Below are 286,262 nucleotides of genomic sequence, written 5' to 3'. Positions count from 1 at the left end.
GATTTTATGTCTGACTGTAGCAATATTATAAGGGTTGGCATTGGAGCTGCTCAAGTCTTACGCAGAAAGCCTGGAAGCAACAAGGTTTTCTTTCTTTTTTCCTACAGCCAAAATAGGAGCTGAGGCCCCAGAAAGTGGTGGGGTAGAGCTGTGAATCCTAGCAACAGGCGGGGAAAGAACTGTACGTTTCCTCACGTCCTCCAAGTGTTGGTGCCTTCTGGTACATCATTGACAGGAAGAGACACAGACCATGGAAAGGCCCTTCTTGCTGATGCATCAAGAAAGGGCACATTTTTTTCCAGTGGGATGGGTGAGTTATTGCATTTTGGGGGGGAAAACAAGAAAAGCAACACCCCACAGTTCATGCTGTTGTTGCTGTTGCACTTTCCTTCATCACAAGGCACTGCTTTTTGTTGCAGGGTTTTATTTTTTTCCAATTTTCTGTGCTCTTAGTCTTTTTTTAAGCCCTTCTCAGTGATAATGTGGGCTTTTCTTTTTAAGTGAATTATGAAAATTTGCACTCAAAAGTGTGAGCTTAGGGTTCTGCCAGAAAAATCCATCATTCTGTGGCCTGCAATGAAATCATGGGTGATAAAAGCTACCACCCATGTTCAGCAGAAAGGGAACTGAAACCAGAGCACTTTTCTGGAAGAAGAGGCTCCTGTTAAATATGCAGCAGTCTTGTCTTGCCAATATTAAACTAGCTTTTCTTCCTAAAGAACCTGTCAATACAGTTTAACCTCTCTCTGTGGATATTCTTCAGAGACTGAAGCACTCAGATAATCTGAAACAGTTCCCCAGTACCATCCCAGAAAAAGTCAGAGAGCCTTGGACAAAGAGCAAGGTGGGATTCCAGACTCCTTGGTCCCATCATTTTGTTCAGAAATCCACCATCTCCCAGCTGATGCCAGTTTCTCTGGGTTTGCCACCAGTTTTGCTCTTGGGAGAAGCTTGCAGACTCTTAGGAGCTTTGCCTGGATGCAAACTGTGGGAAGAGGGGCATGGAGAAGAGCTGGGCTTGTGTAACACGGCCTGCTGATTCTGTTAAAAGAATAAATTTGTGGAAAGCAGCACTAGTGGGTTGCTGCCTTGGACTGGACCAGCTGCTGCAAGGATGAAGCACAGTCCCACACAGAAGGTTGCAGCAGAATAGAAGGATTTGGCTCCCACAAGGAGGGTCCTACAAGCCCTTCTGCCTTTTGGGACATGTTCAAAATTCACTCCCTTCCTGGAGCAGCTCCCTTCAAAATTTTCTAATAAGATTCCATGCCAGTATAGGGAAAGTTTCTTGTATTATTAGGGGTGTTTTTGCTCGCAATTTCAGTCTCAGACCTCATTGAAGGGCTCTGGCATTTGCATAACTTCCCACAGAAACTGAATCAATGTTTGACATCATGGAACAGAATCTCAGGCGTGATTTAGCATTAGTAAGCCACCAGTCATCAGCACACTGTCATTCCCTATAGCTGACATCTTAATAGAGTCAGCCTCATGCACACACATGTTCACCAGCAGCAAATTCTTCTGCTCTGGCCATGCAGGAGCTTTTCTTTTAACATGGGCTTGCACACATGAACATCCAAAAGACACTGGTCCAATATGATCAATTTTCAGGGCTCCAAATGCATTTTCCCTTTAGGTAAGAAGGCAATTTTAAGTCCTCTTAAATAATTGAAGATACTCCTGATACAATCAAAAGTCAAGCTCCCCAAGATGAAAATGTCTGGATGATGAATAAGTTAATGGAACTAAAATCCCAGTCGTGGCTGATTAGGGGACCAGGAGAGTTTATCAGAGATGGGAATGTGCAAGTCCAGTCACAGCCTGACCTTGTAACGAATGAGAGCTGAAAAGCAATTAATTGAGAAATTATCAGGGAAAAGAGAAGTTGTATGGTTGGTTAGCTAAAGCAATATGTCAATGGGCCAGGGATTGATTTGCCTGGAATACCTCAAGGTCTCTGTTCTGATGATTCAGGACTTGAAGGAACTGGCCCGAGCCAAGCAATAAAAATAAAACAGGGTCAGGAGAGGGAGTCATCAGTCAGCACTGGAGATCATGTATTATTTAGCTGGTAGTTAAGGGAAATTATCAAACAGGAGCAGACTTTAAACCCAAATTTTTTTCCCCGTGAGAGGGGAAATGAAGGGAGGGAAAAGAAAATGTTCCTTTGTACCGATGCTCACTGTCCTCAGCTCAAACACTGAGCTTGGGAGCTGGGTCCTGAATGTTCACAGATCGGTCCTGACAGTGGGCATCATTTATTGTTGAGCATTTATTTCCTCCCTTCCTGCTGCCAACAGGATGCACAGGACCTCTGCTCCCACCTCCAGCAGACACCAGGACCTGCCCCAGGCCCTCAAACTAACAGTGACCCTCTGCCCACCTGAACCTTGATTATTTAAACTCATCCACACATCAGCTTCCCACATCCTACACGTTCGGGAAACTCTTGGTGGGACCACAACTGTGCATGTTGATCTGAGCTGCAAAACGTGTCTGCAAACAGAGTTCTGCTCCTTCAAAGATGAGTATGAAACACCTTGAATAACAGTGTAGTATGCTGTAGCTCATGAGAGCAGCAAAGCAAATGAGAACAGCAAAACAAATTATATATAAAGTCTTCTAGAAGGATCAGTGGGTTGGGTGAGAATAGCTGTGCCTTGTCTTGTGACAATTCACTAAATAACACTAAACTCTGTCTCTCCCTTGCGGAAGAAAGAAGAAAGCTCCCACAGAACCAGCCAGTACATGTTTCATGGCAAGATCAGGGCCTCAGACACCACAGACTCTTCATTTTTGGGATAAAGATCCTGAGATGCTGAAGAAAAATTTTTATTGGAAACCTGCAGCTAGCAGTCCCATCAGGACAACACTTCAAGTTCTGTTTATTTTCGTTTTTTAATAGAAAGACTTTCTAAATTCTTCAGACTTGATACTGGGTCTTTTTTATCATGTCCCCCACTAATCAAAATTACAACAAAGCTATGATTTTAGCTTGTTTCATTTCAATACATAATGAATACAAGAAACTCCAATATTTCACTGCAAACAGCCATTGCTGATGCAAAACCAGGTTTCTAGAAGGAAATTCCAACAGCAGCTGTGAGATAAAGGAACAGCTTTATCCCACTGCCTATGGACATATCTGAACACACTTCTGGGACTCACAGCATGTCACGCTCCATGGAATGCATTTTCCATTTGTCCTGACCTGAGAGCTTTGCATTCAAGGAGCAGATCCCCAAGTGAATTCATCAGGAGGAATAATAACCACTGCATGAGCTTGGGCTGCTGGGCCAGCAGATCCATCCTGCAGTTGTCAGTGTGCTGAAATTCAGGGTGCCACAAATGCAGCCTCCTTTGATTAAGGAACAGAAGGACACAGCAATATTTTCTCAGTCTATTTTATTGAAATGCAAGAGAAAGGATTCTTTTTGGGGATTGCATCACTCCTCTCCTCTGAGGCCAAGGTGCTGCACAGTCTCAGTTCAGCATCTGGGAGTTTAGGAGGTGGTGGTGGAGGTGCTGAAATATCCCAGCACTAATCACCTATTATCACCTTATGATAATTTGAAAAGCTGATTCCAAATAAATCCTCTTTGGAGCAGGTCCTTGGCTGGCCCTCTGCTCTGCAGAGTGCAAACACAACCAGCCCTGGTAAAACCAGTGGAATTCCAAATGTGACCTCAGGTTGCATGGAGCAGTTAGCTGGCTATAATCACTGGGATGGAATGAAGTCATTTTGTTCTGCTAGGAATCAGAAGATCTTTTCTTGGATCCACAAAAGGTGTGCTGGACTGCACTCTGATCTCACAAGGTTGGGGGAAATTCAGAGATTTGGCCTCTTTATTTTCTTTGCTGCTTTCAATGGCAGCCAAAGACTTTCAGCATAAAGGCTGTGATGCTTTAAGATTGTCACAATGTGGAAGGGCAGGAAAATGCCCAGTCTGGAGTCTGACACAGTTCCCATTGTAAATTAAGTGAAGAAAGCCCAGCAAAGGCATGAAGCAGTTCCCACCAGCAGTACTTTTGTGTAGCAGTGCTGGTGTGAGCTTTTGTGCGCCTGAGCCCTCCCAGGAAGGGGGAGATGGTCAGGTACCCCTGGCTCCAGGAGCCACTGACCTCACCCAGGGCTCTGAAGCAGCGTGGTGTGTTCCCAGCTCTCCCAGACATTTCTCACACAGGTTCAGCTAAACCATTCAGCTCTTCTTTTTCCTCCATGTCTTGTTAAATATGGAATCATCCCATTTTAATTCCCACTCACCTGATAGTGGGTGGGATCACAGTCCACCGGTGCAGTGGGGTGTCTGGGAGCACTGGTGTATTTGCCCACCCCTACTTGCAACAGCAAATTAATTTATGTTTGTGATTCTCTGGGGAGAAGGAAGTCACTCAAGCAGGTAGGCTCTGGAGGTCTAGGATTTAAAATATTGGCTACTGGCCTCAAAAAGAGCTTGGCATGAGAGACAGGCTTAGTTACATCTCTACATCCCACATTTGGGCTGGTTGCAAAGGGTTAACAGACACTGCAAAACATTTCTAGGATGAAGTGCTAAGATTTAGTGTACTGAATTAATTCTTAAATTAGAACAGGGGATTTGCACATGATTTCTAAGGGAAATTATCTTCTGGGTAAAATTAATACAGGAGATGTTTCAACATCTGGGATGGCATTATTATGAGCAATGATTACCCAGACATTGCCAAAAGAAAGAGATCACAGTAAACTCTTTCTTTTCCCAAGCAAAGTAAGCTCCTCACCCTGAAGGGGGGAGAATATTTGCAGAGCCTTGGCTTATTTGGAAATGCACAGGAGGATTCTACGTGAGGAAAAGGCAGCGTGCTTTGCTGATGGATGGTTGGGAAACAGAAGTGCAGACAGGGAAGGTTCTCTCTGCAGGTGGGCTCCAGTCACCCCCTGCCTCCCTCTCCTCTGAGCTCCTCATCAAAAAAAAGGCGCTTAATGCAGTGCTACAGCTGCCCAGGTGCTCGATGTTGGGAGGTTAAAGAGGAAACACACTGGCAGATGTGACCTGAAAAACCTCCAAAAGGGAGGTTGGTCCTTCTGCTCCTCACCCAGAGACCACAGAACTCATCCAAACGCCTCATCTTCTTCCAGCCTTCAGAGGGGCGGCTTTTCCCTGGCAAAATTTTAAATAGAGCAGAGAGTAAAACCAAAGCAAGACCTGCATCAAAACAATCATACCCCAGGAGGAGCTCATAAATATTTATTTTCCTTCAGTCTATTTCATTTTGTCAGGAAAAGAGGAGGGCGCTTGAGTGGGAAAAGGAGACCAGTGGCACTGCGCTCCTTTCACAGGGAAAAACACCAATGTTTAATTTAAAAGGGCATAAATATAAGAGAAATGCCTCTTTACTCTCGTGTTAGTAGCTGGCTATTAAATTACATCACAAGTGCTACGTGTGGGACCAGGCGAGTGCATGGTTATTTCTGTCTCTAAACCAGAGTGCAAGTCCCAGCGTAATTACTTTGGATCCAAGTGTAATTACCAACTGATCTGCAGGAACATACACAGCAGTGACATCCATCCCAGGCAGCATTAGAGCCTGATGATAACACGGCATCATTAACACAGCTTAGCGCTTCCCTCCGTGGCTGCAGGCCATGGCGTGCCTCGACAAGGGCTGGCCCAGGAGCCACCTGAGCTGCTGCCCCTGCCTGTGCAGGGCTGCGAGCAAATCACTGCAGACAACGGCAAACATGATACCCTAATCATGGGAAATTAGGCTGGGACAGAGGGGTTTTTTCCCCAGGATGCACCCCCCTTGTTTTGGTATTTCTGCAACCTGCCCCTGTTTTCTCCCCCAAGTCCATGAGGAGAAGGAGGGTGCTGAGTCCCCCTGGGGTCGCCACCTTTTTTGTTTGGCTTTCTTCTGTTTTATTCTGCTTTACTGTGACAGCATCATGCTCAGATTTTGGAATATTTTCTCTAGAGTTCACAGCTCATCTGTTTCCTTTTGGAAGACAGTGGGTATAAGGATTTTCTTTGCTCGATTCTTTATCTTCTTTTTTTTTCCCAAGGCTGAAAGCATCACAACAAGTAAACAACCTATTTATTCTGATGGTCTTGGAAGCTTTCTCTATACCTCCAAGAAGGTCAGAGAAATGAATCAGAAAGAGAAAATGAGAGAAAAAAAAATCCTCCTTTCTTTTCATAATTGCCTGTTTTGTTACCACACCTTCTTAGTGCTATGATGTTGCAAAGACAATGCAATAGACCAGTGTAGGAATGAAGATGCACAAAAGAAAAAAAAAACTGATTTAGTTATTCAAGTTGGTGTTTACAGGTACTTTAGTTGTGTCCATTCTAGCTCATAAACACAAACAAATGAAAATATGATAAAACATAAATTGACATAATTTCCTGTAAGAAGTACAGAACCTAAGATTATGTAAAAAAAGCAAGAAAATATCTCCCAGCTCCTGTGGGTAGGATTGCATTTGCTCCCAGCTCAGGGTCAGTGATAGTAAAGTGAGATTGACAGGGTAAGTAACCCCTGAAGGAGGTTTTCCATTTTGGTCAGCCCTGCTAAGCCATGCTTGCTGCTTTGAATGAGCTCAGTTGCACAGAGAGATCTTCTTTTTTTTCCCTGATTCTGCTCATGTGCTGGTTTTATCTGAGCAGCTCCGCAGATGTCAGCGAGACACATTTTGTTTTGAGTTACATCAGCATAAATCACAACTGATCCAGTGAACTCGGAGATACCCTCCTTGCAGGGAGAGCTGTGACACCAAGAGTTTGGTGCCACGCTATTGTGACAGCTTAAAGCCCCTCCACGAGGAAACAAAGTCAGGCTCAGCTCTGTCCTGGAACACATTACAAAGCATGTTTGTTATTGCACAGAAGACAGCATTTGCCTTGGCTGTGAACGAGAAACCCAGATCTGTAACAGCTAAGATTTCATCTCTACCATTTATCCAATGAGCTTCCCAATCCTCTTGCACAGATAACCTGCTGCTAACATAGCAGTCAAGATCAGAGCACTTAATCAATCACTCACTGAGGACAAATATGCGTAATCTAAATTAGAACAAACCCAGGCATATTTTATATGACAGCCGTACAGATTTTTAAGAAAAAGCATTGGCAAGAAAATTGCATGAGAACAAAATTGTTTTGTGTTTATGCTTAAAGTGGTACATTTCCTAAAAGCTTCTGTGGCATTAGGTAGCCTTGAATATACAGGGGCAAAATTCTGCTTTCACTGCTTTCACTTCCACATTTTCATCAATAAGCCAAGGATGCATTTTGTCCCTCTGGCTCTGAAGCAGAAATCCTGCTGCAGACCTCAGTATGATGTAGAGTCCTTCTTAAAAACCTTTCATATTTTATGATCACTGTCGATTCTCTTATGATCAGTGTTGGTTCAAGCTTTCATGAATCAAAAATCAGCTCGTGGAACGCATCTTAGAGCAACCTATTTGTCTGCAGGTAGCAAAGGAAAGTGGTGCTTTGAAGAATAAACCCCTCTGCCTTCAGAACGAAGCTCAGGCTGCACAGGAGGCTGGAGCAACTTACAGATTCTATTCAGGCTCCTCTCTGGGCATGCTGGGTGACCTTGTGTTCTCCCATTTTCCTCTGGGGGAGATATTATTTATCCCTGATAATAAAACACAGGATTCTTCAACTGCAACTCGTGGTTTAATCTATTGTGTCAACTTACACAAGCTCCCTTGGAAAAAAAGGAAGATCAGAGGCAATAAAAGGAGTAAAAAATGAAGCATCTTTAACTGAAGTCATACAACTTTCATCTGAGGTCAGGCCCACGTTGCCCTGACTGTGCAGGGTGGGATCTCCAGAGAGGAGCATCCCAGGGATGGCCTTTGAGAGTGGGTGGCAGCTCTTGCACGGTGCCCATCAGGCTTGGAGACCCCTCAGCTTTGGGTACAAACCCAACAAGCAGCAGGAAGGCTGAGCCCAGCCTCTGACAGGGCAGTCAGCACTGGCTAACGAAAGGAGGGGTTCTGAAAAAATGCTGGAAGTATCTGTGCAAACATCCCTTCTCCATGCACCTCTGCAGATCAGGCCCTAAAAAGAGTTCCTCTGTTGAAGTTCTGTCTCTGCTTCTCCAGAAGAAACAAATGGTCCCACAAAAGTTCACATATCACTAAACATCCCAAGGAGACTGCATTTCAGTTTATTGCCTTATCTTGGGACTTTTAAATATCTATTTCAGTTCCTGCATGAAAGCAGGTTGGATCCAGAGTGCAGCAGGACTCATCTGACTTGGTTTTGGAGGGACCTGTGAGATTTTCTGAGGACAACTGTCAAATTCTTCTCCCAGTCAGCTTGCTGAGGTGAGGCATTGCCATCAGCACTGTTGGCATGGGCAGGTTTGATCAAATTTGTTAGGGAGACGTTGGTAAAAGCAATGACCTAATATTGCAATTAAAGGCAAGGGTGAATACCTATTCCCAGAAAAGTCTGGGAAAAGCAGCACAGAGGACTTTGGAAAATTTTTCTTGGGTGTGCAAGCAGGGATTAGTATGCCTACTTGCTGAATTTTGCACCCAGAGGTCAATTATGGATTTTACTTGGATCTCTCAGCTTCAAAGGTCAGATCTGAATATGAAGCTTCTTTCTGCTTAAGGACAAGACAGAGACACTGCAGCTACCAGTGACCTGGAAGCAGGATTCCCACTTTCTACCATCCACAGAATTTCCAGAAATCACTCTGCATTACATTTTGGACTTAGATGCTCAGTTAATTCCCCACAGATCACCATTAAAGTGCCTCAGTGCATGGCCTGGCTATTTTTTTTTTTTAACTTAAGTTTGTTTTTATAAACTTCTCAAGGTTTGACTCAGTCACTTGCCTGGGAGGCTGCTGTGTGAAGGTGCATGAGGATGGACTGGAGAATTTAAATGGAGGCCCCCCAAACAGGAGCATTTTTCCCTTAATCCTCCCACACCACTGGGAATAATAATTCCTCACAGGGCTGTTGCACAGCTTGATTCATTAAGGCTTATGAAGTGCTTTTAGCTCCAGCACTGAAAGGCTCTGAGCAAGTTATTTTGGACTGCTCAGGTGTTAGGAGGAGAGGCATTGCAGAAGGAATACAAATAAATCAAGAGAAACTGCCCCTTCCTTCCACGCATCCCCTGCCCTGCACTGCTCTCCATCACTGTTGGTGTCAAACAGTTAATTTACAAGCCCAGCACTTTACAAAGCCCCTGGAGCACCAATTGTCCCTTTCTCATGCAACATCAGCTCCTCCAAACAGCCAGCTGAGTCTCCGGGGTCAGCCTGCTCCTGCCCTTCCCAAGGCAACTCCTGGGTGTTTATTTTTGGACAAGCCAGACCCAGCATCACCATCCCCCTGCAGCAGGATGCACGGGAATAAGCCCGGGATGCTCTGAAATGTGCCATGTGCTTGGCCCAGGAGGGAACACTGGCCTGGGGAAGGTGACCCAGATATCCCACCCAGCCCATCACCCACCAGGGCATCCCCACAGCCTGGCAGGGCAGCCCGGGGCAAAGGAACAGGCTCGAGGCTGGGCAAGGTGAAGGCAGCAGATCTTTCACATGGCTTTTCTTCCCCCTCCCTCCCTCCGCTGGTCTCCCTCCCCTCCTCCAGTCTGTTGCACAGGAGCTGCCGGCCATGCTGTTCCAGTTCAGGGGCTCCTGCTACAGAAAAGATCAGCTGTTGGAGAACCCATGGAAAGCCCTGGGGGAGAGCCATGGCCGCAAGGTAATCAGCAGGCAAAGTTATTACCATTATGCTGCTAATTAATTCCCAGCTCATTACGTTTCCTGTGGCTAATTTGTACTCGCCGCTGATTTGATTAAACTCATCTCTATGCTAATAAATGTGTTTTCCATTTGTTTTAGCGACTGTAGGAAGAGAGCCCGGTATTTACATATTTTGACGTTTATCAAATAAAACGCGGCGCCTGAATTAATTCTGCTCTGATTTATAAGTGCAGGGGGGAGGAAGGGGAGCGAGGGGATGCTGAGGGTCAGGCGTGTGCATGGCACAGAGAGCTGGGGGGGCTCCTCACATTTCATCCTCCCAGCCCCATCCTGCCCAGGGATGCTCCTGCAAGGCGGCCTCCACCTGCTCAGCTGCCCCCCTGCCATTCATTTCCCCTTCCCAGCTAAGTCTGGGGATGTGGGGCTTTGATTTGTAGGTACATTGCATGGTTCAGCAGCACCTCATCAGGTGGATTTCTCTTTGTCTTTCAGAAATTGCTCTAAATGAAGATTAGGTTTACACTGCAGCACCTCATTATAAGCAGTGACTGTGTTTCCCAGTCCTGTTCATCAGGACTCGCTACAGTAATATCAGACAGCTTGAATTTCTGATCAGGGGGAGGAACAGACACCTTGCCATGCACACAGATTTATTTTAGGGATGTGTTTTACCCTCTCTACCTCAATAACTTGCAAGGCACAAAGCTGCCCTCCAGCATCTGCCTTCTAAACACAAGACTAACTCTTAAGGGCAGATCATCACCAAGTGAAACTCGGCTCAAAACACTCCTCCTGTTTCCCACACTTAACTGATGCAGTATCAGTCTTGTCTTTGTTTGGGGTAAATCCTAACAGAAAAACACACTGAGAGTGTAAATCAGTGGGATTTGTCTGTTAGCATCACCAAGGGTTTGTGAAATCCAGCCTTTCCTTTTCCCAGGAAAACTGGCAGTGGTCACCAAGCACATCCCCTCTCTCTGCATGTGTGTTCACACGTGTCATCTTCTGTTGGTGCAGGGACATCTGTGTCACACGGGATGGAGGCCAGAGCCTCGTAGGAAGCGTGAGAAGGGAGCAAGGCAGGGAAAGGTTCCTCTTCTGGGGCTGGAAAAGGCACAGTGGCTTAACAGGTATGCCTGGTAATCCAGGGGGATCTAACCTATCCCAGTCCTGCTTGGTTTTGTCTGGAAAATTGGTTCAACCCAAGAGGGATTTGTTTTCCCTCTGCATGCTCACTTTGGGCAGGATTCTCTGTTTTCTCTGCCAGGTTCCTGCAGGTCACACCCTGGGGCAGCCCACAGCTTTCTGTCACACTCCCAGCAAAAGTTTCCCAGTAAAGAGGAGCCCCAACAACACCACTTCTCACTCTGGCAGTGAGACACCTTCCACCGCTGCTGCTTCACCCCAGGCAATCTGAAACAGCTTCATAGCTTAAGTAACAATTAACAGCCCTGTCTTTTGGGAGTGCTTCTGGAGCGCTGCGCCTCCCCTGCTCCGGAGCCTGTGCTCCTGCTGCTGTGTAACCCGAACTGTGGGCACCCCCCAGCTCCTGCCCACCCCTCATCCTGCTGCCTGCAAGGGTGGTGATGGGCTGCACTGTGCTGCCAGCCCAGCCCCGGCTCAGCCAGGGCCGTGCTGATGCTTCTCCTCCTCTGGCACTCGCTCCAAGGCAGCTCAGACACTCCTGTGATGCTGCTCAGGATGCACAGGATGAAGGTGCCCCTCACAGGGCTGACCCAGGGGAGCTGCCAGAGCATGGCAGGAGGTCCCTGGGCTGTTTTTAACACAAGTCCCCAAAGAGGAGCTGGCAGAGCCCTGTCTGGCTCCCTGCTCAGCTCCACATGTTCACCTGAGCAATGGGGGCTGCCTCACCTGGGCACTGCCTTGGCCACTCACCCAGAGTCCCAGCAGCTCAGCATCTCTAGAACAACCAGCTAAGCCATGCAGCAGTGGATTGCTGGACCTTTCTCTTCCTACAAAACCTTTTAAGCCTTTGCAAAAGCGGGAAGTATTACGGACAAAAAACCCGCCTTGTTTCGCGTTAACAGCCTTTGCTTTTCCTGGCGAAGGTGGGACAATAGCCACACGCTGCATGGTATCAGTGTCACAAAGAACAGAACCAAAAGGCTTCAGCTCAGGACAAATAAAAGTAACATCGATTCCTTTTTATTTTTCCTTTTTTTTTTTTCTTTTTTTTTTTTTTTTCCAGCGGGTATCAATACATTAAACAACCACGCTGGAAAAGTGAAATTGATTCAAGGCCTTCAGTGCTCCCTGCCAAAAAAGCCTCCTGCAAGGATCTATTCTGTATTGAATTACAGTCTGGAAAAGTTCAATAGGTTATTGTACAAACAGAGAGCAAAAGCCCGTCAACAATGGAGCCAAAGTGATTGTGCAGCTCCTTTGTGCTTGCCAGCCCCGCGCCCCTCACGAGCTCGGATGTTAAATCAGTTTAATTAAAATGGTGGGCTTCAAATGCCTCGCATTTTTTTAATGCATGTCCCTGTGTAAAGACATGTAGGCTGAGGTTTAAAGCTGCCTGCCTGCACTGACAGCCCCTCCATCCCTTTCTTGGTCCTAAACATCAGCGGATTTTTACAGCTGCTGAGCACTTTGGGCAGATGCTGGGGCTGAGCAGGATCATCAGCCCCATCTGAGCAGCTCTGGGTCTCAGCAGCATCCTCAGCCTCAGCCCCAGCCCCATCCAAGCAGCTCTGGGTCCCTCAGCATCATCCCCGTCAGAGCAGCTCTGGGTCTGGGCAGCACCCTCAGCCTCAAGCCATGGTGTGCTCCCCTTTGCAGGCTGGAGCTGTGCTCTGGAGCTCTCTCAGTGTACAGGACTTGGTTGTGGGACCCTCCTGCCCAAAGCCCTCCCTAGAGGAACCAGGTGCTCCCCAAAAAGCAGCAGGGTGAGCTCCCTGATGCTGCAGCAGGTTTGTTTGTCACAGCTCTCACCACAGGGTCTCCTCCTCCAAGGAGGCGGGAGACACTCGTGAGATACATCAGGGTTTCTAAATCCCCCCTCTCCATCTCTAATTAAGATTCAAATTGAGTATAGAAATCATGTGTAAGTAAGATGCTAATTATTAAAGTCATTGATCTCCCAGACAATAAAGCAGCCTCGCTTCTCTGGCCCTGCCCATGTTTTGAGGCAGCTCTGAGCCCTCACCATCATAAATACCCAGGATATCTGGAATCCACATTGGGGAAGTGTGAAAATGATTGATTTTGTGGAGAGGCAAAGTCTCCATCTTGCTCTGAACAAAACCTCTGCTCCAGGCCCAGCCCCAGACAAGCCTGGCAGCATGTCTGGCTCTCTTGATAGCTCAGCTCCTTGTAATGACCATTAAACTTTGGTCCCCCACATCACTGGACATCTGCTTTTGCCCTTGTCCATCCTGCTCCAGTGCATTTATTTTCTCATTGGAGTGAGTGGGATTTACTACTCAGTGTATTTAATGGGATTTACTGCTCAGTGCATTTAATGGCTTCTTGTTCCCAAACTGGACAACTTCCATGGTTGAATATCCTATCTAGGAGTTACAGGGGTTGGGGAAAAGGTGCTCTCAGTTTGAAAAAATATATGAAAGAATGGCTGGAAAATTACAGAGAGGGAAATTCTATGGAAAGCAGAGCACAACCAGTATGGGGCCAGGCTGGAAAGTGGGGGGCAAAGCCACAGGGCTGGGAGGATGAAGGTGGCCAGTGCTTTAGTGACCACAGGAAGGACAGACTCACAAAAAGAGAAAAGGCTTGGGCTGCAGAAGAGAGGAATGCTAGCCTGAAAACACAGAGTGCAGCACCACACTGCACCAAAATGCTGGAATTAACATCAAAGCAGTCCTGGAGCAAATGAGATTACGGTATGCATGTTAATGAGGCAGCAGCACTAATCAGCCAGGATGCCTCGCTGGGAGGGCTGCAGTGCCAACTTGTGAATTTTTGTTGTCAGGCTGGACCCAACTTCCATTTGGAGTGAAGATTTTGTTTGGTTTTAAAAGCATCAGTATTTTTGTGGGGTTTCAGGCAATCTCCGATTTGATTTGATTTCTTCAAGTAGATGTCTGGCCCTTCAGGGTACAGAGAAGAACTTGGAAATGGGATTGAAGTGGTCCCCAGGGCCAAACTGAAAACCACTCCAAAGCCAAGGAGCAGATGAAAGTTGCCCAAAATGCATTTTACTGTATTTTAAAACATCGTTATTTTTGAGCCAATCTCACCAGTTTGCAGGGTTGAGTGCACAGCTTTGCACACAAAAGGCAGTGTATTTTTGTGCCAAGCTTTCCTGAGGAGCATCGAGCCACTCAAGATGTGAGGGGTCCAGTTCTGCTCACTTTTGCAGTGGGTTTTTTTCTCCCAGTGCCACAATGCTGATGTTACAGTTATACTTCCCCATTAAGGCTCCAAAACTGGAGCTTTTTAATGTCAAGAGCCCTCAAAAAAAGCACTTGCTTGGGAGATATGTGGCATCAGGCAAAAAGCTTTAAAAGGGGCAGCCCCATGCAAGGGAGGCTTAGCTGGGCTGGGGAAAAGGATGGCAGGAAGGTGAGGGTGAGGAGGGAATCCTGAGGAAGGAAGGAGAGAATTGAGATAAGGAAAGGCAGATAAGCTGCTCACAAGCATTAAAAGGGCAGGACCCACAGCAGAGGACAGGCATGAGCCCTGTCTCTGCTTGAAACCTGGCGTGCTCCCAGAGGCCAGGGAACAGATTCATCTTGGTCAGGGAAGCTTTGGAGCAGGGTCAAGAAAAGGGAAGCCCTTCTGGGGCTTTTCATCTGTATCTGTGCCTTTGGGAGCCAGAGGAATGTGGAGAAACAGCCACACCAGGGTTTGGGATTGCTGCAAAGGTACAAACTGCTCTGAGGATCAGCCCCAGCCTTCTCAAGGTCCATCTCAAGCCCTGTTTATGGAAAATGCTGTTCTGATAAACTCCTTCTACAAGGAAACCACTCTTGCTTTGATCTGTTTTTCAAACAGCCTTTCTTCTTGATTGGAGAAATTGGCTTAAATGAGTCTCTCTCCCTTTTCCCAAGCAAGGCTGCAATTCACTTCTGCTTCCTTCTCATCTCACCGATAATCTCATTTGCTGAAATTGTGAATAAAACAGAATTTGAGACTTTTGAGTGTTTACATGGCAGAACAACATGTTTTATGTCTGAGTTTGCCACGTAAACGTGTCTCTTCTGCAGGTGGCTCTGAGCAAGGCACAAGGGGGGCTGCCAGAAGAGCTGATCCTCAGTTCCCAGCTCTTGTCCAGATCTGAGAAAACATTTATTTTTGCTTTATGCAGAGCAAGGATGGGGCTCAGCTCACAAAAGCTTTCCTGCCCCACTGCAGAGGTGCTGAAGGGTCCCAGAGCTGCCTTTACCCAGGGCACAGGTCTGGGCAGAGCAGTGGAGGAATGGGGGATAAGCAGACAGGCCTGGGAAGGTGCAGATGTACCTCCCTTCTGCCACAGATTTCCATGGCTGGGAAAAGAAGCTGTTCAGCAGCGCTTTCCATGCCAGGGAGATCATTAGCAAATTAATCATTTACTAATTAAACGGCATGATACCCATGTAAAGGGAGTGTGATTACCCTCTTTTATAAGTCAGGAAACTGAATGGTGTTTCTGATTTTAGACCAAATTTGCCCTTCTGTCAACCCCACAGTTTTGCTCCATGGCCAAAGAAGGTTTTTTAGAGCATCCACCTCTGCACCCTGACATGCCCCTTGTCAGCACCATCACTGCCTGGTGGCTCTTCCCAGGCTTCTGTTGGAAAGCTATGGAGGTCTGGCTGGTTCCATTCCATGGCCTTTCCATGTAGAGTGGATTCTGGAGGGTGAGAGGATCCAGGCAAGGAAATGGGGCTGCATTCTTGCTGGGCATCCCAAAGGCTTGATGGGTGCACACACACATTTCATTTCCCCTCCAGATGAAGATTAAAATAATCCAGAATTGGATATATCAGGAGAATTGACCATATCAGGAGAATTGACCATAATGAGCCCCAAAGTCTGACCTGTTTGTTCTCCCTCATCTTGGAGATTTTATTTGGATCATGTATGTAAAAATCATCCCCTGCTTTATCCAAAATGAGAGCCCCTGGCAACAGGCTTGATGTGCAGCATTTGTGTATACATCTATTTAAAAAATGAGAAGGAGTGAAACTGGGCAGGCAGAGCAGTGACAGTGCTGTTCATGGAGCCCATGAAAGTGCCTTTCTTATTATGTATCAGAAGCAAGTTTGGAATGCAGAAAGAAAATTTATAATTCAAATGTCAAATTATTGCATTGCAGGGATGTTTGTCCTTGCTAAGACCTCTCATGCCATCCCTACCACAATGCCTTCCACTGAAACACTCATGTATAGCAGAAACTCCCCAGAAATAAAGCCCAAATTTTCCTCCTTTCTTCACCATCTCGAGGGGTCCAGCTCACAGAGCTGACACAGCACTGCAGCCCGAGCCCTGTGCACCTCCACGGAGCTGTCACAGGTATTTACTTTTGCTAAGTGCAGCTCATTATTATTGCCTCCCCTGGAGCTGTAGTGCAATGGAAACTCATTCCCCACGGCCTTGCCCAATAACTTTCAGAACAATATATTTTGCAGTTTTCTTTACTTTGTGTCCGGTTTCCTCCACTCAATCAACCGCGGGCGCCACGCGGTGAAGTGTCCTGCCTGCTGCAGAGAGAAAAGCTGGACTTTGCTGGGTGGATGTTTGCTTTGTGTTGTATACACAGAATAAAAATTAATTCAGGAGCAGCTAGGGAGAAAAAAAAAAAGCCCACTGAGATTAGGAGCACAGAGATATAATGGTCTGAAAACTAAAGCCTTGCTGACTCCAGGAAAGTAAGCAACATCTAAGGCAGCTCGTTCCCCCATCATAACTCAATACAAATAAAGAGAAGAAGGTGGATGGAAATGGAGTAAATTATTTCACTGCCTAGAGCGACAGATGAGCAAAACCAACTGGGCTGGCTTCTCCAGGCTTTCAACACTTTTGCATGCCTTGAAAGACACCACATTCAGCCACCTGCTATTGAACTTCATGGTGGCAGGACATCCAAAGGTTACAGCAGCTGGGCATCCCAGTATGGTTTCCCAGCTTGATTTCCGCAGTAGGATTTTGCAGGGATAAGGCAGCACAAGGGTGATGACCAAGAGCCTCCTCATCCATTCACTGCCCCTGGGAAAATGAGGAAGATTTATCCTTTGGGCACAGAAGGAAAATGCAGTATGTGTGGCTCATAAGGGATTGGATTTGGGCTGCTGCTCCTTCCAGAGGCTCCTGCCCACTGCCCAGTGCCTGTGCACACCCAGGACAAGCCCCGTTTTTCTAAGTCATAGCACATCTCTAATGCAAACACAAAGTGAAAGGATGCTGGAAAGCCACTGGCCTTTATGGTTTATTAAGCTCCTTGTGCAGGCATAATTTCAGACTTTGATTTTTTTTTTAGACTAGACCATGTTGTCACCTCTGTGTTGTACCTCACAAAGCCCACCAAGACACCACTCCTCCTTCAAAGGGATAGGAAAAGCACAGGGAAAATCCCACTTTTGTTACTGAAAGATTCTGTGATTCTATTCTTTAAAAAAAAAAGAATAACAGTCACATTTCTAAACAGCTCTTTATTAAACCGTCCAAACATATCATCTGCACTGGAGGATGTAAGGGCTGACACCAGACAAAACCATCAGATTGCTCTGAGAAAATGCACTGGCTTGTCTTGACAATTTAGGACTCTGTGGATTACCCTGCTCATATTTGCTGTTGATTTTAAGACTGAAATTTGCAGTATGAAAACAGACATGTCCAAGAAAGCATTGCTCAGCTTAAACTTAAAAGGACAGAGATGCAAGATTACAGCAGAGAGATGCAGCTCCTGGCTCCCAGCCCTTTCTTAGGAACCAGCTTTCACTTTGCCTTGGGCTTTTGGTCTATCAGCATCTAATGAAAGATGACAGTGCAGGCTCCCTTAGGGGCTAACGTGGGCAATTTCAGCTCTGGCATTTTAATTTATCTGTAACCAGCAGTTTTCAAAAGGGTAGAGCTAAAAAAGAACTTGGCTTGGTCACACACACACAGAGACACAAAAAAAAAGGGGGGGGAGTTGTGACATAAAATGCATGAGGAGGTTTGCTTGGGTTTAACTCCTTGGGCTCCTGCAAGGCAGGCCCTGGAGCCTGGAGCCATGTCCCTTGTCTCTGTGGCTGCTTGCTGTTAACCCTATCCATGAGGATGCTGATTTTTCTCTAGGTGAAGAGAACTCCTCCATGGTTTATGGCTGTTGGTTTTAGTGCCGGGCACATCTACTATATTCCTGACAGTTGAGGTCTCGGCTTTTCCCGTTTATTAATCCCCAAAGTTGCATTCAGGCACTATAATGGCAAAAGGTTAGCTTAGGATCAGTAGCAGCCATAAATCCAGAATTAAAGGCTGTGGGTTCATCTCCAAGTGACCCAGTGGTGCCTGGGTGCTGCTGATGGGTCAGAGCCTGCTGTGGGCAGCAGCATTCCCACTCTCCCTCTGCGTGTGCAGCCAGGGATGAGAGGAGGAGCTCCCACCCAGCCTGCACCTCCCATGGCATTCCTGCAGCCGTTCCCTGCGGTGCCACGTGCCTGGCTGTGCAGAGCGGAGCGTTCTCAGGCTGTGCAGAGCTGAGGGTTCTCGTGGCGAGCTCGGTGCTGACGCAGCCGGGGCTGCTGAGTGCGCCTGGCACCGCTTCACATCCGACCCTCATCAGGAGCTTTTGACTCCGCCGTGTATTTGTTCCCTGGCATGTTCCCCTCGCCCTCCGGGCACCTGGCGAACCTCCGGGCGCCCGGCACCATCAGCCAGCTCTTGTAGGATGGATCCAACCCAGCCCCTGTGCTGGGGCTGCAAAAAAATTCATTTGGTATCAAACAGGTTAAATCTTTTATTTATTTATTTATTTATTTACTTCTTTCCAGGGAAGAATTTTACTTTGCTTGCCTTTATTTTTTTCCTTCCTCCCCTGCTGCCTCCAGAGGACCAGGCGATTCCAGGCACAGCTCTAGCAGATGGTTTTGGTGGTGGAAAGCACAAGGGGATCGCTCCCAGGAGCTGCTCAGGCAGTTAAGTCAAAAAGGAACTGATGCATGCAGCGTGCCACGGCCCCAGCCTGGACAGCTCCCAGTGCTCCCCTCTGTACAGGCAGCCTGTGCTGGCCCTGTTTATACACCCAGCTTTCTCTGTGCCTGATCCAAAATCTGCTGGGACTGGGGGGCAGCCCTTTCCTGAGCTCCTGAGCCAGCTGGAGCCAGAGCAAGCAGCGTGGGAGCCCCAGTGCAGCCCCCGCTTTGTGATCCTGCCCACTGCAGCATCACCCTGATGGGCAATGCAAACCTCATCATGCCAGGGACCAGGAGATTATTTCTTTATAATGGTTACATATTCCAACGTAAAACCTTCACCTTACGTCCATGGCAAATATTGCCAAAGTTGTGGAGTCAGGAAAGCAAATCCATATTTTGTCAATATTAGCCCAATAAATAAAATTTGAGAATTAAATGCATTCCGTACTTAGCAAATGAAAATTAATTTCTGACACATGAAAATTGGCTTTCTTAACAGCATTTCCCTTATTTTAGTGAGATAATCTAGAGCTATATTAGGAAATACAAACATTTTTCAGAAGAATTATACATAATTTATAGAGAGGCAAGCCTGAATTAGCTCTAGCATTGCCCAGAGCTTTCCTACAGTCCATAGGTCTGGATCTCAGCTGTGCTCATGGATCTGCTCCCTCCTTCTGATGAAACCCTCTCCCAGAAACAGTTAAACACAAGAAGCCAGAAATGATCCATAAATTAGGTCTGGCTATAGGTTCAAAATCATAAGTTATGGCCTATTGACCCCATACTCTGAGGGGAAATCAGAAGCATTTTTCTAAAGAGCCACCACTGGAGGAAGGGAGGTTTAATATATAGCACAGCAGAGCCCAGCTGCAAATAAATACAGCACTGCATAATTGCAGGGAAAATCAATAAATACCATGGTGGTTAAAATAAAGATATGCATATTGAGGGTCTGGGTTTATGTGTGTGAAAGGTTATTTCCCCAGAAGCAAAAGATGATTTTTTTTTTTTTGCCTGCATTAAAGCCTCTAAAAACAACAAAGGCAAGAGCTCCTGTGCTGCCCCTTTTGCAAGGAGCAAGTTTCAGCTATTGTTTCCCTCGGAGCAGCTCTGTGGAGTCGTCATTATTACCATAATTAATAAGTGCAGTTTGCTCATTTGAAAAATTCCGGCGACATTTGCCGCTCAGGCATCGCGTCAGCGTGAGACACAAAAAATCGCTGTGACAACTGTTCTGCAAGTTCAGCTCTTATTGATGAGCACCACAAAGAGATGAAGCCCTGAGCAAGTCCCTTTACACTTTAATATTTAAACCTCTTTTAAGAGGACGTCAATATTAACTCCCGTAATTGATGCTGACAGGTGACTGCCTGGCCATAAAAAAAGGCAAGCGATAAAATTCGAAAAAACCTTTAAAAATAACAACCAGGATTTGCAGGTCTGTGCAGTGAAGGATGCTGGGATGAAGGGAGCAGTTCTCCTGCATCCCTGGTGCATCAGAGGGGACCTGGTGATTCACCCAGGAAGGGATGGGACCCTTTGGGCTCAGCTGATTTTGGTCCCCCAGGTAAATCCCTGGATCCCCGGAATGAGAAACCCACCCTTGCTCAGCCTCCAGACCAGCCAGTGCTTTTAATAAATAAATACCAATTGTAACTAGTTAACCTCAGGATTTCCAGCATTAAAGAGATTTCCCACAGGAGCCAGAGAGCACTAGAGGAATGGATAAATGCAAAGTTCATGGGGAAGAGGACACAGCCTTTTGCAAATCCCAGTATGAGGGGAAGATACCCATAAAGTTCTGAGACAGGTGCCAAAAATAGTTATTTACTGGACATAGCTTCCTGATTTTTATTGATTTTATTCTTAGAAATGAGTGCATTTTTTGTGTTTAAAATTTGGGTTAATAGTTAAAATTTGGAACAATATGAAACCAAGTTTTAATGTAAAGTGCTTGATGACCTGAGTATTGTTATTGTCTTTGCTCCATGTACAATCCAACCAGAAGGAGTGACACAGTAGATCAATCTCTTCATTTATTTAATGGAGATATAATTTTGCTGACTTTGATTTCTTCTAATATGCAGATCATAGCATAACCCCAAAACTAGAGGAAAATATTTTTATTAAAGCTGATAAAAGTATTTTGAATATCGACTTTTTCCTAACTTTTTGAAGTTGAAGGCAGGGAAAGCGCTGAAATGCCTTGTACACATTTTAAAAATGTTCACTACAGGGAAAAATATTTCATTAATAGAAAATTGGGATATCTAAAACGAGAGGTTTCATAAAAAAATTACTGGTGACAATATTGGCTGCATAGACACAAACATTTCTGAATAAACCCAAGGCACTCCAGTCAAGATGATTTAGGTACTTCCACTCTCACATTCACCCTTAAGCTAAAACCAGCAAAATTCTTTCCCAGCATCCCTCTCCCAGCAAACACCTCCTGCCCCACAGATATTTAACCAGGATGTCCCAGCCAGCCCTTTTCTTGATATCCTTCATGTTTTTTCTCTGTGCTTTGGGGTTCTCCAGGCAGTGTTTCCTGCTTGCAGAGGAAGATGCACAGCAGAATATTTGGGATTAAAGAGACAATAAAATGTCCCAACCACTGCCGTGTGGCAGAGAACAGGGCAGGGATTTAGTGCTAACAACAGAAAACAGGAGAGCTTTGTAGCAATTAAAGCTGAGCAAAACCCACCAAATGCTGGAGAAAATAGAGTGGGGGGAAATCATTGTGGTGTTACGAGTCTAAAAACAAAAATCAATGTTCTTATTGTTCCCTGTAAGAGTCTCACAAGGAGGCAAGAGCTGTGCCCAAGACTCTGGCTGGCTGCAAAATAAAAGATTAGCAGTTAGATCCCTATCAAAAATGGGACTGGGAAGCTTTTGTTTAAAAGGCCCACTTGAACCAAAGCTCTCCTGGCTGATTGCTGCTGTTAGGATTTGAAATTGCTACTATTGTATGTATAGTATTTAAAAAAGAGATGACCACTGACATGAGCTAGCTGGCAGCAAACAAGTGTGCTTAAAATAATCATATTAATTTCTACAACAAGTGATTCCAAGTTAAAGCAGTATTTGTGTGCAGATATGTGTGTGTGCACACATGTGCTAGCAGGTTTCATGCCAAGCGAAGAGGCTGCTGGTGAAAATTTGGTGAAAATGCCTCAGTTTCCTCTTAGAGTTGTTTTGGTTTTTTTTTTCCATCCTGGCATCACAAATAAAATCTCCTCTGTATTGTACACAGTGCTCTGTACAGTAATGCCTTTGTTACCACTATGGCTCTTACTTAAGCATCTGACTACAGTAATTGTTTTATACATTAACTGTACTCCCTGATGGTTGCCCTATTATCTCTTTTTTTTCCAAAATGATGATTGCAGATATTAGCAGCTTGATTACTCCTTTTATTAACAATTTCAACACTGTGTCAGGGCTGATTTGGGAAGTGGGGTGGTGGTGTTGGCAATGGTGGGGTTGAGTTTCTGTGGTGCTTTGGTGTTTCCCAGCAGCTCCAATGCCTCGAGGAGATTCGGATTCAATCCGAGTTGCACCTTGACAATCCATGGGATGGAGACTCTTGGGCTGCAGAGAACCATTTGCATTCAGCTGCCCTCAGGGCCAACACTGGGCAAAAGTGATTTATGAAACACAGGCGTGGAAATGATGGATTAGGAAAGGGAGAAGGATGCACCGAATCCCTGTGAGGCAGCGCCACAGCTGCTGTAGGCGCCGTGTGTGTGTGTGTGCAATAACAAGGGAGCTCAGGAAGGCAGCACCAAATTTGAGAAGTCCCAGTGCCTTTTAGACATGAGCCATTTCCAGTGGGAAGTGGAAGGGATCAGGCCCTGGAAGGGGCAGGTGAGGTTTCTGCAGCACAAAGCGCTCCCCCGCCTTTGCTCACGCTTCACTTCTGTCACCAAAAGGAAAATCAGAGTCTGATGCCAGTTATTAAATATCTTCATTATAAGGGCATTCCTTCCAGCTGACTTTCAATTTTGTTGTATCTGGGGGCCCTGTGTTAATAACTGCGTGCTAAGGACAAGCGTTCTCAAAAAACACTGACTATTGAAATCCTTATAAATAATATGCAGCTTCCTGCTTCTGATTGATAGATATATTGTACAGCGGAGCCACCATAAAGGCAATAAATACATGTACTGTTAAGGGTCATGAGTCTCAAAATTAAATCGAATGCAGAAATTGAGTCTTGACAGAATCTGAAGGGATAATGTCTTAGCTTCTCCAATTACGCAGTTCAACATTTGGATAAATCATATGAAAGTAAGTATTTAGCCCCATTTTTCATAATCACTATTAATGAGAACAAAATGGGAGCTGAGGGCAGAGGGAGAGAGTTCTGACAAGATAAATAGCATATGGGGTGTGTTGTCAGCCACAGAAAATCAAGGCTGTTTAAACCCCCTAAACAGCAGGAAGCAAAAATGCAGGGGGGGAGAAAAAGTAGAAAGAATATTGGTCATGTGTTATTATCAGCAACAGTCTCTGTGTCAGGACTTTGGAGATCTGCCTTCTCAAACAGCACTTAGGGCACAGAAGTATCATCTAGAGCTCCCCAGGATGGTGTGAATGACTGATATCCAGAGCACACCTTTTAAATATTGCCTGTTTGCACTCTGCAAGCAGCACTTAAAACACCTCAAAAAATTCATTAAAAAACCCACAGATTTTGCCAGCAGACTGGTCCCTGTGGGTGCAGGACAGGTGGCTGTGTACACCTTCAGTGGCCACCTCTTTGTGTCAGGGCAATTAAACCAGGAGAAATAGCTTTGCTTGCACAGGTTTTCTCCAGCTTTCATGCCAGGACATGCACAGGATGTGTAGGGCTTAAAGCAAGGAGAGGAAGGTATAAATTCCATAGTCATTTTCCATCATCTTGTCTGTCTTTCCTGCTTTTCAAGTTGAAATCACTTTAAGCATCTGCAGCAAAATTATTCTTAGAGAGTCTCTCATTAAATTAGATGTCTCTGAATTGAATTCATTTCCACTCCATTTTGTCAGCTGCTAACGCAGTGAGAGCCAGATCCTGCTCAAATTGGCTTTGAGGTTTGATCCCTCTTTTTTGAGGGGGGGCAGAGATTGGGGTTTCACCCTTGTGCTGAGTTTTTCCCCATCCTGAATTCCTGCCCTGCATTTTGGATTCTCAGGGAGCATCCGCTGCTCCTGCTCAGATTCTGCCAGTGGCTGAACCCTGACATAACAAATCCTAATGACTCGCTAGGAACCAAATTATACCCGAATATTCCTACAACACAAAGCACAAGGCCACCTTTTGTCACCGAATTAGGGCTGCAAAATCCCCACCAAAGCCCCCAGCAGTCTGTGCTCTGAGCCCCACACCCGCATTCCGTGCTGCTCCAAAAATGAGCATAATGCTCTAAACCTCTGCTTTCAGCCATAAATATCCAGCAATCCAGGGGCAAAGGGACTGTTTCCATATCTCATGCAACGTTAGCAGCTCCCAGATTAAGCACGTGGGGCCTGGGGGATTATCTCCTTGAATCAATATAAGGCAGGGAAGCAAACAAACAGCTGGCCGGGTTCCCCAAAATAAAAGCGTTTGATTGTGGCAAGCTTCAAAGCAACTGGTTGACACGAAATAGGTTGGGTGCCCTCCCCTGCTGTGCCCGAGGAGCAGAGGGTAGCAGGGAAATAAATAAACATCTAAAAATTACTGCTTACTCCTCCCCCCGCCGACAAACCGCCTCCCAAAGAAAAGCGGGGAAGCAAGGAAAAGCTCCCCAGAACATATGGCAGAATCAAGCACAGGATCCCGGCAGGTTTGGGTTGTACAAGTAAATATTAATCTGGGGGGGATGCTGGGGGCTGAGATCAAAAGAGCTGCTCCCGTTTCTATAGGGAAAAGGAGCGCTTTGATGTCACGGCGCCTTCCCTGCGCCACCTAATGAACTGAAATTGTGACACAGTGACATCCTGCAAGGTTTGAAAGCACTCAGCACAATGACACGTCTTTGGGGCTTGCTGCTCTCTTTCTCCAGCAGCCTCCTGTGCCAGGGGGAAGGGTGGAATAGAGGTGGAGGAGACAGAAGAGGGTTTGGGGAGTGAGAGGTGAGCGCTTCCCCCTCGCTGCACACAGGGAAAGCCAAAGGGACTCATCCAGGCCATGCCTGACCAGGAAGGTGAGGTAGGGATGCAAACAGAGGGAAACAGCTTAGCAGGGTGTGCACAAGGCAGAGGGTGAGTGAGCCCAAAGCCCCCAGCATCCAAGGCTGACAGGACCAGAGTCATCCACACCCCACACTTTGTGCCCTCCGCGCCCAGCTGGAGCCACAGCATCCTTGGGGATGATGGACATGGAAAGAGTTTCAGGAAATTGCACAGTCAGAGGAAGGATGAGCTCCTTGCCTGGGTCCCACAGAGAGAGAACCTCCTCTCATTCACTTTAGGTCAAGAAAATACCCAGCAGGTAAAAAAAGCAATCCCACACAGGGCTTGGCCAAACAAAGGCCATGAATATTTCAGCCAGCTCCTAAAGGAAACCACTAGAACAAAACCCTGTGCTGCCATCCCAAGGAGGGAGAGCAGGGAAAAACCTGCATGTGATGGGCACAGCTGCCCAAATACTCATTCTAGATGTCATGTGTTCCTAGGGAGGAAACCAGAGAGAATGAAAATAAAATAAATCCTGATAAACTGTGCAGCAAAACTCTCAGGGCAGGCAGAGAGGGAGGGAAGATGAGAAAGTGGGAGGAAGAGATGGTTTTGCTAAGGGTGACTTTGGGTGGATCTGCTCCATCAGGAGGTGGTTGCCCTGCCATTGCTTGTGGAGTGTGGGGTGATTTATTAGTTTATTCAGCATTTCTTTACCCATTCTGTGGCTCCTGGCAAGGGCACAGATCCCAGCAGACCCTGGGCAGCACCACCAGCCAGGGCTGCACACAGCACCCAGCCAGCACAGGGTTAAATCCAGTTAATCCCAGGGATTTACTCTGGATTAACCCGGGGGAATTGAGAGCAGCATTTGGCCCTGTGAAAAAGGGTCAGGCCAGGATTTCAAGTGCAGAGGAAACCAAACAGCATCACCCACTCAGGGAGTCACAGAGCTGGCTAAGAGAGTTGCTGAGGCAAGTTAGGAAACGTAATAGAGCAAGAGAGAGCTGCTGAACCAGGCAGGGAAATGAAACTTTATTCAATCATCTGCTTTACTTATTTCATAGGGAGGAAATCCATCTATTCCTTGGACTTGTTTATGCTGTGAAAGCTCTGTGTTGCCACGATGCAAAGGAATGGTTAGAGAGAATCAAAAGGGCAATGCTGAGCTGAAACCTGCCTTAAAATGCTGCACTCACATAGGGAGAATAAAACCAGGAACAAGGGAAAAGAGCTCCACAGCTTTTCTGAAGCCAAATCTGTGCTGTGATCACTCTTCACCAAGACACTGGGATTAGGAAGGCATTAATGGGAATGACAACTTGATGGGTTTTAGCAAAGCATCATGACACTGTGACACCACCTTTCCCAAAAAATGCCATATTTGGGTGTGTGCACAGGGAAATCCATGTACACACACAGCCACAGCACAGCAGGGAAGCCTGCAAGGACTCTGGGTGTCATTAGAACTGCATGAGCACAGCACTGAGCTGTCCCAGGGAGGGGGACAGAAATGCACCTGTGTGATTTCATCACCTCAGAGGAGTTTCCAACAGGGCTCAGACATCCCAAAACCCTCCTGAATCAGGGGAGAAAGGCAGGATGGCTCCCAGCACACATACACCCCTAAAACATAGGTTCTGGAAATAGGAAATAGGTTCTGGAGCAAGAGAAAGGATCAATCACATGGAGGTTCTTTTATAGGAAAAACTGCACAGAACAGACTGGGGCTGGATGCAGCTCCCATTTGCAGCGTGTAGAAATATTCAATAATAATTACTGTGACAATAATAATAATGACAATGATAATACAGTGGGGAAAGGCTCAATTTGAACAAATTATTGCAGCTTTGGAGTAGCCATGGGGTGTGTGGCTCCATGCAAGGTCAGGTCATGGTGCTGCGGTGGCCAGGACAGGATGTCAGCACCCATGGGTGGCCCCAAGGAACACCCATCACCCTCCTGCACCACTGTGGGGGGAAAACACCAAGATGGGAAGTGATAAATAACCTGTGTCTCATACAGGGATCTTTCTGGGTGTGAATTAGAGCCTCACCAGCCTCCAGCACGATGCCCCTTGCACAGCATGGCAGCTCTGATCTAGGACAGGTTTCCCTTCAGAAATGCCATTCCCCAAATCCCACTCAGACTCAGCTAAGCTGCATTTCTTTTTTTTTTTTTTTTTCCCAAATCAGCCCTATGCAGATTCCACCCTCTCCACTGGTTAACTCCTGCAGCACCAGCACACACTGAATAACTTAAAGGGCTTCAGGGGGATTTTAGTTGTGGAATCCTAAAATTTTGAGGCATGACACAGCATTTTAGTGAGATTGTCTGACAATTTAATTTTAAAAAATGGCACAGAGGACTGGATGCCTTATCAGCCATTTTCCTCATCTTTTTAACATCACAAGACCTCTTTGCATTAAAGAAGTGCTGTATGTAGAGCATTAAGGGTGTAGTACCACTCTGCATTAAGAATGTAGCTGTTTACTGCAATTTCCCTTAGCTCATAGCTGTATTTCACTAATAAAGTGTGAGTTAACCAAAATCCAATTTACCCAGGAGTATCTTTGAGTAACTCACAGTAATTTTATGTGTGATTTGTGCTGACAGCAGATGTGGCCATTCCCTTAGCTAGGCAGAGGGACAGAGCAGGGGGACACTAATCTTTCTGTGAGCTTCCCATGACAGATACATCTGTGCCTAAATCAAGGCAGTGATGCTTGAACTAAAAGTTCAAAATCGGGATGGAAGAAGAAGTTCAGAAACGATGGGAAGCAAGTTGCATCATCAGATCCTGCCAAGTCAGTGACTCGGGATGGTTTTAGAAATCTTGAACATGATTTAGGCATCCTGCTAGAGATATGAGTCCTGAATGGGAATTCTGTTCATAACCCCATCCATCCCATCCCATCCCACCCCATCCCACCCCATCCCCATCCTGCTCCCCTGCCCCAGTCCCGATCCCGATCCTGGTACTCTTCCCATTCCCAGTTCTGTTCCCAATCCCATTCCTGATCCCAATCCTCTTCTCGTTCCAGTTCCCATTCCCTTCCCCAATCTCGTTCCCGATCTCAATCCCCATCCCGATCCCCTTCCCATTCCCATTCCCGATCCTGTTCCCGATCCCATTCCCATTCTCGATCCCATTCCCATTCCCAATCCTGTTCCCATTCCTGTTCCCGATCCCATTCCCATTCCCATTCCCATTCCCATTCCTATTCCCGATCCCGATCCCGAATCCATTCCCATTCCTGACCCCATTCCCGTTCCCGATCCCGATCCCATTCCGGATCCCGATCCCATTCCGGATCCCGATCCTATTCCCGATCCCGATCCCGTTCCCGATCCCGATCCCATTCCGGATCCCATTCCGGATCCCATTCCCGTTCCCGATCCCGATCCCATTCCCATTTTCCAATCCCATTCCCGATCCCATTCCCGATCCCGATCCCGTTCCCGTTCCCGTTCCCGATCCCATTCCCGCTGCCGCCGCCCCGGGCAGGCCCGTGCGGGTGCTGCCCCCTGCCGGCGCCGCGCGCCCCTGCAGCCGCCGCGGTTGCCGCGGTAACGGAGCGGGCGGAGCGGCGGCTCGGGGGGACCGGGGGGACAGAGAGGGACAGGGGGGGACAAAGGCGGACCAGGGGTCCGGAGGGTCCCAGCCCGGCTCCCCGCTGTCCCGCCGCCGCGGCTGCAGCACAGCCGCCGGGGCAGTCCCGAGCGAGCGGCGCTATTCTCGTCCCCGGTCCGGCTCCGCGTTACTCGGGAGCAGATTTCCATTCTGTGCTGGGCATTACCTTAACACCGGGCCGGGCCGAGGGCAATGCCGGCAGGCATGGAAATATCCCCTCTTCCGAGCATCCCCTCTTCCAAACATGCCCTGCTTCCCAACATCACCGCCTCCAAATATCCCCGCTTCCAAATGCCATCACCGCTCCCACGTGCTCTGCTCGCAGCTGCTGCTCCCCCCGCTTCCCCCGTGCGGTTTTTCCAAGCCCCCCACAAATGACCAGCCTGGGATTCCCCCTCCTGCCGCGTGCCGGCCCGCACGGCAGCGCGGTGTGGATTATCCCGAGGGCTCCGGCGAGTGCCTAAAGCGGGGTGCCCGGCCCCAAGCGGGGTGCCCGGCACCGGCAGCCCCCCTCCGTGCTGCCTGGTCAGGATTCGGGCGGCATGCAGGCGGAGGAGGGCCGAGCATCCCGGCTGCGCCCGCCCCATCTGGATGGGGAACAACGGCCGCGCTCTGCCAGCGCCTCTCGGAGCGCGCACGAGGGGATGCGCTAATGAAGATGGAAGCGGGTTGGGATGCGCGGGGTGGGAGCGGTGGTCCCAGTGAGGCCACAGCCCCTCCCGACTCTCCAAGAGAAGGTTCCTGCCCAGAGAAGGTTCCCCGCTCCCACCTCTCGCTGCACACAAGAATTACGGTTTGTGAGGATTTCCCACCACTCCCCCCACCCCACCATAAATTAGTATCTTCCAGCTGTTTCCTTCCACATAAAATCTCTTCTATTTCTTCTCTTATTGCTGTATATAAACAAACATGAGAGCGGGCTCGTTCTAAATAAAGTTATTTGTCTAAGTAAATTAATATATCATATTCTCTCCTGAAATATAGAGAGCTATTTGTCTCCAGAGAAATCATGTTGAGTGACATAGTATAACCCTATTCATTTGCATATGCAGATATGTCTAATTATTCAACTTGCAATTAAAGGCTTGTGTGTCAGCAAATGAGACTAATTAGAATCACAGAATCATGGAATCGTTTAGGTTGGAAAAGCCCTCTAAGATCATCGAGTCCAACCATTCCCCCAGCACTGCCAAGCCCACCAGTAACCCATGTCCCCACATCCACAGGGCTTTTAAACCCCCCCAGGGATGGCGACTCCACCACCACCCTGGGCAGCCTGTGCCAGTGCTGGACAACCCTTTCAGAGAAGAAATCTTCCTTAAAAACCAATCTAAACCTACTCTGGTGCAACTTGAGGCCGTTTCTTCTCGTCCTGTTGCTTCTCAACCCCACTTGGCTCCCACCTCCTTGCAGGCAGTGGGAGAGAGCAAAAAGGTCTGACATGACAAGCAAGAGGATGGGCAGCATGAAAGGAATGGTTAAATGATGCACTGTCCCCAGGATTTTTAGCATCCCTGTCCCAGTTTCCCAGCTGCCTGAAGGAAGGCAGTCAGGCACTTTCTACAGACATCAGATTCACTTTTACACTGTGCAGAATGATTGAGCAATGTGTCACATCTCTACAGTGTGACACGGGGCCCAGCACCACCTCACCCTGCTGCCTGCAGGACCTGGGACCCTCCCTCTCATTATTGTCACTCATCCTGCTCAAAATCAGGAGATATGGATAAATCCTGGAAGAGTGAATTAGAAACAAAAGTACTTGTATCTGGACACTGTTGAAACAAGACTTTTTGGCCTTTTCTTCAAAAATTCTGGCTAGATTTGTTAGATTATGGTTGGGAAGCAATCCTCAAGTTTTCAGACTGTTATTCACAGAATGATAAGAATATCATTTATCATTTATCATTTATCATGGTCACTCAGAGCAATGTTTTCACAGTATGCACTTTGCAAACCAAAATAATTGCATTTTCAGGTAACAAGTTCATTTTCAAAACTCTATTAGTCCTGTTGGAGCCACAGACAATTTTTCACGGGTATAATGCAGAGTTGAATGAAGGAATTATATTCAGGAAAAGTAAAATTGATCACATTTTGATAATTTTCAAACCAATACTTCAGGTAGACATGTCAGCCAGGTTTCTCAATACAGGAACACAAGGTGCACATCTCTCCTTCCCATTTCTGATGACTACCTTCCAATGAGAGGAATTATTCTCTAGATGTGCCTTGTTTTAATTTGAAAATAAAATGGAATTTAAAATTAAAGAAAGGGAAATGAAAGTATCATCAATGCAGAACAGCGGCTTGTTCAGTTGTTTTTCTTTCAGTGAAAGGAAAAGGAGAAGAAAGAAAATTAATTTCTAGTTAATCCAAATAGCTTGGAAATTGTTATATTTATCTGCTGGGTGAGGAGAAAAACAGCAAAGGGAAACAACATCTTTATCCAGAAACTTCTTGCTGAAAACAAGTTTTATAATCATCATTCTGCCTTTTCTTTCTGTTCTGACATTTCAAAGGTGAAAAAGCACAAAACTGTAGGAGCACTTTATGGCTCCACAGAACTGGGTGTGAGAAATTTGGCTCTTCATCTTTTCAGGAGACCCAAGATCCCTCTTAGCACCCCAAAAAAGAGCTGCATTTTCACAGAAACTCAAACTCATTTGCTCTTCCCGTGATACTCATGGCATCTCTCAGAGCCCAGCAGCTCTGGGCACTTGGGGGCTTGGAATGTTCTCCTTGTTGTGTTCCTGTATTGCCCAGATCTCATCCATCACTGGACATTTTACAGCAATATCTGGCCTTTTCCCTCTTTAGCACCTCACCTGTAAATTGAAATGATCAGGCCCCAAATGGGGCTGTTGGCTCCTGTTGCTCCTGCACCTGGCTGGATCACAGGGGCTTCCATCATTTTCAGCATCTGGGGATCACTGACAGGAGTAAATAAGTATTATATAACTTTCCCCAAAAAGCATAACAAAATAATACCGGGGAAATGAGGTTAAGTGAAACCATTTCAATAATGTTACAGGCCTGCTTTCAATCAATGAACGCTGGGAAATTCAATGTCTGCAGAGGCTGTGATTTCATTTGAGCTCCCTCCACTGCTGAACTCCCCTTCACAAAGCAATGAGTTAAAGACTTAGCAGCAGATTCATAATACATCTAAAATGTACTTTTTGTGTTTAATATTCACTGGAATGGTTGACTTTGCTGGGCTTGGTTATCGAGAGGAATAATAGTTTTCAGTTTCATTGAAGCATAAGATATAATTCCATTATCTTCTTTTCCTTTCTTTTTCTTTCTTCTTCTTTTTTTTTTTTTTTTTTTTTTTTTTGATAAAATAATCTGGAAGAAGTAGAGCAAAATGGGAGAAGAAATGATTCTACAGACATTGTTAATTATGTATCCATCATATAAAATAGCAATAATAGCATAATAATTTTTCATTACATAGTGCACAGGAATATTTGCAATCTCATACTGTTAAGTAAGAAGTGGCTTTAAAAAACCCCCACTTATTCTATTTCAATAATGCTAACTAATTTTAGTGCAATTAACACTAAATTTAGGTGCCTACTAAGTAGGAATTTGACAATTTGATGATTTGTGCTTTGCTCTATACATATTAAGCCCAAATTCAGTCCCTTTAACTTCATAGGCTTAAAAGTAAGGCATCTACTCTAAATAAGGCACCTGGACCAGCAATACAGCTCGGGGACAGGGACCTTGGACTTGGGCTTTGCCACCAACCTGCTCTGTGCTCCAGCCCCCATCTGGCTGCAGAACAATTGCATCACCATATTTGAAAGGAACATGATTGAAAGAGGTGCCACCCTGTTCTCCCTGCAGGGAGCATCTGTTGAGCATCGATCTTCATTTCAGGTGGTTCGGGGTGGAAATGAACTGACTCCAAGAAATTGCCACTTTTTCATCTGGAATGCAAAGCTCCTGGTGCCTGGTGAAGTGTTCAGAGCGCAAGTCCAGAGAGCAGCGTGCTGGAACATTTCCTTGGTCTGCTTTTCCTGTTTCTGTGGAATACAACAATTTTTGATGATGCTCCCAGTTATAAAAGCTGGCTGACGGACTGGGTAACTGCAAGGCACCTCAGCTTTTTTCCTATGTGAGATTATCCCACGTGTCTGTCAAGGAATGCCATGCTCCATGAAATGGGAAAATCCCTTTGCAGGCACTGAGGGTTTCCTCATTCAAACAAAACCCAGCAGTGTGTTGGGTTCCAGCAAAGCAGACCCTTCCTGAAGAGCACAGAACAAGGTTTGGTCCTTGCAGAGGTCCAGCATTAGAAAGGGAAATGATTGCTGGTGGAAAGCACAGACCATTTGATATGAAGAGCATGAGAAGAAGGAAAGAAGCTGCTGCTGCTACTGCTGCAGCTTTAAATTAAAATGCTGCATCAGCCAGTCCCTGAGGACTTGATAGAAATCTAATTAGTCAGACAATCTGGCACCAAATGTCCTAATTTTCCCAATCCATGTGGGATTTGTGTATTCTCTTACTCACTGCAGTTCTGAATTTCAACCTGAGCCTTTCTAACCCCTCTCTTTTTTCAGCACAGACATGGGACTCCAGAGAAGGTGATCCCTATCAAAACCTAATTGTTTTTCATAAACCTTTAATTAATTAGACTCAGGCTAATGAAAGGCACTTAAAATATTAACAGTTTGTTTAGAGACAAGTGCTGGGTGAGGGTTGCTGCAGCCTCCTATTTCAGTGAGAAACCCAAATGTAATTAATGTGGGTGGGCACAGGCTCTGTGTGGGGTCCCAAACTGGGAGTCCTGCCCAAAACACACCAGAGCAGCACAAGGAGCATGGGCTGGGCCATGGCCAGGAGGATGAAGGCAAAGAGGACCCTCTGCAGCCAAGGGTTAAGGAGTGATGGATTTTAAGGAAAGCTCTGGAAAGGCACCAGAGTCCCCCCAGGGTGGCTGTAGAGGGCACAGTGAGGACAGCAGGCTCCAGAGGCAATTAACCCTGTCCTGGGGGGCCATGAGCTCCTGGAGCAAGGTGCTGAGTGCCTCTGAATCCCCCTGGCACCCTTGGAGAGTGAGGATCCTGGCTCACACAGGATTAAGCCATTTGGGAGTAACAGATTTGATTTTTCTTTTTTTTTATTTTTTTTTCTCCTCCAGAGCGGCTATGACCTGTCATGTCAAAGCTTTTTATTAAAGTCTCTTAATCCCCAGATTATCACCACAATAGTTTCACAGGCCCATTCCGCATAAGGCAGGCCCCATTGTGGAGATGCACGTTGGAGGAGTTTTAATCTGCAAATTATTGGCATGCAAGACCATGAGGGGCTGCTTTGCTGTGTTGCCCGTTGCGTCAAGGGGAATTGAATATTTATAAAGACGACTTCAAATGGGCCATGCACTGTATTCCTCCCACATATGTGCAATCCCCATGTGGCAGAGGGGCCCTGCTGAAAGAGAAAAAACCTGCCTTGCCACCACAGCACACACGTGGAGAGAGGGTGAGCAGGGCCAGGGGGAAGGGGCTGGTCCCCTCCTCCAAACACCCCATTTCAGCCACACAGGAGGCATGATTGGATTTTTAAGAGAGCAGTAATGAAAGAGGAAAGGCAGAGTTGATGATGGAATCTCCATTTCTTTCTTGAGTACCAGGGGAGGACAGCAAACAGATAAAGTCCCTGACAGGGATCCTTTGCTGACACAAAATATGCCATGTGGAGAGAAGGCTTATGCTGTATACAAAACTAATTAGCAGTTACCTTCTAGATTAAAGAACAACTCGAGCATCTGTTTCCCTGAAGCGTTTTTTAAAAAAAGACATGGCCCTCTTTAAAATAGCCTGACAGATTTGAAAATGTCACCTCTTGGGTCTGGGGGCTCCCAGAGGACGTGCTGGGGAGCCCAGGAGGGACCATCCCCTCTGTGAGCTGTTCCCAGGCTGCCAGGGAGCTGCAGGGCAGAGCAGCAGGTCCCTCTCTTGTCCCTGGAGGGGTTTGTACAAACTCCTTGCTGCATCTCACTGCGAGAGGCACCACACAAAGCATTAATGTGGAAATTCTCTATGAACAGGAATTGATGGGGAGCATCGTGAGCCTGAGCAGGGTGGGCTCAGTAAAAAGGGGAGCAAAGCCCCTGGCACTGAGCTGGACCTCACCAGGTGCATGAGGGAGGCAGGTTTATAGATAGATATAGATATAGATTATATAGATAGATATAGATATAGATTACATAGGTATAGATATAGATATAGATATAGATATAGATATAGATATAGATATAGATATAGATATAGATATAGATATAGACCTAGATATAGATGACATAGATATAGATATAGATATAGACTATATAGATATAGATAGATTATATATATAGATATAGATCTATAATCTATCTATATATAGATATAGATTAGAGAGATATGTCTATATATAGACATGTCTATAATCTATATATAGACATATATATAGATATGTCTATAATCTATCTATATCTATAGATAGATATTTAATCTATCTTCTAGATAGATTAGATCTATATCTATATCTATATCTATATCTATATCTATATCTATATCTATATCTATTAGATATAGATATATATCTAGATAGATTAGATATAGAGATAGATAGATAGATGATAGATAGATAGATAGATAGACAGATAGATAGAATCTGCATTCTGCAAGGTGAGCAGCTCCTTCAGGTCCCCCAGCAAAGCTGCTGCTGCACAAGGCTAAATCCTGGCTACCGTTGATCAAGGTCCACCTGAGACCCCAGCAGAATCCATCAGGGCAGCTCAGCCTCAGCCCTCAGCAGCAATCTGGGAGCTGAGGATAGCCCAGGACAGGGCCTGGCTCTCCCTGTGTTCTCTCCTGATGCTCACCAGCCAAGGATGTCCCTGGTGACAGATCTAACTCAGGATCTGCACACTTGGACTCAGCTCACAGCCTTCCCTTATGACCTTGGAGCAGCTGCTTAGGTTTCCTCCATACCTGTTTCCCATCTGTTAGAAAATGACTGGGTATATTAAAGGGTTCCTGGGAAGATAAGTAAACTGTGAGGCCATTATTAGCTATTACACTGATAGGGCCCAAATGTTCCTATTTTCTGTAACAGCTCAAGAACTTAAGCAGGCACTAAAAGGCTCTGGGAAAATAAAGCTTTGCTCTTCTGGGGTGCTCTCTCAAAGGAGGGTGGTGTGTCTCCCTCCAGAGCCAGCTCTCCATGCATTTTATGAAATTGCAATGCCCTTATTTTCCCTAACAGCCCTCGTCCCAGCCTGTGAAATGGCCTTTGGCTCGTGGAAACCTTCCAACATGCTCAGTATTACCTGCAAGCCTGTATTAATCATAATGTGCAGGTGCCAGAGCCTCCAAAGGGAAGGAGAAGGGAGAGGCTGGGTAATTGATTGCTACACAGCCCCAGCAGGGGATGTTGCATTAGTCCAAAAATTACTTTGCTTTCTGGTTCCCAAAGTTCTTGGGAGTACAAAACAGGAGAGAAGGTTGTCTGTGAATCATCTGTCATCTCTTTTGGCTGCAGCCTTTTCATGACTCGTGGAAAAAAAAATTATAAATAAAGTGTGGGGGTGGGGGAAGTGACTAATTGAGTGCAATAATTAAACACAGATCCCAAAAAAGCTGAGCATGTTTCTTCAGCCATCAGCACCCTGAGTGAGGGGTGGGAATGCCTCCAGGATTTGGCAGGACTCAGCTACTGTGGAGCAGCAGTGTAAGGAGCAGCAGCACCTGGCAGGGTGCAACAGAGGGTTTCACATGATGCAGTCAGTGCAAAATGCTGGGGTTGGCCATGCTCAGGCCTGGGCAGTGGAGCTGATGCAGAGAATTGGCTCCTCTTGTTGTCCTGTTTGATGGAAGCCAAAGTAAAGGAGAGTTTAGTGCTGCAGGGAAATGAAGGGTGAGGCGTAACCCCAGAGCATCTTGTGCTCATCTGGGCCACCAAATTTGCAGACAAGGCCACCATCTTCCCCAGACATGAATGCACTAAATTAAACTGGAACCCAGCTTGGAAAACTTCCTCTCCAGCCAATGATATTTGCAGGATGAAACACCAGCATCAGTATTTCCCATGTGCCAAGCAGAGCCATTTGTCTCCAGTTGTTCCCTCTCCGGTTCCATTAATAAAGGCAGCTGAAGACACAGTGAGCACATTCCCTCTCAGAAATCTCCCCAAAGTTGGTGACATTTGGAAGCACCCAGGCAGCTGCACTGTGAGATAAAGTTCAGTGATGTATTCAGACACAGCTCAGTTTGGAAGGTTGCATCTTTCACGGGAGCCTGGCGCTGAAACCCAGGTTGTGTTCTTTAAATGCAGAATTACTCTTCCTCCTGGTTCACACAGATTGATGAATACACTGGGAAGATGGCTGGATTTCTGCAGAGTCCCATGCTTTCTTTTCCTGACACAGACATCCCCCTGCCAACACCACAGACCTAATTAGCGCTCCCTTATTTCTGCGCACCAGCGAGGGAGCATGTGGCACCTTTCCACAAGCCTAGAAACGCTCTCTCGACACAGACATGCACCATATTGCAATGGGTGGCATAGAAACTTGGTGGAACTGGCACTTCCACTGAGGTTTGATGTCATGGCAGCCAAAACAAGAGGGGCCAGCACCCCAAACACAGCCTGGCACAGCGAGGCGAGGGATGCAGTTCTGAGTTTTCCATCCCTTTCCCTCCACATCCCTGTCCCCTAGGAGCCACACTCTGCTTCTGGGTCAGTTGTTGAAAATGGATGTGTGTATTGTCCAGAAAAAAAAACATCCAGAACTGAGGCTTGGTCATAAATGCAGATGTGATTTGTGCAGTTTAATATAATACAGCAAATGCAAGAGCTGGGAGGAAGAAATGGCAGGGACAGGATGAACACTGGAGACACAGCTCTGGGAAAGGAGAATTAGGAAACCCCTTAAATCTGCCTTCAGTTCTCCTCCGAACAGAAAAAGGCACATCCCCTCCCAAACCCGGCCAGCCCTGCAGGTCAGAAATATTGTGTGAATATGCACTCAAGGTTATTGTTCTTCCCATGCTGGGGAGAGTTATTTGAAGTGTCCTGCTGGTGTTAAATTAAATTACCCATATAAATAGCACTGGAGGTGACAGACAATAAATCCCACTGCTTTGCAAGCAGGCTGCTGCAATGGGCAGAGAGGTAGAGCTATTGTAACGTGCCCTAAAAGGCTCCTATTTAAGTTACATCTCATCAGACTTCACCTGGTGTAAGTTACTTTACAGCCCTCCCCCTGCATTGATATCCAGCTCCTGCTGTACGAGAGCCAAGCCTACCAAATCTCTCAGGAGTGAGGAGCAAAGTGCCTTAATTATTCTTACAGTGTTATTTTTGGATTTCCACTAATTTTGCTAAAATTCTATTTGAGTGTTTCTACACTTAAAATTCTAATTATTATTATTTTAAAATAGTGCTTCTTATATATATATAAAAGGCCTGCTCAGCAATTACTTTTTTTTCCCCCCTTAAATATCCATCTTACGTTGCAAGGTTACTCCCTACTGCTCCTTTTCAAGATTAAAACAAGAAGTTAAAACAAGCGAGAGAATGAATTTTCCCCAGGGAAGCTAACAAAATTCATATCCCAGCAAGCAGCATCTCAGGGAGCAGTGATGCCAGACATGTACAGATGATGTAAAGTGCTTGAAATTAGGAATATATGCAGTGTTCAAAACACAACAACAGCAAAATACTTGGTGGTTTTGTGTTTAACAGGGCTATGGGTGTCATTACTGGATTGGTAACCACCAAATAAAAGCACAGATAGGATGAGAGGAAAATCAGAGGCTTATTTTTTCAAAAAACCAGAATCTCTCTAAGCCAAATTAACCCCTGATGTACACCCAGTAAATCTGATGGTGCTACTGGGCAACCAGAGATAACCTGGTTCTTTTTCTTTGTTTTCCACTTATTTTAGAGGAGACAGCCTATTTTTATGCTGCTGGCCAAGAGAGAGAGTGTGAGGACTGACAGTCAATTCAAGGCTGCAAAGTGCTGCATTGCTGTGAAGTGTTTAATTTAGATCCTTTTTGTGTTTCTGGGGATGTTGCCTGAGCTGTCTACAAGAAAAAAAGGTGAGGTGCAGCTCAGAAATTGCAGCGATGTAAAAAATTAGGGGGCATACAAGGAAAAGAAAGGACAAGAAAATGAAACAACAACAAAAACCTATCACAGAGTGTGAAATTCACCTGGATCCCTCCTAAGGGGTTTGCACATTTGTGTGATTAGAGTCATATTTATAGGAAAATCTTGTCACTTCTCCTCACACTCTGCAGGGCTGTAAAACACATCAGTGCTGCTCTCAGGTTTTGGAAGAAGCTGCTGGAAACAGGTGGAGAAGGAAAGCCTGTGGTCCAGGAGGACCCTACCCACCTAAAGGGTCCTGAATAATGCACAAGAGCAGGATTTCCTCCTGGGAACCTTCAGAAACACAGGCTGGCATTAAAATTGACAAACAAGCAAAGAAAGGCTCCATTAAAACCTCACCATCTCAATAAAAGGACCTTGCTCAGTTGTCAACTTTAAAATCTCCATGATCCCCAAAAGATTTATAAAATATTGTAATTATAATTGCTGCAACCAGTGACATCCCCAGCACTTTGTGGAACATGTGGAACATGAATAAACAGGAGAGTGGAAGAAGTGATAAAGAGGCAAAACAAAAGAGAAGAAGATCCCAAGCCTGTGCTGCCAATCTTTCTGCTCATCTAAAGTGATATTTGATTTCTGAGCATCTCATAACACAGCACTGATAGATCTATTTCTCTTGCAGGGCTGTCCAGTTTTATACATTTCAAGTTGCCAGTGCTGCACTGTGAAACCTTGCCCAGCCCCTTTTCCCCAGAAGGAGCTCCTCAGGCAGAAATGAGGATATTTCTTTTTCTGGCTGTCACAGGGATGTGTTGGGCACCTAATATATATACATTTAAAAGGGAAAAAAAGGCATGCAGAAAGCAGCCAGAGCCCTGAACCAAAGATAAAAGCCTAAACAAGTGCACTGAAGTGTGAGGTTAAACGGAGAGGGAAAAGCCATTAGGGACAGCAGAGCTTTGGAAAAGTGTAGAAATAATTCTTAAGGAGTGGTGAAGTATGTCTTAAAGACAGAAGTCATAAAAACATAGAGAGCTATTGTTGGAGCTCAAGACAATACAAATTACTTCCCCCAGTCACAAGTGACTGGCAGAGATCTCTGGTCTGAAGCAGGATGGTATTTCTGACTGTAAACTCCTTTCAAGGCCTGGCTGCCTCAACACAAACAGAAGCAACGTTGTCACCACGAAGATAATAAAACAGCAATCGTTTTGTTGGCTTGTCACTTATTACAGCTAATTATTTAATTACTCCAATTTAAAATTTTACTAGATTTAGCACCAAAGCATAAAAATCTAGTGATTGCAGTGTCAGAAAGGAATAATATAATTAACGTATTTAGTAGTAACATATTAAACTGTTGATTGCACTGCATTAATCAGCAGAGATGATATGATCCATGGGAGCTGGATGGAACACAGGCCTGTGTGGGACTGGGCTGTCTTCCTCCCCATCCCATCCCATCCCATCCCTTGCACATCCATGGGGTGGGAGGCGTGGAGGAGAGGGTGAGGATACAGGCAGGGCCTCTCCTGCTGCAAGGGTTTGTGCAGGCAAAGTGGGCACCAGCTGGTGGCATCAGCACAGAGGCACACGCTCATTCTGAGCACCCTGCACCACCCACAGCCAGGCCCAGGGCACAGGTGGCACATTTGGGGACACAGCAGACTGTGAAGGCTCTTCTCCCCAGGGATGTGCCGGGGGTCCCCTGAAGCTGCTCAGTTTTGCCCAGGTCTGAGCCCACAGAGCTCAGCTTCACCCTGTTCCTCCCACAGAGACACAGGGCCCAGACTGAAGCACTTCAATGAACCAAGGTCTGATTCCCAGGGTTATTCATGACGCCTTGAGAAGGCTGACCTAAAACAGAGGCTACACAAAGTTAAGGAATAAAGTAAGGATTTATTAAAAAGCCTCCATGGATACCTTGGGCAAGACAAGAGCCCAGCCAGGGCTACACCCAAGATGAACCAAAATGGTCACAAAATGCACGACCGCTCACGGGGTCTCTCAATTTTATACATTCTGGTCCATTTGCATGTTGGAGTTAATTGTCCAATTACAGCTTTAGGTTATGAAGTCCCATGCTGCTTGTTTTTCACTCTTCAGTCCACGTTGTTTGTGCTCTTGGGCCTGAAATTTGGATCATTTGTCCTTGGTCCCCAGCTAGAGAGAAGGAATTGTTTTGTCTCCCTGCTCTGTGAAGAGAGCTCACCATCCTCTGATATAGAGCTCAGAACTACACAGTAAAGCAGAAGAGAATCTGAAAAATATAAAATTCTAAAACCTGAGGCATCATCCACAAGACACCAAATTCAAAAGCAGCTGGAGAGTCCTCTTGAGGCAAAAATTTGTTTTATAGTCACCTCCAGAACTGATCACCCAGCAATTAGAAGCAGAGAAATTGTTTCTGCCTGACATCGCCTAAGAGCGTTTCTTTTTTCCCTCCATGGCTCCAGAGCCAGGCAGCCAACAGAGGGAGCAGGAATTCCTGAGCAGCACAAGGTGCCAGGCTCTGCCATCCCCTCTCCCGTTTGATTGCTGATGGTGCTGGCGTACAAACCAGGAGGCAGCAAAAGGTGCCAACCTTGGAGGAATGACGGGCTCTGAACTCCCCTCTCCTGCAACAGGACATGGAGCAGCTCAGCTCCTCAGAGCACCCTACTCCAAACAGGAGCTGTGATCTGAAAATAGGAAAATGAAGCAAGAAACAAGTAAAGACAAGGCCAGCCTGGAAGGAAGGATGTGAAACAGTAAGAGAGGATAAGGGTTTACATTTTTGAGCTTAGCTCTCTCCTACAAAATACTTCCCTGCTCAAAAAGGGGAAAGATAGTAGGTGAAAGAGATATCAGATGAAGCATACAGACAAAACCAGGCACACCTGTCTAATAATTACAAATTACACCAATTCATTTTTTCAGATTAATTTCTGTCTGAAAAGAAGCACTCTGTGTTCCCCTTTTTCTCTCAGCAAGCACGGGGGTCTGCTTGCCTTTCTTGTGAGACAAGTCACATTCTCCAGCATCTCAGAAATCCATGCCCACAGTAGAAATCCTCCCTGCACCTGTTCAGATTCCAGACCCACACCTCTCCACATGCACTTTGCTCCCCACCCACCCTTGGCACAGATAAATAAATGTTTTACTGTGGTGGAGTTGTTTCTTTTCCCAGCTGAAAATGCCATCATCCTACAGCTTTATCTAAAACCTATAGATTTGTGTTTATATTCACATCACAGCCAGGTTTGAACTTCCCTGTCTGCTGATTCTTAGGCACAAGGTGTGTTGCTGAACAAAGTTTGCAGGGTTTCACAACAGCAAGTGGAAGGTTCATATGGGCAGGAAAAGGGCACATCAGGCTGATCCAAACTGCTAAATCCCAGACTGCCCCAGCTGCCTGTGACTCCTCATCCACACATAAATGAGGCATTGTTGCAAGACGAGCACAAACTGTATTTTTCAAATTAAAAGAAATAATTTACTTAGGGTTTTTTTTTTCCTCCCCAAATAACAGAATTCGAATATATTATTTGAAAAATTACATTTTCTTTTTCCACCTCGCTGCATCCAATGATTGTGGTGTGATTATTAAACACTTCATAAATAATAATGTGACATTTTTAGATTGTGTGTCTGATTAAGCAGCCATTCTTCTCTCCCTGACTGCGGCCCTGGACAGATGAGATTGCTGCAGACGCCGCAATCTTTGTGGCTCCTTCCCTGGGGATCAGGGATCAGAAGTCACCCCATAACCCAATTAAATCCAAGAGGATATGAGCTGATCACTTCGGGCCAGCTCCAAAACTCACAGCTATCCATGGGGCATCTTGGCACAATGAGCAGCAGCTCTGACCCATGAATACAGCTCGATGCATTTTCCAGGGGGGATATTTTACATACTGAGTCACTTTCCCTGCAGTGGGCAATAACTTTACTCAATTAGGGTTTGGTACTAAGAAGCCTGCTCTAAGAGCAGGCAGTTCCAGATGAAGACAGAACTAGATCCAGGGAACTAGATCTAGAAATATAAGAGAAGACAGATGTTATCTACAAGCAAATAAGTGAACTTTAGAGATAAATACTGTCTCATTGAGGGATGAGAGTCTTGTGAGGATCAATGCCTTTTCTCTTCAAAAAGTTTACTGCCCTTTTTAATCAGTAAAAAAAAGGAAATAGTAAGATTATTTATTCAATAAAAAGCCAGAATCCAATGGCAGTTATCCCCTGGTTATTGCAGTGCCTAGGATGGAGCTGTGCCTCTCACAGGTGCCACTCAGAGCAGCACAGAGTGAAAGGAACCATCTCCTCACCCACATTCTCCCTTGCCCAGTATGGCATTTGGGTGAGTTAATCCCAGTCAGAAAACCCAAATGCTTTCTCTTTTTTTCCTGAACACAATCACCATATCAGAAAAATGACCAAAGACAGCATCCCCTCTCCATAAACCCTCCCAACCATCTGTCTGGATATTACTGACCTTTCATATTATGCAGGCGGGAGGTGGAAAAGGATGGGATAAGGATTGTGTTGGGGGGGGGGGGGAGATGTGGAAAAATGTCTTTGCTGTAACAATGACTTATTGCATTTGGATAATCTCTCTTCTTGTCCCACTGCTAACATGGTAATCTCTCTCCACCTCCTGCATGTCAATAATGCAATAACCTGCTCCCCGCCTGCATCAATAACACAACAGCCGCTCTCCGCTTTCGGCAGCACTGATGAATTCTAGAATTGCAACAGCTCAGATGGTCCATGCGAGCTCGTCCCTGCCTCCCACCCTCATTACATTTTAATTTCACTTTAAAGACAGTTGCTATCAGCATTGTTTGGCTGCAGCTTCTGTAAAATAAGCTCAGGCTGTGTGTGAACTCAGGAGGCTCCTTGGCTCAGCACAGGTGTCGGGATATTTTCTATCAGTGTGGGTTTCTTTGTATATTCTCCATTGAAAAATTAAGGCAAGATTTGCCAAAGACTTCACTGGCCAACAGCTCAATGTATTCTCTGAAGAAGCTGCCCTAAGCTCAGCACTTCTGAAAATCTGTTACTTACGCTGAGTGTGGCAGGTCAGATGCTCAGCTCACTGTCCCCATTGCAACCTTCAAATCTGTGCCAGTTACACTGACACCAGTCCACCAGTTATTGATTAAGCAGTGTTGGTTTAAAGCATAAACACACACAAGTGCTCTCCCCAGACATGTTAAGTAAATTATGGTTTTAAAAAAAACTGATCTGATAACAACAGCTACAAAATAGTTAAAGTCAATGTGACAGGATGGAAAAACTATCTGAAAGCATAATCAAGTATGCTTAATATCACAGAGCATATGGCAAAAAGATCTTGTAAGAGAATCCTTAATACTACAGTGGGCCTCACACACTGATTAATATCATCTCCTCTGTACAGTCTAGCATGGATAGATTCAAGCAGAAGCTGATAATTTTCAGAAATGCCGCTCCTCATAATGATAGAAGATGAGATTTTGTGAGTTATGTTGAGAATTATTGGCAAAGGTTAGGTGATTTCCCACTGGTGCTAGAGGGAAAACATCGCTTGCAAATTACCAGCATTTGTCAGTACTAATATCACATCCCCCAGCCACCTCAACTGTCAACATTAATAGGTGTCTTTACAGCAAAAAGGGGTGACAATAGTCAGGCTTGATCAGACCTTGAAATGAGAAGAGGAGCATGATATGGAGGATAAAGACATGGAAATGTGCTTGCAGTGGCTCCTGCCTCAGGTCCCAGCATCCCACCTGTCGCTGTGTGGGTGGCACTGCTCACCACGCTCTGCCAATTATCACATTTGCTTCACTGCTCGCTCCCTTCCCATCTCTCCCTCATTTGCTGGGCAGATTTCACTGCCTCTTCCATCCTCTCTCTTTCCAGCCACTGCTCTGCTTTCACCTAGCTGTCATTAGCCCAGTGTTTCTGTTTCCAAGAAGCGCAGGATGCTTTTCCAGGGGAAAGAATGCAAGATGCGAGGCTTTCTGAAAGGTTCCCTGGTGCCTGGGTAATGGCACCAGAGCGGTTATTCTCCTACCAGTCCCCTGCAGAGCACAGAGCACCCTGCATCCCAGGCAAGGAGCCCACAGCTCCCCAGGAGGGAGGTGAGAGACAGGGATCCTTATCAGGCTTCTGTTACCTGCCCTTCCTCCCACCGGCGCACAGCAGCAGCTCTGCCTGTCCCTTGCATTTACCCCTTATTATCTTACCCCTATTTAGCATCTTACCCCTATTTAGCATCTTACCTTTATTTAAACCTTGAGAGTTTCCAGGATTCCTGGGATGGGAAGGTTTGGATGACTGAGGAAGAGCCTGACACACAGCTGGATTTACCTGGTCTGTGAGTGCAGAGCTCCTCAGATAAAACCAATACAGGCAGAGGTCTACACTCCTGGCAGGCACTAATCATTAATGGTGCTCAGCAGTTAATTAGTGTTGTGCTGAAGAGTTGCTAAGGCATTTTCCCTCTCTACATGTCAAGGGAAAGGACCTGACAGCACTTGGAATTCAGCTCTGGTGACCTGCTTTGTTTCAAGCAGGCAAAATAAACTGTGACTTCACTCCCCACATCTTCATCTTCCCCCTGCAGCTGGGGACAGGGACCAGCTTTGTCCCTAAATTGACACACAGGCTGATGTGCAGTTTGGTGGCCCAACCAAGGAGACCACATAAAACACAGACATCTGCTCTGCTGAGCCTTTCAGCACCAGAGGTAGCATTAATTTAGCTCAGCCACAACCAGAGATAAAAATCATTTCCATTCGACTCCTCCTTCTGTCAAAGTGAATAAAATACAGTTCACTTCTCACCCCTCCTGGCCCCACGGTGATTAGCATTAGCAAACCCAATCAGCCCGTGGCCACAGCACCACTCTGCATTAATGCAGAGCTGGGGGAGGGCCTTGGTGCTATCAGCACAGCAAGAGAGCCTCACCTTTTAATATGGTCATTCCTCACATGGCTGCCAGTGATAAAAGAAGCCGTCAAAACAGACAGCCCAGCCCAGGCAGAGATGGGGGGAATTCTGGTGGCTTTTCAGGGAGAGAGAAAGGAAAGCACTCAGTAAACACTGCACAGATCCTCAGGAGTTACCATCATGGAGGAACAAGGTGCTTCTTGTCATGTAGAATCACAGAATTATAGGAAAGGAATCTTAAAGATTATCATGTTCCAACCCTGCCATGGGCAGGGACACCTTCCCCTATTCCAGGCTGCTCCAAGCCCTGTCCAGCCTGTCCCTGGACACTTCCACAACTTCTCTGCACAACCTGTTCAGCCTCTGCTCTGACAACCCTGAATGCAGCTGCTGAAGCTGATTCTTCCAAAATCCTGCATCTGAAGGGCCAAACCACCATCAACAACAAAACAGCTGCCATCTGAGGAAGGTTTGGTTCTTGGATTGCACAAACCCCAGATGTCATCCCTGAGCAGTGAAAATATAAAAAATGTCAGGTTTAATGCTAAATATCTCATGGTAACCCTGACTGTGACCCCGTAGTTCTGCAGGACACACCAGCACACATCTAGCTAATCTAAAAATTAATAGTTGAGTCTTTTACAGCCTCATTCACCCTCTATAAAATGGGTGAGGGGACACAAGGTTGGTTGCCCTTGGGGCTGGACTGTGTCTCTGTGCAGCAGTTTGGTCTGAAAAACTGCACACAGAATCTCAACCCACATTTAGAAGACTTTTTTTCCCTAAAACTACTTTCTATGATCCAAAGAGTTGTTGTTTTAAGGCAGTTGAATTCATTATTCTTCTCAGATAACATTAAATGCTCAAATGCATTTTTTTTTCCTTTTCATTTCTTTCCCTACACTCTCCTCTTTGGCAAATAGGACTCTCAAGCCCCTTCTGATCACTAATAACATGGGCTTTCATTCCCTCCTGGAACAAGTGAAATTTCTTTGACGTCTTAACTTTGCACAAATAGATTTTAATGAGGGGAATATCACCTTGCCTTGAGCTAACTCTCTTCCTTTGCTCTTCCAAGGCTTTTGTAGTCATTTCCTCACAACTCAGAGAACATTAAAGTTCAGCACAGTGTTTGAACACTGCGTACCATTTCCCCAGAACTTTGTTTATTCGCTTCAGACTGTCACAGGAGGGACACACTTCCAAAGATGTGATGTAAACCAGGCAGAGGAAGAACATTTTCTTCAAGCCTCCATTGTCCTGACATGGTCCCTCGTGTCATCCTGGGGAGTTGCAAGCAAAGCCCCTTCCCATTGGGTGACACCCGGGGTGATGCTGAGGATATAAATAAGGCTCTGATGTCATGGTGCCCAAAAGGGCTCAGAAGCCAGACAATTCCCATGCTGTCATTTTCAGAAAGGTTCCCAGCCCAGAGAGACAGCAGGGGATGGACTTTTCTCAGAACAGTTTGTCCTCTGGGGATGGAGCAAAGCGTCCCTGTGAGATGTGGCACAGCACTGAGATCCTGGGCAGACGTTCCCTGATCCCATCAGTGGGATTCAGCTGTCCCCCTGCAAACTCTTCCCTTTGCTGATAATTTTCTGTAATTAAGCCATATGTAAGATTCTTTCGCTCTGTCAGAAGCAGAGACCTTCTGCTGCCCATATGCCAGAAAGATAAATGAAGGGCAAAGCTCCCGTGAAGAAGGCAAACTTTTTGCTTTTTGATTAAAGAACAGTCAAGACCCTTCTACAAACATTTCTGCTGCTGCCCAGATGTTTTGATAAAGAAGCAAGGTCCACACTGAGACACAAGGGGTCCCCAAGAACAGGCAAGAAATAGCTGGTGAGCTATTTCAAACACAGGCTCTGTGTTTCCAGCTGCCCTGCAGATGTAGGATTGGGTTTTCAGCAGCATCACTCCCTACCCCTGGCACAGGTCACTGCTGCCAGGGCTGGCTCTGACCCCAGATTTACACCTTTGAGTAAGGGCAGAGCAGCTGAGGGAGGCTGGGAGCAGCCACATCCTTCCCAGTGGTACCCACTGGGAGGACAAGATGCAGTGGGCACAAAAAGTGTAGGAAATTCTGTTTAAATGTATGGAAAAACATTTTCCAGTTGCTCAGAGGGGTTGCAGAGGTTCAAAATGGGTGTGGACATGGTCCTGAGGTGGCCCAAGGGCTGGATTAGACAATTCCAGAGGCCTCTGGCACCTCAAACATTCTGTGAATCTGCTACAGAGGAAGGAGCCTGAATTTTGAGCTCTTCGAGCTGTCAAAACTGAAATTATTCCAATTTCTTAAAATACCAGAGGAAGGGGAGTTCTCATCTTATAGACAATTTATTTCTGCAGATTTGCCAGACAGAAGAGAAGAATATCTGCTGTTGTCTCGCTGCACTTCAACAAGTGCAACAACATAAATAAGCTCAAACCTTTCATGCAATCTACAGTAAATTGTCAGCTGATGTGGATTTTTAAAATTGTAAATATATAAATAAGAGCAAGAATCTAGAGTTTAGTGCAATAGAAACAGAAAGCTGATTCAGCAGAACAAGGCATAGTCATAAAAGATTTATTACGCTTTATCAGCAATATCCACAGTCTTTCTGTGATTAGAGTTGCATTGTGTGTAATTATCTTATAGAAATTCTGCTCTTTGATGTGCTTTATCCACCATGCTGAAATACACTTCAATTCTAGTGGGTTTTCATGGTTGACTGGAATTTACATTAATTCCTTTGGGTCTGCAGGGCCAGCCTGGTCTGTCACTAGAAAACTCTTCATAAATATTCATATTTTTATATCTATATATATGTGTGTGTGTGTGTGTGTGTACGTACGTATATACATGTCTATTAGATATAATTTTGTAAAGTGACAGCCCTCAAAACTCTGTTTCCCAAAAAAATACTGGAAAACAAAGAGTCCTGCTTTCCCAGGAGTGATCCTTGATTAGTATTTCATAGTCCAGCCTTCCCTCCCTTTTACCATGAATTAGAGAATGATTGAAATGTTTACAGCAATTTGCAAGCAGAGGTTGCACTCTGCTTTTAATTTAAAATGTCCAAGTAAATTGAGGAAATAATTTCATCTCAGTTCATTAAGCTTGATTTTTCTCAATCAGAAAAATGTCCTTTTTTTTTTTTTTAATTTTGCTCTTTAAAGTTCCCTGATTTCTTCCTTACCCCCTATGCCCATCAATGGCTGCTATCAGCCAGGAAAACTACAGGTGTTTGCAGGCCAACCTGTGTAAAATGCAAATGCTTCCAACTACCTTGGCTGTGCACCTGATTGTGCTTTTGTGGAGTTCAGCATGGGGGAAGTAATCACCTTCAATGGAAGCAGAATCAATTTTCTGAATAATCACTTCCTCCTTGGGAGATGCTCAGGACCATGAAGGAAAGGAAAAAGGTTGGAGAGTAACGGGTGACAGAGGTTTAAAGAGTTTGAGGAAGGGGGGAAGGGAGGGTTTATCAGCAAAATTCATTTTGTTCCCATGTTTGATAACTAAATGGAGGTAACTCTAATTAATTATGTCCAAATAATGCTCAGGATTGTAGATCCATGCCATTTCAAGCAGCAGATGCAGCTGAAGTGAATGTAGGAGTTATAATTCTGTCTGGTTTACATGAATCTCACCTCTGTCACCTCTCTCTGGGTGCTGCTCTGTGGATATGATTTGGTTTTCAATTCGGTAGCAGAGGCAGGAAAATGCACACAAGTGATGAGCAGAGTGCACCAGCACAAACTGAAGGGACAGGCCACCAGTGGCTCTGGTCACCTCCCTGACCCAGAGAAGTGACAGAACCCAGGAGCAGAAACCAAACTGTGTCACCAAAGTCATCAAAAGCTAGCCCTTGTTTCTGCAGGACCAGAGCTGCACCCCTGCAACTTGGCCAGGACAGAATCCCTGTCCTGGTGTGGGATTCTCCATGTCCAGTGTCATTCCAGCCCTTCCAGGGCTGCAGCTGAGGAGAACATCCCACACTCAAACCTCAACAGCAGGAGCACTTCCCCAGCCCTTTCCTCTCAGCTGCAGGGGGTATTTCATCATCTGCCTGGGGATTTTTAAGGTATATATTGAATTAGATTGGATGCCAGATCAGTTCAAGGAAGGAATAACATCCTCCATTAGCAGCTCAACCTGATCCTCAGCTCTTTCCAGCCTCCTCCTGAGTTCATTACATTCTTCTTTCTAGCTCTTCCTATGCCAGCTTTACTGAATGACACAAAATCATCAACATCCAGTTCATCAGTTGTTATTGGTAGTGTTGTTTGCCAGATTTTGACCTGTTTGCATGGGGAGGAGTTATAAATCCCATTCCCCAACCATGCATCCATGCTGCTTGCCAAGAGATGAGGGGTGAGGGATGGAAAAACCAGGTCCTCCAGTCCCGTTTGATTTTTCCAGTCTGAATGGCAGAGGGGTGGACATCACCATGCAGGCAGGTCTGGGAGAGCAGACAGCAGTGTGTGAGAAAGAAGAGAGGGAGATCAATGCATCAGAGCAAGAACTGAAACAAGTTAAGAGCTGCATGCCTGTTAGCTCCTCACAGCCAAATAATCTGCCCCTGAAAGGGGAAGGTATCACAGTGACTGCAAAGGAACACAGCTTGGTTTAATAATATCAGAAACTCTTTTGAAGGCAGCTGTGTAGCTTAGAGCAGGTGGGTGCAACTCGACAGGGAGGCCTGTCTCTAGGTAGGGACTTTGTTAAAGAGAAGAAAGGGGGGCAGGGAGAGATATAAATTCTGTTGTCAAGTAACATCACGCTTTAATTTCATGGCACATTATGACAATCTGGTCTGTGAGGCACTCCCAGTGTGTGGCTGCAGAGCTGCTGTGTTACAGCTGATAGGCCCGGGAGACCTGCAGCCCTCAGCTAATTGTAAACCCGATTAAATAGCAGTGTGAAGAAGTTTGATTAATTCAATCTATCTCCGTGCATCGAGGCCAGGACCAGACGTGGCATGAGCCCCAAATCTTTGGAGTATCAAGGCCTTTGTTCTTTATGCTGAAAATTTAAAAAATAATAATAATATTTTAAATCAAGCATAAGAAAATAATGAAATTATAGCATCATGAAATGATGAAACATAAGTGACAACTCTACTTTTCTTCCTAGAAAATCTCCAGCCTTTCTGCCTTTAAAAAATAATGCCAAAAAAAGAGCATTTCAATTAGCATCTTTATGTGCTTGCCCAGATAAATTACCATACTAATAAACTTCTGATAGACTTTCAGGGGCAGCTTAACCAAGGCCTTCTGATCCTGCTGAATTCATGGTCTCTTGGACAGGATGGATTTGGACCTGATTAATTTTAGTTGTTTCAGTTGCAGAGAAACTGGGGATTGCTCTCTTCTAAGAGACAGAGAAAGAGGGTGTAAAAGGTGTAAAAAGGACTGTTCCTGCCATCCAGCTGGCCTGGACACCACAGCACCCACTGCACTCTGCACAGAGCAATAATTTCAATTCAATTATTCTACACGATTCCTAAATGCTCATGGTACTGCCTTCCACCTCCCAAAATTCTGTGAGACTGGCAAACAGCACTTCCTTCAGCTTCTGAAGTCATCTGTTTGATGAGCAGTTTTGACCAAGAAAAGTGTGAATATTCCTAGGGAACATTTTGACTTTGCCTGTTTCTATTTGGAGACAACTACAGCTGCACATACTGGAAGTATTTGGGTCTTTTCCCCCACTGGTTTCCAAGGAATTGAGGGATTTTCCATGCTTAATTTACAGAGAAAATAGATCTACAAGTCAAGCTGCTCTTAGTGGTCTCTTTTAGTCCCTCACTAAAGAAAGTAATACAGGAAATGGTTCAAGAGAGATGAGGCTCATTTCTGTGTCTCAATGAGGGATCTGCACATGTGTGTGCAGCTCTGCCTGCCCTCAGTCACAGCCCAGAGCATGTGCACCCACCTGGTGCCTCCTGCATCCCACGTTAATGGGATGGCTTGCAAAGGCACAGGAGCAGAGCCACACAAAGAGTCATATTAGATTATTTCTGTTATTCAGCAGCAGCACGGTTGGACAGAAACCTCTTAAATCTGCCTAAAGTGGCTTCCTATGGATGCCGGTGCTACCACCAAAAAATAATATATTGTGCATACAGGTACAGCTTCCCTGCTACACACAGGCTGCTTTTTGTGTGGGATTATAAAGTACCTGCATGACCCTCCTAAACTGAATATCATTTGATGGCAGAAGCTGAGCAAGTGCACTACTCAGGAGCCTGAAACCTTTCAGAAGCCTTCTCCCTCCTCTTCCTTCTCTCCCCCACCAGCAAACGTGGAGGACTTCCCAGGCCCCACCACACTCCTGGAATGCATTCTCTCAAAAAGCCCACTGAACCTCGAATTATTATTCCATGGTGAGAAAAGCAGTGAACAGTAGAAAATGACAGTTTACCCAAATGGAGGTGAAAATGCACTTTCTCCTGTACTTAAAAGAAATAACAGCTTTCAGCAAAGATCTAAATCCTAGCAACAAGCACTACATAAATGCAAAAAGGTCATCTTTTTGTTAGAGAAAGGTTACTTTGCTGAACACATACTTTAAAAAAATAATCTACCAAAGGAAGTTAAGCTTGGTAACATTTCTGTTGTATTTGCACATGGGGAGAGCAGATTTGTGCACTCCCTTTCAGGGCAGGAGAGCGAAGGACGGTTGATTATAATGAACAATTTTCTTCTTTGAGAGGTACAAGGAGGAGAAGCTGAGATATGTTTCAAATGGCTACTCCAAAAGAAAATTTGGTCTCTGCTGAGCAAAGCACTGGTTGTCAGCTGTGAATTCACCTGGATGGCAATAAAGAGGGACTTTACCTGCCCTGCTAGAAATGGCCGGAATGATGAGTGCTCCTACACCCCTGGTGCTCTCAGAGTTTTTTCCTTGTCCCTTCTCCTCCTTGGCTGAAAAAATGCTTGGGGTAAATTTTGGTTCCAGCAAAGGACACAGCAAACCCCTCTTTGCCTTAAAAAGAGAGAGGAGAGCCCAGAGTTTGGGAGATGGGAGGTTCTAAGCCAAAAACCTTCTGTTTGAACAGACAAACAGGCAAGGGGTGTGGAGGGAGAGAAACAAAGGCACTGAGGGCTGAACTGTGCAAATCCCTATTAGGCAGGAGAGTACAAAGGAATATGTTTAATTTTACTGCTAGTCAATAAAGTAAGAGGCTCTGCAAGCCAGATTGGGTGAGCTGCTGTTCAGAAAGAATCATCACAAGAAACAGGGAGGAATAGGATGATGAAGGCAAATGCTGAGGGGAGAAAGGAGAGGAATGCATAGCAGAAAGTCTGTCAGAAATGCCCAGAAAACCTTGGACCTGCAAAGGACATTGATGAGGATACAAGTTGTGGGCTGCATGAAACAAGGGCTCCAAAACACCTGAGTCCAATTCAGAAGGATGCTGGTGGCGGAAAAAATCTCCACAATGTTTATTACCCTGGTCTAGATCCATTAATTCTTATGTGATTCATTTAATTATTATGTGATTCACATTCTTTCCTGGACCAAGCTCCACCTCCAAGATAACAAGAGTTCAGGAATTACCACGTCTAAGCAGACATATAAAACCTGGGATATTTTTCTAGGTCTCTTCTTGTCTTTGGGTGAAACTCTGGCCTGTTGATGCCAGTTGGAAACTGGTGTTGACTTTACTGGGAGCAAGGATTATATTGTTTTCTGGGGAAATACAAACAGTTACCTTCAGAGCAGTTAACAGAAGGAGCAGAGAAATCTCTGGTCAATAATAAGCTAAGCCTAGGAAAATAAAAATGCAGTTCTCTGTCACCTTGGAAAGATCAACACCATTTGTCATGTGGTGTTTATTCAGCAGAACAACAACTGCATTTGTGCTTTTGAAGGGAAATGAAAGGGGAAAGAAGCAGGAGGGGGAATGGGGGAGATCTGAGCACAGGAATGTACTGCCACTCCAGCCTGCTATCATTAAACCACATCAGAACTTCATAATCATGGTGTTTAATTAAACAACAGAGGCATGGGTTTATGCATTAATAATGAGGCCTAGCACTTTAGCATGTCAGGCTAAATACAGTTTTAAATTAATAATGTAGCACCATAGCATTAGTGAGAAAATGAAATCTTATTAACAACTTAATAAAGTCCCTTATTTGCTAAAGTTCCAGCTCTGAGGGAACAGTATTATAGCAAAGCATTTGCATCCCTTAAGCGGGCAGATGGGAGGAGGTGCTGCTTTCTCACACCCTCCATAATTCCATTATATATAGCTCCCATAGTCACTAAATATTGCCTGGTGTCTGCCAAATGATGCCTTATGGTGCTTCTAAACCTGGGTGTGACATGCTGGGTAATCTGCAGACACTCTTTTTAGACACCCAGGCAGGACATTGCCTCCCTTTTTCTGGAGAGCCTGCAGGGGATGGATGGGTGCAGCACTGCCCACCAGCTCAGGGCTCTGCAGGCTTTTGTGGCTGCTCCTCTCTGGGGCCAGGGCTGCAAACACTGCTTAGTTAAAGGCATGGGACTGAAGCACAGAGAGCAGCTGAGAGCATGAGGAGTGGCAGAAAGCAATGATTTCCTGTGGCTGAAGCCATCAGCTGATCCCTCACAATGGCCTCTATAAGCATTCTTGGACCACTGCTCAGTTTAGGGTGTTTTATTTTCAGGACTGAGGGTGTGCATGGTGAGGTACTGCAGCTCTGCTGATGGGAGCCACTATTGAAGCTACAGAAGCTCCAGCAATTTATAACCAGGGTTTCACAAAGCTTTTACCTTCTCGATTCCCACTGGTTCACAGACCTGGGCCACCTCAGGCACACAGTGAATTGGTAAAAGAATAAAGAGTGAGGCCCCATCTGCTCAGCCCTACAGCAGAATCTGAAGCCCAGGGCCAGGTTTCCACTTGTTGACGTGTTTGACACAGATTTTCCTACCAAATTCCCTTAAATACCGATAAACAGCTCAGTATCTCTGCCATCCAAGTGCTGGGTCTCTCTCTACAGGCTTAAAGTTCCATCTGAGCTTTGCTGAGGAAACAAAGAACAGGCTGCAGGACCATTATGAAATGAGTAATGTGGGGACAAGATCCAAAGTCAATGAGCTGACTTGAAATAGCTGAGCATCAAGGCCTTGGAGAACTGACAGAGCAAAGCCACAACCAGCCACAGGCACGAGATTCAAGAGAGATCATTAAAAATGATTAATAGAGACAGGAGCACACAAGGTATATCCAGCTATGAGTCTGTCAAAGAAGGGTCTCTTTGGGATATAGAACACTGATCAAACATCTTGTGCTGCTTGAAAACTATTGAATTAGGATGGAAATCAGCCAGCAACATCACTGACTGCTGAAGACAGGATTGGAGAAAAGCAGCGAGTGGGTCAAATCCTACCTTTGGTTGTGCTCGTGACACCACAGAGCTATTTCCTGTTCCTTCCCCTTGTGTCTGCATTCCCTAATTTGTTGGACAATGTACCAACACAAGTAACCCTTTAGAGTGCTGGAAGAGCACATGAATGATTTGGGTAAGACATAACAATTTCCCTTCTCATAGTTACAACTCCCTTGAAAAGGAATGGTCTTCCATATTCCACACTTCCAAATTTAATTTGTGTTTTCCATTATCCCATATCTTACTACAGGAAAAAAAAAAAATACTGATCTTGCAAGAAATTGGACATGAGATTCTTGAGATTCTCGTTGTGCCCTTTTTTTTTTGTCTCAGTTAGTGCCCAGTTTGATGGAATGAGGAGGAAGATGAGGCAGAATGATCTCCTAGGAGAGCAGATTTCCTTGTGTGCCCTGGGAGCCCTGACCTGCCTGCAGAGCCTGCCTGTCCATTCACCTCCTCCTGCAGACACCCAGGGAATGTGGGTTCTGCACTTGGAAACCACAGAGTTCATGGCAAGTAGCAGCTTGTGCACTCTTTGTGCAAATGAAACGTCTAGGACATAAAAATCACCTTGGTGTGCCTTGTCTTCCATCTCCTCTGTTAAATAATAAATAGAAGCCTAATGGAACTGAGCATGGCTGCAGGATGCAGTGCAAGAGGAGGCAGAGCAGACCTGTGTGCTCCCCCTTACTTCATCATCAGTGAGTAAATGGGTCACTGGTGAATGACATCTAAGTAAATCTCCATCCCTTTTTTATTCTGTCTTTATCCTCAGCCTACTGCAATGAGATATGGCTCAAAATCACACACCCCTGCCACAAAACACTAAATAGAAGCATTACAAATTATCTCATCAAACTGCCTTATGCTTCTACTCTGAGCTCAAGAAAACTTCAGCAAATAAAGTTTTTCATTCTAGAAATCCTTAATTTGGTTTTTAATTGTGCAGCAGGATGTCTTGGGATCTGATACTTTTCTCCCCCTTTTTTTTCAAGTTTTCTATTTATTAATATTTAATCTCTGCACAGTGCAGAAGAAAATCATTTCTGCAATAACATCAGAATGGGAGGGTTAGAAATCAATAGCCAAGCTCTCACAAGACACATTCAATCCCTTCTTAATCCATTTTCAACTGCTCCCTTGCCTTATTAGAACAGCCAAGTTTTCCCTCACTCATTAGGTTGGGATATTCACGTTGCAGGAGGGAACTGAAAGTTCCCAGAGAAGCACAAACCCCTGGAAAAGCAGGAAAGAGAACAAATCATTTTTGTTTGGGGCAGAAGCCTGGACATCATGCTGTACCCAAACCATGCTTCAAAAGGCTTCTGATGGAAAGTCTGTCCCCATTTCCCTGAATCATGGCACGTTCTGCATTCATGGCAGCCCTGAGCCACTGGAACGTCTTTCCCCTTTGGTTTTCCTTCAGGGCCATCTGTCACACCCAGCTCCCTCAAACACCTCAAGCGTCACCTCCTCTTCTCATGGGTCACTTCTGCAGAGGTGTGAGAGCCAAACAAGCACTGTCAGTGGAGAAAACAGAAAGTCAGTGAGCAGGAGAATCCCCTTCACCCTCCTCAGTGCCTCTAAGGTTGAAGGATGTGACAACATGGGTTTGTTCTATGGGCTTGAGCACAGACACCAAACCCATGACTGCCCGTCTGACCATGCACCACCTTGACCAAGGCACACCATGACTATGCAGAGTTTTCAGTTCTGAACAGAGTTTTCTGCATCCTGCTGCTTCCATCAACACTTTCCTCTTGGCAAACCAAGCACCTTCCCCTGGGTATCATGTAGCCCCATGCTTTCCCCAGCACTCAGTTTTATGTCATTGAAGGAATGCAACATCCTTGCTTGCCCTCCGAGGGGTGGCTGGGGTCCCTGTCACTGCCTTCTCTTCAGCAGTTCTGGGATAAAGTTCTGCATAAGAGAATTCAAGCTTTCTGAATTCTGAAATACCTGCATACTCCTCTCTGTGCGGGGCTCAGTATCTGTACATCCCGTCCCTCTGCAGAAGCAATAATGAGGGCTGCTCGGCTTTTAGAGGGTGTAGCCAGAGCTAAGGGTCCTCCATGCATTTTTCGGTGCCATAAAGAACTCTGTCCTAGTGCTGAAGGGCTGGTAGTGTCAGGAGACCGGGCAGGAGGAGCAGGAGGAGGAGTCTGGGACTTGGGAGCAGCAAGAACTGCACATCCTATTTAAACATCCCGTATCCTTCTGCTAGGTTGAAGCAGAGCCAGATGGGAGAGAGAGGATGATGTGCCCTTGTTCTCCTCGGGACAGGGGCTCCTGTGGCACACAGCTGAGGCTGGCTGGGTGTTCTGTCCCTCCTGCGCCCCGCAAACCCTCCCTGCAGCACCGCTCCCTCCGAGCCCGGCTGATGCAAGAAGAGGCTTTGCCAGCAGAGGGACCTGCAGACCGGATAATCGCTCCTTCCCCGCTGAAACACGCACCAAAACCCGCGGCCACGCTGAGTCTCTCCTCTCCCATCTGGAAAAGATGTTTCAGACTCCTCTGCTGCTGGTCTTGACCACCTTGCTGCTGGTTGGTTTGGTTGTTGAGAGCTTTCTATCTAAGCGGGCTGCTAAAGAAGTCCTTTCAAACGAGAAACCAATTGAAAACCCTCTGTTTACTGTATTTTTAAAAAAATAATACTAATCCTGCAAATCCTTATAGCTATCTTCTTGCTGCCATCTAGTGAAGGGGAAAAAGTATGACTTGAGTGACATAAGCAGAGCAAAACCTATCCCAGAGGCTTGTACTTGTTAAACAAACTCTAACTTTGAATAAACTCTTCAAAACAACCTTTAAAGTTGCATGAAGATTTCCCTTTTGGAAGTCTCCTTCACAAAATGCCCTCCTAGGTCCTCCAATGGACAACTGCTGGTGAAAGCCTGACTTTGTCTGAAGAACAATCCAAGAGTGACCATTTTGTTGTACTGAAACTCTTCATGTTGCTCTTAAAAGCTGTAGGAATTGTGGTGATCTTTGCAGGATCAGTAATGGAAGCTTTCACTGCCTTTTATATCACCATGAATACACAATTACTGTAGGAGTGTCACAAGCACAGGCTCTACACACACACCTAATTTCTCAGAAATTAAGCAGAATCAAACTCCTTGTTAGGAGCCGAGTGAGCTGCAGGACTGAGAACAGGAGTCTCATATCCAGAGTCCTGTGCCTCAGTCATAAGATCTTCCTTTCCCTGGATAAAACTGGTACATTCCTGCATGCCTCAGGAATTTTTGGGAGGAAAGCCTCAGCTGTGTGGCAGACAAGGGATAAACAGGGAGCCAGCACAAACACAAACACTTCAGCAGCTCCAGTTGTTGTTGCACTCCTATCACACTTCCATGACCTCTGGCCAGCCCAGACCTGTGGCTTTGGCACACACCTGCCAGAGTCAGCTCTGCCTGCTTTTCCCACCTGGAGATTTTATCTCTACCCACCAAACAGCCAGACCCAGCACAAAATTCCCACTGCTTGTGCTTTTCCTACAGTTGTTCTTGCTGGTTTCCTGGGGTTACACGGGATGAAACATTCACCCAGCAGTTCCAGGGAGCTTCTAGCAAAGTAACTCCGCTCATCCCACCTCCTTTGGTACCCACAGAAAATGATCCAACCACACATTTAAATGCTTGAACACCTCTTTGCTTTCCACTCTCCTTGTGTTTTCCTGGATATAAGATCCTTGCAGCAGTGGGCAGGGCTGTATTTCCCGGTACCCACAGCACAGGTTTGGGATCGCACCGACACCCGGCTCTCACTGTGCCCCTCAGCCTTGGGGGTCACTGCGGAATTTGCAGCTTTGCCCACGTCCGGCTCCGTGCCGAGCAGCCGGGGGATGCCGGGGGGCCGTGGGTGCCCGCTCCCCTCCGGTGGTCGCTAGATGTCAGCACGGGACCGCCAGCCCGGCCCCGGGGACAGACGGACCCCGGCCCGACAGACGCGCACCGCTCCCAGGAGGGACAGACAGACAGACACATCCCGACAGACCCGCACCGCTCCCAGGAGGGACAGACAGACAGACACGGCCCGACAGACCCGCACCGTTCCCAGGAGGGACAGACAGACACGGCCCGACAGACCCGCACCGCTCCCAGGAGGGACAGACAGACAGACACATCCCGACAGACCGCACCGCTCCCAGGAGGGACAGACAGACAGACACAGCCCGACAGACCCGCACCGCTCCCGGCAGGGACAGACAGACAGACACATCCCGACAGACCCGCACCGCTCCCAGGAGGGACAGACAGGCAGACACGGCCCGACAGACCCGCACCGTTCCCAGGAGGGACAGACAGACACAGCCCGACAGACCCGCACCGCTCCCGGCAGGGACAGACAGCCAGATACAGCCCGACAGACCTGCACTGCTCCCAGGAGGGACAGACAGACAGACACATCCCGACAGACCGCACCGCTCCCAGGAGGGACAGACAGACAGACACATCCCGACAGACCCGCACCGCTCCCAGGAGGGACAGACAGACAGACACGGCCCGACAGACCCGCACCGCTCCCGGGAAGGACATGTAGGGTCAGTAGTAACCAAATCATTGATGCTGCCTTTTATTTTTAAAATGTTTGTGACTTGAAAGAGTCTTAGTGAAGGTATGGGTCCTGTCCTGAGAACTTACAATACCTGTTACAATCACCTGTTATAATCAGTAATTATAATCTGCTATTAATTATTAAATATTTACAGCAAATTTTGAATATGTAAAACGCTGGAAGAAATAAATCCCACTTTAAAGCTGGTAAATACTCAACAATCTGTGATAGATTTATTTCCTGCTGCATATGTCCATTTTTCCCCAAAGCACTTGGAAAAGATTTTATTTTCTGCCATGGTCTTCCACACGAGTCACTCCTTTCTGATATTTTTTTGTCTTCCTTTTTTTTCCCCCTTTTTTTTATTCTAGCCCAACATGTCAAAATGTAAATTCCCATTTCTCAGTTTTCAGTGAGAAACCAGGTTGAGTATTTTCAAAGATGCCTATTAACAGCTGCAGTTTGAGGGAGAAATCCAAAGCAAATTTTTCCATGTGCACTTTTTTTGGTAGCACATTAAACCTGAGTGAATTTCAGATTCATACAGACTCCAAATGATTTCTCTCTGCTGTGTGTTCTGGAATTACATACAAAGCATCAAATCCTCCTGCTCTGTTCTGCTGTAGCTGATGCACCTTCCAAGCTACCCTCAGCATTGAAATAACCCTTGAAGAACTAATCTGTTTAATAAACCATGGGAGAGCCTGTGTGAGAAGTGTTTGCTTCTAATTTTTAGCCCACTTAGATACACATGGCATTCTTAGAAAGCTGGCAGTATTTGCAGAATGTCTTTACAACCAGAATTCCTGAAAGTTTATAACAGTACTGGTGCTTCTCATTGCAAGATCTTAACATGTTACCAAAAATGTAAATAATTCCTAGCAGGGGACACTCCTGCTTTTAACATTTCCTCTACATCTTTTAATGGGAATTACTTATGCCAGTGATGATATTCTGGTACTTCCTTCCATTGGTCTGTTATGATTTGGAGTATGGGACTGGCTCCAGAGATGAAAAGAAGTTAAGCTGTGCTCACTTGCACTTGAAAGTCACAGTGGATATATAGAGTGTCACCATGAATATATGGAGTGATCTGTCCCAGGAGTAGCTAAGTGGTTCAATTCTCATAAAACAATTAAGTTACTAAAATCAGTAATTGGTCTTCATGGTTGGATAAGCCTGAAAAGGGGAGCAAAAGGGAGATGTGACCATATTGTAACATTCAAACACTGGAGGTGAGGTAAGAGAACTCCAGTGAAAAGTATGATGGACAAACCTGCTGCACACTGTGATGCCAGGCTTGGACAGAGCCAGCTTTGTGTGCTCCACTCCTCCAAATAGCAGAAACACAACCTCCCAGATTGCAGGGGAACAGCCTTGTTCAGGCAGCAGCTCTGCAAGCACAGCTGGGGCTGGATGTGTCACTGCTCATCTCAGCTCTCCTGGCTCTGATGTGGACAAGGGAGGGAGACAAGCTCGTCATTTCACGTTAGCACACAGCACACGGGGAGCTGATGGGAAGGGGATAAGCCAACTTCAGAGAGGGCCTGAGAAAAACAAACCACATTCTGGAAAGAGCCTCCTGTCACTGTAACACCCAGCCTATTTACTACAGCAGATAAACTGCCAGGTGCATCTGCAGCAACTGGTTGCATCTGCCTGCAGGCAATATCCACCTGCTCACAGCTATGTGTCACTGCACAGGATCCAGGATTCATCCCATCCTTTCCAGGCAGACCAGGCACATGAGGGGCCTGGACCAGGCACATGGAGAAAGCCTGGAATGCCCTTATGCTATCTGTAAAGCAAACCTCAGTAACACGAACCAGTCTCCAAACTCTAGAAAAGAAAGAAATGGGGATCTCTTTCTCTTGCAATTAAAGTTTAGGCCATTGTTGTCACCTTGATGCAGGAATATGGGACTAAACATCCTGATTGTCCTTCTCCATGCAGCTCCACCTTTGCCAGTGGTTGCCTCAAATTCTCCTCCATGGATCAGACAGCACCAGTCCCAGTAATGATTCCTCCCATCCTGCAGACCATTTGTTTGTCTCCTGTCCCAGCGTCACACTCTGTTGCTGGTACCCACAGCTGGGGACAATGCAGGGTCTCTTCAGAGAAGGGCAGGGTCATCACAGATCTAAACATTTCCTGGAAGGGAGGAACACTGTGAGCTCCTGAAGAAAATGGGAATAGGCAGGGCCTTGCCTTGGAAATGTCCCTGAACAACAGGTGCCCACCTAAACCACCATGACTGCATCTCAAGCACCAGGAGTGCCCTGGTGCTTCCCTGAGCTTCCAGCATCCAGGGAAGGGAAGGGAAGGGAAGGGAAGGGAAGGGAAGGGAAGGGAAGGGAAGGGAAGGGAAGGGAAGGGAAGGGAAGGGAAGGGAAGGGAAGGGAAGGGAAGGGAAGGGAAGGGAAGGGAAGGGAAGGGAAGGGAAGGGAAGGGAAGGGAAGGGAAGGGAAGGGAAGGGAAGGGAAGGGAAGGGAAGGGAAGGGAAGGGAAGGGAAGGGAAGGGAAGGGAAGGGAGCGCGCTGCCCTGCGATTGGCGGCGGCTGTCCCCGCGGCCCCTGTCGCCGATATAAGCGCGGCGGGGCCGTTGTGCGCTCACTGCCCGCCCCCAGCCCGGGCGCAGCGCCGAGCGGAGCGGAGCGGCGGGGCCGCCTCCTCCTCCTCCTCAGCGCCCAGGCAGCGGCGGCGGAGCGGGGCTCCCGGCGATGGCTGAGCTCAAGTCGCTGGGCAGCGAGGCGTACCTGGCGCTGGCCCCGGGCTACGGGCCCTCGCCTTTCGCCTACGGGGCGGTGCGCGGGGGCGCCGAGGGCCCGAGGGGCGCCTACCCCGGCGGCGGCGGGGCGGACTTCCACGGCGGGGCGATGGGCAAGTCCGCGGAGAGCAGCGGCGAGCAGAGCGGCGACGAGGAGGACGGCTTCGAGGCGGGCGTGAAGGGCGGCGCGGGCTTCGAGCGAGAGGGGAAGCTGAAGGGGGGAGCCCTGGGCAAGAAGCCCAAGGAGCAGCGCTCGCTGCGCCTCAGCATCAACGCGCGGGAGCGGCGGCGGATGCACGACCTGAACGACGCGCTGGACGGGCTGCGCTCCGTCATCCCCTACGCGCACAGCCCCTCGGTGCGGAAACTCTCCAAAATCGCCACGCTGCTCCTGGCCAAGAACTACATCCTCATGCAGGCGCAGGCCCTGGAGGAGATGCGGCGGCTGGTGGCCTACCTGAACCAGGGCCAGGCGCTGAGCGCCCCGCTGCCCGCCACCCTCAACCCCTTCGGACAGTCGCCCGTGTACCCCTTCGGTGGCGCGGCCGTGCCCGGCTGCCCCGAGAAATGCACTGCCTTCACAGGAGCCGCCTCCGCCCTCTGCAAACACTGTAACGACAAGCCTTGACTTCTGCCTTCTTCGGGCTTTTCTTTTTTTTTTTCTTTTTTTTTTCTTTTTTTTTTTTTTTTTTTTTTTTTTTTTTTTTGTTTGGTTTGGTTTTTTTTTTTTCTTTTTGGTTGGTTGGTTGGTTTTCTTTCTCTGCACTTTTCTTCCCACTGCCATCAGCCCTGGCTTCCTTCCATCAGTTAAGTCTGGGTTTTCTCTTTTGTTCTTTTCTTAAATACCCCCCTCCTCCCCATTTGGAAATATTTGGAAGTTCACGTGGAACCCCCCCAAACCACCCACTTTCTACTTTATTTAGTTCCCACCCCTCACATGCAACTTCATCTGTAGACTTATTTCCTTCCCAGCCTGTCAGTGGATTGTGAGCGTAATGTTGCTTTTCGCTTGCTCTGAGCTACAAAGTTTTTGAGCGGTTTTGAAACAGAACTGTAGAAAAACAGAGAGGGAGAGAGATCTGGAAATGGAAACCTCAGTGAATGTGCTTTGGCATGATCGACCTGTGTTAAAAATAGATTAAAAGGAGGAAGGGGAAGCAAAATCCAGCTGCAAACTATGCAATGTTTCAGAATCGTGGGCGGAGGGGGTTCTGTGTAGCCAGCTGGGGTTGGACTGCACCCTAAAATCCAAATGGAAATCCTTTGGTCGGAGCTCACGGGAGGGGGGAAGTCCAGTACTCTTGCTAAAACAATTGATGCTTCAAAGTAAGATGCTTTTTTTTCTTTTCTCTCTTAAAAAAATTAACCCGTTCTTGGACTGAGAGGAACCTGTGATTGTATGCTAATGCTTGCTGTTTGCCTGTTTCTCAGCTTGGTTAAGTTTTCCGGATGATTTTCCAAAGTCGTTGCTCATCATGATAAACAAAGCAAAAGGTGACTTAACATATTTATATGTATTTATAATAAATAAAAGACATGAATAACCACTTTCTCTGTCCTACATGTCTCTAAAACCACCTGGCAGTCCCTGCAAAACCCCTGCTGGAGTCAGGTAAAGCAGAGATGGATGTGGCAGGAGCAGCTGTGTGAACTTAGGGGAATGATCAGAATACTTGGGAAAAGCTTGTGGATATTCAGCTCCTTATCAGCAGGGATTTGCATTTTTTCTCCACTTTCTCCTGAATCATGAGCACACAAAAAAATGTTGTTTATGTCTGACTCTGAGTTAAGCGAGCAGGGGTTTAGGCTGTGTATTCTGACACTTGCTGGGGAATGCTGTGCCCTGAAAGTGGTGTTTGACTGGGGTTATTGTAGCAGCGAGCTTAGCCCTGAGCACCCCTATGAAAAACATGGCAGGGAAGGAAATCTCTTTAAAAACTCTGCTTATCCCTTTGTTTGGTTTTCAGTTCTCTCTACAGCTTAACCCTAGATCTGCACCTGGGGTCTGGGCCACTTAATATCGTGGCTGAGCTAATGATCTCTTGCCAATACTGACTGTGTTCGTACAAGTTACAAAGTGCATCTCGCGCTGGCCGAGCTCTCCGTGTCACTTGTGTTGGGTTACTTTGGTTTTCTGGTTTCTGTTGTTCAATGCTTTGGTGCCTTGTATGCTTCACTAGTAATTTAATAATAATAATAATAATAATAATAATAATAATAATAATAATAATAATAGAGGTGCATTCAGTGCTTTCTGTTGGGGTTGGAAATACCCACCCAATGTCAGAGCAACCACGCAAACTGGTACAGTCGCAGCCTCAGGGGCTCGAGCTGTCCGTGGCCATTTGTGTTAGGGGTGGGGTGTAACTATTTAGGGTTATTAAACCAATTTCCATGCCTGTCGCTAGTGTTATGCTAATTTGAAAAGGACTGCCATCCCTCCGAAGCGCTTGCTTGTCCATGGCACTTAATTTTAATTAATACATTTCCAAAAGACTTTTTTGTGTTTGGAAAACGAAGTGTGTGATTAAGCCTTATTCATAAAGACATATGTTTAAAACTGGTTCCTGCTCATTTCCATTTTTATATCTTTATTTCTTTCCTGTAATTAAAAAAAAAAAGGGGGGGGGAAATTTACTGGTTTTACAGAACAATTTATCTCTTGTACCTTTTTCTGTAAAAGCAAATTTTGAAAATGCTCTTAAAGCACATCTGATGAAGCAAAAACAAACCAAAACCCCTACTGAAGCAAAAATGACTGGAAACTGCAGATCAGCAAAGGTCACTCAAAATTTTGCAGACTGAGTTGTTGCTAGGAAATATTTGGGAAAAAAAAAGCCAGTTTAACAGAGAATTATAATTTTTTAAGTAGATGTATGTTATTTCTGGTTAAAATTAGAGAAGATTGAAAATATTTAAATGGTAATTAGCTTAACTGTTCATTTTTCACCAAAACTAAAATAGTTAGAGAATAAAGTATTTAACAGCTTAATATTTAATGTGAGTTTAGTTTAGTTAAAGACTTAAGGCTAAAAAGAATGGAATTTGTAATTGCTTCTTTGTCAAATAATTATGGCCCAAAAAAGAAGTCTCACTAATTTCAGAGCCTAAAAACTCTTCCCAGTCTGAGACAAGCTATTTTTGGAATTATGGATTCTAGTACAGTGATTGTTTTAAATCTCTTCCTTTCATTTATGTCAGTAAAAACTTGCTCATACTATCATATCTACCTAGAACCCTAAAATTCTACCTTCTGAGAGTTCTTGAAATATTTAGAAGGCTCTTCAAGAGCCCACTTGGAATTAAATGATATCAGGAGGCTAAGTAAGGAATTTCAAATACAGAAGAAAACACCTGCATTAATTTTTTTTTAAAGGAAAAAATAGCAAGTTTGACTATTTAAGTGCTGTTATAAGGCCAGGTAGTAAAAACAAGTGCAGAATTTATCAAAACAATACTAAAGGCAGTTAGCCTTAAAGTACAATGGTTTTAATTCAAAAGGAAAAAGAAGATGAATCGTAACTTTTCCTGCAACAAACAATATTAAACTCAAAGAAAGTTGACCAACTTCTCAGTTAATCTGGAAGTTCAGTCCTGTGAGCTGCTTCTGTCCACCCTGGCTTGCAGGATTTTAGCTGCTGCTTAGGTGGAGCCCATTCTGCGTTTCCCATGGCAGGAAGGCATCTGCTCTGAGCTGCTGCTGAAACTGCTACCAAGTGAATGCCGAATACTTCTCAAAGATGATTTTGTTGGCAGGGGATAAACGAGCAGCTGACCATTGCATTTGTGTGTGTGAAGCATCAGTGCTATCCTTGCAGCTGTGTGTGGTTATCCTGAGGATGAAGTCCTGTACTTGTCATTTGTTTTTCCCCTTCTCTGGCATATTTTGTGTACCATGTAAGGTTTTAAGTGTCTCCTTCCATTTGGTGTTTCAGAGAATATGAAGAGAGGACTTGAGAAAAACTGAAGATTTTTTTTTCTGTTCAAATGTTCTTGTTATGATGCTTGCTCTTTTTTTTTCCCCCCTAAGAAGAATTTATTGTGTATGCTCAAATGGAATTGAAATACAGACCATGTGTTCTAATGTATTTATTATCCTAATTTGTTCATACTTGGAAGAAAACATAATGACAACTTTTAATTAAATATAATATATTGTTTTCTAACCTCACTTATTTTTTCTTTCAACTCCAAGACTGAACAGCAAGAAGTGTCAGAAATGGGAAATACTGCTTCACTGTCTGTTGTGTTTTTTAACTTGTGTAATTCTTGTTACTAACCAAAAATGAAGGTTTTACAAACCAATATATATAATGTCACTAATAGGAGATTGGAAACTGCTGCCAGCTTGCACTGCATCAGCCCAGGTTTGACATTAGCAGTCTTGAGCCTGCCAGGTAAAATGCTCTTCAACCAAATACAGGGAAGCAACAGGTTTGAAGATGGAAGACACAAAAGCCCGCTGTCTACCTCAGATACCAGCAGAAAGTTTAATCAGTTGGAGTTCCTGGAAAGAAGCATGAGAATCATGAAGCTTTCCTTGTCCTTTGATCCATATCAGTGATTTTGTGTCATTCTCTCGCAATACCTGAATATCGCTACGTGCTGAGCTTGTTTCCAAGACTTTAGAAAGTGATTGCTTTCTGTTCTCAGATAATTTTTCTGGTATTGATCTTTACATATACATTTCTATAATTTCCATTTTATAAGAGCACTAGACATTTTTGAGGGTGAAATGAAGGTAGGGCCCAGCCCTGGTGCAGATTTGCAAATTGGCAGCATTGGTGATACTGGTGACAGCAAGACAGGGCTTGGCACTCCAGGGCACAGTGCTGCTTTCTGATCCTTCAAGCCACCTTTAAGAGGCCCAGAAAAACTTTATACCTTTATTATATCAGCCCTGTAGCATGTGTAAAGTGTAGGGCATGATAGATAAACCCCTCACTTAAAGATTTTGTGGCTTTTCAGACCGAACCTGCGCATCGGCAGCGAGAGCCGCGGCACATCCTGTGGCAAGTTTCCAGCCCAGTTTGCCACAGCTGGAATTATTTAGTGTACAATTTAGGAGAACAAAACCAAGCACTCCATGTTTCACTTCCACAGCATTGTGCTCATCAAGTGTGTTCCTTGAGTGGACTCTTGAAAAGAAGAGATTGGACACTGACAAATTTCAGCGTTACCGAAATTTGTTTTACCTGCGCTTGTTCCTTGCCGTGTGAGTTATCAGCAGAGAAATCGTTGCTTTGATCTGAATCAGTGAAAGTGCTTCTAAAGAATGCTAGAATACACCAACCAATATTTTCAATTTTCAAAACTGCTTTTATATTGTTCTCTGTCATTTGATAGAATTTTGATTAGTATTGCACAGTAGAAAAGTTGGGGGGGTTTGTTTTCACTAATCCTGATTAAGGCTAGAAAAGACTCTTGATTACAGTAATTTTAATAATGTAAATTTGTTTGTGATATGTCTTTAGTCTTTAATCCCCTTTGGCATTTCATTCAAAGGGAGATGAAAATTTCAGGGATTTATAACATTTAAATCAGTCTTTCCATGAATGTTTCTCAGGAAGTTTTTCTCCTGCCTGAAATAAAAAATACCTAAATGGCATTTATTTTGTGATCAGATTAGAAATACATTTACATGTGGTTTTTGTGGGAAAATAGCTTAATATCGAGCACTTTCTCTTTACAATAAAGTATATGTGCATAAGAGAAAATGGAACCAATTATCAAAACCAATAATACATTTGAGATCTTTGCCATTCTTTCAGATGTTTTGAGGTAGGATTTTCACCAAGGACTTTATATAATCTCTTCATAATCAAAATTCACTTTAATTCTTTTGGCCATTACCCCAAATTCTTATTTCTATTTGTATTTATGAATACATAGAGTTTTTTAATTATCCATTTAATTTTAAGTAGTCTTAGCTTCACTTCACAATAGTAAAATTTGAGTTAATGTTTATTCCTATAAAACTAAACAGTTTTGAGCATAACCCTCATATTTCTTTAAGGTCAAGCTGATTAATCTTAAGTATTAGCATTACAATTAACTAATGTGTAGAGATATTTAGTCAAGTCAATTCAGGGTGAAAATAAAGGGGTTTAATTTTTTTTTTGTTATGCTTAAGGCAGTGAAATTTGCATAACAAAGACTTGCAGAAGACAAACCACAAGTACTTAAGGTCCTCCAACACAGAGGAGCGGAGCGTGCTGCTTTTCAAACTCCTTGCCCTGGTGAAGCAGCTCAAATATATCTATATTTAAATTATTTAACAGCTTATTTTAATTTTTAAGTCCTCCAATTCATCAGTGATTCGTGTTCATTAAAATCTGCTCCGTTAATGCCATTTGTATTTGCTCAGTTCCTCTTCCCCCACGCTAACATTGATGTTTTGTGCGTTTGCGTGTATCGATACGGAATCCTACTATGAATATAACCCAACCTTCCTCGGCTACCAATGGGGGGAAAAAAACCCTATCCGCTCTTTTGCCTTAAGTATTTCAAAGGGAAAAACATGGCTGAGCAAAAAAACATCACCCCAGCTTTTCCTCCAAGCCCACTTTTGTCTAAAGTAATGAGGCCATAGTCAGTTGGCTCCAAGGAGCGCTGTGATTTAGTGTGACGTACAGTGAATCATTGCAGATCCATTCGGACTGCATTCGTTATTTTAATGAGACACAGGCAAATCTGTTTTTTGGCCGCAAACCTTAAGATGCAAGCATAATGTGAAATGGTTGTTGATTGCCACAAGGCAACTGACATTATGGATTTTTATCGCCATCATTATGCACTTTAAAACTCCCCACATCCCAGGATATTCAGCCCCTTCCCTTTCCTGCCGCGAATGACAGGGAAGCCACAACGCTGACATTTAAAAGCAAAAAGCTCATCTATTTAATTTCTGGGCTTATTAAAACCTTACGTTGCATCCTCTGGTCTGATTTTTTTTTTCTTGCTTTTTTTTTTTTTTTTTAATTCACGCTTTCCCAGAGGAGGACGAAAACCCCCACTGCAGCGCGGTCACCCAAAAAAGGTCACATTCAGTTGGGCGACAGCAGCACTAGGTCCCCACCAGCCTGTGCTTGATGTAGTATAAGAAATGACAATGAGGCGGGCATATCTGTGCCCGAGCAGTAATCACAGTAATGGTGTTCATCAGAATTTACCAGTGCTGAACTTTTCCAGAGTCTGCAGTAATGCTTCCTCCTCAGTGCTACCAGTAAGGGATTTATTGTGCTTGTGTTTGCCTTCAAGCAAAGGGCACCCATTCGATTGTTGAAGAAAACACTTTCAAAATTAGGTTGTGCTGGTGAATGTGGTATTGTGTGTGGGCATGTTTGTCAGTGTAAAATGCATATGTTGATGCATATGTGTAGTGTCTTCATGTGTGCCTGCATGAATAAGTATTGCTACAATTTATTTACCTTCTGTTTCTTTTTTTCTGACATTTTTTGGTTGCTTTACCGGCATGGTTTTATTATGTTTTCATGAAACTTTGTACAACATCATTTGACTGGAGCACAGGAAATGCCATTGCATGAAAACCCCTGGTCTCCTGAAAAATTGCTTTGGCTTGTTCAAGCCAACAAACTCATGAATAATATTTTTCATCCTTTTATTTTATCCTTAATAAAAAGAAGTGATGTTTTGGGACAGTACAGGGTGTTGGTTTCCCATTGTGCCACTGGCAGCTTTGCAGTGAGAATGACAGAGAATCAGCACACCTTTGCTTTCTCTGGTTTCCAAATGCATCCATCCTATTTTTATTGATTTGCTGAAAGTAAATCTCACGTCCTGCACTCTTCACACAGATGTCATGAAGAAATCCTTATGCCTTTCATTTGAGAATTACATTACCTTAAGTATTTTTTATCTCCTGGCAGCTTCAGTGTAAAGCAAACTCCCCAGCTGACAGCCATAGTGGGTGCACTCAGTGTTTACAGCAGAACTGAGGCTGTAGGGGAAAAAGATGAAAATCTCTCGCAAAATGTTAAAATGGCTGCTGACTTGGAGGCCTCTGGCTCAGTCTTACATCCTTTCCAATGTCCAAGAAAATACAATTTTACTTCTAACAAGTTTTCTCCCCTCGGCTTTTTCCCTCTCGTGCCTCAGTCGGTTTCCTGGAAGATTTGAGGACAGAAAACACTTTAGTTACAGGAGCTCCATTACTCCTAACGGTTCCTGTTGCAATTGGATGTGGCACTGTATAGAATAATCTTGGTACTTTGAGATTGCACAACACAGGAGAGCTCATTCCTGTCTGACTTGACTCCTCTTTCAGGTGCTTACTTGTAGCAGTCCACAAAAACCTTTTTTGGGGGTAAGCAATGCACAAAGAGCACCTTCTCTCTGCTGCTTCTCTCTTATGTAGGCTCTTTGGGTTGGTCTTATATTTTATTTCACCAAAAGCAAACCCAAAATTCCCTGTCAGGCAAATGCTTTTCCTTTTCTTTTTGTTTTCAACTACCTATTGAAGTTCTCATCCTTGCAAATTCTCTCCCCTGTAAGTCTTCTGCCCTTGGTGGATTTCTGATCCAACCTGCAGACAGACTTACTCCTGTACAAATACATGATAAATTAATTTTTGACCACATCGAGTGTGCATGCCTGTAGATATTTATTTTGTTTTGGCTTTTAGAGTTAAATCCAATTTGGAAGCGGCATCTGATCATTTCAGTGAAATTCTGTTGCTTTCAACTTCCTTCTCCAGTTGCCTTGCCCTGAGGCACAGAAAAGATCAAGGCATGTGCCCGTGGACACACAGGGACTGCAGTGAGTGGCTCACCAGATCTGAATTTAGATGATCTGTGCTTCCTGCTTCCCCAGATAAGCCACACATTGCTCTGCCTCCCCGGCAGCATCCACACTGACATTTTCCCTCTCCCTCCTCACGCTCGGGGTCCCTGGGAAGATCAACCCTCTGTTGTGGCAGTGGTGTCACCCAAGTCACCTCCTGGCTCCTTCTGGAGCAGTGACAGCCAATTGGGAAGGAGCTGTAGCTATATCTTGGCTATTTTCTAGCAGTCTCCTGCTGCTACAACAGCCTGAGGCGACTTGAACCTACCCTGGGGACCAGCCAGTCCCCAGCTGCTCGGGAGGGGAGAAGCAGAAAGGTGGCTCCAAGCCATCTTTGTTCTCCAATCCTCAGCTTGTGCTCAGCCTGGTCGAGTCATAGGGGAGAATCTGGGCCAGAGTTTATGAAATGCTTTGCTACAGAAACTTGCCCTCGCTGCCAAAAGCATCTTTCTGGTTCTCTGAGCTCCCTGCCCTCCTCTTGCTGCCCTGCAAAGATTCCAGCCTGGATCCTGGCTCTGGGAAAGCAGCAGTCTGTAACGTGAAGTGTCACTGCCAGGCTGTCCTTTGCTGCTTTCTCTGTGTCTCTGTCGCTGCTCGAGCCACGGGCTCAGCCCCAGAGAGAGCCCTGCACAGAGCTGCTAACCCCAGCAAGGAGGCAGGGCTGGTACACTGTGGGAGGAGGAGGAGGTGCTACCACTGGCTGAGCAACTCCTTGTGTTTCTTTCTGCAGGGAAACAGGCACTTCCAACTGGGATTTTTTTATTTGTGTAGTCACATCCCTCCTTAGCCTCTGGTTTTGAACCAGCCCCGGTGCACACCTGTAATTCACCTCCCAGTCTGACACCCATATTTTGGAGTTAATCCATTTCTGACACTTATTGTGCACCAGCATCACTTTCCCAGCTTCAGAGAATCTTCTCATGTCAGCATCACAAAATTCACTTTTTGTGAACAACATTATTTGGGCAGATTCTGATATTTCATTTCTACTCCCTGGCCCTTGCTATGATTTCCTGTGTACCACCTCAATACACACTCAGAGAGTTCTGCTGGCTGAAACACTCTTAATGGCTGGGATAAAATACTACTTTCTGGAATAAAATACTATTTTCATCTACTCAATGGCATTAATGAAACTGACATGAGGAGTGCTCCAGTTAAAAGGAGACAACCTAATTGACCAAGCTAAGGCATGGAAAAAATTTATTCAGCCCAGACAAAAATGTGTGTGTCTGCTCATTTGCACTGGAGTGTCATTGCCATCAGAACCTGCAATTGGAGTAACACTAATTTTTTCACTTTAATATAATCTAAAAACTTCTGAGAGCTCTGAGGGGCTGTGGGCTAGGCTTTTGTTGGGCCTTGGCCAGCACAGAGTGGCCCATCCTGGCAGTGATGTAAGGGGTATCTGCTCAGGCAGGAATGCCCCAGAACCCATCCCATCATGGCCAAGGCTGATATTTATTTCACCACAAATATTCTGATGACTCTCTAATGATTTTCAGCCAGTTTGCTGCACTGACCTATGATTCATTCACCACATTATCCCAGCTGCTGACCTGAAACACTCTCTTTGAGTTAGAACTGAAGTTTATTCTAATCTCAATTTCCATTGAGATGTGGTTTTACCCTGAGTTTGGGGTTTCATTTGGTCCAGCTGTTAAAATTCAGGAGTAGCATACCCCAGATTTAGAGACAGGGGATGGTAGAGTTTAAGCCAAATATGAAAAACCTTCCAACACAGTGGACATTGATTTTGAGGTAAAAACATGAATAACTTATGGTGGATTGGAGAAGCTCTTTTCACATAAACTTGGCCATCACAATCCAGAAATCCTGATTTCTAGTGTCTGTCTAAATAGTCATGTACAGAGCAGACAAAGTGTCTTCATTCATTCAAGAGCTGAAAAGTGGAAATTACATGTCTTTCCTCTTCATTTTCTCTGGGAAAATCTTTTAACTAATTTATGGAGTAGTTAATCTGGTTTCGCACGTGTGTGGGTAAATGAGCATGTCATGTGTCTTCATGTGCAGGAGAAAAAAATTATTTCCTGATGGCAAGATAATGGAAACATATTGGGGGTGAGAGAAGGGTTTCATTAGAAAAGCACAGCTTCACGAGTGCAATCCTTGCATATGAATCATGACTCATCTGCTCCAGAATGAAAAAAAAAATATCACTGGGAGTCAGATTATTGTACCTAACTCAACATCTAAAAGTCAGACAACTAATTAAGCCTGGGCTGTCTCCATCCTGAGGAATAATAGATAACAGCTTCCCAAGGGTAATTCATGTCACTGTAGAATAGGTGGACAAGTCGCCTTCTGGGGATGCTTATCTCTTGGCATTGGCTGCAGAAGCTGCACAGATAGCTCAGAATAGATGCCTGGTCTGCAGGGGCAGGAACACAGTGAGAAGAGCCTCTGCCTCACAGCCTAGTGCTAGAATTAGGACTTGTAATGAAAGCTTAAAAGGTCGTGGTTTCCTAGCAGTTAGAATAATCTGTCCCCAATAAGAAGCAGCCCATCAGCAGCCAGAATAACCCAGGGCAATGTGAAATTAAAAGCAGTTTTCATTAAGGCTGCCAAGGGAAAGTGTTTGTATCTGTGGGAGGCAAGTCTGGTCACTAAATAATATGGGATGATAACAATGAAAGAGATAAAGGAATAGGGGCACATGGAGTGAATTATGCTGACAAATATCAGAGTTAAGCTCTGAAAGTTGAGGGTTGTGGACAGTGTCTGCCGCTGGGACTTGGAGTGTTCAGACAGGGCAGAGCCTCTCTCAGAGGCCCATTAGAAAGATTTATTGAGTCACAGAGTCCTGGAATAGTTTAGGTTGGAAAAGCCCTCCAAGATCATCATCCAAGCGTTACCCCAGCACTAAACCACGTGCACAAATACCACATTCTTAAATCCCTCCAGGGGTGGTGACTCCACCACTGCCCTGGGCAGCCCTTGCCAGGGCTTGACAACCCTTTCTGTGAGGAAGTTTTTCCTAATTTCCAAACTAAACCTCTCCTGGCACAACTTGAGGCCATTTCCTCTTGTCCTATCACTCCTTACTTGAGAGAAGAGACTGACCCCCAGGCAAACTGAATTTATCACAAGATATTTGAGGGAGGGTAAATTTGTACTTCTCTGTTGCCCTGGAGCTGTGAGCTGAACATGGTTGATGTTATTTGCTGTAAGAAGATGATGCTCAGACACACTGCAAAAATCAGCCTGAATGAATGGAAAAGCCCCAATTCCACAGCTATAAAGTGGGGAAAAAAGCAGTGCACATCCAGGATGGCATTTTGCACCTGAGAACACAGCGAACAGCAGTGCATTTCTGAAATGCATAGTATGGCACTGCACTGTGCACTTACCTCTGACTAATGCCATGTGAAAGTGGCCTGATGCAGTGTGTTATTTGTCCTGATGTATTCTGGAGCTCCTGTGAACAAATGTTAAGGAGGCTGTGAAGCTGTCACGCTTTGTAAAGGCTCCTCAAAAGTTGCAGATTTAGTAGCTACCATTCTAAAATGCAATCGTGTTTTTAAAGCTTTTCTTTTCCCTGGGTGGAGCCTGCACAGACACCCAGAAGGTTTTTTTTAATTGATGTCCATAACTCTTCCATGGTTAAAGCAGGGCAGCAGAGAGGGCACTGAACTGCAGTTGCACTGTGATTTACTACCAGGGTTTGACAACAGCATTCCATACATATCCACTGGAAAATGCTCTTAATTTTCCCTCAAGTCTGCCACCCGAGATATCTACAAATTCTGAAATTCAGTGATGGAGCGAGGGTGGAGAGAGTCATCGCGTTTAACCCGCGACTGCCCCATTTTTCATCCTCACAAGGACATTAAACACAGTAAAACGAGTCCTGCTGGAAGCCTGTGTCTCCCTGAAGTGGGCAAACGATAGGTTAAGAGAAAGCAAATGAAAGGTAAGATTAATAGCATTTATCATGGCAGATAGACTAGCAGTTTGCTAATTAAAGATGTTAGAACATAGAAGCAGCCAAGGATCAGTGGCTTTTAATGAGGATGTTGTAGGGTGATTTAGGTCTAATTTTCTGCTTAATAAGGCTGGTTTAAAAAGTAATTTTGTTGGGATGTGACTCTCCTAAACCTGTTCATTATCAGTGATGGGACTTCACTTCAACACTCCAGGAAATGTTGTGTTTAATTAATATTGTGTCGGCAAGTGGATATGCTGACAGATGAGAAAAAAATTGATGAAGAACTTTCAAGGACATTGACTTCATTACACAGCTTCATTATAGCCTGAATAACTGGCTAAATATGTCACTGGAAAGATAATGTGCCACTTTTAACTCTTTTCTGTGTGTTGTTCATGTAAGTAAGCAGAGGGTTTCTTTCAAAATAGCCACTATTGAAAAAAAAAAACCCATCAAGGGATCAGATCTTCATTTTCTCATTGATTCATTTTCTTTGTGAGATTTCTAACTGATGGTGGAGATGTAAAGCAAAATACTGTGGGTTATTTACATTAATTCACCAACCATTTTGCTTGGGCAGAACGTGATGTTAGTAAGTGACATTCTTCACCACTGGGTAATTTTCCACAGTACCCCTGAGACAGGAGTAGGAATTAATTTAGAAGATTTTTATTTCTCTAGCCAAAACAGCATCTTGAGGTAAAGTGATGGATTGATCAGTGCCGATATATATATATATATATATATATATATATATATATATATATATATAGGGTACCAGGGTGGAATTTCAAACGAATCTTTTCACCTCAACTCAGAATTGTTGCACAACAATCCTTATTCCCCACCAAGAAACACCATTTTTAGCTCTGATTAGTGGGTAATATATACTGGCAGCCAATGCTTCTGCAGCATCCTTTAATTCTTTGCTGATTTTCTTTACAGTCTCACCTTTCCCTTGGCTAAGGTTAAGCTATGAGAAAATCACTCTATAAAACAATTTTTAAAAATACACTCTATTAATTTAATTACATTTTGGCCACTGTAGTAGCTCACAGTAGTTTGAAGATCACCCTTTATCACCTCACTGAACTTTCAACCAGGAAAGGAAGCAAAATAATATGTTTCAGACTAAATTATGTGACCTGAGTGTGACCTAGAGACTTTGGTTTGGGTCCTCTGATCTGTTTTATAAGACTTTTTGCAGCAAGGGAAAAAAGCTTCAAGTCTGATCCCTTAAACAGGAGCTGGGAGAGAAAAAGGAAAGTACTGAGCACAGGGTCTGGAGCATAGTTTTGCTGGGACATACAGAAAATCATCCTAAAGGTCTATCACAATTTTCCTATGAAAAACAGGTCCAGCAGCAAACCATTGACTTTTCCTGGGTTTGAGTTGCCCCTTCCTTGAGAAATAAGACTGTTAAAGAAGAAAAGGGAAAATAACCAAAGATCAACCTTTGAGGCTGAAAGCAAAAGAAGAAAAAACTGTTTTCCATCTTAATCATTAGGGCTATTAGCCAAGGGAAGAGGCCCAGGCAGGGGAAGGAGAGGAGACGCTGACTGGAGGCGACAGCTGGAGTTTATCGGATGCGTCAGTTCTCTTTAACACCTCCATTCGGTGGCTGCTGTCACCTTCAGATGAGGGCTTTTGCAGGATGGGATTGAGGAGAGCATTCTGCCATGCCAGCCCTGTCACACACTGAGAGCTTTGTCCCCATCCCAGGATTTGCATTTCCCCTCTCCCATGGCTGTGTGAGCCCCACGCTCCGGAGTGTGGCTGTGTCCTTGTGCCAGGGGTGCCACTGGGCCCTCCCCAGCGCCTCAGAGCTCTGCCCACGTGCCAGCACCCTTCAATAATGACTCATTATTTTCTTACCCTCACTAATAGGAAGGCAACAATCAGCCCAACTGCTCCATTCAAGAGGAGCCGACAGCATCCTGTCATCACTGCAGAGCTGAACCTGCTCCAGCACCTTCTGCCTGCAGAAACTCAGTGAGGCATCCTGGGGCTGGGAAAGAGGAAAGGACCAACCAGAGCCACCATTCTCCCCCTGGGATGGCTCTGTTGGCACCTGCATAATGGTTTCCCTAATGGGTAATTGCAGGATTAGAACCTCGGGGTGTAAATGTCACAGGGGGACATCTGCCAGTGGAGCAAAGCACTGCCTGGCACTGCAACATGCTCTGAGACACTCCTATGGATCAGCCTGTGGGAGAGAAGGTGCCCTGAGCCTGCTAAATGTGCCTTTCATTGGATATGTGGCATCCTGAGTAAAATTCCACTCAAGTGGGATTTTTTTCTTTGGTGTTTCAATGGTTGGACAACCAGAAATATCACAAGGATTTAATTTAAAATAACATCTTTCCTTACTTTGGTCCATGGAGGGATGTGCCTCACCTGTTCATCTGCATTTAATTGTGTTGGTTATGTATTAGAGCCAAAAATCTGCCTCCCACTTCTGGTTGCCTGATGCCTGCTGCAGTCAGAAAGGAGAACAAATTTTCTTGGTAACAAATTATTTACAGCAGGGCATGTAATTCCCAGACTGGTAACACTAAGAAATAAATTTAGAAGTTTTTCAGAGCCTGGTAAGCTCAACATGGGTTGAGATCCACTGGAAACCTTAGCCATGTGGGCATGGAGAGGCTAAAGCTGTTTAAAATTGGGATGAATAAGTGTGATATGGGAATGACTCAAACTTTTGCTTGGGACATCCAACTGTCTGGATGCTCCACAGTAGGCACCATGTTCTAGTTTGGATGCAAGATTCACATGTCAGGGACTCTTGGCTTCTGTCTGATAGGCAGGAAAGTCAGGATTTAATTCTGCTTGGCTTTTCTTGTTCCTGAGCTGGGTATTTAATTGTTCCCTGGCCAAGGGGCTAATTAATTCCTATTCAGGGCAATTAAAATACATTGGATGGGAGCAGTTTTGCATCACTGACAATGAGGTGACACAGAATGCAGCCCTGGACAGGAAAAAGACACATTCCCTTGTGCCTTCTGATCTTGCTGCACACGGAGCTGGATGCCCAGGGTGTGGGGCAGGTTCAGACTGAGCTCAGGTAACTGGAGGAGGATGAGGCAGCCACATTTTTGGGGATGAGCTGCTCAGTTAATCCCTTCTCCTGCCCTGGGTTTGGCAGGAGGGAGCCTGGTTTAGTTACTGAAATTGAGATCTGAGCTGTGGGGCAGAGATTGAGAAACCCCAACTGCTGTGCTGGGCACTCACTGACAGTGTCTGGGTCACTCCAGCACCCTGGTGTCACAGTGCCATCACACAGGGAGCAGCTGACACACCCTGGGACGCTGAGCTCAGGGCATGGCATCACCTCCTGAGTGGCTGGATTGTGTAGGTAGGAGAATTTGGAAGCAAAGCGTGATAGGAACCCCGGTGTGTCAGCAGCACATGCACTGGGTCTCCAAAGGAGCCTTTTGCTCACTCTGTGGTTCCTGGATTATCTCAGCTGAGCATTCACCTTCAGGGCTGGAGCAGAGAGTTTTATACACACGCTGTATAAATATTCAGATGAAATTTTGAAACCAAAGTGCCCTTAGAAATTTGGCTCTTTGTGGTCTGTTGTATAATCCATTACAACGCACCATTATGTAATTGTCAGTTATCCAAGACTTTAGTATTTTGCAGCATGCCAAAATCAAAAGTGTGTTCTTATTGACATCCCAAATGTACTTAAGTGTTTGGTAAATACTGGAAGATACATTTCTTGCCCTAGAGAACATACAGTCTGAAAAATTAATATTGATTCTAGACAAATCAATGTTTGCTTACCAAAATCACGTGCTGAATACTTTATAAGCACCCACGCAGCTGCAGGGATGTTGCAAGCTCTGTCTCCCTCTGATGCCATAAACACAGCCTGAGTCTGTATTCAAGGCTTCACCTCACCATGCAGCTTTAAAATTGTGGCAATAATGTTATTCAACAACATCTCCCGTCAGGAAGAGTGAAGGTAAAAACATTCAGACTTTTTTCCTGCAGATCCCCAGTGGGTTTCTTTTAGGCAAGGCCCATGTACATTAATACAAATCATATTTTATGTTACTCACAGGACATAGAGATAATCAGAAAGCTATCTTCATAAACAGAGGGTTATTCATAATCCCTCACATGGCATTTCAATTATCAGTCTGATGATGATGTGACATTATGGATGAGGTTGTGATTAAATTTTCTTGTGTAATGACCCTAAGTAAATCTTTGCAATTTTCATTTTGCAGAGATTTAATATAGATTGGTGGCCTGTTGTTTGGCCCCTGTTTAATCCAAAATCGCTCATTAAATTGGGACCAGTAAACATCTGATGATTGCATTTCATGGACTCAGCTATGAATTTAACATATTAAATCTACATTCCAGATGGATATAAGCATCTGTTCTCATTATGGTTATTGGTGTTAATCTGAAACCCTGACCTGTTTCCCCTAACATTACTCATATTAAATTCCATCCCAAATTCTAACATATATTGGCATGAAGGCAGGAGAGCACTAAAATACCTTCACGTGCACATAATCCAGTGAAAGATGAACAAGAGAAATTAGGGGACACATGACACAAACTTCTTGTTCCCAGAAGGTGGCTTTCACTGCTGCAGGATGTAAAACAACCTCTTTTGTTTTCCAGCATGGAAAAAAAAAAAACTGAAAAAACCCCAGGAGTCAATTCTATTTGACCACGTACTTGCTAATCACCAGGCTTGAGCTGTATCCTTTACAGGGCAGCACAGCCCTAATTTGCAAATCTGATTTGTCACTAAATCTCTCAGAGTTTGACCCAGCATCTTGCAGGCACTTGCCTGGCAGTAGCCAGGCTCCTCTGCTCCAGGAGCACTCAGCTCAAAGTCAAATTAATCGGTGACTTCCAAAGACCATTAGGAAGAAGATATGTGTTCCAGGGCTGCTGAGAGCTTCTCCACACTGCATGATTCATGTTTATTGCAGCTGGGGCATTTATTTATTAGATTGCTCAGTGTAATGGGAAATTTAAAATGACACACATTGTATTACAGGGAGGCTTAGCAAAATATTATCTTCCTGTTATTGTAAATCAAACAATTCTCAATGTCAGCACAGATCACCTTTGCTCAGCAGAAGTTTCTCCAGAGGGTTTGTATAGTTCCTTGGATTTTTTGTTTGTTTGTTTGTTTGTTTTTTGTTTTTTGGGTTTTTTTTTTTGTTGTTGTTTTTTGTTTTTTGTTTTTGCTTTAATTTCAGGAAACATGCCCCTTCCCAAGCTGATGTGTGAGACAGGCTGCACAGCTCAGTGCTGGGTTGGGATCCTGGCTGTAATCCTGGGTTTACCTGGGACTTCACACCTTGTGCCTAAAGGATCAGACAATTCAGCCTCGTGGTATAAAGATTAGTCAGAAGGGTGGATATAGTTTTTGCCTTGAAAAGGAGAAAAACAGTCAATATTTTAAAAGAGGAAAAAGTAGATTTGTTGTACCAATCTGGTACCAAAAGGCACAAACCTCATTAGCCTGTTCCCTGGGGTTTTCCTGGCTTGTTAGGGCAGCAGGAATCCATCCTGTGGGGTGGTGGGAGAGGGAAAAACAGCCAAGAAAACTGCAAGTACCAGGAAAGTCTCTCTGAATTCTAGCAAGGCTGGGCTGGAGCCAAAAATCTGAGTTAACACTCGCTGGGATTTGGCCTCCTGCAGCACCACACAGACCATGAGTGGCTACAGCAGGAAAAAGCATTAGGGGGGGCTTTGGGGGATTTTAAGTGTCAGATATTCACCTGCCATATAAGAACACCATCCCCGAAGGACAAAGTGTTGGAAAAAGTCCCAAAGCTGTGGTTATTGGTTGAGAAGTGAGACACAGCATTTCCTGATGGCTGCACTGGGCAGTCACTTTCCCTGTGATTTTAACAGGTTGAAAAGTGCAGAAACACAAATGCTTCATTTCCAATATGGACTGAGGTTTGTGCATAAGGGAAAAGGGGATTTAAGTACATACTGTGTGTTAGAGAGTACATCATATCCCCACAAAAAACTGGCACGGCCTCATGGGCCCATTCTGTAACCGGAAAAAATCTGATCTCTGAAATACTGGCTCAAACACCACAGAACAGAACAGGGTGGGGAGAAAGAACTGCAGTGTCCAGTGGGTGAAAATACCCATCAAGGTGTGTATTCACTATCACCAGTGCCTGTAACAGAAGGACAAAAAACCCCATCCCTGTCATTAGCAATTAAGGCTGCATCACTCAGGGCAGAGCTCTGCGTGTGCAATGAGGCTAATTAGCATCAGAGTGCTGTCTGACTCGGGAGTTTGGTGCAGGCACAGCACAGGGGCTCACCAGCGAGGCTGGGTGCATTTCAGACCCAGCAGTTTCACCTGGGCTCCCTGTCCTGATGGTGGGCTCAGAGGTGCCTGAAATGTTGGTGCCACTCACCAGCAGCTGCTGGGGTTGGGATGGCAGAAGTACCCAAGTGCAGAGTGAGGAGATGTTGCCTCAAATGATCAACACAAAGCCATTTTTGCTCCATGTTTTTTATAGCCAGGTGTTGTTGCCCCAGGTTTTTGCCAGGTTGGTCTCAGGATGAATCAGTAGTAGAAGTTTGGGTGTGTGGGCATCACCAGGAGCCACCAGCTCAGCAGCTTGGGGAGTGGGAAGAGGCCAAGGAAAGGGGTCCTGGAGGAGCTTCTCTGGCAGAGAGGATTACAGCAAGTGCTGTTTGTTTGGGTCATTCCAGTGGAAGATGTTCTTGCCCATGGCAGGGGTTTGGAATCACTTGAACTCTGAGGCTCACTTCCAACCTAAGCTATTCCATGATTCTATGTTGTGATTTTATTTGCTGGTGCTTCCCCACTGGCTACAGCCCACAGGAGCAGACACACAGAGTGGCAGATAAACAGCAAGAGATTTCCACAGCCCAACTGTGGAACAAGTGGACCTAGAGAAAGCCAGAATTAAAAATACCCTCCCTAAGAACCAATTCACACCATTTTAAGCAGATCAAGAAATTATCTGTGCCAGCAAAGGCACTCCTTAAATTCCCCCCAGCCTCCAAAATGAGTATTTTTAAGAGGGGATAATGCTGAATGCTGATTTCAGGAAACTGCCATGCAGCTCCCAGCACAACAGACCAAAGATTTTAATTGCTTGTTAACTACCATTGTGGCACACGAGTTAGCAGAGCTGAGGCAGTCTGACATAAATCACATGTCCCAGCCCAATAAATCTCCTCTCCAAGTGACAGCTTTGCAGACAGCAGCGAGCGAGAGCGGCCGGTGCCCAGACCTGAGCGTACAACTGCCGCCTGCAACCGGTGACAGATCTGTTGAGACCAAAACACTTGGCACTTTGCTAATGTCTGTCATTATGGTGATTGATAGGGCCCCTCTATCACACTCTGCAGTTGTCTACATTTCCAAAGCTTTATTAAATTACGGCGGCTCCCAACTGTTATCCGGCATCAGCGCGAGGAAATGACCAAGAGCAGTCAGGGACGAGTTGGAGTTGAGGTTTTTCAGCTCTGAAGAGCTGGGGAGGTGAAGGGGGTGAAAGCAGAGGGTTTGCTGACTTTACTCTAAAGGCTAAAAAACTGAGGATGGTGTTGCCACATTTCTCTTCGCAGAGAAAAGCAAGGCACAATTCTTCCCAAGGATTTCTGAGATTCACATTCTCTGAACCTCAGAGAAAGGGAAAACACAATTCTCATCACTTGCTGTGCCTGTGCTGTGCCAAAGTAGAATGCAATATGGAGATTGTTTATCCAAAGTGAGGATGTTTTATTTCCTTGGCCTGTGTGTGTGTGTGTTGGACTGTCACGGGACAGCCACGAGATTCAGTGCAATGTGAGCAGGTGAGTGCTTGGCAGATTCAGTTTAGATGAAATGTATATAGTATAGTATAGTATAGTATAGTATAGTATAGTATAGTATAGTATAGTATAGTATAGTATAGTATATTAATTAATTAGCCTTCTAATATCCATGGAGTCAGATGCATCATTCTGTCTCCTTCACCAACAATCAGAGTCACCTTTGATTTACAATAAGGACAGGGTTACCTTTGTGTGAGAGGGCAGGAGCTGACTATGTCCCCACGCTGAGCAGTGGCAGGGCTGCTGCTGATAAAACAGGTTATTCTACCACTTAAAGCTTGGCAGGACCAAGGGACTTGCTGCTGCCTTCAACGTGCAATAATTATCAAGGTTGAAGGATTTATTTTGAGAGCCCTGGTGCTCTCGGGGCTGGGGTTATCTTAATGACTCTGCTGCAAGTGTTCCCCTTGACCTACCTTCAGTGCAGCCCCACGAACAGGTGCCATTAGAATATATTCCACCCCACTGAAAGTCCTGTCTTCATGGAGACTTTAGGGAGAAGAATATACAGATATATTGTTTCTATAAATCCCCTGATATTATCTTTTATCGGTAGTAATAAATGTCCATATTAATTAACTTAATGGTTTTAACTGCAGTAATGACTTTGTATTAAACTAGTGAGCTTTCATGTTCCACATAAAAGCTGCAATATTAAAACTCATCTACAGTATTTTTTTTCAACTTCTATTGTGCTGAAACAAAGCAAACCCATTGCTGGAATATTCCAGCCACCAAGGCCAGCAGATGATTCAACCTTGGTGTAAATTATATCAATTTTTAAATGGAAGTATATTCAAATTTAGAAGATTTTTGAGCAAGCCACAGATACAATATAAAAACAGGGCAATCACTTTTCCCTTTTTTTCCCTATATTTTGCTAATAAACAAGTGAAGCTGGTACTCAGTCTTTCATCTGTTGCTGTGAACATTCTGTGTGTTCCCATAAATATTTGAGAAAAATTCACTGGGTTTTGCAATCATTTTGAAATACGTGTCAATGCCAGAGCCAAAGCCAGAGGAGGTGTTGGCTACCAGTAAGGGAGCAGGAAATCCTGTGTGTGGTGAGAGCAGCAAGAGAATATCAAAGAAATATCTTCAAAATCTCCTTTGCATTCTGCAGACTGAAATTTCTTTACTTTCTGTGTGAACTCGTGCAACTGAAAAGGTGGAAAATGGTGATTATCTGTAGCCAAGGCAGTGGTGCAGGGAAAAAAGCTTATCTCCATAAATTGACATCTGTGAACAGTTTTTTCTGGTTCTACCAGGGCTGTGTCTGAGCCAATTTAGTCACTGGTTTTCTGTAGATTTAAACCAGCACGACTGTCTTCACCATCTGTGTGAACTGGCCCCATTTTGCAACTGAGTGCTGGCAGTGCTTTTCCCAGCTCTGAAATGCTTGGGCAGATGTGTTTGTTCATGGCTCCTGAACCCTCCTGAGAAACCCCTGACCCCTCCTGACATCCCAATACCACCCACACAATTCCTTTCTAGCCATCCTTTACCTGCAGCTGAAAATGCTGATAAAACCCCTAAATGAGAGCATCTGAACACACAGAAAGTGCTTTCCAAAGGTAGTTTATCTCTTGCACTGCATTTGGGAGATAAAGAAGGGGTGCACCAGAGGGAGAGGTTCACAAATGGAACCAAACACCCATCCACAAGGAATTCCTTCATGTCTGAGCTGCACTGGAGGATAACTGAGGCTGTCTATAACAGGATTGGATTTACACTATAACAGCAATAAATCTTTGCAAATTAAATATTTCTCCCTAAACTCTTCATGCTTTCTAATAAAAGCCCATTGCTGTCACAATCTGGTTAAAACAGAAGTGGGAGCCAAGCCTGCAGCCAGGACACAGTGAAAGCTTTCTAGTCTGGTCCATAATCCCAAACTCTAAAAAGTGCAAATAACCTCTGAATTCTCCGAGAAAAAATTGCTGGATTGTACTGGTCCTTACAAGCAATAAAGTGAATTAAGAAGCAGCTCCCAGCCCTTTGCTTGGCCACCAAAAACCAGACCCCATTCCTGCTGCTCTCAGCACTGAGCCAAGCTGCTCTCCGTGCCATGGACTTCCTCATGGAATTCAGGCTCAGCAAGTCCTTGTCATCATGTGTGGGGAGAGCACTTGCCAATAAGCTCATGACGCAGCAAGGAATGAGGAATGAGGATTTCCTGGCTGGTTATGATGAGTTTGAGGTTTCTGAGCAGCTTCAAGCAAACCCCAGAGCATCTTCCCAAGAAAAAGATCAGACAACATTCAGGCTCCTGACAACTTCTTTAGGTCTTGGTACATTTTGGTGCCAGGAGCTGCAGCTGTGGTTGCAATCTTTGCAAATCCAAGCCCTGGTGTGGCTCAGCAGCCTGGGGCAGTGGAGCTGTGCTGGGGGACACGCCAGAGCCTTGCCTGATGGCTCCCTCTGGGAGTGCTGCTTATCCTGCAAGCTTTATGTAAATATTTTTAAGTGGCACATCTGTCTGAATTACCACCGTGCCCTCCTGGATTGCTAATTGTAGGTTTTAATTCATCTCTGACGACCAGTTTACATAAATTAGGGAGCTGGCAGTAAGCAAGCTTTGAGGAGATGGGATATGGATTTAGTGAGGACTGATTTTTTTCTCTCTCTCACTGCAATGCTTCTCCTCACTATCTAGTGCCTCTTCCCTTAGCTTGAATCATTCTGGAGGAAAAGCAGAGTAACTCAGCCCTGATTGTGGAAGGGACTCAGAACTGTTTTGTCTTCACCCTGATGCCAATGTGCCCAGCTCACACCACTGATCTAATTGACCTTAATTTGCTATAGAAAAAGAAAAGGATTTGGCATTTAATTTCAGTGCCATGCCCCTCTGGCAGAGCCAGTGCACTTGGCATGGCTGTGCTGGACACCAGCAGGGTGTGAGTGACCCAGGGGACCCATGCTGGATGTGCCAACCAACAGGTTGTTGTTCTATGATCAATCCAAGTCTTCCAGCCCTTCCTCAGCAGCACAAGCTCCAGGGTGAGCCCAAGCCAGCTCTGGCAGTGGAATAAGGCCCAAAAAAGTGTTTCAATACCAGCCCCATCCCCTCTGCCAAAGGACTGGGACTGCCCACAAAGGCTTGAATCTCACCATTTGTTCTCCTGGCTCTCACCAATGCTGGCTGCACTAACACTCCCTCATGCACGTTCTTGATGTGGCAAACCTGGAATTCAAGAATTTTTGCACCCATTTTCAGCAGTCATCAAGGTAGACATGCCTAAATTAATTTATTTAATGCGAGGAGAGACTGCTGCCTGTTTGGAAGCAGAAGTTGGCTCAGCTGAGGGGTTTGAGAGGGATCTGGAAATATTCCTCCTTGAAGCCAAAATCATAAATGTTTTGTAGACAGATTTCACCAGGGAAGATCAACAACCCCTGGTTTGAATGTTGCTAGCCCATGTGGAGTTACCACACCCCTGGGGTGGATGAAAAATGTGCTTCATCATAGCCAAGGAAAATATCTAAGACCTTATATTAAAGACAACTGAGCTCTTATATCTTGTGGGGAAATGGCCTTTTAATATAAATTAGAGCCCAAAGTAGAAGCAATGATTAGAGTACATGGTTGAAGAGGAGCCATCTGATCATGTATCCACCAGCACAAGAGCACACACAAAGCTCCTGAGCTGTAATTTCAAAGTCAGTTCCCAGCTTGCAAGAGAAAACAGAGAAACCAATAAGCAAAACCCATCTATTTTATGAGTGCTTCTTTAGAAAAGTCAATGGTCACTCAGGATGGGCTCAGAAATGGATTCAGATTTAAGGGAGGAAAGAATACAAGAAGAACAGGCTGGAAATATCCTGCCATAGTCAACCTGTTGAGACACACACATGCTTCAACTGAAATGATCTAGTTGACTAAAATAATTGCTGCAAACGTATTTTGTTCTGTGACTTTGTTTCATCTCAATTAAACACCTCAAATCTTTTAGATTGTTGAAAAATAGGAAGAATATAGCACCTCCTTAAAAAATATAAACCCAGAAAAGCGAAGCTAGATAAAAAAAAGTGAAATTTGGAGAGCTGGTCACTCCCTCTGTCCTGCCTCAGATGAGACTGCAGCTCCTGAAGGCATGAAGTGATGCCTGTGTGCTTTCTTTTTGCTTCTGTGAGATGCCTCCCACGTGTTAGACCTTCCAGTCTAGTGAGAAAACATCCTGATCCCCATCCTTGCTGCCATTCTGTTTTCTCACGTTGCAGACTGAGCCTTAAAACACAGCATTGTCTCAAATCCACGGAGCCAAACCCAGCAGTGATGGATCTGAGCAGGGATGCAGCCAGGGGAATTTCTGACCCTTTCTTCACAACACACACACCAAGAACAATGAATTTCCTTCACTGTGGTGACAATTCAGCTGCACCCAGGTTGGTCCAGAAAATCTGGCAGAAATCCTTCCATCACTCCAGCAGACCTGGAGCCAGCCTGCTGCCATGTGTGCTGCAAGCAGGTGCCACTCATGCTGAAGCACCATCGAGGTACATCACTGCATCCAGACTTTCCAGAACAAAAGCTTGAGGGGCTTTTTTTTGCTCTGTCTGGCTGATACTTTTTATGGAATCACCCGAGGGCCAGGTTGTAGTTCTGTAATTGTACAGGGCTGTCATCCTCATAAATATTAAACAGCACTTCCAAGTGAAACTGCAGCTCCTTTTATTGCACAAAGCGATGGATATCCCAGCTGAAACCACTCTGCCTCCTTGCTGGTGCCTGCTGAAAAGTGACTGTGGTTCAAAATATTTATTGATGCTTTGTTGTATTGGGAGAATGCTCAGTGACAGATGGACACTCTCTTTAAAACCTCAACGTATGCAAATCTCCATACAAAAGAGCCCAGGATGTTTTTAATATCGCACACTTGCCTCAGGACATGTTTTTAAATCCCCACTTACCAAGGGGCCTGGCTTTTTATCAGTCAAACGCCTTGAGCACTATGTCAATGTGGACATCTGGCCGCGTGTTTAAAAAATTTTTTATTTGCTAAAATATTTAGTGATGTGACAGGGGTTTTAGCTGGGGACATCAGGTCTAATGGCATATGTTTCAACCCAACTGCTCAGAGAGGAAAAATTAACAAGGTAGCTTTTGGGGCAGTTTACCTTTTAGAGTGTAGTAAGCCAAAAAAAAAGGGAAGGGAGAAGACCAGAACCAGGCATAATTTGAGGGTATGAAGAATTGGGTTTAATGTACTGAAATAGCACCTTGGGATTATTCTGATTCCTCTCCATCACTCAGATGTACAAGAGAAATTCTCCTAAGGATGTGTGTGGGTTCTAAGAGCTTCTTCCTCCTTTTCAGGTTGAGGTTGGCCAAGGAGATTGGCTTGCACATGCCTGAGCAGCTGATAAGGGGTTCGGAGCTGGTGGGAATGGGTGGGAGATGATCACCAAGGAGAAGATGAATGAAAAATAGCAGACAGAAAGGTGTCATGAGTCTTTCAGGTTTCTTCCCAACCTTTCACACTTAGCACTCAGCAGTGACAATCCCCACCCAGCACCATCTGGAGAGCAAGTCTCCAAACTTCTCGCAGGTTTTGGTGCTCCATCAGCACCCAGACCATGAAAAAGAATTGTGATCCCAGCAGTACCAACCATCACCCTTGCTTTCCTCCCAGCTATTCCTAGCAAACACTTCCTGAAGGGCATTTTCAAGCTGGGAAGGGACCAGAAGGTGATGCCAGGGCAGTTGGTGATGGCAGGGCAGTTCACTGGAACTCCTCCAGGGTGGTGAGGGATAACACAACACACCAGCGTGGTGCCAGAAGCCCTTTTGCCTCCAGAACAGCCACCTTTTATCTTTAAAAATTAGATATGCAGAAGTGATTCCCAGCCTGCAGATGTGCCATGGTGTGTTTGTTAAAAGCAGCAGCCTCAGCTAATTGTTACTCACCTGCTCCAGCTATTCTGCTCTCAATTAACACCCCTATTATTAGAAAGTCACCACATGTGAATTGAAACACCAGGCATGTTTGCCTTCTGCATGGGCAACCAGGCAGCCTGAATTGCTTAGAGAAACCCAGGCTGATGCTGAACCCAAGGAAAGTCATTTAACCAGTCTGTAAATGTCCCTTCACAAAGGTTTGGTGCTGCTTGTGATGTGGGTCACATCATGCTGCCACATTTGGGGTCTTGAGGAGCTGTGACCATGTTCACAGGGGTTTTCAGATGAGGGAAGAGATGAGGATCTGACTCCATGTTTCAGAAGGCTTGATTTATTATTTTATTATATATATTACATTAAAACTATACTAAAAGAATAGAAGAAAAGGTTTCATCAGAAGGCTTGCTGAGAATAGAAAGGAAAGAATGATAACAAAGGTTTGTGACTTGGCTCTGTGTCCGAGCCAGCTGACTGTGATTAGCCATTAATTACAAACAACCAGCATGGGCCAATCCCAGATCCACCTGTTGCATTCCACAGCAGCAGATAACCATTGTTTACATTTTGTTCCTGAGGCCTCACAGCTTCTCAGGAGGAAAAATCCTAAGGAAAGGATTTTTCATAAAAAGATGTTTGCGACAAGGAACTATTTCATTGGAGGGCAAAACTTTCCTTTCCCTTCATACAGGGAGAAAAATCCACCAGAAGAAGCAGTCCAGTGTCTGACCCTTTTTCTTCTATCTCTGTGATACCTGCATTTTATGTCACTGCAATATTCTTGTTTACATCTGATTAACTAAGATCCCCAGGGTTGAATGGTGTTCAGTGCAGCTGCAGGTATGTCAGTGTGCACAGTTTCAGGTCAATATGTTTGAATAAATGAGGCCACTTTCTCTTCAAAAAAAAACAGAAAAAAATCTGGCTTTTGTACTGGCTGGCAAATGCTGCATCACTACATTTCTCTGGGAAAATGAATGAGAAAATGAATTTGGCAGAAGAGCTGCAGATTACAATGCAGTGTGATGATGTAAGGCTAATGAACAACGAAATCCACGAATTTCAGCTCATTTATGTAGCAAAGGCCAAACTGTGTAGGAGCCAATCTCCATCCATTTTGGTGACCTGTCTCCAGCTGTGCCCAGAGCTCTGCCACAACCCCCAAAATGTTGGTGTGACCAACACTGGTCATGGAAAGCCAGTGTGAAACCTGAACCCAGCACCACCAGAAATCAGTTTGAATCCTGGAGCACAAAGGTCTTATTTTGCCAAAGAAGAAAATGTCTACTTTTTCCAAAGTGGTATTTATTGTGATTTACAAGAAGAAAAGGTTGATTTAAATGGAGTTTATTAAAAATGTTTTTTTACCTGGGAGTTGCAGAGGTGTTACAGTGGAGCCTGAGAGGTTTGACAGGGGATACCTGTGCCCTTCTCTGACCTTGTTGTATGTGACAGAGGATTCCTGCAGGGATGAACCAGCAGCTGAGAATTGTCTGGAGAGCTGCTCCTGCTCCGTGGGCTCCCTGTGCTCCTCCAGCCACCTCCTGGCTCTGGTGCCAACCACCAAGGGCTCCCCAGTTCTGCATCTGCTCTCCCCTCAGAGGGAGAGATTTTGGCTTCACCCCATCCCTCTTCTGGAAAGAGACAAAATGTCATGGTGAGACCCAAGGCGCATCAAAAGAGTGAGACACCGTGTTAGGCACCGAGCACTGTGATAGATTCGCTGCTTGTTTTCCAAATGAGAAGGTGATATCATTCTCCTGGAGCTGAAGCTTTTTAGCAAACCCCTAAATTACTTTAGTTTTCACTTAATAAAAAGTTATTTTTCTCCAGCATACATTACTTTCTTTGTGTCATGTGCTTGTCTTTGCTGCATTCCTCCTGAGAGCAGTTGGTCACTCTAGTTCTATGAAGTATTAATACCCCACCAGTGATATTTATGTACCCAGATCTCTCTCTTTTTCTTTTTTTTTTTTTACCTTTAGATGTTCAACAGCATGAATATTCTTATTTTTTATTTAAAACTAATTTGGAGTTCTCACTCTCTAAGGGGTTTCTAATCACCAAAAAGTGCCCAAGGCTAAAACTGATTGACAGGAAAATGTTGTGGCTTCTGAAAAGTAAATTGTCTATTGACAGAGCAGTATACAAAGGAAAATGCTAAATGCTTATTATTTATGAGCTATTAGGGAAAATGTTATTAGCATCTGTTTCCCACATGGGCAAAAACACCTGTCAGACATCAGGAAACTATAAAACGATGCACAGTTAATAGTTACTTTGTTTAAAAAGTCATTAAAATTGAATGTCAGCTAAAACTTAGGAAAACATTATTCTTCAAAAGACTTTTAATCTTGCTGTTCAAAAAACAAGAAAAAAATTAAAAAAAAAAAAAAAAAAAAAAAAAAAAAAAAAAAAAGACCTTGCCACATTTTAATTTCTGGGAGCAAAAAGGAAGAAGATGTTTGATATGAAAGTGATGAGGCGACTTGTGGTACACAACAAGCAAGGCATGGAAGAAGAATAAAAGCAGAGGAAGAAAGGGCCAGGTTGGGTCCCCTCTGGAGCTGTGGGGCAGCAGAGGGAGAGCAGAGCAAGGTCAGGTGTTTACAGGGGCTTTCAGCTCATTTTGGGGCTGTTTGGATTTCACTTAAACCTGTAAATAGAGGAGGTCTGTCCTGCTTACAGTGGGAGACATACAGCTAGACCAGATTGCTCCCAGAATTTCACACAGTCAGAGAACAGGTTTGGATGGATTTTGGGAAGGAATTCCTCCCTGTGAGGGTGGTGAGGCCCTGGCTCAGGGTGTCCAGAGCAGCTGTGGCTGCTCCATCTCTGGAAGTGCTCAAAGCCAGGTTGGACAGGGTTTGGAGCAGCCTGGGACAGTGGAAGGTGTCCCTGCCCATGGCAGGGGTGGCACTGGACGGGATTTAAGGTCCCTCCCAAGCAAACCCTTCTGTGGTTCTGTGATCATCAGCCCCAAATCGCCGCTGCCACAAACCAGGACCAAGCTCTGCTCTGGTCCCATCCAGGCTGGGTGGGGTTTCTTGCAGTGTCTGCAAATAAAAAGGAAATTGTAGCCAAGATTCCTCACAGAGACCAGCCAGACTCCCATTCTCCATCTTCATTCCATCTAACAGTGGTTTGACTGGATTTTGATGACTTTTCCATAGGCAGAATTTGCAAAGAGCTCCAGTTTGTTTTCACAGGGAACCATTTTCCTTCTAAAAATTCATACATGATTTTCCAATCAGCCATATTCAGGAGGCAAACCCATTCTCCATATTTTATACATAGCTGAGCACAGCAGCAGCACTTTAACAGCAGTCCTGGTAAAACCAAAGGCTTTTTTTAACACACAATATGATGGCACCTCCCCTTCTATCTTGGTCAGAACTTTAGAACAAGTTGTAAGACCAAATCCAGGGGATGTAGAGCCTAAAATGTGCAAATATGTCTACAAGTGTCTGAGCAAGTGTAACAGCAAAATGTACACACAGAAGCCTTAATGGAGAAAAGAAACATGGTCCTACTTCCCACAGTTGCACAAAATCCCTGCTGTTGCAAAGGAAATAAATAATTTCTGTCTGTACAATTTATATTTCTCTCCAGACAGGAATTTCAAACCTGGAATGCTACTTTGGGAAAAATTAAAATAAAAAGAGATGGTTTTGTAACAGTTGCTCACCCCAAAGTCACTCTTGGTTTTCCTCACAGGGAATGGGATCTCACTGATCCAAGGCACAAGGACAAACCCAGTGTGACACCACTAAAAGTGCCAAGGAAATACAATATAAAATACTGCTTGTCCATTTAAATTATTTAATGTTATTAACATTAATTACCATACTTGGATACCCTGAGTGATTCACACATTTTTCCTCCCCCCAGCCCTCTCCTCCAGAGCTGAACTCTGAATTTTGACATCCCCTTGCTTTCTCCATGGGTTTCCCTGGAGCAGCAGAAGGGATTTGGCAGATGGCATCTCCCCATCCCAGCCCACTGTGCCCCAAACTGCATTTCCTCTGCAGCTCCTCGCTTTGCTCCACCAAGGCTCAGCCTGGTGCCTCCCAGCGTGTCCCAGTTTCCATCCATGGGGCACTGGGGGGGTTTGGTCCATGCCAAGGCCCAGGGTGGGCTCAGTTAATGCTGGTTCTCAATTAAAGAACTCTCAGATCTCTCTGCACCCTCTCTGATGAGGCTAAAGAGATGCTGGAGGAGCTCAGTGCTGTAGTGCAAGCACAGGGTTGTATTTTAGTGTGAAGAGCAGCATAAATTATCCTCACCTGGTGGAACCACTGGCTTTTATGACTCAGTTTTATCACAGTTTCTTCTGCAGCCCATAAATTGAGACAAGGTTTGGTCTGCTCATTGGAAATGGTGTGAGGGATGGAGGGATCCATCCTGTGCTCCTGGAGGGGTTGGCCACCCCCAGACACACAGGGAATGTAGCAGAGAGGTAAAGGGTGCCTCAACCCTTCAGTCAACACCTTCTGGCAATGGCCAGGTGGGGAGGCAGAAGATGCTCTCAGGTTATTATTAAATGAATTATTAAATTCATTTCTGGGACAGGTGAAAGTCACAATCACACTGCTGACATTTCAGCAGCACAGGGCAAAGCAGGGACTTCCCAACCAGCATCACCAGCCAGGAGAAGCAAATGTGCTTCCCAAAAGCTCTGCTGGCCTGATCCAGGTGCCAGGGGCCTTCATGAAGATGTGGGGCTGTCCCTTGCCCTTCCAGCCCTCTCTCCCAGCAGCAGAGGTGCCCCCACATCCCTGATCCCCCCAGGCAGGAGCCCCTCTGGGTGGGGACTTCAATCTGGGCTGCAGCTGCTTTGATGTGCCATTTTCTCTTTGAAATGCAATGTCTCACTCATCTAATCCCCATCACATTTGGGAAGCTTCTCTTCAGTCTCTCAGATCGGGATGTCAGGGGAGTAGAGTTTGTTTTTGAAAGGGGCCAGTTTGAAGGTTTTTTTTTGTTTTAAAAACATAAATGCATTTTTTAATCACAATGTAAAGTCACCCTTTTGGTGGGTGAGCCTGGTTGGATTGAGGTTTTATTGTCTTGTGGAGTTTCAAGTTTTTTTGCTTGGGACTGCAAATAGCTCTCTGGAACTTTGGATTAGTGTTCCTAAACTTTCCCCTGGTGCTCATTCTAAGGTCCAGTTGTAAAGTCCAACCTCCCCATTTCCTTTCCCACCATATGTGTGGGATCATCCCAGAGAGAGCTGTGCTTAGAGAGAACTGAATCCAATGTTGGTTTCAGTTTGAAGTTTACAATGCTGTGCCCACTCCAGTCCCAGGGAATTAATAGTTTATATAAATAAAAAGTTCATAATTTGAAGTTTATAATGAATTTTCATTCTCAGAAAGAGGTGAGGCTTTCTGTTCTAGAGTAGATGTAGATTGTTATGGGGACTAAGCTGATTAAGAGGGAGGTTTTGACTGTGTTTGTGATTGTGTTGGGGGTGTTCTTGAGGTTGTTGGACAGAAGTGGAAATAGGATGGGGGTGGAGAGGGTTGTTGTGCCCACTCCAGTCCCAGGGAATAAACCCTAACCAGTGGAATGTGCAAAGTCTAAAATCTGGTGTAATTGATTCCATTTGGCTCATGGAGATGATCCTCCCCAGCTCCTGTGCTTGTCTCAGGAGTGGCAGGGGCTTTCTCCCCAAGGAACCACCACGAAGGATGGGAGCTGTGCTGTCCTGTCCCACATTCCCCATCCCTGTCCTTCCCCTCAGCTGGACACAAATGCAGCTGCTGGGCCAAACACGGTGCAGGGCAGTTCCAGTGACGCCCTGGGTGCCAGGTTGAGGTTTCCTTGGATGCAGCTTTCCTCTCAGGCCCTACAAACACAGCAGATTTTCCTCTCCCACCCTGGAGCCAGGACCCACGGGCACAGCAGCGATGGGATTTAACTTTGGAATGACTTGCACTCAGCCTGGCTTTCCCCACACTAACCTTTCCTCCTCCCAGCCTTGAAAGTTAGAAACATCTTTTGTATTCCAGAGGCCAAAGGGCCAAACTTGCCTTTAATTAAAATGCATATTCTTTAATTAAAAGCCCCATAACACATGAAGGGCATTCATTGAAATACGATGTGTGACATAGCCATTACCCTGCTGTTAATTACTAATTAATGAAGCTATTTCAATTAATAGCTTCCCCACTGTCACTCTGGCTTTGACAGGGCTCCGTGCTGAGAAGCTGTAGTGGAATCACAGGCGATCCTAACTCCTGGAACAGCACCAAAAGGCATCAGCTGAATATTCATGTCGGACGACGTTAACACTTTTCAATTAAACATAATAAAGTAAAAGCTCCGTCAAAAGTGTATATCAAACATGCCTCAGCTCTTCCTTCTCCCCCTCTCCTCTTCCAGCTTGTCAAAAATAAATAGAGAGAAGTAGGAGGGGGGGAAAAAAGTGGGGTTTTTCTTCTTTCCTTTTGATACTTGAGGCTGGAGCATCGTTTATCAGGCAAGTGGTGCTGCTGCTCTGGAGAGGATTTACAGCGAGCCCAGGTGAGCATTTGGGCTCCCAGGCAGCTCTTCCCTCTCCCAGGGCTGAGCTTTGCATTGCACTCCTGTTTTCTCTCCCTTTCCTACAGTAAAACTGCAGTGGGAAGCAGGGAGATGCCTCCAGGTGCCTCCCCAGCTCTGTACAAATACCTGGGAGCTGAGGAACAGCAGATTTCACTGCTGTGGTTAAAAGAATCCCTTTTCCCCAGCGCAGTTTGATTACACGGCTGCTGGTAAAGGCTGTTACAAGGAGCAGCCTGAAAAAAGCTATTTTGCAGTTGATGGTAAGTTATATCAGACCTGAAAACTGCAGAGGGGAGCAGAGCTCTCTTGGGCGCCATCTGGTTGAAGTTTTCCACTCAAAACACTTGGAAAAAGAATCCAAGAGAAATTCCTGACGGGTAATTCCAGATTGAACCCCAAATGTTTTGTTTGAAGAGCCGTTTTTGCCAGGCAGATCTTGGGGAGGGGGAGGAATCTTTTAGAGAGATAAGATTATTTGCAGAAACTTGGAAATTGGGAGAAAAGGGAGATATTGTCCAGCTGTCCCTGTTTAGGAACTCAGAGGTACAGAGAATCTCATATTCTGCTTTTGTTGCAGAAAGCAAAAAATGATGATGACTTGGTGTGGGATTCTTCTACCACGGGGACAGGGAAGGGAGATTACTGTGATTCCTGCAGGAAATAAAGGAAAGAAAACATGAGGAACCAGAAAAAGATGTTTCAATCTGTATCTCAACTTGAAGTTTCTGCCTGAAGCTGAGCAAGATAACTCTCCTTGCATTGCCTGTTGGCAATGCACTGCTGAGGCATGAGCAAACACTCATCATGTGAGGGAACTAATAAATAAATCATGTGGTTTGCACTTATTTTTCGTGTCAGGTCATGTTTCTGCATCTCACTGTCCCAAAAAGAGCAGTGGCACACCAGGCAATGTCCTCACTGCTGAGTGCTGAGCATCAGCTGGAAAAAATTATTCCTCCAGATTCCTGGTGGCTCTGGGAAAAAAATGCAAATCCATTTGTTCTGTTTGTTGCTTGTTTCAAATTCTTGCTTTGCTCTCTCTGGGTTATCTACCAGGGCTGGTGTCACCTGTCCAAATGTGCCTGGAGGCCCTGGATAGACAAACATCATCCTTGGGAGCCAGACCAAAGCAGGGAGGTAAGGAGGGATGAGGTGTGCTCACCACTGGGATTTTCCCAGCCTCCTGGCCAGATCTTTGCTTCTTCAGGAGTTAAAGTCTCCCATTCTTATCTCCTGCTCTGAGTGCTGGTATCCATCCAGGCAGGTGGGGCTCCATCCTTCCTCCCATCCCAGCCCTTCAGCTGCAGGCAGCTTTCCCCATCCTGAGCCAGGTACCATCCCTGCTCCTTTCCCCAAGCTCACAGACATGTAGATGATTGTCTTTGACATGGAAACTTCATGGTTTCCTGCTCTGGCCCTCCCAGGCTGAGATTTGAGGTATAAATCAAACCAGCTCTTGAATCCAAGGATTTCAGACTCAGTGTGGCTGTGACACCCAGTGCTGCCTTGGCTTGGAGGGCAGCAGGGAAATGAAGATCCTTTCCTTCCCTGTTTTCCTTTATAAAATCTGATTGTTTTATTCCATTCTTCTTTTTGTTTGACCATCCCCAGAGCAAGCCCTGCTAGAGCTGCAAGGGCAGCCCAGCTGATGTGTCCAAGCACCTCTGAGGAGCCACCACTGTTTGTCCAGCTGCTTGGCATCTCAAGGCTGCTCTCAGAGGTCTCAATTAGGGTGTGGGGCTGCCTTCCTCCTCCTCTCCTGGGAAGAGGTTTTGCCTCTTCTGCCCAATTATAAACAGTGTCTCCTCCATGTGCAAGAGAGACCAGGAGGGAGGGAGCTTTGGCTTTAGTTGTTACCTCTGCAGCATAATTCAGAGATAGCATTGCTGTAAGACTTCACAGATTGCTCTTATAGTGTAATAGGCCCTTGATCTGCTGTGTTTGTGCAGAGCACAGAGGCCAAACTAATTAATTGGACAGAGCCCCATTTCATTTGGATGCTGTGCCCCTCTCTGAGAGGGTGCTGCTGGTGGCAAGGGATGCTACACAGAGACTTCTCCCTGTTTCTCTGGTGCTGGAGTGACCTCTGTGCCTGCCTGGCATGTGTCTGGGTTTATTCTTTATTATTAGCAGAGTATTCTTTATTATTAGCAGAGTAAAGAAAAGGCAGAATTCACACAAATCAGCTTCCATATATTTACATGAGAAATCCTGTTGTTTCGAAAAATACCAGAGCTCAAATACCAGTGCTGAGAACTTCTGCTCTCCTGCCATTCCCAATGCTCCTTCTTGCTTGAAAAAGGAGAAAATAAATATTTTGGGCTATGTTGAGAAAAGTATTGGCTGAGATCGGAGCTGCTTCCCTGGAAATATTAATCCACCAAACACGGATGAATCTCCTGGAATAATCCTCTCTAATGCACGTTCAGGAAATCAATTCATTGCTTTATTCTTTAATCCAGAAATCTCCAAGGAGGAGGAGGAGGGAGAGGATGAGCAGAAGAGGATAAAAAACTGGCACTGCACTTAAGGAACAGAGAGAAAACGACGTCTTTGGTGAGAGCAGTGACACGTTCTTACAGGCAAGCGGTAAAAATTCACCTGCGGACACCAGAGCCCTGGGAAATGCCAAAATATGTAATTTCTTACTCATGCTCTAGTTTTTAGCATTAAACCTGCCAGAAAAGGATGGGTGCTAAAGCAAAATTGGAATGTTGTACTGCCAGCTGACTCCAGGCACAAAGCCCCAAAGAGCAGGCACCACTGCAAGGGTTTGCTGTGCTCCTGGATCCAAACCCTGTGTCCAGGTGCAGAGCAGCCCGTGTTCCAGCAGCCCTGGCTCTCCTGGAAGGACAGCCCAGGGCTGTGCAGACATTTCTCCTTTGTTGCAGGGCCTGTCCTACTTAGAGACTTCTGCAAAATGAGATTGCAAGGACGGGAGTCTGCGCTGAGCTCTCGCTGCTCCAGGTGGCTCCTGCAGTGGGAATTGCAGCCTCCAGCCCTTCCCAAAGAACAATTGAGTCCCAGATGGGCTGAAATAAAATGAAATAAGAGATCTCTCAATAAATTACTCATCTAAAGACCTCATCTCTGATATCTGATTATGCTCCTGCTGATAATACTTCTTGTTCAGGGGGGTTATTTTGCTAAATAACCAGGGACTGACCAGGCTCTGGGATGCACAGTAAGAGGACACATCCTCTCTCCCATGGGCCTGGGGACACGTGGGGGCTTTGTCTGCTCCCCAAAACCTGCCAGGTGGTTTTGTGGAATGGGGCAGGGGAGTGGAGGATGCTGGAGGAGGCAGAGAAGATCTGCAGGCTCTGAGGAGTAGGTTGGCTCAGCAGCCAGCAAAACCACACAAAGGTGACTGAAACCAGGAAATTTGTGACACCAGGTTTGTGGGCACATTTGGGGCAAAATTAAAGCAAAATACAGAAAGGCTCCTGTGCCCAGGCAGGGTCCACAGCAGCTCTGAAGGGCGGAGGATGAGATTCATGGAACATCCACCCCACCTGTAGCTCACACATGGGAGAGGCTGTAAATGAGTGGGTTTGTCTGAAACTTGGTAGGAGAGGGGCAACAAAACCTGACATGAAAGGAATTTAACAGCTGCAGTGAGCCTAGATGGTTGCACAGGAAAATCCCCTGTCACCCACAAACAGTTTGCCTTTAATGAGAATGCAGGACATGCATTAATAGGTTGCTAATTCTTTGTGTGAAATGCTCCTGGTAATTGCTACACGTGTACATTTCCATTGTCTTCCGTGGAAGTGGGATTGCAATCTTTTTCTCCTTTGGAGCTGCAATGAAAAACAATTTTTTAGAGAACAGTGAATGTCAAAGTTGCACGAGATCATGCCCAGGACTGTGTTTGGAGACACAAGAGAGAGTCACCCATATATTGGGAGTTGTAAAGAGCAGGGGAAAGTAATTCAGGAAGGGATTCAAGGGATCAGCCAAAGCTACTTCCTCAGTCAAATCATTATTTTTTCTAAATCCTTTGCAAAAATCTGGTGATTTGGGGACAAAATTTTCCAGTGTTTCAGTCCTGCTTTAGCAGGCCAAATCCAATTACTGGATAATGGGACTTGGGCCTCCCAGGAGCAGAGACACTTTGGAAGATGTGGGTTTATATGGGGGGTTTCATCTCATTCCATTATTGGATTAAAACCTTCCCCACCCTTAATCCTGCACCAGGAGCTGTGTAAGCAGGAGTTACACCAGTCTGGAGGCAAATTGGAACATAAAACCCCTGGCACTGGTCAGAGACACCCCCACAAACTGCCCCACAGGAGGATCAGTATTTTGGAGATATATCAATAACTTGGGTTAGTATATCAAACAACAGTATATCAAAGAACTTGGGCTCTTTTTAAAACCCAAGTTATACTTGTGGGAGCCTAAGAATGTTCTTCACGTGTTTTTCATGCTCTGGGGACAGGTACAAACCAAACCAGAAAAATTGTTTTGAAGAAAGAAACCAAACAGAGAAGAAAGGGAAACAGAGAGGAGCTGCAGGTGGGAGCTTGATGCTCTGGACTGCAACTCCCTGCCACTGCCCCCCTCATCACCCCATTTTTAATTACAAGCAGCCAAACTGTAAAGACCTTAATGGATGTCTTAATTATTGCATTAAAGTTTGAAATGGAAAATTCCTCATTACTTGCTGTGCAGTAGGTCACGGCTGCAATAAATGGTGATATTTTGCTTGTTACAGGACTGGGTGCCCTTTGAGAGCTGCTGTCTTTGGGGCATATCCTGGCCCTGGGGAGCTGCCAGGTGGATGTTAGATCAGGTCTCTGCTGTGAGAGCATCTGCCTGTGTTTTCCAGGCAAAAATACCAGCAAGGAGTGCTCTTTGCTATCCCTTTTCTCCTCCAAACAGCACTACTTTCCTCCTGTGTTTGGCTTTCCATCTGCTTGAATGTGTTTATTGATTTAGTGTTATGCAAACTGCAATTAAACAGCATCCTTCTAATGATCTCCAGCCAGCTATGGAATATATCCCAAATAATTTAAATACAAACCAATATAATAGATATAAAATACATATATATAAAATATATAAAATACAAATCCAGCAGCAATGCAAGGTACCTGCCACTGACCAGCCTTTAAGGCTCTTTTGCACTGTGCCTGTTCCTGCTTGCTCAGGGCAGACTGGAAAGCTGAGATCCAACCTGGGACACTGACAATTTAAGGAATGTGGCAGAAAAAAAGAGACTAAAAAAAGGAAAGGGAAAAAAGAGAGAAAATATATTTTTAAATATATTATATATTAAGTAATTTTTATATATATATATATATATATATATATATATAATTAAAATATTTTAAATAAAATTAAGTATTTTAATATATTAAATATATTATATATAAAATTATATATAATTATTAAATATATTATATATAAAATTTATATGTATAAAATAAAAGACAAAAATACCAAACCCTTTTTTTTTCTCAGGCTCTGCACAGTTGGAGAAAAACAGGGAAGGATTTAAGGTAGATCTGTGGCTTCTTGGAGCTAAAAAGCTTTAAATCACCTGAATGACCTAAAAGGTCAAAAAAGCTCAAATGTGCATGTCAGAGGTTGTTGATACCTCTGTAAGGGGAGCAAAAAGACAAGAAAAGTTGAAGATAACCTGCACTCTGCTAAATTATTCTCAGCATCATTTTCATGCCAACAAGTTTCATGTTGGCATTTTTCCTGAATATTGATGAGAAAGTTTAGAGGAGTCCACAGTACTTAGAGATATTCTCTCAATTACCTGACCCTATGGATGAGGTGTCAAAATTAATTTAATGGCTATTATTCCTTTTAAAATGTGTCCAAAACTTCTCCTCCCTACAGTAACTGTGAGGGGTGAAAGTGAACACTGGGACAGCAAAATCCTGAGGTTCCCAAAGGCAGCTCCAGCCACAGAGCCACCAGCCAGGGCTGCTGGTGGGCTGTGCCAGCTGTGCCAAACCAGCCCCACTGCCCGTGCCAGCTGTGCCAGCTGTGCCAGGGCCGGGCTCTGCACTCTCCCGGCCAGGAGCTGCCACATCCCAGATCTCGCAGCTCCCTCTGTTGGCATCTGCTCGAACCTATCAGTGAGGATACATAAAAAGGCGGAAATGTATTTTTATTTTTTTTTAGCAGGATCACCACATGGAAGGTGATCTGTGTGTGGGGTGTGCCCCACCTCACCCAAGAATCACTTTGTTTGTGGCATTATTCTTAACAAGTGATGCTGGATCATGCCTGCTGATGCTTTACCTTCCAAACCTTTGCTGAAGGCAGCTTTTCACTCATTTTTCCCAAATCAGTGAGAAGATGTAGCTGGATGAACTCTGATGTACAGGTACACATGAGGATGCTGTGAAAATCTGCCAGCCCAGCTACTCTCCCTGCCCAGCCTCCCCCAGGAGTTTATCATATCAAATATACTCCTCTGGCCCTCACTCATCACAAAAATTAACACCTCTGCACTCAAAGCAAAACCACAGTTTGCAAATGATTCACTGCCTTTATTCTTTTTAGGTCTTTCCATAGCAAAAACTTGCAGACCACAAGCTTTGGCTTAAACAAATAACAGTACAGATAAAACAGTTTCAATGCTTCACCAAAGAGGTATGATGAGAATGAAATGTAAGCCTCAAGTGCAGGTCAAATATTTAACTTATTGGCCAGTTCCAGGGACAGATAACTTGGACAGCTCACTGGAATGGTAGCTGGATTCACAGAGAAGGCACAGCCAAACACTTTCCTTTGGAGATCAGTTCCAAATTTCCCAGCTGGCAGATCCAAGGCGTGGCCAAGATTCAAATGTGAGTGATTTAAACTCACCAACTCCTCCACAAGAAATGCTGCAACCAGCAAAGAGAACCAGAACTGACTCCCTGTGCTCCTGACCTGCAGCACTGGATGGGCAGGGAAGATGCTCTAAAACCCCACAAAACCCACGGGGATCTTTTTTCTGTCACTAAAGGAAAGGCCATGCAAGCAATCTGCTCAGACTGGACAAAGGACAGGCTGACAGAGATGGACAGGCCACACAGCCTCGGGCCTCTTTGGCAAGCCTGGCTATGTTTGTGTTTGTTACTGGGTGTTTTTCCTAATTTACCCACTGATTTCAGATTCCCAGCAGCCTTCCTGGCCCTGCAGCACCCCAATACAGAGTGGCACCTATGGTAGCAAATGGCCTTTTAGAGAAAAAACAGCACAGGAGGAGAAAAATAAAATACTTTCTTATCTCTCTGTCCTATCAGGCCACATAGATTCCTTATTCTCTTGGGAAGATATCAGGCAGTGCCATCCTTGTCTCTAACTCTGCCCAGTAAGTGGCTCAGCTCAGATCAGTGATGCTCATTAGTGTCTCTGCAATTAAAAGTATTTTCACTACAAATCAGACCATTCAGCAATTTTACACAGCTCCAAAATGTCTTCCAAGAAGAAATCTGGCAAAAAAAAAAATTGGTGAGGAAGAGGAAAATAGGATTTTTTTTCCACCTGAATCCATAGCTTTCCTGCACTGCAAGGTCCTTGGGAAACCTGCTCCTAGCCCGAATTTTCTGGTAAGCACTAAAAGATCCTTTCAGGCTACAATCAGGGGGTTGGAGGAGAGGCAATGAATTGCTTTAATGTGAAATTCACCTTTAAAATTGATCCTACAGAACCAAACACTGGAGGCTGGTAGATCCTCCCCTTTGAGAAACAGTGCTGGATTTGGTGGGAGTACCACTCAAAACAAGCATGCAGAATCAGCCCTCAAGTACATAAAATATAGGATTTGTCGCTTAAATTTTAAAATATTTATAAATAACTTTAAGACATTCAAGCTCAGAGGTGTCTACAGCCAAGTGTTTCCCTCTGACACGGGGATCCACATCCCTGTGGATGCCCAATGCAGAAATTTGATTTATGCTTAACATAGAAACAAAACCTGCCCATGCCAAGCTCTTTGGAAAGTCTCCCTCTGTGCTTTGAGAGCACGTGGAGGACACATCTGATCATGCAGAAAGCATTTGGGAGTTGTGGATCCACAGCACAGGGTGTGACCAGTTCTTCCCATACATTCACAGCATCACCCAAAGCAGCTGCAGAGGGATTCCTCAGCTGCACTGCTGGGTCAGCCCAGCTGAGCCCGAGCCCAGGGCACAGCTCAGCTCTGCTCTCATGGTGCAGCTGCCCCACCTGGGCTCAGGGCTGGGCTGAGGCCACCAGGGAGAGAAGGGACACACTGGACAAAGCCAGGCTTGGCACCGTGTCCCAGCTCAGTGACAGCAGCACTGACACAGCCCCATGGCCCTGGGCACACAGCCCTGAAGGAAAGCCTGGGATTAACCTCACAGCCCTGGAAACTGGCTGTACCTGCTGCAGAACGAAGGCACACAAGGGGTTAAGGGCAGAGGTACTCGTTGGGGTGTTCCTGTCACACCCCGCAGGACACCTGGTGGCACAGCAGCCCCAGAGCTGTCCCAGGTGGTCCCAGCACAGCAGAGCTTGGCAGCCACACTCCCACATGGAGAAGCAGCTCCCCTCAGGAGGGCATGGAACCACAGCAGCCTTGGGGGGCAGGCCAGGCCAGCTGCTTTGGCCACAAGGATATTTGTCCACGAGACACAAACTGGGACAAACTTGTCCCACAAACCATATCCTCGCTGGAGATGTTGAGCTGGTGGCTCTGCAAGTCACCAGCTACAGCCCTGAGCAAAAAAATGAACTCTAAATTTAATCTTCTCCCATGGGTTTCATCCAGACCCATTATGTACTTGGTTTCAGCATTTTTTTTCCTGTTAAAACACCTAAAAAAAAAAAAAAAAAAAAAAAAAAAAAAAAAAGTAAAATGTTCTTTGGCACTTGTGCAAGAATGATCCATAGATGTGACACTCAGCTGCTTCTTGGGCTCATCCCTAAAGATCCACATACACAGAGTCTGTGTCCACCCTCTGGGCCTCTCCAAACAGGAGGAATGTGCAGAGCCCGATGCTGTTCACAGCTGCCACCAGGTTGAAAACAGAGATCCAGGAGCCAGTGGTCTCAATCAGGTACCCAGCCAGGTACACACAGATGACACCTAGAGAGAAGAGAAAATGCAGAGGCTCTGGGCTGGATCTGCTCTCTGCAGGGAGAGGAAAGGAGGAGCTGCAGGAATGTAATTTACCTAGGAGGGCTCCTCCTGTATTTGCAACCCCTGGAAAGAAAAGATGTGAAAAGAAATTGTGAAAACCCACAGACACGAGAGGTTTCATCAGTGCCACCAACCCCTGGTCTGCATGTTGGGCAAAATGCCTTCGTGACTGTGCAATCACTGACTGGTTTGAGCAGGGATGGACCCTAAAGCTCAGCTCATTCTATTCTATTGCCATGGGCAGGGACTCCTTCCCCTAGCCCAGACACTGCCCAGAGCTGCCCCTGCTCAAACCCTGAGGCTGCTGACCATGTCCCCACCTCTCCAGCACAGAAACCCCACAGAACCCTTACCAAAGAGCAAGAAACCCCACAGAACACTTACCAAAGAGCATGAAACCCCACAGAACCCTTACCAAAGACAAGAAACCCCACAGAACCCTTACCAAAGAGCATGAAACCCCACAGAACCCTTACCAAAGACAAGAAACCCCACAGAACCCTTACCAAAGAGCATGAAACCCCACAGAACCCTTACCAAAGACAAGAAACCCCACAGAACCCTTACCAAAGAGCAAGAAACCCCACAGAACACTTACCAAAGAGCATGAAACCCCACAGAACACTTACCAAAGAGCATGAAACCCCACAGAACCCTTACCAAAGAGCAAGCCAGCACATGAGGGGGCCAGGTCCTGCACGTTTACTGAGATGCCACTGGTGAGAGACAGAGGGGGAGATCAATGGCTGTTTGAATGGAACATGACTGCTTTTCCATCACTTACACAGTTTGATTTGTCAAACACAAGGAAAGCTCCTGGATGAGAAATGGCACTGGCAGAAGCTGAGTAAAGCAGGTGAGTTATCAGAAGAAAAACAATTCAACTCAAAGTGTTCAGTGTTCAATTCCCCTCCTGCTCCATCTCCCTCCTCCTGGCTGGTCCAAGCCCTTCCATGCTAGAGGTTTGCTGGATTATTTCCAAACTCCACCAGCCTCACAGGGTCCCAACCACAATGCTCGGGCAGGTGCCAGTTCTTATTCTCACAGCCAGGTCTCCTCCAGGACCCCAAAATGCCAAATGTGCAGGGACCTTAGGGCCCCCAAGGCTCTCCTCACCTGTGGTTGAAGGTCTGCAGTCCAACAGAGGCTGAGGCAAACACTATTGCTTTGCAGAAACTGGAGGTCTGGCCCAGGCACAAAGCAAAAATGCTTGAGACACCAGAGCCAATGACCTGGAAAAAAGGGAAAATTAAACACCACAGCACGTTTTCTGCAAGAAGAAAGCAACTCCTGCCACGAACAAACTGTTCCCTTTTCCAATGCCATGAGTTTGTGTGCTGCACCCTGTGCTCCTCTTTTTCCCCCCTCAATGTCCTTCTGTGCCAGAGGTGTGTCCAGAGGGATGTGATGCTGCAGAACAGGGGATACACTCTGTTCTCACCCAGCATTTCTATTTTCACCCTTGTATTGTTACTTCCTCAGTACCTAAGGGGTCATTTGGAATAACCAGGGACAGGTTGTGCAAGAAAACCCCTCCAGAGCACTCTCTGTGCTCAAAGCTGCCATTAACCCAGGCTCTGTTCCTCAGCCAGGGTTCTCCTCTGGATTTCCTTTCACACATCCTGAACACCAGGTAATGTGCAAAGGCAGAAAATCCTGTTTCCATCTATAACCCCCAACCCAGCTCCATGCAAGGTCTAGCCTGCCACACAATCAGAGTTTAAGTGATAACTCAGGTTCCTCTGCCACAGCTCCAGCTCTCTTACCTGCATGAACTTACGAATGGTGATGGTTCTGTACCCTGGAGAAGAAAGAGACACTTGGAGTTAAGCACAGCTCACTTTGCTGTCCAGCAAGGAAACTACAACATCAGTAGATTTCAGATGCCCAAATTTCATCTCCAGGTGGATGAGGTCAAAGAGAGCCCCAAACACAGCAATGGGATTTGGTCACTAGACAATTTATTCTGCTTTTGTATCAGAACCTCACATTGTTTATTTGCTGGGTCTCCTCCCCATCAACAAGCCCTCCTCCTCCCACCCAGGTCCTCCTCCCACATCCCATAAGAGCTGAGGAAAAGCCATAGAGAGCTCTCACCTTGACTAATTAAATGATCAGACAGAAATCCACTGAACAAGCTCGTCGGAATTGCAACCAGCCAGGGGACTACATTAAACACCCAGCCCTGAAAAGAAGTGAAAACCAAGAAAGATTTGTTGTCAGAGCTGAGTTTGTTTGCAAATATTTTGACAGTCTGTGGTACCTGTAGAAAAGAGAAATAATGAAGCACTCAGGGCTTGTTGCAGCACCAGCACCCCCTTGGCAGAGCCAGCTCTCAGCTGCCCTGTGCCCCAATCCAAGCTCTGTGAGGGAGCAGGTGCATCACAGCCTGTAGCATTTGTAGATTTGTCATTTTTCCTTCTTCCCCAGCAATGCTGCATCCAGGGGAGAGGCAGAAAACTCTGGGAAAGAGGGATTAAGCACAGCAAAGTTCACTGCTCAGCGAGAAGACGTGGTGGGCAGCCACAGAGCCCTGGGAAGCTCAGTGTGGGTTTCCTGTGGGTCCCCAGCAGAGCTGCTGGCAAAATTTCCAGCAGCTTCCAGCTCATTAGCAGCATTACTGTGTGAGGCTGAGGGAGCAGAGCTGGATTTTCTAATGGCAGGATTAGGGAACATTATGAGCACCAACATCCTTCGGCCCATTTTCAATTAAGTGAGCTGCAGCTGTAATCACAGACCATTAGTGGTCAGCTGGATTACAGCTGCTCAGGGGCACTTTGGTGCTGAAATCAGTGTGGGCTGGGGCTGGATTTCATCTCAGCTGGTTGAACCCACTCATCCATGCATGCACCCACCACCCCCAGCATCTCCCCCTTTGCTCAGAGCCCATCACCCTGCAGGGGCATCTCCTCCTCCTGTCTGGCTTTGGGATGTGTGGGAGGGCTGAATGATCTTGGGTTTGAATAACCCTGTTAAAGATGCTCCTGGAAATCACACCAGGGTCCATCTGCATCTTTCCATGCCTTTGAAATCTGGGTCTGGGTCGTTTTTGACAATGTTAGCTCATGGGCTTTGTGGGGTCGTGCTGCCTGTTAAGAGCAGCTCAGCACATCAACCTCAGCTTTGTCTCATCACACAGCCCATCACCCTGAGCCAAACCCTGCATCACCTTCACTCAGGTGGCCACAAACAGCTGCCCAGCTCACCTGCAGCAAGCGATTTTGGCACCTGCAGCAAGGGATTTTGGCCAGCAGGTGACCCAGGTTACCCACACTAAGGATTATCACCCATCCTTTAAAACCAAGCAGCCTCAGCCCGTTTCAAACAGCACAAAACGATTATCAGCTGCAGGAGCACTCTATAGAGCATCTTACATAAGGGCACCATGATATAATGCCTAACAGATGGTAAATTACTGCTGCACAAGCACATTACTCGAGGTGCACAGATCTTGTCACAACAATATGTTTGCTGGTTTAACACATGATTTTAATATAAATATCAAGTATGCCATAAAGAGCTTTACATATGTAATATGAAAAGGCATTTGTAAGCAGCTCTGGAAATTGTAAAAAGCTAACAGAGTCATTGTGGAGGAGACTGAGTTTCTGAGAACAAGATGAAAATGCCAGCTCTCAGCCCAGATCAGTACTGCCTGGATTTTTGAAAAATGGGAGTATCGTTTGTGCTGAGGAGAGGGGAGCTTTTGTAGTATTTTTGGAGTGCACATTATTGTTATTAATGGTAATTTTAATTTAATTGTATTGTTATTAATGGTAATTTTAATTAATAATATTTATTATAATTTTTACAGGTAGGCCTGAGCTGTACAATGTTAGTCCAGTTAAAAAGTCTGTAAAAAAACTAGGAGTGAACGGTGGTTATTTTCAACAGCATAACGTCATGAGCTTTGTGCTAGTTGAAAAATTATCTTTTCCTCAGAAGAAAAGCAGTCTAAAACCCAATAAAAGCTGCTCTTCCTGCACCCTTCAGCATCCCTAAACAAGCAACTAGAAACCAGCCTCTGCAACCTGGAGAGATCTCCAAAATCATGAGCAGGGGTGCCACGGCTCCAAACCCCACAGGGCAACCTCCTCCTGCTCTCACCAAATCCCTCTGCCATCCTCTTCATCACCTCCACCCCCTTTTGGCAGGCACCTCCTTTGAGCAGCAACGCCCCTGCTTTGGAGCCAACGCACCTTGGAGTCGGGAAAGGTTTCCTTGAAGAAGGTGGGCAGCCAGGAGAGCAGGGTGAAGAAGGTGCTGGCCGTGCAGAGCTGGGCGATGATGACAGCCCTGCAAAGACACAGCTGAGAGGGAACAGTCAGCAGGGACAGGTCATGGGGCCTGGGAAAGGGAGGGCACTCCAGGTGTCAGCTCCTCACAGAAACCCCGGAGATTTTTGTCATGGAGAGCTACTCCTTTTGGCTTCCTGAGATTTTTGTCACAGCTGATTTTCAGCTTCAGATTGTCGCTGCTTTCAGCTTTCTCCTTGCAGCTGGTTCCTTGCTGCCCCACCACACAGCCCCGGGGCCAGGTGAGGTTAATTGAGGCACTAATTATGCCACTGCATTTCCCTTCCAGCCCTGCAGGAGCCCTCCTACTCCAAGAGGTGGTGTTTAGGGTTTTCTAGGGTTATTCAAGGCAGGAATGGGTTTGCTGCCCTGCACCCCCATCATCCTCCTCCTCCCTGCCTTAAAACAGCCCTTGGGAACACTCCTGGAGAGGCTTCAGTACTCACTGCAGCATCCCAGAGGGAAAATGGCCATTAAAAAGATGTTTGGCAGCAATGAAAACACAGCCTGTGCCACCCAGGGCCCCTGAGCAGCACTTGTTAGGAGCCCATTACAATCAGCATTTCCAACAAGACCCGTGGAAAATATCCCTCTGGAGGAGCACAGGACTCATCCAGGGGAACAGCCTGGGAAGGAGAAAGATTTGCCAGCAACATTCGAGCCTGACAGCCCTGTGGGCAGAACATAAACCACCTTTGCTAAGCTTACCTTTGCAGCTCTTTATTTATACTGAAGGAATTAGAAAACTGGTTCTGCTTCTCAAATATACAAAACCCACAGAGGCAGAAGAAATAAGCCCAGAGAGGAGAAAAGAGAGGATGCTGCCAGCCTGGCCAATGCATGCAGCTGCCTACCAGATCGGTGCCTTCCTGAACAGCTGCTTCCAGGGAACTTTGGTCTGCTTGGGCACTGAGAGGCCTCTCGTTAAATAGTTCATGGGGATGGTGAGTTCTGCAGGGAAGAAAACACCCCAAGGAAAGGTGTGGTCAGTAATTCCCTGTGCAGCCCTGGGACACTGCTCTACAACCACTTGTAATCTCCTTCTAGCCCTTGGTTTTTTGGCTCCACCAGTGTTGAATGCTCATGGAAACACCTTGTTACACTAAATTTTTTCCACACCCCTCCCCACCCAGCCACCTTCACCCATGTGTTTTATCTCTTTTATAATTAAACAAAAGTCCTTTGATAGAGATTGGGTTTGGATTCTGTGCAGGACCAGGCACACACCCAGCTCCCAGTGAGCTGAGTTCCTACATGCCACACTCACCCTAATAATGCTGTAGCCAGGTGTAATGGTTTGTCCATATGTGGAATTACTCCTAGGCAGTTATTTGGGAAGAGATATTGTGGATTAACTGGTTTTTAAAAGCTCTATGTGTAGATGCTCTTAGTTTGGAGTAAGTATCTTGTCCTGCTTTAGCTTAATCCACTTTGAAGATCATGCTCTGTTTTGTGTTTTCACTGGTGCTTAAAGAGTACTGAGGAGCCAGATCAGGCTCTCAGCAATGATATAATCCAGCATGGGACTTGAAATAGGAAATCAGCATTGCAAGAGCTCAAATCCTGGTTTTTGGGTTGGGGATCTTGGGTGAGACACAGTGTGTGTTACAGAACACATCTGAGCAAAAGCTTTGTGTAAAACCAGCCATGATCTGGGAAACACACAGGATTTGCAGAAACAATTGAGAGGAATCACTTAGTTCCCAGATCCCTGGGAGCACTGCCAGCCCCAGGGACGCAGCTGGACTCACCTTTCTCACTCAGGAGGTATTTGCAGGTGCAATAAACCCAGAGCAGAGTGAGCAAACCAGAGAAGTAGAAAACGCTTTCCCAGCCGTACCAGTCCAGGAGGAGAGATCCTGCAGCACCAATCAGCAGCGTTCTGCAAGGGACAGCACTCAGATTTACTGGCCTGGCTGAGAGCTCAGAATGAGCACATCAGTGGGACACTGTCCCTGGGGTCAACACTGCTGTCACCGAGCCACAGAACCCTAAAATTATTTGGGTTGGAAGGGATCTTAAAGTTCATCTTGTCCATGGGCAGGGACACCTTGCACTATCCCAGGTTGCTCCAAACCCCATCCAAGCTGGTCTTGGGCACTTCCAGGGATGGGGCAGCCACAGCTTCTCTGGGCAACCTTCTCAGCACCCTCACAGGGGAGAATTTCTCAGTCACTGCACGTGTGGGTGCTGCCACCAGTCCCACCTCTGCAACCTGTCCTGTTCCCTGGGTGGCATCTCAGGCCAGATCCTCACTGGCAGGAGAAATCCCAAAGGGACCTCACCCTCACCTGCCCCTCACTGAAAAATGGTCACTGGGGAAAGGAGGTTGGTGGTGTGCAGTATCCCAGAGAATGTTTAAAGCAGCAAAAGAAATGAGAACATTGGAAAACTAAGTGATTCAACACAGTGATATTTCTATTTGGCTTTTAAGCAGCTTTTCTATTTAGAAAGGAAATTCTGATGGAGATCAGCAGAGATGAAGTTCTATTCTTCCCATCTATCAGAGAGGACAGGTGACCAGCGTCAGGCTCTTCCTACTGAATTGGGCTGTTTCCCACAGTAATTAAATGCTGCAAACAGCCTTCAAAGTCTGGTTTGAAAAGAAAGAGAAAACAACTCATGAATCCTTGGCAGGCAGGACAGCAACTGCCTGAGGCTTCCTCAGCTGCAGCAGGAGTCCTTGAGGACCCGTGCATCCACATGTACTTTGGGCTGTGAGTTTTGCCTCCAACTGTTTAATGGCATTTCATCAGATGGGATGTCCAGAGCTGTCAGTGCTGCTCAAAGGCCTCTGAACTCACCCAAACTGGGATCCAGTCCCCACTGTGCTGTAGGTGAAGGCTCGCTCACTCTCCCGGACCCTCTGGGACAGCAGGCTGGCCAGGGAGGGGAAATACACCCCTGAGAGAAACAGCAGCAAGGCAGGGAGCAGTCAGGCACAAAAAAAAAAAAAAAAAAAAAAAACAAATTTAAAAGATCCAGAGTGAGCAAAACAGTGAGACAAAGCAGCAAAATTTTTGTCAAATTCAAAACATGGATATAAAATAAACTGAGTGGATCCATCGCCATCAAAAGTTTTTTTGTGCCTTCTCCATAATCCCCTTCCATCATCACCACTGCTACTGTAAATCCATCAGTGCCAATGCACTTCCCAGTGCTGCAGCTTGGCAAGAGGGAAGGAAAATCAAGTTATCCAAAAGTTTTGGCAAGGGCCAATTTTCTCTGAGTGTTTTGAAGGAGTTTTAAAATGTGGAAAACCAAACACGACCAGAGATGATTTCCGAAGCCAGCAGCCCCTGTCTGGCAGAGAGATTTCTACAGGGAAATGACTTGTCAGTGACTTTCTCTAGAAATGTCACTGTTTTTTCCCATGAAGTTCTGGATGTGGAGGCTGTTTTGGGGCAGAGAATTGCCCAGACACCCATGGGAAGGGTTCATGCACTGCAAACCACAGGACTTGCATCTCAATGTGCTGCACATGAGCCTCTGTGCAAGGAGGCCACTGCACAGACAGACTCATGGACAGGCTCAGGACAGGGGTCTCACCTTGCAGCAGCCCCATGAGGAACCTGGAGGAGGTCATAAAAACCAGATGGGCTGAGGTGATGTGGGTGAGCAGCGGGGTGAGCACTGTGAGGAACCCCCAGGCTGATGCTGAAAGGAGGAGAACTTTCTCACCTCCTATTCTGGAAGAGAGAAAACACATTATCACCGACAGCAGGGCAAAAGGGCAAAGTCCAAAGGGCAAAGTCCTCGAGCCCAGACTCAAGTGCCCTTCCTTGTTTAACCTGTTTTTGAGATCAACCTTTTGGTCAAACCTGTTCTTCTCTTGGCTCTTGAGGAGTAGCTCTGACCTTTTCCCTTCCCACCTCCTGCCAGCCCTGCCCATCCAACTGATCCCAGAGATCTCACAGCACTCAACTCTCTGATGATGATGAAGGGGAAGCCCAACGGCTGCCACTGTTCTGCTTCTCTTAACCAGTGATGCTGTTTTCCATTTGCTCTTTTGCAATCCTCAGCTCTGCCTTCTGCCATTCAGGTTTCTCCCGGTGTTTTCTTGCAAACTCTTAAGGACCTCAATTAAATAGCACAGTGCACTTCACAGATAATGCATCCCTTCCAGGCATGTGCTCCTCACAAAAGATTTCATAGAAAAGCTCTCTCACTAAGAATAGATTGGCTGGGGAAAGGGACCCAAGTAGGTAATGATTCAGATCCTCCCTTACAGCCAGCTGGGGAAATTGTTTGCTTTTTAATTCATATGACACAATGGAGACAGTTTTTCTAAACATGATGGAAACAGTGCATGGGGACTTGCTCAAGAAAAGAATGTAGGGCAGAGACTGGAAATGCTGAACTGAAAACAAAGATCATCTGTACAGATCAGATCAAACAAGCTGTATTTACAAAATCCTAGAACTTGGAGGGATGAGACATCCACAGCTTCTATCTGGCCACTCTAAAGTACCCACATCCCTTCTCAGCCAGAGCTTCTCCCCATGGACACACTGGAGCCTCCAACCCATCACTGGGGTCTGGAACTGAAACTGAGGGGTCAAAACCAAGCTAAGCGCCATCAAACCAAGAAAACATGAGAATAATTTCCAGTACTGGTCACTGATGTGTCCTCCAACAATCTGTGTCAAGCAGTATCCCCAGAAGAAGCTGCTGAGCACGACCCCAAACTGCTTCTTGTCCCAGTCGAAGTAGGAGCTGAGGGCCACGGCGCAGATGGGCACGGTGACACGGGCACAGTAGAGCAGGCACGTCCCCAGCAGCAGCATCGCTGTCCACACACGGCATTCAGGCCTGCAGGGAGGGACAGGAAGGTGGGACAGGGCAGGGGGGATGCTGGGCCCCTGCTGTGGGTCCCTGCACAGCCAGGGTTTAGGGGTCTGTGGTGGTGTTTACAGGGTTTTTAGGATGAGAGAAGAGACAAAGATATGACTGTATTTCAGAAGGCTTGATTTATTATTTTATTATATATATTACATTAAAACTATACTAAAAGAATAGAAGAAAAACTTCTCATCAGAAGGCTGGCTAAGAATAGAAAAGAATGAATAACAAAGGCAGCTGTCCTAGACTCTCTGTCCGAGCCAGCTGACTGTGATTGGCCATTAATTAGAAACAACCACATGAGACCAATCACAGATGCACCTGTTGCATTCCACAGCAGCAGAAAACCATTGCTTACATTTTGTTCCTGAGGCCTCTCAGCTTCTCAGAAAAATCCTAAGGAAAGGATTTTTCATAAAAAGATGTCTGCGACAGGGGTCAGCCTGGCTTTGCCAGCCGAGTCTGTCTGGATAAAATGAAGGTCAGCACAAGTCCCCCCGGGCACAGCGGTGCTGACACAGAGTGCATCCCATCTGCTGGCTTTTAGGAATGATGCCAGCTTCATCCCAAACACTATTGGAGTCCAGCAGCAAATGTCTGTCCATAGGCTGCAAAGTGCAATGGGCTGCTCGGACATCACTGGCTGCAGATGGAGGGAAAGATGGGAAGGAACCTGGTTTGTTACCCCCAAACAAGAAACTGTTCTTTAAAAGTTAAGGATAACAAAGGAAAGGTCAGGGCATGACATTGGAAGCACCTGCATGAGACACACCTCTTGGAAGCAAACATCAGTTATTTGGCATTTCTACCCATTCCCCAGGGGAGGTGCTTTGTGTGTTACCTACTAAAAGGAGGGATATGCAGGAATTCTTTAGAGAGACAGGACTTGAGGGGCCTGAAGAGCTCAGAGAGATAAGCAAAATAATTAAGTCTGGACAGATAAGAAATTTTAGATAATAAGAGTGAAAATATGTTAACAGAATATATATTTCTGGGGTGTGAATTCTCAGCATCAAGAAAAGGGCTCCTACAGGAGTAAGTGAGAAGCAAGCCAGTGATAACTTGTGGAGAAAACAAACACATTTTGCTGCAAATGTCAGGTAAATCCCTCTGCCTTCCCTCAGCCATGCCACTTTGGGTGCCCCCTTTGCCAGTGAATTACAGAGTTAAAAGCTGAGTAAGAACACCCACTATTGGTACTATTTGTGTTTGATTATTTCTCTGCCCAGAGGCCAGAGCACAAAGCACTGAGCTAACAGACTCTGTGCTCCAGGGGAATTCACTGTACCAGGGCAGTAACCCCTGGGCTTTCCAGCCTGCTGAACACACCCACCCTCCATGTGGGAAACAACCCGGGTCACCTTCTACATCAAACAGAGAGCTGGTTTCTCTGTCTTGGAATGATGATAAATGTGGGTTAATCCACACAGCACAACCCCATTTATAAAGGTGTAAGTGGGCCCTCACAGGGGGGGAGGTGAAGGAACAATGAAAAGCAGAACAGGTGAACCTGCTGGAGATGGATTTATTGCTGTTTCCTGACAGGGCAGATAAGCAGCTCAGGGCTAACCTCTGGCAGGAGGAACTGGAAGTGTTTCAGGTGGTGTTTAGAGGGCTGGAACTGTTGTTACTGTGCACACGCACGAGTGCACAAAATAACACAGAAAGTGGCAAACCTCACGTCTCTTTGCTGGAGGAATGAGTAACCAGGGCTTGACCTGCCTCAGTCATTCCAACAAGCTGGGAAATGCTCTCAGAGCCCCTCCTGGGCTTACCCTGAAAGGAAGTTATATTCACTCATATCTCCATTTGCTGCAAAACCAAAGGTGGGCTGGTTTTTAATCACCCCCAGCCAGTTCCAGCTCCACCGACCCCAGCCTGCCACAGAAAAGCACAGGGAAATCAAAGGCTCCAGGACACTGCATGGCTGGGTCAGAGAAACCCCAGCAGGACAATGCAACAGGAGTTTTTGGGTGTAAATCCCCCATCAAAGGCAGAGGGCAGGTGGGGATAACCACCATGGAAAACCTTTCAGGGATAGGATGTTTGCAGGCACAGCTCCTGCTGCCAGTCCAGGCCATAATCTCTGCTATCTCCAGGAGCACTGCACTGATAAATTTGAGCTACTGAACGTGCAATCGAGGTGATGGAGTAAAGCACAGCAGGCAGTGATGTGTGGAGGCATTTTCTTTTATTTAGCCACCAAGATAGTTTGTAAATTGTACTTTTCCCTTGAAGCAAAGGGAGACCTTCATGAGCTTTCACTGGAGTGGGGCTGAGCTCTCTCTCTCCAGTCATTCAGAATAACCTGCAGCTATCCTGATAAGCACAGAAGCATTTTATTACCAGATCAAGAGTTCTTCCTTTATCCTAAAGCCTGTATAACTCTGCAAGGTGTAAGAGGGAGAGAATAAGACCTAAGCATCTCAAGGATTCTTTACTCCATTTCTCTCAAGAAGCCTCTCCAGCTGATGTTCTGACAAAACTCCAGGGATACATTTTTCTCTTGACTTTTATTTTTATTCCACAGTACTAAATAAATCTCTGGGTGTATGACACACTCTCAATGTTCTTTTTGACTACTACTCCATTCTATATTCTCTTCCTTTATGTTTAATTAAATCAGTAGGGATTATGCCCACAACAAGTGGGGAACATAATGATGGCTTCAGTCTACCCCTTCCTCTCTAGGCAGCACATCCAGCTAGGAAAATCCATGCAAAGACTATGAGTGTCAAATGTAATCAGTAGCTGCTCACACCCACCTGGAAGCATGGCAGGAATGATTTCCCTGCAAGGACAATGACGTGCTTGCATCACAGGAAAGAGCTTTGTAAATGCATTTTCTCCTAATTATAGTTATCACAGAGGCTGCAAATGACTCAACGTTCTGCTCAGTGCAAAACAACAACAGCAGAGGTTACACTGGAGGAACCTAGACTAGCACAAAGACAGGAATTAAACCCCTCCTTTCAGAGCCCAGGAATAGTGACAAATCAAACAGAAGTTTTTGTGGGTGACATCAGCCATCTGAGAAGTGAAACCTCACCAGGGGTAGCAGATTAAATCTAACCCATCCCCTGGTGAGGGAGGGAGACAGAATGTGCTGCAGATAACCAGCCTAAGTCAGAGCACAGGAAATCACAGCCACTGCTGTCACTGGTGCCACCAGCCTGATTCACCCTCCAGCATCTCCCACCAAGATCCCTGGGCCAGTCCTGGCTGTATGTGACAGGCACTTCTGTGAGAGGGGCCAGAAAGGGGCCAGCCCTCCACACCGTTGGCAGGGAATCTCTGGAGCTTTTCTGGAGCCACTGAACTGATGTAACCTGGTGCTGAGTGATGGCAGTGGCTCCTCAGTGCCCAGCCTGATGTGCAATCCCCTCCTCCCCACAGGAGACAGGCACTGCAGGTGCATCCCCTCCTGCACACCACCGAGACCTTCTTCACTGAGCAAAGCAGCCATGCAGCCAGAAACACTTCCTATTTCACAAACCTCCAACCACCACCCAGACTATAATTAACCCAAGCCCTTATGACTCTTCCTGGGTGGCTTTTTGAGGCAGCCCTGTCTGATGTCCCTTGGTTCTCCCCCTCCAAATGCAGCCTTGGACACTGGGTGGAAATGTCTTTGCTTCCAAGCATCCCCTGACTTCCCTGAGACCCAGCTCCCACCAACCAAATGGATCCCCCAGTCAGGGCACAGTGGTTAGGATGGATTTTTCAAGGATGCCTGAGATCCCCAAAGGGGCAAAAGCAAGCTGAGCTGTCTGGCAGCCCAAGCAGAGCCAGCAGCACAGGGTATCTTTATTTGCAGTGTGTTTTCCTGCTGGAGGAATTTCTCCAGTAGATGCCACAGAGCAAATATTTATCCAACTTTTATTTCTCTTGCCTCGCCTCCCTCCTTTTCCCCGGTCTGCAGGGCTCTGGCAGACACTCAGGTCGCTGTTGAGATGGACTCTCTGGGGCTCAGGCTGTCAATTACATCCCAGTTTAGCTCCTCCAAGGCACGAGTCAGGACCCCCAGGTATTTTCAGGTGCTCACAGAGCTGTGTTAGACTGCACGACTACGAACAGCCTGTCCCAGCAACAGCTCTTGGCCAGAAGCCATCTGCAATATCTGTGGGTGTTTTCCATCCCTGCAAGGAGAACTGGGAACTGCAGCTCCTGATCTGCACAGGATGGGCACCATCAGCAGAGCACAACACCCACCTCCCAGGAAGGGCATCTCCACCTCAGTTCCCCTCTCTAAAAAGAGACCAGGAACAGTTCCTGGGGGGTGCAGGGAGAACACGTCAGTGCAGTCACCCCCTGTGCCCCCAGCCCTCCCACTGCCCCAGCCACCAGCAGGGGACACTCCCCAGGCCCTGGCAGGAGCCCAGGGCAGGATGGGGATGAGCCCACAGCGTGGTACTGAGCTCCCAGCCATGGCACCAGCTCCAAACCAGCACACCCAGCACACCCAGCAGCCCAAGCTGAGGCCACCCCCACCCAGGGGAATGTCCCCAGCACTGGCAGCTGGTGCCTGTGGTCCCCTTGTCATCCATGGTGTGTCCACACTTCCCTCATCACCCATTTCCAGGCCCATGGGATCATCTTCCCTCAAAAACACTCTTCTCCAGCTTCCCTGCCTAAAGCTTTAATTTACAATAATCTCCAGCACAAGCAGGACTGACTGACGTGGCACCAACACAGCAGCCATGCAGACACCCCTGTACCAGGAGATAATGCCCAGGTTGGTATTTTTAACCCTGTTTGACAGTCCTTTCACTTCTAATTCTTTTTTTTTCTCAACAATTTTTCCATCAAAATCTAACATGCTTGTCAAGAGAGAGGCTTGGAGTAATTCCCCCTCCCTCCTCAAGCAGATTTTGTCATGCTCTAGACCAGCTCCAAGCTAATGATTTGTCACTGTCAAAACTAGCTTTGGGGTTTAGGGGAGAGTTGTTGGATTTTTTTTCCCCAATCCAGCTAGCAGCCAAGAGGAGCAGCACAGAGGACACAGGGCTTTTTTTCCTGGGAAAGCTGCTGGCTTCCTGTCCGCCTCCTGTGCTCAAGCTCCCTCCACAGAGCTGCAGATGGCAACAAAGTGGTGTTCAGCAAACGAGCTCTGGGTTTATTCCCTCTCTTCATTTCTTGCTTTCGGCAAAAGCAAAGATGAAATTAAATTTCAGCAGCTCATATGAGCTGGAAGTAGTTGTTGAGTCCAGGTGGAGGTGGTGAGAAGACACAATAATAAAGCAGAGGCGTGCTTTGCACACTGATCTGAGGGCATCCATGGATCAGCCAGGAATGAAATGTGTGCCCTGCTTATGTTTTCCAAGTGAAAAACGTTCTCAGCAAAGTCACTATTAAACCCAGGGTGAGGAACTTGTAAAACAAAAATCCCAACCACTAAAAATACCCCAAATACCCAACTAAAGCTGCAACATCATGTTGACAAAAGATGAGGGCACAGAACTCAGAAAAAACAACTGGCTGTTGTCTCTGGGCAAAGATCAGGTGACTGGAGATCAGCCTGTGGCCGAGGGTAGGACTCCTTTTATCTCTGGAGCTTAAAGAAACTTTCATAATCACCCTTTGTCTTCAGGTGTAGCCGGAGGCTGGAGATGCAGAGTGGCTTCAGGAGTCATTCGCTTTCCCAGGGCACAGTGAGTTTTTCATGCTGCATTTCTCTCCTGGAGGCACCATCCAAAATGTGAACCCCACATCCAGAGCTGGATCTGCTTTGTGTGCAGCGACTCATTTCTCTTTTCACTGCTTTGGTCTTCCCTCAGTCAAACCAGAGATGCTTAAACCCATCCACTGCCCGAGGGGTCCTGCTTTGGCATGTCAGGATCATCATTAAGAAATGCTCTCTAACTGTCCAGATGTGCTACAAAAGCATGAAGGCTTTTTCAAGCCCCGAACAGAAATCCCCAAGTGCTGCTCTTGGAAGAGATGTGTGATAATGGAGCCATTGGAAACCTGCAGAAAAGTTTGGGAAAGGCAGGCAGGAGAAAACACAAGGCAAGAAGAGTGGAAGAGGAAAGAGAAGCCAGTTGGAGAAAGGGAGGACAAAAGAAGAAGCAGCATGAACAAAGATGGAAAAATAAACCTGCCAAGATAAGTTTTTATCTCTCCTGGCTCTGACAGATCTTGGAAGGCTGCCTGGCATGTCTTTTGTTGGAGCATGAAAGGAGAGCCCATGTCACTTCCCCCACTTGATAACACCTTGCCCCCATGGCAGCAACTCGCTTCTTGGGAAATATGGAAATTGTTTATTTGCATATACTGTTCACAAATTGTCCACCAAATTCACTTCACCCAATGAGGTAGTTTATACAACTTGACTAACCTGCTCCAATGATCTGGTCGTTCATTCCCCCTTTTTGCTCCTCCTTACTCAACCTCCACCTGCCCAGTTTACTTGAGGCCATAAAACCTCCATAAACCCTCCCCAAAGAAGGGCTGTGACCACCTCTGTGTCTACACTAAACAATGGGGACATGATCTCAGCTGCTGTGAACTACAGCAATATAGATAATGATCTGAGGTGCCTTAGGGTTATCCTGCTGCTCCTTCCCATTAACGGGATTCTCTCAATTATTAGCAGCACTTAGCACGGTCAGGATCACTCAAAATGTCAGTCTCGATCAACAGGTTGTTTTCATCCCTTTTGTTTTGGAAAGTGTTATCTATGTTTTGCATTTTTCCGAAGAGATTTGAGAAACAGGAGAGCTTGTTCTGGTCAAATTCTTTTTTTTTTTTTTTTTTTTTTTTCCTAGAGGAGAAGCCTATAAACTAAAGTTTTTCCTCGTGAAAATCTGGTGTGAGGTCGGTCCCACCACTCCCAATTCTCAAAGACTTAGGTAAAAGTTATCAGGCGGGAGACAGACGAGGAGTTTTCCTAAGCGCTTTAGGGGGAAAGAACCTTCAAATGTTAAGCGCCTCTGTGCCAAAGGTCTTCTTTAAGACCCACCGCGTTAGTCAGAGCGAGCGTGGGTTTGATGAGACATCCCAGTCTGTGAGTGCAGGAGGATTCCCCCTCGGCACAGCAGTTCAGAGCCGAACTGCCCCTGCAGAGAGCCACGGGTGAGAAACACCAACTCATCCCGGGGCAATCCCTCCCCTGGCCCCGCGTCCCTGTGCTTTGGCACGGGTGTCTGTCTGTCCTGCGGCTGTCCCGCTGTCCTGCCAGGACGGGGTCCCCGCAGTGTGACCCCAAGGCGAGGGGAAGGGGGAGCCCCAGGGCTGGGCACCACGGTGGCAGCCGCACATCAGCCAGCAGAAACCGAGCCGGATTTCTCAAGCACAGGGAGTCCCAGCTTGGAAAAGCCTCTGACCATGAATTCCAGCTGCCCCACTGGTACTTTGGAATCATCATCTCACCAGATGGGAGAAGGGGCTGATCCTGAGTCTTGGTGCTGGATGAATTTGCCAAGGAGGCAGAGAGGAGCAGCATCGGACAACGAGTCACCCTGCCTTTGCCTGTGCCCCTGCTGTTAGGAGTGCCCACCGGAGCTTTAACTGCATTTTAAGTATTTTAATGACTTTGCATCAAGAGCGGTTCTTGCTGTCTAGCTGCTGCCCAGCTCCTATTCCAGACTTTATCTCAATGAATGACTATCGCCAGTACAAACATCCCCACTGGAACGCTTCGATAAGAACCTCATAGCGGTTTTGTATTTGATTCGCTGATTACAGGCCAGAAATAAGCTCAATAGTTTTTGGTTGTTTTTTTTTTTTTTTTTTTCCCTGTTTTTCACCGTAATTCCCTATCTTCCCCCTTCCTTCTACCGTCCCTGCTGCAGTCCGGAGGAGTGAGACAGCGGGGCGGTGGGACCGTGTCCCTCCCGGAGGGCAGCAGCGACACAGGGACGGGAGGGGAGCACCAAGCTCCTCCGGAATCGCCTCTCCGGGAGCGCTGCGGGCCGCCCGACCGCCTCCATCCCGGAGCCGCATCTTTCCCGGGAGCTGCGGGGACCGAGGATGCGGGGAGGGCACCGGGGAGTCCCGGAGAGCGCCGCCAGCAGCGGAGCGCCTTTCCCGGGAGCGGCTCCAGCCTTACCTGGACCAGTAGGGCTCGGTGCCGCCATCCCGCCTCATGCCGCTGCCCGGGGGCACATTCCTGCCGCCGCCCCCCGCGGCCATGCGGGCAGCGCCTTCCGCCTCCCCGGCTCACATCGCGGCCCCGCCGCCGCTCCCGCCCCCGCCGGGCCGCGGCCACGTGTCAGCGCCTCCCGCCGCCCCCGCCCGCCGCACCGCGCCGGGAAGTCCCGCCCGGGCCGGAGCCGGTGCCGCTCTGCCAGCCCCGGAGCCGGGGAGATCCGGAAGGGCAGGTGCCGGCACCGGCGAACCGCGGGGTTCCGCTCGTTCCCTGTGCTCCGGTCATTGCTGACACCCCCAGCGGGCACAGCGGGGGCACGGAAAGAGGGGACGCAGCAGGGTTTGTCCTTCTGCTCTCGTACCTGGACAAGGAATAGTCTCCGTTCATTACTCACACCCCCAGCGGGCACAGAAAAGGGATGGGGCAGGTTCTGTCCTTCTGCTCCCATACCTGGGCAGGGAATAGCTCTGGTCATTGCTGACACCCCCAGCGGGCACAGCGGGGGCACGGAAAGAGGGGACGGAGCAGGGTCTGTTCTGCTCCCATACCTGGGCAGGAAATAGCTCCGGTCATTGCTGACACCCCCAGCGGGCACAGCGAAAGAGGGGACAGAGCAGGGTCTGTTCTGCTCCCATACCTGGGCAGGAAATAGCTCCGGTCATTGCTGACACCCCCAGCGGGCACAGCGAGGGTACAGAAAGGGGACGGAGCAGGGTCTGTCCTTCTGCTTCCGTACCTGATCCCTGCTCCCGCTGCTCTGACGGGTTTGCCAGCAGAAAAGTCTCTGCTTCTGCTTTTTAAGGATTAGAAGCGAGTATAACGTTCGCTTCCGAAGATAAAATAAATAGGGATGAGTGGTGTTGCAGCTTGATTTATGTCTGTTGGATAGAGGCGCTGCTTTGCTGTATCTGAAAGAGATAATCAAACTCATTTGTGGAAATAAATAATTGAAATTATGGCTATCTCAGTCCGCAACAAAAGGACTCGTGACTCACTTTAAGATCATGAACCAGCAGGCTGGAGGAGCCTTGTTGAGGCATCGTTCAGGTGATGCTGTGGCCGGTTTCAGCCTGGAAGCTGGAACGGCAAAACTTCGGGTGAGCAAAGGATGGAGGAGCTCCCGCACAGCCCGAGCATGGCCCCTGGGAAAGGTACCAGAGATGCTGGGATGCACCCAAACGCGCAGGTGCAGGGCAGACACCTCCTGTCTGCTATTCCTGCACCCAGAAACCTCTCCATCCTCGGTGGAATGAAGCCTTTAGCAGACTAATGTTTAGGTAATTCAAATATCCTTCTCCCAGCATGAATCCTTTGGCAGGCCCCCGATGAACAGTTTGCTACAGGAAGCATAACACTATTATTGAGCTGAAACTTTGAGAGTGAAATAGGCGCAAAGGTGAAATACACAAAAGACAGCTCCACAGAGGAGGTTGCTGAAAAAGTAGAAATCATCAAGTCATACTTTATCATTTGCTTTTATTTCTTCCTCAGGGAAAAAAAAAAAAAAAAAAAAAAAAGGTCAGGCACAGTCACACAGACTTGCTGCACACAGAGAACACAAATACAACAAGCTTTGCTGCAAGTAGAGACTGGTGTAGTAACCACTTTAGCTTTCATTTAGTTGTAGGCTTTCCTCCCTTTATTTGGGCAGGAAATGAAACTATGAAGTATTTTTATTCACTCTGCTACTGTCCCCTTTTCCAGAAGAGGGAGCCAAGTCATGGCAAATTGCAGCCAAAACTGTAAACCACTGACAATGTATTTTGGGTTTCTTAAATTGTGTGTATGTTTGGAGTTAACTCGATGCAGGAGGGCTCTGATGTAACTACAGAAGTGAAATCCATGCAATAAGCTCAGGAAAGAACTGAAGAGCCTTGGGCATGGTAGAGTAGATGCAGAAAACGTGTGAGCTCATAGCTAGGTATGAGGGATCCTGTGTCAGTCTCACCGCTGAGGGGTGCAAACACTTCCAACACTGACACTGCAACAATGAATCATATTTCCAGTGAGTTAGTTGAGTTGGAAGTCAAGCACAAATTTTCATTATTTTTGTACCTTTTTGTTCCTTTCCTTGTCTTGCTCAGTGCCACCTCTTCAATTAGGAATTTGACTAATCTGCCCCTCAGATAAGAAGCTACTTTCACTGTCCAAACCAGCTTCAGTTGAAAGTGTTTGAGTGCAATATCCATCACATTCACATAAATAAATTTAAAGAGTAAACACACAGACATCATTCCTTTTACTGCTGCATAATTTTCTATAAGCAAACCTCCCACCAAGCTGATTAAACGACAAAGGGAATCAGCTCAGAGGACAGGTGCTGACTAAAGAAAATAATCTTACACAAGAACACAACCTCCTCTCATTTTTCCTGTGTTCAGCTTAATCTGTCAACAAAAGGTTAAACCAAACAAAAGATTATTTGGTTAATATTTGACCTGATATTTACTATCCATGTAGTTCACCCATACAATGGTTGAATTATTTGAAGATTTTATGAAGTAAAGCACAGATTAGGATCAATTCCTGAAGGGGTATGAATGGAGCAAAAGGCTCACACATTCCATGAAGGACAATTGTTGTCTCCTGAAAGGACAGTGAGTGCAGCTTGAGAGCTCCTTAACCCAGCACAGTTTCAATGCAACTTTTCCACACAATAAAGAAAACACACACAGGTTTCTACTGCTACATAATCCAACATAGCAAAATTACTAGGCAGCAATACACTGAAAAAAAAGCAAATTATCAGAGAAGTTGGCAAATTGAGCCTGCTTGTAAATGAACAGCAACTTCCATGCAGCAACTCATGCAGGTGAGATAAGGTAGAGGATATGGTTGGAATCATGCTGCAATCCTCATGAAGAGCACGACAGCACACAAAGGGCTTTCTGGTCTGAGGTGCCTGAAAGCATCAACATGCAGCCCACCAGTAGCTTGGGCAACTTTGTGCTTAAGTGAAGGCAGAGGGGGAGCAGAAAGGAATAACAATAGTTTGTAGCACCTCGAGTGCCCATGGAGAAGTACAAATCCTTCTGAGGGTGCTGTTCATGAGCTCTGTGTTCTGTGCTCAGCTGAGCACACTCAGCAGTGAGCAGGGCTGGGGACACCATCTCAACAAAAGCTCCAAACCCTCCACGTCCCTTTTTGTTAAGGACAGCAGAGCAGAAACAATTCCTGACACAGTGTCGCTTCTGGAGGGAAGAGAGAGCTACAGTGCAGGTCAGAACCTGCAGCCTCAGGGCAGATTCAGGGCAAACAGGACTCCTTACCCTGCTCTATTCTGGCTCTCAAGGATGCTCTCAGCCGTGGCTGACAGCAGCAGCCCCATTTCCCGTGAAGACACAACACACAGGGATCCAACTCCATTTAATGAGCTTTGCAACCCACTTGGACACAAGGTGGTTTGAAATAAGTTGAACAACACTCAGCTAGTCAAGGATTTTTTAAAGTAATGCCTTTAAGCTTATACTCAAGCATACAAAGCATAAATTTTACAAATTAAAAACAATAAAATCACCCTGGAATAATGTAGTGGCTTTTCCTGTATTTACAAGGAGTAGGAAGGAAGCAGAATTCTTTTCAATTTTTCTTTTAATGTGGGTGAAAGAAGCTGAAAGTGTTTTAATGAAATAATCTTAAAGAGAGAGATGTACTTCATCTGGCTTAAAGGTGTATGTTTGCCTCTTCAAAAGTCTTGAGAGGAAATGTTTTACTCGAAATTCTGCTGTTAAGTTTCTGTGCAGCAGCCTCTGCTTTTCCAACCATATAAAATTAAACAGTTCAGTAAGTATTTCTCAAAGTATCACCACAACTTCATATTCAGGAAAGTCTGTGAACCCCCACCCTTCCAAAATCCCTCCTTTGTACAACAGAAGCAGCCACAGCTCAGCTTAGATTTGACAGGCAGAAACAAAACATGGGAACAGCAAAGACAGTTACAGGGAGGTGATGGCTTTGGGAAAAGGAGGGAGATTTGGAGCCTAATCAAACACACTTGCTATGCAGCCTTTCTGCAGAGGTGTAAGACAGGATATTTTTTACAATCCAGCTTCTCCACATCCATAGCATGAATGAAAATATCTTATTTGCTTTCACCAAAGGCAAGGCTGGGGGAGGAAAAGTGCACCACCTCTAAAGACCAGATCTGTCTGCCAACATTGGGTTTGGAACAAATCTTACAAAAGTTATTTTCATATTGTTCTAAATTCAGTGGAACAAAATATGTATTTTTACACTAAAGCAAACTGATCAAAGTGGCATTTAATAGTATTTGTTAAAGTGGTTATCTAACAAAAATGGGTTAACAAAAGCCCATTCATTAGTAGTCACCAAATAAGACACTTCTCATGCATATGACAAAAATTCATTTGTGTACTGAGACATCTGTTTACTGTGTACAATATTTCCATAAATTATAATATGTTTCACAGCCCCTACCATTCAAGAATATTTCAAACAGATTATATATTATATTTGTATATGCAAACTATTTTATATACACTAATATAAAGATCCTTAGAAGTACCAATATCACTACCTTTATGCTTTCTCTAAAATGCATAGCTTTCGAGTATCTTCTTGCAGTTACCAAAAACTTTACAGATTAAAGCTGCTTATCAATGTGGCATGTTCATAAAAACAAAGTGAAATAGTTCTAGACTAATTTTATATTAACCCCCTTAAAAACGTGTTTATTTTTTTAATGGAAAAAAACAACAAGCTCGTGGAAATTCAAGTAATCTATGCTCAATCATTGCCCAAATACTCTATGGAATTAAGGTAGCATTCTAGGAGGACAGTGAACTTCTCACCCAGGGCTGTAATACTGCATTTCTCATGGAGAAAAATGCTCATCATGCCACAAAACCGCACCACTTTCCACTTCACCAGGGAGAAGCTGTACAGGAGATTCAACAACACAAGTGTCAGAACAGAGAGGAAAAGCTGATCAGTTCTACATGAAGAAATTAGAGCTATTCCAGTTTTGTTTCTGCAGTTTGTTATTAAACAAAGTTACATTAACCATACAGTTTCTCACAAACTAAAAGTTATACATGGTTTTCAGACATCAACCGACTTCAAAAAGAAAAAAAAAAAAATTAAAAAAACCCCAAAACAACCAAACCCACAACTGTTAAAAGTTTGGTGTCAGAATAACCAGCCTGGGTGAAGGAAAGCCAAACTGCTGCTGTAGCTGGGGGGCTACTGATAGCTTGTTTGTTATATATAAACGTGAAGACCTCCCTACCACAAATGCCTCAAAGTGGAGAACAGAACCATCAGTAAGAAATGGGAACAAATGATTTTGTTACATCCATCATCTTGCTTAACCTTGGTGCTCTGCATCTCTCACAGCTGTTTAACAAACAATGGCCTTCCCCCCCCAAAATAGCTACACAAGTAAACAGTGTTCACAGTAATGCAATCAGTAACAGGTTTTGTTAGTTCCCCTAAGCCAGGTGTATCTGCAAAGCTTTATACAGTTTAATGCATTAAGTATTCCAGTAAAATTAAGTGAAAACTAAGTTTCATTCTACAGGGTAATACCTACCATACAAGACTAGATTATGTACAGTATGGGACTGGTGTGACAACTGCCAGTGTCTCATGATGTTAAACTGTTTCACTCATCAGCTTGCTCTGTGCTTGGCAAAACTTGATCTATAGACCTAAAAATCTAGAGATAGATTTGGCAAGATTAGTGCTTCCCACCACTGGGTATACACCAGTGTGCAGTGCTGCAATCACTCGACCAGAACATCCCATACCCAGAAGATTACATTTTGTTGACTTGAAAGTCTGGACTTCACATTAAAACTATAGTTCTAACTGGAGTGAGGACAGTCAGTAAACAAATACAGATGAGGATGAACTGCATCTCTTCAGAAAGGTATGGAAGAAGTGACAAAATGCAAATTTCTGGTTTTAGACAGCCCTGCTTTGCTTAGCTCAAGGCATAAAAACAGCCCAAGTAGCTCTAAAACTACAATTCTTATTCAGCAAGCATGAAGGCAGATCCTGCACAAGATGATGCATCAGAGGCTTCAACAAGCATCTCTCCCCACCCCTTGATTTCCTAACATGAATCTTTCAGCTTACAGACATCCAGTGGCCTTCAAAGCTGTAGCAGCCACCTGGAATTGCTGCAGTTTTAACATAGTGGGGAAAAGGCCCCTGTTAAAAAAACCCTCAAATGCCTCTGGGGCCGTTTTGGTCATTTGTGAATATTAAGGAAAAACCTATTTCCATCAATACTCCTCCTGAAAAGATGGGTCACTGATCCATTATGAACATAGCTCTCACCATATAAAGCACCAAGAAGTCAGAAACAAGGAAGAAAAAAAAACCAAAACAAAAGTCCTTAAATTATGATTTACAAGTTTGTACACTATTTCCTAAGCAAAAAGTTGACCTTACTGCAAAGTTTATAGATGAAAACTTGACCAGTTACTTTTAAGGGGAATGTATATCTGGCTATAACTTAAAGGTAGAAAATATTCACTGTTCTATATACACATTTCAAACAGGAGACAGTTAAACTGAACAGTTGCCAATATAACTCCATATTAACTCACTGGCCACTAAACTAGGCATCAGCAGCCAATTAGAAAGCTTGAGTTCTGTACTTTTAAAAATGCTATTTTTCCTGTCCTGTTTAATTGTTTTTTTTAAAAATGTATTATAGTGCATAGCCTAAGTCAGACTTCCAAAGAGATACAGCGCCTTTCAATGCAGTTTTTGCAGCATTTAAAAGGGACTTTTCTCCCTTCAAATTAGATGTTCATTGAAAAATCTGAATTGAGTGCTGTACTGTAGTAAAAATATTTCAGTCACAGACTGATATAAATGTATACTGTGCAGTACTAAGATTTTTTGATGTCCATCTGCACACATTTTACTTGGGCTCTTCGATCGTCCCCTTGCTGAGGTCTGTCATTTTGGGGTATTTCACTTTCTTCTGGTCCAGCTCATTCTGAGCCCACAGTAGTAGTTTCAGTAATTTTGCCAACTTGGGTGTTGATTCACGATTTTCATAGTCTAGAACAGCTTGATTAACCTCACTCCACACCTGGAAAAGAAAAACCGGAGTTCAGTGACAGTTTTCATATAATTAACACTGCTAAAGTCATGCAGACACTGGGAAGAGCACACCTAGCATGCTAATTCCTCAGAAATGGCCAGAACAAAGCTCCACCAACTAGAAGCCTGGAGAAAGGAAGGAAGAGAGCCAAGCAGTTGAATACATTTGGAATATATTAACACCATTTTTTAAATCTTGCTCAATAAACACTTCTGTTCTTTTGCATATCACTATATAAGTTTTCTCGGAGCATTTAAAAAATATTTAGATTTTATTTTCATAACATCCATATAAAAGACATCAGTTCCCTTTGAGAAAGGACTACCTTCTGTCGCTGCATCATGTTCAGCAAGTCTCCAAATGGTGATTCCTCGGGATTATCAAAGGCAAGCAGAGCCAGCGTGCGCTCCATTTCTGTCAGGCATTCCCTGCTCTCCTCCCCTTGTTCTGCTAATTGGGTCTGAGCAAATTCCAGAGCTGCCTCTGTCTCACGCTGCCGGATCAGCTCAATCAAGTGCTGTTGCTACACACGAAAGAAACAGCAATATTAGCTCAACAAATTAACAAATCTCCACTACTGCAAGGCTGGAAGATTCAGACACTGGTGTGTAATTTGAGACAAATGCTAATCTGTAATTTGACAGTTTGAGGTCAATTCTTCTCAATGTGTGAGACAAGGAGCAGCAAGTTGGCTGCAAAATCTACTGGAAAAGGGAACTTGGTGCTTTTGAGTAAGAGGGTTTGAGAAGATGGGTTACTAAAGGAATTCAGGCCAACAGTGACTGGAAGCTGGTAAGTCACAAGTCACTGGTGCTGTTACAAGTTTTCATGTTAATAACTGTATATGGTGGCTCCTGCACCATGCCACAAAGTTTCCCATTGCTACCAAAAAATGACAAGAACACCCACAGTTGCATCCATGTTCAGTCACAAACCTCCCAACATAACCTTAATTTCCTCACTACTTTTCCCATTCTCTCAGCAAACTCTAAGACAAAGATAAAAGTCTGTCACCTGTCCTCACCTGCAAATGAAAGTAGAGATATCTGTTGGTATCCAGCAGCTCTGGATGGAGGCTGTTTATCAATGCAATGGCTTCCTGAATCTGCCCTTTCAAGATCATCTCACGGATTTTTATTCTTTCATCCAGGGTCTCTAAATCCACGCTGGGTTCAATTCCAGACTCCATCCGAAATTTCTCTGCTGCTTCTTTAAAGCCCTCTGAAATAGGAACATTTTACCCATAGAATGTATTGCATGAAACACTTCAGAAGAAAACATATCAGCTTAATTTGAGAGTTGCTTGTGCAATTTGGGGGTTTAATGATTAACCCAAAATTGTGAAAAATTCTCTTCTATATAAGAAGTCATTTATCCAAGAGGCATTTTATTATAAATGCTTAATTCATTCTGAACTCATGTTTGCTCACTCTCCAGGGAAGGAACTTGTAGTCCAATACCTCTTAACATGAAAGCCTGTTTTATACTTAAATAAAGCACTGTGCTTATTGCAAAATGAGATTGTGAAAGTCACATTTTCAAGTGGGTGGTTTTGCTTTGCCCTCCAGCCCCAGATCTGTTTACACAGATCCAGCAGTTTTTCTAAGATAGACAAGAAGATATAATTTTGCTTTCTCGTGTAGTATTTAAGGTTATAACAGCTCTTTTAAACCTCAGGTCTTGAGTTCACAGACACAAAATTGATTTACACCACCCACTGAGATGCTCTTCCTTCAACCCAGAGGCTTCCCTACACTCAGTGTAAACAGGGGTGTAGATGGATACAAACGCCTCCGCCCTAGCACAGCTTCCTGGGATGGCATGCACCTAATTACTACCAACAATTCCCCAGGGGTTTGGCCTGTTCCAAGTATAAAGCCAGGGTGTGTGCTGAAGGGGTTAATATTCTGGTCTCAAATTATTTTGACAACAGTGCCCTCTCAGAGTTTATCTTTCTGCCCAGTTAAAAACTTGCTTCTGATAGCTGTTCTTGCAGCTTTCAGACTGTTATTTAACAACAGCAACTTATCTTGAGCTGTTTCAATGGCACAAAAAAGGATATCACGGAGAAGCAGGTCATGTTTACAGCATTGCAGAAAACACTTTGTTTTCTCTATCATTTAGCAGAAGAGTTCAGGCTCATAAATGTCATCTGTATTCCATGAGAACTGCTCAGTCTCTGATTCTTTGTCAGTCTGCAGCTAAGAGAACACCAGAGCAGTTGGGCTTTGCTAAGAGAAGCCAACAGCAATGACTAAGTTCTCACAGCCCTTAATTCCACTCCATCCAGGTCCATATTCTACCCCAAACTGATAAAGTATGTGACACACATGAAGAGCCTGCAGGTGTTTTTACCTGTGACAAGGTAGTTCATGATAAGGCGGTTCATGTCTGCTCTCTGGATATGTAAGTTATTAAGCTTTTCCATCCATTCATCTTTCGTGATTTCATCAGGTTTTTCTGCATAACTCATCCTGGACTCCAACTACAAAAGAAAAGCATCTCATTGAACATGATTCAAAAAGAAATAAGTTTAATCTATGTAAGAATTGTGTTACTGCCATCTTTAGAGCTTTCTATAAGTTTTTTTAAATAAATAATTCAAAATTGACCCTTTTATCTTAAACCAGAGTTTTGCATTTTTTCCTCCTCATTCCTGCACTCTCCTGTATCTATTTACCAGGCCCTAAAGCTGCTTTCAGAAATCTCAGAATAAAAAATTCAAATACCATCTTCTACTTACTCTTAAGTCCACTCCATAAAAATCTTGTATAGAATTTACACAGGACATGCAGCATCACAGTGTGAAACCAGCAAATCAGAGTCTGACATCCAGCCAGAAAGACTATGACACTTCTAGCAATGCCTACGTAAACAATATCTGCTTTAAATCTTCACCAAAACTTCGGACAGCTCCCTATATCGCACAGCTACAAAACTGTCAATGATGTATTATCCAGTGTACAACTCAAAGCTTTACACTAGCTCAGCTTCGCTGCCCCGAAAGTTCTCCTGTCAGCGCTACCAAAACATTATCTCCACTATTTTTCTAGACAATATTTCTGTTCGGATTGGAAAGCACAGCATTTCACCAAAGCCGCGTTTATAATTTCTACCTCCAAGTCCCGACCACGGGGGCAGCGAAAGGGGAGGACAGGCGGCCACAACAACAGCAACAGGCACCGCCAGCCGGGTCAGACAATACGAGCGGCAGCGCGGCTCCTCACCGCGAGCCGTTTCCAACAGGTTCTCCCTTCGCTAACCCGCGCCCGGCCCGGCAACTCCGACAGCGGCAGCACGACCCGCCGGGCCCCGATCGCTCCCGGCCCCGCGTTCCGCAGCCGCGCTGGGGGAACGGGGCTCCCGCCGCCCCGCGCTGGTGCAGCCGCCCTGCCCGGCTCGCCGCGGACCCGGCTTCCCCCGCCGCCCCGGCCCGGCCCGGCCTGCGCGGGCCACAGGGGCGCTGGGCCACGGGAGCGCTGGGCCCCGCTCGCCACAGGCCCGGCGCCTCCGCTGCAGCCGCAGCGGGCGAGCGGCGGCCGGGCCGGCGGGTCCCACTCAGGGTGAGGGCCCCGCTCCCGCCGTGCCCCGAGGCCGGCGCGGCCCCCCCGCCGCCATCTTACCGCGCGCGCCCGGGGCCGCTCCGACGCACGAACGCGGGGCCTCCGCCGCCTCCGCCGGGCCGCAGGCGCGCGGGTCTCGCGAGAGCGGCGCTCGCGGCCAATCAGCGCGCGGGGAGAGAGCGAGAACACGCGACGGCCGAGCGGGGCCGGGGCAGCGCGGAGGCGGCGGGGGCGGCCATGGCGGCCGCCGGGCGCTGAGGGACAGCGCCCGCCTTCTCCTCCTCCTGCTGCCCTGCGTGCCCGCTCCGCTCACGGCACTGAGCGCCGGCCCCGCCGCACGCAGCTGAGGCAGAGGCTCATCCGGGCCGTGCTCGGCGCGAGGGGCGCCGGAACCGCCGTGTGAGGCGGCGGCGGCGGCTCGTGCGCGGTCCCAGCGGGGTCGGTGCGAGCTGCGGTTGTGGGGAGCGGCCGCGGGAGCTGCGGCCCCGCCATCTGCCAGGGAAACGGGCACGGCACCTTCTGCGGGATCCCTGTGCAGCCCCGCAGCTTCCACTGTGGAGATCGGCTGGGCTGGGAGCTGTCCTGGCTCAGCATTGATGGTTTCTGTCTAAATGCGCAGTGGCTGCTGAGGCGTTGGTGAACCCACGCCCGGCTTTGTGGGTCACTGCAGGTAAAGCAGGAACGCAGTGTTGCCAGAATAGGTTCTTGCACCAGGTGAACAAGAAGCCAATCCACACACAGAGTCGAGGTATTTGATTTATTTACAGTTCTGCGCAGAAACGGGTGCTGTGTAGCAAATCCACAGAGCCAGCACACCAACTATCAAAATTTCTTACTATTTATACATTTTAGCAAATGAATTAGTGTTCATTGGCTACAAGTTGAATAATCCACATGCTCAGTCTCGTGTTTTGGATCTGTCAGTGGTCAGGATCTGCCCTTGCCCTCATTACCTTTAACCCAGTTGGAGTTGATTTCAAAACAATTGCTGAATTGGCTTTATTAGTGTCTTCCTTATCTTGGAGTTGTGTCAGATGGCCTTGTGGCCCATGAATTCTGCGTTCTTTGTGTCCACAATCATTGGTACATCCTTCTTAGCAAGCTTTGTTAACTTCCCCAAAACTTCAAAGAACATCCTCCCTTCAGAAAATTTTACATATTTCACATTTTGCAATAAAACCTTGATTTGTACATTTCAAGGGAGAACAAATGTACACTTGTCTGTATGAAATGCTGCAAATTATATTCCTCAGGAAAATGTAATTTCACTCACACAGATGGGGAATATGGACACAGTTGTACACTTTTCACTCTTGATCTGGTAACTGTAATAAAACCCAGGCTCCAAAACTCACTTTCATTACAGTTGTGCTTATGTTGAAACAGAGAAAACCTATGATGTAATAAATAATTTATTAGAGCCATAGAATATGCCACAGTTCTACAAGAATCTTACTGTGATGAGGCAGTAGTAACATGGAAAATTGGATTTTTTGGGGGACAAGATGAAAGAAATTGAGATTAAAACAAATCTATAACTGTAAGTGCAGTTTATAGATTTTTAACATGAATTAGAATTTGTTAAATCCTAATTTCAAAGAGGTGTTTTGATGATTAATATTTGGGGTTAAATGGAGTGAATCCCAAACCAAAGTCACTAATTCCAGGAGAAGTCACAAAAATACTTGTATTGAAGGGAAGGAATTTACCTAGAATTGGAAAGGGGGAAAATTCTGCAAGTTTGTCTCAGCTGGTAAAGAAGGAATTTACTTTATGTGGATGTGATTAACCCTCTTTAAAGTATTTCTCTGTGTTCATCCAGCCTTTTTGGAAAATCAAGAATCCTGAAGAAGCCTTACCTTGCCACATGACGTGTCTATTTTGTGATGTGCAGAGCTCTGAGGACAGAGACCTTTTTCCACTAAAAGAAAAAAGGTAAAATTGGAGCACAGCCTAGAGAAATTAGTCTTTTCTGACTTAAATATATTTAATTACCTGTTAAATACAACAAAATCAGCAGAGACTGAGGAGGGAAAAGGACCTGCTTGTTTGCTTTCATCCATGGGTTCTCATCTGCAGTTTCTCCTGGCTGCTGTAATTGGCTCACTCAGAGAATTCATTGATGGAGAACTGAGGGAAGGAATGAACATAAAATAAGTGTTGTGTTTATATTTAAAGGTTATGCATCTTCAAAGAGTGGTTAAGGGGAGAGTGAGTGAGAAGTGACATCCCAGATCTGGGGACATTGTGCCACACAGCAGTGATGTCACAAGGTTTTGTGGGTCACACGTAAGTAACAACCCCTGTGTGAGACACAACAAATATAAGTGAGGCCAATTTTAGAAACCCAAAGTTCAAAAAAAACACAAACAAACATTAATTAGGGAAACCCAAGGCATAAATAAGATGGGTCAGCAGCAGAGGAAAGTTAATGCACTGACCACCCACTTTTGGAAGGAAGTGGAAAAAAGTTTTAAGGAGAGTTAGTGCTGAGGCATTTGTAGTATCTCAGCATAAGCTTCTCTGGTGTCTTAGGAGGAGAGACAGCTAAAGTGCTTATTAGACTGTTTTAGAAGCTGACTGATGGTTATTAATCCCTTCTAGGATTTCCTAGCAGAGTTTTCATTTCAAACCAGTCACAAATTACCAGCATGTTACAGGAGAGAAGGCCTAAAGTGAAAAAAAAGTCACATTATAAGCAAAAAATGCTCCTCCTGCTTTGCTGCCAGAATGATGTAGATTCAGACCAGTAACCCAGGAGTAAATTTCCTAAATTAAAAGAAATTAGGCTGTAAAAGGAAAAGAATTAGGAAGACAACAAGGCAGGGAAAGAACTGAGGTGACACATGTTTAGGCAGCAAAGGTAGATCCTGACTGGCTTTAGCACAAAGGTGTAGAGGTTCTGTGGTTGGAAGTGTACTGTGCTCAGGTGGCACTCACTGGGTGCTCAGATTGCATCACCACTACTTAAAGTGGTGTAAGCCTCTTACTAAAGGTGTGTAAGAGGAATTTAATACCTGTTTCACTGCAGGGTTCCTTGTGGCAGGCATCCCCCATTCATTGCTTCTGTGCAGTTCCTTGTTTTGCGTGTTCCCTCTCTGTTGGTGTGTGTAATTCCTGGGTTTGAGCACTCCCTAGATGCTAAATTTATCCATTAAAAGCATGTTCCTAGCTTTTCCCTGAGCATACATCACGCTGCAGATTGATGTACCAAACCCTGAGGTATTTTCCCTCCATGTGATTTCATGTATTGCAGCTCTGTAGCTGCAGAACAAAATCTGAATTCCTGCTTGCCTGTAATTGTGATGGTTTGTACTTTTGCACAGGAATCTGTTGTGGCTTTTTACCTCTTGGTGTTTCTGGGTAAAGTATTAAAACTGCCCAGTTTTACAGCTGCAGAAAGTGGCTGACTATGCTAATAGCAGGTTTTCCAGCATTATCCTGAGCTTTTGCCACCAGAAGTCTTGAATAGACTTACAAAAGATGTAATCAAAATACTTGACAAAATCCTGTAATTCTGTAGAATTATTTCTAGGTAGGTTTTTTTTTTTTCCCCTCATGTTTTCATTCCTTAATCTCAGTAAACACTGTATGTATCTGGAATCCACCTGAAACCTGTGTTATCAATCCATGAGGAAAAATGTGCAGGATCAGGGTAACCAAAGAGCCAAACTCACACCTCCAGCTGTCTAAAGGCTCCTCAGGTGCCCAGGGCAGGAGTCTTTGTGTGGTGTTGGGGGTGTTCTGCACCCCTTGGGATCCCTCAGTGTTTGTCAGGAATGGATGTTTCTGGGTGCCAATGTCCCAAAAAGCAACAGAAGGAATTCCACGTGTAAATAGAAATTAACTCCCTGTAGCTATTTGTAGCAGCTTGGATCCTGCAGTGGTTTTTTAGTAGCTTAATCATTGATCAAGGATGTTTCCTGTGGAGGCTCCATGTGTTCAGAGAACATTCCACTCTCAGCACTCCGAACTCGGAGTCAGAGGAAGGCATTAGAGCAGCTATTTGCCAAACAATGTCAGTAGAACAGAAAAACCAACCAGGTCCCAGAGGAATGCGCACAGGTGGGGAGCACAACTGCTGTGAGCAGGTGGCTGTGCAGCAGCAGCAGCCTGGCTCCGCTGCCCGTCCACCCTGACGAATCGTGGCTAAATTGTAGTAGATATTGTGCCCGGGATCAGCGTGGGGTTGCGAGCAGAGAAACGGGAGCGGGCCTGAGGAGTGCAGAACGGGCACGGGAGGAATGATCGCCATGGCGCTGAGGGCCCCGCGTGAGGCGCGGAGCGGCCGCCATGGCGCTGAGGGGCGGGGCCGCCGCTCTCCCGCCCAGCGCCCTCCGGGTCCTCCGGGAGGCGCGCGCCAAGGGCGGCGCTCTGGCCCCGCCGCCGCCATCTCGGTGTCGATGGTGGCGGGGGCGGGGTGGCCCCGCCCAGCGCTGCCGCGGAGCGAGGAGGAAATGGCGGCGCGGCGCGGCTGAGACCTTTGGCGGCCGCGGCGAGAGCTCCCCTTCTCTGCTCGCGGTGAGTGCGGGAGGCAAGTAGGGGAGTACCGGGGCGGGAGGAGAGTGGGAGCAGGGCCGCCGCTACGGCAGGGGGGTCGCGGGAAAGGCGGCCCGGCCACCTTTGGGTTCGCTATAAAATGGAGGCGGGCGGGCGGCCGGAGTGGCTCGGGTGTGGGGGGGGGTTCCCCGGGGAGCAGCGGGGCGCGGGCACGGCACGGTCTGGCCCGGTCCGGAGGAGGCGGCGGCTCCGTGCGGGGCCCCGGAGGAAGCGTTTGGCTCACGCCGCGGCGGGGCCGGAGCGGAACGGCCGCTCCCCGGGCGGAGCGGGCTGAAGGCGGCTCCTCCATCTTGGGGGGAAGGAGAGGCGAGGAGAGGCCGGGTGTCCTCGGAGCCCGTCGCCGTCATGGCCAAGCTGACACCGGGAACTGCTTCGTGACGGCATCATCGACTGCACCAGCGGCCCCGGGCCCGCGCCGGGGGTGGCTGGGGCGGGGCGGCGCCCTTGGGGACCCCGAAACCCAACCGAGCCCAACCGAAATCGTTCCGGGGCTCCGGCGGGTGGGACTGAAACTTCCCTGCCTCGGAGAGGTGTTGGTTTTCACTGGGCAAAGGAGGGATCTCCTTATTGGTGAGTTAAACACGAGGAGTTGAACTTAATCGTGTTCCGCTGACTGTTTTGTAGGGAGAAAAAACCGAATATTTAGACAGTAGGAATTGTAGGTCGGTTTCAAATATTTAGTAAATTCCTTGCCAATTCCTTGTCCTTGGCACGAATGTACTTAAATGGTACTAATGTACTTAAATGCTGTCTCTTGGAGGTGGTGATAATTTGGAGTTGGTTTTTTGGCTTGTAAAAAGCATTGTTTGGTGGCAACCAAATTTTGTTTCATACAGTTAAATAATTTATACCTCCAAGCAACAGCTTCTGTTTTAATTGTGGTTGGGAAAATCTTACTATCTGAGCTTGTCCTTTTTAATTTGATAAGAATGCTATAATCTCACCATGTGTTATAAAATGAATGTGTATTATGCTCACCCTGGAGTTTTTATCTCCAATAATTTGAAACAGTGTAACATGCTCTTTTTCTTGCATGGGCTTTCATGGGTTTTCATTCCAGGAACTTCAGGGAGAAAAAAAATCTTGATTCCTTTTATTTCACTCAGAAGAATGTATATAGCATTCCTGAATTCCCTGGATTTTTTTGGTTGGTTATTTTTCCCTGGATAATAGAGTTCACTTTTTTTTCAGAAATAACTCTTTTGAGTACCAAGTAATCACAGTCTCGATTAATTAAATCTTTTGGCAAGTAATATTAAACTACGTTTTGTCTCATTTTATGATAACTTTTTCCACTGTTTGTTTTTTTGTGTATTTTTCCTCAGTTTTAAAGGGTAATTCAAATTACTTTAGCTTTAACAATTACTTATAGCTTTAGTCTTGGTGCTACTTCTACAAACAAAATTTGCTAGCTGTTTAAGCAATTTAATTGCAGGTCAGTGAAAAATGATGTGTAGTTACTGTCCAAGTGTACCATGTACTCTGTTAATTGTAGTAGATATTCTAGGTTGTGCTCCACTTTTATGTGTGCCAGCCACTTGTTATCATTCCTTGACATTTAGAACTTTCTATAGGAATAAATATAGAAATAAGCTTAAAATAGCTCTTCAGTTAGGCCTTAATTTTTTCTCCCTTGACAGTTCCAGAAATGTGTCACACATGAAGGTGTTTTAATGCACTGGGGTGAAACACTAATGGCCCATGTTGGCCTTCAGCCTCCATTGATTAGAAAATCAAATAATTGGTGTTTTAAAGACCAGCGTTTAAATAAATTTTTACAAAGTTTTTGGGTTGTTTCTTTAAGGGGTATTTTCTGTTGGAATGCAAATGAAGGTTTTGCTGTGTTGCAAAAATAGCTGCAGTTTTTAAAACTGTTGAAATATAAAATAATAATATAAACTAATATATATTCACACATGATTCAGAGGGTGTTTGCATATAACTAAAAGATGGATTTTGAATTAAAAAAGCAAATAACACCAAAACCTCAGAAAAAACCTCCCCAAAGCAATGCAAATAGAATCGAATCTAGGTTAGTAGATAAAATTGAATAAATATTTTTTCAGTGTCTAGTGGACTCTCAGAAGCCAGTGTTTGTTCTGCTTAATCCAGCTTTACTACGAAGATTTTTCTGGCAGTTGATCACGTTATTTCTTTCTGGTTTAAGATAGTAATTGTCTTTATAGTTGTAACTTAACCACCGTGGGATTTTAATTCTGTACAGCCTGAAACTTTAATCTGGAGGTATTAGTGGGAAGAGGAAGAGCAAGGATTAAAGGGGTTGGGCTGAGAGTTATAAAACATAACTGATGGAAGCAGGGGCAGGGCTGGGTGAGAGTGGCACTAGATGGCTTCAATTGCCAGAACTCGTGTCTCTCTCTGCACCACTTTTATTCTCCGATTCATTTCTGCCCTTTGTGCCACAAGTAGTAGAGCAGTGGTAGGAGATACAAGGAGGGGATTTTAATACAAGTAAGATTTACCCAATTTATGCAAAGCTGGTTCCTGGTCGTGTGTGCAGTCAGGCCTGAGTTCTCAGTCCCAGTTAATGCTTGGAGGATTCACTGCTGGGAAGTTTTTATCTAAGGCAGTTCTGAAATAAGCTGATATTTGACAGGTGTTACTGACGGTGGTCTGGAGCACTGATAAACTGCGAGGTTAAAAAGCTTAAATTTCCAGTTAGGCAGCTCAGACACACATATTAAATGAGCATTATGCATGTTCTCCCGTTAAATTCTAATCAAAACTGGAAACTCAACTGTGTTTACTGCATCCTTAATAACATAATCAGCGTGCTGTAATTAGTGTTTCACCAAATTTGGAAGAAGTTCATTTCTGTTTATTTAATGAGGCTATTTTGGTGGAATAAGAATAAAAATGATAGCTGGTTTCAGAGGTTATATTTTAACTCACTTTTTACAGACAAAAGAAGGGGAAAAGTTGCATAACCACATAATGTTGTTTTCTACAGCAGCTGTACTGGTAGGATCAGAAATGATAGATTATTTAAAGATAAACAAGCTGTGGGATTGTGAAAAGTTAAAATTTAAGATTCTCTGATTTAGCTGTTGGATTTACAGCTGAATGTTCCTAACGGCTGTGATAAGAACGGATTTCCCTGGTGCCCCGGTGGAGAAATGCCAGAGGGTGTGAATTGCCTTCCCTAAGCAATGTTTCCTGGGCAGTTGCTAAGGAATCCAGTTCAGTTGCAGAAATTGAACATTAGGCAAATATATAGTATGTATTTGCAAAATATTTCCATTCAAGATGATGTAAAGGGATTGCTAAAGATACCCTGACAGTGTTTGTAATTGATACTTCTGTTGACTAAACTTTCAACCATGACTTGTAAAATTGGCTTTTGCTGGAGCCTTTAGAAGGTTTCTTGGTAAGAGATGATCATGCTTGGGCTTTTAATCTAAACATTTGACCACCTAAAATTGTGTTTATTGCTTCTTAATCTGTATAAAAGGGAAAAAAACCAAAACAGTAGATCTCTCTACGCTGCTTTGGTTCTGCTCACAGCTTTCCCTCATGGGCAAAATCTGTTTGTTGCTCATACTGTTCAGACCTTGAACGCAGAAGTAAACCTGACCCAAACCCTCAGATTTTTGGGGGCTAAATTTTCATTGTTAGGGTGACTATGGGATTATCTTACTCAGAAGAATGTGACTAAAGGCTTCAGAAGATGTTGTAGGAGTAGTGAAATGCCAAATGTCAGTCTGTTACTAAGTCAGTATCTGCCCAGGCTTCCCATGGAGCTCTGCCTAGAAAATAAAAATGACATGTATGTAATACTTTACTTCCCTCTTTATAATAATGTTTTCATAAATGCCAGAAGCACTACAGGCAATATGAATTTTGTTTCCCAAACACAGTTATGGGTTTACAGCTTGCAGGGTGTGCACAGTGCAAGTGCCTTGTGTTAGGGGTTACTGGAGTTTGTCGGTGCTGTTGTCACAGTTCTGTCCCCAGCTGCTGACACAGAGCTGATCTCTCCTGCCTACACACCTACCTACATTTGCCAGTGTAACTTCTTCTCCCAAGGAATTTGAGCTTTCCAAGTATTTTTCCCCCCTGAGATGAGCTCTTCCCTGCTTGCAGGGCCCTGTGATAGAGCTGGGTTCTGTGTGCAGCTGCCCTGAGCCCACTGCCCAGGGTGGTGCTCAGTGCCCCACCCTGCAGACACAGGTAAAGGTGCAGTTTTGCAGATCTGATTACAGCAGTGAGAGGCACTCGAGCCAGCCCAGCTCTGTTGATTAGGGGTTGTAGCCCTTAACGTTCCTGACTTGTGCAGTTGTGACAGGCAACATCTGTAGTACAGATAGGATCTGTTACTAAATTAAATCTTCGTGTTTGCCAGATATCTGATGGGCCTGCTGCTAAAGTGCCTTGAGTATTTCTATGAGAAATTGCTGTTCAGCTGAATTTAACTGTGAGAACTTCAATCTGGCTCGAAGAAGCTCTTTTTGCTGCTTGCCCAGAGTAAAGTGCCTGTAATGCCTGGTGCCATTGTCATTCTGTGCATGACCTGCCCAGCAGTCCATCCCTTCTTCCCTTGACTGCTCAGGTCCTGTGTGCTGCAATCTCAAGTAAGAGGATTTTAACCTGAAAGACATCAAAATAAACCTCAGTGTGTGTGTGTGTTTTGCTTGGCACAAACCAGGTTGCTGCTCTGGGGTTTTGCTTGCTGCAGTTCTGTTGTACTGTGGAGTCCCTCGTTGTCTTTGCTCCCTGTCTGCTGCTGTGCCCACTGTGTGTGTGCTGCTAATCTGATAATCTGCTCTGCACACACTGAAATTCCTCACTTCCAGGAGCTCCCACATCCCCTACAAACGTGCAGGACTGCTGTCCTGTGAGCACAGGTTTCCATCCTGTGAGGCTTGTGTAAGGTAAGTGAGCAGCCTGACAGAAACCATGGAAAGCCTGAAGATATTCAGTTTCAGACCCAGCAGAGAGGGTTTATAATGTGTGACTAAAGACATTTTAATATGGAAAGGTTAATGTCTTTATTATTTCAAGTACAAAGACCAAATGAGTGTATCTTGTTATTAAGGGAAGCCATTTCTTCTTGGAATTAATCAATTTCCTTGTATTTTAAAGCTGTTAATTGGTTTGCTCTAAAGTTTATTTTAAAGTTAAACTCTTCATTATTTTCTGTTTTGGAAAGTATTGATCTTGTGAAATTTATAAATGTATTAAGTCTCATTTTTCATAATAGAAAAATCTAGAAGGCGATTGAAAACTTGTTTCTGCATCTTTGAAAATTTCAAAAAAGAAGTTAATGTTTGTTTATCTTTTAAATCTCATTAGTTGATTGTCAGCAGCACTGTGCGTTGGTACGTGGTGTCATGTGAATGTGCACTTAACAGGCTTCCCTGTACCAAGGCAGGATGAGCGTTCATACCATGAATGTTTGAAAGAATTTTTCAGCACCAAACATAAAAAGGCAGAAAGTCTGCAGTCCACAGAGCTCCACTGAAATGTCCTAGAACCTCTGTGTAATGGGAGGTGAGGGCACAAGCAGCAGGTCTGAGTAGACTCAGGTATGGTGTGAGACATCTGTAGGTGTCCATGGTGCCATCCCTGACAAATTATTACCCTGCCATGCTCTGTGCATCAGAGATTGAGATACTGTCCTGATACTAAAAGCCTCCTTAAAACTAGATCTTGGTGATATTTTGTTTTAATTTGGCTGTAAAAAGCTGCTCCTGTTGGCCTGGAATAATTACTGCTTCCTGTGGTGTTTAAGAAGAGCCCAGGTTTCTCAAATTAGGCTGGGTTCTTCCTGAGGAGCATGGCTGTTACTGCTCAGTCTACATCTTGCAAATGTAAAAGCTTGTTAAATTTTTTAAATGGAGTAATACATTGATTCTAGAATAGGAAAAAATGAACTGCCACTTTTAAGTTGTTAGCATTGTAGGTAGAGGTGGCTTAGTTTGTAATCTAGGAATTCATTTAGTGTGTTTAATGATAGCCAGCAAAGCACTTAGAGATAAGTGTTACAGGGTTTGTAGTGTTCTTTCTCTTTTGTTTTATTCTCTTAGGTCTAACTATAAGCATTGAAATGCTGTCATTTTATACAGACTTGATTTTTAACATGATATTTCAAATGTAAACTTCTGGCATAAAATTGTTGTGTTTGCCAGGAATGTCTGGACTTTTGACCTTGAGCTGCAGCTTGGCTATAGCAGTCAAGCAGTGCTATAGTAACTTATTTGGAGTGCAGGGGAGGAGTTAGGGCTGCAGTTTTCCTGTCTCACAATATCCAGACTTAAGCCTTAGGGCTGTCACCTCTCATTCTTCAGCTCCCAGTGCCTCTCTTTGTCACAAGCTCCATCTCACAACTGTTTATAGAAGTTTCCCTTCCTTCACAAGACACTTTAATTAGCAAGCTGTGGATATGTTTTACATGAAAATATAAGACAGGCTATACTGTGGCATCTGATTTTCTGTTTGCTTTCCATGCTAGTAAAGTCTCTGTCCTTGCTTCTTTCATGGCTGAGCAGGTGGAGGGGGCATCTCCAGAGCCAGGGCAGAACCTGTCCCTGCTGTTCTTGGGGGTCACTGAGTTGCACTTTTGTCCCTACTCTCACTGGAGCTGCTTGTTCCTGTACAGAGTAGGTGATGCCCAACTGGCATCCATAGGGCTCTTTTGTAGTGCTTGGTGATGCAAGGGATTCATTTTGCTGCTGCTTAGCAGAAAGTGCAGATTTCCCAGCTGTCATCTTTGCCAAAAAGGGATGGAGGATAATTTTCAATGGGATCAGTCTTCCAAGTAGGAGTGCATCAGCTGAGCCATGCCAAAATTTATTTGCATCAGAAATTAAATCCTCATGAGTTCTCACACTGTTTTGGTTTTGCTCATGTGATTATATTTGCTGATTAGGACGTTTTAGCACTTGAAAGAGGTTATCATAGGCCAAGCCCAGTAAGTCTTTCACAAAAGATAGTGGAAATTGTTACATCATTCTGAAAAGGATGTTTTCTGCCCTGTTTGTAACATCTTGTGGTTTATTTGATATTTAAGAAACCTGACTGGGATATCATTGTTTCAGCCAAGTGCTTTGCATATGAAGCAAATTCTGAGGAAACCTGTAGAAAAATACATCTAAAAATCAGATATAAGCCATTCTAACTAAAGCTCATATCTTATATACTGGGACAGACTGGATTTCTGTTGGGACATGGACATGAAGTTGGTCACTGGTGAATGATACCTGCTTTGAAAACCTAGCTGGTGTAAAATCATGCTTTCAATTTCTTTGCAAAGATGCAAAGAGTGTCTTCTCACCAACCCTCATGTTCAGAACCTTATACTGGCCATTGTAATTGTTGAGATTTCCATCCTGTTCTTGGGGCATGGCCATTGCATTTCCTTAATGTATCTAAAACTATAACTGGAGTTTCAGTCTTAAGCCTTTAAAAATCTAAAAGATGTAAATGTCTATCACAAGTCTTAAGTAGGAGCAAATCTTCCTTTCAAGGATATTTGTGTAGGAGTGAGTACTTTGTGATCTTTCAAAATCACAGACATTGCTGTAGAGTTCTCAAGGCAGTAGCAGATAAGAGAATGAGCAGGTGTCAGGTATTAATTGTTTGGACTAAAGTATTTGTGCAAGCTGCCGGTGTAATCCCTAATGAGGTGCCAGCTTTGGTGCAGATTACAGCAAATTGGCTGAGTGTTGAAGGGTGCTGACATCCAAGATCAGGGAATAAAATGTGGCATATTTTGCTATCTATATGTGAGAATGAGGGAATAAAGATCACTGGTCTTTCATGCATATTCCTCTAACACTGAATAAAATCCCCACTAAGCTGAATCTGAAGAATTTATCCTCACTATGGACAGATTTTTTTGTATGTAAATCCTCAGATAAACAAGAAATAAAGTTACTTTTTTGGAGGATAGGTTTAGTTCTGTTAAAGGTTTTATTACTAGGCTTCCTTTCAAGATAAATTTTTAGAGTGAAGTCTTCCCAGTTACCTGAAGCACGGAGTTCTTAATGCAGTTAAAATAATCAGCTCCAGTAAAGACAAAACCTTTATGCACTCAGAGGACCCATTGAGCTCTTATCTCTTCCTCAGGGAAATGAGAAAAAATAAAAGTGGAAATTCCCATCTGAATGCATATTTGTTATAATTTATTGAATCATTCTTTATCTAGAAAAACAAATACAAAAAGATGGGCAAGTGTTGATGTTCTTGAACAACTTTGCTCTGTCACCGGGGATGAAGATGTTATCTTGGGCATCCTAAAAAGGGTTTAATGAAGTCAGCAGATCCAGGTGTCCTCAGCCCATCCTGCCATGAATATCTCAGCCATGTGTTACTGGCAGAGATAATCTCTCCTTTTCCACCTGTGATTGCTGCGAGCTGGCTCACAATGGAAGGCGGTAGATAAGAGAGCTTTCGGTGAGGTTTTGTCTGAATGTGAAAGGGAGATTACAAGCGGGATGTTGATGAGTGAAGGTTTCTTGGAAATTATATTCTTAGTGTCTGTTGCGAGGTGTTGCAGTAGCAGGATTTGAAATTTGGGACTCTTCTCGGTCTCTGATTAATTTGGCTGCTGAGTCTGCTCTGCAATGTCTTCAGTCTGTTTATTGAAAACCACAAGGGTTTGCAGTGGTTGGAGAATCCACAGCTACTGAATGTGAGTGCTGGCCTCTGCACTTGCAGTGTGGCAGCCCTGTGATTTCGGGTTTGTTACTGCTTGAGAATAGTTGACCAAATTGAAACTAAAAGCTTGTGACAGTGAGGAAGAAACTAAATAAATGTTTCCTTGACTGCACCTTCTTTCTTGAGATACTGTGCATCAGCTTTATGCTCCACTTCCATTTAAGTGACTGTTCTGTTTCACTGGAATGCTCGTGATACTGCAACAACTCCTGATTTGTATTTCTGAATTCATTTATAGCTGGTCTTAAAACCTTAGACATTTTCCCACTGGAGACTCCTTCTCACAGAAACCGTGACCCTCAGCAGGAACTCAGCCTTTTGAATGTATGTCTGTTCATGTTAGCTTGCCTTTTTTCTCTCATCATTTATTGAGATTTTTAGCCTCAGTTTTTTCAGAGGAACAAAATATCCTTTCTAATATTCTGCATAATATTAGATATAGTTACCTAACATAGATAGACATGATGATGCTGATGGGAATTGTCTACTAGGGGAAGTACAATAATTTTCAGTTTCCAGCTGGAACTTCCAATTTCAGAAATGTGATTAATACATTGTGTTAGGAGAAATAAGTAAAATTATCCTGGATGTTCAGCTCGTCTAAAACAAGATTGCCAATTTTCTGCTTCTGTTGACATTTCTGTCAGTATCTCAGCTGCAGTTGAACACTGAACTTGAGAACAAACAGAACAAAATGAACAAAAAGTTCCACTGAATCTGGAGGAGAAAGAGGTATTTGGAGATTCCAAAGTTGCCATATGTTCTAGTAAATATTTTCGCAGACAGTTTGTAGAACATTTGCTTAGAAGTGCAAAGTATAGTTGTGAGTTAGGCTTCATCCTTTTGTGTTTTGGTAATACTTGATTTTTCAGCTTCTTTTAGGCAATTAAGTTTAGTCTATTTTAAGATGCAGTTCTGCAAGAGCAGGTTCATGTAAAGTAAGTGTGAAACTTCCTCTTTTTCATGAAAAATATTTTGAAACACATGGGAAAGGAAAAAGTGCAAATACAAAGCAATAATAAGAAACAACCAGGCATTTTACAGCAAACATATGGGATCTGTAACTTCAGTGTTTAAGTGCACTGTACATTTATCTCGCTCAAATTGGGAATTATTTCAAAATTAGAGTTCCATTACATTTTTTCCTGTAGGTAATTTTTCCTGTAGGTAAAAAAGGTGATAATGTAGGTAATAGCAATTAGATTGATTCTGACATAGAATCTGTGTTTTCAGCTATCACAGGTGTTACTGCTGCTCTCTGTTAGATCAGAGCTGGAGCCTGTGCAGCTGAGGCACTGGGTGGGCAGTGAGTGACCCTGGAAAATGCACTTTGTGTTCAACCAGCTGTGCCTCCTAAGAGTTGCTGCTGGTTCTGAGTTTGGAATGTTGTGGTGATACTCAAACATCATTTGAAGAGCAGGTTGCACACAGGGCCTTGAATGCCCAGGTGCAGCACTGTGAGCACAGCCCTGCACACAGTTCCTTCCTCAGGGTAAATACCCAAACAGGAGGTACCTTTTGTGTGTGCTACAGACTTAGTTTACTGTTTCATAGTTTAATACTGAGTTAAATGAAGTGATTAGCTGGCTTGCCTCTCCCTTTAGGTATATCACTTAGAAATTGAGTGATGTGTGATCAGTTGGAGATTCTGAACAGGGACATTGAAAGGTTCTTACAGAACTACACCATGGAAGGAGGCACTTAAAACTCAGTGACAGAGTCCCTGGATACAATCCCTGATTCAGGCAGTGGAGCAAAACACCTATTAGAGCAGGTATTCTGAGCCATGAGATAGAGCACCAGGGCTTTTATAATTAGTATGTTCTGTTCTTTTTTGCTGTTTAATTTTCCTCCTGTTCTTGGAGTGGTAGTGGTTGACTGAGGCCAAGAATATACATAATCCCATATAGAAAAGGCACAGGGGGAAGAAGAAATACTGATGTGAATCTAGCTCTATACTCCAATTAGTACAATTAGTATTGTTTTTACTAATTCTGTTCTGCCACAGTCATGCAAATCTTGAGGTTTATAGTTAATGAAATAAAGTGATCCACTGATGAAAATTGCATTTGGGGAAGGTTTTGTCTTTTCCCCATTCCTTATTTTTTGGGACAGTGACATTGGAGAGCACCTAGAGATGATGATTGCTTAGGGAGTAAAAAGTGGTTTTGGAAGAGCACAGATGCTCTAGGAGTTGGGGCTTCAGAGATTTGTAAAAAAAAAGGTATTGTTTAAAAATCAAAGTTAGACTATGTATTGGTGTGTCTGAGGGATTATTTTACTTTAAAATTTGTATGTCTCCTCACCTGAAGTATTAATAACTGATTTTTGTTCCTTTCAGAGAATTATTGTTTTAGTTAGGTCCTACACCTGCTGTGGCAGTTCCCTGCATCTTCCATTGCAGGGTGCTGACTCACAGGGTCTGTGTTTGGTTTCATTTTTTATTCTTCACTAACTGATGTCATAGTCCAGTTCATTCTGTCTGACTGGTCCTCCTTTAACTCCCAAATTCTTTTCCAGTGCTCTTGTATTCTGGTAGGCTGCTTTGAATTAGTGAAGGCATTGCCTGCTGATGATCAAACTCAGGCACTCAGAGCTGCAATGTCTCCTGGATTGAAATTTTGTGTAAATCACTAAATCTGCCCTATTGTAAGCTGGGCTGTGCTAATGGAATTTAAAAGCATTTCTGTATTTTCATTGACTGCACTTAGTAAATTCCACTCCCAGGATGCTTTTAAATGCTGCACATGGACTAAATTCTTCATTACAGTTTTGTTGCTGTTCTGGAAATCTTAATTGAATCTAAATGAATGAATGAGAGTGCAATCATCTTTTGTATTTCTTTCAAAGATATTGGCTGTTGGTAACTGGGGATGTGGTATTGCTTAATTTTGACTTTTTTTTTCCAGTTCCAGTGTATTTCTGAAAGTGCAAAACTGTCAAGAAGACAAAATAATGTAGTTTGCTTTATAGTGTAATAGAAGCAAAACAATTCCTAATTTAGTTAAACAACAGTAAGATATGTTTATAAGTATATTGATGCCTTATTTTGTCCCTTTGTTGTTTTCCAGGAGCCAGCAGGAAAAGGAGGATTGATATAATTTGGACCTGCTGACAACTCGGAGATTCAGTGTGGCACTTGTGAGTCAGGAAATTCAGCATGTGCTGGCTGGAGGATGCTGAATGATTCTGATCCTGTGCTGCCCTCCTCTGGCTCAGCCCTTCAAGGAGAAACCATTGAAGCCTCTGATGCTGTGTCAGGTACAGAGGACATTGGAGAGCCTTCTTAGTTATTTACATTTTAGCTGAAATTTCTATCTCAGAATTTGGGTAATCTCTGCTTCTAGGTTTGAATGTTTCTTCATGTTCCAGAGTCAACAAAGATGTAAACTTTAAATATTTTGGCTTACTCCCTTAATTCTATTGTGACATTTTTGTACAAATACAATTTTAGTGCTGCTAAAAAAAAGTTTAAAATTTATCATTAGTTTTTTTTTAATGGGGGCACTTAAAGGAATTTCATATTGGATTGAGACAGATTCAGCTCTTTGCCTGTGTACTGCAGGCTTAAAATTCACTTTTTATTCTGTGTGTAATGTTAAAAGTAATCAGTTACTATTTAAATTATTGTTCTGACGTCTGCTGCTTTTCCAGTGACATTTATAGTATTCACAGTTACAACTGAAGTGTTAATTTTTTCAACATATCTGCATAGATTTTTGTTTCCATAGCACTGGCCCTTAACGTTTCTGTTCCAGCAGTGTTAAATGTAACACTGAAAGCAGAGGATTTGCAGAGGAGGGATTGTGTTAAGACAGAACAGTGATGGAAGTGATGCAGTATATGAAATAAGGAGGCATTTATTCCCAGGGAACACTGGAAAACTGGGAAAAGCTTGCTGAAGGGTGTCTCTGAAAACTTGGAGCTGTGTTATGTACATCTGTGTAAAGCATCTGATCCTTCAGTGCTGTCATGTAGGAATTCTGCTCATGTTCCCTTTTGGTATGGCTTTGCAATTCCTCAGCCTGGGATACACGTGTCCAGAAACATCCTTGGGGAGAGTTGGGGTGTGTCCTTTGTTTTCAAATAACTTTCTGGTTTTCCTGTTCTTTGAGATTCAATTACTGCTGCCCATTCCAGTTCCCTGGGAGCAGTGTCACTGCTGCAGAGCAGTGTCTGGGCCCTCAGGAGCAGTTCCAGGGCATGTAGCTCATTGGAAATATATCAACTTTAATACTTGTTATTAAATAAATAATACTAAAAAAATATTTTAAATCATTTGAATAGACCAGGTTATTCTCAAATTTATCAAAATGTAGATCCTACATTTATTTCTGTCATTTGCTTTTGCCTTCTCAAATAACAGTCTTCTAATAAGCTGGGAAAGTCTTACGAGAAAATAGATCTGGTTGTCAGCACAGATTTTCTTTTTTTTTGTGGCTGAGTCTGTCACAGTTGGAGGTTCTTTGCTGAATCAGGGATTTTTTTTGGGGTCATTCTGGTAGATCATGTAGGCTGAAAACATTTTTGTAAACAACCATGTCAAGGACCAACCTTTCCTACATTTCATTCCACACAGAAGTGAGTGGAACTGCTGTCAAGTTTTTGCCCAGACAAACCCCAGGGTAGATTCATACCATGAAGGAGTTTGCTTGAAATACAAGTACTTGTTACAATTAATACTGAAATAAGAATATTTACTAATTATTTGGGCTATGAATATTTTGAATGAGAATTTTGGACATTTTGTTTCTGTTCAGCATTTCAGAGTGGGAACAGTGTTGCCTGTACTATGGAACAAGCTGGAAACACAGTTCCATTAGAGTCTGAAGCTAATACTGACAACATGGAAAACAGTTCTCCTGGTAAGGGTTCTTCCTTTGCAATTGAAAATGTGCTTATTTGTGCATCATGTATGCATGTGTGTAAATGATTTGAAGTAACTCAAGAGTTTGAAACAGGAACAACTGGATTATGTTGTCAGAGTGATCAGTGATGTATTTAATTGCTACTGCTGTTGTATTACATTCACAAGAAAATATTGTATCTGTTTTGAGGCTCATCATATGAAGTAGAGATACATAGATGTCACAAAGAAAACACATTGAGAAAAGGTTTTATGAGAGCACATCATTCATCGCCACCACTTTATTACCTCTTCCCTTGTTTTTAGCATCAGTGTTGGATGACAAAGGTGAGCAAAGCAATGAAGAGGAACAAAAGTCTGTCAAGCCAACAAGCAAAGAGTTCAGGAAAACCTGGGGGTTTCGGAGGACCACGATTGCCAAGAGGGAGTGTGCAGGAGATGCTGATGTGGACTCCAGTGAGCAGCAGCCCCAGCAGCAGCAGCAAGGCACCAACCTCAGGAGGAGCGGGCGGCAGCCCAAGCGCACAGAGAGGGTGGAGGAGTTCCTGACCACGGTGAGGCGCAGGGGCAGGAGGAGCGTTCCCACCACCCTGGAGGACTCCAGTGAAGCAGCCTCTGGGCCAGCCACTGATGCTGAAACTGCTTCTGAAGACAGTGTTGAGAGCACTCCAGATACCAAACCTGTCACTAGGAGGATTTGCACCAGGAGTTGTAAGGAGCAGAAAAGCCCTAAAAGCAGACCCACAAAAGAGGAAGAGGAAGAAGATGAGGAGGAGGAAGAGGAAGATGCTACTTCTGATAGTGACAGCGATGGGTTAACACTAAAGGAACTGCAGAATCGGCTAAGAAAGAAACGCGTTGAGCAGAAACCTCAGCTGGTGTTGAAGGATGTGCAGAACCACCTGAGGAAAAGGAACTCAGGAAAAGATCCTGCCAAAACTGGTGATGTCACACCTGAAAAACAGGATGAGTCTGAGCTGCCTATCAAACAGGAGCCTGAGACTGCAGACAGCACTGAGATTGCGAGTCAGGTGGTTGTGTCTGAGGAGGACACTGAAGATCTTGAGGCTCAGAAGGAGGAGAAGCCTGCCCTTGGTGCAAAGGGGGCCTCAGATGAGGAACCTGAAGAACAGCCCAAAAGCAAATCAGAGTCTGAGATCTACGACCCAAATGCCCTGTACTGTATTTGTCGTCAGCCTCACAACAACAGGTAGGCAAAGGGCTCAGCTGCAGACACAGTGCCAGGACTTGGAATTTTTCTGTGATTAAAAATTCAATTAGGTGCTCATGATTACTTTTTAAATGAGCTTTTGGGTATATTGAATTTTGGCAGGTCGTTTAGAACAAATACTTAAAAAAGGATAAACAAATACAGAAATAACCAGTGAGACAGAACTGTGCACTGGTGCTTTATTGGGGTACTGAAGTTGTGTTGCTTGAAATATTCACGGAATGTTAATTGTCTTTTCATTTCACAGTGTTTTACTGTTCCTTGGTGGGTTTTTTTTTTTTTTTCAGGTTTATGATTTGTTGTGATAGATGTGAGGAATGGTTTCATGGTGACTGCGTGGGTATTTCTGAGGCTCGAGGGCGATTGTTGGAGAGGAATGGTGAGGACTATATCTGTCCAAACTGCACCATTCTCCAGGGACAGGATGAGCCTGTTTCAGAACTAGACCAGCAGGAAGCTAAAATGGAGCAAGGAAATGTGGATGGCACAGAATTCACAAGCATAGGAACAATTGAACAAAAATCAGTTGAGGACCAAGGAATCAAGGGTAGGATTGAAAAAGCTGCAAATCCAAGTGGGAAGAAAAAACTAAAGATATTTCAGCCTGTGAGTATTTTAATTTTCTTATTTTTCATGTTTCACTGAGTACGTGGAGACAATGACCTGTATGACTATAAATCTGCCTTGATTTTAAAGCTACACATAAGCTGAACAGCCCACCAAACACTGCTGGCTAGCAGAAGTTTATCCATAATTCTATCAGTACAGGAATTAAAACTTAGTTTCAAGTGAGGGATTTAAAGGTTTTATATAGGTGTAGGAAATAGTTTGTGCTGTTCTCCCTTTTTAAATAGTTTTGAAAGTCAAACAATGATGTATTCTTTTAATAAAAATTCTGGAATGCTGTGCTGTTTTATACTATCTTTGAAATAATCTCCAATATTTTGGACATTTTCAGTGGTAGTGAAACTTTTTACTTAACGTGAAAAAAACTCTATTGGAGTTAATTCCAGCTGTGCTTCCAGTTAGTCTTTGAAGTTCTGATTTTTGTCCTGATAACCTTTAGGTTATCAGCAAATAGGGAATTTCTTTACTCTGCCTTTTTAAATCTAAAAATATATGTTTGGAACTATTTCAGTATTTGAAGTTGAAATTTTGTAATACAAAGTTCCATGCCCAGTTGGAAAGGTGTAGAAGCTTCTTCAGCTTAATGTACATAAACTAAAAAAAAACAAGTGCTTTACAGGGGTTGTCTTTGTTCTGCCTAAGGTGCTGCAGTAGTGCCAGTGTCTTGGACATTTAGAGCTGACCATGGCAGCACAGTGAGATTTATGTATAGATAGAACAGTTTAAGCTGAATATATAAATATTTACTGGTTTAAGATAAATGTGTGGAAAATAGTATTCTCAAAAATATTTTCCAATGCATTTGTACACCTTTGTACACAGAGGTTTTTGAGAGTCCAGTGCTGTTGGTGTTGGCTCTGCTACTGTTATCACCAAGTGCTCTTTATCTTTTCTTCTCTGTTAAGTGTGTACATAATGGGAAAATTCCTAAATCCAGGTTTTATCAGGCTGCTGCAGATAAAGCCATGTACTGACTTTTGATTGCAGAGAAGTCAATTGCACTATGCAAATAATATTTGTTTAACTAGAAATATTCCTGAAAAACTTACTTTTGGTAATTGCAAATGGCAAGAGGTTGTTTAGAACTACAATAGTTGTGAGTATCTTGTATCATTTTAAAAAGTAATTTAGAAGAGAGACTAAAAGCACAGTATCCAGAGGTGAAAGCTTGGAGCCCAAAAAGCTTTCAAGTATTCTACAATTCAATTTAATTCACTCTGTTTTCAAGGAGTGTGTTATTTTCTGAATCATAACATTGGAAGAGGAAGTTCTTCATCTGTAAGACCTTGATATAAACGGAGAGTGATTTTTGAATTAGAGGAAAATTCAGATTGCAGAGACAAACCTATAAATGTGTAAGCTGTAGGAGGCTATGGCAAAGTTGTGTACAAGAATCTAAGTTGGAGACTTCTAAAGTTAAAATTGGTAAAACCTACAGAGCAAGAATAATCTGTACACCTGAATATCTGAGTGCTTTCTCTTACATGTGTGCATGGCTGGGGACAGCAGCTGATGGGAATGGTTTAGAGACCTTGCTGTTGAGACCCCAGCTTTGCATTATTAAGGACATTTATCATACCATGTAGAGGATCAGTAAAAGCATTTGTGTACTTAGGGGATTTGAAAATTTAGGAAATCAGCCTCCTTTATCTCGGGGCTAGCAGACCAACCATTGAAAATGCAGCACATCCTGTAAAACATGTGTTAGAGAAGTGAAATTCTTACATTTGTATGGATTGTTTGTGTTGTGTCATGAACAACTGTTGTTCTCACGTTGGCAGTTGTGCAGGTGAGAGCTGCAGAGTCTGCACATGAGCTGTGTAAGCATTTCTCCATGCTACAGAGGCTGTTCCTGCTGTTTCCCCTTTGAAGTCTGACCTGACTCCATTTCTCTGTATTGAAGGTGATTGAAGCTCCTGGTGCTTCCAAGTGCATCGGCCCCGGCTGTTTCAACGTGGCCCAGCCCGACTCCGTGTACTGCAGCAACGACTGCATCCTCAAGCACGCTGCAGCCACCATGAAGATCTTGAGTTCTGGCAAGGATGCAAAACCAAAACCTAAAGAGAAGATCAAACCAAAATCTGAAAAGCCTGGCATACCAAAACCTCAGCAGCAGGTAAGTTTGTGTTCATGATCCAGAGCAGTTGCCCTGGAGCACTGTGCCTTATTTCTGTCCTCTGCTTTTTGACTTAAATAAAACTGCTGAGTTCTGCATTGAAGAGGAGCTTTCTATTACTTTTTTTGTTGTTGTTCTCTTGCCTTTTCCTGTGGTAAGGACAATAAAACACTTTCATTTAAAAAGAAATCTTAATAATTGCCTCTAGATGGAGATAGCTCCTTGCAAGGGTTGTCTAGATGGCAACGACTTTTAAGAAAGTACTATTTCAAGTAATTACATATTTTTATTTTACCTTAAGGCAATTAATTTTGGCTTCTTAACTTCAAATTACTGGGTTTGCAGTAATCAAATAATTTCAAATGGTACACTTAAAAGTAAGGAATTTACTATAAAAGAAACTGGTGTATGTGTGTGTAACGCTTTCTGCTTGTTTGTGAAATGCAATATATTTGATAATTATTAGTAATCAAGCTACTTTTAATTATCCAGGTGGGCATCAAACCAGTTTCAAACCAAAAGAGACAGCTCCCTGAGAAAAGAGAGGTGAACGTGAAGAAGACTGTTGTGAGCACAGCCAAGACTGAGGCAAACAGCCAAGCTCCTGCTCGAGAGCCAGCAGCAGAACCCATCACGCCATCCTGGGCCAGCGATCATAATTACAATGCTGTAAAGCCTGAAAGGACTGCTGCCATTTCACCTGCACTGTTGTTCAAATGTATGTATGGCTTAGGGATATTCCTGAGTAATCATATTTTCTTTGAATACCCATCCGTTCTTGGCTCTGCAAAACTAGGGAGTTTAGGATTTGGGGGTTTTTTCTTACTGTGGCACCAAGCTACTTTTCTCCACCTTCAAAGATTCACACAGATACACACAAATGAGAGACACTTTTAGGAGTTTCATATGTATCATATGACAGTTGTATGATTAAGAGCCTGTTGATCTACCCAGCTGATTTCTGGATGAAAACTTCATGGTTAAGCTTGAAATCTTTCCCATAAAGAAAGTGTCTATTTCTAATCTAGAAGGTAAGTATTGAGACATTTGTGTTTTTACCAAAAGGTTGTGCAGTGTGCACTGTGAATCAGCAATTGCCTGTACTAATTTAATTGTATTTTTGTAATTTAGATTTGGCACCTGTCTCTCAGGTCTTGCATTTTCAGTGCCTGGTGCAAAGAGTGAAATCTTCAACGTGGTATCCAACGATATTTGACACCTCTGCAAACAGCTTTTAACTGTCAAGTATTCTGCTGCTTTTCTTTCTTACATGAAATAACTTAAGGACCATCCTTTACTTGTATGCTGGGCTGGGAGGCAGAACTCTGTTATCTTTATTTTCTTTTTTTTTCCCTTTCTCTGTTCATATTCCACACATTATCCACACACAAAAGAGCACATCTCAGCTGGATGTTGGGCAGAGCTACTGCCTTGCATATTTTTGCAGGTTTTGAGTAGCATCCTTGTAATTCATGCAAAGGTAAGTAAATACTGCTTTGAAGCCTGAACAAGTCTTTTTGCTTATGACATTTTTTTGACTGACTCACTCTGAGTAGTTTTATAATGCAGTTCTGGAACTTGAGATGAAATCTGACATTTCAGTTACAAACCACGTGACCTCCTTTGAAGAGTAATGAATCAGAAATTCAGTTCTCACAGCTTTTGTAACCACACTTCAGCCAATTTACATTTTATTTTCATAAGTAAATGTAATTATTGAACACTTACACGTAAAGTAACTGATAAATCATATTTAAGATGAGATTTTGTAGTTAGAGCTTTTAAGCACTGAGGGAACACCAGCTACACTAAATTGCTGTTGATGAACAAGGCACATACCAGGTATATTTCAATGGTCTTTACCCACATCAGGTTAAATGGTTGTAATTTTTCTCTGTGTATTTTTGCTGCATATTAGGCCATTGACCTCTTGTATAGTAAACTCCCTTAAGATATATATTTTAATTAACTTCCATTCATTTTAGATTATTTTAAAGAAAATTTAGCCTTTTTTGTTAGAAACAATAGTGTTTTAAACATAACTAAAATTAGTGGAAAAACATAAATGAAACTATAAGGGCTTATTTTACATCAGATTTTTCTGACTGTAACAGTTACAGGTGTCCATAGAACTATTTCACTTTAAATGTCCTTATTCCTTTAGGGTTTGTTTTTTTCCTAAGAGACAGGAATACAGGTTGTGAGGCAGAACCTTTGAGGGTTTTTTTAAGGGACTTTGCTCTTAAGATTTACCACACTGTAGGTTTTACAGATTTAACCACTTTGAGTAGAAAACTGGATTCATGCAGCAAAATAGTAAAATTGATTCTAAAATATTGTAAATACCAGACTTTAGCAACAAATAGGGAACAGCCTAGTTCGTGTGGTGAAGAATTCTCATATCAAATGCAAGGAAGAGCTTCAGATTTTCTTTTTTAAGGTAAGTTGAATTGATATGTGGGAGCTCTGCCATTACTAAATGCCCAGATAAATTGTGTATTTGTGAAAAAATGTGTCCTGCTTTTCAGTGGATAGGTTTGAGCTGTAATCTTCCTGAGGAGCTGCCAGTGCACCATCTGCAAAAGTACTCTACCAGATTTTATTTCTCTAAGAAATCTTTATATGCTATTCAAAACCTAAGAGTTACAGCATTAGGGAAATTCATGAGAGTCGTCTCACTTCACTTCAGGTACCTAAGAGTGAGAAATCTCTTAAGTCTGAGCTATTCTGTCAAGGAAGACATGTTTATTGGGCCAAACATAGTCTGGTTTAGGTGTAAATCTTAAAACCAAGCAAATCCCAGATTAGGAATCTGCATTTCTGAACATTGATTATGAAGGACTCGTAGTCCAGAAGAAGCAAAGGACTTCCAGATGCAGTATTTCAGAATGCTGCCCATGTTCTTCCAGAGTTTCCAGCCATGTTCACCAAATCCTTGTTTGCAACTTCAGTGCAGGAGACCTTTTAGGAATTAAGAAAACTTAACCTGATTGACAGAGTCACTCTCTAATACTCTTTACATCAGACAGTTTATCATTTCAAACATAGATTTATTTTATGTATTTACTCAGTACTTGTGAGTTACAAGACTTCGTTGTTATTACATGAGATAGTTGTTTTATTAAGTAGTACCAAGAAATCAAGTCACTTTCAAAGATATACTGGGTGGTCAGAGCATATAATATATTTGCATCTAAGCCTACCACCAGGGCCCTTCTCCCTCCCTTTTAGAAAAGGGATATTTGGTGTTCATAATGCAGAGCAGTCATATTTTTTTCCTTCTGTTACCCCATTACTTGGTGTTTCTTCACTTCCTAACTTTCCTGTGTCTCTTTGGGATATGAGTTAGGGCTGCACTTGGAAGTGACTTGGTGCATCAGAACCTGGTGCCTGAAAAATGACACTCTTCCATCTTTCTGTGCCCAGTGAAAATGAGTTTGATTAATTTAAAAACAAGTGTGGGAAATATCTTGATTTGATAAATCAATATTAAGTACAAGTACTTCTAAAGTTTCAGACAGCATTTGAAGGACACATATAGAAGGAAATTAGGTCTGAGTCACATTCCCTTTTAGAAGAGTTGCTTTTACTTTTGTTAGGAAAATTAGTATTAATTTAATATGCAGTGCTCAGCTCTTACATTGCATTTCAGAAGTCATCCTGGCTTCCAGATTCATGCAAGTATGTGAATTATTGAGATTTATGAACATTGTTCAGAGATCCATGTTACAACAGCAACACTTGTAAGAGACTTTTTCTGTATTTTTGCTAATAATTGTCAAGCAGAAGTTAGCAGCAAATGCAGTTTTAAAATAGAAAATTAATCCTAAAGGAGGGGAGGAGAGTAAACATTTGCAGTATCCCTGTTCTTAAACTGCCCAGTCCTAAGTATGCTAAGTATTTATTGGTGCTTTAAAGCTTTGAAGTTCACCTGATTTATTAGACTTAAATACACAAAGTGATAATTTACTCAGTTCAGGTGTTAAGACAGTTTAAATATCTTCCCTGCTTTTCCTGAGAAAGCAGCCAAGCATGCAGGAGAGTGAGGAGGGTTTATTAGACGAAAGCTCAAAAGGAAGCCTTAAGTTTCTGTTCTTGTGGGAAAACTTCAGAATAACAAGCCCTTGTCGCACCAAATCACTGAACTTGTGTTTACATTGTAACTTGTAACTTCTGTTGACATGAACTGCAGACAGATACAATGTGAATTTATAGCAAATTATGGTCATACCTTATTTGGGACCAGTGTTTCACTAAAGAATGAGTGAGGTTTGGAAGGGGGGAGTGTTTCCTTCAGAGAAACCGTCAATGTTTGTGGTCCTGCTCCTGCTTCCCAGCAGGGAATTCCGAAGAGACAACGCTGCCACCTCCTGGAAGTAGGAGCCCTGGCTCTGGTGATGCAAATTTCCTTTTGTTACCCATTTTCAGTATTTTTAATCTTTTCTGCAGCTGAACTTTTTCACACGCGAAGGGATTAGGATGTGTGTTGTAGTTACAGGTCTTGGACTGTTTGTTCCTGTACACCTCTAACAAAATAAGGAGACTCTGAGAATGGAACACAGGCATAGTGGGATGCCCCACCAGCAGAAACTGCTGTGGGTATCAAAACGGCAGGATTATAGCATGCATAATTTATGTGTGCCTTTCCTTGTGTCTTCATTTTTTTTTCTTTATGTAATAACAGCATGAAGACGGGAGAGAAAGAAAATAAACCACTCTACAGAGAGCAGGGGGAATATAGAGTGTACTAAAGACAGGATTTATTGCTCAGGAAGTAATAGTAATGTAGGGAGCAGTAAGTAGTGATATGAAGAGTAAAAGAGAAGGTCTTATCTACCCAAGTGGTGCCAATTTAATGCTGCTTTTGAGGCACGATCGTGCCACCTGAAGTTGTGGATGTTGAGTGAAGTGGATGTGGATATACTGCTGTTGGTTTGGCTTAACTTAAAATAATATGTTACTGAAATTTTGCTTTTTAAGCCATAGATATGTTTGCCTGCCAGGACTGCTTGTAGGTGAACTGGATTCCTTTGGTTATGAGTGCTTCCCCACAGGAAAAACTAGGCTGTGCCAGGTTCCATACTGTTACAACTGAACTGCTGCTGGCATCTGAATTGACTCCTAGAAAGCCAAGGTGTCTTGCTTAATGCTGTGTTCAGCAATGTAGGCCCATCCTGGGAGGCAGTAAGTATTGAGTAGTACCAGGGAAGTGAAAAGAATTACTGATTTTGGTATTGTCCACTTTCTGGGACACCTGGCTGCCCTGCATGTAGGTCTGGCCTAAGCATTTGAACTAGAGGAGTTTTCAGAAGGGCTGCTGACAGACCAATAATGATCAGCATACCCAAGATGAGTCTGCCAGAAGTTCTGAAAAATTCACCTTGGAGACCTGGCTTTGGAAGGGTTGTACAGCAGAATAACCTGGCTCCAGTGCTGAGCTCCTGTCGTGAGACTGGCAGGGGCTGTGCTGGCCTGGAGCTGGCACGAGACCTGAGCCCTGCCTGTGGAGGGAGGCAGAACATAGTGGTGCTGAAGCCAACGTCCCCTGGCACCCAGCCAGTTAAAAGGAGCAGTGGGATTCCTGGGGAGCCATTTTCATCTCCTGCCTGAGAACTCCTGGAGCTCCCCTTCTCTGCTCTGCAAGGTATGTCACACCTGTGGCTGGCAGCCACGTGAAGATTTTTGCCGTCTCTTAAGTTAGGAAGGCTGGTCCCTGCTCCTGGCACGTACCTGTCAAACACCCAGCAGCACACCCGAGGCACTTGGAGACAGCAGGCCAGCACTCCTGCCATCAGGGGTGCTTGGCTTCAGTGTGAGAACCATTGCTCAGGGGAAGGGTTGGGGGGCAGAAACCTGCTACAGCTTCCAGAGGCAATGTGCATATGAGGGTGGTTTATCTCATCAACACTGAAAGTGATGAAAGTTTGATTAAAAACACTCACCACCCTCTTGCTGTTTTGCTTTCTTTTGCTAATTTTACTTCAGTATTTTGAACTTGCTGACTTGACTGTATAGCCAGTGAAAAAGTTCTTTGCTAGTCCCCAAATAAAGGGGATTTTTTTGAGGTGATCACTTGCACTTAAAATCAAGTTCGCTGCTGATTTGCTATGTCCCATCTGTGCTGAACTTGGAACCTGAAGATGGCCTGTCCCTGCAAGGAGTGATGATGCCAATCCATGAACAGTCTGGAAAATAAGAAGCCTTTTTTTTGCCTCAGACAGTGTTTCTCTCCCTCAAGAGGGGGGTAGGAGTAAAGATGCAGTTGTCTAGTAGAGATCAGATAGATCACTACAGTATCGTGTAGATTAAAATAAAGCTCGTGTGTCAAAGCTACAGATGTGCATCAGCACAGAGCTACAGGTTGGCTTGAACACAAATCACTGCAGGAAAGGCAGGCCCTTATCTCTGAGTCTCCTGAATTAACTTTAGGGACAGGTTTACTTTGTGTGCCTAAATGTAGAGGCTTGGCACACAGGCAGCTTAACTGCAGTGCAGATCAGAACTGATGGAGGCTTTCAAAGCGCAGCAGTGGGGCAGGCAGCATCTGCCAGACACTAGTAGTGTTCAATAAAATTTGATTTGGTCTTGTAAGTGAAAGTAGATGGGGCAGGTAACAGTGGAAACTAACACTGAAGCCTATTTAAGAGCAGCTCAACACGTGGGAATTAGGGCTAGCACTGAGTTATTGTGAGGGAAGTGACAGCCCTGCAGCAGCAGATGTGAGCAGAGAGCAGAGAAGCAGGCTCGGAGCTGCAGCGTGCCGGAGCTCCTCATCTGCACAGCCGCGGGCAGCGGTGCTCGGTGCCACCAGAGGGGGCTTCGGGGCACCCAGCGGCGCCGAGCAGTGCCCGAGGCTCAGATGTCAGGCGGCCCCAGCACGGACTGGGCACAGCTGGCTCGGAACTGGTAAGTAGCTTCCCGTTGTGGAGTGCTTGAGGACTGACAGCTAAAGCACCTGCTCACCCGCGTCTTTTACTCCGTTTTTTCAGTTCAAAAAGGTTTCACCTCAGAAGAACTCGTGGATTAAAGTTAGTGGCCACTGCTTGGGGCAGGGGGTTGGTTAAATTCTGCTCTGTTCAGGTTATTCCTGTCACAAGTCACACAGGAGGGGGTCATCACACTGCTGTGTCAGATGACGCCTCTTGGGACATGGGCTGAGTGGCAGTAGGAAACTGCTGAACCACACCAGTTCGGAGGCTGGGAAATCCTGCCTGTCTTCCAACAATTATCCAGAGGGGAAACCTGGTTGTTAAATTCTCACCTACTGGCAAAGGGGTGAGGTGCTTCCCTCGTAGGCCAGCAGCCTGTGCTGCCCTGTGTGCCAGTGGGCTGCTCTCACCTTGCCCCGCTCGGAGCGGAGAAGCTGCAGCGCTGCAACAACGGCGCAGGGACGGCCACCGCAGCCACCTGCGGCTGAGCCCGAGGAGCCGTGGGACGCTGAGGTCACTGCCCCGGTCTGTGTGACACCCAAAACGCTGGCAGGGCAGGCCCTGCGTAGGTGACTGGCTCTGCTGGGCTGTGCACACCTGTGTTCCTGTCAGCTGGGTCAGCTTGTTGCAGGATGGAATTGCTCAGCTCTGCTCAGCCTTTACACTGGCTGTGTAAATACTTTCTAACAGGTGTTAATGGGTTTATTACAACTGCACTGCTGCAGCACTGTGGATTTTCTCCCCTCTAAAGGCATAAAAATCTACTTAGTACAGGTGAATCAGAAGTGGCTGTTCTCTGCTTAGATTGCACTATTAATTTTGTGGAATTTTACAGATTTATTGTTAAATGTTAATTACCAGCTTTCTTACTGTTGGTGCCACAGAAGTTCATATACTGTGCTTAAGACTGAAGTTAGTTACGGAGTTTTGGTTTTTTCCCTAAAACTCTGTTGTAATGAGAGAGAAGTCTGAAAAGGAGCAGTAAAACCTAGACAGGCTTGGGCTGCCTCTGTGCTGGGCAGCGCCCCATGAAGTGCTGGGTTCCTGACGTTCTTCTCCCACTGCAGAAAGTTCTGTGCAAGTTGGACACAACACAGCCATTGGCTCCAACACTGCCTGAAGGAAATTCACCCTGGGGAAAGAAAGTAGATGAATGTAGATGGAAGAGAACGTGGGGGAAACATGGAGATGATATTGGACAGCAGAGACAGTAGTGCTGGTGTATGACCAGGCTTATGCCAAAATCTTAATTCTGTAGAGAAAATTACAATGCTCTGCACAGCTGCAAGATGTATTGCACAGAAGTGTTTTAATGTCCTGTAAGAGGAGCTGTGATGCTTTTTTTAAATTTAGAAAACCGCCAAAAAACCAGCCTTACTGAAGTCATTGTGAAATGGGCTCTTCAGGTGTAACAGCCTGTGGTTTATCTCCACAGCATTTGAAAGTTTTAACATCAGCTAGAGTCAGAAATTAAAGTTCTTTTGAAGACCTATGATTTAAATGCTTTTAAAGCTATACAGAGAAAAGGAATAGCACATTATTTCCTAGTATTTAAAATTTGAAAGAAGTAGGTAATAGTTCTAGCAAAGCAGCTCATCACAAATGAGATATATAGAAAAGAAATCAGGATTAGTTTTTGAAGTGGCTTTAAAAAGTTCTAACTCCAAAGAAGGATTGGGTGGAGAGGGAAAGGGGAATGAACTAAAATGGAATTAAATGCTATACAGAAATATTCTTTAACAATTGGAATAGATACAGTTTCCTGCTGGTGCTGTAAAACCCAGCCTCCAGGTGTTTGTGAGGGACTGGGATACAAGTACAACCTGCAAATCCTTCATGTAAAGTTAACAGCCCTACACTGGAAATCCTGCTTAATTGGGCCTCCACAGTGGCCTGGCAGTGCTGAGCCACCGTGTTGAGAGGTTCAGAAGTACCTGGAACCGTCAGGCTCGTCTGTCCCAGCAGGTGCCGTGGCAGTTCTGTCCTGTTCTGCATGCAGAAGCCTCGTTCCCAGCTGAGTGTTGTAATGTCAAGTATAACTGCAGGGGGACTTTCCTCAGGGGAGGGGGTTCTGTGTCTGTTGACACCTGATGGGAGAGATTCTAGTTCTGTCTGTAGTGAGTACACCAAGTTTGTTAAGCCTGGGAGGAATGAAGGGTTTTCTGCCAGAGGATTCATTATGTTTCACCCTGGGATCGTGTTGGCTTATTAGCTGCAGCTGCACCTCGGTCTCTTTAGCCCACACCTCCCTCCACTCAGTAAGGATCCTCTTCCTGTCCTAACAAGTGGCCCGTGGGACAAAATGGGGCAATTAGGATTTACTGTTATTTTAAATTGTGTTTCTGACATCAAGCCGGGGAGGATCACCTGGGTTTTGACATGGCTGAATAGAAGAACCACCAAATGCCTTTTTCTAAGCTGCCAGTGGTGAAACTCCATGTTAATCTCTTAGGTAGGATAGGCTGATGTTCAGTGCTTGTCTCATCCTTTTGTTTTAAATTTGGTTTAGGACATTTAATATAGATGCACTGGAGCTACTGATTAAAAGAACCAAACCTACCATGGTATAAAGTGGCCAGTGTGTGCAGTAGCATTGGCTGTGCCTTTTCCTCATCCTGCCCATAGACTGCAGGGCCAAGCACTTGGAAATCATGGGCTGAGGGAATGCCTCCTCCATGATCTGTCTCATCCATTTGCTGAGCAGCTTTGGCATCTGTTCAGAAGTAAAGCTCTGCATGTGTTGGCATACTGCTCTCAGAAAAGAGCACATTTTTCTTCTAGTGCTTCCAAACAGACACTTAGCATGTTCCCATACCTGTCAGGAGGTGCTGTCAGCTTTGGAGTGTGCTCATGTTGTGGATAGATCAGTAGGAGAGTGAGCTGCCACCCCAAGAGCCAGTGCTGCTCCTTCCCCACCCTCCACTGGCTGCTCCTGGGTGTTGGATCTCAGACCTGTGTAATACACAGTGAGTTGCTTCAGCTGAATTATGGGGCAGCACATTGACACTGAAACCCAAAACTTGATAGGACAAAAGTTCTGATTTCTCATTGTCAAAACAGGATAAGAGAATTTTTTAGATTAGTCTCATGTACACATGTCAGGGATTATTTCTACAGAGGATCTAAGTATTCTGGATCCTTTATCAAAACCTGCACACACTTGATTGGACAGTGTCAGTTTGAACAGGACCTTGGTAGTTCTGGAGAACTGAAGGAGTCACTTATGGCTGAGTTAGTACATAAAGAATGTGCCATCCATGTCCGATCAACAAGTCCTGCTCAGGAGACACTAGAAATTAGTGTAAAATAGCATTGTAGCTTGAAACTGTCAAGCATGCATGATACTATGGAGGTCTTTGCATGTTTTCTGTTGGCTAAAGAAGCATAAAAATCACACACCTTGAGAACAGTCATGGTGTCAGCTGGCAGCTTAAAGGATGCCTCTGTGTGTCCTTGGACCTTACAGACTGCTGATGTTCAGCCCTAGCAATGCCAATCTAGCTTTGTACTAATAGCTTTTATTTATTTTACAAATCTCTATTCTTACTGTGATATAGCTGTTTGTAACAGAAAGTTGTTTGGTGTGGGTATAGTTCTTATACATACGCAACATCTGATGGACACAAAACATCTTGGTTCTGCTGGTTTTAGTTCTATAAATGTAGTTTTTGTTAAGTACTTTGAACTAATCATTAAATAGATAGTGGTTAGAGGATTGAGAATACATTTAGTCGTACTTCTGCTGTAACCATAAAGAACTTAACATGTTAATACTGAGGATTGAATTTTGCTGTCACTTTGCAAGCCACTGTTCTGTCCTGCCTTGCTGTGGCAGGTCACAGAGTGTGCTGCTGTCCTACCTGCCTGGAAAGGTACAGGTCTGTGCAGAAGGTAAATAAACCAGGAGAAAGAGAATGGGAGTAATTCCTGCAGTGTTACCAGTGCACATATTTTGGGTATTTGGGTATATATATCTCTTCAAGACCTCAAAATAGGTTGGCTGGTTACCTCTTGTGTTCTGGGGACCCGGCTTGACCAAATCAACTATATCAGCAATAATTCCTTATCTTCTTCCTCCCTCCTGGCATTGCCAGTCCTCTTGACAACTGGAATAGGGGAGACATACAGAGAGACACTGTGGCTCACATGGAAGGTGTCCCTTGCTCAGACAGGAATCAAGGCCAGTCTAGGGGAAACTCTGGGAGTGGTGTGAGGGTAATAATTGCATTTCATTTAGAGCAGAATCCTCACAGCCTATGAAATGATTTAATGTACTTTGGCAGTGGGTTTTGTTTTACACTTCAAGTAGTTAAATCTGGCTCAGAAAAAAATCCTTAGTTGTAAAATACTTCTAGGAGAAAGCTAGGGACGAAGATGGAGTGTCTCTCCATCTTCTGGCTTCCTATGTTCCAGCAGAAGTTGAGCATACACCCTTGCACTTCAGCTTAAAAAAGGTCAGTTCCTGTGGTGTTTCTTGACTCGTGTCCCACCAGTGTCCGTGGAAGCTGCCAGCACCAAGGGCCAGTTGCAGGGAGGGGGTGAGGGCATTGCTGGGAGTGCTTGCTGCTGTCCAGGGAAGTGCTGGGCTCCACTGGGCATGCAGAGACTTGCAAGGCCATTTCTTCATGAAATAAGGTAGTATCATTTGTCCCTTAAGGATGCCAAATCCTCTGCAGTTTGAGGGATGATTACTTTGGGTGTTTATGCTGATGTGTGGGGTGTTCTGAACCAGGCCCCCTCAGGAGGGCTTGGTCCCTATCGAGTCCATCTCAGAACAGTTTGGACTTTTTCCAGTGATTTCTGCTCTCATCAGAGCAGACCTGGGAGGTGAAGAGGGACCAGTTGGTCCTTGATAGAGTTACTGGAACTCCTGGATTTTGCCCAGGAGGCATCCTGAGCATTGCACCTAAGGGGTGTGGGCTGATAACACCTGCAGACCTTCAACAAGGTTTGAAACAACTCTTTTAGGAGTTGATTTTTGGTAGTTTCCCTCAGAACCTATCCTCATTTGAGCTCTCAGGATCCATATGCTGCTGTTACCCAATGTAAATTTGATGTCTTGGAAATTACATTCTGTTGGAGAGGGTTGTGTGTGTTTTGGGATTTGGCTTTTTTTGCTGGGTTGAATTGTTCCTTTCCATGCCAGAAGGTGGTACAGATGAAATGCAATTTAAAAACATATTTGCTTTTAAAATCCTGTGCAAGTATATCTTTTACAGGTGTGAAAACAAGAGCTTTTACTTAGACTTCATAAATTTTCTTGCATATGATGTGTATCAGTTACTGTAACATTAGAATTTTCAATGGAAAATTGAATATTATGAATGGAATAGTTTGAGAATGGTGAGAATTAGATGACTATAGCCTGACAGCAGTGTTAATATTTAAATATTCTTTAAATCTAGACTCTAGCTAGGAACTGAATATTTTTATTAAGCTTCAGTAATACTCAGCTTATGGTAATATCAGTACAATTTCAAATTCATGGACTTTGTTGTCAGGTCAATCTCTGTAATTAATTGGTTCTGTAAAATGCTGTGGGACTTTCTCTGTTTAAATATAGCGTGTGGATTGTATTGCATTATTTTTATTTTTTATATGTATAAGTATTTGGGTTGATTTTGAAGCTTAACCATGGAATCCTTGAAGGTGGTGCCTTTTCCCCCCCATTTTTCTTATGCACAAAATTTTCAACAAACGAGTCAACCATTGCATGATTTTAAAAATCACTTTTAACAAGGCAAATGAGAATAAATAGCTTCAACTGCTTGCCTGGTAGCTGTTCACTGGAGATGGTATTTCACTGACTTTTCCTGATATATCAGTATTAGGTCTTCATGAATATGAAGTTATAAAGTTAAGCTTTTAATATTGTATTTTCCTCTGTTTTAACAGCTCAAAGGGAAGAGAAAAGGAACGAAGATCGAGCAGAGTCCACATCAGCACCAAAGAAGGCTGTGGTAACTATCCTGGAGAAACAGCCCTCTTCTCTCCCCAAAAATCTGCCTTCAAAGAAGCCCCCATCCTACTCCAACACCTCACTAACTAAACCACCACTGAAACCTGCTGGAAGTTTCAAAGGTGTCATTCCCAAGAAACCTTGGCCTTCGTCAGGCAGCGTTCCTTCCAAACAGGCACCTCTCTCTCATGGCTCATCAGTTGCCAAGAAAGCAGCTCCAGCGTCTTCCAGTTTGAGTGGGGGACTCAAAAAGCCTTCACTGTCTTCCGTGTCAGCTGCAGCTGGGAGTAGCCAAGCCAAAGCCTCAGCCAGTCCTGCCCAGTCACAGCCCAACTCTCAGATCCGACAGAATATTCGACGATCCCTGAAAGAAATTTTATGGAAGAGGTGGGAATTCAAAACACTTTATATAGGAAGCTGCACCTAGAAGTAGCATGGAGAGTTTAGTTTGTCTTGGTAGGGAATTTTGAGGGATTGAATTTATGCAACAAATTACTACAAGTAGAGTCAGCATCTCAGGTTTATATTTGAAATAAAAATTCTTGATAGAAAATAAATGTACATATGATAAAGCTTTTATAAAAAGAAACCTCACTGTTCCATTTATATTGAGACAATTACAGCAGAAGGATTAAATCACAGGATAGAAGCATTTATAATGTAGGTGCTCTGAGATTTAAAGTCTGGAGATGTAGAGTTGTAGGGAACATAGTACAGGAAATACCATTGTTAAAGCTCACCAAAGGAGACATTGCCTCCTTTCCCAACATGAAAATCAACAACAAGAAATTCTTGTCAACAGGCAGCTATCACGTAGGACAGGAAAAAAAATAACACCAAAAAATGCAGATTTTCCCCCGATAATTATTAAAGAGAATGACAACCATAAAGACTTGCCATAGAGCGCCTCTGGTTTTGTCTCTGTGAAGAAAATCCTGGTCACAGTGAGGAATCAAGACTGAAAGTCAGGTGCTTGGGCTCCCTGTGTCACTCCTGGCTGAGAAACTCCAGGTGGCAGTGCCACAAGCAGGAGTCTCCCAAAGTCTCTCCATGGCCATCTGCAGGCAGTAATTAAAGTTTGCCAGAGTTCAAGATCCTGAGATAGACTTTGGCTTTGAGGTTTCATTTAAAGGAGTCTCAAGCCTTTCCTGGGTGAGGAGGTCAGGTCTGAAAAATTTCCTTTTTTGTGACTGCACCTAACCATTTACCCCTGATGTAACCACACATTCCTGTTCTTGTTTGCAACAGAGTCAATGACAGCGATGACCTGGTCATGACAGAGAGTGAAGTAGGGAAAGTGGCACTCAACATTGAGAAGGAGATGTTTAATTTGTTCCAAGGGACAGACAACAGATACAAGAGCAAATACCGTAGCATCATGTTCAATCTCAAGGACCCCAAAAACCAGGTTTGGAATTTTCTTAAACAGCAAACTTGTGTAGAAACATGCTTTTGGGCTTGAATGGTATGTCAGACTCTACCCTCAACATTAGGAGTTTCAAAATAGAGACTTATGAATTAAATGATAAAATGATATTATAAAAGCATTCAAGCATTTTTTACAATATTTTTATCTAAGTAGAAGTTCAAAGCCTACTTTAGTTGGTGATTGGTATTTATACAGTTTGGGCATTTGATGTGATGTATTTATTTTACTTGGAGTTTATTTCATCCCTGATTTCTGGTTGCTGCAATTTTCCAAATTTGCTTATAAGTAGGTAGTATTCTTAACAGAGAATTAAGAAACTGGAGCAGGTTTTCCCTGCCCAGTTACCTGAGCAGGTTCCCTTCAGAATGGCAAAAGTCTCTTCTGTTTGCAGGGACTTTTCCATCGTGTCCTTCGTGAGGAAATCTCCCTGTCAAAACTGGTGAGAATGAAGCCAGAAGAGCTTTTATCTAAAGAACTGTCTGTGTGGAAAGAGAAACCAGCTAAGGCAGTAAGTAACATTTTTCCCTATGTCGTTAAGTACAAATTAAGAGCAAGTTTGCTACCCTTTACCACCCATTATACATTAATGCACCATTTTCTTCCTAACAAAATACTAATAACACTCAGTTTCAACACACTTCTTCCCTACCACATACCAAATGATAGCAAAGTACAGAATAAAATAAATAGATGGAGCTTTTACCAACACTGTTTTGTTTTCTTTCAGGTGGAGCCAAAAAGCAAATCTCACGAAATCAAAAAAACAGCTGTAAAACGGGAACATGTGCCTGCTGTCAATATGGAGGATTCTCCACCAGTATCTGACTCTGATGTGAGTGCTGGGGCTGTTCCTTTAGATGAGGATGTGAAGGGAGAGAAAGGGCAGTTAGGGCTTCGCATTTGGGCAAATTGCTTCACTGAACTGTGAGGATATTATTTACCCACTGGGTGTGCTATGAGCATTCCTCAATGTGAAGGACTGCAACAACCAGTGATAGGTGTATTTTGCAGGCACTTCAAAAATGCTGTGTACTTTTTAGCCCTTGATGTCAATTTGCAGAAAAATCTTTTCTTTCTGAACATGAGCTCTGCTTTAAAGGCACTGTGGCTTGAAATTTGGACACATTTCACATGATAACTCCATCTAACATGATATGCTTTAAGCAAGGACGTTTATGTATTCTTTTAAAAAACTGAATGAACAGTTTTACAAGTATTTTTTTATTGTTGAAGTTAACGATCAGCTGTCATATTTTTTGTGTTTAATCACTTTTAGGAACAGCAGGAGTCAACTCGAACTGCACCCAATTTGAACAGTCCTCCTTCCCTAGATGTTTTTAGCAGTATGTTGAAGGATACAACAAGTCAGCATCGAGCCCATCTTTTTGACCTGAACTGTAAAATCTGTACAGGTATTTATTGACAATGCTCACCTTGGGCAAAGTGAAAGAACTGTTACTTAAGAGTTGTTTATTTGTTTTTTTTTTTTTTTTAAATAGTTTCTCCAAACTACTATTAAATACTAATCAAAAATGCTTGATATAAATCTATAGGTCAGATTTCAGCATCAGAAGATGAGATACCAGCTAAGAAGATGAAGACAGGGCCTTCTGCTAAGAAAGTGGAGTTGAAATCAAAGCCAGAAGCGCAGGCCAAGTATGAGAGTCCTGCAGCAGCCCCAGCAGCAGAGCCTGACAAAGAGCCGGTTGCTGATGACGCAATGGAAATTGATGTTGAACCGGCAGCAGAAACAGTTTCCCAGCCAACCACAGAAGGGACTTACATTCCTACAAGCCAGAGCCAGAACAGCACAGACTCTGCTGTACCTGAAGAGGTCTCTGCTCCCGCTGCCTCCTGTGCTGGCCCTGTTGTCACAACCGTCACGGTTTCTGGCAGAGACCCCAGGACAGCCATGAGCAGCTCCTCTGCGACTGTGACACCAGCCCTGCGTCCTGGGCCCACAGCTGACAAAGCCTCCACGGGGGAAATCAAGCAGGAAACTTCCAAACCAGTTATGACTGTCCCCAAATCAATATTAACCAAACCCTCCTCCTCACCAGATCCCAGATACCTGGCGGTTCATCAGTCACCCAACATCAAGTGCGTATCCTCAGCAGCTGCCACATCCCTCCTGTGGCTCTCTGCAGATTCCCATGTGTCCCATATCCTGTTCTTTTTCCTTCAGCCAAAAGGCTTGTTGAGGTTTAAAGTTCAGGGAGCCTGATTCACATTTTTAAAATGCCATCTCTACTCATTGGCTTTTTCTAGCTTGGTAAAGTTTTCAGAGCATCAGTGTGTGCATCAACAGATGCACAGAGTATCAGCAATGAGTGTACAATGTTCCAGCAGAGAAATAAACTTGAGGGTGTCATGCAGACTTAGAAGTCTGAGTATGCATTAATATCTAGAAAGACAGTGCATGGAGGAGATTGCTTAGAAGCATTTCCAGATTTTAATACTGGATTACATACTGTTGCATCTAAATCCAAATTCAAATTAACCAATTGGTCAGCTTGAAAGGAAGTGGATTTCTTTCACATTCTGAGTATACACACAATAGTAAAACTAAATATTACTGAGTATATCCTTTTGCAAGTTTTATTCATAGCATGTTCTTTTACTTCAGAGTCACTTTCAAAAGGATATTGTTTATTTAATCAGTGAGAAGTCTATGATTGGTTTTATAAAAGTCATTCCTTTTGGCATCTCTTTGACTGTCTGCAGCTACAAGTTTATTTTCTGCTATTCCTTGCTTTTTTAACTATTACCAAGTTAATTGAAAACATTAACAAAGCATTAGTAAAAATTTTGTTAGGTATTCAAAAGAAAGTACCAGATCAATAGGAGGAGGGAAGAAAATTTAAAATAAAGGGCCCATCCTCACTGGCATTTGTAACCTTTCTGTTTGGATTTGTTTTGCAGTGCTTCAGAGCCTCGCTCACCTCAGGACAGTGACACTTCCCTCTTTCTCTCTCGTCTCAACACCATTTGGAAAGGATTTATTAACATGCAGAGTGTGGCCAAATTTGTCACTAAAGCCTATCCAGTCTCCGGGTGCTTTGATTATCTTAGTGAGGTGTGTGTGTGTCTGGAATGGTCTGTGCTGCAGTTCCTGCTGCTGGAAAGGCTGGGGGCACTGTGTGTTTATGGAGTTACATTAGAGCTGAAGCAGTGGTAAATGACATCTTTGTAGTAATAGGAAAAATAGCTCAAGGAAAAAAACTCAGCCTTTTAACAATTCCTCACAAATCTGTGAGGAATTCTAATGTCTTTGAACGTGTTTATACATAGGTTAGGATCTACCATGGAATAATGGCTTTACATCAGCTTCCTTGTTTAGGAGCCAGTATTTTAAAGTGTGTGTCTTGTTCTGTTATCAAGCTAGATGGGTCACTGATATGATCTGTTAGAAAATTCTGTTCAGCTATTCATGAAAAGTATCATCCTTGCTACTAATTTTCAAGTAAAATCAGTTGGATGATACTGTTCTGAGAGGGTGTACATTCAAATAATGAGACAGTAGAAAGGTTTTTCTTTCTGTTTTTTTCTCTCAAGGGCATTTTAGGTGACTTAGGAATTTTCAATTACAAATGTATGGTTTAGGACTTAGTAGGCTTGCTTGTTCTACTGAGTACTGCTTTTGCTGAAAAGAGTTTCACTGTCCTCATGACAGGAAATTCACCAGAATTCAAATTACTTGGGCTCACTGCAAATGTGGAGAAAAGCTGTATCTCAGATAGTAGGTGAAATATTATCTGGGAAACAGTTTCCCTATAAATGCCAGTAATGGGCATACAGAACTATTTGATGTGTTGCTGCTCTCCATGTCTGGGGTGTGTATCTGTTCCATGTATCCTGTGGGCCTTTGGGTCACATGCCATAATTAAACACCTCCAAATTTAGGAATAGCCTGTCTGAATTTAAAAATATGTGCACAAAAGTCTGCTAAAATTTAACTATCCACTGGGCTACTGGGATGGGGCAACATGCACTGCCTTTTTTGGTTTTAATTTTTGGTTTTTCTTACATTACCATGTAATATTTCTTGTTTAGGATTTACCTGACACAATTCACATTGGTGGGAGGATCTCACCGAAGACAGTCTGGGATTATGTTGGCAAACTCAAATCTTCACTTTCTAAGGTATTCACTTCAAATCCTTTGCAAAACCCAGAAGCAGTGTAAAATGACAACTTTTCATAATATAGGGTAGTTAACAGCAAATACTGACATAGATCACACATGGAAAATTACCTAAACCACTTCTTTGAAATTTTTTATTTATTTTAGTAATGTGTTTATTGAGCTGTAAACCTTGATCTCTCTTTCCTGCACAGTAGTTAAATCCTCAAACTATTTTCTAACTGAAATACTGAAGATTGAAATTCAAATATTAAAGAAAAGGAACTTATAATTTAATATATTTTAGTATTAAAACCACTTCAGAGGTGAAAAAATTGACATTATAGTGATAAACAGGAAACTAAGAATTTTCCATTTCTTTTTCATTTGAGCCTCAAGCTGTTCAGTTTGATGTAAGATACACAACTAATTTGTGTTTCTAAAATGACAAACCTAATTCTATTTTAATGTTGCAAATTGAACAGCAGTAGCCTCTTAAATCTAGAGTGTTGTCCTGTAGACACAGTTGGAGTGATAAATGTGCAGTTTATTTTACCTCTGGAATTTGCCCTTTACCATTTCATTTGCTGGTATGTTGCAGGTTGAATTTTTCCACTTTGCTTTTGTATTCCAGGAGTTGTGTTTGATTCGTTTCCATCCCGCAACAGAAGAAGAAGAAGTTGCCTATATCTCTCTCTACTCCTATTTTAGCAGTCGTGGTCGTTTTGGTGTTGTAGCTAATAACAACAGACATGTCAAGGATCTCTACCTGATCCCCCTGAGTTCTAAGGACCCAATTCCTTCCAAACTCTTGCCCTTTGAGGGACCAGGTAAGCACAAAACAGGGGAGGTTCAATGCTAGGTAAAATCACAAGACAAAAGGCAATCTGAGACAAGTTGTTGAATATTTAATGTAATCATTAGTTAAATTTTTTATATAAAACCAATTTTAAAGTACCTAATTAGGGAAAAACTGGAAATCAAACTCTGCTAAGATAAAATTGTCCAAACTTTAATCTTTCAAACAAGATAACTCATTCTCCTAAGACATATGAGTTACATGTAAAATGAAGGATGTGGAACAGCCACTATATTAAAAAAAACGAACAAAACCACAACAAACTCCCACCCTATTATCAGCAACTCCTAAATTCACAAACCCTTCATCCTTACAAGCCATTCACCATCACTTAATTCAAGCAGGAAACTTATACCACAGAGGAGTCAAGAAGTCAGAGTGAAGACACAGGTAACATTTCTGGTGCTTCCACTGCATTGTCACTGTCCATGCTGAGTTAATCTGTACATGCAGTGTGGGGCAAGAGGTGCTTGAAATGTTCTGTTCTACTTGGATCAAACTAGTCAAATCACAGGCTTCAGAAAATCAGTCCTTTGGGGAGAAAGGAATTCCTTAGGGTTAGATTATTCTATTTTTAGATAAAATTACCTGTAGTAGTGTTTGGTGAGTTTGCCCCATGTTGAACATGGTGACAGAAACACTGAGAATGAATTCAGCTGTGAAACACCCTTCCACAAAATTCATCTTCATCTTCATCTAAGGATAAGGAGATGCATATGCTTGGTTTCCAAAGAAGGATGTAGGTTTTATAGCAAATACCAGGCTGGGAAGCTGAAGAGCTGCAGGCTGCAGTGAAGGCAGAACTCCGTTGTCGTGGCCATGGCTGGCACTGCATGGTAGGTATGGAACCAGCAACAAGGAGCTCTCCTTTCTGGTGAGCTCTGCCTCTCAGACACAAGTGTAGCACAAAACTCAATAAAGCACTCTCAGAGCTTTAATGCAGGAGCAACAGGGGCTGGGACAGGTTTTCAACAAATGGAGCATCATGATTTAAGTGCTGTCCCTTCCTCCATGAAATAGCCAAGGGTACTTGCTCTGCATCCTCAGACAAGATTTTTCTTATACACTTCAAATCTCTTTTATCTGTCCTTGAGCAGTGCACAGACTAGGTGATTGTTTTTAAGGAATAGCTACCAGCTTTCTGTTCTACACTTTTCTTACTTCTCCATTATGGGCTTCATTTCAAATGAAACTCTATACCTTGGATTGAATGTTAGCAAATGTAGCCAAACTTTATTACTAATAAGAGATATTTTTAATATCAGACTGGTTTTGCCGAGTTTCAAATGCACAAGTATTTCAAAACTGGTATTCGTGGAGGCAAATTTTATAAGTCAGGTTTCCAAATTGACATAAAGAGTTGTAGGCCAAGTAGATCAAAAGTTACAGGAACAAAGTTCCAAGGGCAGGCAGGCCAAGAGATGGAACAGTTTCACAGAAGATTCACTAAAGAGTTCTGCCATCAGGTAACACTTAGAAACTCCTGTGGCAGCCTTTATCTCAGATGTGCTAACCTGTGTTGTGTTTTAAAAGCAGTGAAAAGAATCAGGTAAGCTGTTCCTCTTGTTTTTTGTATGTATGAAAACCACAGCTTGTAGTCCACACCTTTTTAATGACATCTGATGGAATTTACTGTGTTTTCTTTCTTTCATAATCAATAAAAATATTTTGTGGAACGTGGTCATTGTCTCCTTAACTTTAATCGTGTGCCTTCCAGTAGAGTCTAGCAAGACCTGGAAAAGCATTGCCTTTAGATGCTCTTTCATATTTAGATAAGTATGAGCTGAGGGGGGAGGAGGGAGAGGACAATCAAGCCCTGCCACTCCAGAAATCCTAGTTAGAAGATATTCCAGCTGTATCAGCCAGTTCCATCAGGCACATATGGATTAGGAATTTCTCCTGTTTTCTGATGGATCGGAGCTGGAACACAACTGAGGACTGCACTAGTACCTAGAAGATCTGCAGAAAGCTTTGACATGGGCAGCTTAAAATCACAGGAAAATGGAAGGTTATCCTGATTTATATTTATTAACTCAGATATTTATTGCCAGCTTTTATGTGTCATGGGCTCTTCTGCACTGTCCTTTTGCAGTAGTTTACAGTATGTGAATTATTTCTCTGTTTCACATACACATTACCACTTCCAGTTGTAAAAAAATAGTATAATCAGACTTAATTACTAATAGAAAGTGATTTATTGAGGGATTTAGTGGTGATGGGAATGTATCAATTATCTTATGTAGCTGAATTTTACTAAAATAGACATGTATATATCAGCAACGATTCCACAAATGCTGGTATGTCTTCTGGTAGTTTTTTATAGGGACTGCTAGTTTTCATAGAATATGAAGGCCTGAAATCTCCTCATGCTGTTGGAATGGTTTTAAAAAAACCAACACACCAAAATTTTGCCTGAACTGTGAATGGAGTTTGTTGTGTTCACCTGAGCAGATTTCATTAGGAAAAGCAGCAACAGTAGAGAAATGTGGCATAACAAACCTGAGTTTCTGTGCCAGTCAGTTCCACTCAGCAGAGGAGCCTGAACGTGGACGTGTGTCACAGTGCTCTGAATTAAGGGGGCACAAATCTGATGGCCATTGTCAATTGCTCTCATGATTAATTGGGACAGATATTTAAATAGCATTGATGAGATACAGATAAAGGCTTGTGTTGGCCTCTGCAGTTTAAAATTCACCACAGGTGTGCTTAGTCCCTCCCTTGGGCCTGTCAGGGATGGGCAGAAGCTGTGTCTTGAACAGTGCAGGTCAGCTTTTACCAGCTGCTGCTCACAGGGAAAGATGGGGCCAATATACACCATATAAATATGGTAAACTTGAGCTAATGAAAAAATGTATTTAAGGCCAAGGAAAGTAAATACTAATTCAATACTAGTGTTTAGTAGATCCTGTTTTATTGGCTTTAGTTACAGGAAGTAACTCAATAAAACTAGACTGGGGATTTCAAATGCATAATAGGATAATGTTGAATGTTATAAATAATTTAGCACTGAAAACGACTAACTGCCAGCACAGCTTGCAGCACTTTTAAAAGCTGTGTTTGTGAAAGGAGTCATTTAGCAGTAGTGGCAGACTGTAGTCAACATTTTGTTGTTCCTAAAATTAGGCACTTAACCTATTTATGGATATTGAGATAGAACAGGGCTGTGGCCTTTGAAAGCTGCTCTGACCATGTGTCTTCATTGAAGGAATCATGTAGTATTTGATCTCTCAGAACTGAGTGTAGAAGTCAGCTTAGGCAAAATTTCTAATATTTGTGTAAAATTCCAGTATCAAAATGTAACATTTTAATGGATTTATTCTATTATGACTAAATTCTAAACATGATAATTTATAAGTAATGCTGTTAATTTGCTGCTGGAATTTTTTGTCTTCAAAGTGTATTAAAATTTTACTCTGTTTTAATTAGTGACTTGATCTCTATTTCTTACAGGATTTCAAACCTGATTTCTCAGTAATTGCTGTTTATTAGATATCCTGCCTGATGGATTTTTGACACCTGTTTATTTCAGTTATTCAGTGTTTGAAATTCATTGTGACTAATTGCATAAATCACAAGTCTCTGCATGAAATTTGGTAATCAAAACATTTAACAACAGCAGAACAGCAAATGCCTACTGGCAGTTTCCGGGTGAACTCCTGTTTGTGAGATGCTCTGCACTGGTCAACACCCACCAACTGGGGAGTTGTTATTCATTAACATAAATTTAGGAAAACAGCTGATGTGTTTTCCTCTCTAGATGATAAATTTAGGAGTCCCAGTAAAACTTCTGAGTTGTTTCACCAGATTAATGTATGTGTGATGTGGTTTGCTAATAGAATCTATCTGCTACTGTGGGGTTTGGGGGTTGTGTTGGTTTGAAAAGGGGTTTGGTGCCAATCATTAGATATTTAAAATTGTTGCTTAGTGAGAAGTTGGTTTAATAAAAACAAGGCCCATATATATAAAAATCTCCTACTTACGGGATCTTGAATGGAAGGGTCAACATAGGTCAGAGCTCTCACATTGCCATTTATCCACCATGAATATTCTCTTTTATTTCACAGGTTATTTTATATATCTATATTACTGCTTCCCTGCTGAATAGGAATCATAACTAATGGAACATATAGGGAGGACAGTGGCCCTTAAATGAGGGCTTTTAAAGACCATTTAGTCTAGAAGTTAGAAGATTTTCTATGTTTGCCACCACTGTATGTTAAAGGATTTAGTCCCTGCCTTTCATTCTAGGCATGTTTATCTGCCAGTGGGACTGTGCATGTAGGAGGCAGAAATACAGGAGACAGGCCTACAGCCCTTTGCGTTTTTCCTCTTTATCTGAAACTTTCTTATCATTTGTGTATATACATCTCCTTCAAGTCTGAAGCTCTTCACAAAGGAGCAGTTCTGCTCATGGTGTTTTTTACTGACCTGTCAAGGCCTGATTCCCACCCTGTGCCCAGCAGCTCCAAGGCCTTCTCGCCCCGGCAGCAGGTGCTGGCCCAACCAAACACCTCTCCTGGGCTTGTTTGGGACAACTGCAGTTTCCCTGCTTCTCCCGCCTCTTAAAATAATTTCTGGCTGGAAAAAACCACAACAAACTGGGAGTAATTGCCAGCTTTTTAACATTGTTTCCATTGTTTGATGTGTTCTTTTTTGCCATTATTGGTGTTTGTTTAACTTGGAGACAGACAAAATGTTTATAGATTGGTGTCAATGTGGACTTTTAGCACAGATTATATGACAATATAGCAATGTCTAGTCCAAGTTTTCTCACTTTTCAGTATCTCTGTGTATATTTGCAAACTAAATGTAAATATTTGCTTTTTCAGGAGGAGAGCTGGGGGTAGTTGAACAGTAGAAACAAAGTAAAGATACAAAAATAACAGTTTGCTTCGGTTTGAACTTTTGCAGAAACACTTTAACTACGATGCCTGGTGCTACCATCCTTTATTAAACATGTTGAGGAAGGAATTTAAACTTTTAAACTTATATATAAATACATATAAAAAGTAAGAAATACAAATGCATATGCTTGTGGACTAATGAAAATTGCTAATAGGTCTGATGGAATTTAGAAAACTGTTACCTTTATGTCTTTTGTACTTGCCACTTTGTAAAATAATAGTTTTCTACTGAAAGCATCATTAAAAATCAGATTTTTACCTATACAATCTTTGTGTTCTCTTTCAGGTCTTGAATCATCTCGGCCAAATTTAATCCTTGGGTTGGTTATCTGTCAGAAAGGGAAACGTCCTGCCACTGAGACAGAAAAAATGGAGGAGAAGCGAACCAGAATTCAAGCACATGAGGAAGCTGAACCATCCCTGTTCTCTAAAGGCCCTCCAGCTTCACAAGAGAAGAAAACTCCAAAATACTCACTTTATTCAGGAGACTCCACCATGAGTACAACACCACCTGGATCTCCTCCTCCACCTCCACCTCCACCTCCTGTTCCAGACACCTCGGCAGTGACACCTTCAGTATTGAAAATACTGTCCTCCATTAAAAGTGGCCCCACGACCACTGTGACCCCACCGATTTCAACAGCTGCTCCTGCAAGCACCACTGCCACACACTCCTCATCCTCGAAAACCGCCACACCTCTAGAGCACATCCTGCAGACCCTCTTTGGGAAAAAGAAAACTTTTGAGCCTCTTGCCAAGGACTCTGGAACTCTTCAGTCTTCCAGTCAGGAAAGTCAAGCTGCAGCAGATAGCGGGATGTCAGCGGTTCCTCTGCTGGACCCCATTGTGCAGCAGTTCGGGCAGATGTCCAAGGACAAAGCCATAGAGGAGGAGGAGGATGACAGACCTTATGATCCTGAGGAAGAATATGGTCCAGAGAAAGCCTTTGAAACACAGACTGGTGAGAGTGACAAACGCTACAGCGTGGAAAAGCCATCTACTACAGCAGAACTAGAGGATGAAGCCTATGATCCAGAGGATGAAACTATCTTGGAAGAAGCAAAAGTTACTGTTGATGATTTACCCAACAAAATGTATACAGACAGTAAAAGCAGTTCTTCAGAAGCATCTGCTTCATTTGTGTCTGATTTATCTGCATCCTCCTCCTTGGTAGAACAGCAAAAAATGTTGGAAGAATTAAACAAACAAATAGAAGAACAGAAAAGGCAGCTAGAGGAACAAGAAGAAGCCCTCAGACAACAAAGAGCAGCTGTTGGTGTTTCAATGGCTCACTTTTCAGTGTCTGATGCTTTAATGTCACCTCCACCAGCAAAAGCTTCCCTAATGAAGCCTGAATTATTCCATCAAGACCAGCAAGCTACACAAAAAGTAGATTTACCTTCATCTTTAAATCAGCAAGCACAAGTTTTAAACCAGAGCTGTGACCCAAGGCAGAACAGAGATCCTCGACAGGCTCGAAGGATGGTGACAGAGAATGACAGTGCTGATTCTCGAATCAAGCCACAGGTAGTACAGAATGAGATAGCCACAAGAGAAGTTGCTCCAGCAAGTTTTCCAAATGCTTTGCAGACTTCAGTTGGTAAGGAAGATAATGCTTTAATTTCCACTGCTCCACCTGGTTTTACTGCTGATAATTGGGTTTCAAGTGAACAGACATCTACGATGCCCCAGAAAGAGACATCTAACAGCAAATTTGAACACACCATTCAAGTTACTTTGGAAAACTTGAGTCAGTCAGCTTCTGGAGATCCTTCTGCTTCCAAACCTATACGTAAAGTGCTGCTTCCAACCCCACCAAGTACATCTTTTCAGCCTAATTTCTCCGCATCAAATGACAGCCCATCTTTGCAAGAGATGCATCAAATGTCATGGTCAAATGAGCCAAAGGAAGCAATGGGAAGGGATTCCTTCTCAAATACAATGTTTCCTCAGCAGGAAAAGGCAGCTGGACACTTTGAACCAGAGATGGGTCTTTCATCAGTGCAATATGATGAACAAAGAAATCCTCGGTCTCATCAGTTTGTAGAACAAACTGAACCTGCACCAGCTCAGAGTGAGGGTGGACCTCCCCCACAGCACTTTGAGGAAAACCGAGCGTTTTCTATGTCTGGACAGAAAGAGGGACCTCCAATGATGCTCAACGCACCTGGAGGACCTCATGGACCTAATTTTAGAGGGCCAGCACCACAGTTCTCTGAAGAGCACGGTTTTCCAAATAATGATGGGCAAAGAGGACCTCAGTCTGGAAGATTTGGAGGTCAAAAGGGTCCCATTCCCTCCTTATTTTCTGCACAGCATGGTCCACCTATTTTTGGTGATAATAGGGGCCCGGCTCCTTCTTATCATGGTGGTCCAAGAGGAATGTCACCATCTCATTTTGAAGATCATAGGGACCCTCACATGGAACAAATGGAATTCTCAGATTCCCAATATGATGAAATGATGGGGCCTCCAGGACAGTTTGAAGGACCAGATTCCCCCCAGTATATGGGAAACAGAGGACCTTCGCCCTTTCCTTATGGAGGTCAAAGACGACCCCTTCCAGGTCAGTTTAAAGGACAGAGAGGAGGCCCTCAGTTTGGAGGACCAAGAGGTCCAGCCCCAGGTCATTTTGGGGGACCAAGAGGACCTCACTCAAATCAATTTGAAGGGCAGAGAGGTCCAGCTCCAAATCATATGCCTGGTCCAAGGGGACTTTTGCCACAGCCATATGAAGAACGGAGAGGGAGCCCACCACCCAGATTTTCCAACCAGAGAGGTCCAGGACCACATCAGTTTGGAGGACCAAGAGGAGGCACACCTCCAATGTTTCCAGAAGAAGATGAACCTCCTTCTAGATTTCATTACCAGGGTCAGTCACCACAAGGTATGAAACCACCCCCAAGACCACTCCTGGACCTTCCAAGCCATCCATCTCACAGAAAAGAGATGTGGGAGGAAGGTGGACCATCTGCATCTCTTTCCAATATGTCTGGACAAGGACCTGAGTCGGAAGGACAGTGGCCCACGTCTGACTTCCGAGAAGGCAAAAATCCTGACTATAGAGGCCAGACATTTGAAGGCAGACAGAGAGAGAGATATGAGGGAGGAAATAAAGATAAGAGTTTGGATCAGCAAGAGCTTCAACAAGGAGATAATCGCCAAGGTAGAGGCTTTGAGGAAAGACGAAGAGATCGAGAACACGGCAGACCTTGGGAAAGAGACCGTGGCAGAAACTGGAACAGAGACAGGGACTGGGAGAGACACAGAGAGAAGGAATGGGATAAAAATAGAGATAGGAGCCAAAACAAAGATAGAGACAAGGATTCAGAGCGGGGTAAGGACTGGGAAAGAAGCAGAGACCGAGATAGGACAAGAAACAGAGATAGGGACTCTTACAGAAGACGTGATAGAGAGCGATCGAGAAGCAGAGACAGGGATCGCGACAGAGAGAAGGACAGGGACCGGGATCGGAGCCGGGAAAAGGAAAGGGATCGGGACAGAGATCGAGATCGCGACAGGGAAAGAGGGAAAGATCGCAAAGATAGGAGTAAGAGTAAGGAAACTGGTAAAGAGACAAAGCCAGAAACACCGAAGGAAACTCAGAAACCAGTGGAAACTGAAGCTTCATCTTCCAGCAATCAGTCATAGAACTGTGACTGATTCTTCCCACAAATAATACACTTTGGCAACACAGCAAGGACTGCACATCTGTAAATACTGTACATATTCTCACCTTTTAAAAAATTCTGTTGTAAAACTAGCCTTACCCGATGTACTGACAAATAAGCAATTTTTGAACAACTGTGAATGAAAATAATCAGATAGATGAAAAGCAAGAACATATTGGACTTTCACTTGCTGCATTTTGTGCATAATGTTTTTCTTATAAAGATTCACAAGGTTAACTGTACTGAAATTTTGTTTTTTCTACTTGCATCTTTATCTTAAAGTTTCCATTTACAGTACAGAAATGGAAAAAGTCTAAGAAGAGCATATTGCTTTTTAAGATTATAAAGTTATGTTTTCCAGTAACTTGAATTGTAATTTTATAGGAGAATTTAACCCATACCTGAGGAGCCATACCTTTACATCTCAGTTACTTGATATTTTGGTGTCAAAATTGTTCCTACAGCACACACTAAAAATGTTGGTGTCATGTTTCTTTTCCAATGGAAGGGTCATGTGTTTAGGAAAAAGCTGCAAAAGAACAGTGTTAATAATTACTTGTGACTGATGGAGGATTTGAAAATGGAATGTTATAAGCTTAAAGTGCACTATCTTCCTTTTATATACATGTATTTTGGGTCTGAATCCATCTGTTAAGTGTACAGCAAAGAAACAAGTCATACTTAGTTATTTTTCATGAGGTTTTAAATATCCCATGTTTACAAATCTGTCATTAAAGAAAATACAAGAGTAGCACCTTTATAACCAGCAAAACTTAAAAAAACATCAGACATTTATTTTGAAAAGTGCTAAACCAAAGGAAGAGAGAGCATTTGGTTAAATAGGCCACTAAATCTGTTACTTCAATTGAACTGATTTAGTGGAGCATTTTTTGGTTTTGTTTAGGCTTTGCAGAATTTTTCCACAGATTTAAGAAATGTCCCAATTTGATTGAACTTTTCATTACAGAAGTGCTCTTTCATTCTAAAAGGGCTCTTGAAAAATAAATGATACTGTTCTTTTGTTAGGCCCTACTTAGGCTGGCAGTGTATATAAAACTCTCCACTGAAAAAGACACAGCTGCATTAAAATTTAAATTATGGTGGTACATCATGTTGTGATAGAAGAGGGACATTTTTCATGGTGAAATCCATCACATTGCTACTTCCCATGTAGTCCTCAAGCACGTAATTCTAAAGTGTGAAATAAAAATAAAATCCCACTAGTTTATTTGAATGTGTAAATTGACCACTGGGTAAATATTTTGGTATTTTGCTAAGATAGATTTGGAAATGTAAAATCAGATTCCTGTGAACATTTTGCATCTTGAGGACTATATTACAGGTAGCATGTGTGTCACCAGTGTCACATTGGTGCATCCTTGAGGTCCTTGTACATCCAGGATTTGCTGGCTGAAATGATCATCTGTGTCCTGAACCCGAGGGAAAACAGTAACATGCAAAGAAATCGTACTAAATGCAAACATCAACTACGGTGTAAGATTTTTTTTCTTAATGAGATGTTTCTAATTTAAAGACATACATAAAAGTATGCAAAATGTGTGTTTGTTTAGGTTTACTTGATAGAAATTTCTGTAAATTGTATTTTATATGGCAAAATATATCACTGTACATTAAAATATGGGACTTCACAGGTTTTTGTTACTGTAAGTAGAATAAACACCTACAGAGAGCTGTTGTCCATTTCTTAAATGTGTATGTGTATATTATTTTCTACATTTTGCTATTTATCAACAAACCACAAGAGACTGATGGCACAGGGGTTTTGTTTCCTTGTAGTTTAATGACAGACATTTTGCAGGATATCACAGCAATGTTTGATTGTGGGCCCTCTAAAAATAGTAAAAATCTGTGCTAATGGTTGATTCTTTCTCTAAGGCATCCCCTTTATTCTGAAGGGGTTTTTTTACATTTTAATCAGAATGCTTGGAATTTAAAGATTTTTACATCAAAAAATCTGAAGAAAAGAAAAAGTATTAATTCAGGTCACACCATTTATTATTTTCTTGCCTTTACATTTTTATGAAATAGGTGTGTGGCTTTTCATCTTTTAGGAAATTCTCCTTTAGTAGTCTGGGGGATCTGTTTATGCTTTAGGATTGGTAAATCCATCCTCACAGAGATCAAGTGGAAAAAAAATCAACAGCATAGGCTCCAGTGACTTTGTTAAACCACAGCTTTATGTAGCTAACAATCAGCTGGAGCTGGATTTTGCAGCAGGGTTCCTGTATCCTCCACTACAACAGGTGGTAAAAACCAGGCTGAAACCCACATAACAATTTAACTCAATTTACAGAGACTAAAAATGGCACTGAATGATTGTCCTGCATTGCAAGAAACAGCAAAACAATTCTCTGGCTTTGCCCAAACTTTTGATTAACATGAAAGAACTCACTATTTTGAGCTTTTGTCTATGTTTGTACTAAGCTAACATTACAAAGAGTATTTTGATAAATCTTTTTCTTTGCAAACCCCCCTGCAAAGTCTAGAACAATATAAACAGAAATATTATTGTTTCTATAAAGGGCTGTACTATAACTGTGAGCATTGTAAAGGGGAGTGTGGAAGAGGATTAGAGAAGTAGGAAAGTGTATATTGAGTTCAGTGTGCACAAAACTGCTTTTAAAGTTCCTGGGTTTGCGTCTAGAGGGAAGTCACGAGTGATACCGTCGGACTGTGGCTGCATTTCATGGAGATGTCAGTGCACACTGCCTTGGGACCATTTTTCCTCTCACTTTTCCCATCCGGACCCCGGGGCGGGATGGGCCGGGGAACCTTCACTGCCCCGCTCGGGCTCTCCCTGCGGGGCTGGGGCGGCCCCAGGGCCCCTCGTGTGGAATGACAAGCGATTCCCGTTAACCCAGCTGGTTTATCCCGTCAATCCAGCTGGTTTATTTGCCTTTTCCTTCTTGCACAAATCTGCCTGGGCCGTGCCGCTGGTGATGCTGTTGGTGCAGGTGGGGCAGTTCCCTCAGCGCAGCCCAGCCCCGGCCGTTGCTCTTTGTGAGCTTTCCGTTAGCGACAAAGCCAAGTAACAGAGTTTAGCCGTAGGCAAAACAGCCAATAGGTTTAATTCTTTAAAATTTAGCATAACAACGCGTACCCAGCCAAGCACCGCAAATCAGCTAAAGCAGTGTGTCCAGAACTAGAAAAAGTCTGTAAGCACACATTGCAGCCGCACATTCTCTTCCCTTATCTCCTCACAACGCCGCTGCCCCACTGTTATTACCGCCGGGCTCCGCTCCGGGTCAGTTTCAGCCCTGAGGGGGCGGGCGGGGGCGGGGCCGGTCCCGCCTCAGGGGCGGGGCGTGGCGCGCGCGGCCCCGCGCGCGGGCGGCGGTTACGCGCAGCCGTTGGCGGCGGCGCGCGGCGCGCTCGGGCAGCGCTCGGCCGGGCTGAGGGCCCGCGCGTCCCCTCCCGCCCCCGCCCCGCCCGGCCCCGCCCGGCCCTGCCCGCCCCGGCTCCCCACGGCTCCCCCCGGCCGCGGGGGCCCCGCTCCCGCCCGCCCGGGCTGCCCCGCCGCCGTCCGGGCGCTGTCTCAGGGGGTGCCAGGCCGCAGAGTGCCCGCAGCCTCCCCGCCGAGGCCGGGGCGGGGACAGGTGAAGGCCGTTTGTCGTGAGCAGCGGTGCTGGAGGGGGAGGGAGGGTCTCACCCGGGGGGGAGACATGGTCAGGGTGTCAGGTACCCCGCCAGCGGCAGCTTGGTCCCCACTCTGTTACCTCGCCAATCAGTGTTAAGTGCAATTTTTTCTGCCTTTGGGTTTTTTTAATGGATAGTACTGACAATTGTTGAAGGTTTTATGGTTTTCTGTTGAAAGGGACATTGGTAACTGATTAGGTTTGCTGTAGCCATGTCAGGATCAGCCCCCGAGGAGCCTCAGACCATTCCTCAGAGCCCAGCTAGTGTTCCTGACCCCGCTCCCGTTGCTGTCGGACCTGGAGGCTCAAGTGACAGTTCCTTTGGTGAGCAAAACCTTGGCTTCGCCACCCCCGAGGCCAGCCTGGTGGAGATGATGGACATTGAGTACACCCAGCTGCAGCACATACTTTGCTCGCACACGGAGGCGCAGAGTAGCGAAGGTGAAGTGGAAGCCAGGCTCAGCGCTTTCTCCTCGCCTGGCCCCTCTGCAGACCCCCCTCTGCAGCAGCCCTCCCCCAGCACCAGTCAGGACGGGGGCTCATCCAACAGCTCTGGGAACCAGTCGGTCTGCCCAGTGACCTGTCAGTCAGGGTTGCCTTGTGACAGCTACTGGCCGAGTTCTAACCCGCACCTGGGCTATGCTGACCTCCAGGAGCTCAGGATGATGTTACTTAGCGAGTCCAACCTCCCTGGGAACCAGAGAGAGAAAGCGCCCAACAGTAGTAGCTCTGTAGAAGCCTCGGGATGCAGTGTAGCAAAAGCTAAACAGGGTGAAAATTTCTTGGGGGAGAATAAGGAAAACATATTTGTTGAAAATTCGGCACTGGCACCAGAGGTTAGATCTAAACCTGCAGTCAGAGCTCGGTTGGAAGACAGATTCAACAGCAGCCCGACAGAAAACCCCAGATGTCAAGAACCCCAAGAATCTGGAGTAACTCTTAACAAGTGTGTTGCAATTACTTTTAGTTTATGTTGTTAAACTATGTATCATGTAGTTCAAAAGTGATTTGCTAAGTGAAACCTGTGAATAGTGCTTGTTTTAATATATGACAAGGATGGGTTGGGCTTTGTTAAACTGTGCCATCAAACGTGGCTGCGACTCCACTGAGCTCAGCTTAGGCCCCTCTGTTTATTGCATTAATGGTACAGCATGGAGTTCCAAAATTAATTACTTTATGACTTTATTCTTGATAACATGTACTGTAAATAAAGGTGAGAGAACATTACCTAATTTTAATATGCAGCTTGCTAAAAGCAAAGTAGATTTTTGATAATAATAATAAAAAAATAATAATGGTGGTGATAGATTGGGGTTATAATGTGGAGGCCTGACTATGGGGAAAACTGGAGCAAAACTATTGTTTCACAACCTAGCCCTGTACCTATCTTAATGTGCTGACAAAATGTTTTATTGAGGCATGAAGCACCTTGTTATTGCACAGAATAAAATACCTCCTTGGCTGATTTTTCTTTTCTTTTATTTGGCCCCTGAAGTGGGCAATATAGCAATAACAGTGATTTCTGTTTACAGTAAATGAAAGTGGTTTCTTGGTGGTAGTTTCTAGAATATTTGTAGCTGTACTTTATTTCTGCACTCATTTCCAAGCAGTCAGCCTGGTATGTTTTCTGTTTGTTTGTTTTTGTCTGAAGTTTAGTGACATTGATCCGCCAGCCCTCAGAAGTGGTGGGTGTTCCTCTTCACCAGCAAGGGAACAGGTGTGCTGCACTAGGGAAAAATAAGGCTGCACCTGCCACACATTCCTTACCATTCACTTACCCATTCTTTACCATGAATGCATGTTCTGCTGCTGGAAGTGCTAACCCTTCCCAAGCACAGGTAACTCTCCTCTGCCACCTTCCAATGCTGATAGTGTTAACTTCCTGGGTGTGGTAGAATTCTGAAGATTTGTGGTAGAGTGTGGCTGGGTTTGAATAGGGGTGATCAGAACAATCTGTAATGCAATTTATTTATTGATCTTTAAGACAATCAAGTCACTTTTGTGGCATTTGTAATTACTTGTATCCCAGTAATGAGCGGTAGGCCATCAGATCTCTTTTTTCTTAATCAGTTTTTCATCTGTGCAAGACAACAAAGAGACCATTTTCTGTAGTTCCTTTCTTTCTAATTCATTTTGGTGATAAAGATATTTCCCTCTCCACAACTTGCAGTAACCTCTGAAGCAAAAGTGATAGCAAGGCACTGAGAAATGTCAGAGGTATCCCCAAAATTCACCACTGTCAAAACCCCATGGTTGTGTTGTGTGTATTTGGGATTTATTCAGTCTGAAGAAGTAATTTAAGAAGCTAGCAGAAAGATATCACAATAGTCTCTTTTGTTTTAATGTATATTGTTCTGTAATTATTTCCTTTTTGTTTTCACAGACCTGTGGAACATCTTGCACTATTTTGGAAGCTGCCAAACATCAAGACCTTGGGATACCCAAAACATTCCCTTTTCTCTATCAGGAAGTTGAATCCACGAAACAGACAGTAGGTGCTATAAATAAAGCTTTGCCTGAGGAAGTTTGGATTAAAGTTGGAGGTAAACCATTTATCTTCTTTTCACTTAGTTTTCTCTTGGTCTTCAAATGTAATTTTTTTCTGAATTCTTTTCTGGAATTAATATGATTTTAGTGAATGTGGGAGGTGATGTTCTTATGGCAAAGATGCTCTATAGGCAACATGAGGCTAGATTTCTCCAAGGAGGTTCAACATCTATAAGTTTAGCTGTACTTTCAAAATTGTTTAGCACTTCTGGCTTGAAATGAGGAGACTTGAGGTTACTAAGTAACTTGGAAAATCTGGGCCTTGGGTCAGCAGCTGGTTTCTTTAGAATCATAGAATCATTAAGGTTGGAAAAGACCTTCAAGACAACTGAGTCCAGCCTTTGAGCAAACACCACCAAACCCTGTGGCAGAGGGGTACATTCTTTGACCCCCAAAGCTGATCAGTATCAGTAGTCAGTATCAAACTGAAGATTTTAAGGTCTGCCTCCAGTGCTCACCAAGGGCAGGCACAATCTCAGTGGGCTCTCTGAGAAAATAGAAGCTGTGTGGATTTTGGAATAGCAAGCAGTGCCTTAGGTCTTCTGCAGGACATGTCTTGCTGTAAGAATCAATGTGGGCTGGCAGTAAAGCTTCAAAGATTATTCTACATAAATAAAGCACCAAAAGAACTTTCCATGATCAGTATTTTCAGGTTAATGGGAGAGTAACAAATAGGTCATTCTTTTCATTTTTATTTTCCTACAAGACACCTTATGCAAGCAAGCCATAAACAGAAGTTGCAGCCGAATAAATCTGTTGGATGCAAACATGGATCGCAAACCTCTCGGTGAGATTCGGAACGCCCGGGACAACAACCAGAGCACTGCAGCTGCCCAGGGCCCCTGGCAGTCAGCACAGCCCAGCTCCAGTGTGCAGGTGCAGAGTGGTTCCCAGGATGGAAGTGCTCAGAGGAGGGAAAGGCACAACCGCCTGGAGAGAGACAGGAGGTAATTCTGGGAGCAGGGGCCATGAAACACCTCTTGAAGCCTCAAATACTGCTACTGCAGTACTCTGATTATCCAGAGTAAATGTAAACTTGCCATATTTTGTATTAGCTCCAAGAAATAGCAGTGCAGGAGGTGAGGGCTTGGTGTTTGTTAGAGGGGAAAAAAAATCTGTTTCATTGTGGTTGTCTTTGTGTTTTCACTCTGTAAACAAACAAAAAGAGATTTCAAAACATTTCAGCCATTCTGTAAAGATAAGGTGACTTGTGTGTAACAAATCTAATACACAAAGCTTGTAGCAAACACAAAGCAGTCCCCAAAGTCTGTTGCTGGTTAATGTGAGTAGTTTTCCTGTTCTCTGTATTTTCCCTTCCCTCTGGCCCGTGGGTGATAAGCTTGGGTGTTTGCCTGCAGGCGCAGGATCCGGGTTTGTTGTGATGAGCTCAATCTCCTCGTTCCCTTCTGCACAATCGACACTGACAAGGCAACAACTTTGCAGTGGACAACTGCATTCCTCAAGTACATTCAGGAAAGGCACGGCGACTCCCTGAAGCAGGTTTGAAATCTCATTTTGGTTTTGGTCTTTATTAAAATGGGAAATGTTTTAAAGCTGTCATAATGTAGAACTGAGATGCAAAGCTTCTGCTTGATGCTGTTTGTGAAGGACTCAATATATTCTTGAACCTTCCTTTAAATTTTTATTTCTTTCAGCTGTTTGAGTCACTAGTAAGAAATTACAGGCTCTCCTCAGTCAGTGTTTTCAAATTAGATTTTTAAATTAATTTTTTTTTTAGTTACACAGTTCCTGAGCATGATCCTATTTGGACAACAATATGAAATTAAGGTCATCTTCAATCATTCCTCTCCTCCTTCATTTTCTCTCTTTTCTGCCTCTTTCACAGGCTTCTAGTTTGTTCAGGGAGGGTGATCACAGCTAATGCTCACACTGTATTGAGTGGGTGAGCAGAGTTAAAGGGTTACATGCCTTAAAAGCAACTCTTGTTCTCCTCTGCTAAGAATTTTAGGAGGGTGTTTATTGGAAAACCTGCTGCTCTAGATATGGACATCCCCCTCCTCCTTCCTGTTGAAGGCATTAATGAAACAAAAGCACCCTAACCCTAACCCTAACCATCCATCTCAAGTAAACATCTGTATTAAATATACCATTTATGTTTTGTATTTTAATTTTTTTCAGGAATTTGAGACTGTGTTCTGTGGTAAAACAGGCAGGAGACTAAAAATTGGAAGACCAGACTCGTGTGTAATGTGTCCAGCACAGGAAAACCGCACAGCTATGGAGACCAAATAGCCTGAGCTGCCCACCCTGAATTGTGTGACAGTAGTGCAAACTGTGTTTCATTCTTTCCATTTACATACTGAATAGGAATTTGAAAGTGTAACTTGTAAATATATATAAATAGAAATTTAAAGGAAACTTTCTCTATTGCAAATGGAAATGGAAGGTAACTACCAGCAATGGGAATCTGCCCTGTTCAAGGGGCTTTGGGACCAGAAGCTACAAGAAAATGTCATAACTAATTATTTTAACCCTTTAGTTATACAAAATTTGCTTGTCATCCTGCTTTGGGGTCTCATTTAATTTTTTGCTTTTATTTTATTTTTTAAAGATGATGCAGTACAGATTGGAAGAGTCGTAGAACTTCTATCTTCCTGTTATTTTAATGGCTAGATGCAAAACTCATTCTTCCAGTGTAAAAAGAAACTGAAGTTACCATATTATAATGCCCATTTTTCCATTTAAAATGTAAATATTGTATTGGTTATTTGAACAAGTGCATAGTTTCTAAACTGTGTATATTATGAATTTTGCATTTGCATACATATTTAACATAATTAGCTCCAAAGAGTAGTGCAATGGTGTTGGCATTTTTAAATTCAGTCCTATTTTTAATGTCTGCCACACAACTGTCCAATAGGTTCTTGTGTTGTTACTTTAGACCAAAAGTGGAATATTTTAAACAGTAGATATTTAAATGCACAAACTATTTTTATATTTAAAGAGAAATATGATGCTTCGTTCATAGGCTTTGGCATATAGGACAGAAATAGAACTGTGTGTGAGCTGAGAGTGGCTTTATTAATTTTTTAAAATAGATGATGCTAGCAAGTTTTAAAGTATAAAAAGTTCTACCAAAATTAATACTGGTTTAAATCACGGATAAGAACAATTTTGCAGCAATTTATGTGCAAACAATACTAGTAAAACCTAGCTCTGGAAAATGGAGTTTAGCCAAGTTAATTTGATTTGTATAATGACACTTACAACATCAAAAAGAAAAGGTTAAAAAAAATCTCCTTTTATTTTTACAACAGTTCATACAGGTGGTTTTGGCTGGACTTTAAAAGAGCATCCTTTCTTAGGTGGGGTTCCATCACAATTACTGTGCAAATAGCTGAAGTAGAGGTCATGAAAATGCTGTTACTTCATTTCCTTCGTTATCATATGGAAATATGCAAAAATTCTTCCCTGGAAATTAAAATATTTACATTACTCCTTTTGCAGAATTTGCTTGCAAGAGGATTACTGTTTACTAGTCTTGCCAAAATATTTGAGGTGCAATCTGAAAACTTCTAGCTGGCAACACAGATTTAAGCAATGGTCATTCCTTAGGCCAGAAGGTTCAGATGTTAAAATACAGGATATTGAAATGCCTGATTTCCACTGATGGAAGAGGCAGCTCGGTGCCTGAGTGTCTTAACAACGTGTCTGAGAGCACAAACCTGCAGGACTGAAGTCAGTGGGAGCAGCACCAAGGAATTCAATGGAAAAGGCTCAAACTTTCTTAGCAAAAAGTCGTGATCTTTAGTACAGGGGGGGTGATGGTAAAAAGGAGCAATGCTTCCTCTTGCAGGTCTCTTGAGCAAAGGGAGGAAGGAAATGTGAGGTTGTTTAGCAGTAAAAATTCTGGGAAATAATTGGGGGAAGGAAAAGATAGTCATAAAGCATCTTTAATTAAAGTTTTCATCTGATGCTTTCTTTTTCATAGAACTGTGTCAAAGTCTCCACTTAATAGAATAGAAGGAGCATCTGTCCTTTTAGCACTAGAAGGATTCTGTTTTCTTACAATGCACTGTTTATTTAAATATTCAGTCACTTCTTCACTTCTTGTACTGTTGGTTTATGATTTTTTGGAAGTTGATGCTGCGACAGCTCCCATGCAAGCCGACGTGTCACAAATTCCTGGAGTTCCCTGAGCCCCAACAGTGCCAGGAGTCCCAGGATCCCCTGGCAGCCCGGGTTCACCCTGAGCACCATCACGGCCGTTTTTAGTAATTCCAGGCACACCAGGTGGTCCTAAACAAGAGAGGGGAAAGATACATGAAATATTTCCATCTTTTCTTTTTTAATATCTGTATATATGTGTTGATTTTAGAGATCTTAATATACTTTGAGTGTCTGTACATCACACTTGTTATGGCCTGTTGAGTACAAGGTGTTTTCAATAAATTTACCCTGAATCTGGAGTATGTGCTTTGGATTTTTTTATCCCTAATTTGGTCAAGGAATGTTTTGGCTGTGTGAGCTCACAGTTTATTAACATGGATTAATTATTTTATGGAAGATTCTGAGACAACAGGGTATAAATATTATAAAATTTTATAGTATAGATTTTGTGGTTGTAAATATTTTGGCTTTATGAAATTCTGTGAATGGAGAGCCTGCTTTTGGTGCCTGCAGTTTATTCATTGTACAAGTATAATCCCAGTTAGAAAAGCTGCTTTAACAGGTGAGCAAAATAAAGAATATCCTTCCAAGTTTTCAAGAGATATTAATTAATTTGCATAAATTAATCTTGAGTATTTTAATAAAGGAATCATCAGGAAGCAGGCACCATCCTTTCCCTTAATCTGGAGAGCCTGAGAGTTATCACACCTTTAAATGAATGATGATAATCTATTGCCATCAGCATGCAGAGCTGTCCCTCCTCAGCCTTCACTTCAGCCATGCAGCATTCAATTATATTATTAGTATTAGTATTAGTATTAGTATTATTAGTATTACTATTATTTCCCCTCACTTACCCTGCAGCCCTTGGTCACCATCAGGCCCATCGATCCCTTGGCCCACAGGTCCTTTGTCTCCCTTTTCACCAGGGTCACCTTGAATCACAAACACAATTCCCACAGTGAGCTGTGCTCTGCAGCTGGAGCCACCAACAGCTCCCAACGGGGAGAGAACAGGAGGAGCTACACAGGAATCCCCTGGGTGCTGCCGAGATCTTTGCTTACATGGCACCCTGTGAGAGCCTAAATGAGAGATGTGGGACTGCAGGCAGATCTCTAAAATGCAGTTTATTCTATCTAAGATGTGGGTGACAGAGCCTGTGCCTACAGCTGTCAGCTCCAGCTGCAGGCAGGCTGCATTATATACTTTGCTGAGCCTCTTAATGCAGTAGAACCAATCTATACCTTAACTATTACCTACAGCCTATTATAACTACTATAATTACCATATTTATGTTACTATTCTCCAATCACTAAAATTTAGTACATTACAGTTTAAGCTAGAAGTTTTTTTTCAGTTTTCTTGCAGTAGAAAATTCTGAGATTTTTTTTCTACTTGCTACATCAGCAGGCTTTTTTTGCCTGTGCTATCTTCTTGCTTGGTAAAAACATCTTGTTTGGGGTGGGTTTATCCTTTTCTCTAAGTCATAAAAACCCCTTCTAACTAACAGACCCTTTGCCTCCTTGGTTAGCCAGCAAGACTGGCTCAGCGATTCTTTTCTTCTATATCAAAACTTGCTTCCAACTCTATTCTTTCATCAGACTCCACATTTAAAAATCTTTCTGCAAAGCATACATATCTGTGAGACTTTCTTGTCAAACTTTCATCCTTCCCAACACCACCCCCCAAGATGCACAACTCCACCACAGGCTGATCTCTTCTCCCCAGTGCTGAATTCAGCACCAGTTCATTTCAGTGGGCATAAAAGAGAAGAAAATTGTTTCACTTTTAACTTGCCTCTGGGTCCAGGGTCGCCAAGCTCTCCTGTTGGCCCTCTGTAGCCGGGGGGCCCGCGAGGCCCAGGGTGCCCCACGCTGCCCGTGCTGCCAGGGGGGCCGGGGGGCCCGGCTGGGCCCGGCCGTCCCGTCATCCCAGGAGCCAGGGGCTTCCTCAGGTTAGCAGCCAGCAGTGCGATTTGCTCTGAAAAACACAACCAAACTCTGCATCTACAACATTTGCACCTTTCCTTAGGCAGAACTCCCTGCCGCTGCTCCTGGCAGGAGGGAACAGTGGGTCTGGCCCTTCCTGCTTACCTGTGGTTTTTTGGGGTTTTTTACATCTCCACGGATGGAGATATTAAGAGTATCAGAGTAATCTAATATATGGATTTTAATATTAGAGGATTCTAATATATGGAATATTATTTTAGTATGAGAGGATTCTAATATATGGAGTATTCCATTATATGGAGATTAGAGTATTCTAACAAATGACACTAAAATAATTTCCTGAAACAAACTTTAACCTCATCCCAAACAGGGGATGTAAGCTCCAAATGCAAAACACTTTGGATGTAAGCTCCAAATGCAAAACAGTCACTTTGAATAAAGAAGGACACTCCCTGGGGACCTGCTCCAAGGAAATGAGGGGCACTGAGGAGAGGGGAGCTCAGAATGACACAGGTTAGGGCAGGAGGTCTCACACAACACTCGTGCCAAAGCTGCTTTCAGTGCATTTTGACCATTGCCATGATGAATAATTTAAAAATACTAATTTTAGAACACCAAAAGACATCCCCAACAAAGTGACCTCCTGAATACAACAAGATGACCTCCTGAATAATTTCATTACACTAAAGGTCAATGTATTTTTTTTTTCATATGAAGACAGAAAATTAACAAACCTCAGAAGCCATTTTATGTTCAGGATCCACTGATCTGGTAATTAAAGTCAGTTTTCTCTCAGTAATACTCACCATTTATCATTTCCCCACAGAGTTCTCTGATATGTTGTTCACTGGCCTCTTTGCCCTGCAGTTAACACAAGAATTTGTCTTTGTAGGAACCTCCTTATCAATAACCAGCCCTGGCAGAAGCTGCAGGACACAAAACAAATTTCCAGGAGCTTGGGAAGCAGCACAAGGTCCTGCATGAAGAGCAGGGGGTTCTTCTCCCTCCTCAAAAGGTGACAGCTTCCCTTCTTCCTCTGCTGTTCAAATGGCAGCAATTAATTTTAATGTTAGGCCAGATATTTAATCTGGGGTTTATTTAGCCTTATTTTTGCCTGCTAAAATGCAGGACCTTATTTTTTGGATAGCATTCAAAACCCCACAATCCATTTTTTCACTTCCCAGGCTCCCTGACTGTGCTCAGAAGCAGCAGGTACTTACAGGAGGTCCAGGTTTGCCTGTGATGCCAGGGACACCCCTCTCCCCCTGGTGACCCATGGGTCCTGGATGTCCTGGGATCCCTGGTGCTCCAGCTGTCCCATTCGGTCCTTGGACACCTTTTGGACCAAGTTCTCCTCTTTTTCCTGGCTGCAGTGAGAAATAAAAAAGACCAAAACCACTTAAAATGGAAGTCATCTCCTGGGCGTTTGTTAAAACTTTCTCGAGGTTTCCTGGATGGATATGGAGGATCAGATCCATTTCTTACATCCTAAGGGTGTTTCTGCATATATAGGTCATGATAAGAGCAGTCCTTGCTGCAGCAAAATTGTCAAACAGATTTCAATATTTTGAATGCCAGAAATCACCATTTTTTCTCATAGATTTTAGAGCATGATAGTGAGGAAAGCCTGCTTCTAGGTAATGACACCAGACAGAGTTTATAGTTAAGCAATGGTCATGCTTACTCCTAAATCCTTCAGGGCATGAGCCCCCAGTGTCTGACACTTACCTCTCCTTTTTGGCCAGGAGGTCCAAAGGGACCCTGTCAGAAAGAAAAGGGAAATAAGAAAGTGATTCATTCAGAAAATGCACATCTAAACCCCAATCTGTGATGTGCGCAAGGCTTGGGTTGCCCTCTTTTCGCAGCAGGGCTGGAGATCTCGGTTAATTCTGACTGACCACAGTGATCCATGGCTTTCTGCACCCATCTGTTATGTGAGGAGTCAACTGTACTGAATTTAAGGACAAAGGACACCTACCAGCTCTCCTTTGTCACCTGGGAGGCCATCTGCTCCAGCAATGCCCTGAGAGAGAGAGCAGAGTTAACAGAGCACCTACTGCTGACAGCAAGGACCTGGATTTATCCCCTGGGATACCCTGGGGGAGATGGGGGCTCCCAGCTCCAGCAAGGAGAAATTCTCTCTTCCCAAAGCTGGACTCCACAGCAGCTGCTCCCCTGCTGGTGAGGGCACATGGGCACAGGGCAGCTGGCACTAAGACTGGGTGCCCTTTGCAACAAGCTGGCACCTGGATAAAAGGCTGGATTCATATGGATGAGAACCAAGAAAGATCCACATGCTGGCACTGGTATTCCTCAAGCAGGGAACCTAAATTTCAGCTCCCCTGCTCTGGCTCACAGAAATCAGGGCTTGCTGCCACAGGCAAATATTGAGTGTCCTGTTCTCATGGCCTCCTGAGCAGGGTCCCAGCTTCATCCCACCCTCAAACTGCATGATGTCTTGGTGAGGAACATCCCTCTGCTCTCCTGGGACAGGTGCAGAGGGTGGCAAAGCTCTGTGACATCCCTGTCCCAGCCCTTTGCTGCTCATCTCCACCAGCAGCAGCCTGAGCAATCTGTGTGCTTGGGGTGACACAAATCCCTGCAATCCCTGCCCAGGGCAGAGCTGGCTCAGCACAGAGCTCTGCTATTAGAGCAGATCATGAACATTGTTATGGTGACTCCATGGCTTTCCAGGGGAAGTTTTCCAAGACAAACAGAGATCAGGTTGGTTTCTCCCCTTAGCAATAAAACACAGAGCACACTGACGCTGGGAAACCAAACCAGCAAAGCTTGCTAGGAAAGCTCCACTTACTGCAAGAACACAGCCATGCATTAATAAAAACCATATATTTGATGAAAACTGGCCCAAAAGCTCATTGCTGAGATTAAACCAAGCATGGATCTTGAGCAGCAAAAAGTAAAAGATTAAACTAGTTCATTAGTGTGCCAGGCTTTGAGGTTAGGGTGAAACATCCTTCATCAGGCACAGGAAAAGCTGCACTCCTAAACTTAACTTTGGATTTGATGTGAGGAGCTCCTGCACAGATCCTTGTGGCTACAAAACACCCACTGAGGGCCAGGTGTTTGTACCACAGCATTTCCATGAGTCCCCCACCAGAACAGACAACGTCTGTGCCAATGCAGGGAAAATGGGACCAGAGAGGCGTTTGGCTTCTGCTGCAGAATATTTTCATTTGTGGAAGAAAAAGCCATTTGTGCTGTCAAAGGCTGTCCCTGGAATTTGGTTTAAATGCCTCTGCTGACAAAGGCATAAAAGTTATCACTTACCTGGTTCCCCTTGGGACCAGGAGCACCGAGAGGACCCTGAAAATAAATAAATAAGAGAAAGAAGCAAATGAGCTCCAACTGTGACTTTGCTATGAATTCCTGGTGTGGTCAGACACTCTCAGCAAGGGGCAGAGTCTCCCAGCTGCCAAAGTAAGAGGGTACAAATCTCATTCACACTTCCTGGAAATAAGAAGGGATTTAAGCCCCCCTGCTTGCTCTGTGACATTCTCCACATCCCTGGTTTGTGTTGTGGGGTAATTTCTGAGCCTGTGATGTGAGAGGAGCTTGGATTTACTTGTGGTATAAAACAGACAAGAATATTTTCATCCCACAAGGGCAAAAAGCCAAGATGCTTTTTCAAGGCCTTATTAGATTGTCAGTTTTCCTAGGATTTAGAATTAGGTGCCCCTGATTTAAAGATTAATGGAACAACATGGCCACAGGAATAAAATACATTTAGATGATGAACTGATTATCACCTCAGGAGTAATCCAGGCAATTTGGAAAATCCTTTCATCTTTATCTACCTGACATTCACATTTTCAGCCCTATTTGAGACATTTCTGCTCCAGAGAGCAGAGCAAATGGGAGTTCAGGAGAACCCCAATTTTTTTTCTCTACTGCAAAATCTACATGTGAAATTCAGCCATTTTACCCTTCAAGCAGGATTTTTATAGCACTCTCATCAATCTGGCATCTGCAAACTGATCTTTTTTTATTAACTAGATCTAGAGATGGCTCAGCAGAACTGAATCTTCGAGGAGAACAAACATACACAACAAGGACATTTTATTTTGTTCAATTCAAGCATTCAGTTAAAAAGAGGGGGGATTTCTATTAATGAAAAATAACTCAGAAAAACAGACAATGGAATGTAGAAATGCAAGAGTGGCTAAAACTTTATAACACCTGTTTTATGTTTGCTGAAGGCAAAAGCAATATATTCCTTTCTGAACATTTTAATCTAAATTTTATACCTCTGACTTCACAGAGTCTCAAGGCTCCATGACAGTTTATGGCAAAAACCACAGTTCAGTCACCAAAGACCAAGCCCTGCAAGGAACATTCCCTTAAAGACAAGCTTAGCCCAGAGGATTTTCATTCAAAACTCCAATTCACTGCGGGAACAAGAAGTTCTGGACTGCCAGCCCCATGTCTTCACGCATTTCCTCTGATCAGCTCAACAAAACTCATCTCATGGTTTTGGCCAAGCACTCAGTGCTCCAGGAGGGAGCCCAGAGAGGCAATGCCCCAGGTGGCTGCTGGCATCCAGGATCCTCAGGAATTTCATCATAATAAAAATCCTTAGGAAAAATATTTGTCTATTGCTGCCTCAGTCAGCAACAGCAGCCAAGCCCTTCCCCATCCCATATCCCACCCCAGCAGGATGCCTGATGTATTTTATCTCAACACTATTTTATATCTTATGTCGCAGACATCTTTTTATGTAAATCCTTTCCTTAGGATTTTTTCCTCCTGAGAAGCTGAGGGGCCTCAAGAACAAAATGTAAACATTGATTATCTGCTGCTGTGGAATGCAACAGGTGGATCTTTGATTGGTCTCATGTGGTTGTTTGTAATTAATGGCCAATCACAGTCAGCTGGCTTGGACAGAGAGTCTGGGACAGCTGCCTTTGTTATTCATTCTTTTCTATTCTTAGCCAGCCTTCTGATGAGAAGTTTTTCTTCTATTCTTTTAGTATAGTTTTAATGTAATATATATCATAAAACAATAAATCAAGCCTACTGAAACATGGAGTCAGATCCTCATCTCTTCCCTCATCCTAAGCCCCCTGTGAGCACCGTCACAATCTTCCAGTCAAATGCACCAAACCACTGGTGTTTTTCATGCCAGCAAGCACACTGACTGAAATGCTGGTTTACATGCCTGAGCAGTCAGTCCAAGGACTGTGAAAAAGCCTGTCAGTACTCAGCCAGCTCAGGCATGAGGGGATTTCTCTTTTTCCACAGAAAGGTCTCAATTGATTTCAGTATTTCTCTTTTTCCACAGAAAGGTCTCCACTGATTTCAGGAGAGTGCGATGAGCTGGCTGCAGCTGGGACAGGGTGATTGCATGGATGCTGTGTGTGCAGCTCTTCCCTTTATCCTGACCTAGGGCAGATCTCTGGGTGCTTCCTGTGTCCCCAGCAGCACAGGCTGTTTGTTCAGGCTGTAAAAACACAGCCTGAGGGTTTAGGGTGAGCCCAGCACCGCTAAACCATCAATGACCTCATCCACACCTTGTTTGAATCCTCCAGGGATGGGGACTCCCCCACTTCCATGGGCAGCCTGTCCCAATGCTCTACAACCCTTTCTGGGAAAAAAAATTCCTAATATCTAATCTAAACCTTCTCTGCTGCAGCTTGAGGCCGTTTCCTCTCATTCTGAGCAACCAACAATCCCATCTCAGAGTAACTGCACTGAACTTCAGAGGCAGAAATAAAACCTGGATTATTTTTTACTGCTTTAAGCACAAAGTTTTCCCTCCCTCTTCTTGGAGCTTAATGCAAGGGCCTCTTCCCCTCTGAATTTGTACATTTTTCACCACAGCAAAGCCCCGAATGCAGCCAGGAGCCCCAGAGCTCCACAATAACGCTCCTGTTTCACACTTCCAGCCCACAGCCACTCCAAAAGGCTTTTTTCAACCTGCCTGGAGCCAGCACAGAAGGGCCATTGTGGAACCCCTGTGGTGCTGCTGCAGTTGCTTACACAGAAAGCAACTTAAAGCTTCTTTTTAAAAAATAAAAACTTTCACCTTAAAGCTGGGGAGGAGGGAGCTGGTGAACACATGGTTCCCGTTCTCCTGCAAACTCCCAAAAAATGCTGTTCACTTTGCCCTGATGGCTTCTTTCAAATTGAGAATGAACTAATTTAAATAAAAAGTCACATTTATTGTGAGGTGGGATGCCCATGTGTTTTGCTGCTCAGAAAGAAAAGTCACTGATAAAACTGGAATAAAAAAAAAATCCAGAGAGTCTAATCAAGCATCTCAGTAACAAAAATTCATGAATTAGGTCTCTTGTGCTCTTGGGGAGCAAGGCTTTAGTGGAACCAGTGTGAGGAACAGGTGAAACTCCAGAACATTCTATATTTTGGATAGGATAGGGCCTGGAATTTGCTTTTAAACAATTCACCCTGTCTGAAAATAGTGTGAGTTTCTGGAGAGGAACAGAAAGCAGGAACAGAGGGGACAGGATGGATCCTGCTCCCTGCCCTGAGGCCTGGCTTGGGCAGCCCCAGGGACACCCAGCACACATCAGCTACACCACGTCTGGGTGCCCACTGCCCCCTAAATGCCCATGCCAAGCAGGAATGGGTGCCAGGAGCATTGACCTTACCCTGTCTCCTGTCTCTCCACGGATCCCAGTCGGGCCTGGCAGGCCGGGCTCACCGCTGGCACCTTTGGGGCCCTGTTGGGAGAACCACAAAACCAAGCTACAGCTCACAGTGCAGAACCCTGGGAGCTCACCAGTCTCCATAACAGGTTCAGAAAGGTTATTTTGGGATGTCTCTCTCCTTTTTGCCCCCACTTGTGTTGGTTGGTAGAGCTCACTCCAGCTTCTCTCCTGGTCCAAGGTCAGGCATGTGTGAGCGGCTCCAACCTTTGCCCTGGGTCTTTCATTAATAAACCACTTAAAATTAATAAACCTTCAATATCTCATCCCACCAAGTGATGTTCCCTCAGCCAGTGCCAGTGGGGAGTGGAGGTCCCACACCCTTGGAGAAAAGAGGAAGAAATGTTGGAGACCCCAGGAGGAATTCACTGAAGAAAAACAGAGTGGAGCAGATCAAGGAGAAACTGAGGTATCTTTACAAAGATCAAACCCAAAAAGTCATAAAAACCTTAAAATTCAGTTTGTTCCACCACCTGGCACAGGCTGGGACACCTTCCACCAGACCAGGCTGGCCTTGGACCCCTCCAGGGATGGGGCAGCCACAGCTGCTCCCAGGGAACAGGCTCAAAACTCAACCTCTCCCTCTGCAAACAAACACTAAATATAAATTTCTCCTGCAGACAGCTTATCTGGCCTTTTGCTCTTTCTACCACCCGTGGTAATGAAGGTGTCACGCTGGCTCTGGCAAATGGAAGGAGATTTCTTCCCTTCCCTCACTGCCATCACCCAAATGTCTGGCCAGGGGCTTTCAGAGAGCACTGATCTGCCAAAACACCAGAATGTCCCCTCTGTGACACTGACCTGGAAGCCTCGGACACCACGGGCTCCTATGGGGCCTTGGAGGCCGAGTGGTCCCTGCAAAGAGAAAAATCAGCTTTGGTAAGTGTGGGGATACCAGTTGTTGGTTTTTCTGGGTCTGCATTGAAGGCACTTGAGATGGTAGTTCATGTTCACACTCAGGTGTTTATTATTTCTTATCAGTAAAACAGTCTCACTGCTGTGAGTTCTGCAGCTTTTCATTAGAAGGCACAAAATGGCCAACAGTCTCTTGTTACAAGGTCCTTTAAGACTCAACTATCCAATTAAGAACTGACACCTGGATTATTTTCCCTTTTAACCCAATAACTGATCCCACAGAGCTGCAATGGGGACTTTTCTGCCCAATTACAAAATGCCACCCAAACCCATGGAGAAGGAGGAAGAAGAAGCATGGAGAAGAAGCCCAGGACGACACTCTGTGCCCTCCATCTTGCTGCCATCCACAGCATACTAAAAATCCCAAAACCTAAGTTTATCACCCAGTGATATACCCACACTACTCTCTGTAATCTGTTTCACACTTTTGTGGATTCTAGATTATTCTGGAGTTTAGGAAACTTTCTCCATGAATGACAGTCAAAGTCAGTGCTGCCCTGGGGGTGAGGGCACCCCAGAGCAGACAGAGAAATATTTATTCCCTGTGGTGCCCTGGGTTTGCACAGGTGAGGAGAACATTTGGGGCCAGGTGAGGAGAACATTTGGGGCCAGGTGAGTCAGCTGTGCCACTGAACTGGCAGAGTGGGCAGATCTGCGCTGCAGCCCCTGCAAAGTTGGTTGTGTGTTTGCTGAGCTTTGTTAATTGCATTGTTGTTAGCAGAAAGGTTTATTTGGATAATCAGTGCTTAAGAGCATGCCATGCTCATGAGTAGCAGAGATCAGGGACAGCAAAAAGTGGCAGCATGACAGAGCACAGACAGCATCCATTAGAGGGATCTGCTGTCCCAATATTCTGCTTTTAATTGATTGCAAGGAACTACTGCAAAACACATGCTGCAGGCCCTTGGAAATGAAAAATGGCAATTGCATCCATTTGTTTGAGCACCTTGGTTCCAGCAATGCACAAAAAGGCAGCACTTTATGCTGCCAGGGCTTTTAAAAGCTCACCAGACAGAACATGAATGTTACCATTAGGAGTCTCTATTGCTTTCTCCTGAGAAAAAAAATCACATATCCAATAAAGATCTTGGATGAAAAAAAAAACCCTAAGTAATTTAGGCATTTAAATCTCATTTTGCAAACTGTCATCTTGAAATAGATGCCTTCAGCAAGCTTCTGTCATGAGGCAGGGCTGCAGCTTTGGCTCCTTTCTGCCATCCCTGCTGGGTGGAGCATTCAGGGACACAAACCCCAGACTGGCCACTGACATAAAGCAGCACCAGCCTCAAAAAGCTGAACAACTGCTCAGGTATTTTTGTGGTTACTGCTTTCCACTTTGCCTTTCTCTTGTAATTCAGTAAGGAACTTTAAAAGTTATAAATACAAAGCTTTAGGGAAGTTGAGTTAAATTGCATCAAAAATGGCTCTGCTGAGCTGCTGATGGGAGCTGGAGGGACCTGACAGGTTCTGAGAAAAAGCTAAAAAACCCAAATTATTTTGTGTCAAGCAGCCTTAACAGTGGAAAAATCCTGCACCTCTCTTGGAACAGCCCACTCTTAACAAATAAATTATGATTCTAATAAAACAAATCAGAAATGAGAAGCCTAGGTTAGACATAACCATGAGTTCAGCTGCAACTGCACCCCTGTCAAAACTCTGCACCAACACAATCAGCTCAACTGCTTTTGCTTTTTGGCTGCAATAATGTGGTACCTTTTGTGAGGCCAGCCACTCTGGTGAAAAATTGCAGACATAAAAGCAAACATTATTAATACAGTTTATTTCTAAAGCTGATTTCCCTCTGCTTGGAAGTTAAAGCAGAAGCTGCTCACAAACAATAAATCATGCAGTTCAATTTCTTCCAAGTGGCACGTACCAGAAATCATATTAGACTTGCTGTAGGCTCCTGGATTTCAAAATGAGATTAAGATGGGGGAAAAAAAAAAAAAAAAAAAAGAAAAGAAAAAGAAAAAACCCAACGAAACCACTGGAAGATCAGATACATCCCCAACAGCAGAAATAGTTGGGAGTGACAAGATGAAAAAGTACCTAAGCATTTTCAGTAATGGGATCAAAATCAGGGTTTTACCCTCCTGGTATTATTTGTTACAATCTCTGCTACTGAGCAGGGACTCCATGCAGTTATTCCCAGTTTTGTTGTATCCATAGCTTCAGGTTTTGCAGGGAATCCCTCTGCAGTGCTGCAAGGAAAGGGATGCAGGACTGGGGAGGATTTCAGGTTCATGTGCTGGTGGCCAAGTCCATTGCAGCAGCGAAGCTCTGCTTCCCTAATCCTCACTTCAGCAGGGCAGAACATTCCTGTTCCTGTGCAGTGAGGGGCTTGCTGGGTGCCCAGCCCCTCCTGCAGCTCCACAAACCCCCTGGCAGCTGCAGTTTGCTCTGCCAAGGGAAATGGGAGGGATCCCTTGGCGTTTGCATGGAGCTGTCAGTGAGAACAGGACCTGACCCAGCCTGGGGAGGAATTCCTGTGCTGCCAAAGCTCCCCAGAGACACCACTGAGAGAGAAATGGCTTTTTGCTGTAGCCATCCCAACCCTATTTTGGCACCTCTCTGGTTCTCAGCCAGCTCTGTACTTACAGTTGCTCCTCTGGGTCCTGGCAGACCTCTCTCACCAGGGATGCCAACATCGCCCTGGCAGGGACACCAAAGGCAGCTGTGACATTCAGGAGGCACAAACCCGCCAAACCCAAACCCACCAAACCCAAACCCACCCTCCCCAGCCCTGTGGGACACATTCCTGCATGCCAGGCTGCTCAGCCCCCATCTCCTGCCCCCCTGGTCCCTCTGCCAGCCCACTGCTGTGGGTTCTGCCCAGCACCCTGCCCAGCCAGCTCACACCACTGTGCAATGCCTGGAGTGCTCAACCCCCTGGGACTGCAGGTGCTGCATCAGTGGGAGATTTATTGATGCAAGGAAGTAGCACGTGAGCTCCCCCTCCCCAGCTGGGTTTAAAATTCACCAACAGAGCCCATGGTAAATGGGAATGTGGGCACTTACAGGGATGCCTGGCTCTCCAGAGGGACCTGCCTCTCCCATCTCGCCAGGGCTGCCCTGCAGAGCACAAAGCAAACACTCAGTGAGGGCAGCAGCACCTCAGGGAGTCATTTCTGTCCTGCCTGAAGCAGCAACAGGAGGAGGGAGTTAAAACCTGGATCAGGAAATAAAAACAGCATTAAACTTTTACAGATTTGAGGCAAAGCCCACAGCACCAGAGGACAGGTGAGCTGCACACTCTCTCCTGGCACCAGGGGCCAGGGGATGCCAGGATATCCCATCCCATTCCCTCCTGCACAGCAGAGGAGATTCCTGCCCCACCTTCCTGCAGCCTGCTCTCCTCCCTGAGCATTAGCAGCAATAATGATGCAGAGGGAAAAATTCATAAAGGAGAGGGACAAAGACACCTCTCAGAGCAGCTTTGTGCTGGAGTGCTTTGGTCTGCCTGAGGCTTTCTTTAATCTCACAGGTAGGTGTCAATCTAAAGCTCCATGGAAGTTTTTCTCCTGAGGTGAGGGAAAATCTGCAGAAGGCAAGATGAGATCATTCTGCTCCTGCTGGTGCTCAGCCTTTTGATTCACAAAGACCAAACCTCCTCCTCCTGGGACTGTGACAAAAGGATGAGGTTTTCTAAACCACTGATGACTCTCCTGTGGATCTGCTGTGTCTTTACTGAACCAGGTGCCAGCCCAGTTATTTTACCTAATTTCAGCTCTTCAGCCCCAGCAGAAATACAGAATACATCACTTTGGGGTAAGTCCTCCCAGTCCCCCAAAGCTACAAAGTCTTGCTGTGACCACTTTGCCCACCAGACCCCATCATTAGAGAGATTCACTTACTGGTTCACCCTTTGAGCCTTTAATACCTGCTCTTCCAGGCAGACCCTGAAAAAAAATCACATTAAAGCAATGTCAGAAGTAGTGAAGTTATTAAATTTGTTATTCTGGTCTGATTTGACACACAAGGAGCGACCTTTGCTTGAAGCAATGGAAGGTTTAGAACTTCTGCAGCTTTCACTGTGAAAATTATGATTTCAATGTCTCTCTTGCTGCCCTTGCAGCTCCATGAGCACAAATCCTTGGCATGAGAGCAAAGAGCAGGGATGTGCAAATGGACCAGCAGCAGCAACATTTTGCACTGCAGAAATCTCTCTCCAGGGGAGTTCAAAATATTCTGCAAATGCAGGAAGAAAGGAATACTTGATCTCTTTTAAATAGTTGGAAGTCTGGGGAGATGAAACATTTCGCCAATAAGCACTGGAGTAAGGCAGGGACAGAGCTCAGGGTATTATACCCCAGATCTTGCCTCCATAAGGGATGCACATCAGTGGGATGTGAAAAAGAAAATCCCTCTCAAGTTTAGACTTTAAAGAGTCAGAGAAGCCAACAGGCAGGGAATTACTGTGAGTTGCTGCTCCAGGTGTTCTCCAGCCCTGTCTGGCACACTCCTTCCCTGTCTGCAGGGTGGGAAAAGTGCATTTCTGTGACTGTGCTCACAGGGGTCTGAGGATGAGGGAAGAGACAAGGATCTGACTCCATGTTTCAGAAGGCTTGATTTATTATTTTATGATATATATTACTTTAAAACTATACTAGAAGAATAGAAGAAGGGATTTCATCAGAAGGCTAGCTAAGAATAGAAAAAGAAAGAATGATAACAAAGGCTTGTGTCTCAGACAGAGAGTCTGAGCCAGCTGACTGTGATTGGCCATTAATTAGAAACAATCAACATGGGCCAATCCCAGATGCACCTGTTGCATTCCACAGCAGCAGATAACCATTGTTTACATTTTGTTCCTGAGGCCTCTCAGCTTCTCAGGAGGAAAAATGCTAAAGAAAGGATTTTTCATAAAAGATACCTGTTACACATTTCCTCTTGGCCTAACTAGAGCTCCTTGTGAAACAGCCCCAGAATGACCCTGCTCTGTCCCCAGGAAGGATCTCTGCAGGCACACCGAGCCCCCAGGGGTGGCAGGTCCTGCTCCATACTCACGGGAAGTCCATTTGGCCCCTTCTCTCCAGGAGCACCCACGGGAGCTGCGTCACCCTGTGGACAGGGACAGGTTAGGAGGGATCCTCCGGCACAGGGAATGGCCTGGCACAGGCAGGGGACACATTCCTACACAGGCATTTGTGCTTTTCTCCCTCCCTGTGTGCACAGGACCCAGAGCTGCTGTGTCCAGAGGAGTGAGCACCCACTGGACAGGAGCTCCCAGAGTTTCCCAGGCAGCACATTCAATGTTCCTGCAGGAGCTCTGCTCAGGGACCAGGCAACCAGCCCCTGACAGCACCTTGTCTCCAGGCTATTGAAATCAGCTCTGAAAAGGCATCTCTGAGGGCCTGGAGTCAGCCAGCAGGAGCCACTGAACCCAAGGGCACAGCTGAGTTTACATCATTTGTGCTCCTTCCTTCTTTAGGGAGTTCCCTCAGGATTAACTAACGGGAGATTTTCGCTCTCCTTCACTAGTGACAGTACCAGAAAAGTTTTTAGAAGGAAATGCTTTCCAGCCAAGCTTCCTGAGGGGAATTGCAGTCTGAGGAACCTTCCCTGCAGTGTGAAGCAGGATTTTACAAACCTTCTCACCATCGAGTCCAGGAGCTCCATCCCGCCCGTCCTTGCCAGGCATCCCCTGCAATCATGGACAGAACAGGTTTGGGTCAGAGGAGGCTCTGTGGTTTGCAAAATTCACATCAAAGAAGATTTTGGCAACGAGTCCAGCCCCAGTTGTGCTGGGAGATTTTCATTAGCAGCAGTACAGCTGTGGCTTAGCCCAGCTGGGCTTGCACAGAGACCACAGAGCAGAGTTTGACAGCAAGAATGGCAAGGAGCAGATTTTTGCCTGTTCTGTTTGATCTCCTCATCTGCAAGCAAGACCAACAGCAAGACCTGCATCCTGCTTAACTCACTTACAGGTTCTCCTATGAGCCCACGAGCCCCTGGGTTTCCTTTTGGTCCAGGTTTACCCTAGAAAATAACAATTAATCCTGAATGAATTAACCTGAAGAACAGTCAACAAAGACAACACTCAAATTCTGTAGGGACATTCCATTCCATTTCAGCTGGGTCCTCTCTGTCCAGATAAATTTGGAGGTTTGGGACACATCAGGAAACCAGCCCAGTGCTGGATACAACACCTGGGAAGATCCTTGATCATTTCAAGGGATGGAAATGTCAGATCTGCTCCCTGTGCTCCAGGCTGTAGCAGCACTTGGACACCTTAGAGTCAAACATCTCATTTCTGAGATGGTGCTTCCATCCCTTTCAAGCAAATGAAGGGAGCACAAGCCATAATAAACCTGTGGAACAGTCTCTGGACTGGAGCAAAGGGGGTTTGCACTTACAGTGTCACCTTTGGGCCCCCGGAACCCCTGAGGTCCTTTGCTCCCTTGGTCTCCCTGTGACAGAGGAGGAAAAGCCATTAAGCATCTTCATCACACAGAGGCAGAGATTACTGCTTTGGGGTGAAATGAGAGGTTTTTGTGCTGTTTGCTGGTGTCAGCAGAGGTGTGAGCACACACAGTGCCCTGAGAGCTGGGCTGCCCTTTCTCAGTGACTCCCCAGTTCCTGACACCCCAATTCCTGACACCCCTTCTGCAGCAGGGACCTTGCCAACAGCCCCTCAGGGCAGAGACCATCTTCCCCTTCATTTAATGAAGCAATTTCTTTAAGCAGAAACAGAGTGGGAGAAAAGCTTTAATATTTACTGCCTAGATCCTGCTGGCTGTAATGAAAAAAGGTTTGTGAGAAAGTACCGCATTTTGTTTTAGTTTGGAGGAATTTCTTCTATAATTGCAAGGCTAGGGAGGGGTCCCCAGAGGGTGGTGCTGCAGAAGGGAGCTCTGCAGAAGGATGGGGATTCCATCTTCAACACACAGTTATTCCTGCTTGGAGAAAAAATCCTTGAGAGCACCTGGGAACAGAGCAGGCTCAAGGGATGTCAGCTCACAAAAGGGTTGATTTTTCCTCCAAAATTAATGGATATTCCCTTCTCCAGGGCTTGCCCACAACTACTGGTGCTCAAGGAAGGGCAGTGAAGCACAGAGAGCAATGGAAGTGTGGTGAATTTATTCTGGTGTGGGGCATGGCAAAGGGAGACTGGGTGAGGTGAGGTCTGGGTCAGGTAAAATAACACTGCTCTGAGTGGAGGGAAAGGGAAAAGGGAATAATCTGCTGGAGGTGGGCAGCACAGCTCTGCTCACTGGCAGCAGAGCTCAGGAAGGAGGAATAAACCAGGCTGTGGAGGGCAGGGCCACAGAGAGCCTGGGATGCATATCCAGTGGGATACATATCCAGTGGGATACATACAGCTCTGCCTGGAGGTCCTGGGATGCCAGGTGGGCCCCTGAATCCAATGTCACCCTGCAGAGGACAGACAGACAGACAGACATCATTGTGAGCCTGGGCTTGGCAGAGGGTGAAGTAACAGAATCCCCACCTTGCACCACAACCTGAGAAAACACAAAAGCCCTGGAAAGACAGCCCTGTATCTCCTGCTGGTTTGCAGGACAGACAAATCCCACTCTGAACAAAGGGTTTCACTCTGGATCTCCCCACCTTTGTGCCTCTGATACTGACAGCATTCATGGCCTTGCTATCTTGATAACACTCTTGATCCTAAATAAATGCATGACTTCATCCAATTCAAACCCATTCAGCCTCTGGGCTGCTGGTCAAGGGACTGTGACAGGAATCCAAAGCCTCAATGAGCTGGAGATTGACCCTGTTCTCACTGAAGAGCCTTTTTTGTGTCCTGAAAACCTTTGTCCATCAGTGATTCTTTGGCTTTTTCTTATAAAGAGACAGACAGAAAGTGAAATGTTCATGAAATGTTTCTCTTTTGTTTTGTGGGGTTTTTTTCCCCAAGATTCTATAGCACTGTCAGTGCTGCCTTTTGATTGGAATGATTCAGTCTGGCTGGGGTTGACCCTGCCAGTCCCTTGGGTGTGTGAATTCCTGACTTTGGAGGTTGTTCTGATGGAGGAGCTTCAGGGAACAGCCCACACTTTGTACCTTTGCGAGTTTCCCGGTGGGATTCAGTAAGGACAAGTGCCACTGGCACCTCTCAAAAGACAAACTGGTGGTGGAGAGGAAAAGGAAAAAATCAGTTTTTCTCTTACTCTGTCGCCAGCTGGACCCATTGGACCAGGGAGGCCTCTCAGTCCTCTTGGGCCCTAATTAAGGAAACAAATCGGTTCAGACTTAATCAGTGTTTGTGTAACCAAGGTGAGTCCACATGACAAAGCCATGGGAGGAGGAGGAGGAGGAGGAGGAGGAGGAGGAGGAGGAGGAGGAGGAGGAGGAGGAGGAGGAGGAGGAGAAGGAGAAGGAGAAGGAGAAGGAGAAGGAGAAGGAGAAGGAGAAGGAGAAGGAGAAGGAGAAGGAGAAGGAGAAGGAGAAGGAGAAGGAGAAGGAGAAGGAGAAGGAGAAGGAGAAGGAGAAGGAGAAGGAGAAGGAGAAGGAGAAGGAGAAGGAGAAGGAGAAGGAGAAGGAGAAGGAGAAGGAGAAGGAGAAGAAGGAGAAGGAGAAGGAGGGGTTACCTGCAGACCAACACCGCCGGGAATCCCTGGAGGGCCGGGAGGGCCAGGGTTACCCTGGGACAGAAAAATCAATCAGACAGGAGGAGGGACAGCAGCAACCACAGCCAGGGACAGCCCCATCTTATTCCTCCTTGATCTCCCTCTCTCTCCCTCCCAGATTTCTCTTCAGAATGTTTTTCTACGTTACAGACAATTTCTATGTGCACAAGCATTCAGATCAATCAGGAATTCATCCAAGTGATTAAAGCAGGAATTTATCCAAGTGATTATCAGTCAGGAATTTATCCAAGTGATTAAAGCAGGGCTTTTCCTGAGCTGAGATCCCTGCATGGCAAAGAATAGCTGTTAATTCAAACTGATTTTAACATGATGATCCTTGGAAAGATGAATTTTCCTGGGGAGTCAGCACATGGTCCTAGAGGGAGAGCAGTGGAACGCAATGCACTTCAGCCAAAGTAACTGCTCCTTGTTCAGAAACACCCTCATTCCTCCCTGCCTCCTTGAAAAAATCCCTTATTTCTTTTTCAAGGTGTTATTAAAGAGAAAAATCCTCCCCTGTTACTTTTAAGTTTAAGTTTACCTTTTCTCCTTGTTTTCCTACTTCACCAGGCTCCCCTTTGTGACCAGTGTGTCCCTAGAAATAAGAGTTATGATTATTCACATCCCAATGGAGTCTTGTTTCAAAATTAGGTTTGGTGACACAGCTGTGAAACCTGAACCCCACCTCCCAAATGACTTTGAGGGAAAGCAGTCTGTAGGTGTGCTGTGAACGGAGATCCCTCCTGGGGGAGGCTGTCAGGCACCAGAATTGATGCAGCTCCTGAAAGTGCCCAGGTTTGGTTTTCCAGAGTGACTTGCACCAAGCTCATGGCCTGGATGCAACTCTCAAACCCAGGGACCAGAACTCAGCTCCCATCACCCCAGAAATGGGGATGAGTCACTCCTGAGAACCCCATTCTGCATTTTAACCTCCCTTTTTACATCATCTTTAACGTCTGCATCATCAAGCTTTCAAAGAAATCCACGTCCCACTGAGATCTCTCTCATCAGCTCTGACTCACTTTGAGTCCTGGCTCTGTTCTGGGGCTGTGGAGAGACCCAGGCTCATTCCAGCCGTGGCAGATGTTATTCCTCACCACAACAAAGGTCCTGGGCACCATTTGCATCATAATTGGAGAGTTGCACTGGGTTTTCCATTGCATGAGCTATGAATTTTGAGCAGCTATCCCCAAACATTTTGCATTTGTAATGACATTTATGACTCAGTGCAGAGCCCAGGCAGGCAGGGAAGGTGGGAAAGGTCACTCAGGAGGAACTGAGAGCCTTTCCCAGGAGTTCTCCACTCACTGCCAACTCCTAAATCCTGCTAAAAGAACTCAAATCACTTTTTACTTTATCTCACTGCTGGAGTCCATAACTGCAAAGACATAGAGGGGACAGAGAGGAGATGTTTAACTCCTGAGAGCTAAAAATTTATATACCAGAGGCCAACTAAATAATTCTCTTTAAAATATTTAAACATAAATCTGCCCGCTGCTACACTGGCTATAAAAACAACAATTAAATTGTATTATATTAATTATGTAAGTTACATTTTGCAGTTTAGGAGCTGGTGAGGTTTTTCCAGCTCTCAGCACTTGGTTCTTGAGGCAGCTCTGAATTTCTGCTCCTGTTTGTTCCTGTCCATCAGCTTTGCCCCAGTGACCTTGCAGGGGTTTTTAATCCGTGTCAAGGGTTAAATGTCATTTGGAGGAATAAATGCAAATGCATGGCTGCTTTGGGAGCTGTGGAGCCTATATGTAGAGACTGTATATCTATATATATTTATATCTATATATATCTATATATATACACATTAATTAATATAAATTTAAATTAAATATTATTATAAAATTATATTATATATTATTTATTATTACAAATATTCCTAATATTAAATATGATGAATATTTATTACTGTTATAAATTTAATTAAATATAATTAAATTTAAATTATATATTAATATAAAATTAATATATAGTTTAATAGTGGTGTTTATTTTGGGAGACAGATCTGGAATTGCAGGTGATGTTTCCTTACCTTGAAGCCTGGCATTCCAGGGGGGCCTGGGGGACCTGGTGGGCACAGAGCTGGGCACTGCAGGGAACAGAAACACTTTGGTTTAACGGGCACACAGCACATCCAGGGAGGCTGGCTTCATCCAGGAGGTGAAAAATTGATTGTGGATTTTGGTTCTAAATTCACTAAATCCAATGGAGTCACAGCACCATGGATTGACCAACATTTCCCTGTGGAACAGGGTCCTAGAGGTCCACACAAAATAATGATTTATGAATGGCCTACTCCACTCTGAACATGGACTGGGAGCCTTTCTGAAGGCTGACAGTGTCCACAGCCCAAAATGCTGAAGAACCCAATGAAGCTGGATCAGTTTCTTTAAATCATTAGGATCATATCAAATCCTCTGCATTAACTGACCCCTATTGATTTCCTGTAGCCAACTCCTTAAATGAAACAAGGACAGGCATCAGAGTTAATTGAAGGGCACCAATAAAAACCCAATGCCTATAAGCTGATATCTGCAGATGTCCAGGGGTGGGCGAGCCCCTGGTGGGAACTCCAGCTTGACTGGAAATTTAATGAGGAAAAGGCCAAAGTCTTGAAATTTTACAAATAGCTCTCAATTTGTTTTGTTGGTTTGTTTTTCGTTTTGTTTGTTTTTTTTTTTCTTTTTTTTTCTTTTAATACAACTTCAGGCAGCACTTCTGTAGCAAAAATTTGATTTTCTAGTATATTCCACAGGCTAACTTAAATTAAACATGCAGAAATAGCACCATTTCCTATTAACTGCCATGTGATGTGCCATCAGGCAGTCTAAACTGACTCGGAGCTTTTTTTGGGACATGCCAATTAGGAAACCAGAGAAGCTGTCACAACAGCAGCTGTGGAATCTGCAAATGTCACTTCCATCATTCCTGGACCCAACACTCCTTTGGTTCCCCCACGAGAAAGGGATCAGGGCTTTCTGCTGAGGAAGGAAACCTAAACAAAGCCTAAACCTGTCCATGGAACCAGGGCCACCATCCCTGGGAACAAACAGGGCTGTACACTCTGCCTTTCTTTTGCAGAGCAGGGTTGGAAGCATGGAAAGCTGTTGTCTGTTACCAAATGCTGGACTTGTTTAGCACATGGAGAATGCATGCAAAATGTGCATTTTGGGAAACAAAAATCGAGGAGAAAATCAAAGACTGGTTTGGGTTGGAAGGGACCTTAAAACTCATCCCATTCCACCCCTGCCATGGGCAGGGACACCTTCCACTGTCCCAGAGTGCTCCAACCCTGTCCAGCCTGGGCTGGGACACTTCCAGGGATGGGGCAGCCACAGCTTCAATGGGAAATCTGTTCCAGTGCACATCTGCCTCCTTGAATAAACATTTCAGTCCAGGAAACATACACCCCACACTTGTGCATCCTGATAAGCTGGTTTAAACCCACTCCTGCAAGTCTAAACAGTGCATGTTAAATGGTCTGACACTCCCCCAGCTGTGCCTACCAAAAGTCACATCAGGGATTAAACCAAACCATATTTCCATGCTATATAAAGTAAAACCTACCTGAAGGTCTCCACCGCCGTCAGGAAGGGCACCTGGAAGACCCTGCAATTCAGGGAATGGTGGCTTTTAAACACAAGGCAAACACCAGGAGGAAACACAATTTCTAGGACAATTTTTGCAGACCCAGCTCAGCTGCATCAGCACAAGGCACACACAGACCCAAAGTGCTGCCCTGAACCTGGAGAGTTCTGAGCTGCACCAGCCCCAGAAGCAGACACAGCAGGGCTGAAACCATCCCTGGAGATGCCAGGGAAGACTCCTGGGCCTTAGGTGATGAAGGCAGCAATTAGAGAAGAGCAGCTGTGCCTGGCTTCATCCTGACTCTGGGAAAGACCCCCCAGTCCCACTGCTCAACACTGCAGAGAGGCCACAGCAAACCCAAAGCAGGGACTCTCACAGAGATCTTTTATGAAAAGTCTTTTCCTTAGGATTTTTCCTCCTGAGAAGCTGAGGGGCCTCAAGAACAAAATGTAGACATTGATTATCTGCTGCTGTGGAATGCAACAGGTGGATCTGTGATTGGTCTCATGTGGTTGTTTCTAATTAATGGCCAATCACAGTCAGCTGGCTTGGACAGAGAGTCTGAGCCACAAGCCTTTGTTATCATTCTTTCCTATTCTATTCTTAGCTAGCCTTCTGATGAAATCCTTTCTTCTATTCCCTTGGTATAATTTTAATATAATACATATCGTAAAATAATAAATCAAGCCTTCTGAAACATGGAGTCAGATCTTCATCTCTTCCCTCAACCTGAAACCCCTGTGAACACGGTCACACAGGGACCTGACTGAGAGTCCCCCCTTGCTGGCCCTGCAAGCACAGATCCTGATCCAAGCAAGCACAAAAACCTTGCTGGAGAGAACAGCAAGCCCTCCCCATGCCCTGTGTGCCATAAAGGTGGGGTTCATTGGGTGCCTCCTCACACAGAGCACAAATAACAAACAGGAGATCACCATAAAACACCCAGAGAAAAGTCCTCTCCTCAGGACATGGTGTTTGCTTAGTGCTCATGGCAGGGGCAACAAATGAAAAGTGCAGCAAGAAGAAAATTCCAGACTCCCCCTCCCCAAGAATTTTCTCACATTTATTTGCAAGTCTCAACTTACAGGAGGCCCGGGTGGTCCAGGAGGCCCTGGGAATCCTGGCAGACCAAAAGGTCCCTAAAAGGAGAGGAAAACAGTAAGAATTCCCTTTCAATGTAAATGCAAGGGGATGTGAGGGGTGGCTAGCAAAATATCTCTTCAGAGAGAGGTAAGAGACAAAAATTAAACACTCATTCTTCTGTGGTGGTGGCACATTCAGTAAACGAGGATTAAATGGTGGGAGACACTCACAGAAGGGCCCCGAAATCCGTGTCCCCCTGGGAGCCCACTGGGTCCTGGAGGCCCCTGTTGGACAGAGAGAAGAGCTTTAATATCTGTGCTGACCCTGGCACCCCAAACCTGGGGTACCCAGCAGCTGGGATGCCTTGAGAGGCTGCCTGGAACAGGGGCTGGACAGAGTTAAAGGAACAAAATTGGCATTTATTAAAAGGCCTTCAAAGAATGCACCTTGGGCAGTGCAAGAGCCTGGCAGGGCTACACCCAAGATGGATCCTGGGTCACAAATTCTCAGACTTTTATAAGTTTTGATCCATTTCCATATTGGGGTAAATGTCCAATCCCAGCTCCAGGTGATGCAGTCCCACCCTCTCATTTTGCTCCCTTCAATTCGCTGTTGTTTGCATTTTTTGGGGCTGGAGCTGCAGTGGTGTCCTTGGTTCTGGGGCTGGAAAAGGATTGTTTTGTCTGACTACACTGTGAGGGGAACTTGCTAACACTTCATATGAAATTCAGAGCTCCACACTAATGCAGTACAGAACCAGGAAAACATGAAAGCTCAAACTGAATCATCAAATCATCACTTGGGCTGTCCCCATTTTCCATTCCCCCCAAGGAGCTCCACCTGCACCTCACCAGCAGCTTCCCAATGCACATCTTGCTTTTTACTCCAAAAACTCCCCTGGAATTCACTGCCAGTCTGCATCCCTCAGGCACAGGGCAGCTCCCAGGGGCCCACCAAACCAAAGCTGCCCCAGGGCTGGTCACTCCCACTGCTTACAAGGCTGCTGAGCCTTGGGTTTGCACCAATCCAGCTTCCCCAGGGTGGGGACAGGAAAAAAACCCCACAGGGTCAATGATCTGCAGGACTCCTGGCACAGCAGAAGGACCTGAGCCCTGGGGTGGGTTTGGAACACTCAGGGTATCCAGTCAAATCCAATAAAATTAAGATTTATAATTTATAATATTAATTTATAATTTTTAGTTCTTTAATTATTAATATTAATTTATAATTTTTTTGAAAAAAAAATCTTATTACTTACTGGAGGTCCTGGTAGTCCTTTGCCCTGAAAACAACATTTGAAACAGTGAAAGATCACTCAGAAAATGGGCACACAGGAAAAATGCTGCTAATTTTTTTTTTTGTTTTAAGTTTCCTTATCACTCCCTTGCCCCATTATAATGATTATAATTTGCCATCAGAGCAGAGTTTTGATGAATCCTTTTGCTGCCTCTAATAATTTGTATTCCCTTTCCATCTCTGTTACCTATGAAACATCTGTGAGAAGAGAGATGTGTGGTGGCACAAGGGTGGGACATGGAGAGGAAGAAAATACTCCAGTTTATCTATTTCTCCTTTTTCTCTTCCTTTTAATTTTGATTAGACATTAGATAATGTCTAATAATTGTGATAGCATTTGAAATGTCAGTCTGTATCCCAAGCTGGTTTGCTTTTAGAGAACCTCAGAGAATAAAAGCAGGTCTGTGGTACCTGAACAGGTCACACACACACACATTTAAACATTTCAAACAATATATTCACTCATTCAGGCTTTGATCCTTTTGTTTGGGGTGCAAAGCTTCCCTTCCTCTCTTGGCACAATATTCCACATTTTCAGCACATGAGCTGCTCTGGGAGGTACTTACAGCAGGTCCAGGTGGCCCAGCAGGTCCCAGTGCACCCTGTGGGAATAAAACAGGATAAAAATCAGCAGGGATAAAAGAGGGACCTCCACATGGGGAGCCACCAAGGCCTGCTCTCCTTGACACCAATCTTTGCTGGGAAACTCCAGCAGTGTCTTGCAGAGGCAGGACAGAACTGGAGATGCTCAGCTGAATTCACACATATAAGGACAAAAATATATGGATAATTACTCTGGAAGTCCCAGCTGGCCTCAGATGAATATCTAAAATATCCTCCATGAATATCTAAACGTTCATAACTTGAATTCTATCTACTTGAAATATTCTCATTCATAATACATTCACATTGTAGATCCAATTACTAAGCTTCTTAAAACTATTAACAGAATTTGGATTTGTTCTAGCAAATTTTATTAATCCATCTATTTTCCTTTCAAGCAAAGCCAAAGATTTGGCAGCTTCTGCTTCTTCTCTTGCTTCCTTGGCAATTCCCCCATCTCCTTTTCCCAGTTTGCATTCCCACTCTTAGGCTTGGCTGGGGCTTAGACTGGAATTAAGTCACTCTTGAAGCTGAGAAGCTCCTGCTTGACTGAAGATAAGAACACAGAGAGATCTGTCATATTTGCATTGAAAAGGTCAGAACGAGGAAGACTTCATTTACTTCCTCATTTTGGGACCCCTCCCCATGAAAGGGACCACCGACCCATTTCAAGGAACAAACTACAGATGCTTAATAGCTTTTGAACCGATTACCATTCGAAGTGGGGAATGGGATGTACCAAAGTCATGAATATGCATTTGTATTTTGGGTATTCAATACCTGTATGGACAAAAGGACTCTGTAATCACCTGTAAATCAATACTTTTACAGATAAAAGGACTCTGTAATCACCTGTAAATTGCAGTGTGTATTTGGGAGCTATCCCACAATAAACATCCACTTTCTAACTTTAAACGGTTAGAGAGTTTTTGTCTGTCACAGCTGGATATCGGTACTAGATCAATATCGATTGTTTTTAATAAATCAGGCCAAAGGAGGTTAGAAATGCTTTCCCTTGTTAAGCTTAAGGAGAAAGACACAGAGGACCCAAGGCCTTGTTAAGAGTGGTCTTGTGAGCAGAGGACAGTAATCCAATAAAATCAGCTGTGCTGTGAATGGCAGCTCATTCATTTCTCCTGCTGCAGGTCACTCTGCTCTGCCCCAGTCACTTTTATCTGCAGGATAAAATCCTCACAACTACTGTTGGCTGTAAGGGACCAGCTGGGATCTCCTCCTGCAAGGAAAACATTGAATTTCTGGCACCCCCTCACTTGCACCCTCATTCTGAAAGCAGCTGCATCCCCCCTTTCTGCTTTATGCAACAGGCCAGAAAGATGGCAGAGCACCCAAAATGCCAAACTTTGGCCCTTTGCTCCCTAATTCTGATTCCTTGGAGGGTGTAAGGTGCAGAATGCAGCAGTGAACATTCCTGGTAAAGTAAGAAATTGTGAAATCCCTGAACGAGCTGATGCTACTGCCTTAAGGCAAAGGAGAGACTCTAATTTACATCTCAATTTTAATAACATTGTGTGACTCAATTCGTTCTCCTGGTAACAATGTTCTTTCTGTTTTGATTAGAAAACACTATCATCGTAATTTTTCATTTTGTAGCAATTTACTCTGTGAATAGACAGTTATGGAGCATAGAAAACACTTGATTATTATGACATTCATAAATAGAAGTGAGTAATTATGTTTTCTTTATTGCTTTCATTGGAAAGCAACAAACTTCAAAATGGCCTTTGAGAACTTTGCAATGAAGGACACCAGTACCTAACATGGAAGTCAGGACCCAGCTAAGAATAAAGGGGTTTTAAAATTGAAAAAACAAGTAGACTTGATCTAATCAGTCTTTAAGCAGAAGCAGGAGAAAAGCTAATGGGTGCTGAGAGCAGCAGGAAATATTTAAGATGAAAAACTTTCTGGAAATGTTTGGCAATAAATCATTACTGAAAAGTGGCTTCTGTGAGCCCACTTCCCTATGCTAAGCAGCTTTGCTCTCAGACACTCCAGTTGAAAAAATTAAGCTTATTTTGAAGAAATCAGTGTTAAGCATGAATTCAAACCCACAGCAATAAGTAAACAGCTTATTTCAGTGAGTCCTGCAAGACTGAGATATGTTCTACAAGACAGGGAGGAAAACAAGCAAGTTGGGCTAACAATGCTCCATTAGGAGTGCTAAAGCTTTCAGAGGCCCTCCCTTTCCCCAGGTTTTTATCAGACCAATTAAAGCAATTTCCCAGATGGACCAGTGACCTTGAAAAGCTCCCATAACTGAGGAGGGGTCCCAGCTCTGCCCCATGCTGCCAGACTGCGTTACACGAAATGGGAGAGCCCAGCAAACCCGAGCTCTGCCTGTCTGGGGCAGCCAGAGAGGAATTCCTGTGCCCAAAAACCCTCTGCTCAATCACCCTGCAAGGCAGGAGCTGTGTGCCAAGGTGGGCGCTGCCACCCAGCCCCAAACAGGGCTCAGAACTGCTCACAGGATCCCACGGTGCTCCTGAGCTTCCCTCCTTTAAAAATCAGAGATCTGTTCCCAGATGCTGCTGGGCTGCTGCCACAGAATGTCTGAGAGTGGCCAGGATCTCTGGGGAGAAGGATGGGCACAAGGGGCAGAAAAGGAGTGGGGTTTGTGGTGGTGGTGATGGACACAGGCTGGGAGCTGTGACCAGGATATTTGGGTTCTGCCACTCAGCTTTGCCAGTGGCCACACAGACTTTGCCTGTCACACGGCAAAGGAAGAGGAGCATATCACAAATACATGGTTGTACTGCTCATCTCCTAAAATAACTCACAGATTTTTTACATTTCAGTAAGTCCTTGGGCCAACAAGTGGATTATTGGGATATACTGAACAGGTGACAGAATCTGTACAGTACATGGTTGTACTGCTCATCCCCTTAAATAACTCACAGATTTTTTAGATTTCAGTAAGTCCTTGGGCCAACAAGTGGATTATTGGGATATACTGAACAGGGGACAGAAATCCAGCCCATCACCGCAGCCCTGAGTCCAAGAGGCCAACAAGCCAGCTGTGGACACAAGCCCCATATTGCCATCTGGGAGACAGGAGAAGAGCAATGCTGGATCACAATCTGTGCTGGGAGGCTCATTAATGATTATTCCTTAATGTCACAGGGAGGCCTGAGAGGGGAGATGACTGTGGGTGATCTGAAGGACATCTGTATCATCTCTGGCTGCTGTTCCTCTGTCCCTGTGGTGCCTCTCAGCAGAGCTAGAATATGCAGAAAGCAGAAAAAATCCTTATTTCTTGCTAGGCTGGCTGGGGAACACTATGGCAACTAATAATGCAACCATATGGACAGTTCCAGAAATAATAAAAGGCAAAAGTTCAAACAATTAATACCCAGTGGCATTAATTATAAACAACACAGATCTGCCAACTCAGACTGCCAATACAGGCTAAAATAACTGCATTCTGATAAACTTCACAACTGAGTCTGTTGACTGCTTCAAGAAACTTTTTGGATACTTGAAATATCCCTAGTACAGCCACCACTGAGGCAACCCAAGCAGGTTCAAAGCCATGTGAAAGAAATGTGGATTTCATGCCCTGCCTAATGAAAATCCACCTGGGGCTGCATTTCAAGGATCCAAATATTTTGCAAGGGTTTACATGAGAATCAGCACTTGAATATCACCAATCTACTGCAGAATGTGAAAATCATCCCCACACTCAGTGACAATGAGCATTTAAAGGATTTAGGATCTATGAGGTACTCACACGGTCTCCTGGAGGCCCATTTGGGCCAGGTGGGCCATCAGTTCCTGTTAAACCCTGTAAAAAAACCCAAAATATCAACAGAGTTCCATCTTGTCAGTAACACGTCTCAAAATTGTTCTCATATTCCTTAATTCAGCCCAGAGTTGCTTCTCCTTCAATTTCTCCTGACATGCAAGACATAGATGTGGGTCCAGGACTCCCATTCCTTCTCCAGTAGGCACAGAGAAGTTGATGAGACATATCAGGAAAACTCTCCTGCCTGGGTGAAGGGTTTAAAAAACCTGAGAGAAGATGACAAATACTCACATCCACTCCAGGAAGGCCTGGCAATCCAGCTTCACCTGCAGCTCCAGGCTTCCCTGGGGCACCTTTTGGCCCCTACATGAGGTAAACAGTCAATTATTATCACAAAAGTCAATTATAAGTCAATTATTATAACAAAACAACAGGAGAAACACGGCAAGGATGCAAGGATGGAAGCTCATTTGTTGATGTGTTAATCCTACACCATGCAACATGGGAGAATCCCATGATGAGAGGTGAATCTTGCTATGAATCCATATCCAAATCCTAAATTTCAGTACTTTAGCTCATTCCCACGTGCTCACAAGCTGTTCTTAGTAGGGGTAGGAAGGGATGGGTGAATCTTGCTATGAATGATGAGCTTTAAAATCCTGCATTTCAGTGCTTTGGCTCATTCCCACGTGCTCACAAGGTGTTCTTAGCAGGGAAGGGATGCAGTAAGTGGCCAGAGCAAAGGGCTCTCTCCGATACAGGTTTGGGCACCCCTGGCAGGCTGAGGGGCTGCAGCAGACTCAGAGCAGTGCCAAAAATGACCGAAAATGTCATGTGGCTTGGTGCCATGACACCTGTCCCCATTCAGGTGATGCACAGGCTTTATCTCATTATTATTATTTATCTCATTCATTAATTTAACTTTCATTCTGTTTCTCTGATAGCAATCAAGCAGGAGAATGTGTTTGTCCCCTGAGCATCCCCACCCCTAGGAATTCTGTGGCAGGTGAAGAGGAAAGCAAGGCTGGAAGTGCCAGCTCATGTCCCGTGTCCTTTTGAAAGGAGGGAGAAGTCAATATCAAGTAGGAAATACTTACTGGTGGGCCTGGCAAACCAGGAGGACCTGGCTCTCCCTAGGGGAAAGAGGAAAAAGCGTTAGTGCTGAAGCTTTGCTGACTTTTTCCAACAAGGATGTTCCCAACTGCACTCAAACCTCTCCTCATGCCTTCTCCAACATTTACCTGGCTCAGTCTCATGAGCTGATGCTCTAAACCTGCTGCCCCCCAAGCAGGATGAGCCTGGATAGCCTTTTCTAACACCTGCAGTGGCAGATTTGGGGAAATCCACATCCCAACCCCCAGAGAGAACCACTGCTCCCGAACTTTCAACTCCTTCCAGACATGGTTAGAATTTATTTCCCCTTGGGAATGGCTGCAAATGGGGCAGGGAGGAATCTGGATGGGTGTCACAGCTTCCAAACATTTTCCTGGTGATTCAGGGACCAACTCAGCTTTGCAGGGCACAGTATGAGCTGTGGCACTGCCAGGAGATGGGGATTACACCACAAAGTGAAGAATGAACAACTGTCTTCAATGATTTCCTTCATATGACTAAACTTGGACAGGGAAAGCAAACAAGCACAGCCACCAACTGATTTCCACCTAATCCAATTGCACAATCTGCATTAAACACAATTTTCATACAATATTCAAAAGCACTCTAATTTTTCCTCTACTGTAATAAAAATAAGCTTTTAAGAACAGCATTAAAGGTGTTTGTGAGACAACATTTTGTGAGTCTTTAATCACTTCTCCCAGCTCAACCAGTTGTAATGACATTCAGATGTCACCCTGATTTTTTAATATTTTCTAAGCCTTCTGATGTTGACTTTCGTGTAACAAACTTTCTCACACACTTTCTGTAAATAACTCATTATTTTGCATTCTTTTATGGAGCAGTAGAAATTTGGTAGACTGTCAGTTTGACCGGTGTCATTGGAGAGGTGGCACTGTCACCCTCCAATCCACAGTCACTTTTGAAAAACTATAAATGTTGGAGTCAGAAAATAAACTTCCTTTTTTCTTCACCTTGAGAGCAGCGGTGTGCACTTGTGTTCTTTCATGCCATACTGACATTCATATGTGTGTGAGTGTGGACTCCAGAAAAAAAATTTGTATTTTATTGTTAGGCCCCAAAAGAGGCAAACATTTGTGAAGAGCAGGAGCTTGACTGGAGCTTGGTTTCCAACTCATCCCACAGAAAATCACTTTGTGTCCCTGTCCAGAGGGTACCTGCCTTCCTGGCTTTAGGGTAAATACACTGAATATTGTGAGAGCTGTTGTGGGTGAGCAGAGGGGAAGGGGCAGCCCTGGGAGGAGAAAATCTCTGTGGAAGAAGGATTGTTATTAACAGAGCAAGGCTGGAAATAAAACACCATCCCTCCCACCATGGGGCAGGAGGTGAATGCAGAACTGTGGGATTTACAGCAGGTTTCTATATTTACTGGGAGGGCTGGGGGCAAATCCTTCCAGCCTGGAGCTGCTCAGGATTTATGTCCTGCACCCCTGACTGACCAGAGGGGCCCTGAACAGAGGCATCTTTATGCTCTGACTTGCTGAAGCAACTCCTTCAGTGTCCTTTGCCCACAGCTTTTCCATAAATAGTTTTATCATAGCAGGCTGGGGAAAGTTCCCTGCCCAGGAAATGAAAGGAGCAGTTCTTTGGGAATGAAAAGGCAGCTGGAAAGGGCTGCAGGGGTGGTTTGCTCCTTCCTCAAGCACCTGGGACTGCCAGCCCCTTGCATTTCTCCTTTCCTCTGTGGTGGGAATCTGCACAGGGAGGTCACAGCATGAATAAAAAAATGCTGAGGACCATCTTAAACCTTGATCCTGTGGTGGTGGAACCCTGCAGGAGCCCCAGAACTTCAGAGAGCTGAATCCAAAGCCTAATCAGGGCATGCACCCCCAATGCCAGGTCACTGGGAATTAGAGCAAGGGCTGTCAGCAAAAGGAAATGCTCCCCTGGTGCCATGGGGAAGTTTTCTCTTTCTCAGCAAGTCAAGGCAGGAGACAGAAAACAGAGGGGGAAAAAAGAAAGCTTGATTTTTGAAAAGTGACAATTGCTTATTAGCAATTTAGGGAATTACATCTCCAGAAATAATTCACAGGAACTTGTCACTAATTCTTTCCATCAAAACATGCTGTTTCTAGTCTTGGGAGAGAGATTTTGCTTGTTACTGGGTATGAAACGAGAAGCTTGTTAAAGGCTTTAATTATAAAATATTTCAGAGGGACTTAATGTTGCAGCTCCCCCTGAAAGGCAGGGATGAAAGCTGGACCTTTGAGAAATTGTGCTGGTGGAGTTCATCCAAGGAGATCTCCTGAATAATTCAGCTGCATGCTCCGCACCTCTCAGTGCTCACAGCTGATGGTAGGACACTGCTGAGCACCCAGCTCAAAGATACCCAGAGCACTTCCATATCACTTTCATCCAAGGTCACCTGTCACACTGACCTGGCTGGAGTGGCTTACAGAGTTCAGGAATACAGTGCAGAAAAATTTCAATTGCAATTGAAGAAAAAATCTCAGCAACAAAAGAAAAATGAAAAAATAGTTTCACTCTGCAGTGGCATAATTGACACTGCCACTCAGGATCCACATGACCCTTCCCATGCAGCACTAGGAAAATGTGGAATTTTATTTACCATCATTTTTTGGAGTGTACTGACACAAAAAGGGCAGCTCAGAAGCAGGGAGGCTGTGTGACTCTGCTCAACACCAGGCACAGCCCAGCATCTGCTCCTGTGCAACCCCTGAAAGGATTCCATGTCCTGCTGAGGAGCAGGAACCATCCTGGAGCCTTCCTGGGCAGCCAGACCACCTCACCTGAACAGGGACCTGACATCCTCTATCCATGCAAGGGATGGGCTTCAAGTTCAAATTAGAGATTATTTCTGGGCAGCCAAAACCCCAGGCTGAAGCTGGGACTGCAGGGCTTTGCACCTGAAACACTTCACCCAGCCTTTTGATTAATTAGGGCTAAGTTCTTCTCATTAATTAGATGTTGTTATTTGATTCTGTCCCACAGGGAGCCTTCCAAAGCTTTTAGCTGTGGATAAAAGGTGAAGGTCCACAAGACTGACACCTCCCTGGGCTCCTGCTTCCAAGAGCAATGAGAACCATGCTGGTGCTGCTCCAGAGTTAAATATCCTGTAGAAAGCAGGAACTGAAAAACTATGAGGTTTCTTTCCCATTTCCTCTCTGCAGAAGTTGAAACTTGAAGTCTGAAGGGTTTCATCCTTCCCAAACTCTTCTTTTTGCTTCCACAGTGGATCACAGCCAGCCTTTCCCAAAGTGTGCTGGCCACAGCAATGCCCTGCTGAAAACTGGAACCAGTTCCCTTTGTCCTCTTCTGGAGTGTCCCCTGAAGCCTTTTGTGACACCACAAAAAGCACCACCAAAACCAGCGCCACCAAAAAACAACGCCACCAACACAAACCACAAAAAACCAGCGTCACCAAAAACCAGCCCCACCAAAAAAACAGCCCCACCAAAAAACGGCGCCGCCAAAAAACGGCGCCACCAAAAAATGGCGCCACCAAAAAGCGCGCCACCAAAAAGCGCGTCACCAAAAAACAGCCCCACCAAAAAGCTCACCACCAAAAAACGGCGCCACCAAAAAATGGTGCCACCAAAAAGCACGCCACCATAAAACGTCGCCACCAAAAACTGGCGCCACCAAAAAATGGCACCACCAAAAAATGGTGCCACCAAAAAACAGCGCCACCAAAAAATGGCGCCACCAAAAAACAGCCCCACCAAAAAGCGCGCCACCAAAAAACGGCACCACCAAAAAATGGTGCCACCAAAACCAGTTGGAAGATGCCGAGGTGCCAGCTCTGAACGTCTCTCTCGGAACCACAAAACCAGAGGGAGATTCCCAGGAACACAGACTCCTTTAGCCAAAAGGACACTCAGAGGAGCAGCTGGAAATCAATGAGGTTCTCTCTTCAGCCCAGCCTGGCTCAGGAGCTGCAGGGAAAGCTCCCCACTGCAGGCACAAACACTCCTTGTTCACCATGTACCAGGGAGTGCATACATTTATTTTTTTTTACCTCCTTATTCAAAAGAAAATGGCCTGCATGGAATGAATGGATTTTTTCAAGGTTGCTTAAGGGCCCAATTCCAATAAATGCACTTCAGCTGAGCTTTAAAAACCCCTGCACTATTCCATAGGCAGCTCAGAGAGACAAGAGATGCTCAAAGTGGAAATTGAAGCAGGAACCCAAATTTTGCATTTGATGTGGTCTTGCTGAAGGTCCATCTGATGCTCATTTTATCCACTGCCAACTACAGGACACAATTCAGTCCTTATCCAACAGATGCACAGAAGCAATATTTTTAATTTCTATGGAAACACAAATTAAAAGTAACAGAACAAGATTTTCTCCTCCATTAAGTCCTGGGTTATGTAGTTTTCTCCCTCTGCAGAAGGTGTAAGGAGCTGCCTGATGAAACAAGGGCTCTTCATTTTATTTGCCTTTTGGGCCACTACAAACTCAGGTCTGGCAACACAAGAGTCAGATCCTGACACATCCTGTGCCAAAGTGAGGGATAACCATGATGACAATATTGAAACAAAACTAAAAAGAGAAAAGCAGTGTCCAGTGTTGCATATTTGAGTCTCTTGTAGCCTCTCTAGACATGGAGATACTGTGAAGCATCACATAAATCTGTCTTTGAACTGCTGAACGTGCCCTGACCCCACACACATCATACCTCTGCACAAAAAGAGAAATATTCCACTTTGCAAGCAGGGTCACAAACCCCTGAGCCCTCCCTGGGGACAGGGGATTGATCCTGCAGAGAACCTGCTCAGCACCCCACGGGCTGTTCAGCCTCCTGCAGAACAGGACAGGATTTCCCAGGTCCTTCCCCCAGGGATGCCCAGAGGATCTGCAGAGCAGGAGCAGCTTCCCTGCCCAGCCCTGGCCCAGCCAGCCCTGCCCTGCCCCACTCACATCAATGCCGTCCTTGCCAGATGGTCCAGGGGGTCCTGCAGGTCCAGGGGGGCCTTGGGGTCCAATTCTTGGAAAGGACTGGGGAAAAGTGAGAGACAAGAGCTTGTTTTTCCATCAGAAGGAACACACGGGCTAGATCAGAAATCATTGGCAAAAATCCTACAGCTTAACCCTAAATCTGCACCCCCTGCCAGCCTGGGTGGGCTCCAGAGCAGTGCAAGGCTCTTTGGAAAACCCTTTTGACTGAGCACATCCCCAGCTCCTTTTACTCTACTGGCAGTGCAAACTGGTCACTGGGGAGCAAAGAGATTTTGTTGTATAGGAAATTGTTCTGACTACAGGCACGTTTTGGGTTGGGCAGAGGAGGAAATGCAAAGCCCAAGTGCTTGGTAGAAATAATGAATTTATAGCCCCAGTTTGATGGGTGATGGCAAAGCCAGGCAGACACCAACGAAGACTGGAGAAGAAAGTTTCCTTTCTGAGCAGGGTGCCCCCTGAAAATCTGGGCTTTTGGAAAGGTCTGAGGTGGGGGAAGGAGAGAAAGGTCCAATAAATGACTTCTGTATGGAGAGGGCTCCAGAGAGCAGCTTACTGCAGCTTCAGGGAACAAAGGTTTCATTGTAGAAGTAGCTCTGCTCACAGCAGAGTTCTGAATTCCCAAGCCAGGCTGTGAAAATTCCTCACTAACAATGAAAATCTCATTGAGGAGTCACTTCCCCAGACAATAACATTAACACCAGACAGGGAAGTTTAATGCAGCTTCATGTCTCAAGTGAGCAAGGGTTAAACATGCTGTAAGTGTAAAATTTGAAAATTGATTGAGGGAATGAGTAAGAAACTCTGATTCAGATAAAGACCCAGATCAGATCAGTTTCACTGGAGATCTGTTATTTCATTGTAAAAGCAAACTGTTTCTCTTGAATCAACAGATCTGTCCTTTCCAAGGCTTCCCCTCTCATAATTGTAGTCCTGGATGGGAAAACACCACTTCTATAGAAACAGAAAGCAGCAGTTTTTACACCTACCCACACAGGTACAAACCCAGGTGCACATTTGTCATAAACCTCAGAGTAATACCTGCCTATTGCCACGTTTCACCCCACAGGTACAACACACACTCTATTTTACCCATACAGGTTTCCCCCTGAGCACGAGACACAAATGAGGTTTCTCACCTGAGCTGATGCTGTGGCCAAGAGCTGACACAGGGACAGGAGCCCAAGAGCAGCGATTCCAGCCATGGTGCCCAGGCTCTGCCTCTCTCCCTTTCCTCCAGGCTGCCAAACCCTTTCTCCTCCGGGGTCCAGCAGATCCCTCCTCCTCCTCGGGGCTCTCAGCTTACAGAGCAGGGACTCCTCGCCTCCAGATAAACCTGTGGCTCCAGCTGGAGCAGGGAGAGGGGCTGAGCTTGGAGGAGAGGAGGTGGGAGAAGGAGGGGGAGCAGCAGAGCAGCTCATTCCTGCCCCAGCCTCCTGCTCCAGGAGCCTCTGGAAGGGCTGGGCTGGGAGCAGGGACACAGAAGCACAGCTGGGATACTCCAGCAGCAAACACAAAGCTGCTCCTTAGCTCTCACCTCACCCAGGATATTTCCCAAAGTCCATCACCATCCCTGTGCTGGACAGGTAAAAAGAAACACAGGGGGAGTTTTTCAGTGAATTTTCCATTTTTCACCTAACTCCAGCAGGGACATTAAGAAACCTGTGACAGTGCACGATACCACAGAGAAATGCACTCACTGCTTAGTGAGGTGCTTTGTTAGCTCTGAGGTTGTTCACATCTGGTTTCAGGGGTTTTTTTTAGGGTGATCTGAAGAGCACGGACTCCTTGAGAAATTATGAATGCTAGTTAGAAAACACAATCACAGACAGATACAAGGAGGAAGGGAAAAGGAGGAACATTCTCAAAGGCACAAAGAAATATATGAAATGCTGTAAGGAAGGAAACAGGAGAGTTCCCTACCTGGTGACCCCAAATGGCAACAGATTCATGAAGATGCATCTCCTGCAATGAGTTTCACAATTCCCTTTATTGATTAAAGGCAATTTCATCCAAAGCAGGGCTTGGATGTGGGGAGGAATGGTGGCCAGACTCCTCAGGGCTGCAATGACACAGCTCATCTGGTTAGGAACACAAGAGAAGTGGAAAGTGAAAGCTGAGGAACTGAAATACCTGATTGCAGCTTGGCATCTGTGCAACAGGAGGCTTGTAGGAGCACACAGTGTTTGTGTGACCAGCTCCCCAGCAGCCAGGATTCCTAGAGCTTTGCAGAGGGATAAAGGGCTCAGATTTTCTGAGTTCCCACAAGGTTCTGTGGAATAGTTGGGGACAGAAAGGCAATGTGTGTCTCTAAGCCTTCTGATGGCTCCAGAGTTACTGGAATCCTTTATTAGACACCCCAAATCCCAAAGAGGGAGAGAGCTTTGCACAGCTTGTACCTCCTCCTCCACACTGAGGCCAGCTGGGGCAGGAGGGAAGGCAAAGGAGACCCAAATTCCTCAGCCACACCTTGTCCAGAGCAAGCCAGGGCTGGGGGGCTGCAGCAGATGAGGCCTGCCCAGGACCAGCACTGCAAGGGCCCTGGGAGTGTTCACCTTAAACACCATCCCACATCCACAGGGAGCACAGCTGAGGGGACACAATGGTTTAGAGGAAATTTTTAATCAATTACCACAAAGACACCCCTGTTCTTGTGTCCTGAAGGGAATAAAAACCCCTGAACTGAAGCTCCCACAGCCAGGCTGGGCAGGAGCCCCAGGGGATGCTCCAAGCAGAGTCCTGGTTTGCTCTGCAGAGCACCACAGCACCTGTGGGAGAAGAGCTGCAGAAGCAACACAAAACATTCAGAAACAAGCAGATACCCCATGCCTGGAGGTGGTCAAAGCCAGGCTGGATGGGGCTTGGAGCAACCTGGTCCAGTGGAAGGTGGAGGTTGGACCAAGGTAAGGGTCCATTCCAACCCAAAGCATTCTGCAATTCTATGATTTCCAAGCACATCATTAAACAAGCAGCATGGGGGGATGTTTTCCTCTGAAACATTCACTGGACAAGTTTTAGAGGTGGAGGAAGACTGGGCAGCACCTCCACAGGGAAGAACAGCAGCTGTGTGCCATGGTGAGCCCAGCAGAGCACCCTCTTGTTGGGGGGAACCAAGCAACAGCTCATGGCTCCAGGGGGGTGGGTAAATACAAGGTCATATCCCACCCTCAAAGATGAAAAAATATAAAAGGAAACTGATATGCTTTCAAGTCATGCTTTAATAGGGGAATTAACATCACAGACTCCGTGATACAGCTCTGAGTGCTGGCAAACACCTGTGAACTCACCACACACACCTACAGCCAAAAGTGAACCTGGCAGGAGAGGGAAGGGCTTGGTTTGAGCACTCACTCCAGGCTGGGGATCAGAGTGAAATCCCATTAAACACAAAACCATAACAAGATATAGGATCTATGCCCCAACTGAGCACATATTCACAATGAAAATTTCATTAAATAAGAAAATTACTATAAATCTGTACAAAAGCCACAATTAACAATTCTTAGGAATCCGTTAGGAAAGAATTTTCACTCAACATCTTCAAGTATTTCCATCTGTAGTTAAGTGTAGTCTTATTGGCTATTTACCTCCATCTGTTCTTAAGAAGAAAGAAGTATTTTAAAATATTAAAGCCTTTTTTCAGTACATGTGTGACCATGAACATCAGATGTTGGGCTTGCAGACTTTTATTCCCACACACACATGTGGCATGCTGGATCAGAACCTACAGGCTGGGAAGGCAAATCACCCCTCAAATTCCTTGAAAGATAAAGCTTCTTAAGAGCTGTAGCAGAGAGGAAAAACATTGACATTGCACAAGCTGCTGCATCTGCTCTCTGGCCATCTCCTACACAAACCAAACAGCACCAAACAACCTCAAAACCAACCCAAACAACCTGAGCAAACAGCAAGTCCAGACCTTCAGGCTGTTGGAAACAATTTCCTCTGCTTCATGAAACAGATTCTCTGTTGTAAATTTTTAGGAGTGAAGGTGCTAAACTGTTTTAATGCTCTTCCAGACCTGTGGAGTGTGTGCAGTGTGGCAGAACAGCTGACAGGGAGGTCAGGAACAGAGGCAGGCAAAGAGCTGGCAAGGTCTGAAAGTAAATTCTTAAGGGCTGGAAATAAATGAACCAGACAAGCATAGATAGCCTCTCCAATTAACGTTTCAATTAAGTGCCCCACAAAGCCCAGTGGTTTCCAGACATGCTGCACTGGAATATGCCCTGGCTGTCTGACATTAAAGGCAAAGCAATCCTGCCCTAAGGAGGAAACTGGCTGGATCTGACACATCAAACCTCAGCCATGGGCCTGCAGGAAAGAGCCCCCCCAGGCCACTGCAAATTACCAGCTAAAGCTGAAAAAATGCACTGGGAAATATCTGTGCTGCTTTGGCAACTGAGAAATGAGAGCCTCTGAAACAGTCATGGACAAAAAAATCTGTGGAAGACTATATAAAGTGGTTGGAACACACGGGGAAGGAAGAGCAGCTCTGAACAGTTTTATGCAAAACCTGGAGCTTTTTCTCTTAGAAAGCAGCAGGCAATTTGTAGTCTTAACTCCAACAAGAACTACAAAGCAACCTCTGTGGGGATAAAGAGAATTCCTCAGCACTTTGCACCTCAAGAGAACAGAATCTCTACACAAAGGTTTACACTGGTCAGAGACACATTTTGGCTACAGATCTATCCCAGTCTAAAGCCAAACCTACTTTCCTTATAGGAAGAGAGGCAACTACATTGACATCATGTGAAATCCATATACTCATCTCTTTTAGAGAAACAGCAATTCTGCCAGGAAAACTCCTGGGAAGGTACAGCCTTTCACAGTAACAAACAGAAGTTACACAGCAGTAGAAAGGCCTGGCAAATTAGGTCATGCTGTCTTTACATTAAAAATCATGTCTTTAATAAATACTTAGGTAATTCAAACAAGGAGACAGATCAGTTTTCCTCTTCTCTTTCAGTAGGGACATAACCAGAATCAAAGCAAAGTGCAAAAATCCCCGTTGCTCCAAGATAGCCCTGAACATCAGATAAAACCCAGCAACAGGACACAGCCTGTCCATGAAGATGAGTAAATAAAGTTTTCCTCTTTAGGGTAACCAAGAGCTGGATCTCAGTGAGTTTACTACAGATGATGAAAAATCATGGAAGAGTGAAAGTGAGACAGGGGCCAGCTGGATCATCCCAAAGTTTATTCAGTTCTCCAAGCCACCAAAGCTGGCTCCCAGTACAGGGCAGTGCCATCTCTGCTGGCTCAGGTGCTCACTGTGCTGCTCTCACTCTGCTGCTCCCTGCTCTCCACCAGGCTCTGCTCCATTCTCAGAGCCCTCACCTTTTTCTGGTGGGACCTTAGCACTGTTTTCTTCAGGACAAGCGCGTGTCATGCTCTGCTCATGACTCTCTGGAGCTTGCTTCTTCTCTTTGTCTTCTGCTTGCCCTTTTTCACCTGCCTTTTCCACCTTTTCCTGCTGTCCAACCCCACCTAGTTCACTTTTACCCCCCATGAGTTTGCTGTTGCAGTGGTGCTGATCACCCCCTGCTGAGTTTTGATCTCCACTGGACTTGCAGCCATCCTCGACTGGAGCAGTGCAGCCAGTCCTGGGGGGCCTGGAAGCAGCTGGGGCTCTCACAGCCCCACCATCTGCATCACCACCACCCTCCTTCTCACTTGGCACTTCCACAGCTGCATTTTCCTCACTGACACCTCCTTTTCCAGCCTCACCGTTAGCAGCAGCTGGATTTGCTTTGGCAGCAGAGGCTGAGGGCCCCATGCTCAGGTTTATGGCCAAGTTCACTTGTTTGCCTCTAGATGTTTTTTTATCAACCTTCCTGCGTTTCACAGCCGCGTCCGCGGCCTCCGGCGCCGCTGGCTCTTTGGTGCTTGAATCATCTTCCTTCAGAGCCTCCTGATCCTCCTCAGCCTGGGAGCCTGGCTCTGAGCAGGGGATCTCTGCATCAATTGCACACTCTCCCAGATTATGGGAAATGTTTTCAATATCAGCAGAGTTTTTCAATGATCCGTCGCCTTTAGCACCTGCCAAACCTGCATTCAGTTTTCTCTTCTTGCTCTCCTTTGTGCAATCATTCTCTGCAGAACCCTGCCCTTCTTCAGCTTCATTTTTTAAATCCTCTTCCTCCAGCTGGCCAAATGAAGCTTCTTTCTCTTCTTCATCATCTCCTGCCTTCAAAACACATTTGCTTATCTTCTCCTTTACATGTTCATCACTCATTGCAAGCTGCAACTCCACAGCATCTCCAGCTTTCTGTTCCACCTCTGAGCACTGGTTCTGATCCTTCTCCACAGGATCACATTTCTGACACTGGGTGTCCAGTTTATCCTCAGGCCTTTGGTGCAGCTGTGCCCTGGCAGAGCGGGGTCGGTACTTTTGGAGTTTGTCACGAGGCCCCCACACGAAGCTGCTCTGAGGTTTGAAGTGTTGCCAAGCGTAGTGGATGAGTTCCCTCCTCTTTTCTTTGCTCCTGACAGTGAACAGGAAGTAATCCAAGGCACTTCTCTTGACATTTGGTAATGTCTCCTCCACAAGAGTTTCTGTGAGGAAAAACTTCACCAAGTGCACTTGATAGTTTTCATATCCCATCTCCCCCAGGCACTTCAGGATGCGAGTAATCCTCAAATTGTTGTGGCTGAACCTGGAGAAAACAGAAAAGCAAAGCTATCAAGGGAAAGCCTTACAAGTCACTGTGAACCTCTGGGACATCTGGAAAATGTTTTATCACTTACTGACTGTGAGCCATTAAAGACTGTTTGACAATGCAAATGGGAGCACAGATGGGCTTACTTTAAGGCACTCACTGCTGCTGTTTGCCTTCAGCAGGTCCTTCCTAACCCTCCCTGGGTTGACAGGATTCATCACCAGCTGCTTGGAAAGGTTTTGGCTTTCTCAATCAGCCACCAGTAGGTAAGAACCACCATGTTGGGGCAGATACTGACAGAGAGCCTGTAGTGTTGAGAATACAGGCATGAAAGATGCTGCCAAAACCTCAGGACTGAAGCTAGACACAGCTGGTTTTTCCTTTTCTATTTTAGTACTTGACAGACTTCAAGTTGTTTTTTCTTTTGTGATTATGCTCTCTCCTTTCAAGGTTAATATTACCAGGAAGGGTTGTTACTTACTCCACAAAACCTGCAATAATATAAAACCATCCCATTTGCAGAGCACTTTTCACACAAGGACTCACAGCATTTTGCACACATTAAGGGTGCTTCATAAACAACCAGGGAACCATATGGAAAGACTTCTATTTTGTAGCTTAACAGAATAAAAGTTAAAAATACTTTCACTAGATAACATTTATCAACAAAAGTCTCCATTCCTCTATGGCTGGGGATTTCCTAGGCTTAGACTTTGTTTTCCCCTTCAAAGAAGTGCCTGGCTGTAGTAAATGCTCAACAGCATCAACACAATCACCTGTTCAAGTTTTCAAATCGTTCACGCCAATTCTCTGCTCTCTTAAGTTCTCCAGTTTCTTCATTGACGAGGTTGATTCCATAAAATCCCAGCATGAGCTTGTAAGCACGTAAAAACCTGTCCATGACTTCCTTGGACTTCCTAAAGGCCTGAAAACAGGACACAGCAATTAGAAAAAAAAAAAAATGCAACTCCTTAATTACCTGCACCAGATTAAGGGCACCTGAATTCTAAACAAGGGTTGATTGCATCATTAGCATTTCACTGCTGACACAAGACATGCAAATGCTTCACTGTGAGCTCTGTGCACACTAAAAGCCCAAGGAAACAACAGAAAAAAACACTAGACTTCAAATATAAGGTATTTAGGGGAAATATTAACAGCCTTCAGATCTCAAAGAAGAAAGAGACAAAAGCTTAAGATAAATACCTGGATTTCTTGACAGGTGAGTGGCCTGGCACGCCAGTTCATCCCATGCTCACGTAAAGGGAACAGCCTGAAGAGAAAGGAATCTTCAGGTCAGATGAGCAAAGATGACATCCAACCCAGGGTACCCAACTTGTTAAAACCAAAACAGATTCCAAAATCTGTGGTATCACAGGTAGCTCTTGGAGAACTCCCATCCTTAGGGACACAGAAGTTTTGTTCTAGTAAACTCCTCCCATAAAAGTACTGTTTACACTAATAACAAAAAACTTTGCCAATGTGGATCTCTCTCTCCTTGCCTTAACTCTGTGCCACAAGACCACAAATGATTGAGATCTATTGCCACAGCTGCACTAGAAACCTGTGCTTTCAGGAGTTCTAGTGCTTTGCTTCCTCAGGAGTGCATCTCAATTAACTGAAGCAATTTTGGGCCATGTGTGAAGCCAAAATCAGTAATACAGATCCACTTGACACTTACAAGGGGCACAACTAGAGAGGCATTGTATTCATGCAAACAATTTACCACTGTATGTAGGAATGGTTTTCTTCCAGTGTTTCATACTTGTCCCCCCAAGATGAGAGCAGAATTTCAATATGCACACCTGCAAGGAAAAGGAAAAGGTCAGGCAAGAAGTGATACCAAAATAAAGTTAGCCAGTCAGTCACTCCACACAGCTCACTATCCTAACCCAGATATTTACACACAAGCATTAACTCCTCCAATAAGACAACCAGCCAGAAAAATACCTTTGTTTCCTACCACCAGAATACCAAGGAAAATACAGCAGGAATATTTAAAAATTGAAGTTCTTGATGGGTTTTTATTGGTTTGGGTGGTGGTTTTGGTTGGTTGCTTGGTTTGGTTTGTTACTGTCTCACATGGATGAAACTACTCTCTTATCACCCAGCTGCAGCAGATGGCATCAAGCAGCCACCACACAAAGCACTCACCGTGGGGCACAAAAGCAATCTCATTTTTGTAAAAGCTTAAGTTCCACATCTCTTCATCCTCCTCATTCTCTGGTTCTTTCAAATCCTGGAGATGAGAACAAGAAATGAACAAACAACAACCCTTTAAAAGGCAATACTTCCCTTTGCTTTCCCTCACATTCCCTACACATTTCAAGCTAAATCCTCCAAATGTGCTTTGGTAAGTAGCAGCTTGTTTCTGATGCACCCACATGCACATCATCCCTTCCCCCTCACAAATGAATCCTTGCAAGGTGCTGAGCCTGTAAAGCAAAGGCAAAAAGGAGCTCCCAGATGCAGGAAGAGCTCCTGCAGCAGGAGAGGTGAGGAGCAGCCCCAGGAGCACCTACTGGGTAATGGTTTCTGTATCTCTGCAGGTCTCGCGCCGCGGTCCAGTTGCGCCTCCCGCTGCACTGCGGAGAAGAGACAGAGCAGAGACTCAGAATAAAATCACAAAATCACCTTCTGCAAAATAAAATAACATTATATAATGCCCTGACTGAATTCAGCACCTCACACAGGTTCCCCTGCATGTCCTCTGCACTCCCAGCACCCCCAAAACCAACCAGACTGGTGCTGTAGCCATGTCTCTGCATTCCTGAAGACAAATTTAAACTAAGAGAAGATAACACCATCTCCTGCCACCAAAATACTTTTTTTTTCCCTTCTCATCTTATTAATCAAGGTTTTTATGTTTTATGTATATCTTTTGTCCCACTTGGGTTTGCCAATGGAAAAGATCAGAACAAGCTGGAGATCCCAATATGAAAATGGGATTGTTTTTCCCTTAACTCAAAGGTTTCAAAACAAGACATGTCTCTGAGTTGCTATAAACCCTAGTGAAGACAGAGACTAGACCTTAAAATTGTAGAATTTAGGATGCAGAAATATCCCTTGAATTCAAGATTCTCATTCCCTGCAGACCTTGCTGAAATAAAAGTTTTCTTCATCTTCGCTTTATGCTCAAGATCAGCCTTGCTGATTCAGACAGTGGATAGCACCAGAGCCACATGGTCACATGAAATATTTATTTTATTGGAATTCTCTTCCAGTCATAACCTTCATTATTACCCATCTTTCCATGTAACCAAATTTTATGTCAAGCCTACCTGAAAACTCCTCCAAGACAGCAGTGAGGAATTTGAGCTTTGATCCTGCAAATAGAAAACATTTAGTTGAAACATTTTGAAACCAAACTTCACTAAGAAAATAAAAAAATAGATACAAAATGAGAATACCCACAGCAGTGACTCACAGGATCCTTATTAGTTGCCAAGTGACAGATTTACCTAGTTACAGCTGAATTCACTGTATTTTATGCATAATTCAAATTGCTACAGAGAAAAACCTGTGGTGCCACATGAAAAGACACCAGGTTCTCATCACAGATGTGCTAGATTCATTCCAAGTGTCACATTTAGACAGAACTCACAAAGAACAGCTTTATTTCCCCCTCTGAACTACTTCATGCAAATAGAAGTTCTAAGTATGCCTTAGCTTAAAGTGCATTTTAACTGAAATATATACATATTTATTTATTTATACATTTGATTACCTCAGTGATAAGGGATTTTGTTACATTTCACAAGCAACATAGACAGGTGCAATCTTGCTGAGTGCTGAACCATCCTATCCCAAACCATGACAGGATTTTATTACAGTGTTCTGTGAATTGAGAAGCACCAAAAGGAACAAGACTGCTCACGAACAGAAGGCACCCAAAGCACAGCACAGCCAGGGGGTTCAATGCCAGCTCACAGAGAAAACAGGGAAGTTGGGAAATGGGTGTAAGATGTGCAGAATCTTGCAGAACAAGCATTAAATGAAATTTAGAAGAAAGAAGCAGCAAAACCTCCCCCAAGTTATTTCATAACCTGATTTGATATTTCTTAACATCACATGCACAAGAGAGAAATAAAATAATTTTCAAACACTGATCACTAGTTCATTAATTATTAGGGCAGGAATTAGTCTACATCTGTAAGACATTGCTGTAAGGAAGTCACCCATTCAGTTATCCTGATGACAGTCATGTGGCATTAATGACAATTTTGTTCCCAATTACCAAATAATCCCAGAAATTCTTTACATTTAAGGTTCTTAAGTAACATCCTTGAACACAGCCAGGTGGGACAGGAGAACAGCAGACTGCTCCCACTCAGAAAGAGAAGGGGTTTGCTGAAGAGTCATTGAAGGCACACAGACAGGTGCAATGCCATGGTGGAAGAGGCTGTAGAAGGCTTGACCAGAAGGAAGCCAGGTCCAGAGAAAAGACAACCTGGAGCACAGCAATCCAGAGAACAAGATGGGGAAGCAAAGAGAGCAAAACTCAGCTTTGCTTCTCCAAGCAGGTGCTGTTCCTGGGTCTCTACCAAAATTAAGGCCTTTCTTTCCAAGTAAGAAACACAAAGGCTGAAACCTCTCTGTAGAAATCCAACACCTTTTTGTCTCACAGCAAAACTGAGTGGGTTTCACACTCCAAACCTGCATCACACCAGGCACAACATGCATTGCTGTGGGAAAGGCAAAGGGAAGCAGAGAATATAACCAGGAGAGGTGACAGAAAGGGGATCTGGATGAGAAACCAGCTGGAAAGCTGCTGGAACCAAAGGGGATGTGGATTGTGAACAAGGCACAGGAACATGAAAGATAAGAGTCCAGAAGAGTGATTGGAACCTTTTGTTGATGCAGATTTAGGAGAAGGCAGGCCCATGGGTTTGTTATTAAAACAGCTGATCATGAACTCCAGGCGTTACAGCAGTCTCTGAGGGAACTTCTTAAAATGAACACAACCCCCAAAGTTTTCTAAGCTCACCCACAGAAGCTGAAGGCACTGAAATGCAAAAGAGCTGGAAAGACACACCTGCAGGAACTTCAGGCTATGAACACTCACAGAGACACAAGTGAAATGCAAAGACAGAAGCAGAACTTTGTTCTGAAAGCCCATAGTGAAAATAAAAATAAAAAACTCTAACCTCAATACCAAAGAAAGACTTTATCTGCTTCAGCCATAAAGAAAACCATCCAAGCTGAGGGGAGAAGAATGAGAATTAGTGTAAAATAAGCAGAAGTAAGGAACAAGTTTGGGAAATTGATCCATGCCTTGGACAGGCTGCAAAGGCATAAATGGCTAGCAGAAGACTTACTGCTTCTTTGTGCATTCATTTTCAGTGCCCTCAAAATTTTTTGGACACTGCCAGAGAGAGGTGCCTACACATTCACCACCGAAGGAAGAGCTCCTATTTAAAAATGCAGAATTATATTTCAAGGCTGTCTCAGAGACAACATCCTCCTTTGTAAGGCAAAGCTGGAGAAGTCCACTCACTGGAGTGAAAAAATGATCCTTGCTTTTACAGTTGTCACCATCCAGAGTTGCTCTAAGGAAAACAAGGAACCTGAAGAACAAATACATTCAAACAGAACAATGGGAACGTTCTGAAGTTATTAAAGCTTGTGAAGTCCAGCCACATACAAAAGAAAAGTTGATAAGAGTGCACTCCAACGGTGCAAAAAACTTCAAAGGAAATCTCTGCCTCCTCCCTTCAGAATTACAGCTATTCCACCCAAAATACCTTTGGCCTTTCCTAGATCTGTGTGCACAGATAATTTACTGTTCCTTCAAAAGTGGTTATTTCTATTTTAATGCTTATGAAGGAAAAAAAAAAAGAAGTTTAATTAGAAACTCTTTTAAAAAAGTATATTAATTAGAAAGCTTTATCTGCCTATTTACATTCTAAAGATAAGGACGAGCTGCAGAAATGAAACTCCAAGTGAAGCAGTGGTTTCCCTTTCCCAGAAAGGGGAGGAGTTAAAGGATTGTAGCGTATTTTTCCTGGGAAGTACTGAAAAGGATAAAGCTCTAATTACCAAAGCAACGCTGGAGAAGAAATTACTGACACCCAATGTCAAACTGAAATCCACTGAAACAAACAGAAACCTCAGATAAGACTAACAAATTCATTTTATTTCAAATAAATATTATTTTAAAGCACCAGACACATGTGTTTGTGTTTTGCAGCTTGCTCAAAACTGCACACGTACCTCGAGTTTTTTGGTTTTCAGAATTGCTCTACACCCGCTGCCTAAGAAATACAACACGTCTACGAGAAATAAAGAGTTACAGCTCATTTTTAAAATTGAGCAGATGTTATGTAATGGATTTTTATTGATGGCATGACAGAGCCACCACACAAAGCTGAGGATACCAACCAAAAGCTTAAAAGAACATCAATGCCATAACATCAAACAGGCAGGTGCCGCACACCACCTGTGCTTATGGGATAAAGCACCCACATAACGGGGAACGGTGGGGAAAAACAAATTAAAATTACATTGCCTAGCTCATGGCAATGTAACCGATCTTGAGGAGACATGAAGTGACAGCACCCCCGTAAACCCTGCTCCTCCAGGAGGATTTGCTTCCCCAAGATGAGGACAAATTCCGTGGCGCGGATGCCCCGAGGGCCGCGGAGCCTCGCCTGGCACCGAGCGGGCAGCGAGCAGCGGCTGTGCCCGGGAACGGGCAAGGAAGGGCCGGGAAGGGGCTGGCAGGGCTCCCTCAGGCCGTGCCCCGCAGGCTCTGCTCTGTCCCCTGTCCCCACACGCACCTGGCCGTGCCCCGCAGGCTCTGCTCTGTCCCCTGTCCCCACACGCACCTGGCCGTGCCACCTGCCGCACGCCCGGCCCTGCCCCGCAGGCTCCCCCGCATCCTCCGGCTCCTCCGCCGCCGCTCCCTCCGCCTCGCCTCCGCCGCCATCCTCCTCCTCGCCGTCCTCCTCATCCTCCTCCTCCCCCTCCCAGGTGGAGTCGTACTTCCAGAGGTTCGCCTCGTCCTCCGCCTCGTCCTCCTCCGCCCTGAGCGCGAACCAGGCCGCCATGGGAAGGCGAAGAGAAAGGGAAAGCGAAAGGGACCGAGATGTAGCGGCGGGACCGCCCGCCCGCGCGCACAAAGCCCGGGCACGTGTGGGGGGGAACGGGGGGACGGAAGCGCGGGCACGCCCCGCCCCCTTCCTGCGCCGCCGCGCCCCATTGGCCGCCGCCCGCGCGGGCTCTGCGCCCGCCCGCACCGCGCCCGGGGGATCCGGCACCGCCCGCGGGCCCCGGGCGGAGCGGAGGGAGCGGGACTCGGGACGGGGATCAGAGAACGGCATTGCCGGCCTTGTACAGAACAGGGATCAGAGAACGGCATTGCCGGCCTTGTACAGGAGCAGGGATCAAAGAACGGCATTGCCAGCCTTGTACAGGAACAGGGATCAGAGAACAGCATTGCCAGCCTTGTACAGGAGCAGGGATCAAAGAACGGCATTGGCAGCCTTGTACAGAACAGGGATCAGAGAACGGCATTGCCGGCCTTGTACAGAACAGGGATTGAAGAACAGCACTCCCAAAGAGCCAGCACTCTGAAAGCGAAGGGGGCAACAAGCAAAGTGTTTACATTTGCTGATACTCAACTTCACATCCAAACAATTAATAAAGTCGGCATTGCTGCATTGACTGTGAAATCCCCAAGTGGGCTTTCCGTGCTATGAGGTTGGTGCTGAGTGGTTGCACCAGTACAAGCCATTGTCGACATATTTCTACTTCAAGCTGTATAAACATTTCATTGGTAGAGCAAAACTTTTTGATTAGAATCCCATGGATGAGAAGGATTTGCTCATAGGGACATGAGACTTGAGTTCCAAAATCTGCACTTTATGGCCAAAATCTATGTACATTGTGACACACTAATCAACACTTTAATGCTATATTACTTCTAAAATAAGTTGGGCCAGATTTTAATCAAGTCACACAACAACTGCCATTTAGTAAAATAAAAACAAGTCAAATTTATTCTTTGTATAAAACAAGAGAAGCAAATTAGGCAGACAAGAACTTGGCTATGTACCTAGAATACAACCAAAAAATGAGAAGACTCCTAATGCCTCATCTTGAAGGCAATACTGAGAGATCAAGAAGTAATTCTTCTTTTTATTAACTGATAGTTAATATAGTGAAACAAATTCAGTACCATTTCAGCCTGCTTCATTCACCATTTAACAGGTGTGTGTTGACTGCGATCCATCTTTTGACAACACAAAAATAGTAACATCATCAAATCTATGTTCTAGCATATAAAAGATAAGCATTACAATGTCAGCAAGATTCTTCAGTTGTAGAACAAAACAAACATTTTGGAAAACCAATTCCATTCACATCTACTAAAACTGCTTTAAAAAAATAAATAATTAAGTACAAACCCCACTGTCATACGCTACTGTATTACAAATGGATGAAGCAACACCTCCACATTCAGGCACAGCTCAGCTGATCCCTTATAAAACCATGTGTCATCACCAGATATTTTATTTAGGACACTTATTAAGTATTTGGGCTAGAGGCATTATAATTTTCACTTTACTTATGGTTGAAAAATTTTACATCAAAAAGGGTGAAACGAAGTTCCTCCAGCAATGAGAGCAACAGAATGCTTCAAATGCAGTGGTCATCTGCATTTAAAATAATTTTAGTTTTACTGAACCAACAAATTGAGGCATTTGATACAAATGGAAGGGAAATGGCCAAACATTACCCACAGATGGTCTGTAAAGTCACAGACAGCAATGACAGAAAAAGCTATCCCACATTTACAGAAATCACCTCTGCTTTTGATGGCCCATGTGCCCCATGGGGCACTCTTCCCACGAGCTGTGCTGACACAGAGTGTGCTGCTGGTTTGAAATGCAGCCCTGGCACTGTCACACCCACCCTCCCCTCTGCCAGCTTTGTCCCCACACCCCGGGGTGGCAGCTCCTCGCTGCTGCCCAGAAACCCCCAGGAGAGACAGAGCCAATGCGCAGATTCCTCAAATACTGGCTCCGCTGTCTTCTACTTCCTCCCAAAGTCTGTGTGCTGCTCCTTGTTTTTCCTGCTCCCATGCCAGAGTTTGTCACTGCTCCTCAGCTCTACGTCCTGCGTCGTTTGGCGGCGCTGGGACTCGAGGGGTTGCTGTTGGCATTCAGAACCTTCTCGGTGACTCTGTTGCGCTTCCTCTTATCAGACCCTTCTTTGGAGCCAGGATCTGATGAAGTTTTCTCTTTCTCTTTGCTGCTTGGCTTTTCTGTTGTTTTTCCTAAACTTCCAGAGGGTGCAAAAACTGAAACAGGACCAAAGTAATGATTCCAGATCAGAGTCATACACAAAGGCAAACAAGAGTGATATCAAACTTCTTTATATTCCATAAAACTTCTCAAAACAATCGACTCTCAGCATACTTGTCCATCATTTAAATCTTAAGGAAAAATCTCTGAGAAAGGCACATCTTGCTTTTATTATTTGCTTTAAAGACAGGCATATATTTTGACAGGCTAAAAATCAAACTCATTAAGTGGAATTAAACAGCACTTAATATTAAAATAATTAAAGGAACACTTACAGAAACAGAGGACCAATCTATGGAATTTATAATCAACAGGAGTCATTACATTTGGTACCATAGATAATTTTAAAACTGAACACCCAAAATTTTAATATATTTTAAAATACAGTTTAGATCTTTTATTACAGTCTTTAAACACCACTTATTCAGTGATATAAATATGATGAAATTATATAGATAGCAGTTGGCTTTGTCTGTTAAGATAAATAGCAGGATCTCTATTGTTCACATTTGACTTGTTCTACAGCAAAGTGTTAGGAAAACAAGCCTTTTATTTAAAAGCAGCAAGATAATGAGAATAAAATAAAATAAGCACTCTGCCCACGTTCCCATTTCAGCACGCAATTTTACAATCTCTTTCGATTTATAGGTCCTATTTCCCCCATGACTACAAAGTTCCCAACACAGAGCATTCAAGTTCAAAAAAATCACTCAGCTTTCTTCCAGAGATCCTCAAATTCCTTCAGACTCCCAGGGGTTTGTCAAGTACATAAAGCCAAAAATCTCCAAAGCTATACAACTTTGTACAGATGCATTAGGAGCAAAGAAGAAATCTTTTCAATAAGCAGCTGCTTACTCTGTGCACTCTTAAATTAGTCAAGTTCTTAGCATGAGCACAGGCTAAGTCTGAGTACAAATCACAAAGTACACTGCATTTGGATTTACATTTTAACATTAATTTCTCAATTACAGTTGGTTTTTAATCTCGTATTACACAGTAGAGAGTTACAAAATTACCTTCTTCAGGACCTGCATGCGTTTCCATCTCTTCTTTTAAAACTTCCTCTTTCACTTCTTCTTCCATCATTACTTTTCCTACAGAAAGCATTGTTGGCAATGGTTAGATGGTTTTAGACCACATGGACTTTTTCTGGATTAGTAGCCTCTGCATAGTTGCATGTTTGCAAATACTCCATGCAACGTTCAGCATTAATTCAGTGCCAAGAAATTATTATTAACATGAGAAAGTGAAATGCTAAACAAGCAAAACATATTGCAATGTCTTATTTGTGCTAAGATTTTACACTGAATTTTTAGTGTACCTAGTAATTCAGAAACATTCCACTGAAGTTTAAAATATCCCAAGAAGTCCTTGGCAGGTGCTTAAATTTTCTAGTTCCTTCTTTGGATAGCACACATCAGCTAAATTTCAAAATTCAGCTCTCACTGCTCAATCTGAGATTTCTGTCAAACTCCTGCATATTTCTATTAGATTTGACAATACATGTTTTTTGGGGGGAATTTTGTTAAAAGATTCTGAGATGAGATTAAAGCAACCAAGAACAAGAGACTGCAATCACATCTCACCTTCTCTCACTTCTTGAATCATTTCGTCAGGAAGAGCAAAATTCTTCTCTATATTAGGGAATGGAAGAATCTCAGATTCATGCTTAGAAAGAAAAGAAGGATCTCTGTGAGTGACTGGTAAAGACTTTAATTTGAATCTTGACATGCAATCTCAAGTTCTATTTTACATGCAATTAGGAGCTAAATAATTTTTAACAAGACATTATTGATGTTAAAGAATCAGGAGACTTCTGATACCAAACTGATTACTGAGGTCAGGATACCTGAGAGCTCAACTCAGGATCGTTAGATATCATTTTTAGAACCCAAACATAGCAAATTCTTATGTAAACAATGGTAACATTCTCATTTTGGACTTATATATGTATATAAACATGTTCTGGATCAGCATTTAGGCAACTTTAAAAAACAAAGTCAGAACATGGTATCTAAAACACCCAAAAAACCCTCACAAGCCACTGCAGGTTTTATTGTCTCCTACTGAATCTACTTTTTTATTCAGGGAAAACCCCATCAACTCACTGGAATGACACCTAATTCTAAGTACCATGAAAGGCACAACAGGCCCAGTGATTTTGGCCTGGCACAACTTCAGAACTCCATGAAACAGCATCAACCCTTTATACTCACAAGAGCCTGCATATCATACATGGTGCTGAGATGGTCCCAGATCACTTTGGATGAGATCTGCCGTCCGATATTCTGGCTGAATTTATCCCGGATACAAATCATGTGGAAATGGCGATTCACACCTGCGGGAAGAACCCAGAGCAATTAACACTGCTAACAGTTTTATTTATGACACTTAGAGATAATAAATAAATTTATTTATTTACTTATGAATTTAAAAAGCCATGTTGTTACAAGGAATCCATACATTGCAGGAGAGACGGCTGGCAGCTGGGCAGGCTGATCTTCCACCCTACACTGCAGGTGCTGTTCTCTGGGGAGCTGAGGGTGCCCCTGTGGGTAATTTTAACACACAGCCAGAGCTTCTAGAGGGGCTGTGTGAGAAACATCCCAAGGGATGTACAGGGAGTGCTGTGTCCAGTTCTGGGCTCCTGAGTACAAGAGAGACGAAGAGCTCCAGGTGTGGGTGCACTGAGGGCAACAGAGGAGCAACTGGAGCATCCCTCTGACAATGAAAAGCGGAGGGAGCTGGGCCTGTTCAGTCTCCAAATGAGATATCTAAGAGGGGACATCAATAATGCTTATGAATATCTAAAGGGGGATGTCAAAAGCAATAGGACATAAAGCAATGGGCAGAAACTGATGCACAGGAAGCTCCACCTGAATACGAGGAAAAACTTCTTTACTGCGAGCACTGAACCACACTGCCCAGAGAGGCTGTGGAGCCTCCTTCACTGGAAATATTCCAGAACGGCCTGGACACACTCCCGTGCCATGTGCTCCGCAATGCCCCTGCCTAAGCCGGGTCCCTGCAGCGTGACCCGCACTGTGCTGCAGTGGAAGCGCAGGGCAGCCGCTCACCCGTCGGCTCGGGGGCCCGCCGGGCCCGGCGCTCCCTCCCCAGGCCCCGCCGCGCTCCGCGGGCCCGGCCCGGCTGCAGGGGCCGCTGAAGCCGCTCGGGAACCCCCGCCTGGCCCCGCTCCTATCCCCGGCCCCGCTCCGCTCCGCTCCCAGCCCCGGCTCCCGCAGGCCGCGGCCCGCACTCACCTACGGGCTTGTGGCCCAGCATGGCGTGGAACAGGCACACCTCCACCTCCGGGCTCCACACCACCGCCGCCTCCTCCGCCGGCGCGCCGGGCTCCGGCCCGCCCGCCGCCGCGGCCGCAGCGGCCGCAACGGCGGCAGCGACCGCCGCGGCCGCCCCGGGCCCGGCCGCGGGCAGCGGCGGCTTCTCCACGGCGGCGGCCGAGCCGGCCTCCGCCTCGCTCATCCCCGCCGCGCCGCGCCCGCAGCGGCTCCTGCCGGCCGGGAGCCGGGCACGGCCGCGCCGGGGCCGGGCCTGGGGCGGGGGAGCCTCGGCGGGGCCGCGCAGGGTCGGGGGGGCTCCTCCGGACGGGGCCGCCCCGCGCTCGCAGCGCCGGAGGCGGGAGCTGAGCACCGGTAGCGGCCCTGAGGGACGGGCGAGGCCGCGGCTCGGCCCCGGAGGAGGCTCGGGGACTGCTGGGAGCAGCATGATGGAGCGCTGGGGAGAGCTTGGGGAACAACTGGGGAAAGAAAGGATTACGGGCCTCTGGAAGGGCCTTGCGGGGCTCTGGGGCACCGCGGTCGTGTTTCAGGGTCTCTTGTGTTATAAGTAAAAAAAGCTGCCAATTTTTTTAAAAAGGTTGTGGAGTGTACAGATTGGACCACTTGCTGCCAGGGTGGAGTTCTAACTATTTGTTATAGTAATCACAGGTCGTTTTCGTTAACTACCTGTCTTTGATGGTTAAGAATTGCCCCTTTTGTCGAGTGACACCCTGCTGCTTCCCAGAAGATGACACCCAGCCGGTGGAGGAGAAAGGACATTGAGTCAACATGCAAATGATATCGGATCCAGCATGCAGCGGGAGAGACCCCTCACCAAACCTAGCCAAAACCCCCTAAAACAACGAGCCAGCACAAAATTAAGAGATCAAAGTGATGTCTGGACGGGAGGAACAAAGCCCAGAGCCTGCAGAGACGCTGAGACCTTTTTTTGCCCTTGCCCTAGCCACGAAAGGACCTTGGCTAGAGGCAGGACCCTGGGAGTTGATCAGAAAATGCCAACAAGGGATTTTCCTGATGCTTTCATAAGGATGGAGCTCCAAGCTTTGCCCACAGACCAGTGGACAAAGCTGTGCTCTTCCTCCGAGTCACCCCTGGGAGCAGCAGTGGCGTGAGCGCGGACCTGTGGGTTCTCCCCACCCAAGCTGATCACTTTTAATAAAGGCGTTGTAGTATATGGTAGGGGTAAACCATGCTATTAATGTATGGTATAATATATTGTGAAATCCAAAAGCATGTCTTTTGACCGTTCCAGCCTATTCAGATTCAACTAGTTCCCGGACACAAGTTGAAATAAGGATTGATGCCTTAAGGTAAGAATAGAAGCTTCCAGAGTGATAATCACCGGTTGCTCGAGTTGAGGGGAGTCACCCAAGAGCGATTATCGCCTTGCTGATTGCATCTATCAAGATAGTCAGCGGCGCCAAACTGATACATGTGAATACACGGCTTCCCGGAGCCTGTTGTCGCTGACTACACACCTGGACCCGGCTTTTGTCCAGCTCTGCGCATGGAAAGAAACAGCCATGCATGTGAAGAGATACAAAGGAAATTCGGTCATCTTTGCCTCGGGCAGAATAAGCTGTATAAAACCTCGCTGCAAGAAGCAGCACGTGTGAACCGAGGGGGAGACTCTGACACTCGGGAGGTCAAATCCAGGTTCACCCGGTGTCGACACTGTGTCTTTGGCTCGACACTGTGTCTTTGGCTGCGGTGCTTTCGAAGAATGAACTTCGGTCTCGCAGACAAAGTAATAAATCTTTGCTAAATTTTTGATAATTTTGGCTCACGATTTGATCATTTCTAACAGCATTAAAAAGGAGAAAATTCTCCTGTCCATGTTTATTTCATCTTGAGCCAGTCACAGAGGCAGCAGAGCGCTGCCATCCCCATGGGCTCTGCAGGGCTCTGCTCTGTGTTTTGGGACCCCTGGACTGGGATGGGAACTGGGGGTCACAGCAGGGCTGGGGGTCAGCCCTGCTGCCCTGCTGAAGCCTTGGCCACCTCCATGCTTACCCCAAAACTGCCATGGTGGAAGGATTTCCCAAGCACTGCAACCTTTCTCCTTGTTACAACAGGATCATTTTGTATAAAACCAATCGTTTTTGATCAATATTGATCATTTATATCAGATACCAGCCTGGCACTGATGCTTAACAAATAACTGCTTGGCTTGGTTACAAAATGCAGAACCTACCAGCTTTGCCCATCATTTAAGACATAAAAGAAAAATTTTTGTTTGGGAAGAAAGGGAATGTATGACTCCCTTGGAGATAAGGGGTTTTTGCCTTGTTAGGTATAATTAGACATACAGGCACGAAATAGGAGTGCTGTTGCTTAGGTGATAGGGCTTTCCAATTGCTCACTCCTCACTTGAAGATTTAATCCATTTTGTGACATTAAAAGTATTTCAACAACAAATAATGATCACATCATATGCAAGGAATGAGTGTTCTGAGTGAATAATAAATCAGTGGGGGCAAACACTCACAAGCAGAGACATTATTTTAATGCAAATCATCCAAACAATAAAAAGCAGGAAGGGAAAGATGCAATTTTCTGAAATTGAACTTTCTGTACTTGTTTGTACCCAAGAGCTGACTCGTATCATTGTTTTGGGCTTGATGTAATTAATACCCTGAGCAGGTTAGTCTAACATTAAATAAACATTTGAAATAATTTAAACCCAGAACCTCATGTGTGAAGTTTGGTTGTGTGGACCCTGGATGTGGATGCCTGGGTGCAAATCCTCTTTTTCAGTCTGACTTCTGGGAATGGAAAGGACTCTGTGACTCCAGTCTGGCTTAGGTGCTGTTGAAGTTCTCCAGGAGCATCTTCCTCTGAGAGCTCCAGAGTGACCAGAGATCTTGCTGGAACGACTTCTCTGCACCAAGACTAGAGGAATCTCAGAAATATTCCCTCTGCCTGCTGTCACTGCTGTACCCGTGTCCTGCCTGTGCTGCACCTGCCTTCACACAGCCCAGGCTTCACAGATTTCCTCGTTTTTGAGCCCAAATTACCTGTCCACAGGACTTTGCCAATCTCAAACACGGGTCCTCATGTTCTTGCAGTTAAACCCAGCCCTAAATCTCAGCCCTGTTGAATCTTTCAGTGTTTATTTGGTCTTTGCTGCTGCCTGGTCCTCAGCTGCTACTGAGAAAAAGGCTTATGATTTCCTGTGATGGCTGCACAGCGGGAGGAAATGAGTTCCTCAACAACTAAATCCCTGCTTTCATACGTGTTTCTAGACATAGAAAAATGAGGGGAGAAAGAAAAGCTAATAAATTTCAGTATAAAAATTGTTCCCCAGTAGAACAGTTTTCAAAGTTTCGCAGGAATAACTTATTTTTAAGCCTGTGTAAGACACTGAGTTTCAGCACTTTCATCTGTCACATTATGCTCCTACTTAAAGACATCAAGAGGGAATAACTGTGTCAACTCAGACAGCAATTTTTATGTCACTAAGTTCTGATGGCTAAAAAAAGTAACATGTGAAACAGAATATGAAAAAAACCTATGTCTACCTCTGAAAATACAACAGCATCTGAAAACAATTCAATTCAGTGCAATAATATTAATGCAACAGGAGCAGTGTGTGCATAAACTGGCTGCTATTTTGCTTCAATCACAAATAATTACATTTCTGTGTGTCTGAATTCCCTTGTCACGTTCAATGCCTCTAGGAAACATATGGGAGCCTATAATAATGCCACATACAGCCTCCACCTGGATCTTGACCAGAGTTTAATTTTTCCCTCATTAAATTTGACTGGTTTGGTTTTGTTTTTTTCAGTCACTGAACAGATTTTTCACAAAAATTTACACTTCTCTCGTTCAACTTTAAATTCTACTTTTGGGTTTAAGCAGATATGGGCTGTGTAAGGCGTGCATGATTTTATTCCCTCCTTTTTCTTCCTGTTCTTTAGGCTGCTTTCAGCTTTAAAATACTGGCTGGTTGTTGTGTCACCCAAGGGTGCTGAGCCCTTGGCTGGATCAGTGTTTCCCCCACCAGAAGATGATCAGTAATTTCCTAAGACTTTGCAACAACTGAGAAATCCGCCTGGCATTTGGCATTCTCCCTAGAAATGTTGGATTTCTGGGATAAGCAATATGGCTACAACTATTTCTGTCATTATTTTAGAACACCATGTGCTAGTGCCCTTAACAAAGCAAAAATTTCGTTCCAAATCCTGTAATTTTTTTGGTGTGCCTCACGAACATTTGTAAATGAGTATCATCTTCCTACTTTTAACCCAGTCTTTTAACCTTTGCTGGAGAGGTTTAGGACTTCTTAAATATAAAATCTAACAGGATTTTTCTTACACAGGTAAGAAGTACATGCAGAAGTACATTTTTTCTGGAGCTTCTTCATGCAGCAAATTACTCTCAGATCCATAAATCCTCCTACAAAATAAGTAACCTTGGTACCTTGGCACAATCCAGTGTTTCTGAATAAAATACCCTTCGTGACTTGGAGGACCTCCTGAAGAGAAGAGTTCTGATGTGATTTGAAAGCTTTAGCTGTACTTTCAAAATTAATTTTTTTCAGTGTGAAATCTATGGGAAGTTTTGTTTTAACAGAACTGCCCAGGGGATTGTCCAAAACTTGGAGCTTGTTTATTTTTCATATCTTTTAATAAATCAGTGAAGATAGTTTGATATGTGAATGGTTTTCTCCCCATTCTAAGATAAAGCTGTTTGTTGTTTGAGTTTTATCACAAAGCCCTTTAGAGCAGCATTGCCTCCTCCAGGTAATTACCTTTTTCCTTTGCTTAAAGGTGTATTTGATTATATTAAACAAGGACATTGAATGGAAAAGTCACTCTCAAGATCTGCCCTGCACAGCTTCTTACTGGTGCAAAATGGGGAATTTAAATCAAAATAAGGAGGAAGCAGCAAGGCTGAGGGCAGCAGCTGTCACACAGGGGATCCACTCAGCTCAGACATATGTTCTCAAACTGAATTTTCCCCTTGTGATCATTTGTGCTCATTCTCCCAGCAGAGGGAGGCTTCATATTAGGTGGGCATCAGATGGCAAACGTTGGAAAAGTAGATGGAAACAGTGCAAATAATTATCTCTGAGCATGCACAGAGGCGTTTGTTACTGCTGCTGCTGTGCTTTAAAATATCCCAGCACAGAAGGGTTGGAGAAGGAAAAGCCATTTACTAAGTTTTCAGTTTAATAAATCCATCATACCTCAGGCTTACAGAGAGGCAGAAAGATAACCAGGGGATTTATAACGAGCAGGCTCAAGGTGAGCACCAGGATCAATTCCTGAATCCTTGGCTAGCCCAAGCCAACATCAGAGGATGTTTTATTGAAGGAGGTTTTTACTGATAGTGCCTAAGTGTCAGCCAAACTGAAGTCCCATTAGCCCAGCTGGTCAGGACAGCTCCTGAAGAAATTCCCTTCCTTGACAGTTTCAGCATTGATCAGGATTGCTCAGCTCATCCCTTTCTTCTCAGGGGCATTTAAAAAAATATTTTTTTCCGAACTACAACTACTAGTTTGTAAAATAACAAAGAGGCAGCATGAGCAGAGAGGATCTTCAGAAGGGAAGCAGGGAAGCAGTAACCCTGCCTGGCTGGCATTAAACGACAGCCACACTCAGCTGTCGCTGTGGCAGAGGGTGGCAGCAGATTTTCATGGAGCACGTGTGCTCCTTTAAACACACACAGAACCACTCAGGGGTCTGGGACATCCTCTTAGGGACCTTTTTTTTTGGCATTTCATTTTTGTTGAGGGTATTAATCTTTCAGCAGCATCATCCCTTAGGCTGCAATGTGATGCCTGAAGTTGTTTCCTGGGATGGATCCGAAGCAGGGGTAAAACTGCAGCCACAGCCAGGCAATGCTGCTGGCACAGGAAACAGCACAGAGAGCTGTGGAAGGAACAAGTCCACTTGAAATTTGGCTTGTAATGATGATAAATCATAAAACCAGCCAGCTCATCAAGAAATGTCCAAATTTGTAGAAATAGGTCTCTAGAGTCAGGGTATCTCTGAAACAAGACAGTTCTGCTCACTGGACATTTTTTTCTCAATGGTCATGGAAATAAGTCCTGTCCCATCTCCTGTTTTGTTTTATAAACACTTCTGGTTTGATTCTAAATTTTCATTTGATTTACAGAAGCAAAACAGAGCTGTGTAATCCTGTCTTTCCTTAAGGTACAAAGTGTATAATTACTCACAGTAGGGAATGCTTGATAAACCAATACATCTCATCCTGGAGCTTTATCTGTCGAACCAAATTCCTCACTGTCCATCACCTGGAGAAGAAATTGGATTCTCAGAAATCATCAGTATATTTGCAGTGGTTCCATTGGTAGGAGATGTTCTTAACCTGGGTCACTTTGCCTTTAACCAGGCAGATGCAGCCCTGGATCAGGAGCAACTTTGCCTGGTGTTGCCTAAAATCTCTGAGTTTTGTCCTTCACATTTTCAATGACTCCACCCACATCTTTGATAAAACTAAACCCCCAGACTGACTAAAAAAATAAAAAAGTAGTTTTATGCCCAAGTGTGAATCAAAGGGGAAAAAATCCATTGATGTCAGTGAAGGTAGAATTCTCTGTAGAATGTATTCTGTTTTATGTTTATTTGGTTATTTTGGAGCTACCTGTAAGAGGAGACATGGGACAATTGGTTATTAATTTTCAGGCCTGGGACTCTCTTTTTTTTCCTGTAATTTACAGCACATATTGCAAAGCCAGCTATTCCTTCTGAAATAACACAGACAAAAAAAAAAAAAAAAGGCCAAAATAACTGTATCAGTAATTTAAAGTATTTGGGTTAGACTGAAGTGTTTCCATCTTCATAGCCAAAAAAATGTCAGTTTTTACTGTGTGTCTGCCTAGGGTGTCTCAGGAGCAAAAAAAACCCCTCAAGTAAATAAACAGGTTTAAAGAAAGGCTGCAGACAACACTGTCATGACTGACATCACTATATAAAAAATATGCTAAAAAAATCTCTATATATATATCAATCTGTTCCTGTAAAAAGGCACAGATACAGCTAACAATATCACCAAGGTAGAATGTGCAATTGTTTTTGTTATGGATTGATATACTTGGCTACTTCCTGCTTTCTGATTCAGCAGGCAGAACTTTATTTCAGTGCATTGCAGCTTGTGTGGCAAAACTCAGGGATTTTTTAAGCTGTAGTGAGGAGCCATAATTTGATGTAAAAGCCAATGATGCCAATGAGGGATTGCTTAAGAAGTTTGGTAAATTATGTATGATATCTTCATCAGAGGCTTAATTGCATAAACCTGCCCACTGGATCAACAGTTCTGTACTGCATCCAGAATTCTAATTACCACTTTCTGCACTGTTTCCTACTCAGAGCAGCACCTCATTACTCTGGAGCTGCAGGAGTTTATAGTGGATTCAGAGGCTGACTTGGCCAATGTGCTCTGCTGCTTTACTAAATCAAAATCTGCCTTTAAATTACTGCTCCTGCTTTATCCCTCATTTATTTTGCTCAGTAGCCTCTACCCCAAAGCTGATATTTGAAGTTTAGAGCATTCACTCCAAACTCAATTTGAGATTCCTATGGGAATGCAGCCTTTGCTGGGTCAGGTCTGTCAGCAATGTTACATATGTATCAAAATTCCCACCTGAGCACATATGTTAAAGTGCTCTGAGGACAGCTGTGATTCACAGACCTCTTCTTTTTTCCCTTTTTTTCTGGAATGGAAGTAATTGAAAACTTGCACCTTTAAGTAGATTTTATCTCTTTGCATTGTGGGGATAGTTTTCTCCCCTTAGCATAATGGATAGAAATCTTAGCACTTCCCATTTCTTCGACTGCATCAATTGCTTTGAGTAAGGATGTCATTTTCTCATGACTCCCATAGACCTGATAGACCTAAATTCGATGAAAATTACATAAAATTGAAGAGACCAAATGTAAATGATGGCATGGCAGCACTATTACTGTCACTTACTTTGCATAATCATGTTAGGGACAGAGCCTGGGAGCACATTCCACAGCTTTTCCCAGCAAGCTGTGCCTGGAAGCTTTTTGCAAAGAGACAGAGCTTCCCCTCCTGTTCAGGATTTCTCAATTGCCTCAGCCATTCATGCTGGTTTCATGCTCCTTGAGACAATACTAGAGGTAAAGTATTAAATGCAAGGCATTTTCTGAACGGTATGAAGAGACTGATTTTGTTCATAATACATAATTTCACCATTTATCCATGCGAGACACTTGGAAAGAAAATACCTGTTGGATTTTATCATGTGTGTTGGGGGTCATACTTCTAAAAACTGATAAAATCTGTCTTCAGAAGCTGGAACAGGGTTGTGAGGGATGAGCTGATCATGCACACAGGGCTTTGGATCACACCCACGCACCCTGGTGCTCCTGACTCATCCTCCAGCCCCTGCAGGAGAAATCAAGGATCTCTCACTCTTCTCCCATTCTTAAAACCATCTCTGATGAGATCTGAGTTACTCACACTTTCACATCCAAAAGGAAATGCTGATACAGAAGGTGCCAGTGTCTGTGGGGGGCTTTCTCCTGCCTTCCCAAGGCTCTGACCAGCCCTTGGGAATGGGGTAGAGAAGCAGCATTTGCTACAGATTTGCTCTTGGAGACATAATTTAAGAATATCCAAGCAATATCAGGGTGTTCCGATTCCCCAGCCTTTTCATGCCTGTTCTTTAGGACATTGGAGATGCTTCTGCATGGCCAAAAGAAATTAACCAGGACAAAAATCCTCTTTTTATTTTTTATATCTTCATTCACTAACAACTTTTCCCATTTGCCAAGGAGTCTGGCTCTGGCTGGATGGGGCAGAGGCAAAGCTGACCCCTCATTCACACAAAATCAGTACATTTATTAACTGCTATCCTCATTGTGGGGTATTTTATTAACTCTGATGTGTCTATGCCCTTTGTATTACAGGGACTGAATATATGTGAAGGAAATTTAATGTCTAATTTATATTTGACAAACTTACTGTACCTCAGAGCTAACTCCAAGTCTTTCAGAACAGAGCTCCTTTTCAAGCTTTCTTGGCTGCTATGAGATACCGAAACTTTAAAAATAAAAGTTTCTTTTTGCAGTAACTTTAGAGAGACTAAATTAGGCTCAAGGTTCACTCACAGACCTGCAATAGGAGTTATTCAATCCCATACATCTGACTTTCAAAAGCCTTTCTTTTTTAACCCCCTATTAGTAGCAGATGAAAGTTTGTTTGGAATCCAGGTACATCTTGCCATATAATAGAGTTCAACAGACTTTAAGAAAATAATAAGTAAAAATCTCTTTTGCCTTAGCAGTAGGAAATTTGGGACTCAGGTGAACTATAATCTGTCCTATTAACATTGCACACCAGAATTCTGAATTGCTCCTGCAATGATAATAAAAATATACAAGGTTTAAAGGATGGTTTTATCCCCAGAGTTTCATTTCCCCTCCATGAAAGCTATTACCTTAAATGCTCTCCACTTTTGGTGATGTTAAATATAATCACCACAGTTTTTCATTTCAATGACTAAGTCTCCACTAGAAAATATTTACAGCTGGGGTAAGTTTAGAACTTGCATCTACCAATGTTTTATTTGATGCTTTTAAAGGAAGGGTTCTGTGACCTTACAAGGATCACTGACCTTGGTCAGGGGGCAAAATGCTCCAGCTCTGTTAACTGGAAAAACCTTCCACCAAATCTACTTCAACAAAGTTGAGTTTCTCAGAAATTCCCTCCTATAATGGCCTGTCTCACAATGTCTTTTTTCCCCGATATCTGGGTCTGCCATTGTCCCTTTTACTTAATCTGAAGATCAAATGCTCAATAGCACAAGTGGAAAAACCTAAAATAAGAGGTGAAAAAAATAATGTTTGTGGCAAATTTTTTTGAGCTGGGCTGTTCAGTGCCTCTGTTAAATGATGCCCTTCAAATTGGTCTCATCATTTTAATGTTCCTTTATTTTGTTTTTTAGCTTTTTATGGGACAGATTTTCATCAGTGAAAGCAATAGAAACCCAGATGCAGAGTTAGCCCTGGGCCTGCTGTGACTGCTGTCCTTGTACAGGTGCCAAATGTTCATCCCCAGAGCTGATTTTTTGTGGTATTCTCATTTCAGAAGCTCTAGTCCTGCTCAGGACAACATTTCATTGCCATTGCCTTTCTGGGTGTCCAGCTGGGATGATCCAGGGTGGCTTCCACCCCTGGGCATAGCAAGTGAAGGGGCCCTTTCTCCCCATTTTGTGTTTGACACTTTCTCCCCATTTTGTGTCTGACACTTTCTCCCCATTTTGTGTTTGACACTTTCTCCTCATTTTGTGTCTAGCACTTCCGAAAGCTGTTTTAAGGAATCTGGTTATTACATCCATTTAATTTAATTTCTCTCCATTGCAAAGGAATCTGGTTGGTTCCTGAATATATTCCATGATCAAAGTTGGGATTAAATGGGAATATTTCCACCCTTAGAAAACAGCTTCACCTATCAGGTGTGTAGCTGTTTGTGTACACAAATTCAGAAGTGTAATTCATCTTCAAGGGATTTAGGGAGAGCTGATGAATTTTCCACTATATCCACAGTCTGATCTGGAAGAGGAATCCAAAACCACAATATTCTGCATTCACTTCGAATTCTTTTTGTTATTCTTCTTGGATCAACTTAGTGGAGTTGCTATGAAAAATAATCTTATCTAATTTCCCACGTTACCTTTTATTGCTGCAGTTCATATCTGCATATTACCTTATCTCTGCTCCCTGATGGGATTGTTGCTAATTTATTCAAATTCAGAACATTTGCTATCTGCTCTCACTATGATCAAGGTGGGTTCATGCAAAACTGTGCTCTTCTAATCAGTTTTATTAGACAGGGTTGCTGATAAAATGCCTTTGTACTTGTCTTCCAGACCAATTTCTGAAATGAATTTTGACAATGGCTGTTTGAGGCTCCTGTTTCTAATACAGGTAATAATCAAGTTCATAATAGGAAGCTGTTTGACAAACATATTTCTAGAAAATGAAGATCACAAACTTACTGGAAAAGTGAATACTGCATTTGTGCTGCTCCCTTTACTCTTCAGTTATGAGCAAACAGTACTTTAAATAATTTAAACATGATGAAGTTTTATTACACTGGGCTGAATCCTCTGAGTTCAGTCACTGGAACTGCTCTTAATTCTTTAATATGTCTTAATAAAAGAAACTTCTTTTGTCACCAAACCCTGCATTTTAATTTTCAGTTTGAAACAACAATTGCCAATTACATTGTAAAAAAGGACCAATCATGGAAGATAATGGAATTGTAAAACTTTGTGACCTATTATAACAAGAGGGCAGCTGAGGAAAAGCTTTTCATTTTGACTGTTAACTGCACTGTGAGTCTAATTTTTTTCCTCAATTTTCTGTTCAATTGAGTCTTCTGCCAAGAGATACTATATTAAAATAGCTTTTCTCTTTATCTAGTTAATGAGAAGTTATAATTAAGATAAGTGGGATCAAGCATCAGATCTCAAACTGATGTTATTGGGTGGACGCAGCTGTATGTTTCCTGCTTTATGAGTCTTTTTGGTGTTAGCAACTGGAAACCTGAATGTTCTTCAGAATCATCATTAGTTTTCTGTGCCTTTGCATTTAGCTTCAGAATGAAAACTCTTTGTAATCCCCTGGGCTTGATGCTGTGGTTCCATAGGCTCCAGAGCTCAGAGGACTCACAAATTCAGGTCATCTCAGGGGATGGGGGCAGCCAAAGATGAATGCAGGATAATTACTTGGCCTCGTGGTGCACTCTGACAGTTCCTTCCTTCCAAATTCAATGTAACTTTACAAGTAATTAAACACAGCTTAGGGAAAATGGATTTAGGAGTGGTCAAGCATCTCGTGGCGCCCTGCTGATGACACTGGTGTCCCTTCTGTGACATTATTGCACGTGGCACAGCAGAGCAGTAGCAATTGCTAGCCTGAAGGTTTTAGTTCTCCAATCTTTTCACAGGTTACCACTCCCCACTCCGGGTACCACGGGCTGTTAATCCAGAATCAGACTTCTCTTAGTGTCAGAAAAGGTCTGATGTTAATCCTCATGATTTAAATCTGCCTCTGGGAAAAATCCTGGCACAGAGCTGGCACAGAGCTAGCACTTACAGAGCTGGAACTGTTTGGAATAAAACTATTTTAAGTGGCAAACAATTTATTTTAGATGTTGGATATATAGAGATAAGTTTCAAAAGGAATCTTAGTATCTGTACAGATTTTTCTTGAACTTCACCTAAAGCAAAGTGCACCTTTATCAGAAAAGAAGAAATTTTGTTGGAGGTTTAGCAGCAGCAATGGCAGTTTGTAGATGTTTTTTTCCTTTTTCAGTTTGAGTAGCAGTGCTGAATTTGTCCAACATCCCTGTGCTATATGCAGGGTTATGTCTTGAAACTGCAAGAGAAGTAATGCTGTCAACATTTCTGGTACATGCTGTGCTTCCCCACTCTCACGAAAACAAAATTTTCTGGTTTTCTGGGTTTTTCTTCTCACCATGCCACCCCAGACATCTGACTCCCAATGTATACATTTTCCTGTAAAGTTAATCCCACACATCCTCAAATGCGAGTCTGTGAGTAAGTTTGTCAGAATTCTTTGTCTCAATGCTTTTGTGTTTCTCTGAGGGGCACAGCAAGATGAGAAGTGGCCAAGTCCAGCTGGAGGTGGGCTCCTGCCTGGTTTCTGCAGGAGGAGAACAGACTGTTCAGAGAATCATTTAGCAGCTGTTTATTAGAGGAACAGGCATGTGATTTTGGGGGTAGTGAAACTTGGCAAGAACTTGTATTTCAAAGGAAAAAACAAACCAAGGAAAGAAAAGCTAAAAAACTGCCAGTCACTGATCTCCTTCTGCTTTACAGCGAGTTTAATCTTGTGTTTCATTCCAAATTCACATGGACATTCCAATTGTTGTGTGCAGCACCTGAGACTGAATACGAATCTAATCACACTGACAATTAATTTGCAAAGAAACTTATTGAAAAATGCTGTTAAGTGCAAGAAGTTTTGGAAATGTAATAGAGAAGCTCACCAGGACCCCATTTTTTTAAGTCTGAAGGGCTCTAATGTAATCTGACAAATCGAATCTGGGATGGAGCTGCTGCGCTGAATTTCAAGGCCCTCAGCAATGAGGAAAGTGATAAACTTTGGTTTCCTTTGACCACGGAGGTAGGATACATTTACAGAACAGAATGAAACAGACTGAGAAGCCCAATGCTTTTATGGGAACTGGGAAATTGGATGTTGGGACACATCCATGTGTGGCTGCAGCTCTGCTCCCCCTACATCTGCCCCTGACACAGGAGACAGGGCTTGAATTCCTTCCTAAATTCCTTTTGGATTCAGCACTCACTCTGTCAGCTCTCCTAAAGCTGTCCTCATTACTTTTTGTCCTGTGTCCTTCTAACCATGCTCAGCCACCCCACAAACAGAGGTTCTGGGATTCTCCTCTGGATTACCAGAGCCTTTTCCTCACCTTTGTACCACAACCCTGGAAATTTCTGTAGAAAACAAGATTTCTTTCAGTAAATCCCTTTTAACCAAGCAACAGCACATTAAGAAGAAACTGTAATATCTAAAATAAAAAATAAAGCTGCCATGAAAGCTGAGGTTTCGCCCCAAAGTGCAAGAAAGGCAAAGAATTAACTGAAGTTTATATTCCCTCCCAGTTTGTATGTGGGAAGTGTTCAGATACTGTGCTGATGAGAGGTGAGATAAAATGGTTACATAATATCAGGGTTTAAATAAAAGGGTGTGGAAAGCCAGTGCAAAGATGTGTGAATTCTGAGGAAAATTCGAGTTACAATTAATCTGGATAATGCTGCAGAAGGATCTTGACTGAAGTCCAGTCACCAGGAGTTGAGACTCCCAGCAAAACTTTTCTTGTTCTTCAGAAAACACCTTTGAGCATGATTTTAAATACTGTGAGCATCCACACAGTCAATTTTTGCAGGGATGATCCCTTAGGAGGAAGAGAATTAGAAAAATGCTTTAATTTCCTTTGCTGTTCAGCTGCAGTTGTTCATCAGGATGGACACATGAACATTTCTGTTTTCCTGGGCAGACAAGCATTTGCCTTTGTCCTTTCTGTTGCTTAGGGAGCTGCTGAACATATTTTTAAGTAGAAAGTTGTGTAAAACAAGAACTAAGGTGTATCTGCTTGAGAAGAAGCTGCTCCAACCGATCTGAACCTGCCTTCAATGGAAAACTCAGAAACCAAATTTTTTTGCTAAAGGAGTGAAATAGCTCCTAGAAAATCTGCCTCACAGTAATGGAAAGCACAAATTAGACAGGCAGAACAGGCTGGAAGGATAGGAAAGGGCAGGTGATAAGGGAGGGTCTCCCAGATTTGGGTATTGCCAGAGGCCAGCTCAGGGTGGTACCAGCACAACCAACACGACTGTCCGTGGTGTGTGCTGTGAAATCCTTGGCAAAAGCTGCAGCTGCATCCTCTGTGTCACAGCCACCCCAGCTTCTGGGGCTTTAGACTGTGTCCCTCTACTTCCCCTTCTGTGCAGGAGACAGAAAAGATGCTGCTCCTGCATTTGTTGCTCGCTGTACCAAGATCCGGGTGTGTCTGGAGTGCTGGAAACGCGTTCACAGCGCCGAGCGGAGCCGGCTGCTCCCCGCTCTGCCAGGGTGCTGACAGCTCACTTCTGGAAACTTGAACTGCACAGAGACAGCAATTTGCCTGCAATTCCTCATTTTTAGTTCTTTTATTCAGCCTTAAAAGGGGATTCAGAGTGCAAAGTGGGCAGAGCAACGCTGCAGGCAGCTCCCAGATCCCCTCTGCATTGAATCTGAGGCACTTGGCCGCAACACTCTCTCTGCCTCGGAAGCTGCATCTCCCTGTTCCTGCAGAACATTTAAATCTGAATTTGTAAAAAAGCACATCTGGTGCATACACTGCCCTTAAAAGTGGGAAGAGCCTTTAAAATGTCAGGATTGGCCAAAGCCATGACTTGGAACTCAATTGTGGATTTGTGCTTGAGGCTGGGAGAGAGTGGCTCATCCTGAACCATGACTTCAGCAATGATCTTAGTTCAATCCTGGTTTCCCAGCTTCTTTCTCAGGGTCTGGATCCTCTTTTCTGTGCTTCAAACTACTGCAAGCTATGAATTTTGTGGTTTTCCATTCCTGAGAAGACAAAAGATTCTCCTTTAGCACAGCGTCTGATCCTTGGGCTTGGGAGAGACCTCTTATTGTGTGTGATAAATTCGATCATTGTGCTCTTCCTTCCACCTCCTGCATTGCTGTTTCTGCTGTCTCTGCTCTAGTTCCACTGATATTTGGAGCAGATTTTCAAGAGAGAGAGGAAAATTCCCTCTTCCCCATATATTTTTCATCATTTTGCTTTCCCCAGCCCCACAAAATCCTCTGATGATGTTTCTGCTTTATCTTTCGCCATTAACAACAATGTTTTGTGACAAGAGCTATAGTTGCAGTCAGCATGGAAAATTTGCTGTTATTTTAAATAACCATCTGCTCTCCCCACAGTCTGCTACCTCACCCTTAATTTCTTTATTTTTTGGATGTTTATTTTGATTAGCTTTGTCACATGGTGCTATAAGGAAATCTTGCTTCACTTCACACGCTGCTGCCATGTTGATACAGAAAACTGGCTTACAACCAAAAAGATGCTATTTTTTTTCCCATTCCCTCTCCTTTTTTATTTTTTTTCCCCAGAAAAAGTTTTATGTAACAAAGTGTTGTGTAAGGGGGAGAACAGCAGGGAGTACATCAGAACTGATGGATTTTATTTCATCTCTGTCACAAATCCACTATGGAACATTGGGCAAAGTCAGTACAATCCAAATTTTCATATTTGGATCAATGTGAGAGCTACTGAAATCTCTTCAGTAGATCCATAGTCACACGTGTGTAACCAGGATTAAACTCTAACCCAGAGCAAAAAAGGAATATTAGAAGAACTTTCTATATCAGGGAGGAGCTGATGCACTAAAATAGGTTACCTTTGTTTATTTATATTAAAAGATAATAATATACAAAGGTATATCATATAATAAACAAAGGTCACCTTTGTTCATTTACATTGAAATTGCTGGCACACAGATCTTGAATTTCAGAGTAATATTTAAACGTTGATGTTTGATATCTGTGCTGCAAATGCTGTTTCTCCATTAGATGTGCACTGACCACAGTGCACAAGGTTGTGGTAACTAAGCAGCCACAATTCTGGGTGGGAAATCTGCACATGTGGTGGAAAAATGGCCCAAACCACAAGAAATCTCTCTCTGAGGAGCAAAAAATCACGAAGAAATTAATACTCATTCTGCAAATGCAAATTCAGCTGGTGTGGTTGAATGAAGAAATGTAATTTGGCTTCCTGTGAGGAGCATTTTCAGAGGAAATTCGGGTCCCCCTGAGTCCTTTGCATACATTACAGCTCCTGCAGATCCTCAGGGAGCAGAGGGAAGAGTGGGAGTGCTGCTGTTCACTTACACTCTGCTTTTCCACAGGACTTTTCTCAGTGTTGGCTTTGGGTGCACAAACCAGCCCTGGAGGTGAGCCTGGAATCAAGGCACAATTACCTTAATGAGCCTTTTGGAGAATGTTAGTGCACAGTGCACAGCCTGGGTTTATTTATTCTCATGTATCAGTGTAAACTCAGTAATTCTACCAGAAATAATGAGCAGACAATGAGGTCCTGTGGTTCTGTCAGAGATTTCAGGAGTTCACTTAAGGTGTAGCTGTTACGTTACAACACACAAGGGATCCCTCCAAAAGCTTAAAAAAAGACATTTGTGACTGTTTTAACAGCACCAGGGCTGTGTGTGAAGAGCAGCTCTTCTGCAATCAGTTCAGCTTCTCCCTGAATTAATGCTGTAAAGAATATCTTTGGGTGTTTGATACATTTTTATACATTTATCTTGCTTTTTTCTCATATTGCAATTCATTTTCTGCTTTAACTCATGTTACAATCCAGTTTCTGCAAACTGAACACCAGCAGGGGTAGTTAGCAAATCTGTTGTGTTTGTGCCCAAAATTGCTATCAATGAAAATAGGAGTGGGAGTGTTCCCCTCAGGATGGATTTCCCTTTATCCTTCCCTTTGTCCTAATCTCCAATCAATATTGACTTCTGCCAGTATTTCTTCTATCTGCCCACTCTGTTAGGTTTTTCTGGAAATAAAACCCCAGACGAATACAAAACACTTAGCCAACAACAAACTTGGAAAAAAACCCCACCAAAACAAGCAAATCAACCAAACAAAACCACAACAAAACCCCAAGGAAACAAAAAGCCACAAACAACAACGAGAAAAACCCAAATAAACAAGCCTACAAAGAACAAATAAAACTCCCCAAAACCTCTAAATAAACAAGCCAGAAAACCTCTCCAAAATAGAAAAAAAACAACAAACCAGGAAAAAAAAAGCCCAATAAACCAGAGTTGCTGCCGTGATGTGCTAATGCTTACTAAAATTGGCCTGCAGAAAAGAAAATCTTCATTACTGGTGACAGCTAAATAAGCAATATTTATCTTATCTACAGAATGCAGCCATGGATTCACACAAGAAATGCCCTTTTCCATAGCACAGCTCTTTCTCTGGGCTGCTGCTAGCTGCACTTGAGTCCTTCTGGGATTTCATTGAGTTTATCTGGTGAATTAACACCATGAAGGACTGGAAAGTGCATTATTTCCTACAGCACAGGATGGCCACTGCTGCTGCTGTGGTGCTCAGAGAAAAGCAGTGATATATGAGCAGAGGAGGCTCCCCTGTCCCAGCCAAGGGAAAACCACATAAATCTTGTTAATGCAGAGCCACAGACAGGGAAGCTGAAAACACTGATCCAGAGGATGGATTGAGATGTCCTGGGGAAAGTTTCCTGAGCTCATTTCAAAATGCTCTGTTCTGATTACTGCTAACCTGGGGCAATAACAGGCAGCTCTCAAACAATCACCAGGGAGAAACTTCCAAAAATCTGAAGTGACTTTATTTTTTAAAGGGGAAGAGTACCAAAGAAAGTGTTTATTAACTTAAAAACGAAAAAATTGTAAGTATGAAATCTGTTTTGCCCCAGCTACACTTGACATGATCTTTTGCCTTATCCTGTCACATTAATCTTTGTTCAATGTCCAGGTGCATTTCTTCTTTGTATGGCCATACTACTGCTAGCCAGAAAATCCCATAAGACAAATCACATAAAAATCCTTTTTTAGCAGTCCTTTGTAGATGTGTCTTCCCTTCCCTTCCCTTCCCTTCCCTTCCCTTCCCTTCCCTTCCCTTCCCTTCCCTTCCCTTCCCTTCCCTTCCCTTCCCTTCCCTTCCCTTCCCTTCCCTTCCCTTCCCTTCCCTTCCCTTCCCTTCCCTTCCCTTCCCTTCCCTTCCCTTCCCTTCCCTTCCCTTCCCTTCCCTTCCCTTCCCTTCCCTTCCCTTCCCTTCCCTCCAAACTTCCAACATCCCAATGCTTTCAGAAAGTTGCTGGCACTGGTTTTTACCAAAACACTACACAGAAATTATTATTAAATATATTAGAATATAAAGAATATATAATAACATATAAAATATTATATAGAAGAAATAATAATAATAATAATAATAATAATAATAATAATAATAATAATAATAATAATGATGATGATGATGATGATGATGATGATGATGATGATGATGATGATGATGTCTAATCAGTGATTGTATATACTTATTCATGAGATGGCAACTTAGGCACCTGTGATACCAGAGAACCTGAGGAATTTTTTAAGAGGTAAAAAAGCTCTCCCTGCTGGAAATCCCCCATCCACTGAGTACCAGGAGAGACTGGCCAAACCTTCTGCTCTGGTGGTCACACAGCAAAAGGGGCTGGGAGCCACCAGGCCAGTGTGACACAGCTCTGGGAGCACCAGGGCTGCTTTGCATCTGCCCACACCAGGGTTTGAGAGATTCTTGGCAAAATTAAAGAAGACTCAGAGCTCCTGCCCTATTTTCCCTCCTGGTTAACTACTTTGTTGTTACCTCATTTGTTTTTGTGCTGTTTAGTGGGGTGCTGACCAAGCTGCTCAGGGAAAGTGTCATTAATTATTGAGAAATTGTCTAATCCATAAGGGCATCAGTACTGCTATAATGCTTCCCCTGAGGAGACCAAAAGAGCTTTGAGTAAGGAGTTGGAGGTGTTCCAGTGAGAATATGCAGCCCCAAAAACCAACTTTACTTCTTAAGTTTGTTAAATGAAATTTCCAGATGTTTCCTTCCTTCTCAGCATTGCACGCCGAAAAGGCACAACAGTCCATTTTTGGAAAATGAAATTTGTTTTCTGGGAAATAAATATTGCTGAAGGGACTAAGAGACAGGAACCCAAGGGATGAAGTGCTCCATGTCCTTTGGGCACCACCATGTTATTGCATGAAATAATACAGAAGCTCTGACCAAGAACTACTTTATAGTCATAGTAACACATTACAAACCTGTCAATCTTAAAGCTAGAATGGAATAAAATCCTCTTTTTTTACTTCCAGGTGCACCACAGACATGAAATATCACCCATTTACCTTGCTGCTGACTTATTTTTGTCTGACTGATGCATGACTAGGGGGATACCCAGGATCAATCTGAAGATAACAGGATTTTATTTACTCTATTGCAGTGTCTGGCCTCAGCTGAATTTTAGGTGCTGAATTTTGTTCCTCTGGGACATTAAGCCAAGCAAGCATCATGTGTCAGAGATAGCAAAGATTGCCCACCCTGGTCCCCCTCAAAGAGGGCTCTGGGCAATTCCAGTGCTCCTCTGCCAGTAATTCCCTTCTGTGTGGCAGGAGGAGATGAAAAACTGCAGCACAGGAGGTTCTGTAGCTGGGGATGAATAAGCTCAAATCTCTGTCTCAGTCCTTCCACTCTGGGGGAGAAGCATCTGATCCTCCTCACTGGCATTCACTTGATGGCTTGAAGTGGGAAAAACCTCAATAAAGTATTATCTGTGAATCACTCCAGTTTAAGAAGGAGTTTTCATTAAATCTCCTGTTCCCAACCTTTCTTCTCCCCTCCTCTATTAAAGCCATGAGTGGAAGGCTCAGGAGCTGCTGTCTGGAGTGATAAGGACACCTTTGAGCTGATTAAAAGGCTTTTCCCAGCCATGAGAGCAAGGTTGTAAGCCTGCAATAAGCTCTTCATCCTTAGATGCGATAGCTCCACTCTCCCTCCCTGCAGCTCCAGGTGGCTGTGATTCATCTTGGAGCTCTTGATAGCCAGGACTTTTCAGGATGCTCTGCATCCTGCTGACAGCTACAGCTGCAGATGGCTTTTCCTCTTGAGGCCAATGCTCTTCTTTACAGATGTTTGTGACAAGACTGTGAGCCAAGGCTGGTCAGAAAAAACAGTTCTGGTGGGAAAAAAAGCAGTTTGTGTAAAGCTTTTGTCAGAGATTGGTTTTAAAGTTCAGTAAAATTAAATTTCTTGTTGAAATGAAAAAGCATCTATGTCACTCTCACTGTTCCATTGTGATCTTCAGAACAGCCTTAGATGACTTTGATCTCCCTCAGTGTTTAATTTATACTCCAGACTTTGAAGGAAATGCTGTTTGCATCATCATGGCATCAGCATTTGAATATATAAATTTGCTAACAATACAGTAATCCTTGTCTACATTAAAGACTCTGCTAATCCAGGCTGAGAAGTTTGAACATGGCAAATGTTATCCTGACACAAGAAAGCAGCTTTCCAAAGGAAAATCATTTCTGAATGGGTTTTGGCTGCTGTGTGCTAAGGGTATGTGGTAAATTTACCAATAATTAAATACACTGCAATTTCACTAATTGTTTGATTAGGGGCAATTCTCTAGACATTCTAATGTGTCAGGTTTTCAATAGCAGAGCTGACAGATTGGTCTCTTATTTTCCTTTTGCTATAAATCATGGGGTGTGACTTGCTAGGAAACTGCAAGTATGGAAATGAGACACAATGAAATGCAGAACCATGCAGGGACTGGAGTGTTTACATTTCATTCTAAGCAATGAGGCAAAGGAAAATACCTGAGGGAGGGAGGGAATCTGTGTGTGCAAATGGTTCTCTCAGAGGCAAAATCAAGCCTTGCACAATTACATTGAGGCACAATTATGTGGAACACAGAAATGTTCATTTTTTGTAAAAAAAAAAAGTCAAAAAAACCCCGTTTGTTTCATCAATAATAAAGAAGTGACAGGAAAGGGAGTGAAGGTAAAAGAGGTTATATTTGAGAGTGAAGGAAATGATGAGAACAGACCAGCCGTGACATACCAGAGGGAATGGGCCTGGATTCCACATATTTTCAGCATGAGAATGTCCTCAAGGATCTGAAGGGAGGTTTGTGCAAATAGAAATGGCCACTGCTGCCCTGGGGTCAGGATCAGGATCAGAGGGATCTCTCCCTAGCGTGGGGATAAAAAGGATATAATGGGGTTCCCCAATAAGAGACAGGGCAGAAGGGGTGAGGCTTTGAGGCTTTGTCAGGAGTTTGGGGTGAGTTTGGATCTCCTGTTCCAGGTAGATCCTCGTCTCTGCCTTTGTGAGCTCTGCTCCATAATCTGCTTTAACAAAATGCAAAAGTCTTTGTTAATAAATAAAACCCCATCTTTCAAGAGCTGTCCTCCTTCTCTCCAGGAAATCTGACATTCTCTTTGTCTACCATCCTGGCCTGTTTGTGTTCCCATCAATCAGCCCCTTGTCCTCATTGAATCCTGCCCTGTTTCTCCAGGTCCAAGTCTTTTTGTGAACCTCAGTGCATTGCCAGAAGGCCTTGATGGATTTCAGTTCTTGGAACTGCCCTGTTTCCTTTGTCCTGGCATGCAGCTTGCATGCAGATCTGCTCTTTGAAGAGAGCTGCAGCATCAGTCAAGTGGATTACAGGGAGCTGGCAGAATCCAAGAGCTCTATGAAAAATGTCTGGTTTTTGGCAGGCAGATTGTCCCTTGAAAAGGGAATTCCATCAAAGCTGAACTTCTCTGACTCTGAGAGCTTCAGATAATTTGTGAAACACATACACGCTTCATTTTTGCCCACAACATGGATAACTCTGATGAACTTATTTCTCTTTACCATTCTTTTAATGTCCAATAAATTAGGAGAGAGCAGCAAATACAATAAGAGGCCGTGATCACTTATTATTCCATAACCTTTCTGTTCAGACACAGTCTCTGAAAAACTAATTAAGGCACTAGTGGTGGCTAATGCATGCTCTCCAAATAATACACTCACTCCAAATAATGCACACTCAGGCTCTGTTTCCAGCCAGAGCAGCCCAGGTTCATTAACATTACACACCAACAAATTAATTCAGTCTGGGATGAACTAAACTTTCCACAGCCCACTTAGCTGGAGCTTTGGTGTGTGTTTGACAGACACTTTAAACTCCTCTGCTCTCCCCTTTGCATCCCAGCCCCTTCTAAAGGGCAGATTCTGGCTGCTCTCAGCTTCATTAGGGACTTGCTCATTCCATGGAGTTGAAGTGTGATGATCTGCAGGGCTGAAAGTTGTTCCACCTGAGGAGAGGTAACAGAATGGGATCAAAATGGTGATGCTGATAACAAAGGGGTAATTTTTAAGTCATCCCATCACAGCCACAGCTCAGAAAATTGGCTTCAGGGAAGACCAAGGGCTGGGATTAAAGGAATGGGTCAGCCTTAAGTTTAAACCTTAAACTATAAAATAGTGGCAGGACAAGGAAGAATGTCTTTAAACTGGAAAAGGTTTAGATTAAATGTTAGGAAGAAATTCTTCCCTGTGAGGGTGGTGAGGCCCTGGCACGGAGAAGCTGAGGCTGCTCCATCCCTGAAAGGGTTCAAGGCCAGGCTGGACAGGGCTTGGAGCAGCCTGGGAAAGTGGAAGGTGGCACTGGATGGGCTTCATGGTCCCTTCCAACCCAAACCATGCTGTGGATCTGTGAAAGTGACATTTCAGAACCTGGTTCCCCACCTTGTCTGTTCACAAAATTCCCAAAAGTCACAAAATTCACAAAATTCCCCAAAGTCACTCCACCCTCTGCCTTCAGCTTCCAGGGGGTTCCCAGCAGGTCCTGCCTCTCAGCAGAGCTGTGCAGTGACTGTCACAGTGGGACATGCACAGGGAATGCAGGAAAGGTGCAAATTGACCAAATTACACCAATTTGTGCTGTGAGAAGCAGCAGAATGGACAGCCAAGCCTTGGAGCCTCTGACAGATGGGGATGGCAGGTTGGACCATGCCCATCTCACAGGGATGACAAGCTGCAAAAACCCAGTCAAGCCGCCAGCCAAAAACCCTGCAGATGAGGCTGCTGGAATCACCAGCAGGTGTTGGGAAGTGGCTGCCAGACACCCACATTCAGCAGGATGGGGATCCCTCTGCTCACTGCATGGGTTTGATTGAAATGACATTCAAACAGGACTTTTTTTTTTCTTACAGGTGGCAGCTCTCTGCAAATTTGAAAGTGAGAGTTGATAAATACACACTCAGGGATTGCTTTTATCATCCATTTTGATTTTATGGTAGAGTTTTATGTTTTTCCTCGGGAAAGTGAAGAAACAAATACTGTGTTAATAATTAATGGATTGGCTAATTGAATTGCTGCCCTTTTCACTGGTGTGATCAGCTGGTATTCACAGCTTTTTAGAGTTTTTTTTTCCATTAGGATGAGAAGTGGTTGATGTCTGCCTTGGATCTTCTTTGGTATGATTTTCTGAGGAATATACACCAATTTTCAGTGAAGATTGCAGAGGCACAGCAGGCGGTTCCCTTGATGAGAAAATCCTTGTCTGGACCCCCTGCAGGTGCTCCCTCCAGAGAGATCTGCTTTTCTGCCTGAAGGAAAGGAGGAATCACAGAAACCCAGGGAGTCTGAGGGAGCCCTGCTTCCTCCTGTGACCCTGTGCAGTACAAAAACAAGAAGTGGCAGCAGCAAGAGGTTTTTCTTGTGGTACAGTTTGTTAAACTGTGCTTTATAACAAGCACAGGGCATTACTTGTGGCAAAACATGCTTGAAAGCAGAGAAGTTCCTTCAGCCCCTCAGAGCTGGAATTTCTGTGTAATCCAGGGAGCTGATGTGTTACCTGGAGCCATCTGGGATGTCTGGAAGGTTTTGATGGCACCTGAGCTCCATGGCCCAGGAGCTCTGAGTCCATCCCCAGCCTTCATGGTCAAGCAGAAAATCGTTAGAAATCATCAACAGCTCCAAATATAGTATAAAAAACTCCCCTGAGTAATAGGAAAATCATCTGGGGAGGCTGAATCAGTAGAGAAAATGCTTTCTGTTACTCTTACCTTTGTCTTTCAAGTATGCTCAGTGGACAGAATTTCCTCACAATCCCATCAGTGTCAGTGCAGTGCTCTGTTTTCTGAGGAGGATTGGATTGCATTCCAACACACACACAAACACATGTCTGCTGTTCTCAGTGCCACAGCTCCCTCCTGGCAGTGCCACAGTGTCACCTGTCCTGTTTGCCCCTGTGAGCACCCTGGCACCAAGGTGCTGTGCCCTGCCCTGAGCTGGCTGTGCATGGACCAGGCAGTGAATCAGGCTGGCCTGAGACAGCTCAGATGGCAAAAATCCTTGGCTGATCTGCCAAGAAAGCTGCAAATGTGCTTCATCTGAGTCTGTCAGTGTGAGAGGAGCAGAGAGGTGCCCAGTCAGGCAGAAGATGAATTTGTGCTTGTTCTGTCAACTGCTGGGGATTGGAGTGTCAATATTGAGCCTAATAAACTTCTAGTTTCTGAAACATTGTCTGTGCTGAGATCATGTTTAATAGCAATCTGGCCTGCCTCAGACCATGCACTGGTCTGCAGGGCTGTCCCTGGGCTGGTGCTGTTGCCAATACTCTGGTTTCTCAGGTCTGCTCAGGTGTGTGACTCGCCCAAATTAAATTGTGGCCTTGGGCAGCTTCACTCTCAAACCTTCCATGTGCAAAGCAAAGGAGTCAATTTAAAATAAAAGCTGGGGTTTAGAGACTGAGAGATTAATATGTTTTCTTAGATTTCTCCTGCGAAACTGTAGCTGAAGGCAGGTACTGAATGAACACAAGCAAATATCCTCATAAGGAATGTGTGACACCCCAGTTTCAATGGTCAGCCCCTACAAAGGGCCAATAAAATCTCTGTGACTGATCAGGCTTCTAAAAAACCAGAAGCTCAAAGTCTCAGATCCTTCTGTGGCGCAGACAGCTGTTTCCCATCCAGCTTGCAAGTGCAGGGAGAGCTGATGGATGCCTGGGCACCAAAATGCTTTAATTACACTGCCTTCCCCAGAGTTCATCTCTGTGATGTGTACAGAGTACAGGGAAGATATTGAACACTGAGGGTTTTTTCCTTTGTTTTTGTCCTGGCTGGATTACTTAAAGATGTCATTGATCCTGACAGGGCTGCCTTGGGGTGGTGTGGCTGATGCTGTGCTTGCTGCAAGTAGCTGGTGATGAGGGATATTTTTTGTGCTGTATTTTATTCCATTCAGGTCCACTTGAGTTCCTTTGGAACAACATTTCTCTCTAGAATTATTACATTCTCCCTCTATTTATTGGTAATGTGTGGTAACTTATTCCCTGACACGGGAAATGAAATTGGTTGCTGGTGACTGCAGGGTTCTGTTTGAATATTCTTTAAATCACAGAATCACAGACTGGTTTGGGTTGGAAGGTGTCGCAGACATTTCTCCACAGAAATCCTTTCTTTCAGATTTCTGCGTCTTCGGGAGGCCAGAGGCCCCCGAAGAGAAGGTAAACAATTATTATCAGCTGCTGTGGAATGCAACAGGATTCACCTTGATTGGCTCATTTTCTATGTTTATAATTAAGGGCCAATCATCAGTGCAAGCCAGGGGACTGAGTCCCTGGACACAACTTTGTTGTGGATTCTTTTCTATCTCTTCTTAGCTTAGCTAGCAGCTCTGCAAACCTCTCTCTATATATTCTATTTAGTATAACTATAATGTATTATATCATATATTAATAAATAAGCCTTCTGATCAAGATACAAGATTCACCGTCTCTCTCTCACCAGCAGCGACCCACACAGGTCGCTGTAATAGGAAGGGACTTTAAATCTGATCCCATTCCATCCTCCTGCCATGGGCAGGGATATTTTGCTCTAGACCAGGTTGCTCCAAGCCCCATCCAACCTGGTTTTGAATCTTTCCAGGGATGGGGAATCAACAAATGCAAAGCAATAATTTAAAGAGAAAATGGGAGAGAGTTCTCACCCTGTGCCCAGATGAATTAGAGCCCTGGTGAATTAGAACAGTGCTCACCTTGCAGATATGCCAAAGAAGCTCCTAAAGATCCCTCATCAAAGCCAGGATTCAGTTGTCAAATGCTGGCAGAGCGGAGCTTGCAGTGCTGGGGAAGGGTGGAATAAATGGATTTGTGGGCAGAGGGCAGGTGACAGGGTCAGAAGCACACAACAGATCCATTTCTCCCAGAGCTCTGCAGTTCATCCTGTGTCTGTCACTTCCATTTAGAGGGTCTGGAGTGACTTGGTGACCCGGGGGTGAGTGGTGGGTGTGGAGACTCTGTCTTGGTCCCAGTGAGGCTGCAGCCTCGGCACTGCTTGGGTGCCTCAGAGGCACAAATGCATTTATCACTGCAGTACCCTCTGGCTGGGCAACAATACTAAGATTTTTTTTTTTCTTATTTTATTTATTTTGAAGGCATCAGAAGAATAAATATGGTGTTACAGGTCTAAAGCACATTCTTCTCACTCCCAGTCCAATATCTTGACCACAAGACTCGCTTGTCAGGTGGCATCCTAAAAACCTCTTCTATTTCATCTATTCCTCCAGGGACTTCTGAATATGTAAGATACACCTGCTAAAAATAAATCTGCAGAAGATAGAGTTTGACAAGTTTTTCACTACTTCTCTAAGAGTGTGATCATTTTTAAATCAGCTGTGGCCTGTTTCCTGTGTTATGAGTTATTGTCTTTGATGGAAAAATATCAGTTGTACATTGGCTTCTACTCCATGTCCATTTATGCCTGATACCTCTCTAAATCAGTGATGGCTAAATTACAGGTGACTCATGGACAGTAATCAGTGCTAAATCAAGTTTGATTTCTCTTATGAGAAGCCTGGAAGACAGAAATAAGGTGCCTGGAACTTTAGACCTTTCCCAAGAAACAACTTTTTTTCTTCCTATAAACCCAACAAATGCTTGTCTGTTATCAGGGACAGAAATTCTAAATTAGCCTGTTTCCAAAGAGATCTCCATAAGTAGTTATTTATTTGGTGGCATATAGTTTCAGGAAAGAACTAAAAAAAGAAGAAGAGATGTTGTCTAGTCTTAATTTCTGTGGGAATATTTCTTTCCCTTCACTTCTGCGTTCCCTTAATTGCTCCTTTCTTCCTTTCTTGCCATGTTCAGCCACTCCCTGAGCCACACTAGGCCTCTAACAAGAACTAGGAAATGTAATTATTCCCACTCTCTCTGTTTTCATTATGCCTGTATTAATTGTCTTCCTTTTCCCAAGCAGCTCTGCTGACAGGGAGCCATTATCATCTGATGCACACAGACTGGGCACAAATTCAGGTTAATACCCCAGGATGCTGTGTAATGCTCTGTGCTTTAATCTAATCCAGCCTGATGGAGGAGGCACCAGGGCACAGCAGAGCAGGAGGCAGCACCTTGCCACATCTTGCAGAGGGCTGGCTCAAAAATTCCCATCCTTGCACCAAAATCTCCCACCCCAGTGTGCAGGGCAGTGTTTCAGTGCCAGCCTGGCCTCTCCTCACCATCTCTAAGGAGAGCAGTGAGGGAAGAAAGGGGCATCCCAAAAGTACCAGCAATCCAGCCCCTGGCACTCAGCTCAATGAGCTTTTCTCCTTGTAGCTTCTGTATGAAAATGGGCTTTTCTCATTATATCTTCTGTATGAAAATGAGCTTTTCTCCTTGTAGCTTCTGTATGAGAATGAGCTTTTCTTCTCGTATCTTCTGTATGAGAATGGGCTGGTGGGGTCAGAGGGTGCTGAGGATGCCAGCAGAGCACAGGGACAAAAGGGGGATCCCGTGGCTGGATGCAGCCACCCAAAAATGATTAAATTAGAGGTGTGAACACAGTGCCCTCCTGGATCCTGCCAAGAAGTTTAATTAAAGTCACTTGCTGTAGCTGAGTGACCCAGTTTCACTCACAGCTATCACATCTGATGTGATGTTTTGGGAGATGAGCTACAAGAGGAGAACAGCATTTCCATCTTTCTGCTTTTTTTTTCCCTTTCTAAGCAGAGGAAATGACAAATTCAGTTTGCAGGCAGGAGAGGATGATGAACTTTTTATGTTGTAGTTGTGGTAAAAACCACTGACACGTGACATGGCTCATCTAGATCCCAGCTCTGCCCATAGCCCTTCCAATCACATAATCCCCTTTTCTCTAGGGATATTAAAAAAAATTTAATTTATGTTTAAGAAATTTATTTATGTTAAATTTTATTTAAATAAAATAAATAAATAAAATAAATTTTATCCTAAATTTTTTATATAAATATTTATTTATGTTAAATTAAAATGGGATAAAGTTTAGGTGGTGAGACAACTCTATCTGACAATCTGAGCAGTTTGCCTTTGCTCCTGTCTTCTAACATGTCCCAGTGAATTTAGAATTGGAGTCTGTGTTGCTCAGCAATACACAGTATTATCTCTGGTTTTGCATGACCCTGAACTCCCTGGTGTGCTCACTGTAATATATTTCCAGGTTTTGGCAATTTTCTGCTCCCTATCTTGCAGGTCACTGCAAGTCATTACTGCTATGGCACCTCTACACACACCTAGGGGAAATTCCCATATCTGGGATCTGCTGAGAGATTAAGGAGTGCAAAACGATGCACAAAGTGTTGGAAATTGTTCCAATCATGCTCCAAGACTCATCTTTGACCCTATTATTTCTCCTAAGAATAAGGCCATACTCTCAGCCAGAGGAAACAGCAAGGTAGAAATAATTTGCTGGTTGTTTTTTATTGTAATAGAGGGTTTTTAGTCTCTCCCAATGCAGTTACAGCTGTTTGATTCATTGAACCTTGGTGTAACTCCCTTTGGCAAACCATGCTCTGGGACCCAGAGCTACCACCTGCACATCAGCAGGAAGCTCCACTTTTCTTTCCACAAAGACACAGAATTATGACAGCTGCTGCCTTCCTTTCATTTCTATAGCAGAGTTAATTTAGATTTATCATTCAATTCAAATCCAGGGAAAGTTCCAGTCCCCAGCAGCCCTCACAACCATTCATTTTCTAGCAACAATAACTCTGACTAAACAATAGAAGCTTGCTTGTGAAGACTCAATAAAAGTTATGCTGATACTTGAGGAAAAAATTGCTTATCTTCAAGCCATGAAAGGAGTAAACTCACCCACCTGTCACAGTGATGAGCCCAAAATGAAATTTTTGATCTGATGCTCCAAAATCTCTGGATTTTGGCCAGAGTGGAAACCAAATGTGGGCAAGGGGTGTCGAGGTTAGAGCAACATCAAACCCAGAGGGACAATGGCTTTGCTGTTGACTGGAGATGCTACAGTAAACCAAATAAAACTCGGCAGGAAGAACTTCTACCATACTGTCGACTTCTACCATAGCATCAACTTCTACCATAACATCAGCTTCTACCATAATATCAATGTTTTGCCAACTTTTCTCATTAATGGGATGTGACAGGACAGAAATATCACACGTCCATGGCTTGGGTGCATTTCAGTCTCTGCTCTCAAAGGCATGGCTCCCACCTCAGAGGGAAACTCCAGTTCTGCACTGGACAGAACCAATCCAAACCCCAGAAAAGTGCCCACTGCTGGAATAAAACACCTTCCCCAGGGGCAGGGAAGGAGAGAGGGAGCCAGGACACATGGCCATTAACCAAAATATCAGACAAAGAAAGATGCTGAGAAAAGATACGACGATTCAGAGAGATTTCATTTCCTCCAGAGTATTCTTTGGCTTGAGCTTTTCTGTCATTAATATAATTTCCCACGTTTCTGCCCTTGCTGCATATTTTACAACCTGCCATTGTTGCAAAGAGAGCCTGGAGAGACTGAAAAACATTGAAATCACAGCTCTATCCCAATTCATCTTTTCCCTCCAGCCCTTCTTCCAGAAGAGAGCAGCAAGAGGCATCCTAACCCAAGAAACTCCTCCTTCCAGCTGCCCCCACAGCTGCTGGAGCAAACGGTTCCCTCCCTGCTGTGGGTGGATTGCTAATTGCTTCCCTGCCCTCCACCCTGCCCGGGATTGCCCAGAGCATCCCATTCTCATCAGAAGCAGCAAATGATGGCAGAGAGTTCAAGGCTCCAGCAGCTCCTGCTGGGGATGTCACTGCAAATCTGGGAGAGGAGGAACGTGGGGAGACAAGCCTGGGAGAGGATGGGGACTGCAAAGGGCAGCCCAGTGCACCAACCCTGCCTGGGCCAGCCTGCATCCTTTCCCTGAGCTGGAGGAAGAGCTTTTCACCGTGCTCAGAAATCAATTTTTGATGTGCGCCCATGTTATTTAATCAATATAATAAAAGCTGAAGTAGCTATGGGTGCCTTTGATATAATAGCAGTTGGCAGTCACAGACCTAAGGTAAATAAATAAAATTTGCAGTAAGTCCCTGTGCAGATGGATGTAATGTTGACATTTGCTCTCATATTCAAAGCCTGATCTATAAGATCAGCTCATAGAATCATTAAAGTTGGAAAATACCTCTAAGGTCATTGAGTCCAGCCCTCTGCAATGGGAGAATTAATTTCAAAGGCTCTTGAAACAGACTTTGGCAAGCTCACATGATTCCACATGAGAGATTAATAACACTAAGAGAGGTTTTATCGCAGTCAGATTATCAGCAGGACATGACAGAAACTATTTGGGCCATTTGGAATGAAGAGGCTGTGAAAGCCAAAGACATACATAAAACCCAATAAATGGTAGGGACTGCCTTCTCTAATTAGGACTCAGAGAATTTAACAAACGGGATTCCTTGCAGAAAATTCTTGGCCAAAAGCAGATCCCCTAGGTATTGAGTGCCAGGGGTTTCATGCACACATTTATTTCTAGGCACAAGAAAGGCAAAGTGCAGGTCAGTGATGCACAGACCAAGCTGAGAGCCCTGTGGCACTGAAGGGCTTGGTCCTTCCCCTACCAAATTGTCCCTTTTTTTGCTCATGAAACCCAAAAACAGCAGCTGAGGGATGTTTGGAGGTGCAATGTGTAGAAAACTGAAATAACCAGCAGAGGCTGTCAGAGCATGATGGAGGAGCAGTGTCAGGAGGGTTTGACAGGATCCCTGCAACACTCTGATTCTCTGATTATCACATCAGCCAAGGCCACAACATCGTGGCACAGCTGACAACTTTCCCTTGCTTGGCCAAGGTGAAAACTCCATCTGTGCCCATCAGGCCATGCAAGTCCTTGATCAGTTCTCTCAGGGATGAGCAGAAATCAGATTTCAGCTGAACAGACAAACCTCTGACAGGACATTTCTGTAGAAAAACAAGGGCTAATTTCATGGTGAGGTGATCTGTCCCCATCTACCTGATCTGTTTAGGAACAGGCTTTATCTCTTCTTTCAGCAGATAATTGCCCTCACATACTACAGTTATTCTCGCTTATTTCCTGCTTCTCTTTCCTAAAAAAAAGAGAACAAACTAACTTAGTTTGTCCTTTTCCTTTAAGCATATGGTTTCTGACACATATAAATCAATATACTTAATAGAAAATATGCTTCAGGAAAGGATTTATAGAAATAGAGGGACCCATGATGAAACATGCACAGAGCATCCTTAACAGAATTATATCATGTGAATCTATTTGGAAACATTTGTCATCTTAGGACAAAGCTACAACCAGGAAGGAATATTACATGAGAGCTTTCTCTTTGCACAACATATTGCTGCTAGCCTGGCTGAAAACCACAAACTAAGAAACCTTTTAGTTTATTTAAGTGCCAGATGCCTGATTTAAGGCAGGCTGGGCCTGATCCCAAAGCCCATCAGAGATGATAGGAAATCATCCTTTGAATTCAGCTGGCTCTGGCCCAGATTTACAAGCTGGTCTCTTGCAGGCACATTTGTACCACAGGCAGGGCACTGACCAGGGGTATTTGTGTATTCCAAATGCTTTCCTTACAGTCTGGATGTGGAGCTTAGGCTGTGCTTACTAACACTTGCTGGAAATCATAAATAAAGGCTCTTGGAGTGTTTGGCCTCAAACTTGTGGCAGTGGGGCTGTTTTGAGGCTGCCACTTCTGAATTCATCTGCTTGGAAGGGGCACATTATGGAATTTCATGTTGCAAAATCACATTTTCACTATCATTTGGTCCCAGCCTGTGATGGGAACTTCAGAAAGGGGGTTGTGAGGGAACAGAGAGGGAAAACCCCAAAACAATTTGGCTGTGTGTTGCCAGCAGGATTACTCAGAGATTCATCGAATGGTTTGGGTTGTAAGAGACCTTAAAATTCATGGTCAGGGACACCTTCCACTATCCCAGGTTACTCCAAGCCCCATCCAGCCTGGCCTTGGACACTTCCAGGGATGGGGAAGGAAGTACAGAATGGAGCTGAGTGATAAATAAGCAGTGAAAAAAATAGACCCACAGACAAAACTGGGTGAACAGAGAAGGTGATCACTTCCCCAGGCTGGCTTTTCAGTAACAGATCCTTTCCTCATGTTTTTCTAATGCTTGCTGTTCTAAACCCTGATGTTAGAACATGTTCCCCTTCCAGCCACATCAACATTTATTTATGTGACTCTAACGTGGCAGGTTTTTAACTGGCTGGATGTTTTTGTCCACCTTCATTTAAGCTTCCCTCTGGCATCCCAGGATTCACTGATGCTGCTCTGAAAACTGAAGCATTTTGGAGACAGCTGGAATAGCAGGGGGAGGCTTTTGTGTGTGGCTGTGTGTGTTTGTCTGGAGCCTGATGAAGAGAATGAACACATCTGATAACAGATGCTCACAATTAAATCCAGGCCAGATAATAAAATCAGGTGAGGAATAGACCTTTGGCCCCAAGCTTTAATTCTTGTTGGCAAAGAAGGGAGAGCATTAATGCAATTTCATGTACTGCTACCTTGATTCACTTCTCTTCCTCACCAACAAATACTCTCAGGGTTTGTGCACGGATTCTGGCAGAAGCAACCATAAATACTTGTTCCCCTGTGTGTAAATTCCAACATTGGAAGTCTGGCTTTACATCTGAGCTCTCTGAGAGTTGCTTTGGCTGTTGAATCTACATCCCAAGAAAATCCTAGCAGAACTCAGAGAAGGGAGGAGTAGGCAAAGTCCCATCAAATTATTTTTTCAATGACTGAGAGATTGAAGAGGACCAAATCTCTGCTTCACTGTGGATGAAAACCAAATCTGTATAGATTTCCTTGCCTTCAGTTTATGAGACAATGTATTACTGTGATGTGTTCACAGGGGTCTCAGGATGAGGAAAGAGATGAGGATCTGACTCCATGTTTCAGAAGGCTTGATTTATTATTTTATGATATATATTATATTAAAACTATACTAAAAGAATCAAATAAAGGATTTCATCAGAAGGCTAGCTAAGCTAAGAATAGAAAAGAAGGAATGATAAAAAAGGCTTGTGGCTTGAACTCTCTGTCTGAGCCAGCTGATTGTGATTGGCCATTAATTAGAAACAACCAACACGGGCCAACCACAGATCCACCTGTTGCATTCCACAGCAGCAGATAATCAATGTTTGCATTTTGTTCCTGAGGCCTCTCAGCTTCTCAGGAGGAAAATTCTTAAGGAAAGGATTTTTCATAAAAGATGTCTGCGACATGTTACTCTTTCCAATGTCACCATCATCCAGTGGTGATGGTTACATGTTGAGTGCTTCAAGGCTGTAAGAAAAGCCACTGGGATGTGATTTACTAACCAGTATTTGCCTGTGATGGTAAAAATTAGTGTGTGATTATCCTTGATTGCATAGCACACATCATCTCATCAGCCACCTTCCTGCTCCTCCCAGCCCTCCTGAGTGATGCTCTTTGGATTGGGGCTCCTCTGATCCTTCTGCTGCCAACAGTTCCTGCATCACTTTGTGCATGTGCTGTGTTTATGTTAATGTTCATATTTGTGTCTGCTTCTGCTTCTGCCAAGGTGTCTTCCTGTTTAGTGAAAAACAGCACTAAAAAAACAAGTAGTGAGAATATTATCATTCCAACACAGGGATGGGGATTTCTGCTAATCCAAACCAAGTGTCCAAACAGCTGAATTAACACAGCTCTGCTGCATATGGTACTGAGTTGCAAATGAATGAGAACATATTCTCTGTCCAAAGGTGGGCAGATGTACGACTTTGATACAAGGCTGTGGACATTGGCTCCTCCAGACTTCAAAATGCTGCCAAGGAGGGAGGAATGGCACAGATCTGAGCTGGGCTGCAGCTCTGCTTCACACAGTGCACTCAGGGGGAATTTCAGCTATTTGGGGTTTACAGGGTGGAGGGGAAAGAGTCTGTGCCTGTGACTGCCACTAGAAATGCATACTGTAGGACAGGAGGGCTTTTTTTATTCTGTACAAATTGCCTCAGTTCCACTTTCCTAAGTAAACAACCAGCTACAGAGTCAGCTATGCTGCTAAATGAAAACACAAGTTGAAAGAGAGCAGTGTAGATTAATTGGACAGGAAGAAAGGAAATATATGTGTAACAGACCTGAAAAGGAGACAGAGAGCTAATTAAATGTAGTACAATAATTTCACACAACGTCCTTCACATGCAGCATCATAAAATATTTGCCAGATCAGTGCACTGAGAATCAGCTGTGAGTCTGCAATCTTCCTAAAATCAGAAACTTTTTACATCTCTTGTGCTCCACCTAATTATTTTCAGGCTGGTGCACAGAACTGCTAAGAGGGAAAAGCATCATAGCTCATCAGTCCTTGCTGAGATCAAGGTGAAATTCCACCATGTCAAGCAAAGAATGGGAAAGTGGGAAAAGGCAGAGACCAAAACCCTGGGTTGGGCAACAAATCAGAAAGAACAATCTGCCATGTGCCTTTGCAAGAATCCGTGGGGGTTTTGTTGAGTAATCCCTCCCATAATCTCACAAAATTCATTCCTGTGCCTCTGCATGTGGGGCACATTCCAGTATGTATGCATGGAAATGCTGCATGTTCTTTTTGGAGCTTTTTGGTGCTGGAGGTTGTAGGAGTGATATCCACGTTCCCTTTTCCAGATGTGATCCTTCCACTGTCTCATTTTGCCTGTGCTTAGCCAAGGACAACACCTGAGGGATGGCTGTAGGCACCTTAATTAATTCTTGATTTCAAGTGACAGCCACACACTCCCTGTATCAGTTTCCAGGAGTGTTACTTAGCATGTGCAGGAAATTGAGGGCTGGTGAAAATAGCATCAATTTCATTATTGTTGGAGAAAATATATTACAAGTGGAGCAAGCTGAAAGTCACTGGAGAATGATGGGGCTGAAAGGAAGAAATGAAATATGTGAGCATTCCTTTAGGATACTGATATTTCTGTACTGGTGGTTTTATGCTAAAAGAATTTGGAACAATTTTGCTTCCTGCTCTGGCTGTAATCTTCACCAAACTTCCTGATTTTTTTGCTAGCAAATGTGCAGGCAGTTTTTTCTGTGCTTGCAGCCTGAATCACAGCCACTGCTGGGAGCCACTGTGCAGCCAAGAGCCCGACAGCACGTGGGACAACAAACCTTGAACACCTTGATGTGGGTCCTGTTCCTCTGCTCTCAACACTGCCAGGGTCCAACCTGCTGCACCTCCTGTTCTTCTAACACATGGTGGTGATGCCCATGTGAGAGAGACAGGTCTAGGCAGAAGTCTTCCCTTTGGTTTTGGAGAAATTTCCAGCCATCAATTCCTTTGAGTCTCACAAATGAAAGCAAGATTTTTCTTGCCCGTGGAAGTAGATTCCCTTGCTGGACTTACCCAGCACTTAACTGCCTGTCTCTAGGAATAAATTAGAATAACAAGGTAGGGCAAACCATTTTATCAATTCCTTGGAGGTGCACTCCAGTGTGTTTCTGCTTCCATTTAATCTCTTCTGTGCTGCCCATGAGGGGACCAAGTGAGTCATGAGATGCTTTGGACGTCAGCTCCAACCTCCTGGGTGTTCCTCTTTGTGTGGGATGGAATGGGGGCAGGCAGAGCTCCCCTGCCCACATCACATATTGGCTCAGGCAGGTGTCCCTTTGCTCATCAGAGAGCTGCAGGTTGCTGCATTCTATGGTTTTCACAATGGAAAAAAGCACAATTATTATAAGGTGCTGTTATCTCCTGTCACATTCAATAAAATCAGCCTGGCTCTCAGGAAGCCCTGTGAGGAAGGTGTTGGGATGAAAATTCATGAGTGCAGGGTAAGAGACATTGGCCAATCAGCCCTTCTGTCAGTCATCACCCCATAGATTCTTTTTTTAGGGCAGGAATGGGTAAATTTGGGGTTATGGGGCTGTGCTGTGTGATTTGCCAAGCAGTCCCAAATGCCCTCCTGTAAGGACTGGTGATGAAGGCAGGTTGTGTTAATGATGAAGGCAGGTTGTGCTAATGATGAAGGCAGGTTGTACTGATGATGAAGGCAGGTTGTGTTAATGATGAAGGCAGGTTGTGCTGATGATGAAGGCAGGTTGTGTTAATGATGAAGGCAGGTTGTACTGATGATGAAGGCAGGTTGTGGTAATGATGAAGGCAGGTTGTGGTAATGATGAAGGCAGGTTGTGTTAATGATGAAGGCAGGTTGTGTTAATGATGAAGGCAGGTTGTGTTAATGATGAAGGCAGGTTGTGCTAATGATGAAGGCAGGTTGTGCTGATGATGAAGGCAGGTTGTGTTAATGATGAAGGCAGGTTGTGCTGATGATGAAGGCAGGTTGTACTGATGATGAAGGCAGGTTGTGTTAATGATGAAGGCAGGTTGTGTTAATGATGAAGGCAGGTTGTGTTAATGATGAAGGCAGGTTGCGTTAATGATGAAGGCAGGTTGTGCTGATGATGAAGGCAGGTTGTGCTGATGATGAAGGCAGGTTGTGGTAATGAAGGCAGGTTGTGTTAGTGATCCTTGCGCTGCCCTCAGCTGGATTTTGCAGCTGTGCAGCTCTGGCTGATGGTGGATGTTGTCTTAGCTCAGCAGCCCACAGTGGCTCCTTGAAGAGAAGTGGCACTCAAGAAAGGGGAAACATTTTAAAAGTCTCCAAAGCGTGAGATCTGTAATGGATCACAGGAGTGGGCAGCATCCTGAGAGGTGAACAAACACTGCAGAAGAAAGAGCTTGTGGCAGGAGCATTGGAGGGAGAGAAAGAGACTCCTCTGCTTGAGCTGAGGCTGCAGCACTGAGGTGAGATCTCTGCTGTCAGCCAGGACTGCTTGCTGTGGTTGCTCTTTGTAGGATCTCCACAGCTAATTTAATACTTTAAATTTAATACTCTAATTTAAGAAAGAGTTGTTGTTGCTGTCACTAAGTGCTGCTGTCCTACCTGTTCTATAATTAGGAGAAATCCAAAAAAATAACTTGATTTCTCATGACATCAAAGCCCATCATGATAATTACTGAAAAACCCAAACCCTTTGCACTGCTGTGGCCACTTGACCACGTTTGAGCTTACCCAGATGTTCCTTATGAAGTTTCACCCTGCTTGTGAGGAGAATCCCTGCGAAAAGGGTGGATGGTTGTTGGGTTTCCTGGCTTGGAAATGCAGCACAACCAGGGAACCTGTGGAGATGTTTCCCAAACCTGCAGAGCTGAGGAGGAGCTGATGCTCTTGGAGTCTGATCTGTTCTTGGAACATTAAACCCAGACTGCTTCTGTCTGAGCCTGCAGGGTTCAGACCTCCTGGGGCTTTTCTGAAGTGACAGAAAGCAAGTTGATTCTCTGGAAAAGCTTTTCTCGGGAAAAGCTTTACCCTACAAAGTGTTGGCAGCTCTCCACACTCACTTTCTTCAGGGTACAGGGGGAAACTTGCTTAGTAGCTGGCAGAGCAAAGCTCATGAGGGAATTTTAAAACATTGAAGTGCCTGCAATTCAGAGATGCTGCAGCATCTGCAGCATTAAATGTCATGTAATGCACATTTATTTTGCATGGGAATTTTGCAAATGTAGCTGAACGATAACATTCTTTTTGCCATCCTGCTTCTTCTGTTAGGAGGTGTTCAACATCTCTGATGCAGATTCCCAGGAATATATGTGTTTAAATTCAAACTTGTGTTTAACTTCAAGCTTGTGTTTAAATTCAAACTTGACCCTAGAAGGGGAAGAAGCAATTTTCTGCTCTTGTGCCAAGCCCGAGTGATGATGATGAATTGGCAGGACCTGCCTTACAGATCCTTTAATTCAGATCCTTTTGAGTGTGTAATAGAAAATGAAATGGTGAAGGTAGGCTAATCCTTATCCTTGCTTTGCCAAGCATCAAACTGAAATAGCTGATGCTTTCCTGAGACGCTTTGTCAGTATCTCATGGGAAAATGGGAGCAAAAGGCTGAAATCAACATTTCTGCAGCATTGCTCCAAACAGGGTGGTTCATGTGTGAGCCCACAGAAATGTGCAAACGAGGGATGTGACCACATCACCCCTTATCTGTCAAAACCTCAGCCCAGCCCCTGTTTGAGCAGGAGGGCAGTGCCCCCAGCAGTTATTACACAGGAGTGGGCAAAGCTGAGGAACTTCTCCAAAGATGCCAGGCACTTGTGAGTAGGATCTTTTTTTTAAATTGGTTTCCACCTGTCAGACTTGTCAGTGGTGAAACTGGATGTTTTCACAGAGAAAAAAAAAAAAAATCCTTCCCCCTCATCCACCCCCACACGTCCTGCCTCCCCATGGCCCATCCCCAGCTCCACAGTGACAGCTGAGCAGGTTTATTTCTGTCAGCAGCAGAGGAGGAGGCTGTGAGGAGAGGCATCCCACAGCTCTGGTTCCTCGCTGGTATTTTGTGTCTGATCTCTGTTTGGGAGTCATTTCCTTTGGGTGCTGCTGGGACTCTACTTGCTCCATTCCCCAGCCTTTGGGCTGATGCTGTCCCTGAGATGTGCAGGAGCTTTAGCAGCAGCTCTGCACAGCTTTGGGATGATCTGCGCCTCCTCAGGAAGCCCCAGGTGCCACCACATTGTCCCCTGTACCAGCTCCCACAGGGGGCTGTGTTTGGGCACACAGGGACCTGTGTGGGAGTGTTTGGAGACCCAAACTGGGGCTGCTCAAAGAGGAGGGTGCCTGGCACAATCCCAGCCTCCGCCTATGGCAAGGAGCCACTGGAAAGCAGGATGAGGCTTTTGGCACAGAGTGACAGGGAAAAACTGGGGGAGAAAATAAGCAGTTTTCTTGTGCTGACAGCAGGAGACAGGCAGAGCAGTGAGCAGCCCAGCCACAGACAGGTTGTCACCTGCGCTCCAAAGCCCACTCTGCAGGTGACTTCCCTGGGACATCCCTTCCCTTCCTGGAGCTAAAATATACCAAAGAATGGTGGTGAAACCAAAGTGTGAGAGGACCATGGCTATGAGTTATGGGGGGAAAAAAGGACAGAAACTCCCCTGGTACACAGCTGTCACCTGAGAGATTTCCACTTTGTCACTGACATATTTTATGAAAATCCTTTTGCTTGGATTTTTCTCCTGAGAAGCCTCAGAAACGAAATGTAAACAATAACTGTCTGATGGCTGTGGAATGGGGTCTGGATATGGTTTACCAGCAGGGGCATCTTTGATTGGTCTCATGGGGATTGTTTTTAATTAATGGCCAATCACAGCCAGCTGTGTTGGACTCTCTAAGTCTGCCACGAGATTTTATTATTCATTCTTTTCTAGCTTTCTGATGTCTCCTTTCTCTTTCTTCAGAATTGTTTCAATATGTAATTTTTAAAAATATAATATAATAAAACTATAAAATGAAAACATGAAACATGGAGTCAAGATTCTCATCTCTTCCCTCATACTGGGGACCCTCAAACACC

General features: G+C 44.4%; 8 protein-coding genes across 12 annotated transcripts; 3 read left to right on the top strand and 5 right to left on the bottom strand.

The window, feature by feature from the left end:
* The first annotated feature begins 62,270 nt into the window (after positions 1-62,270).
* On the top strand, positions 62,271-62,945 carry BHLHE23 (basic helix-loop-helix family member e23). Its single transcript, XM_059481079.1, has one exon. The coding sequence runs from the start codon at positions 62,271-62,273 to the stop codon at positions 62,943-62,945; it is 675 nt and encodes a 224-aa protein (XP_059337062.1).
* Positions 62,946-101,883: 38,938 nt separating this feature from the next.
* SLC17A9 (solute carrier family 17 member 9) lies at positions 101,884-121,791 on the bottom strand. Its single transcript, XM_059480808.1, has 13 exons — positions 121,673-121,791; positions 113,395-113,592; positions 112,330-112,469; positions 111,585-111,684; positions 110,532-110,662; positions 109,635-109,731; positions 108,685-108,781; positions 106,583-106,670; positions 106,252-106,286; positions 105,602-105,717; positions 105,146-105,201; positions 104,519-104,548; positions 101,884-104,431 (listed from the first exon to the last, which is right to left on the bottom strand). Exons 1-13 carry the CDS (start codon positions 121,753-121,755, stop codon positions 104,268-104,270), a joined length of 1,335 nt encoding a protein of 444 aa, XP_059336791.1. The 5' UTR covers positions 121,756-121,791; the 3' UTR covers positions 101,884-104,267.
* A 3,269-nt stretch (positions 121,792-125,060) lies between these two features.
* On the bottom strand, positions 125,061-132,473 carry GID8 (GID complex subunit 8 homolog). 3 transcript variants are annotated; one of them, XM_059480543.1, is made up of 5 exons: positions 132,416-132,473; positions 131,148-131,277; positions 129,817-130,013; positions 129,118-129,315; positions 125,061-128,780 (listed from the first exon to the last, which is right to left on the bottom strand). In XM_059480543.1, exons 2-5 carry the CDS (start codon positions 131,263-131,265, stop codon positions 128,607-128,609), a joined length of 687 nt encoding a protein of 228 aa, XP_059336526.1. In that variant the 5' UTR covers positions 131,266-131,277; positions 132,416-132,473; the 3' UTR covers positions 125,061-128,606. The 3 variants fall into 3 exon arrangements, with proteins under 3 accessions (XP_059336526.1, XP_059336528.1, XP_059336527.1); XM_059480545.1 differs by lacking the exon at positions 132,416-132,473 and adding an exon at positions 132,020-132,201; XM_059480544.1 differs by lacking the exon at positions 132,416-132,473 and adding an exon at positions 131,909-132,114.
* Positions 132,474-136,805: 4,332 nt separating this feature from the next.
* Positions 136,806-184,018, top strand: DIDO1 (death inducer-obliterator 1). Of its 3 annotated transcripts, none has more exons than XM_059481143.1 (17): positions 136,806-136,876; positions 148,666-148,855; positions 150,355-150,459; positions 150,768-151,671; positions 151,980-152,298; positions 154,223-154,435; positions 154,928-155,153; positions 167,260-167,710; positions 168,572-168,731; positions 169,144-169,260; positions 169,480-169,584; positions 170,029-170,164; positions 170,306-170,852; positions 171,675-171,828; positions 172,806-172,895; positions 173,509-173,704; positions 178,924-184,018. In XM_059481143.1, exons 2-17 carry the CDS (start codon positions 148,771-148,773, stop codon positions 182,286-182,288), a joined length of 7,173 nt encoding a protein of 2,390 aa, XP_059337126.1. In that variant the 5' UTR covers positions 136,806-136,876; positions 148,666-148,770; the 3' UTR covers positions 182,289-184,018. The 3 variants fall into 3 exon arrangements, 2 of the variants coding, with proteins under 2 accessions (XP_059337126.1, XP_059337127.1); XM_059481144.1 differs by lacking the exon at positions 136,806-136,876 and adding an exon at positions 137,151-137,485; XR_009419302.1 differs by lacking the exons at positions 167,260-167,710; positions 168,572-168,731; positions 169,144-169,260; ... (5 more) ...; positions 173,509-173,704; positions 178,924-184,018 and adding an exon at positions 155,567-155,725 and having other exon boundaries at positions 154,928-155,466.
* Positions 184,019-186,176: 2,158 nt separating this feature from the next.
* TCFL5 (transcription factor like 5) lies at positions 186,177-191,791 on the top strand. The gene is made up of 6 exons (XM_059480790.1): positions 186,177-186,910; positions 187,616-187,802; positions 188,348-188,507; positions 189,218-189,458; positions 189,870-190,011; positions 190,651-191,791. Exons 1-6 carry the CDS (start codon positions 186,177-186,179, stop codon positions 190,762-190,764), a joined length of 1,578 nt encoding a protein of 525 aa, XP_059336773.1. The 3' UTR covers positions 190,765-191,791.
* Positions 191,792-192,587: 796 nt separating this feature from the next.
* COL9A3 (collagen type IX alpha 3 chain) lies at positions 192,588-228,379 on the bottom strand. The gene is made up of 32 exons (XM_059480789.1): positions 228,314-228,379; positions 227,139-227,216; positions 222,217-222,252; positions 221,411-221,482; positions 221,105-221,158; positions 217,323-217,358; positions 216,719-216,742; positions 215,691-215,744; positions 215,463-215,516; positions 214,357-214,398; positions 212,822-212,878; positions 211,322-211,375; positions 210,742-210,795; positions 210,322-210,375; positions 209,510-209,563; positions 208,546-208,599; positions 208,115-208,168; positions 207,780-207,833; positions 207,197-207,250; positions 206,044-206,088; positions 205,208-205,261; positions 204,788-204,841; positions 202,076-202,129; positions 201,218-201,289; positions 197,880-197,915; positions 196,570-196,614; positions 196,320-196,352; positions 195,812-195,958; positions 195,398-195,452; positions 194,440-194,622; positions 193,500-193,577; positions 192,588-192,771 (listed from the first exon to the last, which is right to left on the bottom strand). The coding sequence occupies exons 1-32, from the start codon at positions 228,377-228,379 to the stop codon at positions 192,596-192,598; spliced, it is 2,037 nt and encodes a 678-aa protein (XP_059336772.1). The 3' UTR covers positions 192,588-192,595.
* Positions 228,380-230,374: 1,995 nt separating this feature from the next.
* OGFR (opioid growth factor receptor) lies at positions 230,375-240,882 on the bottom strand. Its single transcript, XM_059480759.1, has 9 exons — positions 240,661-240,882; positions 238,981-239,034; positions 237,115-237,159; positions 236,356-236,418; positions 235,988-236,072; positions 235,560-235,638; positions 235,040-235,106; positions 234,610-234,758; positions 230,375-233,830 (listed from the first exon to the last, which is right to left on the bottom strand). Exons 1-9 carry the CDS (start codon positions 240,880-240,882, stop codon positions 232,456-232,458), a joined length of 2,139 nt encoding a protein of 712 aa, XP_059336742.1. The 3' UTR covers positions 230,375-232,455.
* Positions 240,883-241,805: 923 nt separating this feature from the next.
* MRGBP (MRG domain binding protein) lies at positions 241,806-246,627 on the bottom strand. The gene is made up of 5 exons (XM_059480962.1): positions 246,405-246,627; positions 245,358-245,479; positions 244,728-244,809; positions 244,158-244,235; positions 241,806-243,137 (listed from the first exon to the last, which is right to left on the bottom strand). Exons 1-5 carry the CDS (start codon positions 246,625-246,627, stop codon positions 242,947-242,949), a joined length of 696 nt encoding a protein of 231 aa, XP_059336945.1. The 3' UTR covers positions 241,806-242,946.
* Between the last annotated feature and the right edge of the window lie 39,635 nt (positions 246,628-286,262).

This window comes from Ammospiza nelsoni, chromosome 12 (genome assembly GCF_027579445.1).
Source record: "Ammospiza nelsoni isolate bAmmNel1 chromosome 12, bAmmNel1.pri, whole genome shotgun sequence".
NCBI lineage: Eukaryota > Metazoa > Chordata > Aves > Passeriformes > Passerellidae > Ammospiza > Ammospiza nelsoni.
This window is presented reverse-complemented; position numbering and strand designations above follow the sequence as displayed.

Coding starts and splice junctions, on each gene's coding strand:
- BHLHE23 (XM_059481079.1), top strand. CDS start 62,271: ATGGCTGAGCTCAAGTCGCTGGGCAGCGAGGCGTACCTGGCGCTGGCC.
- SLC17A9 (XM_059480808.1), bottom strand. CDS start 121,755: ATGGCCGCGGGGGGCGGCGGCAGGAATGTGCCCCCGGGCAGCGGCATG. Junction 111,685..112,329: donor CCTCATGGGGCTGCTGCAAG/GTGAGACCCCTG, acceptor TGTTTCTCTCAG/GGGTGTATTTCCCCTCCCTG. Junction 108,782..109,634: donor TTCAGGAAGGCACCGATCTG/GTAGGCAGCTGC, acceptor GTGTCTTTGCAG/GGCTGTCATCATCGCCCAGC.
- GID8 (XM_059480543.1), bottom strand. CDS start 131,265: ATGAGTTATGCAGAAAAACCTGATGAAATCACGAAAGATGAATGGATG. Junction 129,316..129,816: donor ATCTCTACTTTCATTTGCAG/GTGAGGACAGGT, acceptor TTTCGTGTGTAG/CAACAGCACTTGATTGAGCT. Junction 128,781..129,117: donor ACATGATGCAGCGACAGAAG/GTAGTCCTTTCT, acceptor TTTCTTTTCCAG/GTGTGGAGTGAGGTTAATCA.
- DIDO1 (XM_059481143.1), top strand. CDS start 148,771: ATGCTGAATGATTCTGATCCTGTGCTGCCCTCCTCTGGCTCAGCCCTT. Junction 155,154..167,259: donor ACCTGCACTGTTGTTCAAAT/GTATGTATGGCT, acceptor CTGTTTTAACAG/CTCAAAGGGAAGAGAAAAGG. Junction 171,829..172,805: donor GCTTTGATTATCTTAGTGAG/GTGTGTGTGTGT, acceptor TTTCTTGTTTAG/GATTTACCTGACACAATTCA.
- TCFL5 (XM_059480790.1), top strand. CDS start 186,177: ATGTCAGGATCAGCCCCCGAGGAGCCTCAGACCATTCCTCAGAGCCCA. Junction 187,803..188,347: donor CTAACCCTTCCCAAGCACAG/GTAACTCTCCTC, acceptor TTGTTTTCACAG/ACCTGTGGAACATCTTGCAC. Junction 190,012..190,650: donor ACGGCGACTCCCTGAAGCAG/GTTTGAAATCTC, acceptor AATTTTTTTCAG/GAATTTGAGACTGTGTTCTG.
- COL9A3 (XM_059480789.1), bottom strand. CDS start 228,379: ATGGCTGGAATCGCTGCTCTTGGGCTCCTGTCCCTGTGTCAGCTCTTG. Junction 211,376..212,821: donor CTGGAATGCCAGGCTTCAAG/GTAAGGAAACAT, acceptor TCTTATTTCTAG/GGACACACTGGTCACAAAGG. Junction 210,796..211,321: donor TAGGAAAACAAGGAGAAAAG/GTAAACTTAAAC, acceptor TTTCTGTCCCAG/GGTAACCCTGGCCCTCCCGG.
- OGFR (XM_059480759.1), bottom strand. CDS start 240,882: ATGGCGGCCTGGTTCGCGCTCAGGGCGGAGGAGGACGAGGCGGAGGAC. Junction 239,035..240,660: donor GCGGCAGGTGGCACGGCCAG/GTGCGTGTGGGG, acceptor TTCTCCCCTCAG/CTTGGATGGTTTTCTTTATG. Junction 237,160..238,980: donor AGTCTTTCTTTGGTATTGAG/GTTAGAGTTTTT, acceptor TTCTATTTGCAG/GATCAAAGCTCAAATTCCTC.
- MRGBP (XM_059480962.1), bottom strand. CDS start 246,627: ATGAGCGAGGCGGAGGCCGGCTCGGCCGCCGCCGTGGAGAAGCCGCCG. Junction 244,236..244,727: donor GATTCAAGAAGTGAGAGAAG/GTGAGATGTGAT, acceptor TGCTTTCTGTAG/GAAAAGTAATGATGGAAGAA. Junction 243,138..244,157: donor GCATGCAGGTCCTGAAGAAG/GTAATTTTGTAA, acceptor GTCCTGTTTCAG/TTTTTGCACCCTCTGGAAGT.